Source organism: Scomber scombrus, chromosome 1, assembly GCF_963691925.1.
Source record: "Scomber scombrus chromosome 1, fScoSco1.1, whole genome shotgun sequence".
NCBI lineage: Eukaryota > Metazoa > Chordata > Actinopteri > Scombriformes > Scombridae > Scomber > Scomber scombrus.
In genome coordinates, this window is record NC_084970.1 from 6,369,254 (window position 1) to 6,657,611 (window position 288,358).

A 288,358-nucleotide genomic window follows, 5' to 3' on the forward strand; every position below is an offset into this window, starting at 1 on the left:
GTGTCTCTCTCTGATGTAGGAGATGGGTAGCTGTAATTGTAACCTTATATGCTGTTATTGTTTGGCATGTTTTAAAGAAACATAAAGTCACTTACCTAATGTTGCTCTCATGAAATTGAACAAACCATTATTAAAACAATCAAATACTGCACTATAACATGTGAGCTTCATTGTGCACAAATCAATAGCAGAATGCTTCTTGAAGACCAGATGCACTGCTTTACGGAAAACCACATTATGCTCTGGGAAATAGAGGGGATAGTGAAGTATCATGCGTATTCTTTAGAGCACGTTTCTCCTAATGCAATGTACACCAGATTTTTTTCATTTTTCCAAGTTGAATTGTAATAAGATTCAAGAGTCCTTTAATATAAGTCCACGTAATGCAAGGTTTCTTCTTAAAAGCGTTTGGAGTGCACAACATGCAAAGAGCATGCCTGCTGAAATGGATTGATTTTATGGGAGAGTAGCTTTCTAATGGATTCACCGCATCATTCAAATTTGTTTTTGTGAATAATTAAGAATGCAAACTGGACAATAAAACACTCTAAAAGCAGACCAACAGATCAGAAATGTAAGACCCATAAAAGGGGTGTTGTGATGTGTATATGTTTAGGTAACATTTGTGGTTTTAATGGAAAGCAGATGTTTTCTTCAACAGTACCTGCCTGCTGCGGTCTGAAGAGTCTGGCTGTGTTCTAATATAAAGACAGTGTGAGACGCTTGTGTCTGCGTATCTCCAAGTGTTTGAATGTGTGGGTGTGTTCAGGTGTGCTGATGAATCTCTTACTGTTTACTTCTTGGAACTCAAGTGTCAACGTGTTGTTGTGCAGGTGCATCTTTCCCTCTCGGCCTCCCCTCTCTTTCAGTCTGCCTCCCCTAAACGGAACACGTGTTTTTATGTATGACACTGCAGTGTGATGGCAATCGGCAGGCCAGCTGCTTGCAACCAGCATTTGTCATCTTTTAGGCCAGACTAAAGGAGCACGTTCTACTGTAGGCGTGTGTTACCTGACCACCACACTCTAAAACCCTCTCATTTACATTTAGAGTGAATGCCATACTGTCAGTGAGGCTCCATTCCACTCGGACAAAGCCCCTCACAGCCTCTCTGCCTCCTACTTGGCAGTGCACAGAGAGTAAAACAATAGTCGGTCGTGATGGGGAGGCATCAGACACACTAATTTGGCGTCATGGCAAAAGTCCGTACCAGAATGATAAGTATTATTTTGCAGGGTCGATCGAGAAGACTAAATCTCAGCGTGTCGAAACTGGCAAAATCTTTCTATGAATTTTAAGAAGGAGCTAAAAGAGTCCATATACTCTAGGGGTACTCAAACCTTTTCATATCAAGAACCCCCAAATAAAGCCACATTAGACCAGACAGGCTATTTGAGGACATTTTGCTGTGCAGAGTTTGATGTGCCTGGTCACTGCTTCTACTGCAGGTACAGAGATAACACTGGAGGGAGGTAATAAGAAGAAAAATCACTCATACAGTTTCAATCTTGTACTTAAGATGAGTCAAATTAAACTGTGGCACAAGGGATAGCTGTCTCTGTCTGTCCCTCGGCCAATCTGACACTTTGGTCCATACTCAAATATATCAAAAATGGACAGATTGGCACAACCACACATTCATATCCCCATCAGGAAGAATTGTAATCACTTTGGCAATACTCAAACCTAACCAATTCTTCGTTTATGACTAAGGACCTCCAAAAATACTTTGTACTTTGTCTTAATTGCTAATTAATCAGTACTGTCATAAACACTGTAGAAAACAGAAGCTATGATGGCACATCCTGTTAGCCTACGTTCCAGTAGCTTCTGTAACTCAATGCAATCTCTTATTAAGTGTTTCATATGTCTTTCTGAAAAATGTAGCATGTTCCTGGAGTTACACTACACCACAGCAGCTGCTATCCGAAATTTGAACCTTTGTGTAAACCTGCTTAAACGTGTTAAACAATGTGTTCGTTGTGTGCACAGAAAAAACTACAGCCCCCATTAAAAGAACGACAAACGCAGCAGCACTGTTACTTAAGTCACCGTAGATTGGTTCTGACACATCCAATAAACTCCCCAACACTTTCTTCTTCGCAGTAAAACGTAAGTTAGAGCGTTTTTAGCCTCTGTACTGTGATGTATTTCATGGTGAAATGGAATGTTTGATAGTACAGTTACATGAAGGATCTAAATCAAGTCCTTAACATTTGATTGGACTGCTAAAAGTGGGTGGGGCTTAGAGTTAAAGGCAATCCAGAGCTACAGAGGACTGTTGACTCCACACACACCTCCTCACCTGTTGTTAGATCAGGAGGATGAGGAGGGATAAATCAGTGAATTAGACCTCAGCAACATTGTTTTGGCCAATCACACATCTCTTCCTATATCTCTCCATATTGCTGTGTTAGCTACTATGACCCACAAACGATGAAGTGATCATTGTGGCTAGCTGCTCGCCCAAAATCAATCATTTGATTGGATGAACTTTTGTAAATGCCCATGAGTGCAGGATGAGTCATCAAACATTTTAAACCGTTTTACAGGAATTGAAAAGACAGAGGTTTTGGTGTAAAAATACCCTGATACAGATTTTTTGACATATATTTGGCATATAATGAGATAAATGAACAATTAACACAGGAACACAAGATTAAAACTGGGAAAATGAATTTTTCATTTCTCTGGGACTTTAATTTTTCTCATTTTTCAACTTTCTAGCTGTAGAGAGAGCTGTGTTCACTCCTCTCTCTCTCTCTCCTGCTTTTATTACACACACCCCTACACTCACTCATGGACTCATCTCCTTTGTCAAGCCGTGACATTTTGTCCACAAAACTCCAGGATTTATGGGAAACTTTGTTCATTTAAAGGTCACAAAAAAAACAAAAAAATTGAATAAACAGTGATATTAGATATTTTTTCAGAAAACTCATCATCCAAACATATAAAGCGAGCCACACAACATGCTGTTGAGAAAGGTTCTGTTCCAAGACTGGGGATATTTTGTTTTGTTTTTTGTTATTTACATAGTTACAAATGTAAATGGGATTTTTAATGAGGTTCCTACTTCTCAAGCGGAAATCGAAAGTTCTGGTTTGACTTTGGCTCTTTAGACATTATCTACTAAACATCAGCATGTTAACATTGTCATTTGCTATGTCTCAAATTTTCTCTCGCCCTTTTCGCTCTCAACGGTCACAATTTTGGCTACGTAGTGGAAGAGGAGGGACAACTTTTCATCACCACATTACACAAAGGTATTATACATGTGTGTTTTTCACACACTGTTGTTGGATATAAGCCATTAGTAGGTTTATTGGGTTAATTTAGCAGTCTGTAATGATTTGGTACCGCAAACGATAACGTGAATGCTAACACTAGCTTGCTAACTAACTTATTGTCATTTCTCGTAAGTGCGCAACGGCCATGTTTGATTTGAGACGACTCTAAACCTGTTGAAATATGTACACTATGAAAATAACTTCATAGTGTATACACACAAGTGTAGTAACAGAAGTGAGAGACAGAAGTGATTGTGGGCATGCTAGCATCCTGATGTTAGCATTTACTTTAAATTAACACTGCAAAAATATAGCCTCACAGAGCTAATAACGTGTCTATAGAGTATTTTTTCATCTGATGCCCCATAAACCTCCTAAAATATCACTTAGTGGTCCCTAGACCCCACTTCAGGACCTTTTTAAACTAGTAAAGTTAATGACGCCATTAAAGACTATTTGGTTGGTCATATCTTCAGAGCTAACAAACAGGGATATCTCATCATAAATAAGTCCATTAATGAGTACAGGGGCACAGAAAACAGCTCTGACAACTGCATCCACAACCTATTTAATTGTCAGTACGTGGCCTCAGGTAAGATTAATAACTGCACTGCATAATTGGCTAAATATTACAGCAGATACTTCTCTACCTTCTGGGAAAGCCGCCACTGTTTTCATATGTCTTTCTGTCTGTCACACCACCTGTGACCAGCAGCCCGGCGTCACTCGGATGCCAGAATTGATAAAATATTCCTTTTGTTTATGGATCATTGAATAATGTAACTTTTATTAGTTGTGTTACTTTTGGGGTCGCAGTGAAGGAGCGTTGGAGCGGTTGGAGCAGAGGACCAAGGGTGCTCTGTCTTTGCAGGAAGCACTAATTATCCCTCTAAGAGATAATAACTGTATTTATCGTCTGAGGTGTTCATTTTCTGAAGGGTTATTTATCAAATACCATGTGGGATTAGAAAATCAATTCCGAGTGTCACAAATTAATTTGCAGCCATCATCTCACTCGTTCCCACGAGACAACAGGCAGCAGAAGCACCTTACTAATGTGGAGAAAGCTGCTGAATTGATTTATTATTTTCTCCATATCTTACATATCTAATGAAGAATGCTAATGTGAGCCGTGACTGAAGAATAAGCATATACCTGTGTGAAATCTATGCTGCTGTAATAGTTTTTCCGTTTAGTCAGTTTATTTTTGGGGGCGGGGGGGGGGGGTTGCACAAACAAAATTACCAACTTCTTCACTCCGATCAAGCACATAATAAAAGAGACTTAGTGATAAATTATTGCCAACATGTTTACGTGTTTGCAGCCAAGTACAGTGTGAATGTTTTTCCTCAAAATGTTCCTCATTAGATTAATCTGATTGGATATTCTGGCATTTTCCACTGAATCACAGCCAAATGGATTTTGACTCGCACCGCAGCATCTCTGTCATATGGCTGAATCCTGTAAGGTTGCGTTAATGTCCCACAGTCAGAGTACAGCAAACTATAGCAGCTGCAGTCAACATAATTAAAAGTAAAGTTGATTTTTCACTTGTGGCATATAGATGTGTGTGCTCAATGTGTGCCTCGTTATAATAAGAACAGGGTTTATTCTTAATGTCATCACAACCCCAAATGAATATTTTTTTCCACCTGGTTTCGTCACAACCTGGATTCAAATGAACTGATGATTTTAAGCGCATTTATTGAGCATGGTCTTCGCTGTCAGTCATCCGCCAGTCTCTAAATTGATATTATCTAGCCTTCAAACATTATTGAATTTGTGTCTGCATCTGTTTGTTGTCTGCCGAGCAAACATCAGAATGCGTTCTACGTGTTTGTCGATTCTGATTCGTAGATAAAAGAGACCCCCGGTCCTGAGTTGAATGGATAATCTGTGTATATTACAGTTTGAGGCAGTTTCTGTGAATTAGTGCTTTACTCAATAAACACTGCTGAGTGAGGGGAGGAAAAAATTGTGACTTTCTTCTTGACTGTGTTAGTGGGTTGAAAAGACATCTGTCAAATGATCCCTTGGAATAAAAAAAACAACAACCTTGAATCAAAATAAAGAAAATCTGCATCTAGAGTAGAAAAAACACTGGGGAAATAATAGCGTGCACGGTACTGTACATGGCAAACAACAAGCGAAACATAAATAAAACTACTATTATTCCAGCTGTCCCCCCCCCCCACAAAGAATGGCTCTTTTGAGTGAGCATTTGACAGATGTCCTCTTTTCTAAGCCAGTGGCAGAGCTGCAGCCTCGCAGGCTTCATCTATTCCATACCACAGCCATGCCAAGTCTCACACTGCATCTGAGATAGCCTTTGTGATTTCAGCACTTTATGTGACATGAATAAGAAATATCACGTACACGCTACAGAGAGGACAGCTGAATGAATAGGATGTTGGGTTGTCTTGCTTGGACTGGGGTAACAACAGACCAGAGGGATACTAGGCGTATTTTAAAAAAAAAAAGAACGAGGTCCCGCCGCCGGCTTTCCTGTCAAAGCCGGAGGAGGAAAGTACTATCCGACTAAACGCCCCCCACCCGCCCCTCACTACAAACACACATACACCGTCTGTGTGTCTGGGAAAGAGCTGTGTAGCTTTCAGAGCTCAGCGTGAGAGCATTTGATATTCATAGAAGGGAAGAGGAGGAGAAAGTGAAACAACAGCGGGGGCACTGCCTTACGCGTGATATTACATTGTAATTATGATTTGGATGCAGGCGCTGAGAAAGCACTGAGGGTGCACTACAAATGTACAAAAATGTATGCACACACACACACACACACACACACACACACACACACACACACACACACACACACACACACACACACGCATACACACACAAAGAGTAAAGGTGGGGTAATGGCACACACTCCATAGGTGGAGGCACTTCAAACTTCAAACTGCCCGTGCCCGCCTCATCGCAGGTGTAATGTGGGATCAGGCGCTGCATGGTGCATCTTGCACTTGTTTTGAAATCAGGGAGATGAGGTGCACGAGCAGGCTTCATACAGCTATCGACAGAGCCGTTCTGATTGGTTTGTTTGCCATCAATATTTGTAGATGTCAATCTGGGCGCCTTTGAGAAAATGGATTTTCCAGCATGAAGCAGAATGTTCAGAGAAATCATTGGTATTAGCGATGCCAGAGAGCAAGAACAGACAGAGATATATTTATATATATCTATGGAGAGAGAGAGTGAGACAGACAGATATGACACACTAGCATGTGTAGAACTGCACCGGAAAATATCACTGATATTTACAGACATGCAGATAGACAGGGAGAGATCATGACCTACCCAATATTATCCTGAAATAGTTGGTTCTCCCAAAAAATGACAGTCTGAGTGCTTTGTGTTGCACATTGGAAACATGCCAGCAGGATTTTCAAATTTGATTTGTAAAGCCTTTAAAAGAGAGAGAGAGAGAGAGAGAGAGAGAGAGAGAGAGAGAGAGAGAGAGAGAGAGAGACAGTGAGACAGCTGAGCAGAGCAGCAGAGGAAGACATAAATGAAAAGAGAAATTTTAGACTAATATAACAAAGAAACAAACACATCCCTATGTAAAATAATACAAATACACCATAATGTGTTTTAAATTCATTCCTGTGGGATTTTTCAATTCGATTAGTAAAGGTTTTGTTTTGAGGGGAGAGAGAAAGAGAGAGAGAGCGAGAGCGAAAGAGCTGTCAGACTGCTATGCTGGCACATCTACTCTGCCACTTTTATCAAAGATAAGTAGTATTGATTTACTCTGAGGCTGTAAAAAGTATTCGTCTTAAGAGCTGACATTTAATAATCTCCACCTAATCCATGTTTTGCTGGGGGCCTCTTGAGATGCTGGTGAGTCTTCTATTGTTCTCCTGTTCTCTCCTGCACCAACTGTATGTCTAATGAAGGAGACTGAATGTTTTTAACCCCTCATAGGCTCACAGCTACACTTCCAAAAAAATGCAGGTGCAGTTTATTTGATGAAGACTGAAGGAATGCAGCAGCTTTTGGGTAAATAAACCTTTTGATTGACTCGCCGTGGTTGGATGAAAAGATAAGTAGAAGTTGCTATCTTTTTACTTTGTGTGTGTTTGTGTGTGTGTGTGTGTGTGTGTGTGTGTTGTGTGTGTATAGTGGATAGTAAAGGTACATTTTGCATCATCTCTCGAGAATCGTAGCAACATAAATACCAAGCATGGAGATGAAACAGCAACTGAAAAGTGGACCAACTGGTGCATCAAATATCCCCCCCCCCCACAACATGAGGATATACCAAGAGGTTGAAAAGAAACTAGAATAATGACAAAAAGAAGATTTGATTTTATTATCTGAAGTATACAAAATACTCTTCTTAGGGGGTTAGCAGCAGCTTAAAGCATCCATACTTTATATTGTTATATATCAAATTTGGTGACGTGTGGTGAAGCACCAAAACAATACACTTACTGTGGTTGCAGATACTCTGAATACTTTAGTTTCAGTTCATATTTTATGCCTTTAAAGCAGCAGCATTAGCAGTTTTATATATAAATTATATTCAAATCAGTGGGATCCATTAATGTGGAATTATCTGTCATATGAAAGGTACCTTTCATAGTGATGAACCCACAGATAATCATCATTCAACTCTGCAGTGAAGCTCTACAAAGCATTTTAGCATTTATTAACTCATTATTTTGGTTTTGCAGCAGGCACCTTTACTTAACTTTTGGCATCTGCATTGTTGTCAAGCAGGAGGCTGTTTTCGGCTAAAAAAAAATCTCTACAAAGCCATTGTATGCTACCTGCCTATTTAGCAGTTAAAGGGCCAGATATTTTCTTAAGAGGATAGAGGAGACCAAAACACAACTGAGGAGTCTGTATTTTCCATATATTCATCATTCATCATGTGCTGTTTATTACAGAAAAAATAATCGTACAATCCAAGTTGATATCCAGTCAAGGGTCAAGTATGAAAAAATGAAAAGGAAGCCCCTTAATGTTTTTATTACAAGTAGCTTCCCCTCCAGACATTAATTATCATTTGACATCTTAGCCTTGAAGAAACAAGGCTTGAAGAAACTCTTAAAATAATAATTTGTGTCAGATATCATTTTTCCACAAAGAAGGTTAATTACCTTGTAAAAACTCTCAAAATTACAATCTACTCCATCTCCTATTTTTCATTTCACAACACAAGAAACAAGAAGTCTTCTTTATTTAAAAGTATCTTCCCAGTGAACGTGTGTTACCTCGTCAAACTTGCCCCAAACTAGTTGTGATGTCACAAATCATGCCTATAAATACACACCTTAACTCCGATTTTGTGACAGCAGCTCTTCACATTCCCTCTCCAGCAGATGAATGTGAAAAACTTCTCGCATGAAACTCTGCACACGCATCATTCTGCACAGTGAAGCTCAAACATCCAACTGTGGGAAGCAGAAGAGAATACATATTTTTGGCTGGAGGGGTACTTAAAGATTTCTTTAATCAGCGAGGTCACAAACAGAATGACCCAAAAATCCATATGAACACCTACGGCCTAAATTAATGCAAAAGCTAGAAACAAAGTCATGGATTTACAGCCAGCAGATGTGATTCCAGCTGATCACAACTGGGTTAAAGCAGAATGAGGTAGGTTTTCTTTCAGGTTCTGCAGAGATACCTTCAAAAACAGATGCATACATGCCATCTGGTAGACATTGTATATTACTTGATGATGAACATTCACATGGGATCACACTTGGTTGATTTCTTGTTAATAAATACTCCACAGAGGACAATCTAACAGCATCAAGTTTGACTTTGTGGTCTGACAACCCCCGCAGATGCAAATGTCAGATTTTCAATAAAATGCCAAAGTTGGCTTTTTATATTAACCTAACAATAACATACGGTATACATCTACGAGGAGGCATGGGGGAAAAAATCGTTGATGTTGTTGAGATACTGCCTACACTCCGCCAACACAAAGAGAGAAAGAAAACACACTGAATGTCGCTCAGTGTGTGTTTGCACACACCAGGGTACGACCGAGGGACCCACAAGAATGGGTTCTCGGCAGGGACTGTAAATTCTGGGGCCGGCTCCTGTCCATTAGCGAGGCTCTGCTTTCTCCCGGCCGCCCTCTGTGGCCGGCGTCTCAGCGGAGGTGCTCTGAAACACAACACGCCAAATGAGATGTGACTTGCGCCGCCATACTGTTCTATTTATACTGCATGAGACGACATTGAGCAAGAGATGCAAAAAAGCGCCCACCTGCTGCTTGATGAGGTCTGGTGGCTCTCCAAGCCCATCGAGGAGGCTGTGTAATTTTCACTCTCACATCTGAGGGTGTGAGCGAGACCTTACCCCCCACCCCTCAACCACTACCACCACCTCCTCACGCCAGCCAGCCTCGCCCACCTTCCCCCAAAGGTAAAGAAAAACAGTAGATAATTACCTGGTGTGAAATTTCCTAGCAGCCGGTGCCTCCGCTGCACATGTGTGGGTGTCACAAAACTCATATTTGATTGGTTTTGAGGACATGCAACAAGGCTATAGTGTTGATCCTTGTGTTGGAGGCGCTCTCCCAGGAGTAAAGGAGCAATTCTAAAAATAATAGCTTTCTTTTTTTCCCACTTGACTTAAAAAGATAACAAGTAAGAGCTCAGAAAATGCTTTGACTTTGAACAGATGTTGAAACCGTCACTTCTGCAAATCTGCAGCGTCAAAAGTGAAAGTTGTGATGTCTGGATTCATGTCAATCAAACTGTTACTACTGTGAAATTTTGAACTTAAGCATAAGAAGACATAAAAGTAAAAAAGACTTTTACGCCTACTCACAAATTTAAGAATCTTATAATTTGAAAAATGCTCTTAAATTCTAGAGAGCTCCAGAAGCCTTTCAAGTTTTAGAAGAGTAAAATCCTTGATGACTGCAGCACAGAAACAGAGCCGAGCACACAGCTTCTGAGACACGTTTTAAAGTAATTGTAAATATAACTGCTTACGAAGAAAAATGTTAGCTGAAGCAATATCTATAATTCCAAATGGGGTGGTTAGTTTTAACCTTCAGTTCACATTTGATTGATCCCGTACCAATTAGATTTGGAAAGATGTTGCGATGTTTTTTCTTCTTCTCTTTTTTGTTAATCAGTGGTGCATCCACACAAAAGGATTGATTTGGTTTGCTAGTACCTTTCATTCATCTTCATTGCCTGCTCCTGTCAGTGGAACACTAAACTCACTGTCTTACATGATTAAGCAGTTCCTGTTTTGTTTCCTTTTAGTTTCCCATATCAGCCTAATTTCTAAATTTTTCATCACTATTTATTTTAATAACTGGAAATGTATAACACTGTTTATTGATGTAAGCCTCATTTATCGATGTCAATGTGAAGCATCATCACAAAACGTAGGCCCCTATGAAGATAGGAGATCTAGGATGGGATCCCCCTTGGGTCTCCATGCAGGTGGCGGTGGAGTGGAGCCAGCAGGTGGTTGATGGAAATCTTTGGACGAGTCTCCCTGGATATCATGGAGGTCATAGTAGCGATGGAGAGGAGGTGGATCGCACAATAGTGGGTCTCAACGACAGAAGGCAGAATCACACCAATGCTTAAAGAATAGCATCTAGAAACTGATTGGCTTGAGGAAAGCAGGCAGAAATATAATTTGTCAGGTGTTTGAATTGTTAACAAACGGGTTTTTGACAGCGTGGGCAAGCAGATGTGATGGAGGGAAGTAGAACAGAACGAAACAGACATTCACCCTAAGAAATGAAGTCCAGAACTCGAGGAAAGACATCTTCCTTCTTGAAATGTCACCAAAACTTGAAATAAAGGATAATTTAAGTCACAGTTGCTCTTACAGGTTATACAAACACTTAGCTGTAAGTTGGAGTAAGTAGCTTGATGAATGTGTCACTTATAGTCCTTAGTATCTTGGTTTTTTAGTCGTAAATTGGCTCTTTACAGCATCCTTTAGTGTCATTCTAACACTTTTGATAAATACACTATGGTCCCTGGTCTTTTCTGCTTCAGTATCTCCATAATTGCGTATGAAGCTTTAAACATCGATCTGACATCTGTTCAAAACACTTTACAAAGCTGCTGGAGTAGGGATTCTCCCTCTGCCATAAAAATCATGATTTCAGTGGGATTTCACCCCCTGCCTTAAAATACTGTGTAGATTTCAAGCTCCTGTCAGTCGACGGTAAGCTCCACCTACTGCATGCGAAAAAATTCGGCTTAACAAGCCTCAGCCCTCATTCAGCCAATGCTCTCATGACTTCAATAAATGCCAGATATGTGGGGGAGAAGGTGAATGAAATGGTGGTGGTGGTAGTGGTGGGTGGGGGTTGGAGGGGAGTGTTGTTTAAGAGCGAGGCTGTGGCAGGATTAATGATCAAAGCGGCAAACTTGGCTTTTGCTTGCATCAGGTAATCAATGGCGTTGAGCGAGGCAGACGTGCTGGCCGGCGGAGAGGGGCTCGACGAGAGCTGCAGGAGCCGAGACTAACCTCCTATCATTTCTCAACAAGACAGAGGGCCCTCGCTGCCAAGCAGACAAGGTGAAACACTGTGGGGACCCGAGTTGAATGGCAAGGGCTTTTATGCAGTTTAATGATTTTATTAATCCGATGAGTCAAATGCTCGTGTCGTGAGTCCTGGTGATATGTCATTTGTCTTAAGTGGCTGTTTTCACCAACTTGTTTCGCCCTTGACTAGGATCGCGTGGAAATAAGAAATAGTGAACAAACAGGAAAATAATAAATTATGCTCCAAGATTGGTAGAGAAATGAAAAGAAGCTGTTACAAAGATAACACTGATACAGCAGCACTTTCTGCTAAAAAAAGGACAGGGGTTATCCAGTAAAACCAAAGTACATTTATAAATACGCTGATTCTGTTCTGCCTTGTTATTACAAAGCACACTTTCACCACAGCAAGGATTCTTATTTTCCTCAGCATTTCAAAGACATGCCGCTTGATTGACATGTTGGTTTGTTCCTGGTGTTTAATTGTATTTTCTAAGATCCCTCAGGGATCATGAGGTTGACTAGTTGTTGTGTTTATCGTGTTGTGCTGCTTTCTTACTTGCCTTTGATCCAACTTCTTATGCTCTTGAATAAATGCCCGCTTTCATTTTGCAAATGCACTCTGATTTCTAATTGAGGATAAAAATGGTCCTGTGCAACCGCAGGACTTTCTCCTTCATCATTAGCAGCCACCGCCATTATGAGACGCCTCAAATCAGAAGTAAAAGGGTCAGCACACTGACATTTTAATTCTACATGCGGATGCCTATGAGAGGAACAGAAAAACAGAGTAAAAAGTGTAAATTTGGTTGGACTTCTCAGGGTTTTCTATATAGGAATGGTTGTCACTTCTAGTCTGCAACAAAGCCAATCCAGTCTAATAGTTACGTTGGGACCAAAATGCTGGTAAATAGTGGATCTAAATTGTGACGTTTTTTGTGTTTTTGTTTTTGGCCATCAAATTTCTGTCTAAAAAAAAAAAAAAAAAAAACGAGACCTTGCAGGCAGGCCCTCCAGTCAGCCAATCACAAAGCTTCAATTTCTGGATTTCAACATTAGTTCATACCTAAAGCTCTCTAAACTCTACGTCTTTATTGAAAGAACATAATCAAACAGTACCATAAAATAATACAAATAACATCACAGCTCAGATAACACAATACAAAGACAATGATTCAAACAAAATGCAACTATTTGGCTTCAGTGATATCAGCATTTATAGCAACCACCATATCAATGATAGAAAGCATGAAAAAAATCTTCATAATATGTAACAAACTAAACATCATATACATTCACTGAACCAAGGTCATGAAATTAAGATGCACTTTTCTCACTAGAAATGTTAGCAATGCATCCTAATGCTGAAACCATCTTAAAATACTGCATTTTCCACTGAGATTAAAACTTGGCAGTCATGTGATGTGGACACAGGCCAGTAGAACCAAATAGGCCAAAAAAACATAGGCCTCTCAGTTTTGAAGCCGCTGTTGTGAAACTAATACATTTTGCACTGTGGACCAACGTGGCTATTATACATTTCGATGTGAGACTGGGCTGAACAAAGCACATGTGTAGGACATTGAATAAACATGCAAATCCACACAAAGGCTGTGTACAACGGAACAACACCCGTTGCAGTGCTCAGATAAGATCTGACATTGTGTATACCAGCCTTTTATTTACAATGAGCTACTGCAGATTCATCTTGAAACCACAGATAGTAGATTACAAGGCTCCACAAGTCTTGTGAGCTTTAGATCAGTGTGATTTAATAGCCCTTGCAAAAAAGAGAGATTCCGTTGCATTTCCTGAGGTCCAGAGGGTTTTACAATCTGCAAACATAATCTTTACCACTTTGGCAGAGCTTTTGCAGGGGAAAACAACATAATCATTGCATTTCTTGTATTGTGTTAAACAAATTTATTGAAGCCCATTTCTGTTGCAAAAATGTATTTGTGAGTATTCCACCAATTTAGTATTGTACTCCTGAAACACTGTCCGACTCATGATTAACACAATGGAGCTTGACGCCCAACAGTTCTGATTCTGGTGTGTTACGTTATTGGTGGTTTATGTATCCTGGAGCTTCTGGTCTTAACCAGATATAAGGCAGTTGCTATAGAGGACTGGTGACCTCACTTCTTTCCAACTTCACACCCCCAGATTTTTTTTTTCCATTTTCAAACTTGTAGTCTTCAGCCCCAACTGATGCTGACTCAATTGACATCGCTTGATACCACTTGAGTCAGATTCTTATATAACTTTTTTCCCCAGATATGCAGTATTACTCCCAAAGACTGTTAACTGACTTTGATGTGCAAAATCAATAGAGATCAACTTTAAACCCACATGAACTGAATTTATTTAGCCACTTGGGGGCAGCAAAGTGGGAAACAACCTCTAAACACAACACTGGCATCATGTTCACCTTTTAAGTCGATATATGGCAAACATGTTAGCAAACAGCTGTTTCATACATCCAGCAGACATTGAGCAAGATTAGCATTCATTTCGAGTAATTTCTGTGGACGCTTTCAAATAGGAGCCCAAGTAGTTCTGTTTTGGTCTCCACCACCTCCAGAGGGAAATATCTGGCTTTTTAACCCACTAAATGCTCCACTATCTCATCACTACTTTAGCAATCTATTGTTTTGTGTTGGGCAGGTAGCATACAGTGAGTTTATCAGAGCTTTTCCATTGAAAAAAGCTGCCTGCTGCGTCCAAAAACGACACTGACAGAAGTGATGAGAGAGTAAATGGACTAAATTGCAGAGTCTGGTAATTATTATTTGAAGACTACTTACTTTAAGGAAACCCTTTCAGATAGACGTAGTCATTTCCATTTTTAACATAAGACTTACAGCTTTAAGTATATATATTTAGTTTAGTCCATTCTGATTTACTAAGTCATAAATATAAGATTGCAAATCTTTGTTTGGCTTCTCTATTTTTGATTTACTATCTCTTAATTTTAACCTGTTGTGATTATTCCAAATGTTACACCTCTTTCATCACTTCTTTTCCTGGCTGGAATTGGCTAACACAGACAGGAATCTCTAACAGATTGTGTTTATTGTGATTTTTGAAGCACCTTGGATCACATTGCCGCACGAAAGGTGCTTTATGGCTAAAGCCTGACTGATGGATCGATACAAAGATGTCAAACTAGAATGATTCACCGCAGCCATCGTACTCACTATAATCTTTTGAATAGTTTCGTTGCTCTTAATCATTGCTTTTAGAAGCTGTAATATTTCATAGTGGAAGGCTCCAGTCAAGTTGTCATTACACCATTCGGTCTTTCAATCTCTGCTGAATCTATAACTCTGTCTAGAACTGGCAGATGTATGCAACTGTGGGACAGAAGGTCAATCTAACAAAATCCTTTTAACCTTAACTTGTTCTTATCATACAGCCAGCCGCCTACGAGGTGGGTCGCAGTTGTGATGAAGCGGCCATTAGCTCGTGCGGTCTGACCTTACAAAGGAAAACTGTCACAAACTAAGTTCTCTCAAGTATCCAGCCTCCAAAAACGCATGATCAATCGAGCTGACTCAAGTGTTTTTACGAGTGCGATTCTCAGTCAAGAGTGTCAGCGTGTGATTATACCTCCATCTATCATTGTGATGGGACTAAGTATTGGCTCCTTGTGACAGACTCTGAGGAATAGGACTTGACTTCAAGACAGACTTCACAGACTCACTAGATCAGCAGTCTGGAGCATTCACGAGAGACGACAGGCGTTCAGCTTTTTCCTTATCCTCTCAACAACCTCTTAATTTATAGTCCAGGGTTTCCTTTTCTCTGAGTTTTCTTGCTGCGGTTTTCTCGCTGTCCGGCCATGCCGTGAACTCCAAATGCCCTCTCTGATACTGATACTGATGACATAACAAGGAAGTGTTTAAGAATTACTAGATACTGTACGGATCTATACAGCGGCACTAAAATGTCTCTAACAGGGAGAGGTGACAGAACAGTATATCTCAATATACCCAGTAGGAGACTTTCTCTCTGTCCTCTGTGTGGGTGTAAAGACAATATACACAACATATAACCCCAAAACACTTATAGAGTGACAATCCAATTTATTACTGTATGCAGCATCCATGATGATTTTTGTTCTTAAGAGACCAGCTTTGGGAAGAGACAGACAAGATATAAATTCCCCCTGAAGAATTGACGCTCATCACATTAAGCGCCCTCAGTAGTCTGTAGTCGTTACAATTAGAAGTTAGTGAAGCTATTCCTTACATATCGGCAGCTGTTGTCTATTTTCCTTTAATTTGTTGTAATTTGGAGGGAATCGACTTAATGCCTTGTCCAACAAGAACACATTTTACTGATATGGATTGTTGTAAGGCAAGCTTAATTAATGCTGAGTGTTGCAGCTGAATCCTCAATGAAAAAGCATTGAAACAAGTGAATGCTGGACAACCTGACTCAGTAGTACCCCTCTTCTTCTTCTTCACAATCATGTTATTGGAGACATGCCGACCACGGAGGCGCAATCGTGCTTGGCTTCAGTTATTTTCTTGTCTCCTCAATCAGTCGGCACTGTCTGTCACTCTAGACAGGTGTGTGCTTGTCAAATGTACCATTTGCATGGTGACTTCATTTGAATAATAGGCAAAAAGAAAAAAGGCCTGAATACTCCACTCTTAACCTTAATATATTTCATTTTTTGTCTGATTAAATTACATGTTTCACTGAATCTTAATTGCTTTTTTGCGAACCTGCTTATGTGATCTGATTTGCAATTTTCAGTGGGAATGGTATTGTATTACTTTGAATATCCAGGAAAGTCAGACAGGGCAACAAGCTTTCCACAATTTGCTCTTGTATTTCTAATGGCATAAAACACAGTTGAAAGGATTCAAGGATTATAATTGTCAGAAAAGATGAGTTAAATTGTTCTTTTCACAAAAGGGCGTTAATATGTTACCCTTTTTTCAAACTCAATATATCAAAATGAGGGAAAAATGATTATTTTTTGTCCCCTGAGAGAGTGTGCAAAGCCTTTTTCTGCATGACCCACACTGTGATTTTTTTCCACATGCAGGATAGTCAGTCCCAGGTGAAGGTCTGATGAATATATGGGCGCTTCTCCAGTGATCATCTGCTGTGAGATTGGCGCTTAAAATGCATAATCAGCTGTAATTAATCGAACAAAGTGATTAATCACATTTAGCTACCTCTCTGTTTGCATGCAACCTGTCATAATCAATTATTTGTGGGATAAATCGTGACTCTGGAGATAGGGGTGGCAGGACTGGAGCGGGGCGCCTGATGAAGACTGATGACAGCCCTAAACATGGGACATGACAGTGGAAACATGGTGGAGATTGAATCCGTAACCATCTGAGCACATCATAAATTATCTCTCTCAGAATAAAATGATTGATTTGCATCGGTCCCTGCTGCACCTGGAATTGCTGTCCTTCACAGGAACCAACCAGGTGGGTGAACACTACCTGGTGGCTAGTATTGTAAATAATACACAGAAAGACAGAATAACACAAAAAGACATGTTGTTTAAGGCTGGTCTTCAGAAATCTTTTAGGCTTTGAAGAATCAAGTAGAAGAGAAATATCTAGATACAGGTAGCAGTCTGTCATGAATGGGCAGATACATTTACCTTTAAATCTAACATCAATTCCTAAGCTCTGACAAGATTTTTGCATTGGGTTAGAACTAACTTTATCTTATTTAAAGCTGAAAATCTGTCATTTTCGCACATTGTCACCCTCTCTGAAGGTGAGGGGTAGAATTTAAAGAAGGATGTCAGAGTTATGGTGAAAGGCTTTGTTTATTGTAAGTGTGCCAGCTATCAAAAGTGTCAAATCAGGTTTGAGCCTTTGATTTTGACGTGTGAAAGATTGGTGTGAATGTGCTGGCTCTGTTTTGAACTGTACATACTGTATTGGGATTGTCTACAGGACAGGTGTGACCTGACAAGCTGTTTGGCATTTCTCAAGCATTTATAAGTGTTTTATGTGTCCGTGTCTCCTACAATATGTTTACATGCCACTAATTTGCCTTGTGGAACACTTTTTCTGTTTACATTCATTGGCATCATTATTTCCAATTCAGTAAATGCTTTTGAGGTTGGGATGAATGGATAGACTAGAGACCTGAGTTTACATCCCATGTCGTGTTTAATTTCAGGTTTAGTCCACTAAAACACTAGTTTAAAGAAAGATTGGGATTTTGGTTAAGTATTTAAAAAATACCAATGTCCTATCATGAGGGTCAGTCATAGCCAGTCTTTTCACCTCTGCTTTCTAGCTTTAAACCTGCTCTCATCTATATTTTATGTTAACAATGGATCACATGCTGTGTATAAGAGAGAGGTTGTTCATAGTGGCACATTCACAGTGAATTATCACCTGACTCTGCAGATTCCCAAAACAATATGAAGTGTTTCAGCATCTGTCAGCTCACCGTGTTGGATTAACGGCCTGCAACTTCACTATTTTTCATTCTCGCTGCTCTCATTAATGTTGGTTTCAGCAGCAGCAGGCAGTTGTCTTCAACAAAAAGAAAAAAAGCTCTTAAAACACTACCTGCCCAGAACTGAACAGCAGGACAGACACAGGGAACAATTAGTTGATGAACATACTGTATTGGAGCATGTAACAGCAGATCTTTTCAACTCAGGAGGTGGTGGAGACCAAACCACAGGTAAAAAGAGAAATTAATATTCATCAGGTTGGCTGAACCCAACTCCAAATAAAAGCCATATTTATGAGAAGTTTAAACAAGCAACTATTTGCTGACATGTTTTACTACAGTAAAGGAGAGGTTCACACTTTTTAAAGTCTGTCTTAAGACAACAGTCACGTATCCATTTTGAAAGAGGTTTTCATGGCTGTAATCATTCCTACTGTTCATACTGACCCTAAAAAATGTGCCTTCAAATGTGCTTTCAATGGAAGCCAAAATCCACAGTGTGTCCACACATATATTTAAAAGTAGATATAAGGCTTTTATGAGTCTTCGGAAGTCTGAGTTAGTCATAGCAAATGGATATGGATGTCTTTTTAGCATCAAATTCCCTCTTTGTGTTTCCCTGTTGAGCTGTGGTGGAAGTATAGTAACAAAAACAGGGACTTTGGCACTAAAAACACTGTAACGTTGAAAGATATCTACTTGATTTGACTCATTTGGACGGCTGAAGCTTCATATTAGCTTCAGATCAACTTTTAAATACATGTTTGCACAGAAGGAGGACTGTGGATTTTGTCCTCCATCACTTACATTGTAAGTGAATTATGAATGGATCTTCTAATGGTCTGTATGAATAGGAGGAATGATTACAGCAAGAAAAACATGTTTCAATGTTAATTTGTGAACCTTGATAAATATTTTGAATCTATCCTTTGACTTTTTAAGGTGAAAAAAATACTTAAAGCAGGTTTAAATATTTGAACAAAGTTCCATCTTGTGCTTCATGTCGGTGTCAACTTTTTCAATATTTTATCAGGACCATAAGCTTCCCCTGACCTTAACTGGATACTTTGAGATATATCAGCATAATCATGAACATGTTAATCAGGCCTTATTGCCGGGAGCACATTTTGGAGGGAAAACAAATAAATATGTTGACAGTAAATGTTTTGCAGACAATGTCTAGTGTGTATGTTTTTCATTTCATTAAAGACAAACTGCTAAACGTAATTATTTCCTCTATAAATTGATAAAAAAAAGATGACTGACATGTTTTCCCCACAATGTTCTCGTTAGCATGACTAACCCATAAACTGAACTCAATCATTATTTTCCATAACACACAATCAGTGGATTAGAATACTGTGCAGCTTATTTAAACAATGACTTGATTTTCTATTATTGCCTCAGTTGTTCATTTAATACCTTGATCTTCACAGGAGGGAAATGCAAACAGTGCCTGTCTCCCAGCGAGATGAAGTTAAGGTCTAGATAAGCTCAGACAGAAACCAAGCAGGTCACCACTCAAGGCGCTACAACACAGTCAAGACTGTCATGTGTTATATCAGTACCTGCGTCTGTCTCTCTCTCTCTCTCTCTCTCTCTCTCTCTCTCTCTCTCTCTCTCTCTCTCTCTCTCTCTCTCTCTCTGTCTCTCTCTCTCTCTCTCTCTCTCTCTCTCCTGCACTTCAAAACAAGCCCTCACACCAGTCTGTAACATGTGACAAGTCATTACACACACACACACACACACACACACACACACACACACACACACACACACACACACACACACACACACACACACACATATATAAAGATGCACATACATATAAACACAAGTACAAAGGGTTGTTGAGGCTGAAAAATCCAGGGGGTTGATGGGTAGTTATGGCAGGTGACAGAGTGTGCTCCACGCTCAGACAAATGGAGTCTGGCAGCTACCCTTCAGAAAGACTAGCGGCTGTTTTTCATTTTTTCCCCCCTCTTTTTTTTCTTTTCCTTTTTTCCTTTTTCTATTTTTTATTACTGCCTGACTGACTGCTTCTGCCTTTTACCAAACATCCATTGTTTACCTCTGTTCTGTTCAGTCTCACCTCAGATGACAAGCCATCCGTGGAGAGCCACTTCCTTTTCATTCTCTCCTTCTTTTCATTCTTTCCTTTCATCTTCTCTCTTGATTCTCTTCTCTTCCTTTTACTCTCGCTCCTTTTCCATCATGATAAATGAGTTTTTAACTTGACACGGTGTCGGGCTTCCTCCCATGGAAGTTCACAGTTTTATAATTAAGTCTGGCAAAGCTTGCTATGAACTCCGGGGAACAATCAGGGAATAATATCTACCCATGACACTTCCAGCTAATCCTGGCTTGTGTTTAGATCAAGATAAAAAAAAAGAAAAAAAGCTACCTGGTATATCTGAAAGGATGAGATGCATTAGTATAGTGACTGATGGAATTTGGTCACACTTTAAATAAAGCTTGCTCTCATATTACGACCCCGCCGAATATTATTATTATAAAATCAAAATCAATGTTATCTTTTTACAGTGGTCATTTACATGCCGCAGACTCTTTTTCCAGTTATGATTTAGTCTGATTTCATTCACACCTGACATTAAAATGCATCTCTGCCATCCAAACTGAAATTGCATTGATTTTTCTCCTGCAGAAATGAGATTGCCGGCCACATAACTTCCTCTCGCAATGTTTGCATCATTTTAAACAAGTCAAATGTCGGGAAGGGGAAATCACATTACATGCAGAGTTCCTCACATTTCAACGCTGTCCTACACATCACTTACTTGGAGAGTTTTATTACTCGTTCCGTCAGAATCAATTGACAGGCAACACATACCTGCTTGCTTGCTAATCTTTTGACTAATAATTGACTGGTATTTATTTTCTATAATGGACACTATTTCTTCAAGGAGTGACTGACTGAAATTTTGCTTATATAACTTATATTACGTCAATGCTCTAAATAGTTGCTCCCACCTGCTCACAGAAGGGTAAAAGTTATGTTCAAGTTTTATTTCACCCAATGTGCAGAACAAAGAACTGGAAACAGGAGTGTGGGTGGGTTTATTGTCCCAGAATAGTAGAGAATGTGTAGAGAAAGTCCTTTTTACGAGAGGCCCGATGTCAAGGTCCAGTGTGGTTGGAGTAGGCAGGCAGGTAAGTGAATCCTTTGAGTTTCTCCAAGAACACAGCTGGTGACTTCAGGCACATCCAAGGTAAATGACTCTGAAAGAGCTGGACTAAACAAGGTGAGTTTGATGATATGGACAGGTTACCTTGAGCAGAGGCAGACGAACCACTAAGAGAAACGGACGAACTGGCAATGAGTGGATGACTGAGCCTGACTTATATGCAGCAGTGGAGTAGATGGCTTCATGACTTGATTGCTGGCAGGTTTGTAAGAAGGTGAGGCAGTGATTCCCCAGACCACACCCTTTTTCAGACTCACAACATAGAGACACAGACGAAAAAGACACAAGAGAAAGGGGCAACACCATGGAAACAGGGGTAAAAGGAGAACATAAGCATAAGTCCTTGACAGTAAAAGCGCCAAACCAAGTTGAAGTTTTTATTGTTTTTGTTAATTTTATCTCACACTTAAACCTGCATTAACTGATTTATCGGCCGCTTCGAGGGTAGCAAAAACAAGTTGTAAACACAACACTGACATACAGTGTAACCTTATAAAGTTGGCACGTTGCTTATTTACACATCTAACAGTCACAGTGCAACATTAGCATTCATGTGGAGTCTTGTTTCTGGCTACCTGACCAATGCAAATTGAGTGTTCACTCTCCTTGAAGTCCTTTATTTTGAATCCTGAGAAAGGCAGGAAAATACTTCCCTACGATTGCTCCTTTGCGAGGCGTTTGCTGCTGAGCAAGTAATGTGGATTAGGTTGCTTTACAGAAAACAGCTGCCTGCTACTGGCTCATGGCAGCACTTAAGAGTAAACCAAAACGGTAAAGAATCTGCTGATATTTCTGAGTGACCTCTTTCATATGCACATACTCATCTGATCCATTATTTGTGTAAAAATTAATGATTATAGCAGCAATAAGTCTAAATGTTTATCATGACCACTGATGCTCTCCATTAAGTGCAAAGTGAGTCAAAACTGAGAAAACTAAACTTTCAGCCAGTTTCTGTCGTTCTCTCTTTATGTAAGACTGACATGTAAGGCAGCAATGATCACAGTGATGACTGCACAGCATTTCTTTCATATGTAATACATCCCCTATAGACACATATACACACACATACGGCCTGTTTGATCAGTTCTCTTGTTTTTTATCCTGAATCTGTGGCAGCAGTTTGATTGTTAGGAAGTAACTTAGATTTAAAAGGCTGACCAAGGACAATGCCTGCAAATTATCTCCATGTAGACCACCTACAGTATTCACACATCACTGGAATCTCCGTTAAATAAACAATAAAAAAATCAAATAAAATGAAATGCTGTGTGAGTTTGCTTAGATCAATTGTTTTCAGAAAAGGAGGCCTTGTTCCCTGTTCCCTGATTCCTGATTTAAGTTGTTTGTTAGGAACATGTGAAGCAGTATGTCTGCACACTGAAATGAACCCTGGGATTTCAGACAACATCAGGGACATCGGGTACACATAGATTCTGTAACCACTTCCAGGTTAGGGGGGGTTTTGTGCTTTCATCAGAGAATTATCCCACAATCCCAGAGCTGGCTTACGTCAGATTAGTCAAAGGATTGATTCATTTAATTTACCGGCTGTGAATGAATCTGTCTTGGATGTACAGGTGCTACGAGTATGAATGGTGCTCTATCTGTGGTCACATCCCTAACATTTAATACCTGGGGGGGTGGGGGTATATTTGGATACACAGCTGTGCAGCAACACATCATTAAGTCCAGTGAACATAATGTCACTGAACTTAGACAAGTTCATTGATTTGTAGTAAGCCTTTGGACAAACAAGCCATTCTTTGGGCTGTCAGCATATCGATACATGTAAGCAAGTCGTTATTGACAGTCCCTGACATTATTGATCTTATAAAGTTTCACTTTCAACCACAAATCCCCCTCATGGCAAAGTCATCTCTATGAGGAATACTGAGCGGGCACATCTACATGTTTGTATTTTTTGTGTACTGTGTTTTTATTTTTGTAGACGTAGTTTGTTTGTGTTGCATTCGGCTTGCATTGACCAGCGCTGATTGGAATTGGCAGCCCTGCAGGCAAATGGCTTGTTATGGATGGCTGTGTGCGACAGGGAAGGGAATCAGTCACAGTAATGATTCTGGTAGACTACATCCCAGAGTCTGTCAATCAAATGATCATAGCACATATTCTAACTGCACATTTTCTCCTGCATTACTTGATGGTTTGTTTGTTTTTTTGGCCACTTGGGGGCAGCACAACTAGTTGTGAACACAACATTGACATATTACCATGTTTGAAGTTGATATGATGAATGTATTAATACCTACTACTACTGATAATAATAATGATAAACCAAGAGCATTATTATTGGATTATTGGAAAGCATACAAAACAAGTTTAACTGAAATCCCACGTGTCTCACATGAGTCATGTCTTTCCATCAACATGTCTTTTTTTTTTTTTTAATTGGGACTCACAATAAAGAATCCCTCCAATTTTCTTCTGTATATGCTTTGAAGTATAACATATTTCTGACTCAGATGACTAAGACTGAAAATAAAAATTGTTTTTGCCAAGTTGTCAAACATCATCTACTGTATAGGCTGCCATAATAAACTCTAAACAGTAGCGAATTTATATTTACTGCCTTAACAAATGTAATCTACAAAACAAACAAGACTGAATATGATTCAGTGATCTAGATCTGGAGTGAGAGGCAGGGATAAGTCTCATTTAAGGTATTGATATTTGTGTTAGTCCATGGCTACATAGTGACTAATAGACCAGTCTTGAGATGCTTAGACATTCTAGCCAATTATCTGATAATGATAATGACAGGCACACACACAAACACAGCTGCTGATACTGTGTAATTAATGTTATTTGTCTTCACAACCTACAATATTTAGTTAATGCAAAATTCTTTTCACTCTTTATCTCTATGCTGTTATGTCACGAAAGAATCTGTTTGAAAAATGTCTGCAGTTCGAAAACATGTCTCAAATTAGTAATTACTGGCAGGGCCATTAATGCCACTTAATGCATATACCTAAGAGGTTAAATCAGCCAAGTCACTGTGGAACCTCTGCCACCCACTGTACATCTGCAATTTAACATCATCTGCTATGCGTGTAGACCCATGAATGCTTTATCACTGAAGCACCTGTGGCTTAAACACCAACAATATCACATCATTCAGACGCACAGCTCCCACTCATCATATGCTTTCAATAGAAATCATTGCACAGTATACAGTGAGGGAATTCCTAAAATACCAAACCAACGCTATTACTCACAAACCTAAGAATCTCATTATTTATGGACAATTTGTATGCTATTTTCACACAAAAAACAGCCTGCTGTGTAGCAATGGTTCATACAAAGCAAATGGCAATGTGCTGTTTGACCAGAACTAATGATAGCATGTGCTTTTCAAATGTAACTGTACACAGTTAAGGTTATAAGGTTGTAAAAATATCATATTTTTTAGGGTGTTTCTCAAAATTTTAGCTGTCAATTTCTTCCATTAAGTGCAGCTTCATGTAACTGTCTTCTATCATTAACCATTATCATTAACCTGCCATGACTGGGAGCAGAGTCTGGGGTTCATTTGAAAGGTCTCTGCTATGTGAGGCATTCTGAGTGTTTGGAAAAATAACTGAGAGCAGCTCATGCCATTTCAACATTAGCTGGTCACTGAACAACATTCAGCCAGCGGTCGATGTGGGGACACTGGACATTATCACATTTTTCCTTTGCTCTCAGCAAAAAAAAAGTAATGATAATATTTTTTCTCCTGGAGAAAAACACCATTTATCACCTTTTACATTTTTTCATAACTGTAAAACCAGTCTAAGATTATGCAGTTTCTTCAAAGGCGGTGAAGAGCCTGCATCTCCATGTCTCCAACAATTCACATTGAACTGTGCTCAACTGTGTGAAGTGTCACATATTTAGCTCATTTACCTTTTCAGATTATTGTAATCTTAGTGATATCCCAACCACTCCACAGTGACAGTAGGCTAAAGCTGTATCTTATCTACCAGGCTGACCGATTGCACATCCAAGCAAACCACCTGCTGACAGTGGAAATGTATCTAAACTGAGGCCTTTTTTATCCCAGCGACACCTAGAGAAAGTCCTCCATATATATATTTTTTAATTTAGATTACTGTAACTCACTCTGTTCCTCTCTGCAGTTACTGAAAAGTCTTTCTTACAACTCCTCCAAAATACTGCAGCAATGCTTGAAGGAGAAATGATCTCTGCTGCAGCTACCTGTGAGTTTCAGAATTGATTTTTTAAGATTCTACTTTCATGGCTCAGCTGGCTATGTCCCATGGCTATATCACAATCCTTGAAGTCCTGTGCAAGCTGGAGCGCAGTTCGAGATCCTCAGGAAGGGACATTTTGGTTGTACCAAGGTCTTGATTGAAAATAATACATTTTTATTTTTTATAAACTACATATGTGAAAAGTGTAAAAAAAAAAGTTTGTCTGGTGTTAGTGTTTGACGCACTGATCCACTGAAACCGGCGTGGGAACTAGTCAGGCAGCTTTATCGTATTGTAAATTCTGAATGGCCCTGCAACCTCAGGATCCTTGCAGGCTTCAGGAATACTTGTTATTGAAGGCTCCTTCTTACAAACTAGCACTTCTTTGGACTAGAGCAAGCATTCTCTTCTATAGCATGCTATTTAAAAAAACATTTATTATCATTATTTAAACCTTCAGTGTTAGACACAGCATTTCGGCTTTTGTTCAGAAAAGATCTGGCAAGGCACTTGCAATTAACAGTGTGCAATTCAATTATTTCAGGTACCTTGAGAAGGTTTGTTTGAAAAAACCCTTTGCAGTCCTTTCTTAAACACCTACACATTTGTCTCAAGGAACAAATTCATCTAGATGCTGCTGAGCAAAACTAAATATCTCATATTTGTGTTGTTTTCCAGCCTGTTACCACCTTAGACCATCTCAAAGGAAATTGGAAGGATGGCCTTGGCGAGAAGACCTTAGATGAGATCTGGGGATCATTCACTGAAAAGATCCATACAACATCTACATTAATCCAATTTAAAATATTTCATAAGCTGTACACCTTTCTCGAAATAACTTCATTGAGACTTTGTTTCAACCTGTCATCGTTGTGACCAAGGCCCAGTAAACCTTACTCATTCATTCCATCCTGGTCTCGGATTTTTTAAACCTTTGTATGCACATGTGTAACAAGGTCACAGATTCAGAACCCAGTTAGGCGGTCTTTGATGTTGTACCCTTGAGTTTCTCTTGAGTCCTGATGCTGTGGCCCTCTAGACGTGTCATTCTATACAATACCTAACTGTTGGGTGGAATGAAAATATACCTACCAGAAATCTAGCTTGCCACCTGTTACATACCACATATTTGAAGACTCATTGTGTACTCCTTTCTTTACTTGCACTTTATTCATACTGGAATACCAAGACAGTTATATAACAGCTCTTTTATTTGTGCTTGTGAATGTGTGTTTTAATGCTATTCAGTCCTTCAGAGCATGGAGTGGATGTATTATGGCAGTTTGGGGCTTTGAAATAATATGTGAGTGTAAATAAAAGCGTTTGAATATAGAGATATTTAATGTGATTAGCTTAGATTTTAATTCCTGGAATTCCTCAGTTAGATTTTTATGAGGTTTTATGGGCTTTAACCAATATAGCATGTTATAGTATGACTGTGAAATGAGGTACATTTCTGTTAATAATGTCATTAAATATTCATATTAATTCCCCACATTTACTTGGAATTCATCAGCCACATTGAATGCCTGCTTTGAACGTTCATCTGCACAAAACTGACATCATAATATTATTGTTGGTTCACTGTAAGGAGTGTGTTGTAGAAGTGTATCATCTAAGATGACTTAAGCACTGTTTTATCCCGAGATAATACTCTTAGATGCGAATTATCTACTTATCGGTTAATCCCATCACATTTATTTCCTGAGGGTTACAGTGGGCTAACGTGATTCCGATGTGTTTTGACTTTTCTCATCATTGCATGTGCGAACACACTGTCATGTCGAGCACGCACACACATGCAAAAGAGCTTATTCTGCCGTCCTATTGTATAGCTTCAACAGAGGGGACTGAATTCCCGCGTGACTCGACAGTATCCCTGCAGTGAAATGGGGCAGGGAGCTTTTATCAGCCGCCGTTGCCGGTGACAATTAATGTCAGTGATGTGATGTGTCCCAGCTCTCGGGCGGTCGGGAAGCAGGGGGGAGGAGGATGGGTTAGAGGTGAATATAGCCCAGATCTATAGACCAAGAGATGGCAGCGGTGGTGGAGAAGGTGAGGGGGGTGCTTGTCTGTGAGGAGAGGCTGGCTGAGAAACTGTGGAACATGGCCAAGTTCTCCATTAGGGAGCCCTGCAAGGTCACTCCAGTATGCAGTCCTTGTGCCAAGCGACCCAGGCTCTTTGGTCTGTCCTATGAGGAGGGAGATGAGGAAGGAGGGGTGGTGAGGGTGGTGGGGGACAGAAAAGAGGGAGCAACAGATAGAGAGAGACACAGACAAAGAGAGCTAGAAGAAGTGTGGGCCACAGTCCAACCCATCTGGGATGCGCTCCACAGACAGCCGGTGCCAGAGGTCACTGACAAAGCCGACCCCATCTTTGTAGAATGTCTGAAGGTTCCCTGCGAGAAAATGAGTTTTAGGAGGGAATAAAAAATGCCAGCAGACTGTTCTAGATCCTTAATCAGAGCAAAGGTCCACGTGAAAACAAGGGTGTCGAAGCGCGGAAATACTAATGTTCCCCTCCTCCTCGCGTGAGTTTTTTTTATGGCACCCTGCCAGCTCGGGTGTTTAGAGGGTGGCATTATAAAAAGGACTGGACAGCAACTCTTTTTTGCCCTTGAGACAAAAAAAAAAACAACAACAAGTAAAAAGCTTTGTTTTATTACTTTTTCTGTCTCTGAGCTCCTGCAGCTTCAGAATGTTAACTTTTGTTCCCGAGGGGAGAGTGGGGGGGGGGGGGGGAGTGATTCATTCTGGCTAATATGATGAGAGCTTTTCAAATTAAGAACTGAAGGAGGGCCACTTTGTCATAAACACTGTTTGTGTTTACCACTTTAAAGTAGCACTTGGTTGTCGCTCACAGTGTTGATAGTCTTGTAAGGGAGCCTGCCCACCGCAATACAAGTCTATTTAGAGAAAATTGGAGCTCATTAAGAGTGTATGTATATGTGTGTGTGTGTTAGTGTGTGTGCGTGCATCTGCGTACCTGTATGCATGAACACTTTTCAGCCTAGCATTCAGCTTCTCCCCTTCAGCAATACTAGCTTTAGAGCTTTTAAATTGTAATGTGATAGGGTTCACCTGCAAAGCTACCACAATGAATTATTAAGCTCTCCACTATGGATGAGTGAGTCTCATTATAGCTCCCCTCAGTACTGCAGAAAGATAAGCATGGCTGATTATTCCTGGGTTCCCTTTGCCTTGCTTTCTAGAGTGCCTGGAAAAAGAAGAATTCGGCAGTACAGCTGGAGCGAGATAAGATTTCGAATGTGTATTCAGATGTTCTTTCACGCTTTGGGAACTGGATGCAGAAGAAAAGGTATGGCAGTGCGATTCGACATCTCCCTCTCCCTCTCTCTCTCCCTCTCTCTCTCTCTCTCTTTCTCTCTCTCTGTCTCTCTCTCTCTTCATCCCCAAGCCAACAGTACAGGCTGTATGGTGATAACTTTTCAAAGTGAACAAAGGCATCAAAAGGATGGAGGAGACCCGGGGATTATTTAAATACTAGGTGCATTAGAAGCCCCGGTGTGCTTTCCATCCCTTAAGTCATCAACAAAACCTGCTCCACTTTTCTCACTCTGGCTGAGGAGCATGTATACTGACAAAAGAAAGGAAAGACGGGGATAAAGACGACGTTCAGGCAACCTGGCTTAAAAGTATTATGCCGTGTTATACGAGCGAATAACAGAGCAAAAAGGCACTCTATCCATGTCAAGATAACAGGAAAGTGACCATAACCGGCATCGTTATCTCACATTATTAACATGCAAAAACACAACAACAACAAAAAATAAAAAGGTACTCTTTTAAACGTCAAAGTTGTACTAATATAAACTACTTACCAAATATATGATACCATAACAAAAGCTTTTCTCCTCCAGGTTCTGCCACGTGGCCGCCCACCGTAAGACGACTGCAACAAAGTGGCGTTGTCACTTCACAGTGCTCAAACTGCAAGACAGGTTAAAAAAGATTTTTGCGAGTGCCAGTAAAAGCAGCACAGAGCTTTCAAGTTTCCTATCAGCCTTTGATCAGGTGATACGATAACATGACACCATATCGCAGGCGGAATCGGCCCGTGGCATAAATCCTTTTGTCGGTTTGGCATGTTGTCTGCCCCTGGTGGTTCATTGAGTGGCGTATCATTAGCGCCGGCTGTCATCACCATACCCCGAGTCAGCACGGCATGCCTGAGATTTGTTGTGTTTCTACATGTGCATTACGGCGCGGCGGAGGAAATTATCACTGTCGGGTGAAAACCTTGTAAGTTAGCTCAAATGAGTCAACCTCTTCAGTAATGATAAACATGTGCACGACCATCAAGCTAGAAAAAAAAAGAAAGAAAGAAAAAGAGCTCTTTTTCTTAGTTTGTGAAAAGCTGAGATGTTGGAGATAAAATGTTTTAACCCTTAAACAGGCAACATGCACCAGGAGAGACAGGCTCTCCCTGTTGGTTAAGGTGGTTGTTCAGTTGTATGTGCCTTGAATTGCTGGAGCTGGATTGGTAGAACTGAGGCTTGTGGTAGGAATTGATAGAAATTATTTAAAACAAATCAGTTTAAAAACTAGTATGTGTGATACAATTATGACCATATTAAGACCTTAACAGGGGCAATGTATCCTGGAGGAGATACATCTCATAAAATCCAAAATATTTTAAATATACAGTACTGTGCAAAAGTCTTAGGCCACCATTAGATTTGCTGTTTTAGCAATGCTATAATGACCATATATAATGATTTCTCAGTCTCTTTATTAGAATACAACCAGAAAATACTGGGCATATGTATGCAGTATTAAAAAACAAAAGAAAAAAAAATAGAAAAGAAAACAGCTTCTATAGAGTAAAGTGGCAGGTATTTAGTGTGACCTTCCCATTACACTTGAGCAATAGCAGGAGCCTGGCTCTCTTAAACCTTAATGGAATGGAACCTTAATTAATAATAATATTTAATAATTAATGTTAAATTTTGTAAACATATTTCCTGAATTTTCTGTTTGTATGATGGTGGTGGCCTAAGACTTTTGCACAGTACTGTAAATGTATGGAAATGTTTTACTTTAGGTGCAAAATGAGATAACTAGTAACATTAAATTACTGTTTTAAATCTCATCTTCCACTCCTGCCTGTTTAAGGGTTAACGTGGCAGTAGGGAAGTCTATCTATGCAGTGGAAGGAGATTTTAGCCAGATGAAAAAATTCAATCTGGCAGCAACATTTGCACTTGGGATTGGCCATTTGATTTTAATGCAATTATCTTAAGACACAAACACAGGATTCTCAAAGAGTTGACTAAATATCGCCTCAGGTGACTGCTATCTGTTTCTAATTATGTTTAAAGGTGTAATAAAACTGTTGAAATGAAAGATGAACGACTTGTTTTTAGAGGCAAGCAACTCAATACAGCACCTCGAAAGGCATTAATGGCAGTAATACTCTTTGCTCCTCAATCGATGCTGAACAAAATTAATATTGGAGAGTAAATCTTTCATTTTCTTGATTGATTACCGTCATTAAGAGCATTGATCAGCAGCGAGGAGGAAAAAAAAACAGTGAGTGGGTGGGGGAGCAGCTTGTAGCTTTTTATCTGCCTCAGACAACATTAAAGAGGAAAACAGAGGCTTCACCCTCTCCTCGCTGCTCTGTCTGGAACATAGATGTCAGAGAGAAATTTGCAACCGTCAAGGGAATGTTTTTGTTCTGACCTCCTCCAGCTAAACGAACGCTCGTCCTTGATCGTGGGAAATGGATGCGTAAAGTGTATGAAAAGAGGCGAGATGTGTGAAAAGTCTTCAAGGTTAATTTACTCTTAACTCTTATTAAGTGTTGGTCTGTTGGGGCTTCATTAGGCTGACATGCTAGTTGCGGCTGAGGACGAGATTAACCTTGCGCAGGAAGGGGAGGCAGGCTTTCTTTTCCCATCTTCCATCTATCCTCGTACCGGCTCAATCGCCGTGGGGAGGCTGATGCACGTGCTCGGTAAACATCTGTAGCGCATGAGGCATCTGGCATAACAAGGACAAGGAGGCAGCAGCAGCAGCGGCGGTGGCTCAGAGGCAACGTGGAATTGTGGGTCAACAGCTCGGATTAATGTAATGAGCTTGTGAATGAAGACAACGACTACAACAAACGCAGGTGTCACACTTTGGAAAGCATGCACGTATTCTCACACGCACACACACATGCTTACCTAGGTTAATTTTGGGGTATTTACATAGTACTTAGATTCATTTCCTGGAGACTTACCCCGACCCTAACCTAACCCTAACCTTAACTACTGACCCAGAAGTCAGCTTTTCCCCAATTGGGAACATGGCTTTTGTCCTCAACTGCACAAACCATCCCTAATTAAGTGGTTGTAAGTCCTAAGCACGTACACACCCCCACACACACACACACAAACACACACACATACACACACACCTACCTACATATGCATGCACGCAGCTTGCTCATATACAGGCCTTACTGTTTGATATTCTTATTTGAATACTCTTAAGACAGAAAGCAACACCATTTCTAAATCTAAAATTAATGATACAATAAAAATACAGCATATTTAAGATATTATAATTCTACATAATTTTGTTATGAGCTTTATTTTGTTACAAAGACCTCTCAAACATGGCTTCCCTGGCAACCAAGAGGCGGACTAGGTTAAATTATATTTAATTTAAATGATTGGCAGCATGCATTTCGTCATAGCGTGGATAGCATTAGCAATACACTGCAATTTATTTAGAAAAATTCTACACACTGAAAATAAAGACACGCTAGGATTAATATTAATAAAATGTTGACTTTGATGTGATAAACACGGTATTGAAGGTAAGACTTCCAAATACTTGCTGTAAAAATCAGTGCAATAACTTTTAATGACAAAAATAAAAGCTGAAAGAGCCCCTCCATTAATTTATCAAGATATAAAAAATACTGTGTGTCTGATATTGTTCTTCAACTAAATAAAAAAAACATTTTAAAATCCTTATAATTATCCTTATAATAGCATCTACTCCTTCTCCCTCATTAAAAATTCTGGAGTCTATAAATATTTAAATATATTTATATTTTTAGAAGTTTAACTGCTGGACCATATTTTTCCAACATCAACGAAAAGTCCACTCAGTGTTTGTGCACTGGAGGTTTCAAGTTTCCACATCACACTTGTGTAAGTTGAATATTGGACCAGGATTGTCTTCCACACCAGTTGTAATGTCACAAATTCTGCGTGTAGGCCACACCCCTTCAAATCTGATTTTAAATGAATATAGAGAAACTTTCCAACATCCTACTGAACGGAGGGGGACTTTAACCAAAAAGAAATAAATAAAAACTTTTAAATGCTCCTAATTATTTGTGAATGTGGCTTTCAGGCACTGTCAGATTTATGGTAATCGAGTCACTTTGACACCACAGCTGGATATAGAAACCCCTGCTGGTGTGGGACTGACACAAAGTCAAACCAAGACTGTGAACTTGAGAGGTCAATCAGCCAATCAGCCTGGTGCAGATAAATAAATAAACATGCAAAGAAAAGAACAGAGTCAGCCTTCCTCAGACATGTATGGCTTCTGAATTTGTGAATTTGACCAGTCCTCATCAGGATTGTCATGGGTGTTCAGCAGTGTTGGGGAGTTACTCATGAGTTATTACCTAACTGTGAAAAGGGACTAGAGTGCTGTGTGCAATACCTCTAAATTGTAGGCTGGCTGCTTATTAAACCATATTGTTTCATTTACATTTAAAGTTCGTCTTCTCATTATTATTCTGGCTCCTGACCCCTTCTCACAGCCGGTCACCTCAGCTGCTAGCCGCCCGATTCCTGAGATGATCGGCTGGCCAACATCATCATGGTGGGAACCTGATCAGTGCAGCTCTTTGATGATTTACTGCTGCCTCTAATGTGTCAGCATTTTGATACATGATAGAATTCCCTTGCAGATGAAATCTAACAATTGTACCTGCAACATAAATTTGTCTGAATGTAAAGTGAAGCTTCATGTTTTTACTGTACAGAACAAGAGCGCTGCCTCTGGGGCTCTATATGTACAGATATCAGCATATTTACATAAATATGAATGTATTAAATGAACAGATCAGTCTATATTAAAGTTTGTTTTATTTTATTAAGCTTCATAACAATTTTATTATAGATACATTACAGACAATAACATAATTTACTGCATCTCTCTGTCAGTTAGGGTTATTTTATGTCAGTGGAGCTTTGAGTTCAGATTAGTTTCTCACCGTACAGTCTGATAGGAGTGGAGTCAAACTTGCCAAGTCTGAACCAGCAACTACAAAAGTCTGAACTTGGCGTACTTGGTATTGAGAAACTGATTTCAGTCAAAGCCCAGCTTCCTAGGGGCTCGGTCACCACATGATGACACTTCCTGTATCCATCGCTTCGAATTAAAAGTCCTCCAGCGTTTCATAAATGGTCCAGCCTTATAGAAGGTTTTGACCTAGTCTTGTTAAATCATGTCAGTTTTTAAATCTAGGCATAAGATCCAACCTTCTTTTTTTGTGGCTTTTTTTCTGTATGTAAATCATCCTTGTGTAACATGAAAGCTGCTTAAAATTGATTTATTATTTTCTTACAGGTGTTAAATGCAGAGTATATAATGTGTGGGTGTGTAGAAGTTGAGTAATTTAAAAAGACCTTCGACAGAGCTGATGGCTGAGCAACCAAAGTAAATTAAAGAATCAATGTAAATTACGTTTACTGTTGGATTAGTAAAATCATTAAACTACATTTTTTCCACTACATTTACTGTCTGCTTTTATAATGGTACGTGTTGCTTTTTTGCGACCTACCTCCCCCGCGATGCATGCTGGGAAGAGGTTTCACCCCTCTCCAACTCTAAACAGGATAAGCAGGTGTATAAAATGGATGGAGAGATAATGGGGGCCAGTAAAAAATCATCAAGAGGTCTGTAGTTTTATGACCACCTGCTCCAATAATGCCACTGGGAGGGAAAACCTGAACAAAGATGCCATTGAAAATAATTGATTTTTTCATAAGCTCCACCTGACATGTAGTCATCACCGATATTTGTCTTCGTCAAGCCGATCTGAATGTTTGAGGCTCAGCTCCCTCCATTTGTAAACAGGAGCATGTTTATGGGTTGTTATTCCTTCAAGACTAATTAAATCTACCGATAGACAAGCTTGACATTAAACACTTTCCGAAGCTGAAGAAAAAAATGTCATGAGCATGTAGTCGTGACCTTTTCATTGTTTGTTTTTCCCAGAGCTGTATTGTCATTTTTTTTAAATCCACAACTTTTCCGGGATTTCCAGGATTGTGGGAATGCCGTACATGCTGACAGGTTGAGGACTAGATAACAGTATTAAAAACTGCTGAAAGCAACCGATTTCACATAGCTGGCAAATTTAGGGGTCACATTTCATCTTTTTCTTTTTCAAATAGACATTTCCATATTGTTCTGTCTTGGATATTTCAAAGTCTAAATATGCAGCCAACCCTTGATCTTTAAATATTGCATGAAATGATAAAAAAGCACCACCCAGAAACCTTTAGCTTTTGAGCTCTGGCATCAATCCTTTGGTATGGGGTGCCAGAAACAGCACCTTTTCCCCACCCAAGCAAAGGTGCTGATGCTTCAAAGTGTCAAGCCGAATCCACACTAATGTGGTTTAAGGTTATGGCTGGGTTTCAGAGTAGGTCACGATTAGATTAGTGAAATCCTGCCTTTGTTTATGACCGTGAACTCCCCGTTCGCAACATGCTTGCCTCCTGTATAAGCAGCACATATCCTAGAAATAAGAGATTCTGCAACCTTCCCCGATCATCACTCTTTCCGCGCCTACATTCTGCAGCGAAATGATCTGCATTTTTCTGTAATAAAGATATAATTGACCTGTGCGCAGTGGGAGAGGTGAAAAAAATGGGATTAATGTCCCACTGAGAAAATTCTTTGCCTTCTGGGTGGGTGGGTGGGGGGGGGGGCTAAATACTTAGGTATTCATCCCTTCCGTCCCACACCCCACCAACGACCCTGCTGCTCTCTATTCCCACCTCCTGTTTTTCATGTCACCATCAATTATTTTCCTCCGCGCTCTTGAAATAAGAAAAATATCAGTTGCAAGAGAGTGAACACACAGTCAGACAAGCAGAAGACGCTCCGGTCTAAAAAAAACAAAACTGATTGCTTTCTGAGATCTTCATGACTATAAGGAAAGGGCTTGGAGTGTGAAATCAGGAAGATGTTGCAGTTTTTAGAAGTTTCACTGGATACAGAAAAGAAACTTAGTATATTACTTTTAAATACTTGTCTGTTGCTAAACATTATAGGTTATGCACATTGCAGCGGTCATGTGTTTGGTCTCATTTTACTGTGAATACTATAATATAAAAAGTACAGGAAGGAAAGACAATTGCTTTCCATGTTTCAGCAATAGGTTCAGACAACACATATGAAACCAATTCTACAATATATCACATTATTATTCATGGAGTGAAACAACTTGCGACACATCAAAGACACAGAAAAGGACAAAAATAAATGTTGCTGATGAGCTCACCTTAGGAACACAGATTGTTAAATATAAAAAGCAGTCTCTCCTTCATTAAAGGCTCATGTATCATGCTTTTTATATTTTTAACCTGACACACCTAAGACTGTCCCCTTAACAATAATTTATAATTTAGTAAAAAAAGAAGTGCTGGACAAGAGTAATGATTTTAAGTGCCTGCATATATTAATTGGTGCAACTGCAAATATGAGGGACCAAATCAACAAATTGATTAGTAGACATCCTGATATGAAGGTGTTTCTTCCTTAGTTTGTCTTGCGTACTTAACTGGCAGGTATTGTCAGGAGGTATAGCGTGTCGTCCACTAATTGGAAGATTGCTGGTTCGATTCCCGGCTCCACATGTCGATGTGTCCTTCAGCAAGATACTTAACCTCAAATTGCTACTGATGGCTGCGCCAACGGTGAGTGAATGTTATTCTCATCCTGATGAGCAAGTTGGCACCCTGCATGGTAGCCCCTGCCATCAGTGTATGAATGTGTGTGTGAATGTGACATGTAGTGTAAAAGCACTTTAAGTGGTCAAAAAGACTATAAAAGTGCTATATAAGTACAGTCCATTTCCAATTTTACAGTATAAGGGGGGCAAACAATCCACAGTTCCTCTCACTAGTTCCCTTCAATGAAATGAACAAATGTATTATTCCTCAACCCTCTCTCTTAAATATCTTACTTACTATTTTGTAACAACAGACAACAAAATATAATGCCACCATCTTTAATCAACATAAGCCAGAAACATGGAACAAGTTGCGAAATGTTGGTACTGAAAATATGAGTAAAAAAGTGATTTGTAGATTTGCTTTCTGACCAAATATTCTTGTAATAGAGTGTCTGCTTGTAGCAAATACAGCATTATTAAACTTTATTTTTTGTAGTGATGTTCGGGCACTCAAAGCACTCACTTTTGTGTGAGATTGTGGTCTCGGTTTAATACAAAAAAAGTCCACATTGACTTACATCACAACCCTATTACATGCTTCCTTTATTGATTTTTTAACCAAACCCACAATCTTTCCCAAAGCTTGAACAAAGTACTTCTGTTGTCTAAAGCTAACCACATGTGGGACCACTTCCCTACAGCTCTGGTACATAAATGTTTCACTTCCTTTAGTCAAAACCATGCTGCCTGTGAACACAATCCAGGCAGCAATTATATCTCCTTGCACAACATAACTGGGGAAACAAATTAGTACAATACACTTCTGGGAGACAGTGTTTCCTGACTGTCTTCCTCCTTGTGAGTCTTTTACTTCACTTTTTGTAAAAGGCAGTGGTTGTTTTTCAGTTTTTTTAGACATCATTCTCATTTTATGAAACTAAGCTGGCATTTTGATAGCATCGTGATTCTGTTAATTTCCAGTTGAGACTAATTTTCAGTTGCGGCAGGACATAAAGTAGAGACAGGCTGTTCAGAATTGAGCAGGTGGCACCAGAACCAACACAGACAGTCATTCAGTACACTGCTTATAATCTTAAGCTCCCAAATATATATACAGTCTGAATATATATTTTTTTTAAAAGTATGCATGCACACGTCCTTAGTTTGTATATGGTAAACTTCCAAAAAATATATTAAAAGTACATGAACATTATACCAGGAAGAAACACACACAAAAGAAAGAGTAATTTGTGTTTGATATATAAAAGTTATATTTTTAGCATCTATAGTCAGTTAGGTGTACATTATGACATGCTAGTTGCGTTACTAAGGTGAAAAGGCTATCAGTCATTTCACTTTATCTTTAAAGTCTCACACTGAAGCAGAGAGGTCTCCACTGAGGGAATATGTGTCACACACAGACAGCGCTGTGGGCAGTGTGACTGTAGAGAAGCAGACACTTACATCAAGTGACTCACTCCCATTACACAGGTACCACTGTAATCATTAATATGCATATGGCGAATGATTAAATGCGTGGCAGATAAAATGTGACGCACCGTAATGAATGGAAATTTTAAAGCACATATTCAACCTCAATTAATCATTTAAGACTATCACAACCTCACGTTTATCAGATGGCTGCAGGAAATCAAAGTAGTGATGAAAAATTAAGATGGTAGAATAGCATCGCTGCAGCACCTGGCGTGTCGCATAGATCTGTGCTGCTGTGCATCTAGAATATAATGTGATGTAAATGCTCCTGAGACAAAGCCAGTAAAATGGTACTGAATGGTAATAACTCTACACAGTGGGAAAAGTGTAGTCAAAGTTTCCAAAGTATGGAATAAATGAATTATTGTAGTTTTATTATCATATCAAGCCATGTGTGGAAATGTATATGCAGTTCATCTATGATTCCTTTATGAATAGTTCAACATTTTTGCTTTCATGCAGGATTCAGGTGTGAAGATCACTCTCTGTCTGTATGCTAAACAGGAAGTTAGCTGGTTAGCTGAACTTAGCACAAAGACGGGAAAGAAGGGGTAAAAAGCTAGCAAGGTAACAAAATCCACCTGCCATCACTGACTATTTCCTGGATGTTCCTGGCAAACTCCTGATGAACTTCATGAAGTCATGAAGTTCATGAAGCTAATGGCTAAACAATAGTTTGTTACATAGGCTAACCTGCTTTAAAACCTCAAGTATCATATACTTTACGCTTTGGCTTTTGTACATGCTAATAAGACAAATAATATGTTAAATAGTGAGCTATTAAGCTAAGCTAAGCTAGCTGACTGCTGGCTGTAGGTTCATATTTTCTCTTCAGACATCAGAGTTATAGGACTCAGCAAGAATATTAATATGTGTTTTCCCAAAGTGCTGCTGTTCCTTTAATCCCTTTTTTTAAAGTATTGGCCATTGCGGGAATTGTCAGCCTCGGGTCCCTAGTTGACTCACAGACGCAAGACATTTTTAACATCGTTTTTAACCTGCTCTAATGACCACATGAGTGGGGTTTAATTTATCTGGGGAATTCAGATAATATCAAAGAAGTAGTCCATCACTTAATGTTATTCTACATTGACTTTCCTGTGATTGCTTAACCTTTCTAGTCTGGTTTTCCCTCTGTGACAGACCACACCCACCTGGGACCTAATTAGCCTAAAACGTAATAGCAAATAGAATTTGAACCATGTAGGCCTACCTGTTACATTTACTTGAGAGGGTGTATTAGATGTATTCTGTAATGCCACCTCCATGACAAGGTGGAGTTACTTAAGATGCAAAAGGCCTGAATGTCACTTTTGTTTATTGATTTTTAAATCTGGTGGAAGAAATATTTTGCAGCCGGTAGTGGAGAATAAAATCAGGGCGGGGCAGGCCGGGTATGACTGTCATTTGACCTAACAAGTCCATTTTAGATATCTGTGATATCAACTTTCAACAGATAACTAAATAAAAGGTGAGTTTGTTTTTCTTGGGGAAAAAAAGGTCACGGACAAACTGGTATTTAGGATTTAATGTGCACTCAGAAAGCCAACAAACCCAAAACAAACTCTGCATTGCAACTCAGTGTGTACAATTTTGAGAAAAGAAGAGATCAATCAATCTCAAACATCAATATCCGTTTGCATCCCTTTAGCCGCACACGTTTGCCAACTAATGAAATCTGTGCATGGCTCCCCTGTTATCGATTTCAGAGAGGCCCTAATTTGCCGCTTGAGATCAGGCAGCTCCCTCTCTCTCCTCTTTTCTCCCTTTCTCTTCCTCACCATCTCTCTCTCTTTTTCTCTCTCCTATGAAAGCGCACACACACATACACATACATACACACATATCGTCATGTGCAACACAGTCATGCCTTGGGCGGCATATTGAGCGCTGGCTGCAGCAGTGGGGAAATCCTGTAGGGCAAACTGTTTAGTGGAGTATCTGAAGTCGTTAGATATGATTAATAATGTGCTGAGGGGGGTTGTAAGCCATCAAACAGCTCATCATAAGCACATATCACCTGGTAACGACAGATTCACATTTTCACATACATTTATATCTGCCATTTTGCAACAGAGATGCTTAAAAAGAGTGGATGAACTTTTACTGTGGGATGCTTCAATTTGAATGAAGTTCTGGTTTTAAATAACAGGACTTAGTAGGGCTGAGCCATCTGGAGAAGATGTTAAGAGTGATTAAGTTATTATGAAAGTCTAGATCTCTTCTGGTGGTATGTTTACAATTATTACCAAACAATATTGGAAAAATCAACACAATATTAAAATAGCTACAGAATTGTTGTCCACTCACGGTAATAATGATGCGATGCTGCCAGCTAATGGGAGTTTTATTTACCCATAAAGGGATATAGAAATAATGAAGTTCCAGTTGGGAAATAGTATGCTCCATTTTGCAAAAGGAAATGTCATGTAAAGGTAAGTTAATGATTAAGAGACCATATCATTTGCTAATTGTGAGCAGTTGTTCATTTAGCCAGTGGCTTTAGGTAGCTATGGTTTGTTAGATAAGGTTAAGAAATGTATAATAAGAAAAACAATGTTTGCTAACATTAAGTTAGGTAATGTTGCTACTGTAATTAATCATCAGACAATGACAATAGGCCTTTTTCACAACAGACTTGACTTGACTTCTATTGTAATGATATTATCAGTGACTTTGTTCAATTCAAATATTCCAGCATCCATATGAGTTTCCGAAAGTGTTCATTTATATTTAGTATAGATTTTATGTATAAAGGCCTCAAACTACCATTGGACATCTGTAAACCTGTTGATGATGGGTGGCACGAATCACATCCTCTCTCCTCTTTATGTCCTGCAGATCTGAAGCATGACTGCTGGTGGCGGTAATGAGAGAAACATACCGACGTGCCAACAAAGGAGGTGAAGAAAAAGCTTGCAAGCTTGTAAACGTGGATGTGCACAATGCAGGATTTAAAATCCAATCGGCTTTGCAAATGTTTCACGAGGGAGGAAATGCATTCATTATGCTTCAACATCATGCATTTTGTTGAGTATGCAAACATAAATGTATTTGTTTACATCAGAACACCCCAAGGCACCTTTAACATTCGAATTTGCTGAAGCGTCTTGTTTTGTTGTTGTTTTTCTTGCACCCAGGACTTATCCTGGAAATAGTGTAAATACACTGCAAAAAGTGATTAAAATAGAAACAAAAGTGTGCTTAGCAACAACTGTCAGGATACAATTAAGTATAACTAAATCTTTAAGCCACAAATCACATTTTTGTTCTTTTTTATCACTGTATTTACAGGGAGGCAGTCCTATATTAAACAACTCTAAACATCATATACAGTATGTTCACAGTCAAGTGTTTGTGAGGGACTTGTGTTTACATGGCTGCTAGTGCACCTCTGATGTCGGTGAACTATCATATTAAACAATTCTTCAATCAGGAGCTTTTGTAAAGACTCAAAAATGAAAAGATAGATAGATAGATAAATAAATAGATTGAAAAAGAGGATTTTAGCAGGCATTAAAGAATAGGCAGTGTCATACAATACAATAAATCACACCACTGGGAAATAACGTTAGATACCGCAGTGTAGTAGAGCATCCGAGTGCACTGTTGACTTTAATTAAGGTGGTATTAAAGCATTATGGGTGTAAGTTTCAGTCCTTGAAAGACAGCTAAATAGTACAGTGACATCAGGGAGTGCCAGATGCTCACTAAACATTCCTGGGAAGCAGCCCCCCTGCCTGCGCTGCAGCGGGTGGTCTCCAAATAAGACACTGAATGCAAATTGAACTGAGACAAGTGCAATATCTGTGCAGTGTGTCATTTTCTTGGCTACGCCTGGTTCGTGAGCACAGTATGTGGATCGTTGCAAGCCGTCATGACGCTCACGCATGTCAATGACTCTGTCCTGGCAGCTAAGACCTCAAGTCTGAGTCAAAGTTATAAAGTTGCCAAAACATTGTGTTTACTATAATTTAAATGTCATTAGAGCTGTCAACATGACATTTTGAAGTAACAGGCAATAATTAGCATCTCCCACAAATGTTGGGAGTCCCACTTTAGGTCAATCGCTAACAAACACAACATCCTTTGAAGCAGACGTTGCAGGGAGACTTTTGGGGGTATTTTAACACTGGTGGCACAACAGAGTGATGTTTTGAAGAGTGCAATGTCCTACTGTTCATAATAAACATATGCATGAGGATGGTCATGAACACAAGCACGGGCTGGTATGATACATATTTCAATTGACTGCAGTGTGTGATAATGCGTAACGATGTTTTGGGGAAACGATGCATCATAAAAACTAACTGTGCCAGTAAAAGAGTAGAGGAAGAAGACTTGCTGTTGAAAATCTAAGGTTGGGGCCAGATTGCTTATTTTGAAATGTAATTCATTAAGAAATTCCTCACCGTGTCTGTCTGACTGTGCCGATTATGTGGTGATTAATTTGTTTCAAAAGCTGCACACATGGGGGTTGTGACAAGCGCAAGGTCGAGCCTCCCTAAGCGCTCCCACTTGTTCAACACTCACTCGCTCCTCAAGTTGACTTTTGAGACTTTGAAGGGAATGGAAGTGACAATCCTGTCCACTGACTGGTCACTTTGTATACTGACCATGACCTTTGATTGGCTGTTTGATTTGATCACTGACTCAGTTGAAGACAAGCAGTTGCCTGAGAGAGCGAAGGGGAGCATAAATAATGATATTTTTTGTATTTGCAGATACTGCGCTCTTATCACAAGCACTCACCTGTTTTTTTATGGGCACAATTAACCTTATCAACCTTAGGTCCAATATGTAATATGTATGTTTATTGTACTAACTAGTCAAAATATATAAAATGACAATATAAATACAATATGTTATCAGAGATTAAGGACATTTTTTATGCTAAATTGAAATACAGGCCTCTCCAATTATAATACTATTATAAATGTCCACTCTGGTGCTCAATCAGATTTTTGTGTTCTCCTGTGTGATTCCACCCACCGCCCATTCTACCTGATGGTGGTGCTGACACGTAAATTTAACACATTACGTGACACCACCATGTAATATGGTGTTAAAGAGGTCATGGTCATTTCAAGTATTTCTGTGACATCATATCGAGGTTGTCAAATATGAAACAATGGCACACAAACACAGCGTGCTGCAGCTGTGGAAGCAAGCAAACAAACAAACTCGACCTAAAAAACCCACGTGAGCTTTGAGTCTGGGGAGGAGGGGGTGCAACGGGAGACAACCCTCTCCAATATTCTGAGTTTGGAAGGCAGTACTCTTTTGAAACGCTTGTTGTCAGTGTTACGTATTTCTCCTTTAATCCTGCTGAGTGGCCCGTGGACCCCAGGGATATACTTTCTGTCAAATCACAGGTGCTTTATTCTATCATTCCAATTTTTCATGACATTGTCAATCAATTTGTCCTTGTGACTTAACACCATTGTTTTTCTGTTCCTGTTTTAATTAATTAGTGCTGTAAAACAACAACAACAACAACAACAACAACAACAAAACAATGTGATCCTGGGGGACTTAGGGGCACTCTGTCAATCATTTAAAAGGCTTTATGGAAAGATTATACTTGTGATAAAAGCTGCAATTTGTATTAAAGAAAAGCACATGTTTTCATTTAAACAACATAAAAAATAACTCTAATTTCCAACAATAATAACAATCTTTTTTTTTCAGATGACATTAATTACATAACTAATAGTGTTTTTAGTATTTTTTAAACATTTTACTATGATTGTTCTTTCTTACAGTCGTGTATTTTTGGGATTCCCAGAGACCCCAGCCAGTAGTACGTGCAGTGGCTGATTTTGATATGTGCGACATGGGCAGCTGCCCAGGGCGGCATCTTGCCAGGGGAGGCACGGGCGCACACACCAAAAGGAAAAAAAAGAAAGATGTTTTTCTATCAATTGCACGTCATGTCTTCTTTTTATAACGTCACCGTATGGGTCAATTAACTTTGTTCCAGTGGGTGCTTTAGTTCTAGCTTGTGAACTAGCAGCTTCTACCTGCTATGAAGATCTCACAGTCCAAAGTTGGAGATGAGGAGAGGAGCAGGGGGGTAGATTGATCTCAGTCCTCACACTGAAAGCCAGAGGTAGACGGAGCAGGAGAATCTAGCGTGCCTAATTTTGTACGGGAGCCTAATGATGCAAAAAGTCAAATTAGTCACAAATAAAACACAATTTGTAAGTGTGTTCTATTTGTGTGATATAGGATTTGTGCAATTTATTTATTTCATTTATATTTATATACTGGACTTCTTTCTGTTCTTCATCCTTCATTTTTGGATTTTGGATTGTTATGATTGTATATAATTTGGTATTTATGGTTGTTCTATCTATCTATCTATCTATCTATCTAGACCTGCTAACACAGCTAACAATAGCTACACATTGTCCAGTGGGGAGAGGAAAAGAGACAGAATGTAGCCAATGCGTCGCATTAGCCTGGTGAGCTAACGTTAAACTTAAAAGGGGTCACCAACCTTTTTGAAACGGAGAGTTACTTCATGGGTACTGAGTCACACGAAGGGCTACCAGTTTGATACACTCTTCTGAAATAATACATTTGCTCAATATGCTTTTAGTTATACTTTATTAATAATCATTAATGATACTCATCTGTGACAACAAAATGGGAAACATATCAATATCCACCACTTTATCTCTATTTATCTCAGCAACTGTTACATTTTCAGATGATCACTTACAGTACATCACTACATTTACATAGGAATTTTCACTTTCACTCATTTTCACTAGCCACTGACAAAACCTTTTAACAAATCATGAACTATGTTGCACCATGTTTCAAAAAGTTATCAATTATCTAATGTTAAAGAAAAATCAACTCACATATTTAAAAGAAATCTTGTCACATTTTGAACTCATGACCAAATCATTTTTAACAAACTAATTATTGTTACATGTCATGAACACAGTTTTAAATTTAACACAATTCTTCACCATTTTAATTAAACTTTGTAGTTAATGGGAAGATTGGTATTGCAAGCTGTTCACCAGTGCATTGTAATCTGGTGTGTAACTTGACACTGCAACTGTGAGTGCATATTTCAGATGTGCATCAGTGAGGCGTGTTCTGTGTTTGTTCTTAATGAAGTTCATATCAGAGAATGCTGATTCACAGAGATAGGTTGAACCAAACAGGCTGGCCACCTTCATAGCTGATGTGCATACACCACTGTACTTCTCTGTGTCAACAAGGCACCAAAAGTTTGGTGCAATGTTATGATGTCAATCTCCACCTGTCCAGCATCCAAGGTGAACGTTGCACTTAGTTGCTCAGCAAGGGTTGTTGTGTCCACATTCATGAAGGGGTTGGAAATGAATGACACACATGGCTCAAGCTGTTCTCAAACTTTTGGCCAATTCTGTTGATGGCTTCACAGTACTTTCCTGCAACTTTGTCAAATGTCTCAGATGCAGAAGCATTGTCTTTCAGCACTGACTGCACTGAGGGAAAGTGCACCACATTTTTTCTCTGAAAATTCACAGAGAAAATGTTCATCTTGGCTTTAAATGCATTTAAAGCACTTATCATATCCACAACAGTCTTACCTTTGCCTTGCAACTCACAGTTCAGTAGGTTTAGTTTCCTGGTAATGTCCGTCAAAAATGCAAGGTCAAGTGTCCACTCTGTGTCCTCTAGCAGTGAGACGTCTTCGCCTTTGGTCTGCATGAACTCTTTGATTTCACCCAAAAGTGACAAAAAACGAAGTAAAACTCGTCCTCTGCTGAGCCATCTGATTTCTGTGTGCAGCAACAGATCACCATATTCAGATGACATCTCTTCCAGTAGCACCTTGAAAATCCTGTGCTGTTTTGCTTTGGAGCGGATGTTGTTTATGATTTTCACAACGGGAGTCATCACGTGCCCAAAACCGATTCGTCTGACCTCTCCGTCTGAAAACGCCTTCTTCTTCTTGATCAAAAAATGTGTGGCTCTAAACGAGGCTTCAGTCGCTTTCTCTGACTTTTTCGCCGGCCTTGTGAAAAAAAGACTGTTGCTTACCCAAAGCTGCCTTTAGCTCACAGGCTTTTTCTGCCCGTAGTGCGCTTCCTGGTGGGTAAAATGGTAAATGGACTGTACTTATATAGCGCCTTTCTAGTCTTTTCGACCACACAAAGCGCTTTACACTACAACTCATTCACACACATTCATACACTGATGGCAGGGGCTACCACGCAGGGTGCCAACCTGCACATCAGGAGGATGAATCGCATTCATACACCGTTGGCACAGCAACGGGAGCAATTAGGGGTTAAGTGTCTTGCCCAAGGACACATCGGCATGTAGACTGGAGGAGCCGGGAATCGAACTGCCAATCTTCTAATTGGAGGACGACTGCTCTACCTCCTGAGCCACAGCCGCAGGGGAGTTAGCATGGTAGCTTTTGTGACACGAAGTGAAGTGTCTCTCCACATTGTGCCGCTTTTTACAGTTGCCCCGCAAATCAGACACACGCAGGTTTCTTTTAAAGTCGTAAAAAAGAACTCCTCCTCCCATTCGTTGTGAAAGTGATACGTTTTCTTTCGTTTTTCTGCCATGTTTTTGGGGTAAGAAACTGCATTCAGCACCCATCTCCGCTGCGCCTGCTAGCTTACTCTCCACGGACACTGGTTTTGTTTTGTCACGTGCACAATACTGACCTTTGAACTAGAAAAAAACTTAAACTTAATATATAATGAACATATTTTTAAGATATTGTCATTTTAAATCAAATCTATATGAATGCAAGTGTGATTAAAAAAGAATAGCAACGGAACAAAATTAAATTTTAGACGCAGCTCACTATTGAGTTTTTTAGAACAGGCCTGCGGGCGACTCGTGTGGTCCTTGCGGGCGACCTGGTGCCCGCGGGCACTGTGTTGGTGACCCCTGCGTTAAAGGTACCCTGTTGAATTGTTTTCTTGTAAAAAAAAAAAAAAAGTCCTGTTAAATTCCCAGTTTCTCATAAAAACACATTATCTGACTTCTTAATGAGTGCATCTTGTAAGAATTTGAAACCTACAGTACATTCTTCACATTGACTCTTGCTTGCTTACATTGCTACATTTCCTGGCAGGTGTTACTCAGTAGAAGCATGTGTCTAATGATGTGTCTCATGATACAAACAACCCACATTGCAATTCATAGTGCTACTACTGGTCAAAATCTGTGGTAAACAGTTATTATTTACAACAAAAACCATACAAGGAACCTTTAACTTACGACTGTGATATGTGCTGGCACACACCTCCCAAAACTTTGATCAAAGCAGCAAACAGCATCAGAGATATTGTGCGTTAAAAGACGGACAGAAAAACAAAGCAAAATTAACAGAAATGAGTTTGTGCCACTGCTCAAATTAACTGTGTGGAGAAAAAAAAAAAATCATTTTTAGCTGCAATAGAGAGGAGCGTCCATCTTAATTAGCTGAGATGTACTGTAACTGGATTAACAGGATTTCTGAGTTTACATGCAAAATATTTAAAGAGGCGAGTCTGGCTCTCACTGCCAATTGGAGCAGAGACAGATTGATGCTCAGCTTATTACTTTTCAGTAGCTGCTAGAGTATGAAATGTCTTTAAATTGATTATTAAGGATTATTGAGTCAAGACAATATTTTGGAACCAGTGAACGTTGCACTTACGTAAATAAAATGGTTCTGATAAGATGCATATTACCACACATAAATATGGTAAATTGTCCTGAGCCATATATCCGTATAGTATTGCACAAGTCAGTATTAAATCCACTGTTATAGAAACTAATTTTACTTAAACCTGTGTGAAGTAAAATTGACAGTAGCAGGTAAATTACTCTTAATAGAAGACAGTTACTGCTCATGTACTCACGCTCTCTCTCTCTCTCTCTCTCTCTCTCTCTCTCTCTCTCTCTCTCTCTCTCTCTCTCTCTCTCTCTCTCTCTCTCTCTGTCTACCTCTTTCTCTCTCTTTCTCTTGGGTGTTATTGTCAACAATGTTGTTAACTGCCATTTTGTTCTATTAGTTGTTTTCCATACAGTGCCTCATACTCTCTGTTTTGCACAGCTCAAGTGCTATTAAAGGAAATGAACACTCGCTGCACGCTGTGTTCTTTTATAAAGCGCTCAGAAATGTTTTGAAAGTGGAAGAAGAGTATGACTCAGTGTGGTGTGCGCTGCATTTCTGTACTGACAAACACAACACGGGGGAGGAGTAGATGTGGCAGACCTCCTCAAAGTCAGAGGAAAGATAGAAAACAATGTGGAGAGAGAGAGAAAAAAACCCCCACTAGTTATGGCCTCAAATGAACTGTCTGTGTGGTGGTTCAGGTGTTAATCATGTGTTAATTCATTGCTCAACATTTGCTCGCCGTTCGCTAGAAATTACCATCAGTGTGAGCAGGCATGTGTGCATGTCTGTTGTATGAAGATAGGGGTATTGGGACATGTAGGTGTGTGGTGTGTGTATGTGTGTGTGTGTGTGGGGGGGGGGGGGTGCAACAGCAGGCAGCAACAGACGGCTGAACCTTTGGAGTAAGACTACATCAGGCCTGATAGCTGCTCCTCCACTGCTCGTCTCAGTGCAATCTGACATTTCAAAATGAGAGAAGCCCATGAACAGCTGGAAATTTTCTTTTTTCATTGGAGTGCAGCATATGAGCAATCAGTCTGTCTTTATTAAACATAAAATGTCCCAGTTTCTCGGGAGAGTGATGTAATGCAACAAATCTCAGCCTTAACTTTAGACCGTCTGACTTGCTCCCATCATGCGTCTTGTGTCATCTTAGAAAACATCTTCATCACTGCAGATGGTACCACAGCAGAGCTGCCAGCGAGCCTTGCCGTAAAAGCTTTATTTTCCTCTTTTTAAGTGAGATTTATCAGCGCAGTGCACATTGCTAACATGCCTGTTGTTATTGTAGCATGGTGCTAGTACAACACTAAGACCACCCAACATAATCACCACACACACTGCTTCGCTCCGACAAGATGAAAAAGTGTCAGCGCCACGGAGCGCTGCCACATACTGAATAACAGCACAACATCTGGCTCACCAGTTGAGTCAGAGGATCTTTGGCTCACCTCATGTTGTTTTAGCTATAAAAAGTTTTTGGAACCATTTTCAGCATTTGGCACATAAAAACATATTTCAGTTTATTGTCCACCTAGTGTGTCCTTGGTTAATGTTAAGAGAGGACTTTATAACAAAGAAAGGAATCAAACTGGTGACTGCAGATAGTCATGGATGGAATTTATTTCTCACTTGCTGTCTAGAAACAGTCTAAGCTAAAAGAAGGCAATTGGCTTTTGTGTGCCTCATCACTCCGACTGCACCCGCGCCCTGACACTTCATAACATAGAACGCTCATACTTCTTGACAACCAATTTCAACTATCACATTTCATGTTACAGCACAATGAAAAACTGTGAGAATGTTCCAAGCAAACCACTATGATGGTGATGTGGTGTATACTACATGGCCAAAAGTAATCAGACACCTCTGTCCACATCTTTTTTTTATACTTTTTGTCTGAGCCCCCTTAGTTCCAGCTACAGGACATATTAAATCTACAGCCTATAATCATGTTTTAGACAACAGTGTGCTTCCAACTTTGAGGAAAGCCTCTTCCATTTCAACATGTCAGTGCCCCTTGTGTGGTGGGTGTGTCATGTTGTCAATGGACAAGGACCACACTACCTAAGACTGTCTTTCAACAACATATTGCAGGTGCCAGAAACAATATCAGCCTAACTTCTCAGCAAATTGTAGACAGTGAGGGGTTCAAACGGTCTCCTGGGAAAAGTCCAGAGCGACAAGACATTATTTCCTGAAAAGAATTACAACAAAAAAATAAGCTTTCATAAGTGCAATTATAGAGAAACAATGCACTCCCAGGGTTTTTCTAACATGGATGCTTGTTCTTGTGTAATACCATGAACAGTGGTCACAGCAGTACATTCTAGCATGCTAATTATACAGCAGCCCTGCCTTGATAAACCGCTCTTCTAACATGGAACTAAATACAACCTATTCATACATTCACTTTAATACTTGTTTAAAACTAATTAAAGTCGCACATAGAGCAAAATCAGAATATAAACATAGCAATTAACATGTGCACCGTCCCAAAGGAAGAAACAAGTGTTAATGCAACACTTACAGTTCACTAAATAAAACAGCTGCTATACTTCCATGCTGTTATATTGTGAAATGTAAAATTCTACATCTATTTAACCCCTTAAACATATATTAACTATAGCAACTAGGGCTGGGTGATATGGACAAAATCACATACCATGATATTTTTGACCAAATATTTCAATATCGATATTGTGACAATACTGAAGGGATGACTATTGGTGCTTTCACAATTTCTATCACAATGAGATTTCTTATAAATACTCATCAGTCAATGTGGATATAGTTTCCCCCAGTTGGAGTATTAGATCTTGACTGGCCTATACAGAGCCCTGACCTCAACCCCATCCAACACCTGAAGAATGAATTAGGACTCCAAGAGCAAACAAGACTTTATCACTCAAAGTCATTGGCTGACATTACAAATGCTCCTGTGGTAAATCCCTGGAGCCAGGTTCTAAAAGCATGTACATGATATGGCTGCACTGTTCAGGCGTCCACATACTTTTGGCCATACAGTGTATTAAATAGTGTCAGAGATCTGATGCCACAAGTCCCTCTTTTCTACATGTTGTATGACACCGCTTAAACATTTTGTACTTGTGATGACGGAGACATGAGTCCGGGCCTTTGTGCACTTGCAGCTGCTACTGTAGTTACACCTCTGCTTTATGCCACCGCGGTGTCACACAGCTTCGCGGGTTCCAGATGAGATGACTTGGAAACAGGTTGGCGCACCTGGCCAACAGATAATGTGGAGAGAATATGTAAATGAGCCAGGCAGCAGAGGTTATTTGGTATTTGTGAGATGAATGAAATCCCACCCCTCCTCCCTTCCTCCCTTCAACCTCCCTCCCTCTCTCTTTTCCTCATTTCCCCTCTCACATTTGTGTGACTAGACTAGTTAAGTCCCTGTCACTCAAGCTGCCAAGGTCTATGGGGCACTGGAGCGAGAAGCCGAGTAATATGAGAAAAAGTGAGAGAGAGAAAAAAAAGAGAGGGAGAGAAGGTGAGAGAAATTGGGCCAGGGATGATTGCAAATTGTCTGTCTAATGGCTGCCACCCAGGAAGCCATTTCAGGTGACTTGTTATCCGTCATGAGAGAGGCAGACGTGCCAGGATCCCTCTTCTCACTCTCCTTCTCAGTGGGCCACCATACCTAAGAGCTTCAGGCTATCACCGGTGACCTCACCTCTTAAAACTCCACTGTCTCCAATTTTGTATGCCTTTTCTCTTCTCCCTCTCTGTTGCTTTTCTCCGTGTCTCTCCCTCTCCCACTTTGCCTCATCCTCCCTGCAGTGCGTCTCTCTTGCTCCTGCTCAGCAGCTGTTGTTTAGTGATAGATCAGTGAAGCAAAAAATGATGCCGGGTATAAAAAATAGATCTTGAAGCAAAGCGCAGCCTCCCTATTCTCACTACCTATTGTTCTGCATTAGCAGCGAGACTTTAGGGATTCATTCAGAGGTAATCATTTGTTACTCAGGGGCACCGTGTCTTTCAGGCACCAATGATGAAGTCACCTCTGAAAGGGCCGCAAATGAGAGAGAAATCATTTGCTATCTCCCCTTGCTGGATAACCATTGATTAGTGGTGCTGAAATGAGAAACCTTAATACATAAAACTCATCTTTTAAGTCTTTTAATCTCCTCCTGTAAGACAGTGATGTTGGTGGCTTTTTAATTCAAAGCTATTTATATTGTGTAAGGAGATTCATGGAAATATGCTTACTGTTACCAGGATGAAAACAGCACTGATCCCTCCAGTGCCTCAGATTGACATTAGGGAGGAAATTGACATGCAAAACAAGTCCGCTGAAAGTTAATCTGTATGTGCACTGTATCACGTGGATCACAGCTCGGAGGCAGCTAGCATTAAAAGGAACCTGTCAAGCTAAGTGTGCTTCTCAACCTTTCTGCCATTACTCTGACATGTTTTGTGACCCGTGAATTGAAGTCTTGTCAAGACCTGGTCATTTTACCAGCTCTCAACACAGACGAGAGGGCTCCCAGTAAATCTGCCTCTCCTAACAATGCTTTCTGCCTCTACTGCACAGCAGGTGGCACTGATTGGCTCCTGCACATGAGTATCCCTCACTTGTCAGCTTGTCCCTGTGATGGCTCAAGGACTGCCCAAGGAAACCTGGCATTAGCCACCAACCCTGCCAATAACCCGGGGATGGAAGGAGATGCTATCAATCGGACTGCATGCAATGTCAACACATCTGATCGATCTGACAGTTTGTTTCGGAGGGATTGTGATTGCTGATGGTTGAGTAACACTTATCTGTTTGGAGTATTTTTTCTATTTTGTATTTTGTAGAAACAGACCAAAAGTAATGTGGTAGCACTCGATGGCATTCAGTTTTTAGATTTCTGTAGATTTACACAAGTTGTAAATGCAACACTGACATATAAACAAGTTGATAGGGCAAATATGTTAGCAAACAGTGTTTTATGTATCAGGCAGACACAGTGAAACATTAATATTTAACATTATTATTTACATAGAGTTGTGTATGAACCCACCTTATGAATCTAAGTACAATATTCAGTTTTGCTTTCCACCAAATCTTGAGAGAAACATCTGGCTTTTTAACGGCTAAATGTTCCACTATGTTCACCAGCTAGTCACCAACTTTGTGTGACTGCTGTTTGGTGCAGAGCAGGTATCAGGTAGAGTTGAGTATATCAGACCTTTTTCACTGAATACAGCCGCAGGCCTTAAAACCAAACCGATGAGCTACAACTTGCCTAAAAGCCTTGTAGAAGCACCTGCAGAGTTCAGTGATTATTCTCGGTATACATGCAGCCATTTGATCCATTATTAATATAGCAAATTTGATTAAAGCAGCTTGAAGTTAAGCCTCAATGGGCCTAACAAAAAAGTAAACATTTTTATGGTTGAAGAATCAATCTGGTTTATTACAACTGGGTTCTTCCTGGGTGTGCTCACCAAATTAAATTGATGGAAAAAAGGCAACATCACAACAAGTGCGAAAGAGCAAGAAACACAAGTGTTCATACAATTAGTCAAGTTGTAACAATTTAGCCAGATTATGTACTTTAATTGAAGGTAGACCCAAGACAAGTTCACCCAAAATTAATTTTACAGTTCACCTTTATTTCCACTTCAAAACAAGTTCAAGTCTAACCTGAGCTCATGATCCTTAACCTGTCAGGCAGTTTTTAGCAACAGTGGTTGCAACTACAATATTATTTCTATTTGGAATAATTTCCAGAACTATGAAAATAAGAAAACAGATGGATGAATGGATGTTGCATAGACTCTAACCCGAAGGTCCAGACACTGGAATAAACACACTATTGTTAACTGTGCATATTTTGACAAAACAAAATCGAACTTTAACAGTGAAGATAAATAATTTAGAATAAAAACAAAGAAGTTTCCCGTTCAAACAACCAGGATTGGTGATTGGTTGTAAGGTACACACATGTACAGCTTATTTACTTAGCTGATGATTGGTTGATTGATGATGATGCTGCTCTGTCTCGCTGACAGTCAGTCCAGAAAGCTCATTCACTGAGAAACATTGGCGACTCACAACAAGGAGAGAAAGTCATTAAGTTTACACTAACATTGCTACAACTACCACTACTACTACTTATCATTATTCCTACTACTGCAAATAATAGGAGCCTATATAGTATAGTATAATAATAAGATAGTTTGGTAGCAGCACCCAAAGTAGAGCTCATTTTCCCTCCAACCTTTTCAGTGAGGTAACGAACACACTCAGAGGCTTGATATGCTATAGTAGCTCTGCCTCCAGACATGTTTGTATAGCTAAAATTGCAACCTGCTGTTGGATTGTTGTCAACTTAAAAACACCACATGAAAGCAAAACCCTCAAAACAAAACACTGTTGGAAAAAAAAATAGACTTCAAACATAATATTCCACAAAGCCACTGATGCATCACACAGACCCACTACTACATAATCAGCCTTCATCTAAAGATCTTTTTCAAGCCGGCCACAGTGTGTTAGACTCTCTGGGGACAGTTGGACAGCATGTTTTGATGCTTCAGGGCTCTCCAGGCGTCTGTCCTGTGGAGCCTGATTGCCTCACAGCCCCCGCTCTGTGGAGAAAATGAGGTTGAGGTGGGCCACTCGGGCCTCTCCAAGGCACAGAGCCATCGCAGTCGAAGTGGAGCCCTGACCCCCAGCAGATTTCTAATGGATTTTAGGCGTCACAGGCAAACACACAGCTGGGCTCCAAACAAACTCATCAGAGCACCCCAGATTTGTGGCCCCCCCATCGACCCACGCACCCACCCACACAATCCTACCTCCTGCACACTTTTTCCGTACTTGTGACAGGCAGTCACGAGAAACTGAATCCACTGTCATTATTTGTACACCACAGCAGTGTTTAAAAGGAAATCCAATCCAATCCATTGTTACATTAGCTGATTTTCAATGAAATCAACAATCTGTATAATCTTCATGTGGTTTTGGTTTGCTTCCCAAAAAAAATCCCTCGGGATTCAAGTAGAAGAACATCTCATAGCTCACATTTGTCTGGGTTCCTAATGATCCTCTGTACTCTGTCTCCTTCTACTTCCTCCTCTGCCCTGTGTGGGTGTGTATTTGTGTGTAGTGTTTGGAATCCTGTGTTGTGTTGTATTAAGCCACAGAGATGGTACAGTACTCCACTTCCATTTCAGATAGAAAACCAGAAAGTAGCAGAGTGACACGCTGCAACATAATGCATTAATCAAAGGAGCGTTTAAACTCAGATTTGTGCATTTTGGGCTAAAAATAGTGAGCAATGTTCCCAAAAAAACTACCCAAAAGTACTGAGTGTCTGCATATTACTGGACTGAAAGGAAACTGGATTTGATTTAAGTCAGGCTTTGTCACTGTTAGCAGTAGTTGATCCAGTGTCACTGGACTCTTGCCATACATGGGAAAGTCATGAGTACATGTCCCTGGCAAAGTGGCTCTTGGCTTGGCAAGGTCTTAGCTTTTGTCTCATAGAAGTCAGGGGTATTGATTCACGCTTGAGGTGTCTCTGTGGAGATTGGCTTGCTGCGCTAGCATTATCCTGGGTGGCTGTGTATTCATAGTGTACTGAACAATAGAGCTGAGGGACGACGCAGCTAAATTGTTCTGAATGACTTTCATAAGCAGCAGGGGCCTGTGGGTCGTAGAAGAAAGCAGGCGATAAACTTTAGAGGACAAGGGCACTTCTTAACGCACAAACTTCTTCCAATTTGTACTTTTTTTAAAGCAGCACAACTTGACATGTTATTTCACGTCTTCCAGAGCCCCACTCATTTTAAATGTGTGGCTTGGATCAGGAAACTTGCCTCCTAGTTCTCCTACTTGACCCATATTGTTACAGAAAGCTTATGGCTAGGGCCACGTTCATGATTGGCTATTTTCAAATGCAATTTGAGAGTCTCTGTGAGTCATGTGCAGCAAGTACCACATATACACAATGCCCATGAGGACTGGGCTTACCCTCACCCTTTCTCAGAAACTACAGATTGTGTGATCTTAATATGTACATATGGTCGAAACCTCCATGGAGTATCTTTACGTAATGGATAAAGAAAAGCTAAATTATACCCTTGGGTCTCAAATTTAACATCGGGATCTGAAGGGTCTAAAGTATATGGGTATGAACCAGGCTCAGGTTTTCAGCTTTGTATTCAATATGGCTCTCTAAAAGGATGCAACTACACAACATTTCAAAAACGATAGGACTCACTTCTCTGCAAATTATACCTTGTTAAATTGCTCTGGGGCATGGGTTTAAAGCAGAGTGTACAATACTGCAGGGTTTTTGACTGACAATGAGCGACATGCTGATGCACAAATAAAGGTTTGGAATTTCAATGGTAATATACAATATGATAAACACCTTTTCTATTTTTTAATCTTAGGAAATAATGAAATGTGATTACTGAAGCTTGAATTAGTTTTCAGTGTCTCGGTTTTCATTACCTCCACAGCTGTAAGCCTCACTCTTTGGAGTTACTGCCTTCATTACTTCTCAATAACCTAAAGTGACCTCCCGGCAAGCCTAACCTTACATCCAGAGAATAACGATGACGACACTAAGTACCAGCCAAATAGAAGGTGTTTCAGGGATTTCCATCTGATTAACATGTCTTCATCTCTGGAACATTGCTTGTAGGCTGCCTAAGGCAGAACGAAATCTAAATAAATGCAACCCACATGGAAATAAAGTTTTAAAAAGTCAAAAGTACTATTATGGGTTCTAAATTGTGTAACTACAAAGTATGTGTTGGTCTGATTGCAGTGGTCAGTGTTATGGCCATGATACACACACTATGTATCTGTATTGGTCTATAAATTGTGATGTTTGGAAAGACACATCAGACAAATTTCATATGCAGTGATTGGTTAGACTCCTATTTCAATCAGAATAATACGTCATCCAAAATATCAACATCTGCACAGCATTGATCAAAAACTGCCCAAAGTATTTCAAGCCTGCCAGCAATAAAAAAGTAAGAAAGCTCAAAAGCAGAATCACCATAGAAACAGATGAACAGCTCAAGGTGATCTTCTCTCAGAATAGAGCAGGAGAAACAATAGTTTTTGTAGGTGGAGAGCCAAGGTGCATTCTGAAATATATGCATACTTACCATATGTCTCAGATGGCTGCATCTTCCAGTTCAAGGTTTATGCTTCTGGACTCACTCTCCCTCACTGTGAGTTGAGGATCTAATCCATAATTGAAGTTGGGCTGCATTGTGATGAGGGCTCAGTAACATAAACAAAAGTGCCTAAATCGACATCATATTTGTGGAAAGGGGATCACGCCATTGGAAATGTGGAAGCTAGATTTACAGATTCTATGCTCCCGCTGTTCTTTAAGCTGATTGACCCACATAGCTGAGAACTCCTGCTGGTCCAAGATCTTGTTTCCTGCAGGAAAGAGTCTGGTGAACCAACAGCGTGTTTCTTTCTCTGTCCTCCAAATCTGTTTGCAGTTGCACCACTTAGGAGTCTGATGTTTGTCCATATAGCCCGAAGCGTCAGATTTCACAGTGCCCGCAGTGAGCAGATAAAGCCGCGAAAAGCCGTAAAAACACAAACACACACAAAAAAAAACACCTTAACAGAGAACCAAAATTATTTAAAGGCAGAAATCCAAATGCTTGTTATACTGTTGTCATGTCAGAGGAGTATTTTGGTAATCGTTCACAAAGGTACAAATCCCAAAAAAATCCTACTGTACTGAAAAGCCTCTTTTAGCCAAGAAGCCTTTGCATGTTCCATATTAAGTGAATACGTAAAAAAGAAGCATATAACTGTACAAATAAATTAAAATATATAAGTGCACTAATAGTTTGTTAAATAAATAAATTAGTACAACTCAAATCATTATCATGGAATGTTGCTTCTTCGACTTTTTATTTTATTACAGCTCATTTTATTATCTGGTTTTGTGTTATATAGGCATTTTCAGAGTGAGTCCTTTATTTGTCAGCCTCACTTTTCATGACAGTGTTCTCGTTACCCCTTCACCCCCCTGGACAATCACATGCCACGACCTTCCCTACAGGCTTTACAACAGCCACCCAATGTAGCTAGCTCCAGTTAGCGAGAGCGTTGACGATGACAAAGTAAATCTGAATCAAACAACCAGCTGCTGCTGCAAACAAACACATGCAGACGCAGTAACTAATGTCTACTTTCATTTAGCTCAACAAAGCTACAGATGTTTCTTAGCTACATGGCTGAAAAAGCAGGTTCTTGAAAACTTGGATCATTACTCAGCATCAAAGTGAAGAGCAAGCTAGCTGGTTAATTCAGAGTTATTTTGGCAGGATTCTGATTTCAAAGATGTTCTTTTGAGAAAAACTATGATGTAGGTAATTAAAGGACTCAAATGTGGTGCCCATTCACTTGAAAAACTCATAATTGACTATGTTTACAGTTAGAGTTTGCTCAATTCTGAACCAATTTCCATACAATGTGCTGTTTTATGAATATGAATCATTGAACATAATGCTGGTTACTTCTGGGAATTAAATGTGGTTACGTGGGGCAGATTTAATCAGCTTTATGCCAAATCATTAACCTTCTGAATAGCCACAGCTTCCACTGGGACATACAGGCTCAGATCTATGAATAGGTAACATCAAGTGTAAATTACTTTTATTAGTTTCTCCAAATATGTAGATTTCTCTATTATATTGTTATAAAGCTGCCTTGTTTCTTCTTATTGTCTTTGGGATTAAATCAATTAATTAATAACATAAATAAGACGTACATACATAAATATATTTTTATTTCCCCCACACTCCAGTTAAGAGAAGGCCATATCATTTCACAATGTCACAAATATTGTTAATCTCAAATATTTTACTTTCATCTTTATTAATTCACTTTATACACTAACACATACAATACTATAATATAATAATACAATACACTGCTATAACATATTCATACAATACTAATTTAGTAGTGTGTCAAGTGTTCAGATATACAGTGCAGTCACATGTAAACATGGAATTGGGCTCTAGAGCAACTAGTTTTTCCCTTTCAAACAAATCCAATTCCTCTTCATCTCACACTTTTGAGCAACATGTGAACATCCTCTGTTCTAAGAATGAATATCCTTGAAATAGAATATTTTTACAGAGCTTCTTTTTCAAGCTACCACTTTGCAATTACAGTGTGTGAAGCCTGGCAATGTGGTACTGCCTCAACTTGTAGTAGTTGCTGAAAACTATTGACAGCATTGACAGTATGCAAAAGTGATGATTGTCAATGTTGTTGTGAGTTCAAAAAATATGATCACCAAGACAATGGAAATGCTTCATTGATAAGCTGCTGATAAAATCTTGTGGTCTGTTGAATGCAGCGTTGTGCTTAGCAGATTGCTCTGACAGTACCTATAAATGGAATCATCAGGCCTCCATTGTTCTTCAAGGTCAACAGGTGGTAACTTTCAGAAAATGAAAGCAGCTTCATCACCTGCTGAACAATAAACCCTCCAATATACACCAGTGCATATTCTGTCAGATCCCCGAGGTGAGTTGGCAGATATCTGTGGTCCAGTATCACAAATATGGACAGGAGGCAATGTCAGAGTTGTCAGCCGGCACTACAGATGACATGTCCACAGCAGACAAGCAGACATTTCATCCTGGGCCGTCACATCACCAGTGTTCCCCAGAGAAGTGAACAGTGAACCATTAGACAGCAGAAAATGCTTTGAAACTCAGGTTGTTGTTCTACCAACCTATAGTTTCTACATGAAATGACACTGTATTGCATTTCTGTATTGTACCATCTAATTAAAAAATCCTTTATCTCTCTCAGTTATAGCATTGTGTATTCAAAATGTAATTTCTACCTGATTCCCTGATGGAATTGAACAGGAGGCTGAAGCAGTATATGCAGACATAAGGGAATCATCAAGATAAGGGTGCCTTTGTTAATGATGAAGCCAATCATAGGCAAGTATATTTAAAAATTGAAAATAAATCAAATTAAAATAGTAAATCTATAATTTTCTAGTAAATTGTATCACAATTGTCTCAGCCCATTTCACTATCAGGTTATCATGTAAACAGACTACGTTTTGCTAATGAGAGACAAGAGCCAATATGTATGTACAGTTATATACAGTAAATAGACTTTTTTGCTGATATTACAAATGATAATTCAGCAGCATATACCTAATGCTTAGTCAACTCAAGGTGTAAACACTTTTATTAAGCATATACAGTATATTGTGCATTTTTCAATTGACTCATTAGCTAATCAATGCAGTTATGAATAGTTGTTTGAAATTTGATATAAAATATGAGTCTCTCATCAGTTTTTAAAAGATCACTGAATCACCCATTCATTCACATGCACAGTTTGCCCAGTTCTGTCAAAATCATCTGCCCTTGAAACGACAGCTTAAAAGAAGTGTAGTATCATGAGTCTCAAAATCCTTCCCTCTGACAGCTGTGGCCCAAGCTTTCCTTGGTCCAGGATCTTTGGGGAACCTTTGACAAAAACAAGGCCATCTGAGAAAATCACTCCTGGCATGTAGCTGAATGGTGCAGCCAGTGCATTAGTCTAGGAGCACCAACATGGCTGGTGTATTATTACATGAGGACAAACACATTGCAGCTGATGTTACTGTTCCCTCACCACAATGCAGACCAACTTTAGTTTTCTATTAAGTAAATGATATGAATAATTAGGTCATTGTTAAGTAAATATCTTGTTTAACCCCTGGTCAGGTAGTGCTTTAATGATAATTGACTCATGTTTTTGTTAGGTAGCCATCATCATGACGGTGCCCGGTCATTTTCAGGTAGTCTATTGAGAAAATGGGTTTTAGGTCGCAGGTGAATTTTTTGCTGCAATACCATGAGTGGCCACAAATATCACATGATGGAATAAAAGCGTAGTTCAGGGCGATTTTGTTTGTATTGGCATGGGCGTGGACTCCTTTTTTTGTCCCCCTGGCTCATCCAGCACACCTGTCTGCAATGGGCACATCACCTCGCAGTCTTCTCATCAGCTTGCAGTATCTCTGCCGCAGCTTTCAACAAGACCTCGACAGATTGTTGTCACAACCACAGTGGCAGCGACACTTCAAGGCCAACTAAACTTGTATTCTTAGTGATCCAGTGTTTTTGTGTTTTGTGTACTAACCTTCCTTTCTCTGTCTCAGGATTATCACCCTTACTGCTTGTCTGTCTGCCTGCCAGCAACACCTACATGCCACCCTGCCCCTCACTTTCTCCTGCTCACACCAGCCACACTCCTCCATTACCATCATTCACCCCTGCTGTCGCTGGATCCCCATTCCCTGCCATCAGCCTCTCATTCAGTTCCTCCTCCACAATAAAAACTCTTTATTCACCGCACCGACCTGTCCCTGTCCTGTGTTTGGGTTCCTCCTGTGTTCGTAATATATTTCACTCCTTTGACCATCAATTTTATATTCATAAATACACCAGTCAATACCTTAACTTTAGAAAAACATATAGTGAAGTTACTAACCCGAAGCAATCAACAGCTAACATTTATTTATCTGCAAGACCTGAGTGAGTGCATCCCCATACACTCCATTCAATAAAAAGCAGCCAGTAGCTGCTACTTCTTTCATTTATGTGAACATACCTTTTGCCCCCTTAGGCAACAGAACTCAGAAGGTAAAATATCATGTTTCCTATGCCCTTACAGGGAGCTTTAAATTAACTTTTGGAAGGCTATTATACATTCTATAGATTTACTGGGTTAAAATATTGTCTGAGCTTCTTGTACATGAACCAAACTTGATTCATATCAATTTATGATGAATTCCTAAGAATTCCTTCCATTTAAATACTGCATGACTTTTTTGTGTAAATGTTGAAAATATATCGTTCCTCTTTAAAATTCTGATATGATATTTATCCAACAAGAACATCAGGGGTAAAAACACTGTAGCTCTGGCTTTCATGCCTTTTTTTCCTCCATTAACCAATACAGCTGTGGCTGCTGTAGTCTCATTTTATGTTGTTATAATAGCACAGCAGAGCATCATCACACTAGCTTTCTTGCCAATAGCAGCATTTACAGTCAGAAGTACTCACAAAAACACATGCCCAGTAATACCCTGTCTGTTAGAATCAAAACATTTCAGAGTGGCAATTCATAATTAAGTTTCATAAATGTTTTTTTCAGAAAAAACCAAGGCTGTAGTGCCAATTGCAGAGAAAATTGTGAAGATACATGTTAGAGGGAAGAATTATCTGATTCATTTTGACCTGAAACTATGATCCATTTTATACTCATGCACCTGCAGAGCAGTAGATGGGCTTTTTGGAGAAGCTGCAATGGCTTTCCTGCTAAAGGCCTCTTATGGAACAACCTGGAGATAGAATAGACTTCAGCTCAACTGGGATCTGTGGCTACAAAATCATTATGGCTACAATCCAGTTGTGACTATGCAATCCAGCTCCTGCACTTTAAAACTCCTGCATTATGTTTTGTTTTCTACCTGTGAAAGCTCCGATCAATACATGTAAAGTAGTTGCTGGGAAACACGATCTGAAAGCGAGCTGTTGAAAGGGCTGAAAGCATATAGAAATATGTTAAATGTTGAACCTTGATTCACATGATTTACATTGTAACCACATTTTACTGTCTAGTTAAAGCGGGTTTGATGGTAAAATCACTGTGATTAGCAACGACATGTATCTGAATAACTTCCAGGCATCGACTTCTGGTTTGTTGGTTATGTTTCCACTGAATTTTGAATGGAATTTCATGTCTCCTTTTAAATCAATATGGGTCTTGGCCCTAGTTTATCTGTAGAAAAGCTTTTTACTCCCTGTACACAGAAGCATACAGAAGCATGTACAACTAAGCCTATTTGCTCTGTCCCAGCTCAGATCTCTGAGGCTAATTTTACAAATGTTCATATTATAGTTACACTATTAAGTGTTTGTTTAAAGACCAGCATTGGCAAACCTTTCCTGATACACACATAATGAGCCATAAAGGCACAGATGGATGAACAGAGCAAATTGTCACTTAATTATAGCTGATTGTTTAAAAGTTGTTTTCTGTAATTTACTTTCACAGCCTTTTAATTTTACATGTTGTACAAGCTACAGTCCAGTTATGTGAGTTAATAATAGAATGTAATGTAATGTCACAGCTATTTACACTATAAGTGCGCATTTGGCTTTAAAGATGTACAGTACAAGACGAATTCTGGGGTAACTTTATCTTCAGTTTTCAGTGTTTGATATCTTGTTTTACAATCATTCTCATGAGTAAATCTTCTATTAGCTTTATTTCTAAACATCAATGTATGATTAACAAATTAGGCTGCCTGTTATACATTGAAATAATTACTGTGAACGAACAAGACTACAGTTGACTGCTAGCTTGTATTTCACAAGAGATTGGTATATTGCACATTGTTTATTGTCAGAAGTGTAAAATATATATTCAAAATACAGAGTTACATTTGAGTAGTTAGACGGTGCAAATGTACTTTACAACTGGTGCTATTTGGCACTATTTCAGTTCTTTCCAACACCTGCAGTGTAAATCTAGAACGCTCAGTGAGTAAAAATGTACTCCAAGTCAGTGTTTTACCACCACTTCACAGAGTTAATTATTTAAGAATTGTTGGAGTTGGAGAGTACATTTGCATTCTCCAACTGGTAATTTTTGACGCTGTTTCATTGCTTTCAAACACCTGCAATGTCACGCACAGCAATCAAGTACTCCAGTCTTTTCAATTTTTCTTCTCCAAAATCCTGTCACAACATAAGAACAATTATAAAATATGTGGGTTGGTGAAAATGGACTTCAAAGTTTCCAATAGAGGAATGTACACTAATTTGTCTATTGTGGGAACTTGGTGGTATGTGCCAGTGGTTTGACTCCTTCTGGTGTCATATCTCACTTCTACAGCGACCTCAACAGGTTCTACAAAGCCCCATTTCTCGCTGAAAAGGTTTTTTTCCCCATTTTCTCCAGTGTTCAGTTTGATGAATGGATTGTCAAGGCCGTCAAAAATAAAAGTGAAATTTTGTTCTCATGTCCTCATCATTAGGAAGTAATTTCAACATATTCTTTGACATTTGAATGCATTTCCTCAACAACCGTTTCTATGACATTATTAACCACACCACAGCTGTGGAGTTTTGCAATAAGTGATGCACATATTTCTTGGGTATGTTGCCTGGTCTCATTACAGCTTTGAGAGCTTTCTGGTTGCTCTGGAAATAATATGTTGCTGATCAGATACATCAAAAGAAGTAGTGACAGGTTCATGATCAATTTCATCTAGACTTTCAGCGCTATGTTTGCTGTTTGCTTTGGAGATGCTTCCTGAAAGTGCAAAATCTCTGGCGCCATCCATTCTGGTCACACATCAATTGAAACCAGGATAAAAGGCAGGTTAAAGCTCGAGATGACAGACTAGCTGTTGAATGGTGACAAAAGTGGGCTTGCAAACAAACCATCTAAACATCATATCTCTTCTGTTGAAGATCTTAGCCCTAAGGTCCTTGACTCTGGGAGTTTTGTGAAACGGACCTACATTGATGTAATAGATGGTGTTCTGCACAAATGTGTACATGCTCTTTAAGGCCTGTTCACAGGAGATGCCAAACACATAATGTGCTTTGAAAAGTTCATCAAAGGCTGACAGGGAAGGCTCGGCCTTGCAGGGAAGGAACTCATCATCCAACACTATGGATCCTATTTCTTGCTGTTCTAACTGCCAGGATGTAGGGTTGCCTCCTCTGGTCTGTGCAACAATGCTACTGAAGGCTGCGACATAACTGCAAGATAAAAATACACAAACCAACTACACAGTCCATCACATTTTGATGGATAAGTCAGTCAAACTCTGACAGAAACCTTTGATGGCATAGTCAGATTTTTTTCCATGCAGGATCTGTTCAGTGTGTGATAATGCAATCAGTGTTTTTTGTGCACAGTCACAGAAAGAGAATAAAACATCAATTCATCAATGTTGCCTATACATTGGTGAGACAAACAGACCACGGGAAATAAGAATGAACAAATACAACAATGCTGTCATAAGAAGTCCCACTCTTCAGTGACTAGGCATTTCAAGGACCCATGTCATAAAGTATCAGACTTAAAGTTCTGTGGTACCACAAGGCCTTGATGTGGAGGTGACTTTGAAAAGAAAGTGCTACAATGCAAATCAAGATGTATTTATTACCTCCATACCATTCAAGGGCAAGGTCAACGTAATCTTTATTATTCCCAAAGCGCAATTTGTTTCACAGCCAGCAGTAAATGCAATCAACAATCAACACACTGCAATCAACACCTAAACAATTCACACAAAAAAACATACGATTATATAATATTATTCAAAAGGCCAACAGCAGCAGGGACAAATGAGTTCTTAAATCTGTTGGTCTTGCATCTTGGCAGATTATACCTGCAACCAGATGGAAGCAACCTGAACTCTCTGAACAAGGGGTGACTAGGGTCAGCAAGGATTGACTGGGCCATCTCTCTGTGGCTCTGACTTTGTACGCTTGGCAGAGGTCATTTAGATTTGTGCTTGCAATTTTACTTCACATTCTAACAATTCTACCTGACCTATTCCTGTTTTTCATGTGACCCCAAACCAGCAAATATAAGAAAAGGTAAGAACAAATTCAATAAAACAAGAATAAAACATTCTCATGAAGGTGATGTCTACATTAAAACTTCTGAGCTTCCGATAAGATTACATGCCTTTGCACAAACAACATCAGTATTTGGTTCAAAGGTCAACTTAACATCAATTTGTGTCCACTGCTGAACAGCTTCAGCAGCCTTGCCATAAATAACAGCAGGAAGAATGGGGAAAGGCTTCTTCCTAGTCGATTATTCCTTTCTTTGTTTTAGACATATTTATGTCCAAGAAGGAGTGTTTCACATCAGTCACTTAATTCCTCCACCACTGGACCATGATTAGTTTCATCATTACTGAGCAGGGACACAATGACGGCATCACCCACAAACTTTATGATATATCTGCCCTCATGATGACACTGGCACTCATTTGTACACAGAACAAAGTGGTGTACAAATGAGTGCCATGGGGGTTACTGGTGCAAGATAAACAGGCATTAGATAAAATGTTTTACAATTTTGAGACCTATCAGTAAAAAAGTCAACCAGACAGCATATTAATCCAGGGTCAATACTGTGGATGCTGGTAAGTATGTCTGCTGCAATGTCAGGTTGGATACATTTAAAAGCTGATAATTCAATAAGAAGCAACGGAAATCGTACAAAATTCTTTGCAGCATTCCGGTGGTCCAGACTCTTCATTCTGGTATTTGTGGGACATCTGTTCTTGGCATAGAATACATTGTAAACAATTAATGTGAAGTTTTCAGGTCTTTTGTGTCAAGGAACCTCAGGAACACTGTAAAAATGGTGCTGTATTGCTCAGGATCAAGGATCAACTTTTGTCTGTACTGGAGGGTCATTCTCACTTTAATGAAGATCTGTTTGTTGTGTATGCTGGATTTGAGTAGAAATGGGTTTTGTAGAAATAATATCCTCAAGACACAGGTCACAACAGGTCTCCCTGGTCTCACCTGTTTTTTGCATGATGTCTGCGATCAAATTCTATGAATCTTCAGTAAATCATGCTTCATAAAGCATTTTACTTGACCATAGTTTCCACCATATCAGCAACAACAATGCTCGAGATCACAGTGTGATCTGCCCTTCATCTCTCCTCTTATTACACATTCTTTAAGGTTGTACTTGTCCCATCCAGCCTTCTATTCCAGAGCGCTCTTGACAAAAAAAAGTAAGGCCACCAAAAAAAAAATTTCAAAAAATATTACAACAAAATAAGGAGTAATGTTGTACAAAAAACATCACCTCTTTGGCCTGTAAAGAACTGTCATCAGTATTCTGACTTTTTGTAGACATCATCGATGTGCTGTCATCAGAGAAGCATCACTCTCAAATGAGCGTGATGATAGTGACAAGGTGTTTGTGCACAAGGATGGGACAGGAGAGTCTGAGAAGAGAGAATAAAACATCATTTTTCACCTGAAATTTCATTCAACGATCCACAGACTCAAGTGAGAAGAGGTGAGAGAACATGAGGAGATGGCTCCCAGGAAACTGGGTTTTTCATGGCCAGTTACAGACAACATATGAGTTTTGGTAGTTGATATGCTCTTATGTGCTCTCTGTACTGAAAAATTGTTAATAATGAAAGAATGAACTGAAAGATTGTCAACAACAATGGCCCATAAGATTTCGTTTCCTTTCGTTGACCTCTGTTCCAGTCTCATCTACGGTATAAGTGTTTATTTCAGTGGGTATGCTGAACTTCTCTTTAGTTCTGACTATAGAAAAATAAATGAAGCCTGGATCTTGACCGCGGCCCACAGTGGGAGGACTGCACCTAAGGCTGCCCACAATGTAGCTTCTTGAGTGAATTGACTTAAGTGAAAAATCAAAAAAATGTAAGCAAAATATGTCTTTATCTTTCTCATTGTGGGTAGCTGCTAACGGCAGTTTGTGTCTCTCTTTCAGGTATAAATGGCTCTGTGTCTCAAAGTAGTGGATGAGATGCTGTTTATGCTCCCATCAACATAAAATATATTATCTGATTGACACAATGTACCTATGTTGTAGGCTATGAGTAATATTTTTTGGTGCTAAATAGGATAAATGACATTGTATTTTAGATAAACTGTATCTTTCTAAAAAGATAATGGCCTGCCTTTGATAATAGCCTGTCTCCATAAGGCCTGTTGCTCTCTTTTGTTGAGGTAAATAAAAGCCCTGTACATTACTGAACAACTTTTACACTCTTTGATGATTAGTTATAAAATAGCGAATGCACCTGTAGATAACATCACTACATTATCCATGGCAACAGTGCTACTCACAAAGATAGCAGTCTGTTCAGGCCCCTTTAGTTCACTAGCCAGTAGCTACTCTGCATTATTCAGAGCATTTCATGCTGACGTGAATACACATGTTTAGGATGAGTAGATATAAGCCTAGATTTATTATTTACTGCTGCTACAGGTGAATATGAGGTCAATACTCAACAGAAATGCTTGGCAAGGGAGCCTAAAGTCAACGCAATCACCTTTTATCCTACAGCATTATACATATTCATTGTAAACATGGACTTGAACTTTTCCCCTCAGAAAAATCCCTATTGAGCCTTTCATTTGATATTATCAAGACAACAAATGGAAGAATGCCATCAAGAGAACTCTTTCGAGTGGCAATTAGTATGTGTTCGTAACATTACTGTCCTTGAGAAATGCTGGATGTGAGACTCCATTTAGTTCCATGTACTTCAACTAACATTTCCACTACAATAACAGTTTCACCAGATTAAACATTTGCAATTACTTCACCATTGATATAGCAAGTTAGCTAAACTAAATCGAAGACTGATGTAACGCCTCTTCTACCAAACGTTAGTGTTTTTAGTTTTTTTAGTTATAAGTATTAATATAAGAGGACAAATTAGAGTCCGTGTTATTAGGGGCACTTGGTGGTTAATAGTCCTGCGGCGTTGGGGAGATAGCTACAGAAATTTCAACCTCTACGTTGTCGTGCATCAAACTGCAACTGTCATGGCTGCACTTTTCCAAGAGAATCATTCAAAAAGATAAGGCTGCATTCAACTGGTGAGAAAGCGTGGACGATCTGATGACAAATTGCAACCTAAATGCAAGCGTGGACAGGTCTGACTCAATCAACAGACAGATTCTCAGGGGAGTCCATCAGATTCTGGTCCAGCCACAGAAGTGTACTTTATGCCCATTCAACTCCAAAGTGAATAATAATCTACTTTGGCCATCAAAAGTCTGAGATTGTAACACTGTGGCCTTTGCTGTGCCCATTTCCCCAAAAAGGTCCCAAAGCCTAACTCTTCCCACACTGTTTTTTTAACTCAATTATGCATTTTTGTGCTGTATATTATATTTGATTCAAATAACTGAGATGCTATTTTTATCCAATCTATTAAAAGCTGAGATGTCAGAATAAAAGCATTAGTTCCTGGCTTTCCTGAAACAAAAGATTACAAAGATTATAAATTCGTAAAAATGTTCGCTTTCCAAAAACTCCTGGGTTAATATCTAAATTAAGAAGATACACTTGAGAATGGTTCACTAAGTTGTCAACAGAGCATTTACTGATCACACAATTATCCAGGAAGTGAGGAAGTGGAAGCATTAGTTTTGAAAATCTGGCACATGGTGGTGAAGCAGCCTCTTCATCTGTCTGCTCATTATGTTTTTTTTGTTTTTTTTATAAAACCAAAAGTGGAACCAGTTTCTTTTACTTGTTTTTCTTTTAATAGCTATAAAAACCCGATATGTCAGTCTGGGTTGTTTTTGCCAACTTGATGTCTCATTTGCTATTGCTGAGGATTATTATTCAACCAAAAGCTATGAACTCTGATTCTCAGATGCTAAAAAAAAACCCATTTGTACCTGCAGTTATTTGAGGCATCTGGGTTTTAGTTACACTGTGCAGCTGAGGGAGCTTAGAACATTAAAATGGTCTAATAGCTCTTTTATAAATGAGGATGAATTACACATTTAAATATGGAAACTTTCCTCAGGGTCCTGGCTTGCTAGGTGAACAGCTCTTGAGTATATTTGACAATTTCGTTACTGAGCCTGGAGTCAGACTTTTCGAGGCAGGTGTTTACACATGCAGATTTGCAAACATTACTGAAGACATTCACTTGAACTCCTCAATGCATAAATCAGTGTTAAAAATACTACAGATCCTGTGTAGTGTAGGTGTAGTTCCGGCTTCACCTAACACTTGATACTTGGGAGTTACATTTATTTCATATCAGGTATTATGGCAACATTAACAATATGCTATTATGTATCTAACTCTCAGTTATAAATCCACACGCATTGTCATGTAGTGTAAGGTTTGATTAAGGATCACAAGCACTATTTATGCAATCACGTTCTTGTTTATTTGTTGTACTGATGCACTTTATATTGTGTCAAAATAGCTAATTGGCCATATCTAATTATGAAACTTGCATGTTATAGTACATGTATTATTTTAACTTTAATCCTACATTTTTATAATACCTTCCAAGTACAGAACACCATATTACTTTCCAACAACATCTGGAATTAAAGTTACTACAGCTCCAAAAAAAACTGGATCTTACACTTCCCAGGATGTAGGCCTACAGTTTGTAATGCAGGATTTCTGTTTTAATCAACACGATGATATCATCAGCTGTGTTCACTTATTCTTCATGATGTAAAATAAACTGAAATGAATGTGCTTTATCAACAGAGCCTTTTAATACAGTGCATTTGAAATTAAATATTATATTAATAAGTGTAAAAACAATATATTGATATGAGCTTGATACTGTGTAGATTCAACTTAACTGCTGTAGTCACATGGCTGTTTTGAGTAACATTATATAATCTGCAACTCACAGCATGGTTGTGGCAGCTGTAATGGAGAAACTACTCATGTGCAACTTTTCTTCTCAAATAAAGCTGCACAAATATGTATTTACTTCACAACTACACATACCCATGTTAGTCACTCCATTCCTAAATCTTATTTACAGTCACCTACTGTGCTCATTCACGTACTATTCACTGATAGCATTGTTCTCCTGGGTCACATGTCCCTGTACTGTATGTTTCAATATTGCATCTTGGCTCACTAAAGCTACTGAAGTAAATGGCCCGGATAGGAACAACCAGCTGAGCAGCATGTGCGGTTACATCTTGGGTGATATTTGGGTTATGCGATGCAAACCCACATCCCAGTGCTCCAGATGCATAGTGTGTGTGTGTGTGTGTGTGTGTGTGTGTGTGTGTGTGTGTGTGTGTGTGTGTGTGTGTGTGTGTGTGTGTGTGTGTGTGTGTGTGTGTGTGTCAGTCTATAAAAAACATCATCTGCCAGTTTCATTAACAATTCTACACAATTAAAACTGCATTACTATACAACAAGCTTTCTCGATTTCTCTTTCTTTCTTTCTGATTACAGCCAGTTATGCTGATGGGCTTTTTAAATATCATGAATAATGTCCACATGTGTTTTTAAAGGGAAAATGGATTCTGAGGAGAAGTGTTTTTTTTGTTTTTTTTGGTGAACATTGATTGACAGATTGACAGACTGATTGTACACCAGACTACAACCTGACTCCTGGATCTTGATTATTGAAACTGATTTTGTTTTCTCTTTTTAGGGGGGTATTTTTGCAACTTTGCGCTTCATGAACTCTGGACTAAACTTTGAATTTCTTATCCAACTGAGACTTTTTGTTGTTGTTGCTGTTGTTGTAACCGAACCAAATGAAAGACCTGAAGTTTGACTTTTTATCTTGTTCTCAGGGTGATCTCATCTGTCTTTTATATATATAGTCCAATATTTTTCTTTTCATACCCTTAATTATGTATTCTTTCCACTGCAGAAAAGAGACCTGACTGTAAGAAAAAAAACTTTAAACTCGCAAACTGCCAAACCACAGCAAACTCAACAAGCTTTTGAGCCTGAGGCAATGAGACAAGGTTTACACAATTACGAGGTAACTCAACATTATTACACGATGTCAGTATGTTCTTATAAAACAACGTTTGGAGAATTCAGAAAAAATATTCCATTAGAAGTCTCCACATAATAACCAGTACAAAATGAGTACTTTAAAAAGAGCAGAGCATGTCATGTTATCCTATTTGACCCTACTGAATCCACACAGAAAGACACTAAGACAATACAACTAAGAGACACTAAGGCATTATCATGAAGATTATTACAGTCATCATGTGGATGCTAATGCACTTGTATATGCTGTGTTAGGCCACGGTCTGCTACACACCCTGGGTAGGACAGGAGCCATTCATAATTGATACCCAATGTTTACTACAAGCCCAGGTGTGTTGCAGGAAATAACCACTGACCCAATTACAGTTTGCATCCAGCATGCTTTAGTTAATTTGTGTAAAAGCCATAATTGCTCTTGGTTTTATAATTCATGAACAAGGGCGTGCAGCATTGGCAGAGCACCAGCATCTATTACTCAACCACCCATGAGTGCGTCCTCCTACTTGCTCTACACAGACAAACGGTAAACACGTGCATGTGCGTGTGTGTGTTTGTGCACGCACACACACACCAAGACCAACACAAAGGCTGGATATGCACTTGGGCTAAATGGTTGCAGATGTTAATATTATGAGTGAGAAACATTATCAACTTGAACTCTGGTGAGTTGCCACTGGGAGATACTAATGTGTTTTGACTGTTTTTTTTTTCATACAGGTGCAGCTACAATAAAAAAAAAAAAAAGATTGGCAGCTGTGGATTCAACATTCCCATTGTTAACAGCATTATCCATAAAGAGGAAACTGCACTACATGCTTGAGGTGGTCTGTTTTCCCAGGGATGACACAGATCAAATAATACATTCTTATTCTCCATGGTTCACTGTGACTCCTTTTTTTGGTTTGGTTGTGTGTTTTTCTTATTACCATGGGCCCAATGTTACTTCACATTCAGATCTACAAAAGACATCTTACTTGATTGCTAAATAAACAACAAGAGTGGTTCTCAACCTGATAAGTATGATGGGGCAAGTTCAAGATTAGATCAAAATAAATATGTCATATTGAAAATGGCTCAATTTAAAAGCTTTTACAGTATTTTTTTGCTTTTTTATTATATATTGGACATGTTCACTTCCTCTGGACCTAAACTAAAAAAAACCTTCGAACTGAAATAATTCAAGAAGGCAAAATGAGTCTTTTGTTGAACTCATCAATCATCACTGGTTATGTCGACAGTGAACCCATAACTAGATCACAACTAGACATTGCCTTGTTTTAGAGGATCACAGCTTTTGAATTATCAATGCAAATGCCACTGTGTCTTTCATAGAACATCCATGTTATCAAGTTGCCAACATTCAGCAGCCATACAGGGCAAAGACACAGAAGATAGCAACTTCCCCAGTCGCCATAAAAAGCATTAATGTGTTTTTGCCATTTGAACTGGGCGCAGCGCCACGGATGTGTTTCGCTCATTGCTCATATTTTCTTAATGAGCAGAGATTATTTCCCATTTCAGCTCTACATAAACTGTCAGTAACATCTGGAGCCAAGAGTCAAACTGTTAAATGTTAAACAGTTTTAAGGTGTAAATCCTCTGACAGGAAGTAGAAATTGGTTGTTTTGAAGTCACTAGAGAAAAAAATGCCTCAATTTCTGGATCCCAAATGTATTTTAGAGAGTTGTCAAGCTGTCGCATGAATTAAAGTGGGGTTGTTTTTTTTCCCACAATCAAGGACCATCTAAATTAGCTAGTCTCTCAGATGAAATGAGACACATAATGTCTTGTTTACTTTCTGATACTTTTTTATTAAAAATATTTGTACTACGTATCTGGAAGTCAGATTAATCTAAATTTGTGAACGGGAAGACGCCACCATACAGTTTATTACTCAGTTTAATGTATATATTTTTAGATATTTCTGTCAGTTATCAGTCAACCTCTCATGAAGTGAAAGAATCAAACACTACTAATTTGTGTTGTGGCGGTAATTTTAAATGACTTTTCTAAGACAAGATGATAGTGATAGCAGGTGTACTTCCAATAATCCTGTCACCCTTGGTTGACTTTGACTATCTATAATTTGATTCATAGTATAAAATTCAGACAGAGCACAACTTAAGTCGGCCATTCTCACTGCTAATTGTCTTGTATTGTTTCATGTCCTTTTGGCCTCAAATGTAATAACCAAAGTAAATTGAATAAACAAGGACAGAGGACACACAGTGGACATTTGAAGGAATAAGAGGACACATATAAGCCGCAAGCAGGGGCGCCTGAGTGTTTGCATTTTCACTTAATCAATGCAGGTCAACTATTAGTAAAGTATTCATACTAACTCAGTTGTCCCTGCTCCTGGTGCCAGGACCAGCAGCCCTGTCCCCCCAAAATAATGAAGCAGCTCTACTACTAACTGACGTACAAGTTGAGCAGCACTTTTGTCTTGAACAATATACCAGGGATCGACCTGAAGTTGGATAATGTGACTTGATTTGTTCCATATAATGTGTAACCCGGTTAAATACCCAATACCATATGTACTAAAGTTGATGTTTAAAAATGTTAAAAAATGAAAAGTATCCTAAATAAGGTTAAAAAGTCAGTTAATAAAAAGTTACATCATAAGTAAGATTAAAAAGTGCTGCGGGATAAATAAGTTAAAAAAGTTTGTGAAAAGTATGTAGTTGGTGTTTTTGGAGCTGTCTATCCCACAGTTTGTGCCCAGACATTATTCCGCATATCTTCTGTGAAGAGCTGAGAAGTGTGCTGAACAGTTTTTCATGGTATATATTATTAACCCCTTAGCTACCACAGGTGTGTTTTTAGCAGGTGTGTGGTTAGCATTGCATCACTAGCCAAGTGAATGAACTTTAGCCACAGAAGCTAAATCAGTTTACTAATAAGGCTGTAATTCATCTTTTCCAAAGAGGAGATTTGAAGAAGAAGAAGAAGAAGTAGAAGAAGGAGGAGAGACCTTCAGACTCAAGTGTATCCTGGTCGCTGACTGCTGGTTCGAGAGACTGCTTCATACAGCCAAACTGACTCCACTGTTGATTAAAGTCTGTGTAAAGTAAAAACAAATATGTGTTCTGAGTTTGACATACCACAGAAAAAAGTGTTGTTAACCACCCTGCAAAATTTGAATTATTAAAAAAATCGCCAAATATATGAAATTAGGCTTCAGAGTTGTGCAAAAGTCTGCCTATTTCTCTTCTCCCAAACGCTGTGAGAGTGCCCGCCGAGTTCACTGAAACCCCGCCCCCTACCAAGTGTCACCTGTCAATCAAAGTCACCGCCTCTAACAGAAACATGGACGCTAGGCCTGAGAGCTTTCTGCTGCTAACTCACTCCGCGATTCCTCTTTTGATTTCGAAGGTCGATATCGTGACATCATTTCGATCGATATTCGATTTACAATCGAGATCGTGACACCCCTATTTCTTATACAGTTGTATTTAGTCTAAGTTAAATGACATTTTTACCAACTAACATCATTTAATTTTAATCTCAACACAGAAAAAAACTACTGAAAACTGAAAACAATGAAGAGCAAAAATAAATACATACAGACTTCTTGTTACCATTTTTATAAAGCTGTCTTGTCTGTTTAAAATATATATTTATATATTTTTGAATTGTAATACATAGTAATATATAAAAATATGCAAAACGTTGCATATTATGAATACAATAAATGTTATTGCTAACTGAAAAACACTCCTTAAAACTTTTTTAAACCACTATTTGACACTTAAACTGTATTTATCAAACTGCAAGAAGCTGTACTTGCATCGAATAAAACTAAAAGAAAAATTAAAATATGACTGAAAGATTTATAAAAATTGGTAGTAAATTACCATTTAATTGATAGTCTTTCCGTTCCTGCAGTTACAGAAGAATCTCCATCATAATGACGATCAGTGTCTGATTACAATAAATATAGGAATATCATTTCATATAAACTAGCCTGTGTATACTCTACCACAGGAGCCATGTCAGAGTAAAGGTCTGCATAGTCCTGATGGCTCCTCACTGTGTCCCCTCAGGGGGTTACAAGTTAGGACGATTCTAAGGGCTCATGACTTAGAGGGGCCCTAAAAATGATTAGAACAAAAGTTCATCATTCATCATTAATAGGCATTAAAAGAACATTTTATTTACATTGTGCTCATTTAAAAAAAAAAAAAAGTTTATTGTTCTTGTTTTTGGCAAAACAAAAAAACATCCAAACACCATACCGAGTGTTTGCATTTCACTTCTCTTTCAGCTGACATTTAATCAATGCAGGTCAACTTTTAGTGAAGTATTCATACTAACTCAGTTGTGCCTGCTCCTGGTCAGGACCAGCAGCCCTGTCCCCCCCACCCGAATAATGAAGCAGCTACTACTACTAACTGACGTACAAGGTGAGCAGCATTGCATTGAATAACATGTCACACAATATAACATAACATATCTGTGGGAATTTCTTTTTATTATTATTGTTAGAAAAAAGGAAATCAATTGAATCCTTTTCAATGATAAGAATTGGTAGTATACTTACTTCAAAACCTGCAGCTGATTTGATCATTTTGTTTGTGATGTCATTTTATATTTAATTGAAGAGGTTAATTTATATTTAAGTTTATTTTATGTTATTCTTTCATATTTAGAGTATTTTCCATTTAAGAATTTTACCATTAAGATTACATTTAGACCAGTGGTGTCAAACACGAGAACCGGAACCGGCCCGCTAAGGGGTCCAATCCGGCCCACTTTCCTTGCTGTGTTTTTTTCCTTCCTCTCATCCTTCTTTTCCATCCTTAATTCCATCTGTCCTTCGGTCATTCTTTCCTTCTTTCCTTCCTTCCTTCCTTCCTTCCTTCCTTCCTTCCTTCCTTCCTTCCTTCCTTCCTTCCTTCCTTCCTTCAGTCCTTCTTCACTTCCTTCCTTCCTTCTTTCCTTCCGTCCTTCTTCCCTTTTTTCCATCGTTCCTTCCTGTCTCCTTTTTCCTTCCTTCCTTCCTTCCTTCCTTCCTTCCTTCCTTCCTTCCTTCCTTCCTTCCTTCCTTCCTTCCTTCCTTCCATCTTTTTAATGATCCGGCCCACATGAAATCAAATTGTTCTATATGTGGCCCTTGAATGAAAATGAGTTTGACCCCCCTGATTTAGACTGTTAAAGACAGTCTAAAGCACATTACTTAAAGAGGATATCAGCTTGCATCAAATATTGAATTCCACTGTGTGCAGAATGTTGCCTGCATGTGTTTTATTTTAACAGCTTAATGTCAGTAAATATTGTACAGTTAGTATTGGACTAAAAGTTGCAAGCATGCACAGGTAGAGCAATTTAATTTTGAATGGGTCTGTTGGTCTCTGGAGGTGTGGTTACAGCATGATTGGTGCGACCTGTGGCTGGTGGCGGGCCCAATGTGTCTTTTCATGGGGCCCAAAATCCCTTGTGGCACCCCTGGCTACTAGAACAGTAAAGTATGAATACTTTACTGAGCCTTATTTTCATTTACAAAACTTTTCTTCTCGTTGAGTCTGGATATATCACACCAGTGCACGGAACACAATACAGCACACTGGCATTAGTTATGTGTATCATTGCAAACTTACTGAGAGCTGCACAAGCCAGAATCCTGCCAGAGCTGCCTGTGGGCAGTAAAAAAAAACCTGAGTGTGCTGTGTTCAGATTGGTCTGGGCAACAATTGTAGATGAAGGTGAGAAAATCTAAACAAACATGGTTTCTTTCATCGTTTTGGAAGATGAGGAGCTGGGAATAATTTGAGTCAAACCTGGATGCAGTCACAAAAGTAATTCTGAGTTAAAATCTAATGTCATATTCTGTCTGAAAACAAAGTCAGGTGTACAAAAGCACAGCAAAGTTTGTTGCAGCACAACAACAACTGTTTTCCATCTGTCTCCATTCTGTCTGACCATCCTCACTGGGAACCGGTCAATGCTGGAAAGCCTCTACAGCTGTGGTGCCTCTCTTCCTCCTCCACACTGTTTTGTTTGATTCCACAGCACTTTATATGGCCTCATAAGTTGTAATAGTCACACCGCATCTCTGCTCTGACATGATATAGTTGTTTTTCAGCTTTTTGGTCCACCCGAGGCTAAAATTCTCTAGTTTGTTTTCAGTGGAATTACAGAGAAACTCAGTACAGTGAGTTTTGTCTGTCAGGCTGCAACTGTAACATCATTCTGGTGGTTGCTTTCTTTTCCACAATCTGTTTTTTTTCAGATTTCACTGCTCAATATATACGTAAAGGTAAAGTTAAGGTACTTTATTTGTCACACATACAGTTGTACAGTAAGATTCAGTCCCTGCATTTAACCCAACCTAAGTACTAGGAGCAGTGGGCAGCCACTATGCAGCGCTCGAGGACCAACTCCAGTACCTCAGTCATGGCCTCATATCATGAAAGTAGTTTAAATAATAATAAAATAATAACTTTATTTATATAGCACATTTCAAGACAACTATTACAACATGCTCCACAAACAAAGACTAATAAAAGAAAGCAAGAAAACAATCAAGTACAAAATCACGGTCAACAAATAACACATAAATCATGTACAAGTAAAAAGATAAAATGATGGATAACACAAAACACAGAAAGACAGGTAGAATAAGTAACAGGTGAAATAATGAAACAAAAGTCCCATGGTAGAAGTAAGTTTTGAGAGATGATATAAAAGAAGGCAGTGAATTTTCTAGTCTTCCTCAGGTAAGATATTCCAAAGGGTTGAAGCTCTAACAGCTAAAGCTCTGTTGCCCTTGGTCTTCAGCCTTAACCAGGGAATAGCTAACAGGACCTTATCAGAGAATCTGAAACCGCAGCTTGGTGAGAAACGATTTAGAAACTCGGCCCGATAGCTCGGTGCCAAACCATTCAGGGCCTTAAAAGTCAAGAGTACATTTTTTAAAATCAATTTAAAAAGGGACGGGCAGCCAGTGAAGAGAAGCTTAAATAGTGGAGATATGATCATGCTTTTGTGATTTGGGTAAAAGTCTGGCAGCTACATTTTGGACACCCTGGAGCTGTGCAATCATGTTTTGGATAAGGCGTGTACACACAGCATTACAATAATCCAGATGAGAAGTGATAAAAGCATAAATAATTCTCTGAAGATCATTCAAAGAAATAAAAGATCTAATTCCGCAGATATTTCTCAAGTGGAAAAAGCACAATTGAGCTGGCCTTTTAACATGAGATTCGAGAGTGAGGTTCTGGTCTAAAGTAAGTCCAAGGTTTTTAACAATGGGTACCACATGCTGAGCTGGAGAGCCAAGAGCAGGCAGAGCATGGCCATGAGTGTGCTCAGGACCTGTAATAAGGATTTCTGTTTTGGAGAAGTTAAAAAAAATTTACTGCCATCAAATCCTTACCCTCAGCCGGGCAATTATGCAGGGAAGATAACTCAGCTGATGCAAAAGGTTTACAGAGCAAGTACAGAAGAGTATCATCTATATAACAATGAAATTAGGTATGATGTTGTTTGATAATGTGGCTCAAAGGGGGTAAATAAAGAGAAAATAAAATTGGTCCTACAATGAAGCCCTGTGAAACCCCATACTTATGGGGCTTTTCCATCATACAGTTCTAGCACTACTCGGCTTGACTCAACTCTACTTTTTTTCCCCCTTCTCCACTAGGGATAGTACCTGGTACCTTTTTAGTACCTGCTCTGGCGAGGTTCCAAGCGAGCCAATACTAAAATGTGACGTCAACAGACTGCCAGCCACTGATTGGTCAGAGAGTGTCGTCACTGGAAGAGTCATTAGCGTGACATCCCACACAAGAATCGAAACCCGCTAATTTTAAATACCAGCAACAATAGTTACCGCAAATTTCATGCAAGATGCAGACGTTCCTGTGTGTGGTGGCAGACAAGAGGATCCAACGAGAGCTGGACAGACCTGACAACCCCGCCCATGTTGAGGAGGTACTATGAAGTAATAGAAAACTACGTACCTGGTACCAAACCAAGTAAAGTCGAGTCAAGCAGAGTAGTGCTAGAACTGTATAATGGAAAAGCGCCAATAGACAATGCCTGAGAGGAGGTAAAGCCATCTACAGAAACAACACATTTTCTGTGAGACAAGTATGAGGGGAACCACTGGTGGGCAGACTTGAAGATACAAACCCATGTTTTCAACCTTTCAATAATGATGTTATGATCCACCATGTCAAAAGCGGCGCTAAGCTCAAGCAGAACCAGCACTGAGCATTCACCTGCATCAGCATTCATCAAGATATCATTGATAACTCTAACAAGGTCAGTCTCTCTGTTCTGTGTTTCTGTTGGAAATTGGATTCAAATTTCTCAAAAATATTATATATATACACACACACACACACACACACAGACATTGGAGTGCTTTGTTGGATGACGTGGTTTTAAGAAAGGTGATTTCATATTAAATATCCTCAACCACATATTATTGGAAATATAAAATTAGATGTGCAACTTCAAATTTTACAATCACAGACTACAAAATGTCTTTTCCTAACAGAGATAGTGGCGTTTAGATTCAAGGTGGACTAGCAGCAGTTTGAAATGGAATGAAGCCAACTGACAGCAGATAACTAAAAACAGTAGTAGAACGTGCCCACTACACAGGGCACTTCCTCAGCCCACCACCATCAAAAACTGACAACAGAGCACTCAGAAACAAAGAAGAAATAAATAAAACTGCTGGCCCAAACATTAACCTATTTTATTGAGTTGTCAAGGACACACCGTGCTCTGCCTGCTCTTGGCTCTCTAGCTCAGCATGTGGTACCCATCGTTAAAAAACCTTGGAGTTATTTTAGACCAGAACCTCACTCTCGAGTCTCATTTTAAAAGGCAAGCTCAGTCAAATATCAAAGATATCATTAAAAGAAAACCTTAAACCCGTAAATGCTAGAAAAATACTCCTGGGTGGTGGATCCTTAGGCTATAGGCTACTGATTAAATTACAATAAAGAAATAAAAACAAGGATAAGATATTATGATTAAATATTGAGTAAGGTAATGGTTATAGTTTTTAGTATAATGAAAAAAATGTAAAGTTTGTGTCCATGTGTAATATATACATTAATCTGAAGAATCATTATAAATTAATTTGTTTTAACTATTTCAAAATCTGCTGTGAGAGTGAGTTGAAAGACTAGTGATCTTAAAATAAGAAGGAATGTTGGAGGTAAATCTTCCAAAGTCTGCATTAGAAGTAAAAGTGACACCAGGAGAACCAGGGCTGACAAATCGATAAGTGGTCTGGGCTGGTTGGAGATGATGAGCTCTGAGAAGCATTTTGCTCTTTTGCATCTTTAATTTAACTGTTTATAAAATGGTAATAAAAATGTAATATGCTCACAGTGTAGGGAGAGCTTTGATTTGTGCCACTGTCTCTCAGTCCTCCTTCATGCTGCAGATTCTTCCACTAATCAAAGGTGACACAGCTGATGAATCGGCTTTAAATAAACATTTTCAAAGACTCCACAAATAATGAGGAAAATCTTAAAGCACCAGGGTCATTCAAGATGGGAGAGCAAATTCCCCGCTCATGAGGGTTCTTGTTCACATAAAACAGATTTAAAAACAAGACATATATCTTTTTTTTTTTTTTTTTAAGTCCCTAAAAACAATATATGGTCACATTTATGAGTAGAGCCTGACACGTGCAGAGTCCAATTAAAAAACAGTAGCAAAGCCATTAGAAATATCATCAACAGGGATGTCACAGTCACCAGCTGTCAACTTTGTCATGACAGAGAACAACTGAGAATGACACAGATCAGTTGGATAGATGATTGATAACCGACAGGGTCTATGCTGTGTTAAGATGAGGACCTTGCTTGTATTTAGTGATACAAGACAAGACAGAATGTAATACACCAAATGATGCAACAAGACAAAACAAGCATTGAGGATGTACAGTAAAAGCAGAAAAGACAAAAAAATCCAATGGATTCCTGCTTGTGTGTGTGTGTGTGTGTGTGTGTGTGAGTGTGTATGTAAGTGTAGAGGAACAATCGGGGGAAGTGGTCATATATGTAAAGAGAAAAAAAGAAAAGAAAATATTACTAATGATGGTACTATTTCTAACAGAAATTAATGAAGAAATAAAGAAAAAATAAGAGGAATGGAACATTTCCCATTCACTCAGACGCGCCTTTGACCGTCCTTGAAGGCACCACTGCAGAAAACAGTCCCGCTGTAGTTCTTCCTCAACCCCAACTACGTCACTGTACATGTAGAATAATGGCTGAAAGAATAGTAGAACATAGACAATAACCTGTTGTTTTCTATCCCTAATGTGGACAGCTAGAGATGAGGTTGAAAATAGGCAGAGAGGTCCTTGAACTGTTGTCACTGCAGTAACTGAGTGGTGGAGTATGGCAGCAGTCGGAGTAAACAACAATATGTAAGTGCAATTTATTATAAAACAAACTTTAGAACATATTTTATTATACATAATATACCCAGTATTTATAGGGGCAAATTGTTATATTTCTGTTTAAAATGTTCAAATGAACTAAAATGACTTTGTAGGCTATAATTGTTAACATTAATAATTAGCTGTGAATATAACACATTGTAATTGAACACTGTAATAATAACACACAGCAAATTATTTATTTAACTGTAAAATCCATCAAACCTAATGTTAGCTAGCTAAATCTTTTCTCTCTCTCCCTTTCCTTTACTTCTTTTTTCTCTCTCTGTCTGTGCCACCATTCATCTATCAGCTGTGCACTGAAGGTCAGACAGGAGATGTTACCGCTCAAGTAAAAGGTGTGTGATTACTTGTTACTTTTTTTGCACTAACATAATACACATGTTTTATATTGTGATATTTACATTTTTAACTTTAGTTTCTTTACTGGAAATGACAATACAGCCAAAAGTGACTTAACCAGACACTTCCACCTCACTGCTGATCTCTCTCCAACCAGCTGCTACCTCCATTGATGTTTTTGGAGTGCAATGAGGAAGCATCATAAAGATAAACTCCTCATTTTAACTAGATGAATCAGCTGTTTCTCGTGTATGATACACTTGCGAGCAACAGGAGGTAAATGGAAACAGGGTAGCTGCCAAAAGTCCAGCTCAAGCAGGCCAGTTACGACGCTCCAATAGAAAACAAAAATATCAAACTGATTTTGTTGCTGCCACTCGTCACCACTTCCTGTGTCCGTCGTTTCAAAACAAATCAGTCATCGTTGTGCTCACATTTCATAAAAGTGGCCTGCCACTACTGAATGAAGGTAGCAGAAACACTGGGATATAGAGATGCAGGTTGTAGCCAGTTCAGATGATAAATAACAAAGTGTATTTTTTTCTCCACTGTATGTGGATGGTGGGATGATAGAGGCTCTGTCCTCTATGTTACTCTGTGAACCACCAGGTAATTTAAAGAATGCTGAGGTCACAGGACAACCTGTTGCCTTGAGTTTTGACAGTCTGGAAATTTACCATCAACATAACTGGACCCACGACAGAGACAGAGCTAACGTTACTGTAGTTCCCTCTCCTTTGTATGATGTGGGACAAACACAACTCTGTGACTGTGCAGCAGGTGCAAAAATAACACCTGGGAATCAGTGCTAAAGTTGGTGAGCTAGCGTCACTGTCCTACTGAACACTGTATTTAAGTAGTAGAGCTAAAATAATAGCATATTTCCAGTTTATCTCTGCACACTAAGAAAATGACGAAAAGTGAGAAAATGATCAATGAGAATATCGGTATTGTTAATGTTATTTCCTCTTTTTTTTCCTGTATACTCAGCAAGTTTTCAGCCATCAGTAGTCTTCATGTATCAGTATGTACAGGCTGTGTCTGTGCTGGGATGTTTAGACAGAATGGGCAATCACTGCTCTCATGGTTTCAGCCAGGCTGGGGGCTGATTATATACAGTATATCACACTAAAAGAGCATGCACGAGAAAATGATGAGGACAATAGTGGGAGAGAGAGAGGGAGAGAGAGAGAAAGAGGGGGGGGGGGGGGGGGGGGGGGCTGTAGAGGAAACGTATAAAGGATTTTAAAGACTCATTTGTCTGGGCCCTTAATGAGAGGAAGCGGAACAAAGACCCCGGTTAATATTCCGAGGGGTCTAATTAAAATTAGGTGTGATCCGATGGAGGAAGGAGCCACAGAGGTGATTTTAGTCACAGCCCAAAACAGACCAGCTAATTAGGGAGAGTGATGGCCTTTACTCGGAAACCACTGGAGAGTCGCGGGGCACACACATTGTCCACGTCCCTCCGGCCTGGCACGGAGATTGCTGCCATACTCCTTGCTACAACCAAGGCCAGAGGAAAAGAAGGGGAGCGAGACAAGAACACCAGGAAAAAAAACACAAAGGGGGTCTGCGTGGTCTCAGAGGGAGCTGTGGACCGCGATCGGACAACAGAGCGTGGATAAATTCCATTTTACACCGAGAGCCAGCTGTTCTGTTTCTGCTCTCCCTCGCCACGTTTTCCAAGTCTTTGGGCTGAAACAGTCGGTTTGGGGGACAGATTTCAACTCAAGCTAGAAAACGCTCCCCAGCTGTACGATGAAGTCCAAGATATTACCCTTCTTGCCCTGCACACCAAGAAGAAAACACTGATGCCTGAAATAAATAAATTAGATTCCTCCTTGCCAAATTTGGCCATAATTTCATTCCAGTGCTGGATCGGGATCCCCCCTCCGAGCTGTCTGAGCCATGTCACTCTCATTGATGAAGAAACATCAATAGCTGTTTGTCAATGTGCAGCATTATGCATATGAGCTATCGGCTTCTCTTTGATTTTTTCCCTCCCCGACGGCTTGTACATGTTCATCTTACCTTTGACATTGAGGGAATGCCGTCTTGTTGTTCTTTATGACACCGTGATAGCACTCGGTCTAATCTTAATTGATGGCGCCGCGGCTCATCTGGCTAAAAGCAGCCTATATTTATCTGCTCGGACTATATATGCGCACTAATAGCAATTGCTTTCCGCCGCCTGTCCTTGGGAAGCTGCCAGGAAGACCGCGAGAGGGCAAGAAGTATCATACTGACGTCTCAACGCCATGGCACACTAAATCATTCTCTTCATGATAAAGACACACGCGAAGACAACACGGGCGAAGGCGAACATACAGCAGTACACAGATGCACATCGACCCTCATTATTACTATTTCAAACTGATGACGTTTAAATCTTTACACCTCAGTCAGGAATCAAGACTGAGAAGATGTTGAACGAGAGGAAGATCCAGCTGGATTCAAAGCAGCGTGGCGCTCGCCGAGACACCTCCACCTAATATGACCGATTACTTTTCACACCGCATGCACGGAATTGTCAAATGAAGCGGCTGAAACGTTCATATTTCTGGAAATAGACTCCTTGGCTCAGTCAAAGATATTTACAGGAGGTGTGTGTGTGTGTGTGTGTGTGTGTGTGTGTGTGTGTGTGTGTGTGTGTGTGTGTGTGTGTGTGTGTGTGTGTTGGCAACCTGCAAAAATCTATTTAGTACTCATCTCCAAGGATACGATGATGATGAGCAGGCACACGTAAATTAAATAGAATAAATGGCAGCAATAATGAAATCACACAGACATTGTTTAGTAAACCAAGTATGTAGTTAACCTTAACAGTTAATAATAATGTGGAATATAATGAAAAATCACAACCAAGTGTTTATAAGAGATATCTTGTATATAAAATGGTCATTCAGGCTTGACATGACAATGGGTCATCAAGCCGGCACACAGAAGTAGCTTCATATTATACAGTCATATATTTCATACTGACTAGTCAACGTTGATCGTTATTTTACAGAAAATGAAGGAAATTCTCCCATGTTTAAAAAAAAAAAAGGTATCAGGTTTTTCTTTGATAACAAAGGTTAATTTATCTAAGGCAAGACTTTGAGAGAGGTTTTTCACCCTTTGCTTGATAGAGGGCCTTTCTGTTCTGTTTTCCAAAAGACAGACATTGTATGCTTAGCTTGAAGAAGAGAAGAAATACTTTTTTTCTCTGTGTTATTGAGCCTCAGGGTCTCGGGGAACCGATCAGGAATACACAGTTTTGGACAATCTGGTAAAACTTTTATAAAAATAACATTTTAAGACAAGTAATCATCATCAATAAAGACAAAAGTACCTGTCAAAGCTTGAATAATATCTCCAGTGTGAAACCAGAAAAACCAGTGCAGTGACTTAATCCCATAAACAGCTGCTACTGGGTACTTTGCAGCCCAGTATTCCCAGGAGTTACGCTTATACTGGACAAATCTGCACTACGTGTTTTATGTACATTGCCAGCATTCAGGAAGTTACTGTGCCTTTTATGTAGTGACATTTTTTATCTGTAACCATGATCTTTCCCTAACCTTAACCAAGTGCTTCAGTTTTTTAACCCTAACTGACAGTTCATTTGTCATAACATGATGTCTCTGTAGTTATCATGTGCACGTATTGTGACTAGAATCCTTTTAAAAAAGAAAAAGTGGAAGTGAAAAGAAGCAAAAAATTAGAGCAGCAGGTGACCATACTGTCAATCACAGCTGTCAATCAATGCCCACACAGCAGACATCAAAGCTAATATAAGTCTTCAGATCTTATTAACGGAGCTATAATTTCCAAAATGATCCTCAGCACACTAATGAGAGGGCCTGAATTTATTGATTAAGTCTGTAATGGATTGTTGAATAAAGTGACTTAGTATTTCTAAAGAGAAGTTGAGACTTTTAATGGGGGTCAGTTAGAGCATCTAGCAGCCATTGGTATTGCCCTTTAAGATGCTTCTACATCTGCTTCAGCTTCAAGATGTGGTAGCTGCTGCTTAGTGGCAAACCACGTCTAAGACATGGAGGCCTCAAAACCAGTTTTAGATGTAGTCACAGAATATGTTGCAATTTTAATCTTATACTATATTGTGTGAAGTAACTATTCAAAAGTTTGTTTTAAATTGAGAGTGCCTTTCAAAGACTATTTTTTATTAAATAAATAAATGAATTTAAAAAAAAATAAAAACACTAATAATGTAAAGACTGACATGTTGACCTCTACACCCGTAACTTTTGTCCTGTTACATACATGGCCCACTGCTTCACACAAGAATCCTGAATGTTGAATTGACCATTGAATGTAAATGGTGTTCTGCACAATCGTCCACTATAGTGTTGATTCTTGCGGAGACTGAACAGTTCTGCTATAGTCCAGGTATAATCAGCACAATCACAATCAAGTATTTCCTTTAAAGACAGGTAGAGAATTTCCTTTAAATGTTGCATACAACCAGCCTCTTTTTACAGTATATACAATACCAGTCAAAAGTTTGGATACACCTTCCCATTCACTTCAATGAGAAAGTGTATCCAGACCTTTGGCAGGTGCTGTATTTGGGGGAGGACAGGTGGAGTCTGTCTTGTTTAGCAGTAAAATTCTACTAAGAATGACTTTAAGCTACTTAACATAATATTGATTAGATGTCTATAGAAATTCAGAGCTGAACACCTTCTTTCTAAACGTATTTGTACAGCCTTTTTGTATGTTAGAAATATATGTATTGTAAACGTGCAGCCTTTGTTGACTCTGTGAATACAGCTCTGATTTTTTCCCTGACAACATGATATTTGTAAATTGTCACTTCAAACCTGCAGGAGTCCAGTCTTTGTTTAAAGGCTCACTGTACTGTGTTCCATTCTAAAAAGCACTCATGTGGGACCTGACGTGCCCAGTGGCTGAGATCTGACAGGCTGCGGGTGCCACAGCAGGTTTACAAAGACCTCCAATGAGAAATTGATCTGACAACCATTCAAGGGTAAATCATTTCCACAAGTTACTTACTTTGGAGGAGGAAGAAGAAGGAAAAAGAGAGAGAGAGAGAGAACAGGGCTGAAACTCTGAGGCATCTGTGCAAGAGTGTGAGAGCCAGGTCTGTACCGAAGGGACATCGCTACTTACCGACTGATGGATCACACAAACTGTTCGCCGTTTGGTGCCGTTTATGGATTATTCTAACTTTTAAATAATGACTTTCTCCAAAAAACTTCATGAAACTACATTCAGAGAAACTTTAGCATCTCAAACTCAAAAAAGAAAAGAAAAAAAGACTTCATCAGTGTTTTCAGCTGATTTGATATTAATGAATGCTTCTGATTTATAGCCAAGACTAAAATATTATTAACATTTTTTTTCTCTCTCCATGCTTTACACCATGTAACATCTTTTGCCTGTTAGCTAGCCAATTTACACTTCGTCCCTGATTAGATTTGTGCATTTTAATAAAACCACGGGTGAACTCCCATCTCCTCTAAGTGACTTTAATCTGCTCAGATTAGTCGATTTGTGCCACGCGTGAGTATAATGCAGTGAGAAGGGATGCATTTTTATGGATAAGTAGTCAATAATATAGCATGTTACTGCCATAGTGCTCCTTGGCTGGTTTCCAACCTGTTAATACCATTACAACAATACTGGTAAAAGGCCCGTTGGCTTTGCAAATTGAGCCACCATAGGCTCGCTGGGATCTGATTGGATTTCCCCCCACAAGTCCTGCGGCTGGGAACATGTGTTTTCTCCGATCCCCAGAGCAGCTGTCAGTTTTCTGACAGCAATGTTTTCCTCCACTGGGGGGAAAAGGAAAGGAGAGAGATTGAGACGGAGACGGAGAGAAGCACCCGTGGCTATTTACAAAACATTCATTGTTTTATCTGCGCGAGGCAGTCAGAGGCCTTCCCCAGTCCTCTCCACCTCTCATTAATCAGTGACAAAGCCTTATTTAAGTGCTTGTTGTCCTGACCTATTCATGACTGACGTTGGCATTTAAGAAATACCAGCGAAGAGCGCCACGGAATCGGCAGAGCGGGCGGGAAGGGAGGGTCCGCCTCGTAGCATTTTAGTTGGAAAGCGGAGCCATTAATATGTTTCTCCTCAGAAGAAGCTGTCAGCATGGCGACAGCAGTAGCAGCAGCCTCCCACCCCCCCTCTTCTCAGATTCATCAGTCTACGGTTGCGGGGAGTTCACTCCAGGTTGATGAGCTCAATGGGTGATCACCTTTTTGTAATGAGAACGACTGAGAGATAGCAAGGAGAGCAAAAGCAGAGACGCGGCGACAGCGCGAATCACCTGTTTGTAGAGATAAAAAAGTAGGAATAGACAAGCTTCAAAAGAGGACTGAATGGGAAGATGCAGAGAAGGGAATGAGTCATCTGTTCACAAAAGCAGAAGAAGAAGGGGGATCGGCAAGGAAGAATAGAAGCTGAGAGGAGTAAAGAAACAAGAGACAGGATGACATACGACCGCCACGATGACGGCTGTAATTATTTTGGCGATGGCGTCGATAAGGTCGATATTCAGCCCCCCAAAGAGCAAGCGTAATAAGCGGAGGCCCCGCGACACACTCCGTTGAAAAAGGTCGACCTCTCACAACTTCCCCTCCTGACTCCCGCACGGCTGCACATCAGTCAGCGCGGCTTCATCATTAACACGTTCTCTGTCAAGGCTTTATCGCAGGTCAAGTTCAACGGCGGTCCCGGCAAATAAAAGCACTTCATAACACAGACGCTTTATATAAGCACGACTGGGTGATTGACAGCGGTGTAAGTGATGAGGCAACAGAGGAGATGAATGGGAAGGAATGCAAGAGATGACCAGGTTTAGAAGTTGAGAAGAAAAATCCAACCTGAAAATGTATTTTTTCCATCAGTACAACATTTAGACATTGGCACATTACAGCAGTGCTTTTCTGTCTACTACAGAAACCCTTCTGAGCTGCTGTTATTCCTGTCTCCACCTACATATACACAACACATGGAGGCCTTTTCTGAGAGCTTGTCAAAAACAAATTTTGGGGGAAAAAACATAGAATTTCATAGATGTAAGATAACAGAGGAGGAGGACAAAGGAACACAGCAACTTTTTGTATCAGTACTCACTCAGTCTAGAGTAATTATTTCCTGGGTAGAGAAGAAATAAAATTACCTTTACTCATATTGACTTATTCTTCATGTTCTTGCTCTACAAAGCAAACTCTGTGAAGCTGCACTGAGCTGTTGTATCAAAAAGAACGAGAATTCAACTAGATTAGACGGCAGCATGAAATCCACTTGCTGAGTGAGCAAATGTGGTGTAAGTATAAAGATCCATACTGCAAGTATTCCATTCCACTTACTTTGTAAGGTATTGTCTTATTTAATACTCTGCGAACTGAGCTGGGCATATGCCTTTAAACAATTACTAGGGAATGTGTTTATTTTGCATGAAGTAGAATTCAGTAAATGGAGTAAATTCAGTTTGATTTTAAAGGTATTTCACTCCACAGACATACATAAATAGATACATATGAGTGTCATTGCATCTGACATCACATCTGCCAGATTTTAAACATGTTTTTTGGAGTAGAGGGCACTCTGAAGAAAACAAAAAAAGAGAAAGAACATTGTCTAGCACAGTTTTGGCATTGAGACAAGTATTTTTAAAGCATACCTTGAATCATAGTTCCTCAATCTTAATTACAGTATTGACTATTGTTGAAGAAAGAAGGTGATACAACATATTGTCAGAATTTGGATATCTAGAGTAGTCCACCGCACAATATGACATTATTGTCTAAAGATCCCCTCATTTTGAATACAAATTCAACTAACCCATAATTTAATCTCCATCTTTCACTAAAAAATCCAGAACTATGAATATGCACATATTTTAGTTGAAACGTGGCTCCAAACTGCTGTTATGTCACAAATCATGCTTGTGAATACACATCTTAATCGCTGATTTAAAGTGAGCACAGAGAAACGTTTCCCTCTTCAGCAGATGGATGTGGAAACAACCTTGCAGTGTCAAACTCAAGCAATACGTCAAAGCTCAAACATCAACAAGAAGAAAATACATGTTTGAGTGATGAGGGACTCTAAGTCAAATCAAATCAATGCAGTAAAGTGTCTTGACAATTACATCTCTATTCAGGTATCTTATGCTGCGACCAGGAAAAGAAATACTGCTCATAAAATGTAGCCATAAATTACTCTACATTGTGCATTTACACTTCTACTTTAGTTGTATAGCATGCATTGGTATTTATTTAAGCATTTGCTGTTATAAATTAAATCCTTCATGGTTTATAAAAAGTTAAACAGTTAAAGGCAAGACCCATTCAAAGTGTCAACATGGCATCGTAACTATTATTTTTTCCTCACTCATGACATTCTCCAGCCTCTAATGTCATTTATCCCACTTTCCTACTATCATTTAAGCCACATCTGGACTATATGTTGGTTATGTAACAGAACTGATGATATTTGTATATCATTTATATATGAAGGTTTTGGGTTTGTAAAAGAACATGAAGGTGTTTATTAAAAGCATGTAAAAACGGAAATATTAATAACATTCAGTATTTTTGAACTGTAGACCATACTGAGCAAGCTAATGAGCCAGATCTGCACTTAATACCACTGCAATTATTAATTGGGTTTTCTTATATTACTCTGCACTGAAATTAACAGATACTGGATTTGAAAAAGATTTTTTTTAGTTTTTGTTTTTCAATCAGATATATCGGAAAAGTTTAGATTGTTTGGAAATTGTTTACAATACAACAAAACTTTTCAGGGCCACGACATTTCTGTCAACTTGCCAATAGAGATGTCTTTAGAAATTTAAAGTGTTTTTTACTGAATCACAGACAGGACTTTAAGTGCTTTTGACGATTTCCTTTTTAGGCTCCAGTTCACCAAAATGAAGAACTTTGTGTTGTTCTGTAGACTTTGCAATCCAAACTTCAGACGTCACACACAACGTCAGGCAGTATTTCAGTGATTCAAGGTAATACATGAAATACAAGCAAAATAGACACAATGCCTCCCATAGCACGACCTCCAGATATTTCAGCCTGTTGATGCCTTGTCAATGTCTTTTTAATTCATTTTTTTCAAATTGCTGTTGGTTGCTTCAGTCAAATTCAATTCAAATGTATGAAAATGAGACATTCACCATTCACTATAACTGAACTGATGAAATGTTCTCTCAATCTGCTATGATGGAAATTGATCAGAAAAAAAACAACTGCATCCTCAACTGGAACATTACAGCTGTAATGCACCTTAGCTGCCCTACCCCCTCTCCGACCAACCCCACCTCCCCCTTCCTAAACCCGCACTATTTCTCTAAACCAATAATCCAGCCCCTCCCTGATGGGTCCACTCCTTCACTTTTTTCCCACGGATTGCTACATCCTACATGTTGGTATTTGGAAACCCTGCTTGTCATCTAAGACCTATCAGAGCAAGGCAAGTCTTCCTGCCAGAAGTGAATATTAAAAGATGTTGGGGAGATGGAGAAGTGATGGGGGAGAAAGAGGAGGGGGAGCAGAGATGGAGCAATGAGAAAGACGGGGAGTAGAGGGAGAGAGGGAGCGCGAGGGCCCCACTAGTGTCAAGCAGGGCCGAGTCTCCTGATTCAAAGGGGGATTTTCACATTATGATTCTGCAACAGTGTATTGCATACTTCAAAGACCTTATTACAACGGCCTATTAGCATTCATGCTGCCATTCACATGGCGAGTCCAACACCTGCATGGGAAATGGAGCAGGATTTGCAGCAAAGCGGACTAGCTGAGGATCACAACGCTAGGGCAGATGACTTGGGGAAGAGGATACTTTGAGAGAGAGGAGTCATAGGACGTGAATTCTAATTAATGCTACTGTCTGAATACTACAATGGGGATGGATGAGAAGGCAGCAAATTCATAAGAACCTCTGTGTTTATTCTTTGTCTCAGCATGTGTTGTTTTTCTCTACTCTTGAGGTTTCTGAAATAGAGCATTTTCAGAGTCTAGTGTTATTTGCTTTTTTTCTTATTGTCAACAAATCCTCCCAAAAATTCAACAAAGGAAAAAAAACTTCCTGCAAAATCCTGCAACAGTCTCAAGTAGTATTTTGTATGTATCTTTTGGATACTGTCATGAGATCAAATATCTAAGAATTCAAACAGTTATTACTGAATTCACTGTTAAAAATAGAAATGGCTAACATGTGTCTAGTCAGCAGTCAATAAGTCATTTGTACACACGCAGTGACAAGTGTCACGTGTCAGAAGCATAGCTCCATGTTGCTGGCTTCCATTGATAATGAATTGTAGCCTGTCGCCTTGCAGCCGGTAGTGTGAATGCCTTCACAAGCCATGTTTGAAATGTCAAACATTTCTTTTAGTTTAATTTATATCTTTAAAAACCTAAATGCCCATATAAACTAGATTATATGCTTGTTTTAATTATTCAAAAGTTGTTAAGAGATGATAATAAGTTGCATGATAATAGTCAGTGTAAACACTTGTTTGCTTACAGCATGCCAAATATCAGAAAGAGGAACACAGAGAGGGGAGTCCCACTTCCTGTGCTGGAGAGGGCTTCAGATTAAGTGAAGCAGGGAAAGACAGTCAGGGCAGCGGCCAAATCATATGGCATTTGCCATGTGACCCACCCATGTTCTGTTGCCTGGTTAATATTTTCTGAGGACATGTTCTGTTCATGTTTGTCACACACAAAGAATGTGTAGTGAAATGCAAATGTGGTCTAATGTGGACTACCAAGCCCCCCACCCCAATCCCCCTTACTCTTTTGTTGGGAATGTTGTCTTTTGTTGATTGTTGTATTTCAGCCATGCCGTGTGCTGTTACAGGTATTCTGTTATAATTATATGTAATGTTTGTGCTCCATAAGCCGTTATCTATGTGATCTTGTTCTGAGTCATGTTAAATGAAATGAAAAGGAATGTTCACCCCTTGCATGTTTGAACTTTTTTGAGAAAGCATGTTATATGAAATTTAGACATTTCTTGCTTTACAATTTGAAAATGTAATATGAAAGAGGTAACCATTATCTTAATTTTAACTAATTAACAATAACAATAATATAAATGCTAAGTAATATTTAACCTTTTGGATAATATTGATTAATCATTTATTTCTTAATTATGTAGCCTTGTAGACAACCTTGTTACAACCGTCCCTGGCATGTGTTACAACTGTCCCTGTACACTGGGACGGTTGTAACATTGGAGTCACTGTATTTTGATGCATTTTGCAACCTGAATATATTTATTAAAAGCACTTTCATACATTGTTTCTGTAGTTGACATATTAAAGTTTTTAATAAAGCAAATTGGCTGTTCCAGTTCCGGTTTCTGATTTATTGGGAAAATTGCTAAAAGTGTTACAACCGTACCTGGTCTCCCCTACTAAATTCCCTCCAATGACTGATTGGTTCCTACTGAGCACCTCCATGTTTAACATCAGGTTACAAATTTAACACAATTTTATAAATGTGTGTTATGTATTAAAACAGCTGGGTACTGGCATTTTCAGTATATAATGCTAAGCTTACCCTACTGTAAATTCAGAGACTGAATTCATCCCTATGAAAGTTGCTCAGTTGTGCTTGAAGCCAAAAGCTACTTCCCACTGTAAATAAACGACCTGGATGGACGCATACTGCACACAGGGACTTGTTTAACCCTTCAGTAACCTGAATTGGGTAAAAATGGTTTGTCGTGTGGTATTTTTTAGACTTTACAAATAATGTCATCAGGCTGAATGGATCAAATTTTGAAGTGAGTTTTTTCGTGGGAGTTGTTACGCTCAACCATTCCACCATTTTACAATCAGTTGCGACAGAGTACACTACAGCAGCTAGCAAGCATATGTCATAAGCACGTGTCAACAGTGTTTGTGTAATTACTCTCACTGCCACAAGAGGGAGACAAAACTTCAGCACTGCAGGTTTAAAAAGTTGAATGTGACCATTTATTTACTGTAGTGAGCTCATTATGACCTGCATTTTCTTCACAATAAATATATATTAATGTGTGCTAAAACTATTCATAATTTGTGAAACACAACATGGATGAATTATTACATTATACATTAAATTATATCATGTTTAAAGGATGAAACCAGCCATTTTCTATACTTTTCATGTTGTCATCGTGTCCAAAATCTGTTATGTCTTATTCTTCTGTGCCATAGACATTATCCTTCAGCTCCACACCACTGCCCACAGACAGTAGCTACAGTTGTTTTAAATTGCTCTAGAGGCACTCAGAAGGTCCTTGCTTGGCAGATTCCAACTGAGCATGTGCGGGACAGAGCTTCACTTACTTGTTGTGCTACATACCACAACCTCTTGACTTTGTGCTACTTTGTAAATGTCTTTAAGACTCGGTTTGGCTCTGCAAATGAGATTTTTTTAAGAGTAAGAAAATACAGAAACTCTCAAGCCTTATCCTTTAACAAAGAACTGAAGACAAACTTTCAAAAGTGTAAAGAACACTATGGTAGAAAAAGACCATCAAGTTTACCAAGCCTGTTTTTGGTTTGTGAGGAAAAGACAGAACACACAGAGAAACTCAGGGGACATGGTTCAATGAAGAGCAGAAACATGTAATGAAGATGCCTTATCCCTCAACTGCCCAGTGGACACACAGAGGACAGCAAATGCAGTACAATGGACTCTGATCTCTGTTAACTCACAGCAGATGAGCTCGGCCTCGTTACTTATTCATTTAAATAAGTTCTAGGCAGTGAAGAAATTATATAGATTTTAAATATGGGGAAATGACAGCCCTGATATTGGATCAGGTATCAGCAGACAGCCTCAGTTTTGGACAGAGAAAGTAGTAATGGTGCTTTCCTAGTTTTTAATACATTTTCGACAACAGTGGAGGTCTACAGCACAAAAGAACAGTCAATACTTTTCATCTTTGTTTTTCGTCATTCACAGAAATATATTGTTAGTTTTGGTATTTTCATGGTATTTTCTTGTTCTGTAGAACAATCCAAACTTTACCAGCTTTATTCTGTACAGAAAATAAATGTTTTGTTCTTCCATTAAAGAAGATGACGAAGAAGACACCACAAACAGGCTGTGGTATGACACTCGAATTGGCTGGATGGGATCCTGGGTTTGTTTCTTAACTTTTCTTAACATCAAACTGTTCATGTGCAGTTGATGTGGTTTAATAGACAGTAGGTTGCTCTCTTCTCTGAGGTTCCTTATCTCAATCACGTTCAACAAACAAACACACTCCTATGAAAAGCAAAGTCACCGTACAGAAGACAACGTGATTAATTTTCCAGTAGAATTTGTATGTGTGACTTCTATTCTTTAAATGCTACACTGTGTATTTCTTCTCTCTTTGAGTTGTATACATGTCAATGGATTATGTCTGTTTTCACCAGCCTTAGGATGTAGTTTATTCACTTAGGCGTGCTCAAGCCGCCGATGAAGGGCTTTTGATGCAACAGCTCTCTCTTGCTACACCCTACAAGCTGTTTGCTATGGTTCATTAGCTCTCTGTTGAGTTGACTGTTAACACTTGATATTGTTGCAGGCTGTTCATTCCACACATTTCCAAGAGCCCTGCACAAGAAGAGCATGATTGGAGAAAGAGAGTGCCTGCCTCATAATGGGACAAATGTGGTGTTCACAAAGTGCCAACGGAGACAACCGTTCAGCTTATGGACTGTGAACTGTGGTATGTCATTAACTATGTTTTTTTTTGTTTGTTTGGCTGACTGATTGTTGTAGTTTAAGGTGTTTTATAGAGTCAGAAATGACAAACGTTTTAGCAAGATATGTTTCAAAGAAAGAAAAGCTCCTGAAATATTTAAGTACTTCTACTAGCTGCAGGGAGAAAAATAACATATTCATACACAATATGTGTGAAATAATAAATTGGAAGAATAGCTACATTTCAATCAAGCTTATATAACTTTTACTGAACAGTAGCCACTGTGGTCATAAGTGGGACTGTATTTACAGAACAGGTAGGATTCAATCTCATAAGTCATTTTAGTGATGATATAATTAGGTAGCCTTAAAGGTAGGGAAGCTAGCAAGAGAGCTAGCAAGATTTGAAAATAGCACCTCCTCCTGCCTCCTTGAAGTTCCACCCCGCTGCTCCCCCTCCCGTCAGTGAGTCCGTCCAAGCCACGCCCCCACAAACCGGCAACAGTGACAGGTGAAGACTGTGCACGCGTGAAGTAGGCAGGGAGAGAGGGGGGCGGATGCAGAACTAGACATGAAGGCACCTGATTGGTTTTTGCTTTTCGGTGCGAAGATCATGGATTGGTCGGAGTTTTATCAGTCCTGTGCATAGACTGTATATAAAATGGACATAACATCCGTGACGTCACCCATTGGTTTGTGGACTGCTGCTTGGAAGCGAATAGTTTCGGATCTGGGCAGCGCCATCTTGAAAATTTCAGGTGCATGCCGGGTAAAAAAAAAACACGGATTCTACTTATATGGGCATCAGGAGGAGCAAAAGGCGCCCTCCTGAAACTGTGAACCAATCAACCTGTCAATCACGACGTAGCCACGCCCTAATGCATACCCTGCTTTATCGTCAAATATAAAATCAGGGAGGCCAAAATTTCACAAATGAACATCATACTGCATTGAAGACGGCTTTAAACTAGCGATTGAGACCATAAACACATTTTGAAAACGTTTACTGAGGTTAGAAATCAAGTGAGAAGTTGGTGAATTCTCCATTGACTTGTATAGAGACGGAAGTCCTTTTGACACCAAAACGGTCGCCCCCTGGTGGCCTTTTGATAGAATGCAGTTTTAAGTTACTTCCGTGTTGGCATCATTTCAGAGGACCGGAACTCCCCGCTTAGTCCTGTGGCTGCCACAGAGGTCTGATTTTTTCCGTTCCTTTTTCTAAAGACATAATGTATTGATACCTCTGATAATAGAAGGACCATTTCACCCAGTATAACAAAAAGTGCTTCTGAACAGGATTACCAACTCTACCTTTAAGATGCTACATTATGTTACAATGTTAACACCATAATTATGAGGAGCAGAGTGAGAAATAACATTCAAATCAGCCTTATTGTAATTTTGAATCAGAGCGATCAGTGAGTTCTGACAGCTACAAAATCTTCCACTTGGGTAAATGATTGGCTGACAGTCCATGTACCCAAAGTCAAAACTAAATTTTACCGCTTTTCAATTTCATGGTCCAAACTCCTGGAATAAGCTACAGTGCATTTTAAAAAAGGATAAACTTGAAATATACAGACAATTTAGAAACCAGATTTTTAAACCTTCCCATAAAAAGTGCAACTGTTTTAAGTCATGGGATGTTACGTTGTCACTCTTATCAGACGAATACTTGGTGTTTAACTTTTAAATTTATTTTTTTATAGGCCTACTATTTTATTACAATTTTTTTATTTATTGTTACTGCCATCTAAAACTGTATTGCAATTTTTCTTTTAGTTTATGTGTTCATGAATATTTTTATTGTGTTTATTTCTTATTTCATGTACACAGGTCTCTGTTGAAAATGAGATTCTATGTCAGTGATTGATTAAAAAAGGTAAAGGAAAAATCTCTACAAAAGTGGTCATCTATGGCATTTACATATAAAATCCAATAATAAAAAAGGAGCTACAGTATACATTTGTTGTCTGAATTTACATAACAAATTGCTACAAAAATTGATAATTGAGTACATTTCACTGGTGTGCCTACACAGCTAGCAAAGGGAAAAATACATGTAGCATAAAAACTCTTCAGTTGGAATAACTGGTTGTTTTCCTGTTCTTCCCATTCCTATTCTTCAAGTGAGATACTGTGTATTATTTTCTACTCTATTTACTCTACTTTACAAAACCACTGAAATGTTTATCTGTGACATGCTAACACGTAATAATTAAAACAGAGAAAATCTAACTTAATAGCATCATTTACTCAGCAACAATTAACCTAATTTAACTTACATTAGCTTACATTAGCCAGAGCTCATACCAGACGAATTACCGTTTTCCTAATAAATTAATCAAACCATTGTGAGAAAGAATGAACTATTTCTTCTTTCAAAAGTTGCACAGGCTAATGTTAATATTATTGTGAAAAGCAGTGTTACTTTACCAAAGACACGAACAAATTATCTCTCAATTACTGCTAGGTTGTAATCATGGAGAAAGTTTTGGTACAGAGCGCTTTTCAAGGTACTCAAAGATGCTTTTGATGCTTTGAAATATTCACTTACATAATGCTATGTCTGTATAAAAACAATATACTGGTTATACAGCACAATGACCTTGCTGTAAACAAACATTTCTACTATTTCTTTGGTAAAAAAAAAAAGTTCCTATAAGAGCTGCTCACAGCAAGGTCTGTGGATTTCTCTATCCATGCGTATCCAACAACAGTATTTGTGGAAGGACACACTGCTTTAAAAAAAACAAAAAAAAAACGAATACTTTTTCAAATGTCATTTTTCAAAGCTTCAAGCACAACAAATAATATTGCATTGACCTCTATTTTATAAGGGTAGCAGCATCAGAGGAGAATCAGAGAGGTTGATAAATATCTTAAATTCTTGCTAAGTAAAAGCAAAACGGTTTAATTCGGGAGAATAAACCTTTTAACAAACTAAACAAAGCAGACTACAACAAATCACCTTGTGAACTCTGCAGCACACGGACATCAGCAGGCACCAGGAACAGATATCCGACCTGGCACCAGACGTAAACACACACACACACACACATAGAGGACAGTTGGACGGATCAATATGGCTGCTCGGAATAAGAAGTACCGGGCTTTTAATACAGATTGCACTCTAAATGAATGTGAACGTCTGCTCCAGAACCTCCCCAGTGTTAGTCAGCTTAGTCGAAATCGGAGCCAAGAGTTTTTCCATCATTATCTCTCAGTCATATTAGACCCATGTTGCCCCTCAGGTGTATGAATACTCATGGTTTAAAAAAAAAGAAGGAAAAAAAAGACAAAATAAGCTCTGTTTACTAACATTGTTCCACATTTAATGAACAAACATAGCCTAAAGGCAAAAAAGCAAGAGCACTTTGTCATTGTTTGAAACATATTACCAACCTCTTTATATATCTACTGCCTCTACTCTACATTTACTTTCGCTGTTTTTTTTTACTAGACTGGCGAGGATCATCTCATTCCTGATATTCTCTGTGATCAGCCTCTCTGAAGATGTACGAGTGTTCGCCTCAACAAGAGAAAAGACAAACAACGATCAAAGCGGAATGAAAAGAGATAGAGAGAGAGAGAGAGAGAGAGAGAGAGAGAGAAAAACCTCAACCTGCACAGTTAACACAGGATGTATTGCAAACGTTTTAATGAGTCTACTCTTAATTAGTGCCACAGGAAATCGATGGTTACCCCCAAATGCTTGTCATTAACAAACGAGCAGACAGGCAACCCGTGGGACCTGTGCCGAATAACCGCTTTTGTGTGTCATGTGCCGCAGACGAGGACCAGAAGAAATGTGAAAATTGTGTGTAAGAGTGTGTGCGTTTTCTTGTGTGTAGGTCGGCCTGGCGAGCAAAAGCAAAGCACTGACATTGGTAATGGCTGCAAGTAAGGTGGGAATGGTTAATGTATGTATCTGCGACACGATATGGGAAGGCTATTTTACCTTGACTCATCATTTTCTGTTTCAAACTTACATTTATTTGCATTTCTGAAGTAAAAAAAAGAAAAAACCCTTCCTATTACAATTCATCCCCACTTTATTTTAACCACATGCTATGTCAAATTAAAGCTAGAGCTCATCTGAAAGTCCAGTGAACTTACTTTCTGTACTTGTTAAAGAGAGAGAGAGAGAGAGAAATAACATTTCCAAAACATTCTTATTGTATTTCAGCAGAATTACTGCGAAACTGACAGAGGTAGAGGCTTTGTACAGATTAAACAAGAACAAAGGTATGAAATATTAATTAGGGGCTTTAGAGGTGCTGGCAGGCAATAGGTGTTTTGTTATATTCAGACAAAGCCACGCTAGCTGCTTCCATCTGTTTCAAGCCTTTATGCTAAGCTAAGCTAACGTCTCCGGGCTTACGGTACACTACTGTTGGAGTGTTATTTGTCTAAGTTTTGGCAAAAAAGTGTCACAAACTGGCTCAACATATGTGACAAGGAGGGGAGACAAGTCAGGATTGAAAGTGCCAAATGAAAATGTTTTATTATAACCCAGTACAAAACCATGATTGCCTTCCTGGAGAGACTGTCTTAAAGATATGAGGGGGTGGAAGTAGGCCTGTCTCAATAATTACGTTATCAAATTATTGTAAAATAATGTAATTATAAACATCATCATGTCTATATGGACTTATCGTATGATACATGAGGCTATTCATGTCACATTGGCTAAGCAAACAGGTGCCAAATGAAAATGTTTTATTATAACTTAAACAATCATATTTACAAAAAGCATGAGGTGTGGAGAGTAGTGGCATCAGTAGTGAATGTAGTGTATGGATGAGTGAGATGTGTGTGCTGCTGTTGAGTGTAAAAGGAAAACACCAAAAACAACCAAGAACCTGTAGCGGCGTGGAGCCTAGGAGAGAGAGAGAGAGAGAGAGAGAGAGAGAGAGAGAGAGCAACAATGAGACCAGGCTGGCTTGTATCACCTTGGGTAGAGGCCTAGCCAGGTGAGAGCACCTTGCCCTAACGACCCAAGAAGTAAGGCGAACCAGTGTTTACATTAGTCAGTTGTTTCTCGGTTGTATATTATCCACAGATTAATGTCTTTTTTTCATTAGTTTTCTCCAGCTTTGTTTCAGGTGTCCAATCTGATTCAACACTCCTAATATCAGGATATTTGAATTCATCACATTAAGTTAAAAGGTTCATTGTATAAATCTAGTAACTTCCCAAACTAACAATTGAGCAGTCACGCTAGTTTCATAAAGTGATTGTCCAGGTGTGTTAAAGTGACAGACTGCAGGAGACCTTGAGTTCTCAAGCTCTCTTTTTTTCATTTTTCTTTCTACCACCTCAGTCACTTCATAACCCAGTACAACACCATGATTTCCTTCCTGGAGAGACTGTCTAAAAGATATGAGGGGGTGGAAGTAGGCCTGTCTCAATAATTACGTTATCAAATTATTGTAAAACAATGTAATTATAAACATCATCATGTTTATATGGACTTATCGTATCATACATGAGGCTATTCATGTCACATTGGCTAAGCAAACAGTGTCCTCCATTCCTCACTGTGTACGTCCTGAGTGGAGACTACAGAAGTGAAGCGCCCACTCTCCAATCCCACCCCCGCCCCCATTGCATTATTATGCTATTATATAATCATTATATCAGTGGTATAAAATTATTTTCAAATGACAATAATATTGTTTATTGTGATTATTTCTGAGACAATATATTGTCTAATAAAAGTATATTATCGTGACAGGCATATGTGGAAGTAACAAAAATGTTAAAAATTATAAGAATAGAAGTGATGAAAATGAATTTGAATAGAAAAAATACATACATTATCAAGTGGTTTGATTCATTTAAAGCCAGTTTGATTAAAACTATTGTGATGTGATGAAAACAGAGCCATGTTTCATCATTTTTTCCATCTTACGTTCATCATTCAGAATAGAAAATTGTTTATTTTTTATTAAATTGTCATATAAGAAAAGTGACGTCAAGAGTGGAAGTAACAAAACATTATTGATAGACATTGTGATGAAAACGCTTGTGAGTTCAAACTGGAAGTGATGAAATGTATTTGAATAGAGTGAATTATCAATTGACGTTTGATTTGAAACAGTGTTGCTCTGATAATAAACTGGGCTATGTTCATCATTCACAATATCCAGCTGACAGTTATCCTTTACAACAAGCAAGTTTTGTTATTTCTGCCCCAAAATGTCAATCAAAAGCACAACCACTGTCTATTTGATTCAGTTTTTGTCTCTCAACCTTCAGGCCTGACCTGCTGGTGAGCTTACATATAGAAACTAAAGGGGAGATGATGAATGTACAACAGGGAAATTTATGAACCAAGGTTGTGTTTTCATCATATCATGACTGCTTTAATCAAATCTGCTTTAACTGAATCACATCACTTCATAATTTATCACTCGATGTTTCATCTCACATCTATTTTTATCCGTCTATTTGTCAATTCACATGCATTTTCATGCCCTCCATTTTTATCAATTAATTTTTGTTACTTCCACTCCTCATACAAAGTGAGTGCTGTTGTTATTGAGACAAATGTGGGTCAGTTTGAAGGACGTCATTTTAAATGAAAAGCTAAAATCTGAAGTGTTGATCTTAACAATAACAACCTACTCAAACTATGAGCTTTTCCGTATCAAATGTTATACAGTTGCATTTTTGCATTGCACACGATTGTTTTCCTAATTGAAATATTTTTTTGACTTGTTTCTATGAATCAAACATACTTAATATATCAGCATACACCAACAGAAAAGACAAATGCATTTCCAACTTTGTTAAATTTCCCCTCTGAAGACGCTGTTTCTTTATTCTTTTTACTGATATATGTGTCTATGTTAACAGGAGGTAGTTGTCTATGTTAGGTGGATTGGATGCTGCATTCACAGACACATAAGGAGATGGGAAATGCAATTTGACTGCGCTTGTGCCAAGTCTAAAACAGCCTGATGAATGCAACTTACACTCTGGCATCCAGTATGCTGATGCCAATCAATGTCCCAAATCTTTGTTCTGCGTTGTCATGATGCAATGACCCCCTCCTGTTAGATCCCACCCACAAGCCAGAAGCAGGGCCAAAAGTCAGATTTCAAGCAGATTCACTGAAACAAATGGTGGGGATGAAATGATTTGGTTAGAAAATAATGACAACAAATGTACATAAAATAAGATATATATAAAAAAAGCTGTTATTAATAGAAATTCCTTGGCATGCACTTAGTCTAGTTACATTATTTTTGTTTAACATACTTCTTCAGGTTTCAGTTTCATTTTTGAAGCTTTTTATTATAGAATATTGTTATTGGGGTTGCAAAATTCTGGGAATTTGCAAAGTTCGAACCTTCAATGGGAATTAACGGGAACATATGGGAATTAATGGGAATATATGGAAATTAACAGAAATAAACTGGACATTTTAAACGATTGGATGTTAGCCTATAACATGGAACTTAAATGTAGTTAGAAAAAAACATATTGTAACTTAATCTTGTTTAAAACAATCAGATTTAATGCAAATACAGTTGAATATCTCCCCTGTTCCTCAATCACATGCACATAGCCCATTACTTACTGCAGGGCCACATCCCCTACATGCACTGTGCATTCCTCCATCACATGCACACACTTCTAGAACCCCTGACTATTGAAGCCACATATTAATTAATTAATTAATTAATTAATTAATTAATTAATTAATTAAAGTTCTAATCACAAATAAATCAGTCAAAATGTCTTCTTTTTTTTTGTAACCAAATGTTTATATTTATGCCTGCATACAATTGATACAGTTTGTACAAATTACCCCACATTTCAAGTTAATTCCTGTTAATTCCTATATATAACCATGGAAAGCTTCCAACTTGGAATATTTCCAAAATTCCCCAGTTTAACTTACCATGGAAAGTTTCCAGAAGTTTACTAGACATTTTCCACCCCTTTGCAGCCCTAATTGTTATACAACTTGACAAGCTCATACATTACACCCATTTGAACTAACTATCTTGTCCCTCACTATTCCAGTGTGTTAGTTTGGAACCACTGTGATTGTAGTCATGGTCGTCATAGGAACCAGGTCGTTTTGAGCATACTGGCACCTCTAGAGGCAATGTAGTAATGTAGGTCTATGATGTCATTATTGATGCACCTGAGGAATCAGCTGGTATTTATTAGCTGTTGATTCCTGACACCTCTCTCCGCTGAACTGAATATCAAAGTTATTGTGTTTCCCAATCACTGCCCTGTATTTAACCCACAGTTCTGGGGCATGTGACTGAACTCTTACACAACCCATGATGTATAACAATAAAACTCCATGACAGAAAAAATACATTTTTGTCCTACATCAAAACTCTTAGCAGTGTGAAAAGCATCTTAACTTCTTTTTTTCTTCTTCTTTTTTGGAGGATATTAAACCAGCAAAGAAAACGGCATTACGTTATAGGAGCGCTTTGAAGATTAAAGTTAAGTGTCGTCTCATTGGACGTTACAGTAGGTACTTTCATGCTCGAAGACAGCATAATTTATTTTCATCTGGATCTGTCAGCGTCAGTTGCAGCAGGCAGGAGAGTGCGGCCTCTGTTTGTGACAGCTTTGACTCGCCGAGCGCTTGATTGGAACATACGAGTTTTAAAAGGGGGGTGGTGGTGGTGTTGGTGGGGGACAAGCCCTCTGACTTTGATGGATTTCCGGGCAATATTAGTCAGCGAGCGTGTATCCCCCCCACCCCCCCTCCTTAAGCTGCGGTGGAACTGATCGAGGTTGACCAAATAATCTGCCAATTCCCTCCCGAGAAATGCAGAGACGACAAAAAAGCGTCTAAGTCTCTCATGCCCCCCTCATCCCTGAGAGCTTGGATCAGCAGTTGTGTCAAAAAAAAAAAACTCCCGTTAAGAGCACAGGATTTGAACTTTTAAAGAAGGTAATTTCATGCTTTCACTTTTTTTTAAATTCTTTTTTTTAATTTGTGTTTTAATCAGAACAATCATTTTTAAGGGATCACTGAGTTGAGTGCTGAAGGTGTGCGACAGTATCGTTTGGAGAATCATGAACAAATGTTGCAGCCTCCATATTGTTACGCAGCCTGAAATGAACTGTCACATCGTTCCCCTTTTTAAACCTCTTATTTATTACTCAGGTAATGAGTCAATACCGCAGAGCGTTTTAATGTTTGTTTGTGAGTCATGTCAAGGGCTCGTCTTGAAGCTCCCCCGCGCTCCCTCCCATTCATTGCACTTCATAAAGCTTCAGGCTTCCGATCCCCATAAGTGACAGAATAGATTGTGCCAGTTTATTTATTTTATTTTATTTTTTTCCAAGGCGATATAGTCAATATGGTTTATGAAGTGGAGGTCTCCCCAGGTCACACGCGAGAGCAGGACATGAAAGCCAAAGCGCTCGGCCTCCACTTCACAAACAAGCTGTCCTGCACTTCAAACGGGGAGGAGGCAGAGCTGCCCCACATTCCCTCCTTCTCTTTTTTTACACTCACGATGGCCAACACCAGCTAATGGCCGCCGGCTCTTTCCCCATCTCCCCTCTCCACCTGGCAACAGGAGAGCGCTGGCAGCCGCGGCCAAAGGTAGTCTGAACCGTGACAGCATGTGGCAAAGCGTTCGGCTTTTAAACACAGCATTAGAAACATCCAGTTATACATATTTAGAGTTTTTTTTAATGGAAGATAAATAGTTGTTTTTTGGAAAGAATCAGATTAGTTTATAATGACCTTTTATCTGCTTTAGGATTTCATTTAAAAGCCACTTTATCACATTATTATAGTCCGTTTGAAACAAAGACAGGTCAGAATTTCTAGTAAGAGAAAATACAGAGACAAAATAGGGAGAATATTTAATAAACTCCTGATTATGCCACTATAATAACAGGTATTTTTGAATTTAACCAGAGTTCTGCACTATAATCAACCATCTACTGTATGAATAACGTGCTCCAAGCACATGATCGCACAGGTGCCAACGTGCCAACAAAGGTATGAAAGCATGAAGAAAAATCTGACTTTTTGTGAAATTATTATTAGGTGGAAAAAAGGCAACAGACACTTTCAGAATAGTTGTATTAAAACCTACATGTGGTCTTTTTGTTCATTTGTATGTAGTAATTTGGAATATATTATTTTTTTCATCATTTATTTTATTAACCTAGCTCTTCATTTTCTGGTTTCTCATTCAGTGTAGTATCTGACAGCACTTCTTTTTTTAGATGTGAAACTGAGGTGAGAATCACATTTTCTGCACTCTGCCCAAATATGAAATATAAAGCATGACAAATGCAACAAAGACCCAATTTCAACTTCCAGTACACTATACAGATGAATGTTTGCACTATCATAAATGGAAAATATAGATCATTCTTCGCTTAAGGAATATTTGATTAAGAACTGTTATGTAAGTTATCAAGCCTTTTAGACTTGATTGCGTGGTCCAATCTCCCGTAATGCAACTGCCCTGAAGCTCACTGTCTACACTGTTACCAAGAAAAGACCCTAACCACTCAATCATGCTCCTTTACATCATTAAATGTCCCTGTGTCCATTATTGCAAACAAGAAATTAGTAGACAGCACAAACACTGACCTGGCTCATCATCTTTATAATACATCTCCATCATTAAGTATGGTATTATCTAAAGAGCCCTCAATGCACGTCTATATGCCCTCAGAACAAGTCATTTTCTCCATTTAACAGCCATGAATGTTAAATGGCTTGTTCATTTCTTTTTTTGTCTTCTTCTATGTTCCACAATAAGTCTGCAGCTGAATCCTACACTGTACCGTGCCTGTTTCCACATGTATTTGTATGCAAACATGCATCACTTTCTGTTTATTTGCACACAAGTACACGCATGCCTCTATGCCTGCCTGTCTGCCACCCCAATCATCTCCACTGCCCCCCCTCCCTCCCTCACCAACCCAACTTCCCCACTTCAGCCCATTGCGTGGGGGGCCCCCTCCCCTCCCCTCCTTCACTCCACCCTCGCCGTGCCGCCAATTTGACTGGAACAACGAGTGCGGGCCGGGCAGCCTTCCAGGAGCCTTTCTAAAGCAGCTGAATATTCATCTTCATTAGAGGGTATCACCACCCCCGCTCCGTCCAGGGCTGGGTCCTTTTAACAAGGAGCAAGTGATCCAAATGGAAAGGGGGGGGGGGGGGGGGCAGACTCCAAGGGGTTGGTGGGAGGTGAATATGAGTTTTTTTTCCCTTTCTATTCTTTCTTTGTGTTTTTTCTTCTGTGTCTCGAGGCTGTGTGGGCAGTCTGCCCTTGTCAACATATTATATATTTTTTTATATTTTTCTGCTCTTGTTTTGACACAGTAGGAAGAAGACCTGGTCAAACATGGCTGCAAATAGTTCTGTAGCCAGAGCCATTGTTTTGTCACTGCCAGTTAAACACTGACAACAGGGGCGGAACATTGAAACATCAATCACTGACCAATCAGTTTCAAGACATTTTATATGACAAGCAATTGAAAATTCACATGTAAACGTTGATGAATCCGAATCCCACACATTTAAAGTCGGCTTTGCACGAAAAGTAGACAATTATCAGTCATTCTCACATGGAACATAACAGAAAACTCTTTTCAGAGTCTTTTTTAGTTTGGAGGAGGTTCTGACTTTAGGTGGAAATTGATTTCAAAAGGGCAAAACAAAGAGATGAAATCAAATGATGCTCCATCGTCTCATATCTGATGTGTCCAGACTCATTTGTAGTTGATGATGGAATGATATACCCAGCTCTATACAGTCTGCTGACTCCTTTAGTGAATACAAGACATGCCTGAAAACTTAGGTCTTATGTCAACACCTCAACACTTGAGCCTCTTAACCTTTTTATCTCTTTATAGATACTTATTTTTCTATAGACATATATTGCTTGTACCTGGTCAGCTACTTGAGAGTTTGTACCATGCCTTTCTCTGGGTCACTGACCTCTAATGTTTGATTGTCTTTCCTTGCTTTGGATAAAAGTGCCAAATGACATATATAAATGTAAGAACACACTGAATATCTACACCAAGAGACACAGGAAAGCTCTTTGTTTTTCAGTTACTGTGATGACTATGTATATCTTAGATAAAGCTAAGTGTTGATTTTCAGCCTTAATGGAATGAATCTGAATCTTTGGGATATGGAAAAACTTGAGAGTGGACCACACTTCAATCACAATGTCACAAAGGTAACTTTAGGTATCGGTGCCTATTAGAAGATACCTGCTGTGACATGAGTGATTGGGGTGTGGCCCAAAGTGCAGCACGCTTGCAAGTTTCAAACCCTATAAATGGGTTCGGTGTTGGTTTAGTGCTTGATCACACATGACAAATCAAGGCATACTCGGTGAATCAATGCATGGCGACAAATACTGTTTTTATCAACTGTAACAAAAGCAGACAAAAACTCAATTCCAGCGACGACAATCCACACTCGATACTGTTTTTTTTCTTTCATGATACTTTTGGCGAAGTAACCAATTATTCCACAGTTTCTCTTGTTTACAATCAGAAGAAAAGCTCCTGTATTGTTTTCATCTCGATTTGACAAGATGGGAAAATAATGACAGTAACTTTTCGGTGTTTTTCTGCTCCGAGCGCTTCGCGAGTTGGATCATTTGCAGCTACTAGAATGGCGCTTCCTAAAAACTGCCAGAAGCAGGTAAACGAATGGTGCCTGTGGCGCCAAACCAGCACGCTATGCTTCAAACTCATTAAAAACAATTACGCAGAAAGCAAAATGCATCCCGCCGCTTGAAATATCTCCGCCGTGATCATGTCAAACCCCTGAAAATAATAATAAATAATATGGGACATAGCATTCACAATAAGTTGGTAGGAAAGTTGAGAAGTATAAAGCAGAGGTATGTATCTTTAGTGTGTCGTACATCTCTGGGCATCTCGTGAACCTGAGGGCAAATAGCTTCATGAGCAGAGTTTTATGCAATCTTCCCAGCATCAGGGCTATTTCTTAGTTATTGCAGTATGTGTATCAATTTTACTCCTCTTGTCAGAATGAATAGTGAGCTTTTGCAAAACACAAAGCTTCAGACTCAAGACATTTTCTGCCAATTACATCATTTATCTCTCTCACAGCTCTAAAGTCGAAAAGGGATTTGCCAGTTTTTTTTTTGTTTTTTTTTATGCTGCCATTCCCTGATGCCTGTCAGATTTTGTGCATGGAGTCTCTACCTAAACTCCTCCAGAATAACACTGAAATATACATTACAGCTTTGTTTAGGATCTGTTTTACCTCTATGGCAATTAGGCACATGATGTGTCTAGCCGCGATGATTTATTGATACGTCAAACATCGGCTCTGATTCCGCCTCACATTCTGGTGTACTAGCAGCACAGTAAATGCATAGTTTTTGTTTTTTTTATCCTTGTGGGAGTAACCATCTGCAAATGCATAAAGCATGAGATGTAAAGGAATATCAAGTAGCCTGGAATGGCTGCAGGTAATCAAACAGCACTACACTGTTTTCTTAACACCTGGAATCATTTGCTTTAGGTCAAAGTGTTTACCTGAGACCTTTGGCAACATTGGAATATTTATGTCTTTTACAATTACTGTACTCTCCAGAATAGATCAGCATTAGTTGTGCCCAATTTTTATTTTCTCCCCAACTAAGACTTTGCCTCCTCAAAGGGATTTCTCTTCCTCGGTGAGCAGCCTCTTTTTTTTCTTTTTTTCTATAAAAGTATGATAGAAATTGTCTGTGACAAGCGCCACTCAAACTGTGCGGCCCATAACGACAAGAGAGCCAAGAACAGGCTTAATACTATTTATAAATCTCTGAAATGGCAGGGTTTGCAGGAAAGTGTGAAGGAATAAGGGATGGAGGGTAGGAGGTGGTGGTGTGTTTTTTTTCCCTTCCCCAAAGCTTCTTATGACCTTAGTGTTCGTCCAGTCTAAACATAGACCCACTCCAAATAAACAGAGCCTTCCAATCCAGTGCGTCCCCCTAAACAAGCGTGCATTTAAAATCGCTGTCACACTGCAGCGTTTCTGTTTGTGTTTAATGGCAGTAATGTGAAGTTTTAGATAAAAGTGCCTATTTTAGCCCTTAACCAGTCATAGTTTTGATAGTGTGTGCAGCATCTGTACGCCAGCATTAAAGTTTCCGCCCTCCTCCATTTCCGCAAAAGCGCGTTCATTAATTTTCCCAAATGAAATATTCCCTAATCCCAAAAATAGTTTTTATCCCGTGCACCATAATTTCAAATCTTGACTCTAAGGCTCCTTACTTTTCCAAGAGCACAGCAAGTGTTCAAGTCCTACAACATCCAGTTCTAAGAAGTCCCAAAGGATTAGCCAGATTATTGAATCATGGCTTTAGATAATACCATCAGTTACAGTTTACTTCTGAGAACAGATGCAAAAAAAAGAAAGAAGGAGGGGCAATATGGCAATGTTGTGAATGTGCTAATGATAGCAGAAGAATCTTCCTCCAAATAAGCAGATGCGGTGAAGTTTGAACAGCTGTCAAACGTGATGAGCGTGACACAAGCGCCTGCAATGGAAACCGTGGGACTTTTTTTTTCTTTCTCCTTCTTCTTCTTATGATATAGTGGCCTTACACGCCAAGCAGAACACAGCAGATGACAAATCACACTGTCTGCGAAACACCTGGCACTCCTTCTTTAAGAGGAGATTCAGAGTGTAGAAGTATTATAATTTCATCAAACGCAGCACACACTCAGGTAAATAAGTATAATAACTCAAAGACTACTGGAAACAATGGCTACAACAGAATCAAACATGCAGATTTATGTCGGCTTATGTGTAGCCTGGTGTAATATTTCATAATGCAGAATACATTCACGAGACTCAGGAAACAGGAAATCCTTATACTGTATGTGACCATTAAAAGCCTTCTGTCATTGGTTGTAAGCTGTTAATTTAACCCTTATATACTGTTCAACCTTTTTGATTTAATGTTGTGAGATTATGATATATGTGTCTTCCAAGATTTATGCCTGCTCTCCAAAAAGCAATGGAGGTGACTGGACTTGTGTTTGTGGTGCTCAAAGCTTTGGAAAAAGACATTTTGAAAGACTCAACAACAGCGTCTCCTTCCAGGCACGATGTACCCGGTAAGTCTGGATGATTCACAGAGGACGCAGGTAACAGTTTACAAAGTGACACTGCAATAAAGTCACGTTCACATTGCTTGACTCTTTGAAATGATGCTCACGCGAAGTTATTCTGCATTTGTGATTTATCTCTATTGACGACACGGAGTGCCAAATCAGGAAGAAGTGTGACTTATTATAAGTAAGGGTCAATGTTATTTGCTAAGTCCGAAGTACAAACTGTACTCTGATTTTTATTCAGTATGAGCTTTATGCTCATCCTTGAGTTTTTTCTATTAACCAATATAACACTACATAGAATATAATATACTACATTTTATATTTGCAGGGAATTATACATGTGTGCAACTAGATGTTGGACTGCAACTTTAAAATGTCTATGCGACAAAGAGAAAGAAAATGTCAAATTTTTGTTTGTTTGATTTCCAAACTCTTCTGCGAGCTGTCTAACTACCTTTTTTTTCCTATTTATTTTATTTGAATTTTTTGCAGGTGTGAGCAGCTTGTGCATTTCATTGTGGGATAGCAGGAAATGTCAACAAGCACATTCAAAGACAAGTCAAGGCACATTTATTTGTATAGCACATTTCAACAACAAGGCAATTCAAAGCGCTTTACATAAAACATACAATGCATCAGACAGGATATAAAAACATAATATGATTAAATAAAAAGACATTTAAACATGATTGAAAGAATCAAACATTTATAGTATGAACACTTTTCCAGCCCGAACACTACAAACCCAAAACCTGCTCAGAATTTATAACAAGTATAGAGAGGAGAGTTATATTGAGTTATCAGTTGAGTCAAGACTGTTTTTTTTTGTTTTTTTTAAATCAAACTCTGGCGGCGTGTACACTGTCTTATATTTGTAAAGTAAATGTACTGTGGGTGAAAAAAAAAAATTACCTGACTAATTGTTTAGTTGATTAATAGTAAATTAACATAAAACAATAATATTCTTTTAATTTAATTTAGACTTTTTAAACACCCATTTAGAAGCAAGTATGTAATTCTTTGTAAGACATCTTAGGTGTTTATTATGTGTTTGACAAGACATGTAACTCCCTTAAACAGCTCAATAATGAGTTAACGCTCAATATTGTATATAATATATATAAATAATATATATGTATATATCTGAAGTATTTATTATATTTATCAATGAAACATTTATTTTTATACACTACCGGTCAAAAGTTTTAGAACACTCCAATTTTTCCAGTTTTTTATTGAAATTCAAGCAGTTCAAGTCCAATGAATAGCTTGAAATGGTACAAAGGTAAGTGGTGAACTGCCAGAGGTTAAAAAAAAGAAAGATAAGGTTACCCAAAACTGAAAATTATTCAAAAACACTAAAAAAATGTAGGTCTTTCCTACAGAGAAATTGCGAAGAAAGTCAAGGTGTCAGTGAGTACAGTTTCACTCAGAAACTGGGGGAAACTCTGAAAGAAAGAGGTCTGGCAGACCCAAAGCCACAACAGAGTCAGAAGACAAGTTTCTGAGAGTCAACAGCTTGCGTGATAAGTGGCTCACAGGACAACAGCTTCAAGCACAGCTTCATAGTGGTAAATGGACTGTACTTAAATGGACTGTACTTATATAGCGCCTTTCTAGTCTTTTCGACCACTCAAAGCGCTTTACACTACAACTCATTCACCCCATTCACACACATTCATACACTGATGGCAGGCAGCTACCACGCAGGGTGCCAACCTGCACATCAGGAGGAAGCTAACCATTCACTCGCATTCCTACACCGTTGGCACAGCAACGGGAGCAATTAGGGGTTAAGTGTCTTGCCCAAGGACACATCGACATGTAGACTGGAGGAGCCGGGAATATTCCAATTGGAGGACAACCGCTCTACCGCCGTACGACTGGTAGTCGTAGTAAGCAAGTCTCAGTTTCAACTGTGAAGAGAAGACTTCCAGTTGCAGGTTTGACAGGTCGAGTTACAGCGAGAAAGCCATCGCTAAGACGTCAGAATAAGAAGAAGAGGCTTGCCTGGGCCATGAAACACCACCAATGGACTACTGAAGACTGGAAGAAGGTGTTATGGACTGATGAATCAAAATTTAAAATATGCATTAAAATAATCACGCAGGAGTTTTGTACACCGTCGAGTAGGCGAAAGGATGGTTCCTCAGTGTGTGACATTAACTGTTAAACATGGAGTAGAAAGGATGGTTCCTCAGTATGTGACATTAACTGTCAAATATGGAGGAGGAAGCATGATGGTCTGGGGCTGTTTTTCTGGATCCAGGGTCGGCTACCACAGCATTCTGCAGTGTCATGCAGTACCCTCTGGTATGCACGTAGTTGGTCAGGGGTTCATCATACAGCAAGATAATGACCCAAAACATAAGTCCAAGCTATGCCACAACTACCTTAGGAAAAAAGACCAAGATGGTAAGCTTGAAAACATTTTTTCAATAAAAAACTGGAAAAATTGGGGTGTTCTAAAACTTTGGCCGGTAGTGTATGAACATCCGTTCTCCCTCCAATCACAGCTGAACAAACTGTAACTACTGAAGGCCACAAAATACAGCAGAAATTTAAACAAAATTAATAGACTTTGCGTGAAGAGGGTTTTTTTACGTAATATTTTTAAAACATTTCAATGGATGACAGTAAACCTCCATCATGAGTTTTGAACCCATTAAAAAACAGTTTTATAATTTATAATAATGCAATTAAAGATTGAATGTGTTTAATCATGTAATATTGTACATCTGTGTTAATCATACATATGTAAAACATGAACCAATACTAAAATGCCTTTATCTTTACATTATACATTGTTATGAAACATTTAGTAGGTTTATATCCTTCTTATAAAGGCTAAACAGGGGAGGCATAAGGTAAGTTAAAGCTCTTTTCCCCAGGTTTGTGTACTGCTGCATGTTGCCCACATGTATAACTTCATATTTAGATCACTGGAACTTTCTCTGTAAACAGAAGCGACAAACTAAAATGTCTTTAGGAAGATCAGCGGTGTGTTGAAGCTTTCACTGAATCTCCTTCACCTCACATTCCCCACTTGACAAGCTGCCACCGCCGCCTCCGCTGCTGTGTTCTGCTACAATTACAAGATTAATGGACAGGGTGGATTTTGGTTCACAGGAATTAATTGTGTCTCATTTTACTCCCGTGCCCCAACAGATGAAACAATCAGGGCAGTAAACCTGGTGGTGATTCTTGTCAACACGAGTGCAGATGCAAATTAATAGATGCTCAACAGGCCATAACTTCCGAGAGCAGTCTGCTTGGGTTCAGATGACGGTAGATATGCACAAAACCCTCTCAGCATTACCCCATTGAAACATTTCCTCCTGAACTTGTTCCCACAGTTGGATTCAAAGTCAAGTGAAATGTATTTATAAAGCACATTTAAAAGTAACAACAGAAGTGGGTAGTGCATGAATGTCTCTAGATGTGACTCGTATAAAACACCTGCCTCTTCTCAGTCATAAAAAACACTCATCTGTGAATGTTATCTGAAAATGTCAGATCAAAATTACAGTGTAGGACAAGACCTGTTATTTGTTGTTTTCTTACACGGACCTGGTTTGATCCACAAAGGAGTAAAAAAGAATAGCAGGCAAGCAGTATGAATAGGCTATAGATACAGACTCGCTTTGGCAGAGGTTTTATCCCTTCTGCCATAGTAGTACTGAACAAATTGCCTCTCAGACACAGTGTTTAGATACAGACTCATGAATGGGTGTGTGAACAGATACATGTATATTGGTATGTTTGTCGTGTGTCTACCTGTATGGGTATGTGTGGAATATGTACAGGCTGTAAAAAGAAACACATTTCCCGTGGGACAATAAAAACCATGGCTGTGTCCGAAATCACTCCCTTATTCACTTAGTCACTACCCCCTATATAATAGACACTGAATAGTTTATAGCAAGTCATGGACACTACTTTTTTTGTTCCTTTGTGGAACAGTTGAGAGTACTATATAGTGGCTATATTACACGCTCAGCATTCACACACTCAACAAAAATGGTGAAGAGTAAATGTAGCGCACTATATAGTAAGTAGGGAGTGATTTCAGACACAGCCTGTATCTTTATGTTTAGATAGATAGATCAATTAAAGCAGCTGTAATCAATATTTTTCAGCTAATAATGGATCAAATGATTATCTACTTGTGAAAGAGGTCTATATTGACAAACCCATTACAATCACCTGACTGTAGTTCCACTCCAGTTCTACAGTTGTGTGTTTTGGTGGCTTTTAGCTCATTGTTGTGGATTTATGCGGTACAAATGGTCTGTTTAGTTCACCGTCATCACTTTCATCAATGTCAATTTGACGTGCTGCATAAATATCTGCTCATAAACGAAATCTGGTAACGTTAGCGACAAGCTGGTGAAGATAATGGAGCATTTAGCCGCTAAAGATCCAGACCTTTTTCTCAGTTAGTGGAAAACAGAGGGTAAAAGAGAGGGAATATTGTACTTATATTTGTCAGTTGGCCAGAAACATGACTCAAAATGAATGTAGCTCTGTGTGTGCTAGACGTGTCCATAAGCAGGTGTTTGCTAGCACCTTTGCTATATCAACTTAGCCCTCCTGTTGTCTTCCTGTCCACCGTGCAACTTTTGTCCTCCGGGGACAAAATTGACCCTTTTTGGTTTGATTGTTTATAAAGCTTAAGCTATAAATTAAGCCTAAAATCACTTCATTCAGACCTTTTTACCTAACTTCATTCTTATTACCACAGGTTTTACAAATATTTTTCAGAAATGATGGTCAATATGCCTCATTTAAATCAAACCATACCTCACTTTTGAGTTAACGCCTGTCAGGAGGGTTAAAAGGTGATAACATGTCAGTGTTTCCAATGCTACAAAAGTCAGTCACAAGTTTAAAGACCGACAGGAAACCAATTTGTTATGTAGCAAGTTCTTCATTCTGTTACAAATGTGTGTAAACAGGTGAAAACACCACAAACTATCACCTAATTAAGTTATCATCAATTTGTTATTATCGTAATTATAATCATTATAATTATTAACAAATTACCACCTCTGGAATCGCAATCTAATAAAGCATGCGGAGTGTTAAGCTCTTAAAGTTTCAATCACCAGCAATTAGACTCTTTCCCTGGAACAAGCAGTGAGCCACTGAGAGAAGCACACCAGCAGCAAAGTGCTTTTCTATCATTAATAGAAGTATCACATATGTCGTTTCTGCATTTAATGGCAAAATACGTGGTGCCCATACAAACTGAAGATTTTAAAGGAATCTATTAATTACAATTTATAGTAATGTTAAAGGAATAGTTCAATATTTTTTAGAATTATGCTTATTCGCTTTCTTGCAGAGAGTTAGGTGATGAGATTGATGCCACTCTCATGAATGTGTGGTAAATACAGTATATGCTCGAGCCAGGAGATACTGAGCTTAGTTTAGCTTAGCGTAAAGACAACAAGCAGGGAGGGAAAAGCTAGTTAAGTTTTTTGTTTTGTGTGGATTAAGCACGGACATTAAATGTATTACAGAGCTTTAGAGGCTCTGGTAGGTGAATTATGTTACCTGTGGACAGGGCCTGCATAGTTGTTTTCTTGTTTCCAGTCTTTATGCTAAGCTAAGCTAAAAGACTGCTGGCTGTAGCTTCATATTTAACAGTCAGATATGAAGTGGTATCAATCTTTTCATCTAACTCTTGGCAAGAAAGCAAATAAGCATCAAGCTATTGCTTTTAGATTAATTAGAAGAAGAAAGATGAACTTAATTGATATCATTATAATTATACACATTTACCACTCTGATGAAAAGTTAGGCCTTTAGTCATAAAATGTTTTGAGATATATATAAAGATAGATGTGTGGGTAGATAGATGTACTGTACTTCAATATTCAAATGTAATTCCAGACAAGAAATCAATACATTTACTGCCTCTGTTTCTCCAGTGCGAAAAACTGAACAACGCCAGCCTTGGATTTACTTCCATGAGAGGTACCTTTCAGCCCGACTGCCAGCGTGGAGCCTGAAGCAATCCCCTCTCACACAGAGAATCTCCTAACCTGGCCAGTGACTTGCTCTGCAGTGTTTGTGGAATGTCAAAGGATCCTTTGAGCCATTTTGAGTTTCCAGTGATGGATATTGGCAAACAGCTTGCCTCTGTGAGTAAGGATAACCTTCCATTTGATCAATCCTGCACCCGTCTCTAAGACTATACCCCCCAATAAATCAATAGCCTAGATGTGTTTGTCCTGGTGCTTTCCATTCTCCTCAAGCCCTTTTCCATACGCTCCTGTCCTGGAGTACCTCTCCTTCCTTTTGCTACTCTCCACACGTAGCCTTTGATATCCGTGTCCCTTTGGTTTGTTTGTTTTTCCTTTTACATCTTATTTTTAAGCTTATTTGTCAGACATGATCTAAAACGCTGTTGCAAATTGCGACGTCTGCTAATTTGTCATGATACAGTATTTCCCAGTGTTTGTCATCAAACAGCGCTTCACACTTGGCTGTCTGTTTTGGTTAATTTTGCAGAGAACAAAGGACACTTTTTGCATGCCACACCAAGGGAGAAGCCTTTTTGGACTGTGAAAGCTACGAGATATGGAAAACCAAACACAGAGGGGAATTTGATTGAGAGTCGGGACAAGTGGCAATTTATCATCAAACAATGAAGTAAGGCACCCAGAACAACAGGACTTAGGATGTAAGCGTTTATGTTTTTTTTCCCATTAAGATTATTCCAGCCTGGAGAAAGAAAAAAACGAAAAAAACAAAAACACATTTTTGCTTTTAATTTCATGTTAGAACAGAGTCATTATTTTGTAATACTCATAGGAACAAGTTTGTAGATGCCGCAATTAACTTTCCCGAACAAAACACTTTCGGTGCGACTGTGCAGTCCCTACAGGATTGCTGGTCGCCTTCTTTCTCTCCCAAGATTCAATGGAGGGGGGGGGTGTTTTCTAATGACTTTAAATAATCTCACAGAGTGTCAGCCACATCTACCAATTATTAATTAGAAGCTGGAAATCCCTCTGAGATCCTGCCTTGGTGCAAGGGAAAAAAGGAAGGTACTCCCATAGTTGCCAACTGTGAGCCATTTCAAGTCCCATCTTCAAATGGGGGGTGTTACTGCCAAGTACCCAAGAGATGTATAGATGAATAAATGGAAGCAACGTCACTTAAATTATATGGTGTATGTGAATATATAGAGTGACTCACTTTCATAAGCTTTTTGTTCTGCTGTTTTAATGCATGTCACTGCATCGGCATTTAAATAAAAGCAGTTGCTGGCTTCAGTTAATACCAGTTTTCTGTTAACTAGAAACACCTTCCCACTTATATAATTTTTTATCTCTTATCAGCAGGGAAATTCATAAGACCTTTCCTCTGTCTGCGGCCCGACGACAAATGGCAGAGCTCATCTCTCATCCTCGTTAACCAAGTGGCTAGTCTTCTTAATGAGCACTATTAAAGGTAAAGTGTCATTACCGCAGCACTATGTCTATTCATTACAACCATCAATGTCTATTGATGTCTGTCTTCATCTAATCACAGGACTCTTCTGCGGGCACTTGTCTTCATCTATAACGTCCCTCTCACATTACGCCGGATTAATGTCAAACTACTTCCTTTTTGCCACATTCGGTTTTGCTACGCAGCCCCCCCTCGTGCTCATAAAGCATCACAACTGTCAGAGAGGACGATGGAGACAGAGAAACAGCGAGTCTTAATAGAGCTGATCCCCCCCCCCCCCCCCCCCCATGACGTTTTGATGTAACTTTCTCTTTACATAAAGAACTGACTGAAAAACTTAGTGCAGCGTAGGGAAGAAATCCCCCTTTAATCAAATCAGTGTATACAAATGAGTTTGTCGATTTCAACTTGCAGTCACTTTAATACCTATTTAAGAACTTGAAATCCTGAGTTGATGACTTACTGCTTTGTAATTCTGACTTGAATGAACACACAGTACATTATTACTCAATATTCACTGTATTGATTTTGTGGGCATTCAGGAGGCACCAACAGGAAAGTGTGAGCACCTAGATATACAAGAGTGGGAAGATCAGTTTTAACCGTGAGCTTAATACTGTATACTATATATTGGCTTCCTTATAACCCCCTTTAGGTATTCAGTGATATAAGGCATGTCATCTTGCATCGCCTTGTGAACACTGTCAAACCTAATAGATCTGAACACTGTATCTAGACAGAAAGTGTAGCAGAGAAGCAGCAGCAGCAGCAAATGCTCTACTTGTGTGCGAGGCGTTCAGGCACAGTGTTCAGTGTTGGTCAACCAAGCCCAGAGCCCAATTGACAGTAAAAACTTGAAGGGTTGCATTTTTGTGCATAAAGTGTTAGTAAAATTTAGTAATGCTGTTACATGGCCAATAGAGACAGCTGGATTTATTATATATAATAGAAGCATACAGTATCTGCTCCGGCAGATGTGCGTGAGACCAACCCTTTCAGTGTAGAAAACAGTGTAACATCATGTCTACACAGGCTACAGTGCAAAGCAGCTTCATTCCTCTGTCAGTGTCTACACCATCTATATATAATATGGAAGAAAACACTGTAAAAAAAAAAAAAAAAGTATGCTTCTCGAAACTTGGCATGTTTTGTTATGTTGATTAAAAAAACTTTATTTATGCTGCATTTCCATAATAATGTATCTATCGTGGCAAATAAGTTACATATGAATGTAATTTCTGGGAGACAAGCTTGCTCCAGCGTGAGCAAAATGCAATACTTAACCAACAGCAGCACTATTGTTGGAGGTTTGGCACCAAGAAAGCCAGGAAAAAAATTGGCACCTGTGTTCACTGCAACAGTTAAAGATCCCTTCCAGACATGTTTTAAGACGTATAAAAACACTCTGCCTGGAACAATATTGAGTGTCTGGTGTCCACAAAAAAGTATAATTACCCCTTTAAAATCCTTAAAATGTAATCTACTCATTCTCCCTAATTAAAAATTGCAGAATCTATAAATATATTTCATTTCAGAAGTTGAACTGCTAAGAAAGGAGATGTTTCCTACTTCACTGTAAAGTCCACTCAGTGTTTGTGCATTGCAGTTATGACACAAGTCATACTTGTGTAAGTTGAATATTGGACCAGGATTGGCTCTAAACTAATTGTGATGTCACAAATCATGCTCATAGACCTGCCCCTAAAAGCAGATATTCAATGAGCACACAGAAACTTTCCACTTTCAGCAGATGAATGTGAAAACAAACTCTGCATATACATCATTCTGCACAGTGAAGCTCAAACATTCAACTGTAGGAACATGAAGAAAAAAGGGGGGGGGGCTCTAAATAAGAAAGTCTAGATAAGAACATCTCAGAAATCTCCCCAGCCCCCATAGTTTGAATGTTACAAGATGTAATGTTACCCCCAATACTACATGCAAACTCGAAAAGGGGAAGAAAAAAAAACATCTGTAATTTGCAACACCTGTTTTTTTTTGTTCTGAACTATTTGAATATTCTACATTAATTATTTCAGTGAATTAATGCATCAGATGGCCTAATTCAACATTCTCTGATCCACTCATGTTTTTCTCTGTATGTATATGAACAACAACCATCGCTTTAGTCAGCTTGCAACATGTTTTTTTTCTTCCACTACATGTGGACTTAATTCATGTGCGTCGCTGGAGATGGAAGTTGAGCCTTTGCCATCACACATTTCATTACCCTCTACACTGGACTCCACATACACACATATATGTATATAAATCCGGGAGTATTAAGAAAGTCTAATAATCATTTCTGATGCTGAAGCTCTTCAACCTCGGATGCTCATTTATCCCTCCATCTCCTCGCAGTCTTATTACATGCATCCTCTAATGAAGCAGGAATGGAATTACTGTTTGTTATATCAGCGGGGGTCTGAGGACTGTCCTGTATAATTGGGAAGTAAGTGGAATAGATATGTGAATGTGAATAAATAAGCCCAATGTAATTAATGAGGACCAATGATTGGACCAGTGATAATTAAATCTGCCGTGTTTTTCAATTTGCATGATTAAGATGTTAGTTAACGTTATGTTGTACCCACACGTTACAGGTTGTTCATTCTCAAAATGTCAACATATCAGAATTCTCAACCACCACACTTAATTATCTTCAGGAGCTTTAAAAACTTGCAGCTAAATCAATTACCTTTAATCTGCAACCAATTAAAAGAGTGACTTTTAGGAATGCTAATGTGACACGTTCCGTACTTATATCTCGGCCCGCTCCGATACAGACGACGCCCCAAAATTTCACCGCGACTCAAAAAGTTGGTTAAGTTCAGCCCGTCTGAACAGGAATACTCACAGGTTTTTAACCAGGAGGCATTTTTGTGCCTGTTTTTCTCATGTTTGGATTTAACTTCATTAAACTTAACTGATTTTTTTTTTGCTGCATTTTATGATTCAAAAGAGGTCAGGAGTGATTTGAATATTTTGACATTTTAAACAATTCGCTGTATCTAAAAAAACCCTGCCTGAAATCAGCCTCAGCGGTTTAGACGGAGCCGTAAAATGGAAGGAACCAGCCCCGGTACTCAATTGTGCCGTTAATATTATACTGTCAAATGGAGAGGGCAGCACTTGACAATGAAGAACAATGAGTATTTCCCGAGCCTTTCATGTCCACCGGCCACATGCCTATTGAGCAGAGCACTTTTACTGATATGCCGTTTTATGTTTTATTGCCCGAGACAGAGGGGAACAAGGTGAAGAGGAGGAGGAAGAAGAAGAAGAAGGAGACAATTTGATTTTTACTTCTTCAGCTTCTATCTCTCTTTTCCCCCCACCACCCACCTCCATCTCCCACACCACCCTAACACCTGAACTGCATTGAAACCCATTGATATTATCATTGCAACCTCTCTTTTGGCTTCATGATTGTGGCAGGAGCCCAAAATATTAGCGGGACACATTTGTGACCAGAGGGGAAACCACAGTAGTTTCAATCTCTTGACCACCTGGGAAATCCAAGGAGTCCTAATAGTCTTGCTTTCTTTAAAGGTGCAGTGTAAGATTTTTTTAACAATAAAATGGCATAAAAATTAGATATAATCATTGTGTTTTTTAAACCCATTTTCACAAATGTGGTTTCTTCTCTAGGAGTAGGATAAGTAGGAAATCACTAAAACACTTAAATAGAGGCAGCAATTCAAGAAAAATGTATAAAATAACTTGTCAAATTGAACAGACTTCATAGCATGAAGACAATGTATCAGGAATAAGCTGTAGTGCATGTAAAGGCAGGGACACAGTGAAGACCCATCAAGACTGTGTAGACCTTTACTCTCACATGGCTCCAGTGCTATGGAGTGTACATGGGTTGGTTTATATGAAAAATGATATTCCTATATTACACTTATTTCATTTGTGGTGTTGATCCGCTGAACATTGTTCAATTCCACGAAAGTTTTGAATACAATGGAAACACATGTCTAGCATTTGAAATGCTCAACAAAAGTCTACACCAGCTGCTGAGGGAGAGACATGGCAACCCACTCTCCCTCCAGGAAATAAGACCAATCACAGAACAGGTATGTGGCTCTGATCATTCTATCAAAGAGCAGTGATATATATGCATTAATGGAAGTGGTGCACCAGCATTCGGAAAACAACTTTCAGAACCTATTTACCCTTTATTTCTTCTTGTGTTCCTACAGATGGTCTCTGCAGTCGGAGCATTGAAGACTGCCGGTATGATCCACACAAAAATCACTCCACACAACATCATGGTGGTAAACCACAGAGAAACACCACTCCGAGTGAAGCTCATCAATTTCAGTTCAGCCGTCAAAGCTGCTGAAATCAAGCTTGGTGAGACCCTGCAGCCTGTTGTGTACAGGTAAGTTACAGATTTACAGATCCATTTGGAATTTGACTGTAATTGATATATTTAATGTGACTGAACAAAAACTGAACAACACAACATGTCAAACTGTGCAGGAATTGTTTGTAACATCTTCTAAAATGTGCTTCTCTCCTTCCATCATATATATATATATATATATATATATATATATATATATATATATATATATATATATATATATATGTATATGTAGGAATATATTGAGTGTATATAATATATATTGAGTGTATATAAATCTACACTCAACCCATACTGAAAAAGTGAAAGCATGCTTTTAAAATATTCTTTCTTTAACCATCCAAAAATGTAACTTTTAACAAAAATACAATAAAGTGAATTGTAGGGGTCTTGATACTTTCTGAATACATTATATGGAACAAATCAAGTCATATAATCCAACTTCAGGTCGGTCCCTAGAATACGGTACCAGACAAAAGTTTGGACAACTTCCTCTTCTCTTCAATCATAAAGTGTGTCCAAATTCTTGATTGGTGGTGTAAATGTGTGCACATTCACATCAGAGGACGATATAACTCAACAGAGGACTTTACAACAGGAGACCACTGTTCATTTCATGTGAAAACCATGAATCGGCACATTTTTTTTAAACGGGTAACTATGATCATCCCCTAACCTAAAACCTAATAACAAGCAATAGTTTTTGGAAACCTTAGAAAGGAAGCATCACTTTTGAGAACAAAAAGGTTTCTGGATGAGATTTAAAACACTCAACTGGGTTTTCTGACCTGAATAAGAAGAATTTTAAATTAATTCAAAATTTGACAGGAAGCCAGTTAAGAAAGCACTGTGGTAATTTGGTAACACTGTGGAGTCTTAGTTAGCAATCGTGCATAAAAATTCTGAACTCATTGTAACAGTGCTGCAGTGTCTGGCTTTAACAAGAATACAGGACATAAAAGTAAAAATGTGAGGAGACAAATCAATGGGTGATTTTTTTTTTTAGCTGTGGGAGAGATAAGAGGAGGCATACCTTAACAATGTTTCTTAAATGAATAAGAATAAAAGTGACCGCATGCTTTCCGAGAGCAGTCATTATGTGTTGATTGCTTGTCAGCAAAATGTTAACATGCTGTCATTTCTTTTATTAAAAGCATATTTCAAGAGAGGTAAATATTTCTCAGAGTAATGATGCACCATATGCCATGGATGAGCTTGGCCGGTTGTGAGCCGATTGTAGCTGTCAAGATGAGGCTAGTGGTCACACAGTGGGAGGGGGAGCTCTGTGTGTGTGTGTGTGTGTGTGTGTGTGTGTGTGTGTGTGTGTGTGTGTGTGTGTGTGTGTGTGTGTGTGTGTGTGTGTGTGTGTGTGTGTGTGTTTGTGTATGTGGCAGGGAGCTAAGCAGCAATAACTAATAAAGTAGAAGTATCAACATCAAGCTTTACGCTCCCTGGTTATCTCAACTTCAGCCTGGGATGCTAGTTTCAAGGTAGACTGCTCATCAAGATGAGTGATAGGTGTTGAGACGGTAACTTGGCCAAATTACGGTGTAGTGGGGCTGGTGGGGGTGTTGTAAAAAAAAAAAAAAGTATGTTTGAGGAGAGCATACACATGCTGGAACATGCTCATACATCTGCTATAAAGAATACAGCTAGAGTGAATATCCAGAGAAGGGAAGCTTATGTTTAAACTGATAGGCCAGATAATAAAAAAGACACAAGATGATCTAAATAAAGCTACAAAGTCTTCTATAATAACAAGCCTGCTATTAAAGGAGACTTGTTGTGCTGAGTTTCATATGTGGAAGTGTGTGGTGCGTACACTGCAACAGTCTCGGTGATTAATACCTCTGACAAAGCAGTAACTAATGATCGATTGAGGATGCTCAGGTTCTAAAGACCATTTCCCCTTCACTTACTTTGCCTTTTTCAAAGCCATCTGATATTTTGATCACTAGCAGGGGCCATGTCGGAGGAATTAATCACTAATTTAAAGCTGGAACCTTCTCATTTGCACAAAACCGCACTCAAGGAAGGAGATTTTGAATGATTAGTTCGACTCAGATTCACCTGATGTCAGAGGAGCTTTTACCGTACCTTTAAAAAGGGACGTGCCGTGAATCGCATTAATGTTTTCCTGTATGTTCTTTTATTAAGCATGAATTAACTGTGTTATGTTAGTGCATTTGTGTGTGATAAATAGAAAGAGAGAGAGAGGAAAGATGTGAAAAATAATTACAGGATACCAACAGGTTCAGTTACTCTCATGTGCTTTTTTTTTGGCTGTTGATTTACTTCAACGCTTATGCGATTTTATACATTTAACTCAATCCACACATACCAAATGAGCTCAGAGTGTCCGTCAATGAAATCTTCATTCAGTCTGAGCTAGAGGAACATGGCTCAACATTTACAGCCTAATGTATTATGCAGCAGAAGCTTTTAAAAAAGATGATTGGAGAATTCCCATCTGAAATGCAGCTGCAACATCAAAGCATGAGTGGGAGGGAAATTAAATGGTACAGAAATAAATAATAGTAGACTTGATGTCTTTGCTAATTGGGATCTCTGGCACTCGGAGGTCAAAAGGGCCTCCGCCAGACAAAAGCCTAAGACAAAACAGCACTTTTGTGTTTTAAGGTGCTGTGGGTGCAAGACAAAACTCTCTCATTCTTCAACACTTTAACACTTGTTGTAATTGAACATGCATGCACTGCTGCTGCTGCTTTATGCACTGCAGGGACATGGGGTGGAGATTGTGGAATGCGACTTTATCGCTGGAACAAAAGGGAGTGCCGAGGTGGCGTTTTAATACTCTGTGGACTGAGATGAGTTTAATAAAGGGATTCTCTCAGATGACAAAAAAAAAAAAAAAGAGTCATTGGTGTCAGACAGTATAGTGACTGTCCTCTCCTGCTGCACTAATAAAGGCTGCTGCTCCCTCAAGGCCTGCCTGGCTGCTGCCAAGCAGCTACACAAACACTAGAGGGCTCTCTCTATGGACAGCAGCATGGGAAGCTGTCAGTCATGCACTCCACTGAACACACACACATTTACCTCTCACATTAAGTCACTTTTTGGGGAATGTACATAGACATAAACTTCCTAGAGTCTTAACCCTTTCATGCATGAATTATGATAACCTCAGTCACTGTTTCTATTTCTTTTTAGGCATGAAAAAAAAATGTAACTTCATTTTCCCCCCATCAAATTACATTACATTATAATGACATACATTAACTGATTTACAACCAAAAAAGTGATTGCAGATGAAGTGGTAGTGTATGGGATGCTGCACTAGTGTCCACTGTGGTTGCTGAAGTGCAACTATGACATCAAAACAATGCATATATATATATATATATATATATATATATATATATATATATATATATATATATATATATATATAAATTTGCTTTTCAATAGCTGTCCACTGTAGTGGCCACTATGTGTGAAAGGGTTAACATAACCTTAACCTTAACCTCTGACCCAAAATTCATCTTTTTTACCAATATGATGATGCTTTTGTCCCAACTTGCACAAACCGTCCCCAATCAACTGATTTTCAGTCTGGTGTCTCTGAAAGTAAGATGAACACAGACACACACACACACACACACACACACACACACACACACACACACACACACACACACACACACACACACACACACTCATATTCAGCTATGCAATGATGAGCATGACCTTTTCACTAACTGTCTTAATAAGACCTGTGTAACACTTTCCCTGCTTTTTGTCTGTTAATAGTCTGAGCGTTAGTGGTTTTATATACACAGTATTTCCTCACAGAATACAAATACACTGAACCCAGAGACCTGTGAGTGTAATAGCTGGAAAATGCAGTAAGCCTGAATGACCAGTTTTACTTTCCATTGTGCCAACAAGGCTACAGTGCGCGCGTCCATCTGTTCATTCTTTTAACCCTATCAAATGACAGTGTAAATGAGCAGCCTCGGCTTCGTTTTACTGATCGCCTGGCCTACTTCTTTTTTCACTAATAACCCAGAGAAGTGAGGGGACCAATCATGCGTCACAGCCTCAACAAAGAGGAGAGTTAGAATAAAGAGAAAGGAGAGAGAGAGAGAGAGAAAAGTAATGAGTGATTTTACCTCCACAACCCTGTGTAATATCTACAACTGCAGTTATCTCAAAATGTGAGACGATAACCTTTTTTTCTTTTTCTTTTTTCTCTTGCGCGTCTGTGCCGTTCATTTGTGCGCCTGTTGACCCGGCTCCTCATCAACCCAATGAGCGCTGCGGAGGGGGGAGGCTCTCTTCGCCACCGTGCATTCTCTCCTCCATCTCCTCCTCACTTTTCCAGTCGGCCAGCAAGCCTGTCGGAGCTCTCTTAACTACCAACAACCTCAACACACTGTCACTACGCCTTGACAAACTGCACGAAGGATTTCTAGACTCTCCGCGTTTCGCTCATTTCTCTCTTTTTTTCTCTCCAACCACCTCGAAGGAAACGCGACTTTTTTTTTTGTGCGTATTTTGAAGGAAGGAGAAAAAAAACAACGATAAAAATGATGCAGCAGTGGAAAAGGATGCAAGTCTCACTAGTAAGTATAGCCCGCCACCATCATACGTATAAAACCTAACAGGTATTATTGTTACATTGCTGTTTTGTGGAGGACTTGTCATAGCCCTCTCCATCGCCGGGCTTCAGTACATTTTTTCCCGGCACATTCTCAGGAGCGACATGGCACGGAGTCTCCAGAAAAGGTCTGCAACTTATAGGCTGTCTTCTTTAATCACATTTTTCGGTTTAAGTCGCGCATTTACTCCTATAAAGAGGTTATATTTTTTCCTATAAATATGGAAAATGCGCACCGGTGTCACATCCGATGCACCGAGATGGATTGATTGGAAACACTGTCTCCTCAAAGGGTAAAAACTTCAGAGAGAGAGAGAAAGAGAGAGAGAGAGAGGGAGCGAGAGAGAGGGAGAGAGGGTGAATTTGGGTAGCCGGGGTTGGTTATGTGCTGCAGACTACTGCGTCTGTTACAGAGAGGCAGAGGAGACAAGTAGGAGCTTCAAACTTAGTGGTTTGATTGCTAGACATGGAGAAATGACTGGCTCCGTTAGGTGACTACCTTGGACAGCTCCTCCGCTGCCGGCGCACGTTTTTCGGCTTGAGCTGCATGTTTGGACCGGCTGCTTTCTGGCGGGGAGCTGTCCTACCCCCGTGGTGCTGAAACCGCCTGCTTAGTCACGCAGTCACACAGTCACTTAAAATGCACGGAAATAGGAAAAAAGAACAATTGCATGTCAGTTATTTATATTAATATTATACATGGGGTGTCATTTTAGTGGGAAATGCGTTAAAATCCCTTCCCCACCCTTTTTCCTTCTGTATATTTATGTGTTTTTTTCTCATTAACCTGCTCCCGCATCCTTCAGACTCCAGGTCGGAACCTCTGCTTGCAGAATGTCACATTAACTCGGATCACTCCACACTTTATGATATCGCAGTTGGCTTGAGGTGGAATACGTTTACAGCTTATTGTCCTTGGAATTGCCTTGCTGGACTCATGTGTGTGTGTGTGTGTGTGTGTGTGCAACATATGACCACAGTGACACAGTGTGTGTGTGTGTGTGTGTGTGTGTGTGTGTGTCTAGTAAAAGTTAACAGAACTAACAGTGACACCGTGCTGAAAGCAAGCCATTCGGCGCTGTGATAGCATGTCCACCTGCATCAGTTTTAGCTGAGATGTGTGTGTCTGTGTCTCTATGTGTGTGTGTGTGTGTGTGTGTGTGTGTGTGTGTGTGTGTGTGTGTGTGTGTGCGTGTGCGTGCTTTTCCCCCTTCTGGTTTTGACATTGCGCTGAACAATGCACACCAGTGACTGGGCTGGTGATATGGATGCTAAGTTAAAAGTAAAGGTGGAAAAATCATTAGACTACCTCATTTGTGTTTTATGTTACAGTTGTGTCACTTTGTCATATATCATTTCATTTTTGTGTGATAACAGTGTGTGTGTGCGTTTAAAAAAGAGTTTACATCCACATCTGCTTATCATAAAACAGCACTTCCACTGTAACATCAAACATCCGACTCAATGATTAAACCTGCATCTTACATGCCTTTACAATGATCTCATCTGGATTACTATGATATCAGTGAGCTGCAGCGCTGTTGACATTGTACAGCTTCACCTGCAGCCAGCCTCTCTATCTCAACCTGACACCGCTCCACACACATGCACAAGCACACTTACACGCACACACGCATGCACGGCTGTCTAAGGAATTTCGACTGTAGCCTATAACAGTATTTTACCAAGAATGTATTGTCAAAACATTAATCATAAGGAACATGTAATTGCTCAAAATCTTTCCAGGATAATCCCCCAGAACAACAGATTAAAGCAGGGCAATCTGATGTAGTGGGCTGAATAGCCTCAGAGTACAGACATACCCATTTTTTGTTCAACTGTAGCGGCATTATATGAAAACGAGATTGGAATAAAGGGTCTTTGGCTGTTACAAATAAATCATGTGTAATGATGAAGTGACAATTTGACATCTTATTTTGAAAATGAGATTTTTCTTGCTCGTTTTTTAAATCCCCCCCCCGCCCTTTTTATATATATGTTGTTTTTTTTGGCTGGCGAAGAAGCAGATTTGTCTTCTCTGTCTCGCCTTATTTGTCCAAGTGTTTATTTGACACTACTTCCCTCCCTTCTTCCCCACCTCCCTGACAACTCCTCACAAGATTAAAAGACAACTAACAAACTGTGATTGCTCCCTTATAGGTCTCCCCATCGGAATAACGCCAAATGGATGCTGTGCTGAGCTCCTCACCCCCTCACCAACTGCTATGGAGGCATGCCAAGCCATGCAAGTGACCTTTATCGCACCATGAATGCAAGCTCCGCCGTTCAAAGAGGACACAAGTAACCTTTTCTTGTTATCTAAGAAGGAGCTGTTGATCTGAAGAGAGAGAGTGTGAAGGAGAGAGAGAAGGGGGGGTCGGCGGAGAGAGAGAGAGAGAGAGAGAAAGAGAGAGAGAGCGACGCAGAGAAGATTTTCACCAAACAAACAAACAAACAAAACAAAAACACACAACGACAGGATGCCAAAGCGGTCTGAGGAGATGCTCATGGATCTGTGGATGTCCTTGCTGCTGGTGTGGATTACTTCTGTTCCCTGCGTGTCCATGACTCCTATCATAGGCCAGTCCAAAAGTACACTAACTGGTGGGTCCGCAGCAGTGGCGAGCGGTCTTGGCGAAGGACAAAGATTACTGAGCCGCGCCAAGAGAGGATGGGTTTGGAATCAAATGTTTGTGCTGGAGGAATTTTCTGGACCCGATCCAATACTTGTTGGCAGGGTGAGTGCTGTGATTGTCAGCATTATATTAAGCTCGCTTATCATGTGGAAACATTAATTCGGCCATTTGAATGCTCCCTCCGTTTTTTTTTTATTCCTCTTTCTTCTTCCCATGGGCAGTGGGAGGGTTTTTGGTTGTCAAGGGGGAAGCAGAGATATGGCGGGGGGGGGGGAGATGGTGGTGTGATGTAAGTGTGTGTGTGTGTGTGTGTGTGTGTGTGTGTGTGTGTGTGTGTGTGTGTGTGTGTGTGTGTGTGTGTGTGTAACGGAATGCTTTTGGAAATAATTAAACTCCAATCAAATAATGGTGGCAACATATTTTTGCTCCGTTGGATGTCCTTGAAATCCCACATACTGTGTAACTCACTAGCAACCAAACACAGATTGTTACTTTTCACCACAGTTCACAGTTTTCACCACAAATTACACATGCACCAGAGAGGATGTGTGCATGTGTTCCCTTCCTATTCCTTTTTTTTAATTTTATTTTTTTAATTTAAAACCTAATCCTGCATGCTTTGGAGCCACTTCGCCCATTTCTCCCCTTCAAAGTCATACTTTAAGATATTTCTGCATGGGAACCAAAAAAAAAAAGAATGAAAAAAAAGAGGCTATTTTAATGTTGGTTAGTTTTGTTCCACTGCGGCTACATAATGAACAGAACCGCCAGGCTAATCCTGCGGCTAAGGGCCACCTGCTCCCTGGCCTGTGTGTAAGTGTCAGGCAGGTTTCAGAGAGGAGGGGAGAAAGGCTGCCGGCCAGCCCCGGCCAAAGCAGCTTGTTCACAGCTCATTGCTGGGACTCACCTGGGGAGAGTCAGCCTGGCAGCCACGCCAGGGCCTCCCTCCGATGGAATATCACCCCCAAGCCCAACCGCTCTGCTGGCATGGACAGGACTGCCGGCCATCAAGCATAATATTTGATCTTGTTCGGTAATAGCTTTTGCAAACTGTGTACGAGCACCTGATATTTGATAATTAGTAGGTATGCCTTTTTTTGTTTTGTTTGACATGTTACTATTGTAATGCATTGCCTCCTCAAATATGGCAACTGATGCTTAAAGCAAAAAAGCCGAGTACAAAATAAATGCAGCACATAGTCCAAGTAAATACTTTCAATTTCACCCCCTCCTCCTCCTTCTTTTTTTTCTTCTCTTTTTTTCCTCTTTTTTTCCTCTTCTATCCCGAGCGTTGTCATATGGCTGCATCAATTAAACATTTGCCACCATGCGGGATTTGCACCTGTGTTTTCTAAATACCATACGAACACAAAAATGCTGTTAAGTGATGCATTAATTTTTCAGGCGAGTCAATTAGGCAGCCTCTCCTGGATTCTCCACACAATGACTGTTGTTCATCAGAATTCTGAAACAAACAGATACTCACCGGGCCCCACGGTGACCATATGTAAAGCCTGTAGAACTTCAGCTGTTAACACACAGAGCATTAAAAGATTTTTTTGGGGGGTGGAAGAACTGTTGTGTACTTTATATATTTGTGATTCCTCTTAAAGAACAAGTAGAGCTTAAGGCAGAAAAAAAAGAAGCACAGGAACATGCGGATAACAGAGTTTCAATTCATAATTCCAAGCTCACACACACATACACACACAAACACACTCTTGCTTTGAATATAGTGCTGAGCGCCTCTGGCTCAAGTGTGAAATGCTCTGCAGATTGTCAACAGAGGATTGGTGGCACAAAATCAAGTAGCATTGCCTGCCATGAAGGATGCTTTCTCTCAAGGCCTCGGTTAATGCTTTGCAACAAACTTGAATGGGGGGGGATAGGTTAGTCATAGGTATAAGCCAGTGCAAGGAATTGAGGGATGGGTAAGGAGAGAGGGTGAGAAAGAGGGGGGTACAAAACTCTGGGCGGGGAAAAAAAGCGCAGCTCGCCCTTTTGCGAGGCGATGATGATGGGTTGCGTTCACTGCAAGGTTAAGTGCTCATGAGTATGCCTGGCAGAGCTAAGATAAGTCCTATGTTAAAACTAAGATGGCACTGTATTGGTTTAAGACCATAAATCTCTCCCCCTTTCTCAGTAGCCCCTCTCAACACCATTCCACCCAGTCTCCTTTTTCTTTTCCCCCTTTACTCTGACTTTCTCACGCTTAATTAAAAAATTAATCAAATGGGTGGGAGGTGTGATTCAAAAGGTTCATACGACTGTCTATAACCCCCCCCCCCCCCCCCTCCGTCTCTCCACCCCCCTGCTGTGTACGAGGCCGCCTGTGTCTGCGGTTGTGGGATGATTATCAAGGAACTCCCGGCAAAGATTGGACTCTTTCCATCCCGTAGTTGTAGTTATTTATTTATTTATTTATTTATTTATATTGCTGGTTCACTTTCAAATTTAATTAGAAGTGCGTCCCCCAATCTTATACCCTAAGCTACACCAACATGAGGTTAAGGAGAGTGAGAAGAGATTTTTTTTTTTGGGGGGGTGAGAGGGACAGAGCAAGATTGTGCCATCGATTTTTAAACGGTGTGTCATTGTCACTGTTCTCTCTCAGCAGAGACTATTAGCATAAACGCAACGGGAGGGAGGATGGCGGAGGAGGAGGATGAAGGTGGAGGTGTTGAAGAGCGAGAAGGATGGCCACGAGGCGTGACAGCACCCCCCCCCCCCCCCCCCCTCTTTTCCCTTTCGCTGTTTTCTTCTCTGCCGCGTCGGGTTTTTTTTCTCCTTGACATTGTGATTCACTGAGCGGTGTGTTCGTCAGCCCCCGTCAGTCCCGTCGGCGTCGGTCGGGGTAAAGGCAGACACGCCGTACCTGTTAAAGTGAAGCAGGAGAGACAGCTGTGAAAGCTTGTTGCTCCGGCTGTAGCTTCCACAGAAAAAAAAGAAGAAAAAAAAAATGTTGGAAGGGATTTTTAAGGATTACTCATCGTGAGCCGGGGAACGCTTCAGAAATAACCCGTCATTAAGAACAAAAATAGGCAAATGGAGTGTGAAGGTAGATAGGCTTGAACATATCACTCACACGGATTGAGGCTGGAGGATGCTATAGTTTGCTCAGTGTTGACGACGAGTCGGAGATACCTCTCCAGCCAGACTCTCATGTAGACCACTGGAAGGCAAGCGGAGGGTAATTTTAGGCAAAAAAAGGAGCTCTTGGTTTGCCATCGCACAGAAACAGAAGTTCTGAAGTGTTTAAGTTTGTTGGAGCCTTGTTAAAAGACCTTGACTCAGTTTGGTGAGGCCTATCCAAACCTTCTACAACTTCAGCCATGTTCTCCCACTGTTTCCACCTATTCAATCAAAGCTATTTCCATTATTCAAACCTATAAAAAGACATCTCATTTATCTTAGAAAATAAGACAAACAGTGAATAAATTGCTGCATTTGCACCAAGCGCTGTAACATCACACAGATCTAACTTTTCTATACCTCTTTACTTCCCTGCGATCACTTAGCATATGGTGTACGAGGATTGATAATCACTGCTGAATCGTACAGTGCAGACGTTGTAAATTGACTGATCTCCTCATCCTATTGTCCAACACTTTTATCCCCCACAGCATTGTATGTATGTGCATTTACACCAAAGAGAAACCTAACATGTGTTTTCTTGCACTATGAGGCAGATTGATGGCAGTTAGCGCTGTAACATCACACAGATCTAACTTTTCTATACCTCTTTACTTCCCTGCAATCACTTAGCATATGGTGTACGAGGATTGATAATCACTGCTGAATCGTACAATGCAGACGTTGTAAATTGACTGATCTCCTCATCCTATTGTCCAACACTTTTATCCCCCACAGCATTGTATGTATGTATGTATGTATGTGTGTGTGTGTGTGTGTGTGTGTGTGTGTGTGTGTGTGTGTGTGTGTGTGTGTGTGTGTGTGTGTGTGTTTCTGCACAAAGAGAATTGATAATCAACCATTAATATTCATCAATTCAGGCTGAACTGTAAGATTGCAGGGACTGACAGCGATACAGAAAGGAAGAAGAAGAAAAAAAGAGGCTTTGATTATTGATTCAGCAAAAGAAAATGGATATGTCCGTAAGAAGGAGGGAAAAAAGAAAAGAAAAAAGCTTTTTCTTTGTATCTTTGTACGTGTGTGTGTGTGTGTGTGTGTGTGTGTGTGTGTGTGTGTGTGTGTATGTGTGTGTGTGTGTGTGTGTGTGTGCCGGGGGAGGGAAACACAAGCTTCATTCTTCCAAACAAGCTGTTTGACAGGATTCCCAACAAGAAAGGGCCACAGTAGTATCAGATTGGTGGTGTAATGGAAGTCTGAAGGCTGTTTGGTGAGAAGCATAGGTGACATTGTCTAGTAGAAGTGATATTTGCTGTGCTGATATTGGCCCCCCCACCCCAAAAATAAAAAAATTGAAGACCCTTTTTTAGTACTGACTTGCCTGAAATGGTTCTTCCTTGTTTTCTGCTTTGAAGCTGATAAGAGATCACAGCTTTTACCTGGATCCATCGGTGTGTTCTACAGAAAAGTTAGACCCTTGATTTTTCCCTTTATAATAAAATTGAATTTTAATGTCTCGCCATGATAGAAGTTAACATTTTAAGTTTTTTTTCCATTTTTTGGATATCTGTTTGCTACCAGGATCTGGACCTGAGCGCACCGTCTTTATCTGTGACGGTTTTCAGGATCCAATTCAGAACCTTTTTGTTGCTTTTGTTGCTTTTTGCACTTAGGACTGCTCGTACAAGATGTGGGACATCGGTCTATAAATACTGATGCGAGCTACTTCTGCTCGGCTGGATTGCCTCTTACTGTCTCTGTCCCCCCCTCCATCTCCACCTCCACCTCCACCTCCGCTCCTCTCCTTTTCTCTCTCCATCTCTCTGTGATGGAGTGATTATGGGAGAGAGTGACTCTTGAGCCTGTGTAAGCTTGCCTCCAGGGCCTTTGGCTGGGGGGGGGGGGGGGGCTGGTACAATGACATTGTTAAAATTTCTCCAAGTGTTTGGGCTTTGGCGATGCGAGGCAAAGCGAGGCACGGCTGAGGCGAGACTGAGTCCTGAAAGCAGCTGTTGGAGCAGCCTGAGACTCCCTGAGTCCTGCCAGGGGCCCCGCTGTTGCTGGTTCACAGCAGATCAAAGGTTGATCCCCCCCCCCCATCCTTCTCGACTGAGCCGTGCCGACGTGGGCGCTGATTAGCAAGGATCACACCCCTCCTCACCACCACCACCGCCACCTTAATCTGCATTTACCCCAACCGTCAACGATTTTAGCAGGATATCTGCCTCTGCCTTTGATTGATGGATGAAGAGTGGGAGTTAACGAGAATATTAGCCGAATTATTGCCGGTGATTGATAGCCATTATGACACATAAATTATAAGCATTGGCCCGGATATAATAAATTGTGAAATATAGCCTAAATTAGACACAGGTTCTAGTGCCATAGTGAGAGGGTTGAATCAGAAGCTGTCATTGGATTCAGGAAAAAAGGGGAAAGCCCATCAATGTTTGTTGGACTTCATTTCATTCCATTTGGTTTCTCACACCCACAACATCTCCTGGCATACAGCTCTGTAATCTCTCTTCAGGCAGCGCCACAAAGATCCGTATTGAGCTGCAGTCTAGCAGGCAGGCAGGCAGCAGCTCCTCTGTCTCTTAGCCCCTTTAGATCTCCATCCTCTTTCCTCTTGTGTAATTTAGAAAAAAACATGCTAACATCCCTCTATTCTCCTCTCTTCTCCCCCCACCTCCCCTTTGCTTTCTGTTACTACTCTCCTCTCTTTTCCCCCCCTGAGGCGCACCTGTGCAGTATATCTCTAATGCTGGCAGGGTCATTATATCAATGGGCCATGGTCACAGTCTCCCTCTTCCTTTCCAATCTCTCCCTCTGTCTGTCCCTGCCGCTCTGTAATAAAACACTGGGCCCAGCGGTGGCTCTGATAGAGCTGTGGGATCACATTAGTGCTGCATATCGAAGAGCTTGACAGGTTGTCTATGGCTTTGTGTTGTTGTGCCTGGTTCCCATTAACAAGCTGTGTGTGTGTGTGTGCCTCTGTGCGCGCGCGCGCGTGTGTGTGTCGTCCATTCGCCGAGGGTTATGGACTGAAATGAGATGAGAGAGGACGCAGGCTCGGATGGAGTATATTTAGACATGAGGGTTATGTGTGCAACAGTAAATACAGTGTGTCCACTAAGTTTTATAGCCGGCGTATCTTCGCAAACATTTGGCGGGAACGTCGGCGCGGTCACATTTATGAAATATTTCCTTCTCTTAAACTGCTCTCTATCTTTTCCTGGAGCAGAAAATTGCACCGTGGAAAATCTGCGCTGTTTCAAATTCACAGGTGACCTCATCCTCACTGGCATTATGACTCCTCTGGCAAAATGCAGCAATATTGCTTGCAACTTAAATGTTATTGCTAAGCTTCTTTTTTTCCCTTGTTTTTTACACACCTGCCTGTCAGTGACCATTTAATAGAACTGTACCATGCAATCACATTCTACCATTTCTCCAGATGTGTGTCACTCATTCTGCTTCCCTTTTTTTTATGTCTTACTAAACACACCCACACGTATAAACATGAGCTCACAATGTCCTGTCTTTTTCTCTCTCTCTCTCTCTCTGTTTCATATGTACCTAGCAACTGCTGTGCATTAAATTACATACTGTATCCCTCTTCCCCTGCTTATTTCCACGAGGGAGCTGAAATCATGTTTCAGCGTGGTGTATCGCGAGGAGGCACATGACGCCTCTCGACCGCGATCCGTGGAAGCTCCCTCGTGTGCGTGCATCAGCTGCAATAATAATTTAACAGGAAAGCACACCCATTCGCATCGGCTTCAGAGTCCCCGAACAAAATAACAAGCTCGCTGCTATCACTCACATCTGTGGCTCGGCGTGATTAAAACCGTGTCGTACAGTGAGCGAACAGCGTGTGTGCACACACACACACACACACACACACATGCACACACACACGGGGGCCACTTTTTTTTCCTGAGCTTCTACATCAGTGTTAATTCATAGCAAATAGTGAACCCTTTATGATTTCACCTTGGACCGCATCTCCATGATTAGCCCTCTCGCCAGTGTCAGCGTTTGCCAGTCTGCGATGTCAAACTATTCCAGTTGGAATCCAAAAAAGCCCCCCTCCTCTCATTAAGTCCACCTCTCTTCTTTTTTCTTTTTAAAAAAAAAAATGCGCTCCCTCTCCTCTTCTCTTCTCCTCTCCTCTCCTCCTCTCCTCTCCTCCTCTCCTTTCCCGGCTCATCGGGCTTGGCCTGGGCTGACTGTGCGGAGGTGGAGTGCTTAGCAGGCTAAATCATCTGGCGCTCTGCCTTGAACTTTGCTCTAACTAATTTATAGGAATTAAAGTGGTTCACCTCAAATGCTCGGCTCGTGTATCGCTTTGCCTAAATTAGCCTTGTTTCATTTGAAATAAAGGATTTTGCTTTTTTTGGATTATATCTCTAGCTCTTTTTTTTTTCTTTCCGTGTGTCGTTTTTGCATTTGCAATTTAACGGGCTTAAGCCTCGGCCTTTGTTTATCCGCGCTGACATCGAAGCGATTGTTGGCGTCTCAGACAAAAAAACAGCGGGCCCCTGTGTGTAATCATATTTTAAACAGACTAAATGAAGGGAGCATTAAAGAGCCTGATGTTGGACATTCTGCTTACTTATGAGTCTGAACGGCTTTTCCCAGTCTAAACACTGGCCAAGCATCGGCTCCAGTAAATGAGGTTACAATTATTCAAATCTGATTATTCAAATCAAAAGATTATGATTATCTGAAACCTGCTAATTGGCCCTTGCCTCTGACATAGTTACTTGTGAGCATAAGCAGCAGAAGTAGAAGCAGCAGCTAAAGATTCCTGCTCCCTGTGCCAGTGTGCTCCAGCAGGCTTGATGTTTCAGCTCCACTCTCCAGGCAGCTTCTCTCTCTCTCTCCTATGGATAGCGCCCAGCATATGTGAAAATGCTGCAGGCGGCTGCGGGCGGCTTATCCCCGCGCCTCTGCTCTCTCCTCCATACACGTCCCATCAGCCAAACTGGGACTGGCGGAGTAATCTTGTTAAGAATGGATGTTGTTATTGTGCGACTGGATGTGCATTTAGCTTCACGGTTAGCTGGGAGCACACGTGGGCTGCAGAGGGAGAGACAATCGGAGAGGGAGAGTTTTTTTAAATTTATTTTTTATTTGGCGGGTGAGTGAGTGCCTATTTCTGGCACTTAAAAAGATGACAGTCCTCAACTCTCTTCCTCCGCCTCCTCCCTCGCCCCCCTCTTGCTCCTCCCATCCTCATACGGCAGGCATAATAACAACAAGGCGCCCTCGGTAAACAGTGGATATGACATTTACTTGAAGACCTATGTCTTCACCTATAACAGGTATTAAAGATGATGATTATCATCACAGCTGAGCAGAAGGCAGAGGGTCACTCACCTCAATCACTGAGTTGACTAAAAAAAAAACCCCAAACAACACACACATCCTTCTCTCTCTCTGTCTCTTTCTCCACTCCTAACTCTTGGTATCTGGGTGCCAACAGACTGTGGCTTTGACCTTTCTCACAAATGAATTATTTCGGTTTAATGATCCCTTCTGCAGAAAGAACAAAAAGATAGCTGAAATAATAGCCGAGGGAGGGGTGAAAGGGAAGGGGGAGAGGGTGGTGGGGGGGGGGGGGCACCTAAAAGGGCAGCGCGCACTCCACGCTTTATTCTCCCACCTCCTCACACTCTACCTGTGAAGACACCTGTATCCCTCTAATAATGCCTCTCCCTTGTGTTTGTGTCTCTGAGGCACGTGTGATACATTCACAGCCCGAGCCTTATAAATGAACTGACTTCAAGAAAATACTCTGGATGTAACAAGCAGGTGGTGATGTGTGTGTGTGTGTGTGTGTGTGTGTGTGTGTGTGTGTGTGTGTGTGTGTGTGTGTGTGTGTGAGAAACTGACACTTGTCCTCCTCCAATGTTTGATTAATTCTTTTTTTTCTGTAGGATCAGAAAAAAAGGGAGGGGGGGTGGGGGGGGGGGGGGGGGGGGGGTGGTTGGATACATGAAAAATTCAAAACGTTATAATATAAAATCCAGATGAATCATGAATGCTTAATGGGAATCAGAGCCAGAGCGTGCAGGATGTTGAAATTGTTCTCAAAGAATCCCAGCGAGTGTGCGTCGTGTCTGCTGGCGTGCGCAACGAGAGACACGGCGCGTTACGTCGCCTCCTCTCAGCTGCTCGCTCTTCTCTCTCTGTGGCAGCGAAATGAAGTGTTGAGGGACGCTGAATAGAGGATGCCAGAAACATGTGAAAAGCTTTCAGGGGGTAGAGGCCGTCTGTTATCGAAGTCTGGCTAATTGCCTTTATCCCATCCACAACTGCTTGTTGTTGTGCTTGTGGATTGGACATGCACCGATGGTGTATCTGATGAAATATTAACAAATCTATGCTAACACCCGGTCTTCTCTATTGTGTTTTAATGAAATGCAGAGTTCCAAGAAAAACTTCTGCCATTATGAATAATAGAACATCCAATTACTGTAACAATGTCGCAGATGAGTTTGATGAAAGAGCGGACTGGTGTAATATTGGAGGAATGTGAAAATTTAGTTAAGTTATCAAAGTGTTTGGATGTGGTGAGGGCTGTGTAGGGTTATTGCTTATGACTTGATGGTGACATCATCCTGTGGATTTAATACAAATAGGGATATCTTACTAAACAGGCTTGAGTTGAATGAGTTTAAATTTAGATTCTTCTTATTTATTTGTGTGGGGAAAATATAAACTACAATGATACTGCAGCTCATGTTTAAAAGAATAGATGGAGATGAAACAGTTTTTGGACATATTTTTAGAAGCTTTGTACCTTTTCTGACACTGAAGTGGTGTCACTTGACCCAGGTTTACATTTGAGAGAAGAAAGCACACCTTAAAAACGTACTTTTCTTTTAGCCAGAGCTTTGATGACTTTGATGACCCAGATTATACAAAAATGGAAACATTTAAAACTTTTTAAAATTATTTTGTTCAGCCGATACGCTTTTTTGTTGAGTGTTTGACTCATATTTATTCAAAAATGGAAAAACCACCATTCAAAAGTACTGTTTATTCACATTTATTATAATGAATTGAAATTGTTATGTTCTCCTTTCTTTTGTAACGTTGGACCAAGCATCGACCAATTTATTAAATGACTGATGATGTTATTCATGAATGATTTGTGGTTCAGAAATTATGTATAGAGATTAATTATGAGGGGATATTGTGAAGTGCCAGAATATGAACAGTACGTAAGGGTTAAAATTTGGGGCAATCTACTATACAGTTACTTTATGTTTGAAAGTGGAAGCGAGCAAGCTTGACTAACTAACTTCAAGTAGAAGCCCAGCTTTCTATCATTCACACTGGTTGCCACTGGACAGCTTTTGGTCCTGTGTTTGGGACCCGCTGAGACTTTGGCAGCTCATTACACAAAGAAACGAGGGGGGTCTCACTAGTGTTAGCTGTCATCCTTCATAGGTCCGGTTTTGGGAAGGGGGGTGCAGAAATAACCAGACTGTCAAAACTCACAGCAGCGTGCAGTCCTGTAAACTCGAAACATGACACGGAGTAACGTAGGTGGTGCTGAATTCATAGATGAGAGCGAGCAATGGCTCACAACCTCCTCCAGCTGGTCAAACCGAGGTGACAAAACACAAATATTGCACCACTTGAATTGCCAGTGCTATAAATAAATACAAGTTAAATTTCTTTATACCTTAACTAGTAACCCTGAGCCCCGAATCCCCCCCCCCCCCCCCAACAAAAGAAACAATCAAATAAAAGAACAAGCACAAATAACATAAAAAAACACTTTAAAAGGTTGCCTATGTATTGATTTCTAAACAAACACATATTTAAATATCAGTTTGACATTAAGGCATTTCAATATATATTTAAATACAAGTGACTTCATTATACCCTAATAACTGTCAGCTAATTCCTTTTTTTAAAGCCTAATCAGGGTCATGGGGAGCTTGGAGCTTTTCCCAGCATGCATTGGGCATGAGGCAGGGTACACCCTCAAAGGCTGCCAATCTATCACATGGCTAGCACACAATAAAGACAGACAAACACATTCACACTTACATTCACACCTACAGGCAATTTGAGGGTTTCCAGTTCACCTAACAAGCATGTCTGTGGGTGGAAACCAGCCGCAGGAGATCATCCAAAGTCCACACAAGAACCACTGTGTCTCTGTCAATATGCTAAGAAAATATAAAAGCCGCTCAAGGAGAGTTAAAAATCAATATAAAACCTTAATTTGTTGTTCGGTTTTGCAATTGGGAATGCCACTTGAGAAATGCGTCGAAGTGAAAATCCCAAATTACAACATTGTCAACAATATTATCCTTTGAGGAAATTCTCTTTAAACACTCAGCAGTGAAAACAAGAAGATAATTTAAATTTCAACAAAAAAAAACAAAAAACTGCTGTGTCTTGGAAGGAAACCCCCTCCGAGTCTCATGAGATGACACTCCTTGCCTCTAAGAAGAGAAAACACTCTGCCAAATGGCACAGTGCCCTTTTATGTTACTTTCTGTGCTTTATCTGCAACGTGAAGCTGCGTCGCTGCTGTTAGCTGATGAAGACGAGGAGCAGCTGTGGTGATGCAGCAATATTTTAATGGCTCCACAGATCTCTGAATGGTTTGTCGTCGGGGGGAAACGACCTGGGCCAACCCCAAGGCCATTGTAGCCTCCATCTGGATGGAAGCAGTCATACAGGTCCTCATTTCCCTCCATCTCAATCTGTGCAGCACTCCCAGTGTTTACAGAAGCCGGCGCCCGCTTGAATCACCACTTGCCAAGATGTGGCATGTTTATCAGTGTCTCTCTCTGCACACAACACGCCGCCACATAAACACAGATGCACATGCAAACACAAACACACATTGTGTATGTGTCTCATTGAGTGGCCAGATAAGAAAACATGACATTATCTTTTTTTAGTGTGTGTGTGTCTGTGTGTGTGTGTACCTACCTACAGTGCATCTCCTGTCAATGTGTGTGTGTTTAAGTGTGTTCACCCATGTGTTCCTACGTTGTGCGTGCAGTCAAAATGCTAATTTCATATCTGTCTTGATGACCTTTCCTTCTTTGTTGATGCCCGGTGTTTTTATAAATACCGTACTGATATCCTGGGATGTGTAATTACCGCACCGCAGCAACACGCTGCCTCTTTATTAGTTTTCTGACAATGGCCTTCCTCGTCACCACTGAGTGCTTTGTGTGTGTGTGTGTGTGTGTGTGTGTGTGTGTGTGTGTGTGTGTGTGTGTGTGTGTGTTTTTTAGCGTGTATGAGGCTCCTCTGTTGTCCTGTTTACACAGCTGAATCCTGCAGTGCATTCGCAGTCCTCATACTGTCCTCATGTTCATACACATCTGATACAGACAATGGTTGGAGTGTGTGATGTTGCTTCTATTTATGTCAGTTTAATTCAACAATAGTCATATTATCCATAATATCCCATGTCTTACGCACTACATACGGTTATTCATCTACAGAAGCTGCTTAGAAATGATCTCAAGGGATTCATAAATGGATCACATTCAGTCCAAAAGGTAGATGAAAATAGGATGGAGGGATTTAACCGAGCAGATACCTCAGTGCACTTTATTACTTCAACAAATACCACATCAGATCAAAGTATGACTCGGATCAGGTGCCTCGAGAATTCTGCACACAGTCTATGTGTTAACATTTACAAAAAAAACTAGGAGCGGGATTCCTGCCTTTGTTGCATCACTGGTGCGGAGGGAAAATGCATGTCAAAAAGGTCTCTGTGCATACATAATGGGATCCTGCTCTGCACCGGCTCCACGTTTGTCGATAAGTATCACACTCCCCAGGTTCGACTCCGGGGATTAGGGCAGAGGCCGTTTGATCTCAGTGGTTTAGCATAAAATCACAAGTCTCCTGAATCCTGCAGCAAAGGAGCTGAGTTGGCTAATTGGGAGGTATTGCCGCATGCCGGGATGGACTTACACCGGAGCCTCATGTAGTGTCCTCGAGATGCCTTTGACAACACCGCAATTACAGTAAAGTCAGAGTGCTGTGTTAATGATGCTTTCAGAGTGGAAAAGAATACCGGAGTGTTCTGAGTCATACAGCAAGTGATGCACTTTAACTGTGCTTTCAAATACAGCGGACTCGCACACACTCAATACACTGTGCATGTGAGCTCCAATAGCAGCATATCCCAATCACAACAGGCAATCAGACAGGAAACTAAACTTATCCATTATCAAATAGGAGCCGTGGTCAGCCTCGACGAATGAATGTGTATCCTGGAACTCTCCGGAGCGGCGTTCAGGGTCCCCTGTGTCCACATCAGATCCACATGCAGCCGACGCAGCAAAAGCGGAGAGGGGTGTGCCAGTTACGGAGCATAATTGCTACTAATGACCATTAGGAGTTTGGTTTTCATCCTCCAGGGGCCATACAAAAAGGCCTTTCGTCTTATCAGTTGATTAGAAGCAAATAGACGGGGCCGGATCCTGCATATTAAGTAAACAGGGGGCTAAAATGGTGTTACTCTATCAGGGGAAAGCCTAATGGAGTGGCGGGTAGCTCATCCTCTGCTAATGCCTGGGCTGCAACAAATGGACAACTGTTCCCAAACCCAGAGCTCCACTTGTCAAATATTGGTAAGGTTTTTCCTCCTGCCAGTTGAAATTATTTCAGAAAACCCCCCAAAAAACAACCAAAAATCATTCCATCAGCTTGGGGCTTGTACTCAGTTTACTTTCTGCTCCTAACACCAAAATGCTGTAGACCTTTGTGCTGCTCTGTAGTAAAGGCACTTATGCTTTTCCAGCAGCAGCAGTCCTAGTATCCAACTGTCAGCGATGGCAGCAAAGTTGTTTTTTCCTCTCTGTGGATTCATTTGCATTATGCAAATGAACAATTGATATGGATCTTCTCCTCTCCGATGAACATTTTGCACAGCAATTTGCCAAGCAAGTAATTACTTATTGACAGAATGATATTACACAGGAAATTGTTGTATAAAATGGCAAACCCATCTCATAGAAACGCTTGCAAAAAATAATAAGAATAACAATAATAAAAATGAAGCTGCAAGCACTGATGATCAGACCCTCACACCTTTGTGCACGTTGCACACTACAGTCAGTGTTGTTATTTCTAATAGGAGCAACACCATTTTGAACCTTCATAATTGCCCGTAGGCAATACTACATGTTAATGCAGCAATACATTTACCAGAGTGCAACTGACAATGGATATACATATTCATGAAAATTGGACATTGTATTTAGGAGATAACAGTCACTTCCTGTGTCCACCATGTAGTGCTAGAAAACATGCATAGCTTAGGCTTGCTCCCTGTTGCCAGTAGGTGGTGCTATACAAGTGCGTCATCAATGCAGTTATTCATGTGGCGCAAGAGAACACTCCCTTATTATATGTCATGTTGCTGTATATCATGTGAACACCGCACCATGTAAATTCCATGTAAATCGAATGATGTTTGTCACATAAGGTTGACTTCCTGTTGTCAGGAGGTGGCGCTATAACTATGACACAAAATTGGTGTTTAGATGTCTTCAGGCCCGGGCTTTTATCAAACGTGAAATTTAAGAAAAATCTGATGATGTGGAATCAAGTTATAACAGCTTCTTCTTTTATAATGCACATACAAATTCGCCACATTGCTGTAACAACACAGTTCGATGAAAACTCAAAAGCTTGACTATTTAGCATTTTGAACGTCTTAAAAGTTAGCTGACCAACTTTTTTCTTTTACAGACAGGAAATAATGGGAGCGAGAGGGGGGTATGACATGCAGTACAGGTCCACCGAATGGGATTTGAACCGGGGTCCACTGCGTATGTGGCATGCGCTCAGACCACTCGATCACCTGCGCGCCAGCTGACCAACTTTTCGGTGGATCTGGTTTACCTGTAAGGAGTAGTTTATAAAAGATGGAAACGCAAAAGCTTCACAATTTAGCATCGCAAAGGTCTTTAGATGTCACTTACCAAATTTGAAGTCACTTGTGTTAATTCTCTAGGAGGAGGAGCCTGGAAATGGCAAAAACTGAGCAAAAAGTGCACAGAAATCTCAAAATATCTGGCTTCCTGTTTGATGTAGGGTTTGACTCCAAGGGGCTTTTTTTGTAAGTCTGGAAATAGTATATATCTGCCTATCAAATTTGGAAACTTCTAGTGAAGGCTTAAACTTTTGTACCCAAACCTAAGATCCATAAAACATGTACATTCACACCACTTCTAATGCATGTGCAAAGTTTCGTGAGTTTTCGAGCCCCTTTAGTGCCTCATTCATTCAGACAAAAAAATTAATAATAGTTCCTGGCATTACAACACAGCCTTTGTACCACTCAGTGCTTGGGCCCTAATTAGAAATCATCAATGAAATGGACATGAGTTATGGAGACTTGCACTCATCATGGCTGCTCTCACTGCGCTCTCTTCACCGCCACCTGTGGTTGCACTTGGGGCTCGTGGTTTTGCATTTTAATTAATTCCAAACATTATTAAGTATACAAATTCACTGTCTCACTTCACTGCACTAAGCAGTGTAGTTGAGCTGGAGGAATATCAGCAATTATCCATATTATGATGGAATATTTATGCTGTGTTTGTGTAACCTGCGTGTCGCATTGTGTCGTGATGAGTGATAAAGCTTTTTTCTCGGCTTTTAACACGGTGAAACTCGAGAGTTTTTTGCAAGTAGTGTTTTCTCAACAAGCTTCTCGAATTTTACAGTTGATGATAAATCACATAAAAAATAAACAACAGTGGATGGATTTACAGAATATGTAGAAGTGATACACAAGATTTAATGTGGATGGATGTGGTGTTTTTAAGTTACACCCCTGTTCAGTTTGTTCTAGCACGAGATTCCCTCTGAATGAATTATAAATCAAAGGCTGGATTCAAACAGTGTAAATTGATTACATTTTTTTTACAAATATTTTTTAAGGCCAGTTTTCTGCATAGCCCCTTTTCAACTCTAAGGCAACATCAAAGCAACCCAAAAATATGCACCATTTTAACAATATGACCTCCAGTAACCTTAAGAAAAAAGGGAAAAAAAGGAGGGGTGACAAGTCAATAAAGCAATTAATGTCATTCCAGCAGTTTCTGTCGTAAGAGTAGATTAGATACAATACATAATGATCTATCTAACAGTTACATTTTTTTTGTCTGTTTCCACATTAATTGCAAAAAAACAAATTATTTCCCAATGCGTTGACGCCGATGTGTTTGCGTCAGCGCCCTTCCAGCTCTAATATCGAGCATCCCGAGAGATTGGCACCTGGAGGAAAACAGAAAAAGGGAAAAGAAAAAAGGGCCAGTGTGCAGCTGCATTTTCTTCCTCAGTAATCGAATCCCTCAAAAGGGGTCCATTTTTCTTCATCTCCCCAGGTCCACAGGACCTTTAAACAGAGTAAGGCACCAAAAGAAGGCGCCATAGAACACAATTATAATTCCAATATAGTCTTGTAAAGAAAATGTAAACAGATAGCTGGGCTGCAAAGCTGCCCCCATTTTCCCAGAAGACTGGTAATAAAGTAGAAAAGATGTAATACTGGAAGAGGCTTTTTACACCCTGTCCTTTTCTCACTCCAGAAATTGAAAAGTGTGGCTGTGTGTGTGATGACGCTGCTGGAAGAAGGGACGCTCTGAGATTTATGAGAGATTTAAAGGGGAGACAGAGGAGGGTAGATTTTTACCAGAGGCGTTAATACGCTTTTGCAAATGAACTCTAATGCATGAGTATTGATAAGAATAAATGGCGCTCTATGATGCTGGCAGGCCCTTCTTTCCAGTACAGTAGCTGTTCATGTTTGGTCACAGGCTTAATTTCAGAACCCTCCAGACTCCGACAGGGGAAACAAACAAGCCACTGTCCCCTCCAGAAACCCCAACAAGAGCAAATTGGTGGCAAATTTTGATTTGTAAGAGCGTGCTGCTTTCATATTGGCAAATCTTGAATCCTCCGCGGGCGAGACATTTTTATCCCTTTCCATAGTTTTCTTTTTCCTCTCTTGAATATTCCGTTTGTTGTGTGCTGTCTTTGGGGTAGCATTTGTTTTAAGCCCGATTTTGTTTTTTCTCCAGTTCATTCTCCAATCACTGGAAAGCAGAGAAAACAGCAGTAGGCTGCTTATGATAATTTTCTGGCAGCAGTTGCAACTGTCCTAATAATAATTACTGGTAGTGCAGGGCCATGCAGCTCAAGAGTGAGTGTGTACAAACAGAGCTGGATGTATTTTGGTCTTTTGTCAGTCATCATTTATACTCCGGAAACTTTTGGAACAGTGATGTGAAGTCAAGAGTGTGAGTGGGTTTAAACAGCATTGATGGGTTTTTATACAGTTTAAAGTTAAAAAACACTGATAAAAAGTAACATTCTGACTTTCTTCACTCAAAGTGTGTTTTGCATATTATTACTTGGAAGTGTGAGCTTCACTTTGCAGAATGATTTATGTGCAGATATTGAAACTAGAAGGTTGTTTTCACATCAACCTGCTGAAAGAGGAAAGTTTATCTGTGATCTCCTTAAATCTGAATTAATGATTTATAATTATGAGCAAGATTTGTGACCTCACAAATAGTTTGGAGCCAATTGTGGTCCAGTATTCAGTTTACACAAGTGTAATGTGGAAACTTGAAAACTGAAATGCACAAACTCTGAAAATGGACTTTACAGTGAATCAGGAGTCTAAGAATCCCCTAATAAAAAGTGTCTATACCAAAGTTTGAACCACAGATCTGTTTAGAAAGCATCAATAGTTGATCTGACTGATCAATAAATTGATGATTAAACCTTCAATAATGTTTCAGAGAGCAGAGAGAGTGTATTTTTTCAGTTTTACACCACTTATTTTTGGAGAAAAAGGACCTATTATCACACAATATCATGACCTATTTTACTTAAGACATGAAAATATAAACTGAAAATGACAAGAACTTTATTTTGGTGGTTTATTGTATAACCATTAAAGCCATCAGTCTTGATATGGGTCAAATGGACAAAAAATTGTGGCACCTATACAAAAGTATAACATCTTAAAATATTTTTGTGTATTTTAGGCCACTTAAGAAAATATCAAATTTCAGCTATAAAAACATTTGTGGTGTTTTTACAAGCTGTCAAATGTTAAAACGGGTCAGATTTGACTCGAACAGTATGCAAGTGTTAAACTGCCAAAAATGAAGAATAATAACATATTCTGGATTTTTTAATGAAGAAGAAGGAAACATTTTTTGATGAAGTAATTAAACATATCAGATACAAAGAGTCTTTTGCTTTTAATGCGGTTTATGCCTTTAAACGGGGATATTTCATCACAAAAGTTTACATTACCACAATAACATCAGTGCCTGCTGTTGTTTTTGATCCATATGGGCTGTGTACTATGATCTAGTAGTGTGACCTTTAGCATTACAGTGTGAATCCAATCTGTTTGACTTACTCACATAGCCCGGAAGAAGAGGCTCCTGGAGTCGGTTAGTGGGATGACTGTGACTGGCTGCGCTGTTTCCCTACTGAGTGTAAATCACAGAAAGAAAGAGAGATGTTTGTACTTGTGTGAGAGTACATTTGTATCACTCTGTGTGTGTGTGTGTGTGTGTGTGTGTGTGTGTGTGTGTGTGTGTGTGTGTGTGTGTGTGTGTGTGTGTGTGTGTGTGTGTGTGTGTGTGTGTGTGTGTGTGTGTGTATGTGTAAGAATCTCAGTCCGGGCCAAGAAGCAGTAAGGCCCGGCAGGCCGGGAAGGCGTGGAGGAGGAGGAGGAGAGGAGAGGAGGGGTGTGACAGTTTAGTGTGAGAAGGGGGAAATGGCATGGTGCTGCTGAAGCTAGTCATCCGTCTGCTGTGACACCCAGCGTGCATGGAAGATGTCCCCGGGACTCGGCAAGGCAGAGAGGAAGTGTGGTCGTGCAGAGGAGTGGGCGGCAGAGTGGAAGTGTCATCCTCTTTGTAAGTGTCACTCTGTCTCTGCTAGCCTGTCTGTTTGTCGCACATGGACGGTGCATCGCACTCGCTGACGCTTTTCCTAACATTCAACCACACATATGCACAAATATTTATTTAACCCTGTGAACCCTGGGCTTTCTTTTCACTCCTTTCACTTCCTGTGGCATGTCTTAGAAACTTGTGCCGTATGATGCCATTTTTTAGGATAAGTTAGACTAGTCAGAAATGCCATCAATTTCCTTCGTGTCCACAAGTTTTAAGCACACAGCAAATGATCTTTATGTGAGTGGATACGGGAGAGTGAAAATGTGCTGGGGATATAAGAGCGAAACATCCTGAGCCTAAGTATTCTCAAAACAAATGCAAACAAGCAAATCGTGGCTGTGTCACGTCTTTCCTCATTTCCATTTGTGAAGAATCTATTTTTGAGGATTTTGCAACGTGGAGTCAGTGAGTTAGCTGATATAATTCATGCCACACAAGTTACCTGCAGGCCTCGTTTGCATCGTAGCTAACCATGGATGCAGAGACAACAAACACCTGGGTTAGTTTTGGTACGGGAGAAAACGCCCTGATTAAGGTGATTAGGAGCAAGGTTGCATTAGTAGTAGTACTAGGCCCCTTAGCACTGAAGCTCATGCCCCCCAAAACAAGTTTAATTCTATTCTGATTGGATAACGCTGCTGTCAGATAAAACTCTTGTTACTCCATATTTAGTTTTGGACATACCGGGTTTCTGACAGTGACCATAATTATCAACATCAAGAGAACGGGTCAAGCCTTGTGTCGTATTTCCTTAGAGCAAGACAAGAAAAAAAAAAACTCCCATAATTCAGGGGCCCTTTCTGCTCAATGACCCCTGAGCACTTGCCTGATTGCCCATATGGTAGGAGACATGGCATGAAATACTACAATTAAAATGTATCCATTCAAAATTACAGACACAAAAAAGGGGTAAAGTACTAGAAGTAAAATGTACTTAGAAAACACTAAAGTAAAAGTAATCTATATGTAGAATGATTGTTGTATTACTATGTTAGGATATTATTATTAATGCATTAATGTGTAAGTAGCATTTAAATGTTGTATTTTGGTACTATTGGGCAGTTTAAGCCTGTAAAAATGCATCACAGATCCATATTTTAGATGAAAATGCTTTTAATTTATAAAGTAAGTAGCTGCTGTCAAATCTTCATCTGATCTGTAGACGAGCAGATGTATAAAATGGCCTTAAATAGCAACACTCAAGTAAGCAAAGTGAGTCAGCTGATTCCCTCAAAATGTGTCGTGACTGATCAGCTCTCTACAAACTATCATTTCTTTCTGCAGAACTTTACTTATTTCATTACCTCTTACATTTAACATGCTCACCCCTGGATCCCCCAACCTCCTGCATGCACACACACACACACACACACACACACACACACACACACACACACACACACACACACACAGACACACAAACACATTACAAGCATTAATTATTCGTGATGTTACCTTCACAATCAAAATCTCTTGCAGTGGGGTGACCCAGTTGGGATAGGGGAGAAAGACAAAGAGAGACAAAGAGACTGAGGGGGGAGCCAGAGTTGCTGGGATTTTAATGGCTCCCGCTTACTAAGTGTGGTCATGAGCCTCCAGCACATAGACAAGGCCTAATCAAAAGCCCCACACCGTGTGAGTGACAGCATCAAAGCGCATCTGCATACCGAGATGAATTCTCCCCGACTTTTTTCTGATTTCTTCACAATTAAAGTGGGTGCGGGAATGGAGCGCATGCTGTGATGATTTCTCCCCCCCCCCCCCCTCTCTCTCTCTCTCTCTTTCTCTCTTTTCCTTTTTCCTCCCGTAAACAACATGAGCGCTTCTCCCGTTTCGCCTGTTATGTTTGTGTACATTATTTCCCAACCCTCAGGAGGCCCAGAGGAGGAAAGAGAGAGTGAGAGAGATAGAGAGAGAGAGAGAGAGAGAGAGAGAGAGAGAGAGAGAGAGAGAGAGAGAGAGAGAGAGAGAGAGAGAGAGAGAGAGGGGAAGGATTAAAAAGGGGGGGGGGGGGGCGAGCTAAGGGATGAAAATGTAGACGAGACGCTAAGAGAAATACTGCTGAGAGGAAGACAGGGATAGAGTGAGAGAGAGAGAGAGCTGTATTTTCACACCATTACTGTTTGTAAAGCATTTTAGCACCCTGAGTAACTATGCTATGTCAAAAGGAAAAGAAAAAAAAAAAAGATGAAAAGATCTTTCTGGAATATGACAGTGTGACCCACAGCAATAACAGTTGACCAGCTAACATTAAAAGTTTTCCTCTTTCTGTCTTTGCACTTTTACAAATTTCATACACCACAAACTCATCAAAAAAAAGAAGAAAAAAAGAAAAGAAATGGGGAGGTGTGTGGTGGGGTTAGGAGGCAAAAACTACCAGGATCAAATTTTATTAGTCAGGTTTATATCTCCATATCCCTGCCGCCCATTAGTGGATTGGCTACTCGAGTGCTGCTTCCTATCAAGGGAACTCTAAAACTGCACGAGCCAGAATGATGGAAATTACTTTTTTTTTTCTTTTCTTGCTGTGTGGCACTAGTGTGAGGTCCAGGAGCGTATTTTTCAAATGTAATTGAGTTTGGTACGCTCACAAAGGAGCAACCAAAACGATGCACATTACTTCCTCTTTCGGATACGCGGCCAAAGCTTTACACTTTAAGCTCGGCTCCGTTTCCACCTGGCTCCAAAAACTTCACCTGGAAGCGGTCAGCATGTGTCAAAGGATTGCTTATGTGTTTTTATAAGCGTGTCCTCTTTTAGACCTTGTGTTTCCAGTTTCCCCCACTCTGCTCCCAAAGTGACTCCGTCGTTCGGGCTTGATGTTATTAAATGAAAGACCCCAGGTTGCAGGGAGTGTACTGGCACTTGCTCACAGCGTCATACTCAACAGTAGCCTTTTGGGCAGCAACCAAATTCAATTTCTTTTACTGCCAGACTAATGACGGTGACGACCTTGCAGAGCGAATGCAAAGTTGAACTTTTTATTTGTCACAAGCTCTTAGAGATTATTCCTGATCCTGTGACGTCCTTTGTTTTGTCATCCACCCGTGCAGACAGTGCAGGTCAATAGGTTTGGCCTCCCCCACCACCACAACCCCCCGTTTCTGTGTATGTAAGCATTTTTGCCAGCATCTGGAGCGACTAAATGGATATTGGAAGCTGTTGCCGGAGCCGAAAGAATGTTGGACAATGGTTGAGATTGATGAGTGTTTGGGCGCTTTCCCCGTGACCCCTCCGCATCTGGCAGGAACAAAGTCAGGCAGGTGTGACAGCCAGCATCCATCTACTAGTCAGCTGTAATAGGGAGGGGGCATTTGTAACGGGACGCACACACTCACTCACTCACTCACTCACACACACACACACACACAGAAGCACAGAAAAGCCTGTTTTCCACACATGTTCGCAAGCAATCAGTGTGTGTGTGTGCACATTCATTCAAGCACACACACACACTGATTGAGGAGAAAAAAAGCTTTCCTGGCAAGCTTCAGTGTGTGTCTTTCCAGGAAGGAGTGTTTTTTTTTTTTTTTTTTGCGATGCTGACTTCCTTCAAATGTCTCCCAGCTCTCATGTCTTATTATGGGAGACAAATGGCATGCAGTAACCAACGCCGTGTCCCGAGTCGTTAGCTTCGGACACGACAACCATCGCAGCGCATTTCTCTGTCTGCTCCAACATGTGAAACGCTCAGACAGCAGACGTGTTAGGATTGAACATGTAATCATAGTCATATCAGGATGATTTGGGGCTTTTGGTTAAAAGATTGATATTAGCCCGTCAGCTTCATTTGTTGCATGACAGAAAAAAAGGCAGAAAAAAATCCACATTGTAGGTCTTTTTTAGCCTTTATGCATGTATCATTTTAATGTTTTTTTTTTGTTTTTTTAATTAACATGAATAGAGAACATTTATCCTAGTGGTGTTGGATATGTTTTTGGATGTGTGTGCCTCAGAATTTGAGATAACTACCTCTGAGATTTCAAGGCAAATGGATTTTCATTTATGAATTTTGTGCAGTGAAACTTTTCATCACAATTTTCAACATATCTATGCCAAAAAACAGCAACCCTGTAACCCACAGAAGAGGCTGTCAACAGTTTACACAGAAGCTACCTGCTACCAAACTGTTGACAGTGTGTTCTCCGGATTATTCAAAGTCACAGGGAGATTGCTGCTGGAAAGAAATGCTAATGTTGAAATTTTGGAAATGTCATTTTTCAATAAAATCACGATCACAAGCAAAGTTCCGTTCATTCCTGTTGTATTGGCGTGGAGGCAGTAATCTAAGAGATGGATTTGTAAAAACCCAAAAGCAAATCAAACCAGAACTATGTGCAAGCCTAGATATGATTAAAGAGAGAAAATATGTTTTGTTTTACCCCCCCTAGTCTTAAATGCAGAACTTCTTTCACCAAAACACATAAAACCGCAGCAGGTATGGTAACAGACTTAAACCAGCACACAGGCTGTCATATCTTGATGAATGCCTTGACATTTTCATGTAGGGTGTAAATCAATTTCCTCAAAGGCATTCTCAACACATGCTTATACCGGCCATCCGCTGATAGTACATCTATAGAAATCTAACATTTAAGGATGAAATGTCTTCCTCCCTATATATTATTTCACACTGCCCCCCCTCCCCCCTTACTGCTGATATACACTAAAGGGATGATAACTCCAAATCATATCAAATCAAGGTGACCTCTTCATCTTTCTTTGTTTTTCATCTCATCACTTATCATCTTAAAAATGTCAGCATGCTTGTACTATTGCAATATATTGTATGTCTGGGTTGCATTTAATACATTGAGGAAAGCACAGCTTGCCTCTCAGTAACAATGTATGATGCAGCCTGTGTAACACTTTAAGTTGTGCCTCTCTGTCAGTCTCACAGCTAAGAAAAGTGTTCCCTTATATTTGATTCCATGGATACTACCTATGTTTTCTTTCAATAATCAGTATATATTTTTTCTTCTTTTTAAATGCGTGGACACAAGTTAAGGAGACAGTTTTTTCGTGAAACATGGTGTGTAGAAAACAAGAATACTAAATCATTTAAAAAACAAATAAAAAACATATCTTACATATGGTATATAGAAGTGAGAAATTCAGTTCATAATAGGGAGAGAGAAGGAGGGAGAGGATGTACTGTATTCAGTCACTGGTGCTCTGAACCAAGTTTTCATCAGTCTTCGTATATGTCCAAAAGAGCTCACATTTCCCATGTTCCCTTTCAATCTGTTGACCATAGACTCAGTCTCCACCGTGGCATTTATCAAATCTTTCAGGGTCTGGTGATACAGCAATTTTCCAATGTCTTAAGATAATTCTGGAGGCTGTAACCAAACCTACCATAATAACAGAAAATACTCCTTTTGATACATTTGGCATTTGAGATCTAACCCCTAATAAACACACAGCAGGAGTCAGAGGAACTGATGCAGCCGACCAGAAACTTTAACCCAGAACAGTGGAGCCACAGATTGTTGGAAATATTACACTATGGTCTAAATGCCTAATTCAGATCAGTTGTTTTTTGTAACACACCAAAAGATGTATTAAAAAGACTGGCATGCCTTTCTTTTCATCCATTTTCCCTTTTGATCTGTTGAGCATAGACTCATAAAATGCGGTCTCCACTATGACATTAATCCAGTCTTTCAGGTGTGGTGATACAGCAGTTTTCCAATGTATTCAGAGCAAAAAATGTATTAAAAAGACTGGCATGCCTTTCTTTATATGTGGCTATCAAATAGTCTAAATATAGGCTAGTGTCAATCACAATCCAAAAATAACAATTAAAGCCAACTATCAAAAACCAAAACAGCCAAAACAATCTAAATACTTTAATATATATACATGCATGTAAAAATGTGAACTCCCGAGCTCCAGATGCATGTGGTTCAATGTTACAGACTGATAAAAATAACTCAGTCAGACCTGTCTGCTGTGTAAAGAGGAGGGTGACATTTAAGGAGCAAGCCCTGAACGCAGTCATGCAGGTTCTCTTTGCAGTAAAAGCATCTCTCAGTCGGGTGGTCCACGCCACCATTGTTAGAGTGCCTTACTGCGTCAAGCCCCAGGGTACCGGTTCTATCCTCCAACCCTCCTCTCCACCAACCTCTCCATGCCTACCACCCCCACCACTGTCACCATCACTCCCCCTCCTTTCCCTTGGCATGGAAAATCCCCCATGAGCCTCTTCTCTGATGTAAATCACAGGTAGGGGAAATGTGAGCCCGGGCTGATACACCGGCACTGTGCCGTGAAATCTCTGTTGACATTACCGACGGGCGATTCCAGAAAAAGACACAGAGCAAGAGAGCGGGAGAGGAGCAACAGAGTGATGGAGTGAGAAAGAAAGGGAGCAAAAAAAAAGAACGAAAGAAAGAGAAATGAAGGGAGACGTGAGCATTTCAGGGAGTTACTTTTGACTTTCCGTACTCTTTTTTTGACTCACTGTCTTGTCTTCTATGCGCTGTGTGATGGACTGAACTCTGTGGGTTCTCTCATTGAGATTTGGCATGTTTAATGCTTTTTTTTCCTCTTTCTTTTATGAGCTGACATAGAGAAACTATACCTGTTTGTACCAGTCTTAAAAAAGCATGTTTATAATTCCGCCGTTGGATCTTTCAGCCATAATACCCTCTAGGCCTAACCTGCTTTCTTACTCATCTTTAGGTAACATTTTACCAGACGAAGATTGTTTCTTTTCCAGCTCTGGTAGCTTTGTTATGTGATAGCAGAGAGTGGGAAAAAATGAAGATAACTTGGAAATGAAGTGAAAGTAACAAGGGAATCACAGGACTGGATTAAAAGAAGCAATTTCCATGCCCACATCCCCTTTTTCCAAGCACCGAAGGGAAACTACTTTTTACTTTAGTGTGTGTGGAAATATTTAGTTGTTCTTCATCTCTCAAGTGCGGCGTTCCAGGAGGGCTCTGGTGTCATTTCTCTTGCTTCTCAGTTTTGTGCTTTTTAGAGTGGTGCAACAGGATGTACATGTTGGCCCATTGAGCCTGGGGATGTGATTATGTAAGAGAGAGAGAGAAAGAGAGAGAGAGAGAGAGAGAGAGAGAGAGGCCTTGGATATTTGTGTAATGTGGCAGAGGGAGGCTGGAGGGATTTTGTCTCAGAGCGACATGGTAATGCACTCGATGGTCTCCCGCGTGTGGTGAGGGGAAGGGATAAAAAAAGGAACGCGTCATCGCTGTCCGCCACGTACGGCAACGAGGACGACTCTGTTTGCCCCTTTCTACTTCTTCCTCTGCTTCTTGTTCCTTTGTTCCCCCTCCCCACCCCTTCCGTCTGCGGGGTCTGTGCTCCAGACAGAGTGTGAAACACGTATAGTGGCATCATGACACACAGAGGGAGTGCTTGTTCTTGTAGCTGCCGTCCACTCCAAGGTGATCTGACATCTTAAAGCGATGCTCCGCGCAATTGCACATTCACTCCGACAAGCGTGTTGACGTCGCCGCCTATCCAAAGGACCCCTCCTGTTCCCCCCCCCCCCTTACCAGTCTGAAGCCTGCTGCCAAGTGCTTCCGCGAAGAGGACGGCTTAATTGTTTCTGCCTCAGCCATGCCTCTTCTTCATTTTTCTCTCTTTCCTTCCTAATCCCAGGGACGGGAAAATGGAGCTGTTATTTGCATGTCTAATGATACTCGATATCACAGGCCTCTCAAAGGAGAAGGCACAGATGATTATTAATATAGCCAATGAAGCCCTCATTTATACTGCCTTTTGTTCTTAGGCCTGGGCAAATATCGCTCTCCAGTACCTGCCTATTAAAAGCTGCATTCCACGGAGAGATATGTTGGCGTTGAATGTGGAAAAACTACAGCAGATACACGCGAGGTCTTTGTGTTTCTCTGTTTTGTCGGTTTGGAGAGCGGCATGAGCTACTGATGTACATAAAAGATTCTTAGTCAAAATAATGTAGCCTGGATATCGATCATACTGGAGATGAGATCAGTGCTATTCTTAAATGTTTTACACAAACAGGTCGTGATCCTTTTTTTTTTTTGGCAGCGATTGGTCTCACTCCATAACTCTGAAATCCATCCCTACATGATAGAGAAGATACTAGCGCTCAAAATTACAAAGATGAGACCAATCACCTGCATTTATTGCACTTTAACAATTGATATAATAACACCATAGCCTGCAGCAAGACAGGGCCTACAGAGGAGACTTACTTTAAGACAAACAAAGGTGCTTAGCCAAAGCTGTCAGAGCCCATTATTCAAGTCAGCCATACAGAAAACTTAGTGTATACCTGAAGGAATTTCAGCACCGCAGCAATGCATGCCTTATCCGGCAGTGGCAGTTGGCATTGAAACTGGTTAATTTGCAAGACTTCTCAGGTTGAGAACAATGACTTTGACAGCCCGAACAGGCACTGTGGAGCACATTTGCATTTTTTACCTCAGGAATAAGCCCCAAAGAATGGCTCCAGCACTGCATGTCTTGCAATTATGGAAATCTGTGCACATACAGTATACATGAATAAGTAGATTTTACATGTATATATACACCGATCAGCCACAACATTAAAAATAGCTGCCTGATATCATGTAGGTGCCCCCAAAACAGCTCTGAACCATCAATGCATGGTCAACAAAACACCTCTGAAGGTGTCCTCTGGTATCTGACACCAGCAGATCTTTTAAGTCCTGTAAGTTTTGAGGTGTGGTCTCCATGGATCTGACTTGTTTTTCCAGCACATCCCACAGATGCTCGATTGGATTGAGATCTGGGGAATATGGAGGCCATGGCAGCACATTGAACTCTTTGTCATGTTCCTCAAACCACTGCTGAACATTTTTTGCAGTGTGGCAGGGTGCATTATCCTGCTGAAACAGGCCACTGCCATCAGGGAATACTGCTCCCATGAAGGGGTTTACTTAGTGGTTTGTGTCAAAGTAACATCCACATGAATTCCAGAACCAAAGGTGTCCCAGCAGAACATTGGTCAGAGCATCACACTGCCTCTGCCCGCTTGCCTTTTTCCCCATAGCGTACCCTGGTGCCATCTCTTCCCCAGGTAAATGACGCACACACACTCGGCCATCCACATGATGCCAAAGAAATAGTGATTCATCAGCCCAGACCACCGTCTTCCATTGCTCAACATACATTATCAAAGCAAAGGAAATCTGAATCATGACTCTCATCCCCTGCAGGTTTGTTCGCTATTTTTAAGATGTTTTTTTTTTTCTCTTTGTCTCACATATGGTACAGAATGTGCAGGACTCAACGTGGCATGTGTTGTGTTCTCACACTTTAAGTAAAGCCAGTTTTCAGTAGTGGGAAATAACTAAGTGCACTTACTCAGATACTGTATTCAGGTAGATACAGTTTTAAGGTACTTGTATATTAGTTGAGTATCTATGCAACTTTGTACTTTTTACTTTCGTCTCAATATGATTTATTACTATAGATTAAACCCACCAACAGTATATAAAATTGTTTCAATTGGTTCCTAATGTGTGAATCAATATTTGGATACTTTAAATACATCTTACTGATAATACCTTTGTACTTTTATTTGAAATGCAGGGCTTTTACTTGTAACTGAATATTTCTACAAGCCAATTTATATATAATTTATATATATAATTTATATATATATATATATATATATATATATATATACATATATATATTTATTATCAGTCTACTGTTCCCATTTTCTGCCTCACTTTCCTACACACAAGCTTCAACAGCTCAACTGAAACTCACCAGTCAGCCTGTGTTGTTTGTGACATTTCACAAGATCACAGGATCCCATGTTTGACAGATGAGTTTGTGATACTTACTCAGATCAACTCTCATTTACTGAGTGGTTAAACTATGAGCAAAAGAGAGAAGGAAAAAAAAGATGCAGCCTGTGAGAGTGAAAGAAAGAGGGTGGGAGATAGAGGGGGGTGGGGGGGGGGCTGGGGGGGGGTAAAATGTTGAAATATGAATTACAAACCCGAGCAGCACCATCTGGACCGAGAAAACACACATCATACTGGAGAGCCGGCACATTGAATTAGACTTGCTACGGGATCCATCTGCACCTCGTGAAATCAATCTCATTCCTTTATTTGATTAGGTCAGCCGCACAGAAGAAAGAGAAAACTGTTGTGCTCCTTGATTAAGCTTGTTTTGGTTTACACCCCTCCGCACACACCCACCTTCGGCATGCTGTGTATACCAATGAGTTCTGGGCCCACAGGTAGGGTAATGACAGTAGTCGAGGTTAATGCCAAAAAATCTCCCTCTATTTAACACGCAGCATGTGCGCCGCAGCCCCCGTAGCTGAGCTAATTTACACTTTTTCATGGCTCTGTCTCTTTATTGTTTAGAATGCTGCTTTCTTTTTTTTAATTTGTTTGTTTTGTTCGAATCACACGCTTTTCTCACAAAGCCTCGATTGTGGCTGCAGAGCTCTTCACAGGACATGTGTAGAGCTGCTATGAATTGGACAAAGCTGTTAAACCAGAAGTTGTGTTTTTTAAAAAAAATGTACCTTTGTTTTCGGGCTTTGATAGTTGCATCAGGGCGCGCACACCCATGAACAGACTGATTTTGTCTGACGCCCTCTTGTTCTAACAACAGGATGTAATGAGCAGGCGGCAAAAATCCATACAGAAGATTGGTTGCATACAATAGGTCATTCTTGAAGTGAGGGCTGATGTAGCCGACAGCGGGGACGCATTATGCAGAATTGTTTTTATTTTCCATTCCCTGTTCTCTCCCGGTGGTGACACTGTACCCTACTATGATTAAAATGCATCCTCCCATGCATCCACACACTCACAAACAAAAGGCTCTTCATGGGTGGCTAAATCTAATTGTGTTGCCCTCTTGTAGTAAAGGTAGTCGCTTTGACTTTGACTTATTCTGCAAGAAGCAATAATGCGCCGGTGGCACCGAATGCGACACATGTGCCATTGCTCAAAGTGCAGGGATGGACACAGAACACATTAGCCCTGATTGACCTTGCTACAAACCGCAGACAAATCTAGAACAAATTGCCTCTGCTTTTTTTCTTTGTCTCATTAATTCATGATTGTCCAAGAGAAAAATAGAAACAGAATAAAAGTGGAAAAAGAAAGCTTGCTGATGAATCAACTCAGTTCTCTGTCTAATAACAGGAAAAAACAGAAAAGCTGCTAGGAGCCGAGTCTCTGTGCTGATTGTAAATACTTCTTTGAGTGTAGCTGGCTTCAATTACAAACCGTCACCTCTGCTTGTGTGTGGGTCATGACACCATCTCTTTCCCATTGTCTCAATATAGGAAGAGTCTCTGCAGTGATAATAAATGAACAGGAAAACATGCAAGGCGCTCTTCCCCTTTTGGCCTCCATGAATAGTGTGTTTGACCTCTCAGAGGAGCAATATTGATTATTGTACTGTTCAACAGATGCCCACAAATCCCAATGGACTTATTTCCTTTGTGGCAGGTGCAAGAGAGATGAGTACAGGCTTTCTTTCAAAATAATTGCTCACCACAAAAGTAAAAGTTAATGAAACTGATTGCCATTTCAGGTGATTACTTATCGCTTTTAAATTTAGACTCGTTTGTGTTTTGAAAAATGAAAGAACCTGCAAAACCTCAGTCTACAACGTGCAGCATATTTCTGAATGAAGCTCCTCGTGTCCTAGTGTAGCTTCCCAGCACCACTGATGTTCACTGTACGGCTCCTTCTGATAAAGTCTGTTGTGGTTCGCACCAGAAGGAACTTTCCTGTCCAATTTGATAAAACTCCACGTGCCATGAGACAGACTGGAGGGAAAATGTTCCCAAGAATAGCTAAGTGTATCATATATCATGCATCGCGCCATCTGTTCCGTACATTCAAAATGTTATTGCAATATTTAGAATTACAGATTATTCATGTAGGTGTAATTAACAGAGTCAAAATCCAACAAATGGGAGGAAGCTACAATTAATTTCCAGACATGTTTGAGCAAAATCTATCTGGAGTAACTATTTAGGCTACAGTTGCCTAAGGGTGTGCAGATGGGAAAAAAATGGTAGCTCTAATTTTACCAGTTTTGGCAATGAATTACCCCCTGTTGATCCCTCATTGCACGTACGAAGCCCTCTTGATTGAATTCTTTGGATTTGTTCTGTGAGACTGGGTCATGCTGACTTGATGAGGAGAATTGGGCCATAAAAACCGACTGAACTGAATAGAAAAAGGTCAACATCTGGCTCTTACAAAAGGTGCTATGTAAACTAGTCTGTGCAGCGCATGGCCTTGGGGTTCACATACATTTTACATAACAACATGCAATCTTCTGAATACTTAATGGCTAACATGACATTTCCCCTCTGGTATGATCGCCTGGTCTGGTCATGCAACCTCAGTTAAACAAGAACATCATCTTCATCACGTCAGGATCGCACCAAAACATGACATTTAGAGTCAACACAGCGATGTATTACACAGAACATCTTCATGCCGCTCTATGGCTTTGCCAGTTTGTATTATCTGCTCCATTAAATGTCATCAAATCTTACATATCATTAATCCACTGGCCAGAATTCAAGATGCCTGATTATAACATGAGCTACTTCTCTTTTCTAACACCCGTAATTGGAAAAAGAATACTTTATTAGACTAGTCCTTTCCCTGAAATACTCGTCCCAAAAGAAGGTTTGAGTTTGAATATGTTCAAGTCCTTCATCCTCATACATATACTTCATCGCATTTTCCCGATTTTTTGTTTATTTATTTGTCTTTTTAATATTTTTGTCTTGACAAAATGATGCTGTGATGTCTCGTTTCGGCAGTAAAGAGGTCAGGAGATGCTTTCGACTCGAGTCATCACTCCCACAAACTTGACTAACTGAACACCTTTAGGGCTCACTTTAAACAGATGTAAAGAAACCCACTAGCCTAGCAACAGTAAGGCAACACACAACCCATAATGCAATAATCTCTTTGTATAAAGCAACCAAGGGACCAGTAATTACTCCATTCAAACAAAGCAGTTGCAGCTGTGAACACTTGCTTTGCTGCTGTCTAGTCCTTGAATATAACATGACTCACTTTTTCAAACATATCTGAAGAAAACATTCTCTTATATTTTGGAAAAACTGTGCAAATAATGTGCAAATGTGTGTGTAACTGCGTTTTATCAGTTTAAATCTAGCAAAAGAAGAAACATCTGACCCGTACTAGGGACTAAATGAGATAAGATTTGGAGGAGGCAGTCCGACGTACTGTGTGCAGTCTGTTCTAGCAGACAGTAGCTGACAACCTGCATCATAGTGACAGCATCTCCTCCCTCTCGCTCCTCGCTTCAGTCTCCCTCTCCCTCTCCAGTCTTACTGGTACATACATAGGAGGAGCACATGTCCTATCTACCATTTGCCCTGATAAGGAGCAGAATCATTAGTTCCCTCTGTAGGTCTACACTTAAGTATGTGGAACCCAGGCCTTGAGGCGGGGGTGGGATGGCAGGCGGGTGGTTGTGGTGGTGCAGAGGTAGAATCTGTAGAATCTTCCTCATTAGGACACAGTGATTGTTCAAGTGATTGCCGAGAAAGCTCATCTTCAGCAGGGACTGACATATTTCCTCCTCCGCTGGCAGGATAAGCAGTCCCATGCAGCCCTGAGTGGGAGTTGTAGTTGGAAAATGGAGGTGTGTGCGTGTGCATTTGCATCTGTGTGTGTGTGTGCATGTGTGTGTACAGTACTGGTACGAAGCAGAGAGCACTGTAAAGCACTGCCACAGGATAATTTCTTCAGTCACCCAAGGCTTTCCTCATCATTCTGAACCACAGCTTCAAAACACATATGGATGGCTGTCTTTTCAGCGGCTAAGGCAAGACTTGTAATAACTTCCCCAGCCTGTACACACACACACACACACACACGCTGCACCCACCGATGTTCTCATTTCCTTTTTATGATAGATTCTCTTTACATTTATGCAATAATGCAGTCACTGTGTTTACTCTGCTTACAAGTAGAATGAAACTATACACGTTGGCTGCTATTCATTTCTCTGTTATTCAAGGTGTCCAAATATTTTCTTGGACTTTACATCCAGAGAAGATAACACTGTTACCACTCATATATAAAAGAAGCACAGGCGTCACAACATCGGTGTATGTGTTCAAACAATATTATCCATGTGCCTGGAATACATTATTGTTGTTTTGAGGCTGCAGTCTGCACAGTAATACGTAATCATTAAAACATTATGTTGTTAGAAAGTATCTGCTTGATTCCTAAATGCCACAGTCAACGTCACTGACTGTTGGTGCTGTTTTATTTGCCTGGGCAGTTCTGTTAATGACAGGGACTTGTGACAGACCTTTTCCTTGAGTAATTGTATTCTTAACCTGTTCTCACGATCTGCACACAACAACATGGCATGCAAAACTTTATACTCTCAAATTGTGTGCACTGCATACGTGATAAACCAATTTAACGCTACATTTTTTACCTTTTTGCATCTCATTTAATGCAGATGGTTAGAGTTAGGGAGGATCATGGTTTAGGATGAAACAGTAAAATGTGGTAAAAATATCCTGACATGATGCTGAGAATCTCTGGTTAAAATAGCCGGCTTGACATTGAGGATATCTGGTTAGTGGTCTTGATCAGTGCTGTCCAGCTGCTTTTGCAACTTTTGAAAATGATCAAGCGACCCACCTAACCCCCCTCCTCCTAATATCCCCAAAACCACCCTCTAAAACAAAATAAAGTCACATTACAGTATATTGACATTACTTTTGCACTGCACACAATTTGAAAGTGTAAAGTCTGGTTATTTGTACATAGATTGAAGAGACTGGAATGGTATTCTTTGATGACTATTTGTGCACTTCAGTGCAAAGGCTCTCTATGAAGTGGGGGACTGGGGCCTTTAGAGGAAACATTACTATTGAGAAGTACAGCCATTTACAGCCAGCTCTGCTCATGTTTCAGGGAATTTAAAGTGGCAGTTTCTACGAGTGATGTGTAAATGCATGAATTTATTTCCATGTAATAGAAAGCACATAGTTAATTTATTCATCCTACAATTTAAGCTTACTTACCATCTATAATGCACTGTGGCTTGTGCTGCTTAGACAGCTACACAATGTGGTAACTTTATTGTAATGTTAAATTTTACAACTGTCCATAAGGTGAATCAATGCACTCTAAAATTTAGGGCACTGTGAGGAGGACTGTTGTGCAGTCGATAAACATTGGTTGTAGCCATAATAATTACAACTTTTTAACTTTTGCTACATTGGAGCATGTCTGGATGTTTTGGTGAATTTAATCCTTTCTGGTGGAAATGATTAACCAAAACCTGTTTATACATGCACCTGCTTTGAGTGTCATCACTGTCAGATCCAAGCTTCTGACAGTTATTATTATTGTTATGAATTTTTATTTTTTTTATTTCACGACTTCTTTACACTCTTACTTTGCACAGATGTAGCACTTTAAAACTGATGATCCTCACTCAGTTCGGGCACATATACTCGACCACCCCCTTGATTTTGTAGTTGCCATAAAAATGTGTGTTTATATGACATGATATGAGTAATGACATTATTATTTTATAAAGCACTATCCTGTCTATCTGGCTGACATGCATGTATGACCCTCAGATCCTGCAAATCTTTTAGTTTTTCTCAAATTGCAGGACAAAAACACTCCATTCTGCTGTCTGAGGATCTGACACCTACTTAAAACCAACCTTTATACTGGCTTATGATTGGAGTGTTTTATGGCCATTATTTGAATTTTAGTCTTTATTATTGTATTCTTGTTTTTAAGTGTAATTATTACCTTTTAACTATTTTACTGGTTAAACGTATTTCTTTTTTGTGTATGCATTACTGTACATTCATATTTATGTGTACTGTCTTATTATCAGCTTGCCAGTCACAATTGAACTTGAAAGGTGCTATACAAATAAAGTCTGATTCATTGAGAGAAAGTGAAAAAGAAAGTAAACAGTAGTGAAACCAAATGAATATTCTAATTCATACTATTACACTAACACATATAGGCAGTTGTAAACTAAATGAATTAAATTAAATATTATATTATAGTTACTAACCGTTTTTAAGCTTTCAGCTGTAGCTCACATGGAGCACATAATTACACTGAGCAAGTTTCATTTGCCTAAGGAAGCTGTAGAAAGGCACAGAAACATAAAAATGAATCTCCATGCTCAACAAATATTATGCAATTAAGATTAATAAATACAACACAGGCTTAAGTTCTATTTTATATAAAAAAATGAACACTCATTTATTTAGTTACACATGCATTTATATGGTTATGCAACATGATCTTGACTACATAGTTGAGTTTGACAGTTTATTCTTGACCTTAGAAGCAGCCACTGACAAAACAATCTCAGGGTCCTCTTACCCGCTTGTTCTTAAGCTTCTGACAGTATCACATGATCTTCATCAGCAGACTGAGTTTTCTGAGGTTCAACACAACTAACTGACTTAAAATGTCATTGTTTATTCAATTTTTTTCTTGACTTCAAAAAAAGTCTAAAATGAATATAGATATGAATTATGTAGTAAGAGTTTGGCATTATAATGCATACATTTGTATATGAGTGATCCCAGCTGATAGTATTCGCACCAGGTGAGGAAGTGGAACATAAGCGCTAAGCACACCGGGATTAAAACCTTGCATTGCTTACAATATGCATGATATATGACATAACCAAAACCAATATGCAAGCTAAAATAGTCCCTTTGCCCCCCACTGAGGTTAACATAGACACATGCAGTCAGGTATGCCCAGCGGCAGGCATACCGATACACGTAGAAAGTCACACAAAGGATTAAAAAAACAACAATGACAGACCATCATTAATTTGAGCTCATTTAAAGAGTTTCTCAGTGTGCAGGATGTTGCGAGGCATTTGTGTTAATGAGCTACATCATTCATGTGAAATGATGGCACAATTAGGAAAACAAAAGTGCAAGGTGTGACAATTTAAGTGAATGTGCTTTGTCAGTGTCTGCAAACAACACCTCCGAGACAGTATACGCATAAAAGCTGGCTTATAAAAACATTGCGGGGGGGTTTTAGAGTTTAGAGGTCGGGATTTTTTTTTTCACCAACGCATTTTTTACCTCGCCATTCTGCACCCTGACCACGCTCCCACAGGCACCTCTGTTGAAACACTGTGGCAGGAAATGAAATTAAAGCTGCTGAATACAGATGTTTTTGATGCACGCATGTGTTATTTGGTTGTGTGTGTAAGCGCGCGTGTGTGTCTTTTTGAGGGGCATGTATATTAACGCAAATGCAAACTGAAAGAAGAGGGCTGCCAGCTGTGTCACAGCTACACTGAACATTGTTGGGTTTTTAAACGTTCTACTCGCTGCCTCTTTTTCTTTTTTTTCTGAAAGTCACTCACCTTGGGGATCAAGAGGCTTATATATATAAGGTGACTTACAGTAAAAAAAAGTACGTTCTCTGTTTATGTGAGCAAAGCTAAGTTCTCTGCTTCCCTCATGGTGTTTTCTCATTTGCTCTGACCTCCTTTTTTCTACCCCATTGTACCTCCTGCCCTTCCAAATTACCTTTTTAACTTGAAAAAGCAGCGGGTTTACGCCTGTTCGTTTGTCCACAGATGTTTCAGCTGCCTTATGTAGCATTGTAAGACTCATTAGTTATACTCTGCCCATGCGGCAAGTGGGAGCCAACCACTCAGCCTTGCACGTAATGCAGCTTTTGTGAACTAATGAAACTGTAATTACAAAAATAATGAGGAACATGCAGTATCATCCAGTAACTTTGGGGCTAGTTATTTGTGAGCATGAATCATTGTGTGCAGCGACTCCTCTTGAATTTTTCATGGATTCTGATACTTTTTTCTGTTGTTACCGTGCCATGGAAATGCACATTCAAAGCACTTCTGGCCTCTTCATTTTGTGAATTCCAGACTGTAGGGAGCAATATCCCCCCACAATGTGTGTTTGTGTGATATATTTGCGATATATAACAAGGAACAATGTAGGCTAAGGTCCATTTCCTGTGCTACTTATAAAGTTATTGTCCCCTGTGGGCCTCATTTAGCAAAGTGTAGGCTATGTTGAGCTACATTTAGTATCCTGGCTACACCAGTTGCTGTACAACAGCGCAGCAAAGATCACATTACAGTCACACTGTACACTTATCTGTTTTTACAAGGTAAGAACTTCTACAATCTGCTGAGCATATCAATTTGGATTCATTACAGACCTTTCTGTTTCTGCTAACACACTGGGATCAAACTGAGGACTGTGTTGCGCCTTTTAATAATTTCCTGTCTATTTTCCTTTTCTTTTTCATTCCAGCTACACACAGACTTGGATGTGGGCGGCAGGAACATCAAGTACGTCCTAGCGGGGGAGGGGGCAGGCACCATCTTCGCCATCAATGAGCTAACAGGCGACATCCATGCCATGAAGAGGCTGGACCGTGAGGAGAAGGCCGAGTACACGCTAACAGCCCAGGTCGTTAATGCCGATACAGACGAGCCCTTGGAGCCACCGTCCGAGTTCATCATCAAAGTCCAGGACATAAATGACAATCCTCCGCAGTTCATTGAAGGCCCATACCGAGCCTCTGTTCCAGAAATGTCTGCTGTCGGTGAGTCACAATAGACAGACTTCATTTCTGGTCTCTGCCGCACAGCAGCCCTAATCAGTGTGTGAGATTTCGGAGACGGCTGATCTCTAATGGGCTATTGCATGAAAAATAATGAGTGAATAAGAACAAGAGGAAATGAGTGTTCCTATTTACATGCTTGCCTGCTATGAGTATCTCAGCGAATGAAAATACAAGAAAGATAAATCAAATCAAGTCACTAGAACTTTACCCATATCTCATAGCACTGCCACTGAACAACCAGCGTCAGATTCAACACACACTTAGAAACTCTGCTTAATCCTGATGTTACACCCTCAACAAGACAGCCCACTTACAAAGAAAAAGACGTCCAGCTAATGATATGCAAAACCTGAGCCAAACAAGCTTACCGTATACTAAAAATGAAACTCCTCATATCAGGATGTATGAATTTGAGACTGGAAAAAAAGCACCATTAGCACATTTCAGACATGCTATAGCAACATCAGCATATGTAGATAGCAGTCAGCCTTCTGGCAAGTATTAAGAAAAAGAAGCTATTCTCTGCTTTGTGGGGCTTTCTTTAGGGGGGACCATTTGGGAGTATGTGGAATTTTTATTGCATTCTTTAACATTTTCATGTGTGCAGTCAGTTTTGTGATATATGCTGGCGATCACGATCAAATATTTATAGAAGGATTAGAAATCTCAGAGTATAACACTTTATATATGGTAAAAAACTGTGGGGAAAGGGACTACTGTTTTGTCCTTGGGAGAACTGGTCATTCAAGCTTTACTTCTTTGTAACACAAGCAGATGAGACTTAGCAAACCCTCACGGTAGAAATGTCAAGTCAAGTCAGTTTTATTTATACAGAGCCAAATCATAACAGAAGTTATCTCAGGGCACTTTTCATATAGAGCAGGTACCCAACATTTCCCCATGAGCAAGCATTTGGTGAAACGTCTGCACACGGGTAGTTCTGAATTCAAGATTCGGATGCTTTAGAATTATCATAGAGGCGACAGAAGAAGCCAAATACAAGACATCCACACATACATGCAGCGTTTTGCGTGTGCGCTCGCAAAAACTGTTAGCACCACACTGTCACTTATGCTGACAACACTGACTGATGCTAATTGCCACCGGCTTCCGTTTCTTCAAGCCCCCACAAACTGATACGTAAAAACCACTGCAAACACTTTACTTTTCACTGTATGCAAATATATTCATATATTCACATTCTTATTCCGTCCATGCATTTAAATGACCACGGCAAGATGATCACATAATTCAAATGTAAAGCTCGTCTAGGAATGGCAGGAGCCTGTAAGTAGATCAGTGCACTGCATTTTTTTCCCCCTTCATTTCCAGGGGAGCTTTGCCACTGACCCCTGAGCAGCAGGGTTCTTGTAGAAAATGTTTCCATCAGTAGAAAGAAGGAGATCAGAGTGTATCTTTATGCCATTTTGACATTGGAGGAGTTCAGCGAGGGCCGCCGAGGTCTGTTGTTGGGCGGTATGTGCTTGTTATTGTGTTTCCTCATCGAGCTTCCTCTTGTTACCTGTCACAAAGCTGACATAACATGCTAGGGCAGATGGTGTTACCCAGGTATGTTAGAGAAACCGCTCGGTAAATCCCATCTGTAGGTTGCAGCCTCTGCGTCAGTGCTTTGAGGTAACGGTGATTTAGCTGCGGCTCCTCTTGATCATTCCACCTGATTCTTATTAGCTGCTGCTGCGGCTGATGTTGTTGCCGTGGCTGCTGCGGTGGAAGCAAAAAGGAACAAAACACAATGCAAAAGTATTCCATGTAAACACAAAATAACAGTGAACTCTGTTGTCTGAACTCTGTAACTTGATCCCTGCTGCTCATTGTTTTGGATCTCAGTTGAAATGTACTGTAGCTCTCTGAGGGTTTTGTCAGTGCAGTGCAGGGACAGCCATAGAGATGGGGTAGAGAGCAAAGTGGTAGTTGACAGCACTCTGTGATTTGCCAGTGTGAATAATGCATAAGAAATGGAAATCGACGTCTCTTTGTTGATTGTTGTTCCCTTTTGTCACTACTGATTAATTAAACATTCACGAATGCTCAGTTGTTTGCTTGAAAGTCTTTTTTTTCTTTCAGCGACTAGTTTTCTTCCTGTTAAGTTTTTATGCGCTGTGGCGGTGTGGGAAGATTCAGACACTCCGGACAAACAAACAATAAGTCATTCATCTCTTCTCGCCTCATATTCATAAATCACTGGTTTCTTTACAGTGGTGTTTCATCGTTATCGCGCTGAAATGAGAATTTGTGCAGGACTCAGTGGATTACTGGAAGTGTGCTGAGCAGTGGATAACTAATAAAGCCCACAGGAAAGGTAGCAGAAAATAAACGGATGTTGGTGGGCTCTGCTGCATATGAGCAAATCTCTGCAGCGACGTGAAACTGGGAGGCATTAAAATGTAATTACGGCACATGCTAAAAGATGCAGCATAACGTCTGGTATTGAGTTCACACGGTGCTGAGTGTGCTGATGTATTTCTGCTCTGCGTGAACCCCACCTGCATCGAATAATCACAAATCTAATCCGGACCGTAACAGACTGGTTCTCCTGACGATGTTATCCACTCACAGAGCTTGTCAGTTCCACTCCAGACTTCATCAATGTCTTACCAGCTCCTCGGTTATCAAGAGTGTATCCATGCGGTATCAGTGAGACCAGGGGACAAATATCAACACCCACCTTTTATCTGTCAAGGACTACAGCAAGATAGAAAAGCCCCTCATTGAATGTCATCCCCCCCCCCATAGGAAGCGGTCCCCACAGCCGGATGAGATATGTGACATGGGCCAGCGAGGTCGCTATGTTTCCTGTGTGCGGAGGAGCATAGAGGTTAATGGGAAATGAAGGAGAGAGACCTTTTGTTCCTCTTTTAAAAGGGCCAGTCGGATAAGACGTGTGGCTTTCTGTTCTCTCTGACTTTCATTTTCCTGAATGACTGAGAGAGGAGGCGACTACCATTTTAATTGTTTAGTGGATCGTCCCTTCGAAGTACAGTGCAACAATGGGAGGAAGTGGAGAGCAAAGGTGGAGGTGTCTGTACCGGAGAAACGGAGGGAAGTTTGATCTCAATTTCAGTATTAGTCGGTTGTCAATAGAAACTTTTTGACTGCTTTGTTTATGAATGGGTGATACTGTGTGGTGTTGTCAAGGGAAGAATGTACATCTCTTAAACTTGGCAACTTTTGGAAATAGTGAAAAATATCCTTGTTTTTAAAGCTGCATTAATTGTTTTTCGGCCGAGCAAAGAACAACCATGGAATAACATTAGCTTCCACTTCATATTTCTGACTACCTGACAAATGCAAATCCAAGAATTTTATCCTTTCAGCTCTGTTTTGGTCTCCACCAACTCCTGAGAAGAATACTTGGGTCTTTAGCTGCTAATTGCTAAGTGCTAAATACACTATGTTGACATAGTGATTTATCTGACTGATTTTGTTCCCTATGTGTCATAACTCAAGAGTTGCAGAACTTTTTCGGCTTCTAGTCTTCAGGAAGGTAATGGACAAAGTCATCTTTGTTTTAGTTGAAGAATAATTATTTGAAATTATAATCATTTAATGTAATCAAATTAAAATGTAATATTCTCTCATATATCTGCTATATGCTTAGATTAACAAGTATATTCATGAGACAATTATGTTTCACTGTTCAATTAAAACTGTGTTTATTGCTTATTTGTGCAAGCCTTGCTTAGAATCATAATTCATTAGCACGGATTGCACAGATCTCACAGGATTAGTGGATCCTGTTTTCCTGCTAATGGGGTCTTCGACTTTAAGGCCAATACAAGCTGACAAATTCCCCTCCGTATGCCTGTCGACCATATGTTGGAATTATGAGGCTCTGCTACCCTTCTGCAGCTAACAAGGGGGTTGTAATGTAGTTGGAAATTACAAAGTCTGCTTGAAGTGATGCTTCAGGTAATTAGGAGGAGGTCGCTAGACCCTCCTCCCTGCTCTAAGGGGGGTGCGAATGACAATAATTGCTACACTGCGAAACAAACTTGCCGAAAGTTGTTTTGCCGGATGGAACTCATGCGAGAGATGCCCCAGGAGTGTGCTTCATTATCAGGGCGATTAATAAACGGGCGCATAGACAGATGGCCCGTCTCCTCTTCGCACAGGCCATGCTCTCCGAAACCCCAGCAAAATGAATACCTGTACGGAAGCACGGATCCTCGCCAAATTTGTCAAGATCTGCTAAATTGAAGCGCAGACATAAAATTGAAGTGACATTAATAGATTACCTTGAGTTGATTTGCATTTTCAGAGTTATTATGGGTGTGGGTAACAGGACTAACAGGCACAGCCGTCTATGTAGGACCTTAATGATGTTTCTGATTACACTCTCATCACCATCGGCAGCTGGGAAAATAAGTAAAGGCTTGTCATCACAGATTTGGACGATAAATGAGCAGACTTGATCAAGGAAAGACGTATGGAAATGAGCGAGATGCAGACCTTTATCAGAGCTGATCGTCTCACGTTTCCAACATGCAGCAGAAACCTCACTGTGATCACAGATGATTTAATACCCACGCTGTATTTATAAGTGATACACTGATACATAATCCTGCATGAAGGATAACATTGTTAAATACTGCTGTATGTTTCATCAAAGCATGTGTCTGTGAGTGTGTGTGAAGTCAGGTATACAATCAGTCAATAAGACATTATATAGCACACATAGTCCTACATCAAATGCAACTAGAAGTGCCGGACATTACAAAGTGGAAATAAGAGTAAGATAAAAAGAACATGAGTTTAAATAAGAAAAAACATGAAAACCAATAAATAAAATGTAGTATAATAAAACTAATAAGAAAAAATAGAAAGAACAGTAAAAGTGCAAGTTGAAATAAACACACATTGGATGAAACCATAAGAAGATGTGTTTTTCTTTTAAAGATATCCACACTCTCTTCCACCATCAGTATGGGTCTTAGACCGGAAGTTAAGAACAACCAAGGGAACACTTCTAGAAGACCTGAGGGATCTAGTGGGCACATATTTTAAAACCATGTAAGACAAGTAGTCAGGAGCAAGACCATTTAGTGATTTGTAGTCCAATAAAAGCCTCTTAAAATCAATTCTAACAGGTAGCCAGTGCAGTGATTTTAAAACAGTTGTAATGCCTGTGCTCCTTGTGGTCTGCACACTAGCAGCTACATTTTGTATAGGTTGGGGTTGATCTATTTTGGTACACCAGAAAAGGAGAGCATTACAATAATCCAGCCTACTAGTGAAAGAAGTGTGCACTAGTCTCTCAGTACTGTCCTGGGAGAGAAATGGACACACTGCAATATATTTGAAGTGATAAAAGACAGATTTGGTCACATTCTGGATGCAGACATCAAAAATTTAATTAGAATCTATTATGACCCCTAGGGTTTTAGTCTGGTGTCTGAGACTGAATACAAGTGACTTCAATTTAGAGGTCAGTTTCTCTGTCTGTGCCTCTGCTCCAATGACGAGCACCTCTGTTTTGGAAGTTCGGAGGCATCCAAGCATTAATCTCTAAAACACACTTATGGAGGGCATCGTTAGGGCTCGTGTCATCAGGAGACACAGCAATGTAGAGCAATGTAGAGTTGAGTATCGTCAGTATAACTTTGAAAATTGATGCCATGTCTCCTGATGACACTGCCAAGAGACAGCAGATACAGACCGTAAAGGACTGGACCTGTGCTTTTGAGGTAAAACGTAAACCACTTCAGAATAGTGCCAAAGAGGGCAACACATTTATGTAGTCTGTCTATGAGAACACTGTGGTCGACTGCACTCAGGTCAAGGAGAACGAGGATGCAGAGTTTATTTTGTCCAAGTTGATTCCAAGGTCATTCATAAGCTTTAACAAGGCTGTTTCTGTGCTTTGATGGGCCCCAAAAACCTGACTAGAATTTGAATTAGATTAGAAATTGGTCTAAAATTGCTGAGGACTGATGAGCCCAGGGTTTTTTTTTTTCAGGATAAGGATCAGACGGTCAATAGTTGAGAAGAGGATTTTTGGATTGTTCAGACTATCACTGATCAGTTTGGAAAAATGAGCTTATCTAGTATTTCTGATTGCCTTATTGAACACACCAAAATGCTCCCGGAAAATGTCAGAGTGGACATTTAATTTAGAGATTCTCCATTTTCGTTCTGTTACACGACCATTTCTCTTTCATTTTGTCATTTTTCCAGGGGGTTCTCTGTTTCGATTCGGCCGTTATCATTTGACAGGGGCAACATAGCCAGTAGTTTTCCAGTTTGGTAATGGTGTGATTGCTGATAGGTGATTTACCAGTTCATCACATGAGAAAGGTAGAGTAACTGCTGGTACACTTTCTAAACAGGTCATAAAATTTTCAGCACCCTCGGGGGTAAAAAAACATTTTTTGACAAGGCATTCTGTATTTGTCTGTGCTATACAGGCCATAACCGAAAATAATACACAACAATAATCAGGCATAGCCACATCAACAATGTAGGATACAAGGACAGTAAATCCATGTGTTATCACCAGATTTAAGGTGTGGGTCCAGTGACATGCGTTAAATCCATATAATTCTGAATATTTATAAATTTGATAGCTTTGGAATGGTGAAGGACAAAATCACTTATCATAATACTTTTATCATAACTGTGGATAATAGATAGGAATTCTGCAAAGTCAGCTAGGAAGAGGGGACATTGCTTGGGGTGCCTTTATAAAGTTACTGCCAGCGCAGGAGGCTGACACCTATGACATGATGCTCAAATGAACAAAGGTCTCCCAAAGATATGTCCCTGCCAGCAGGAGCAGTTGACAGTTTATTTGTAGTCTTTTTCGCTTGTCTACAGGATTGGGAGGAACTATAGTTTTGGAGGAGAGGCCTCAATAAGACCAGCTGGTCTGTCAGTGCTGAGCAGGTTTCGGTTAAAAACATACAGTTCACTTTCCGCTCTGTAATGAGGTCATTAATAAGAAATGTCTTATTAGAAAATGAACTTACATTAAGTGCCATACTCAATGTCTCTGGGCTATTACTTTGAATTAGTTTACTTTTCAGAAATATTGCTATTAAGTTGTTCCTATTAGATCCAAGATGTGGTCTATTACTGTCCACTGTATTATTACAGTGAGAGACAGTACCAGTAGGAGACGGTACAACAGAGAAATTATTTTAGATAAGTGTTCGTGTTGAACATTTTATCTTATCTTATATGGTCTTTTGTCATCAATGTCCCTCCATACACATAACTATAAGTCAAAATCTATCTATCTATCTATCTATCTATCTATCTATCTATCTATCTATCTATCTATCTATCTATCTATCTATCTATCTATCTATCTATCTATCTATCTATCTATCTATCTATCTATCTATCTATCTATCTATCTATTTCTCTCTCTCTCTCTCTCTATCTATTTATCTATATATCTCTCTCTATATCTATCTATCTACACTGATTTTCTTCACATTGCCATTTTTCAGATCAATACAGGAAAAACTGAGCTATTTTGAGAGCATTTCATGCTCCACTTGGGCCAGATGTTCTATAAAAACCCCATTCTTTGAAATAACCTAAAAATATTATTGTACTATGCTGATCTAGCAGTGAATCTTGAACATATCTCGGTGTGGAAAGTCTAAGTCGCAGTGTATTAAATGCAGTTTAACTTGAATAAACCCGAGCAGTATTTCAGGGTCACATCAACCCACATAAGTAAAAGAAGCACATTTATAGTGCATCTTTTATCTGGCATTACTCTGTTGAGCTTTGAGTGGAGAGCTAAGAGTGAGGGTGTCTGGTGTTTGTATCTCTCTCTTCTCTGATCCTAGACTCTGGTCTGCAGCTTGGCAGATGGACTGAGTGGCAGGGGGCCCCTGGCCCTTTAACATAGTGGGCAGCTGGGCCAGAGCTGGGCCAGTGCTGTGCCGGGGCACATCTGACGAGCAGGCTCCTGGGCTGGGCAGGGACGTGGCAGACCAGGGCTGTGGTGATGGTGGTGGGCGGCTCACAGGCTGAGCTAGGGTGAGAGAGGGTCAGAGCAGTGAACCTGGCCAACGCTCTGACTCTCTCAGGCCCATCTAACTGCCAGCCGGCATGCGTGCCAGCCTGCCATTTTCTGTGGCCGTGCTAAATGGGGATAGGACAGGCCTCGGAGGCAGAAAGGATTTAACTGACATGCTGGAGTTTCTCTGTAAATAACCTGCTACTCCTATCCATCGCACCTCATTTGGCAGCAGCATCTGCACTCGCACATCTGTGTGTACGTGCATGCGTGTGTGTATGTTGTTGGGCTCACTTAATTTACCTCTGTTTTTGTTTGTGATACTTGTCACCTGTCAATAACATTTTCATTTTACTTTGTGTGAATTCATTCTTCTTCACTGCTCTTGCCTGTAGCTACGCACAGCAGCAGATAAAGTGTCATTGCTAATTCTGCATCTCTTTTTTTCACACTTTTAGCCATACATGCTCAAGCCTATTCCCCCGGCTAAGCCATATGTTCATGGATTTAAAAAAAAAGAAAAAAAAACCATATACGCAGAGTCACAGCTGTTCAATATCACATATAAATGCATATTACGAATTCATCAAATGTTATTTATTATCCAACGCACCTCTGAATTATGTATGTTACATCATCAGTCATTGGTCCAGATGCAGTAATATAAGCCCTTTAGAGCCTCCTGGGGTATTCATTTTCTTTCTAGAGCATGCAAGCAGGCGTACATGCACATTACTAGACATGTGCATGCATGTGTATCTCATGCACACATGCGACTCCAAAACGCACAGGTGCATAAACACTGCCCTCTAAAACACACACCTTCCCTCTTAAATCGTAAAGATGCTGTTGTTCAGGTGTAATTTGTCCCTGCTTTCCAATGCAGCCCGCAGAGACTCACTCTCTTTGTAACTCAGCCTCTTGCTCTTGGATCTCTCTCTCTCTCTCTCTCTATGTCTCTCTCTCTCTCTCTCTCTCTCTCTCTCTCTCTCTCTCTCTCTCTCTCATGCACTCACTTTTTTCTCTCGCCATCTCTCTTTTCTCGCTAAGCTAATGCTCTCTCTCTCACTCTTCCCTTGAGGGAGAACAAAAAGTAGCTGGCTTCTAGGTAATAAAGCCCTTCAATGTGATCTGCATAAGATTGCTTCCCTCGCTGGCCCGGCTGCCTTGCCCCGATGAATAGCAAAAGACTCTCAATGAGACTAAGGACAAAAAGCAGCCTTCTTCTTAGCCACAGTGTCATTCCTCAAACAAAGTCACCCCCCCCGCACTCTCCTCTTTTTTCTCTCTCTCTGTGCCCATGAAGTAGAAAGGGAAGCAAAAATGAAAAGGGAGGAGGTAAATAACAAACAAAGTTCATGAAAGGGAAGGTAAATGAGAGGAAAGGGGTGTGTGTTTATGTGTCAGAGTGTGTGTGTGTGTGTGTGTGTGTGTGTGTGTGTGTGTGTGTGTGTGTGTGTGTGTGTGTGTGTGTGTGTGTGTGTGTGTGTGTGTGTGTGTGCAAGCTGCTGTGTGCCTGGTTTTGTAATGATGAGGAGAAGGATGCGAAAAAGCCAAGGCTGTCACAAATGCCACCCTCTGTGTTGTCGCACTGAGTGGATGTGATTAAATGGATGCATGCAACAGGCTCCACAGAGGTACAATTGGACATGAATGAAGCAAAGGTTGAAGGCAAAATGTATTTGGCCTATTGCAAAAAAAAATTTTTTATGTCTATAAGGCTGCAGTGTCTGAATTAAGACATGAAAAGACTGTTTTTCAAAAGCACCTAACCAGTCAAATACCAGGTTACTGACTTGCATTAATGAAATGTTTGTAATTGAAGTCTTTGCAGCCTTGAGATGAATGTAGGGCTCATCTTACGCTGCTGTGCTGTCACACACTGCTGATCACTGTATCACGGTCAGTTAGTCAGTCTGAAAGTGAAAACAAGGACGCTGCATCCTCACTTCAGCAGTAATGCTAGAGAAGGTGAGGGACTGATCCTGTTCAGCGTGTCACCTGAAGAACTCAGCGTCGCCTTCTAATTTCCACCGATGGGCAGATAGGCTGACTGCGAGTGAAAGAATGGATGAATAAAATCTGGAAAACAAATTAAAATGTAACAAGTCACTTTCAAGCAGAGGGATTGTCTGGCAGCATCTCTGGGTGTAAGACAACCATCATTGTAACAACCATCATTGGTTTTCTGTTTTGGGCCAAATTGGGATGCAAAGACAAACATTTGACTCTGCTGCATTTATCTGACAGTTGAAATATCTGGCAACGCTATAAGATATGACTCAATGTCAGATTGCAGACTAGCCAGAAATATAACAGGAACGTTTGTAGTATTTTTGATCATGACCTTCACCTATATAGGATATAATATTATATCCTATATAGGTGAAGGTCATGATCACGTAATATGTCTTGCTTAGAAAGAAGTCGTGCACATTCATCAGCAGCACTAGTAGTTGATACAGTTTTTGTACAATGAAAAAAGAAATGCGTGGGCAATATTTATCTTTCACTATAAAAGATTACTCCAATGATTTACTGCAGTGTTGCACTTCCATAAACTTTTGAGAAACAGAACAGAAACAGAGCAAAGAACAGTTGCGGGGAGCATTTTTCATACACTGTATGTTCAAGTCAAATTTTGGACCTTTGACTATGTTTAACATTTGACATCATAACAATATAAAAATAACATAAAATCAGGAAGAGAAGTTGAACATATTTTTTCAAAATTTCAAAACTGTTGTCATGCCTGTGATGTGATTTTTTTTTTTACATGCACAAAAAGTTTCTTTAAAAAAAAAACATGTCAGCTAAGCATAAGATGTCGCAACAGGTATGTAATTGAAAGCAATAGCAAGCATGTATCATTAGAGTGTTCTACTGCAACCTCACCTGTGTCTGAGACCTGTGAAGTCTGCTGCAAAAGCTGGCAGCTACATTCATTAGGCTGGATACATATCATATCTCACTGAAGATAGATCTGCTGCAGCTTGGCTGAAATACTCATTTTCTCAGTCAGTCAGTCAGTCATTCACTTACTCACTAATTGCCTGTTGGCCCCCCTACTCTACAGATGACACACTGAGCTGGGATCATTCACTGCACTTTCTCTCTGCAGTACCGCTCAACTGTACAACATAGTCTTGTTTACAATGCTAGATAAAGGATTTTTTTGTATGTTTCTTGATTTATTCGTGTGCACACAACAATACTCTTTCTGTAATTTTTGAGCAATAGTTTGAGGTAGATTTTTTTTTTTTTTATAAATCTGTTTTTGGCAGTCAGTCTGAATGAAACCAAACAAATAAACCTCTTCCAAACTTCTTATTGCTAATGCAGTCACCATATGTCTGTGTATTGGTGCAGAAAAGCAGAAAGTAAGTTTTGGAGAAATTCACTTCTGATGATTAAGACCGAACATATTTTATGGACTCTGTCAGATGTGAATCCTCTGGTGTGATGCATACCTTGAAAAGTTACATTTCAACATCTTGATCTTATGTGTGTGTGTGTGTGTGTGTGTGTGTGTGTGTGTGTGTGTGTGTGTGTGTGTGTGTGTGTGTGTGTGTGTTTGCGCGCGCATGTCTTTCTATCTTTAAGAGAACCAATTTCCAAAACCAGCATTGTGAGGACATTTCTGTGTTGTGAGGACATTTTTTGGCAATTTTGGGGTTAAGACTTGGTTTTAAGGTTAAAGTTGGAATTGGGTTTAGATTCAGTTAAGGGTAAGGGTTGGCTTCAGGTTTTTAGTTGTGATGGTCAAGTTTAGGGTAAGGGGCTACAGAATGCATTATGTCAATGAATGTCCTCACAAGGATATAAAGGCACATGCGTGCGTGTGTGTGTGTGTGTGTCCTCATCAGCTGTGTTTATATAAGCTAGAAGTGACAAAGGACTATTTGAAGTCATGCTTGTGAGTAGGAGGTCCACCTTGCATTATCGCTATAGCAGGCAAGATGAGGAGGGCTCCATTTCGCACCTCACATTTGGCAAATGCTTACTCATATCTGCTAAGATGCCAAGATGCTTTCTCATACGCATTTTTCAGTGCTCAGCTGTGGCTCACCTTTTAATTATTAATGAAGAAGAGTTGTGGATATTTAATGTTGTGTTGTAGGGCCTTTTTTTTTCTTCCAGAGCACTTTTCCGGCTCTGCATTCATCCCTCTTTGCTCCTTTGGGTCTCCTTTTCGCGATTTCTTGTATCGTGCTCTACGTTGTTTCTACTTAGTCTTAGCTTCTTTTCTTTTTTTCAAAAATCAAGAATTTTTGCTCAGTAGTTCTACAGCCAACAGTTAATGTGTATGTATGTGTGCACCCTTGTCATGCTTCAGGTGATTTTGCAGCATGGAGCAGCAAGAACAGGATCCCCTGTACTCTCATCCCTCCATGTCTGCATTATTAATTGTCTGAAGTACCAACCATAGCTATTTGGGCCCTGCAGGCAACCACAACTCAGTACCTAAAATTAAAAGCAGCGATTGCATCCTATTGAAAGACATAATAACACTCTTTAAATTTACATTTAGCTTCCCCCAAAACCAGACTTAATTTAACTGCAATAGAAACAAAATGAAGACAGCATAAAGGGAGACAAAGAAAAAAGAGGCTCGGTAAATTTCTTTATTAGCTGTTTTTTATCTATTTATTTATTTTTATATGCGGCCATGTGTTCGCAAGTTCAAAGTGGCTACAGTGAAGATTCATGTGGCATAGCCGGTGGTGGAGGGGGATTGGTCAATGCAACATAAATGGAGGTGGAACACATTCATCAAGGTGGCAGAGATTTGAGACTAGAGAGGCCAATCCAATCACCGGCAGAGAATAAAAGGGGGAGAGGCATAAAAGTCCATACAGCAAGGTCATTTGAAAAAGAAGCTGATAAGACGGAAGGATCAAATCTCCAGTACAAGTGAGGCCCTCCTCTTGATGTCTGTCCCCATTAGCTAAAGCCCTCGCCTGGCTCGTACAGTCACTGCCACGCTTCAGCTGTCTGATACAAGGGACGTTACAGAAAGGAAGTTAAAAAAAAAAAAAAAAAAAGAAATAACAAAGACTGCTGCCACAGTTTTCCTGCTTTTAATGTATGGCCATACTTGTATTTTTATTCCTTTACTCAAGCTTTTTTTTCTTATTACTTGTTCTGATATGTTCTGTTATTTGAGTTGTGTCTGGGCTGCTTACTGTGTGTTTTACTCTCCTGTCTCGCTGGCATGCAGCCGGCTGATTTGTGGCATCACACAGCCTTCTTCTGCTCTGGCTGTTTGTGTATTGGAGCATTGGCAGCTGTATTGCTCTCAACACTGCAGTATGGATTTAGTCAGTTTGTGGTTTTTACCACAGTCACAGTCTGATGTCCACACACACACACATACAAAAACTCACGCGCACAAACACACACATAGTCAATCCTACAGCAGGTTTACTATGTCACACTGGGGGCTGTTGTGTAATTGGGTGAATCTGCTCTCCAGCACGCTATAGAGATAGCCCTTTAAAATTTCACTTCACTTCTGGGAGTGTAAACAAACCTTGGGATTACTAGGGGTGTAAATCCACACTTCCACCATTTCTGTCGCACATCTCTTCAGTCATTTTTTTTTGTCAGTTGGCCACCAATTTTCAGAGTTTAGGAGTGTTTTTAGGTGTTTGCTCAGTGTTTGCAGTGTGTTTATGCATCTGTCTGTCTTTTCTGTGTTTCATGACCCTCGGTATGTTAACAAGACAGAGCATGAATGTGTGTCCCTCTTCACCACGGATACACGTGCATGTGTGTGTCGTCGTAACGTTGCTAGCTGATGAGGTAGGCATGTGTTTTCATATGTTTGTGGTGCGGACACTTTATGTGGCAGCGTGCAGCTTTCTGTCTGTGTGTTCTCTGTGATGGATTGCTTGTCAGACGGCAGCATAGCACTGCTCTCACCGGCTGACGGAGACATTAAGTCACCAGTCACGTAGATGTAGTATGTTTCAACATTCCTCTGGGAAAACGCTTTAACCCTTCTCACTCCGGGACAGCCGTCAGATGACAGAGTGTATTACTTAGAAGGTGCTCACCACTAAAACCCACAGTATTTCTGGATTCAGAGGGAGTTCAGTGTCTTAATGCTATTGCGTGGGAGGTGGAGGAAATCTGTCACACGTTGCTTTTATATGGGCCAAATGCCAGGGTTATGGGCTATGGACTGCATGCTACTGCTGTCTTTAAGAGTCTTGAGGTTTAAAAAAAATACTTTTCATTTTACCTTTGCAAGATGTACTGTAAGAATAGAAAATATATAATTGACTGAGAAAATCTTCTTGCACAGCCTGGGGGAGTAGATGCTGAGAGAGGGATGGAAACACTTCCCTCCAACTCTGTCCTTTGTTTTTAATGCAACGTCATCTTCGGTGCTGCTGCTGCCCCCAGAATATGAAAATAACACACTCTGAAATACTGGGAATATTCACGCTGGCACCTGTAGTAAGTATTAACTATTCATTCAAGGCTATATATTAGGAAGTGACTGTGGTTCATTATGGTTGATTTTAACAGGGATTTTCCCTGCGAGCTATGTTATTATATAATGCATTAGTGGATATTCAAATTTTAAATTTTGTCAAAATTAGAGTCTCCTAAATCTAGGTGTAAAAGTTTTTGTCAATAACATGAAATATTCATCTCTAAATAAGCAACAGTAATGAGAAAACATCCCAGAAACTGTCATCAGATTCTGATTTATATACTGCTATATTCTGATCGCTGCATGGAAGTTTGTGAAACTGTATTTTTCCCTCCAACTTTCCCCCCATGGGATTTGAAGGTGGTGCTGCTGTCAACCTTGCAGCATGAGCCAATTGAGCCCCTGGAAACAGTTAGGCTGAAATGGCTTTCTCTGGCTAAAAGAATGGGAGAAATCCATGCTGTTTTGGTACATGAGGAATGCTGCCTTTTCTTGCTGGTTGATGCTGGGGCAGTGCTGTGCCCGAACCCTCCTTTCCACCCTCCTCAGGATGCTGGAGCTGGATTGATTGGGAAGTCACTGTTGTGCCCTGTCTGGGGCTGGTCAGCAGACCAGCTCTTTGTCAGTTACAAAGGGCCTTAGGCATCTAGTCTCCAAGACTAGGCTCTCTCTCATTGGGTTGTGGATGAAATCCAAGAGGTGTATAAGGAGGCAGGCAGGCAGGCTGGCCCCAGTGGGGGTGCTTGCACATTCCACATGGGGCCTTGCTACCTCATGGGCCTCATGGTGAGGTGCCTCCAGCTTCTTTCTCAACCCCATCCACCTTAATTCTACTGCAGGAATGTGGCAGCCAGCAATTCACTCAATGAGCGTGTTCTAGGCTCAGTGCAGCAGGATCTCGCGTGGCATACCATGCCTCCAGCACCCTGACTCTTACAATAAAACAACCATTGGCTTGTAGCAATGTCTTTTTCTTTTAAAGTTATCATTGCAACCTGGCAGGCTAAGTTCTTTTATGGCCCTATCATCTGGTGGGGTCAACTAAGTGTTGGTGGCATCTTAAGCTTAGGTCATGGGTATGTACATCTCATTGTCTCATTCGAACTCAACTGCCATTTCATGCTCTCACAGGTGTTTTATAGAGTCCCAGTTACATATATAGGGTGGTGAGATAGTCTTGACATGATAGAGAACATAAGGATGTATTGTAACCATGGATATATTAGTTTACCACCACTCAGACTATCAGCCGATTGTTTTCCCAGTGGTCACTTGCAGTATTGCAGCTAAAAAATCAAAGCATTTTTTCTATGGACCACTATTATAAAACAGGTGTCTATAAAACTGTTGACAGGACACCTTGAACAGCAGACAAGTCAATTATGACTCTTTCTATCATGAATTTTTGATCCATCGAGGTTTTATATTTGTAAAACTTTCCAGAAAAGCTTTTTAAAAATGGCATATGTAACAGCCCAGCAATTTTTACAGGACTGAATGGATGCCATCTTTGGTCGGGTATTCAACTCTTATAATATATCCTTGATTGTAACCCAGGTTCATATGGAATAATGTAGGGTCTCTCGCCCACTCTGAAAACTGTTGCACTCTTCTCCTGTGTTGAAACAGCATGGCCACTTCCCTCTGTGCACAATGCCGTCTGTTTTTACTCTGGTCTGGGTTTCACATGATGTTTTCTCAGACATCTCTCGTTCTTAATTCTTCCTACTGGTGGGGCTTAATGGTTGGCAGGAGGATTTGATACTGAGGACTCTTAACTTGCTGTGAGGAGCATGAACTTTATTGACCAGCAGGCAAACTACTCAGTTTGTGGTTAAACAAGAATCTTCCAGGAGGACTTTAAAGTGGACAGGACATGTGTTCTCCTTGAATATCAACTCAGTCAAAAATGTAACAAATCTATTCATCCTGTATTTTTGTATATTAAAGTCAGTTTATTATTTTAGACTACTATTGTTTTTCCATAATGGTCATAATTTCTTGAAATAGATTTTGCACCACTACACTGCATTTAAGTTTATGTCATGTAACTATAACTAGTTTATATCATCATGATTTTTATTAAAAAAATATGACACTGGAAAAATGAGAATTACTGAATACAATTAGATATATAATTATATTGTGTGTTTCCTCTAAAATCTTGGCATGATCATAGTACTATATTGCTGCTAATAATAATATTGCTTACATCTTTTACTGTAACTCTGCAGTCACACAAACACACACACAGAAATGTATAAACACACATCATGGGTGGATTGACTATTGTTGGCCAATAAGCAGCTCAGCTGGTACAGTATTGGGCCAAACGCCTCGTTAAGGGCATTTTGGCAACAGTGTATACATAAGTAATTCATTTCTGGTATTAAGTAATAACTTTGATCTCTGGTTTCCACTCTCAGGAGCTAATGCTGATGTAGTGCGGCAAAATATTAACCACAACTTCATTTCCCACCACAGTTATGCATTATGCTGAAACTTGGTTTTTTTTTCATTCTCTTCCCCCTCTTCTTTTTTTTTTTTTTGAGGAAGCATAATTCACATTAAACACCCTTGCCCCTGTGGCAGAGTTCTCAAATTAAGCAACATTTTTGCTCATTTACCCATGATAAAGTTGTTCATTAGACAATATACTTTGCCTTATTCTATGTTATTACCTTGCCATTGTAAATGCCTTGGGAGCAATTAAACATGTGAAGTGCCCAATATTCCGTCGTCGACTTCCAGCCCTGAACGCTATCTGCATGTTGCACACATTTTCTATGAACTAATTAAAGTGAATCAATGACACAACCCTTTAAAATGGCGGCATATGTCACGGCCATCAGTGGGGAACAAAGGACCCTCTTAATTATTTTGTTCCTGCTGTTCCTGTAAACGGCTTGTCAAGGCAGCAGACTCAGTAGCCGACTCCTTGAAAAAAGGGATGTCATGTACATACACAGGCACATATTGTACACACACACACACACACACACACAGACAAGCACACAAACACATACGCTATGGCTGTCCCCAGTTTCTCTGTGATGGCTCCCTCTCTGTCTTATAAAAGACTAGTAATTGTACTACAACAATGACAATGTAAGTGCTTAAGTGTGACGGTCCCCTTACTCTTCAAAAGCGCAGCGTCCCTTATCCATCATTGGCTCTGGGGAACAATTTCTTGGATGCTGACAACCATATCTTATCTTCAATATTTTTTTTTTTTCCTGTTGTAGGCCCTCCTCTGGTCCATGTTGTATTTGGCCGAGTCTAATTTTGAAAAGTGTGTTACGGGCTGATATAAACACATATATCCTGATCTTTTCAGTCCCTGTGGGGTGTTCTTCATTCATTTGCTGTGTTCCTCAGCTGTGTTTTGTGGCCCCGCTGAAATACGCATTTTAGCTTGAGTATGCATTAGTCCTGTTATGAAGACTTATGGGCTAAGGGAGAGGTTGGTTTTTTTCCTGCCATACAATTATTTGCTGTGCCTCCCTGTAATCCAAAATACCTATATCTTCCTGATAGAAATATAGAACATCATTGTCGAGGAGAGCCACCACTTTTAGTCACAGCCTGGGCTGCGGATCATACGAGTGTTTGGTGAAAATGGTGACAAATGAAGGGGTGGGAGGTTTGAGGCTGCATTGGCAAATGACAAAAAGTTCATGCGTGCCAGTTGTTTATGAGCATGCTTATTTGTTTAAGGGTTTCCCTAATGCCCATCTGCAGTGTTGCCATAAATGCCCATCTGCAGCCCAGGAATCTAAAACTGGCTTTGACTGTAGGAAAATCAACTGGCGGTGCTCCAAGTATGTCATCTTCCCCTTTGAGAGAATAGACGGACGGGGATGGATGGATGGATGAAAGGATGCCTCGACATGCTTGTTTTCTCCACCTCGTTACAACCGTTTCTGTGTTATCAAGAGCTTTGGCCTGCCACACTACAGCTCAGCTCTACACTTTGTAGTTGACAATACTCAGCCTCACGGTGCTAATCGCCTCTTAATTCTTGCGTTATTCCCCATCCGTGTACATGCATTTCAACCAAATAGGTGGTACTGTCCAAAAATAGTGCTACCGGCAAAGCCTAGAGAGATAGGCTGTCAGTCTCCCTGTCTGATCAAGAGCTATTATCCTCTCTGCCCACAGACCAGAGAGAGAGCTACACCAGTGTCTATGTGATCATGATCAATACATAATCACTTTCCTGTCACCGCAATGGTGCTATCAGGGGACTGTCCAGCCCCACAGACCAGCCATTTTAGAATAAGAGTTTGGCACACCATCTTTCTGACCTAGAAAAGCATGGATGGGGATGGGGACGGGAGGGGCAGTGGCTATTTAAACAGTCATTGCCATGGGATGCATTATTATATTTTCACTGTGCTTGAGTTCATTACATTAGTTTGCTATGTGCTTTTGTAAGAAAAGTGACAATTACGAGGGGTGAAAAATATATACTCACTAATAGACTGTTGCCTGTCTAATATACTACTTAATGATAAGGGAGCAGCTATAGTAGGGATGCAATTCACATTATTTCTTACTTTGTTGAGCAATTATGAAATCGGCCGACTATTACATTGTGAGGAGTGCAATTTCTGAATACTAGATCACATTTTCACATATAAGCATGTCACTCCACAATGAAAAAGTCTTGTTTATGTTGATGTAATCACATTATTGTTGGCAGCAAGTGAAAAAAACAATTACAACAAAACTTTCAGCTATTGACTGAAGTTACAGTGAAGATTTTCCTAATACAGTATCAAATTTAGCCGCACGCATGAAACACTGTAATTCCAGTCAGAGGCTCAGCAGTCTATTTGCATTTCATAAAGCTTAATAAATTGTGAAATATTGAGTTTGCTGAGCAAAAACGGGCATTTAGAAAACCACATTAGTGAGGAAAAAGATACGTAAGTGATATCATAAACACTGCAGTATGAACACCACAATTGACACAGTTATGGCACATCCTAATGGCATGGTCCTCAGAGCTTACATGCTGAATAGGTCCATAAAGACCTCATGCTTGTTTGCTTGGAAGTAGTTTGTCCACCGTCATGGCAATGATGCCAGACCATGTCATGACCTTTATGAACAAATGGATAGAAAACGTTTTCTGAATGAGAGTTGCTGCTTTGTGAATGTCAATTTCTACAGCGTTTATAACACGCCTGGAATCTTTTAGAATGACCCTCGTAATGCATGTGATTGTTAGTGTGTCATTTTGTTAATGGATGTTGTGTGTCTTCTTTTTAAACCTGGAGTAATTGATTTTTGATTTTTTTTTTTATCTTAACACAGATATTTGACAAATTATCACCCCATGAAGTCGATAATATAGAGTCCTATTTTCAACAAATTATGTATTTCCTCTTCTTTTTAGCTCTGCTTTCATCTCTGCCAGCTGCTGAAATATATATTTGGTTCTTTAACTGTTAGATGTTTTTTTTCACCAGCTAAACTTTTGTCTATCATGAGCAGGTAGTGTAGCCTACAGTAGATTTAACACAGCCATTTCACTGAAAACAGCTGTCTGCATTTAAGAAATTAACCATACTTTTTTTTATGGACCTATTCAGTAATGCAACATCATAATTACTCTCACTATCATATTCCATGCAATGATACATTGTCATATTTCTTGTTACACTTGCAACACCTTAGTTTTTTTAAATGTTTTTGTTTAGCCTTTGTATGTATTTGTCTGAATTTCTTTACTCTTAAGTAAAGATCTCTTCTATGTCTCACAATAGGAGGGCCACCCGGCAAGCGCTTATGGGTTTTATTGGCTCCTCCTGCACATTTCTCTTTTGTTAGTCATTGTTCTCTTTTCCTATTCTCAATCATCTGCATGTTTTATGTATATTTCTTGTATTGCACATTTTAAAAAAAAACAAAAAAAAAAACAACTATGGTAAGAAGAGAGATGATAGTGACCAAAAAAGAAAAAGATCTCTGTGGAGCTGAGGGAGGCTGTAGATTAAGGTGAAAACAGCAGCTGAATAGTTGTGTTTGTCACGACACATGACTCCTTTCACATTGTAAAGTCATCTGAGCAATTCTTAAGATAAGAATATTGATTAGAGCAGCTACATAACTGGCTGAAGAAGAGGTTTGTTGGCAGCTGTTTAGCAGAACAGTCCATCATAAGTTAAAAGCTACTAGATGATAGTGTCAGTGGTGTTACCTACTTTGTGTGTAAGCTGATATTATATAAAATAATGTATTTTTTTTCTCAATAAAGTATCAAAAACAGCCATGTCTTGTTAATTCTTCTAACACAGGAGCAATTAACTGATTTAACTCCTTATAGCTAGTGTTGACTTAGCTGTACCTCCAAAATGTCCTTGCAAAGGTTTGTTACCTTGAAAACCCCCTCTTTTTTTTATTAAAGAAAACTTTCTAACATCTAAAATGTGCTTCATGCATACCATATTCACCACCTTGACTTTGGTGCTGTTACTGTATGTATACCGCCGCCCCCCTGCCCCTCTCTGTTTATCCCAGCGCTTCTCCCTCTGTCTTTCGACCCCTGCAGTGTAGGCCTAAAGCCAGTCAGACATAAACAGTATTGTTTTACCCGGGTAGGGCTCACAGCAGGGCACTGTTAGCCCCACGCCTCATGCAGCTCACAGCTCTCCCCATGCCTCAGTGATATCCCTTCTCTATGGCTCAGTGCCTGCATACATATGAATGCCCCCTGTCTTCTACCCTTCACGCTTCTGAGCTGGTCCAAGCTGAGCATAGCTGAGATGTTACACGGCTGCCATGCTTGTTGGATGGAGGGATACGGAGGAGAAGTATGGCATTCTAGCAAATATTACCGCAAATGAACTGTAATGACACATTCTTTTGAGTGATTATAGGTATGATGGCACTTGAGCTGAGAGTGCTTCCCTGTGGTGCGGCTTCCTGGATTGTACTAAGCATGCTGAGGGTGAATTCTGAGCAGTGGGGGGAAAAAGCAGCTCATGTTCTTGTTACATCAACTGGAAAATAAAACCTTTTGTGCAAACAATCATATTATAATGAAGGCTTTGTAATAGTTTTGTGTGCTGCAATGTTTTGCACTGTGAATAATATCTCAAACAACGAGCTTTATATTTGCAGGTTTTTTTTTTGGAGTTTGATGTTATAATTCATTCAATTCTTTGTATTTTCTTGTGTTTCAACTGGAAATTTAGTATTTTTATACTCCAAACAAATATCAAACTATGCCGAAACCCTGTGATGGACAAAGCTGTAACCAAGTGTTACATTTTCAACTTCATACCCTCCCTCTCTCTCTTTTTCTCTCTCCTTACCCTGCAGTGTACAGTAAGTGTCTGCAAATGAGCATCTCGTGATAGCTCAAAGCTACATCTATCAAAGCTGCGACCCTCCATCGTTTGATTATCCTTGCAGTGCCTCTAAAGAACTAAGCAGGCTATACAGATGAAGCTGTGTCGCCGGATAATGTGTGAGAGGAATAAGCTGCAATGTCCTTCCACGGCCATTGTGTGTCACATCGTACTGCATCCCCCAATTTATCCCCTCTCTGGTTCAAGGAAGATTCCTATTGATTTCCTATCACTGAGCCGGTGTACGGAGTAAATGGGAAGTGTGTGCCCTATTATTTCTGTCGGTTGATAAAACAGAAGGCTAGCCCCCCATGTCTTTATTCCAGGCCTACTTCAGAAACTGCAGGCCCTCGAACCAGCTGTAAATCTGATCTAAATGCATCATATACAGTAATGGCATCTTTTGAAAATGATGTGTGTTTAAATTATTGGTGTGGTATTAAATGCTGTGGACCTCAGGATGTGATTAATGAGATTACACTTAGTGTGGGAAAACAACCGTGAACGCAGGCTGTATTTTCATACATGCTTAATGCGTGTCACCCTGAGGGCTACTGCCCAAACAAACAGAGGAAGATTTGCCTTCCCAGGAGAAGCTTATATGCAATGATTCAGCATCTGGGTATCTCTGAGACAGCAGGAGAAAAGTGAGACGCATCCACTTAGACAGGGAATGGCATGATTTCACTGTACCGACGTCCAAATCTCTAACAGGTTTGACTAAGAATTGTGTGTCTTTTTAGGTAGAAAAGTTGCCAGGGCTGTGGAATGCACAGGACATTAGCTGCAGTCTGAGCATATTTCATTTTCCATTGTAGGCTTTTTACATACCTAATTCCCTCCCTGCATGGCTTTTTGTTTTCAGCAGCAATTCAGCTTTTTCATCCCTGGAAGTTTATAGGTGTTGTGTTGCTATTATTGTGATTGCCACAATGCTACAGGCTTCAAATAAAAGCCAGAGACAATATTCCTCCTACAATTGAGTTTCTGTGCCCACTGCCTGGCCTACAGCTGCATCCATTTCTGCAGTGTCCCTGAAATTTCTGTGCATTATCAAGGGGAAGGACGAGCTAATCTGCACTGATTTGAAACAGGACCAAAACACTGGCTTTCCTAATCCCTCATTTTTTATCAGGGGTAGTGAGGAGCATTTTACCCCTGTGGGAGGGAAAGAAAGAGGGAGCTATTTCATGCTTCACCAGTTCCACTGTTTTTATGAAGATTTTTTTCCTACCCTCTACCCCCACACCCCCACTTCAATCCATAGTGTAACCAAATTTATAAAGCCTGTTTGCAATAGTCAGACACCTTTAAGAAGTACGAAGGTACTTTTCATAATTAGGGATGTGTAGATGGCTGCTTTCTCCCTCTGTACTAGTAGTAATTTAACTTTAAGGGAGATAAGGCTTTGTATCTCTGGAAAAAAGGAGGTGCAATTTCCTTAGCTGTCTTTCATTTTATTCATTTGACAATTGGCAAACACCTATGGCACACAGGATATAATTTGCTTCTCGGCAGTACTGCATGAGCGCACCAATTTGGATTATTGCACACATCTGTGGGATATAATTCATATAATTACATTTCCTTACATTCTGTCAACCAATTTGTTTGATGTTTTATTTACTTATCAAACAAGTTTGAGTGAAATTTCCGCATAATGCCAGGTTTTCAGGCAGAGCTGCGAACAGCAGACATGGATAACCTCATACTGTGGTGTTATTTTAAAGTAGAGAAAAAGTCTACCAGCAGCTGTCTTCAAGTTAACATAATATATTTTTTAGCTGGTGCAATCACAGCAAGCTGAAACACTGAAAGCAAGAGAGCTCATTGATCCGCTGTGATCTAAACACTGCAAAAGGCACGGGGTGTAACAGGCAGTATGGAATGTACAAGGTAAGCTTCGGCAACACAACAGCATGGGTCATCATAAGACTATGAATTACTAGAACACGTGTCTCGGAGGACCACTTTAGGCTCTCTCACTGTGAAATAATTGGGTTCCAAACAGTGAAACGGCTACTCCAGTTAGAGTGCAAAGGTGGCTTTTGCTTTGTTTTGCTTTTACAAGACCACAGACACAGCGGTGACTATTAATCAATCGTTGACAAGTGTAGCTGACGGCATAAAGAGGAAGATAAGTTCAAAAACGGTATCACACGGATGTAAAAAACATCTTTGCGGTATTGTTGTTGTGAGAAGCCCTTTCTGTCTTGAAGTTATGTTGTGCTGGAATGCTTTGGTTTGCATTTAATATATGTATTCCCAGAGTTTGTTATGAACTTCTAGTACTTCTTCAGTCATCATTGAGAGAAAAACATCTTTATTGTCACTGTGGCAGCAGGTCAGTTGGGGGTTGTTCCAATGATGTAGAAGCAGCGAAAGACAGCGTGCCAGCAGAATACAAATGTCTAATTTGTGGGTTGCACATTGTAAACTTTACAGGGACAGTGTTTCCGTCACATCTGGCATGGCATTTTTTTTTATTTCCATATTTTAATTTATGACTGGAACCTCTGAATCACAAAGTCAGAGCCAAAACCGGCACTTGGCTCTGGTCTTGACTACAAGCCTTTTTTGTCTAGAGTGGACAGACTGAGGTGCCTGTGGCAGGACCTGTGCCGTCTGCGGCGAGGGACATCTCCCTTTTGTTGTCAGAACACCTCTAAACATCTTTCACAGAATCAATTACCATACCATCTGTAACTTCCTGCCAGTGTGTTGCTCACTGTCAGCATGTCAGCCTCTTTTCTCTCCTTTCTTCTCTTGTCTTCGCCTCTCACCGAGAGCGATGAGGAGCTAGGTCGCTGGGAAATAAAATGCATGAGTTTAATTGCGTTAATAGTCTCTCTATATTCAGCTTTTCAGTGTATTTTTTTTTCCTGATACCTTCTAATGGAGCAGTGAATGGTGGATTGAATTGTCACTAATCTATTTTGTGATTTGCCTTGAGCGTTTGGCACAGTTGATATATTGATGAAGGTCCCTGCCTACATTTTCTTCAAACCTCATAGAGCTGGTTTAATAAAGAATCTAATTTCTGCTATATTGAGTGCTGTTGATGTGAAGGTAATGGCTAATTACGCCTGTATTATGTAAAAGAATAGTGATATCTGAGCAGCATTTGAAGAATACATGTGCCAACAGTTACACTAATGTAGCCAAACTTTTAATTGGGCTAACTCTTCACAAATGCGTTTTCTTTGAATGTTAAGGTTTGAAGTTTGTTTAAAGCGATAAGGCATACTTTGAAATATCTTATAACCCACAAACAAAGTGCTTTTGAGTGTATATTACTGTAGAGCGGAGCTGTGAAAAGCACATCAAAGTGTGGCCATCAGTAGACGTGCTTACTTTCGCCGCTGTGTTATAATAAGTACGTGACACATCCATCACTGTCATGTTGATTTGCACACTAGCTAACATGTCTAGCAGAGGCTAGCATTACAAGAGGCTACACAACTAATCAACACTGACACGGCCGGTTTTGCCCAGTTAGCTAAACACACATTATAAGATATTTCATCTGAAGCCATGTCACATTTGCCAAACGTAATTGACACTTTGATGCAGGAGGAAACACATAAACACACACACACAACACACACACACACACACACACACACACACACACACACACACACACACACACACACACACACACACACACACACACACACACACACACACACACACACACACACACACACACACACACACACACAAAGTGAAAGATGAGTTAAAGGCACATGGTAACACATTGACAAATATAGTGTTTGTGGGTACACATGCTTGTTCAAATATGTATTTTTTCCTTTAGATTAAAAAAAGAGAAACATGAAATTTGATCCTTATTTCATTGTAGTTACTAACTTAAGTAAACACTGTATATAGATACAGACTAAACATTAAAACACTGAGTATTATACGCTGCTTAAGTGTCAAAGTAACACAACTGGGAATGCATTGCAAATATCATGCATGTTCGATACAGATGGGACCTGATTTTAAAACAACTCACATTTAAATAGTTTGATTCTTGTAGGCTCAGCTTGTATGATATTGTGGAGATGAATGCTAGAAGAGTTCATAACCATTTATCTTTCTTCCTCTCCAGGTACCCCAGTGACAAGGGTAACAGCCACAGATGCTGATGACCCAGTATACGGGAACAGTGCTAAACTGGTCTACAGCATACTGGAGGGACAACCATATTTCTCTGTAGACCCCAACTCAGGTAAATGCAGTTCTGTGCTTGTTGAAGTTTTAGAAATGTAAGATAAGTTTGCAGGTGTGGGTGCTATCTGTGCGAGGAATGTGTTTGCTAACTGCAACTAATAGATTTCTGATTCAGATAGCATGTTAAATGGAACACATGTAAAACCACAGTGGCTGACCACAATGTTGACTCTAAAAAAAAGGAAACAAAAGGAGGACACCTTTGTGAGGGTCTAACCAGTGGAGCTCTTTGTGCTGTTATTCATTGTTTGCCTGACAAAGCCTGACGAAGATCTCTGTGAGACCGAAATGTCGCTTCATTAAATTTAATGGGAGCTATTAATACAATGTGCAAATCCTTTGTCTGTTTCCAATCAATGGAGGGCACAATGTATTGCAAAATGTAATGAATGAATGCCACGCCCTTAATGGGAGAAAAAAAAAGAAAGAAATTGGTTATACTGCAAGACAGTGATTACATCTAAGGATTATTTCAATAGTCTTTTTCTTCTAGACAGCGCCAAGCACATCAGGCCAGAACCTTTTCGTATTTAAACCTTTTTCATTACCTGCTTCGACTTAGATAAATGAGCTTACAAGGTCGCCTCAGGTCAAGAAGTGGGCTATCACTGTTTGACCGAGTCATTAGGTAAGTATGTCCAACTTAGCCTTAAGAGGGCTCTAACTGACGGTACACTTTAGATGCAGATATGAATGGTCTCAACTGTGAGGCGCAGAGTGAGTTCAGGTCAGACGGTGTATCAAGCCACCTACGAACAACTGAATGTTTACACTTTGTTTAGCAAACCGAATACAATAAAAAAAAGTATTAATTACTCAAATTAAATATTTATATGGTAACTTGAGCCAATCATAACCATATAATAGAACTATTATTGCAGTTTTCCCATTCGGCTGAGAGCAACGAGGTTTTGTAAAACACTTAAAACCCTTAAATATTTCCAATCCAGCTGATTTGTATACCATACTGAATGGAATGGAAATCTACGGCTGCCAGGACTCTATGAAAAAAATTCCTTCATCCATCTCAAAACCTGTTTCTGCATTGGCAAATTATTGACTTGGGTTAGACTTAAGTTAGACTTTAAATTTCCAACTTGCAGACACATTTAACACCTTAGAAAGACAGAATATAAAGAATAGATGAAAACATTGCTGCCTATCACTATCACCAGATGACAAGTAGGCTAATGTGAGCACATCTTATCACTCACAACATGACATTGTGAGTCATTTCATTTGTTCTGTAGACAATAAAAAATATTCTTATAGTGGCATTTAGAGAGACTGACATTCACATAAAGGAATATGAACAATAAGATTAATTTAAATTCATATATTTATGTTGGAAGCAAATAACAGAATGAAAATGTTTGAATATTTAAATGTAGAATAGAAATCCATCCAAAATGTTGTTTTTTGACTGTGACATTAGTGACTAGTTCTAAACCTGTGAACACAAGCAAAACACACACACACACATCAGTATTTGTGCAGCGCATTCTGCTACAGACGAGCAGAAGCTTCTCTAACTTGGCTTTTAGGTCGGGGGAGCCATCAGTATGGGCAATAAGGGATTTAACCATTCAGTTTGTTTTCATTGAACGATGATCATATTATCATTAATAAAAGAATTTATTCATATTCATTTATAATGATGCCTGAGTTTTGGCAGCAGAGATAACTCCGCTGCCAACACTGTGGATTTAAATGAAAGAATGAAAGAGAGAGAGATGACAGCAGCGAGGGAGAGAGAGAGAGAGAGAGAGAGTGGCGCCGCTTTTTAATGCACATGTGCACTGTCCACAGCTGCTACAGGTTGTACACGTTCCAGCAGGTGGAGATGCAACAGCTTCCCCACCTGCTGGCCCACCTGAGATAATCCCTCTGCTCTATTGCTGTGCATCAGGCTAAAACTGCAAAAAATTCTCTGAAAGGACAAAAAAAGTGTTTTAGTTCAGCAGTAGCACTTATCAGAGGACCACATGGTGACTATACTAAAGAGGGTGGTGTTAAGCATTATATATGCTTACACTGTCATGCTCACCATAACCTCTTTTCCAGGAAGCCCATAAGGGACAACATTACAAAATACACACTAAAGTGAAGCTGACAATGTTGGTTATAAATTAAAAAGTTGTGTAACAACAACATGACTCAAGGTAACTCAGCCCATCTGTTTATTGAAATGTTTGCAGTTGATCTTCTGCATGAGGCTGCTGTTAAATCTTGCTTCTTTCCCTCTACAGCTGCACACTTCTGTTTCAAAACGTTAACAGTATGCTTGGGCCACAATGTGTATCACAGGGGGCATTATAACTACAGTACAATGAGGAGCATAAAGCATTAATTATAATTTTTTTATTATTAATTTTATTTTAATTATTTTAATGAGAGTAAAAAAACATCATCCAAACATCTGATATGTTGTAACAGAAATGAGATCTGTTGGCTGTATCGGTGGCTCCCAATGAATCTAATAAGGCCACATTATGATCTCACTGAGATCTTTGTCAGGCTTTGTCAGACAAAAGTTAATGACATCACCAATTTGAAGTATTATATACACACAATATTACACATAGATGATTGCAATCTGCTTAATGGCTTTCATACGGAAGCAGCCAGGACTGTGCTGAATAAAACTGCCTTTCACAACAGGAAATATAGACTACGCCTGTAGGTGGCTGAGAACAAAGGTGGGCCTCTATTGCTGGGATCCATCATGGGCAATATAATGATTCTTTTGCTGTTTGCTTTTGTTTAGCTAGGTTATCTTTGATATACTGCATGGTTCAACAATGAGCAGCATGAATTTAATTATTAAAACTGCTAAATGGTAAGAGTCATGAGAAGAGCTTTGAGTTGTACCCATCAGCTGATTGGCTGTCCTAAATGGTAAATGGGCCAGTGCTCATATGCTGCTGCATAACATCATTGCATTATGAATTCTAAATAATAATAATAATAATTACTTCTTCCTTTCACACGGCAGACTCCTCAGCAGCGTCATGATGCATAAAGTTATCTCAAAACAGATTCCAGATTGGATCTTTAATTGCTTTTTCAGCTGACTTTTTAACATGTGTCTGTAAGCAATATGATTAAATAATGGTGAAATTACATTAATAAGAAATGAGATGGAAATCGTCTGCTCACAATTTGGAAAACAGCCCACAATAAACAAGCTTCAAGAAACGTAGTCGAAAAATTTATGTACATAATAAGCACGAGTGCTCAGTTCAACACACAGAAATTGGGCTCGTCCTCACCGCTATAGGCATCACCATCTCTGAGCATCTGCACGCAGGACGTGGCTATAGAAAATGCACTGAATGGACAATTTACGGATTAGCATTCGTGCTTTGTGTGATTGTGGAGCGCACGCAGATGGCTCATTCAAGCAAGCCAGATGTTTTAATGAATGTTAATGAAAAATAAAAGGTAAGGGGAAAACAACCATTAGAATGTGTTTGACACTCACGACGCCACATTGGAAATGAAAAGCATTCAATAAATAAATAAACATCCTGCCCCAATTCATCACTAGGTTAATGGTCAGTGAAAAAAAAAAAGTTGAGGCAAATATCTATGGAAATGAGTGTTTGTCAATCCTCCCTTTTCAGTGATTAGGAATGAATTTGAATAATTAACGATGATCAACAGAGATGAGAGTGTTGCTTCTAGCAGGAGGACTGAAGTGTGTGTGTGTGTGTGTGTGTGTTTGCGTGCGGAAGAAGGAGCGCGGGTGACTTGTTTATATTTCTCTTTTTATATCTGTATTAGTTTGTTTCCGTGACTAGAGGAGAGGTAGGCCTAACTTGTTGATGCACAATAATCAGTACAATTACATAATGTTTAGTATATTCTATGATGCTTATGCATGGCAAGCATAGGTGTGGCATACAGCAGTGCAGACTTGGAACAAATTGAATATAATATAGATAAGTATGTTTTAATTAGTGTATAATCAAGTGAAAACAAGAATTGTTATGTTTTCGTTACCTTAGAATGAGACCTTTTCTACATAGGGAGCAGGTCCTGTTCCATGGAGCTCGTCACGTCGCACCGTCTTGTATCTACGGTAGCCCAGAACAGACAAATCAAACACTGGCTCTTGGGAGGGCGTTTCACGTTTTTTCGTGTTTTTCACAGGTTTTGCGACCACTATAGGTTCTCCTACACACTTGGAAGGAGAGGGTGGCAGGAGGTGTATTCAGTTGGTTACAATATCCATCCAGATGCTGCTAAATCCTAAACACTGGTCCTTTAAATTTGATCATTTTTAAAAGCAAAACAGACATTATTCTGACTTTTTTTCTTATATTACATCAGCATTTTGCAGGCATTCTCAGGCAGAACAAGGAGATAAGGTACATTAAAAGATTTGATTTACGAGGGAATCTTAATGGTTTAAAACCATAACACATTTGTTGTATTGATGGCATATTTATGTCCATCAACTCTGTCCTTCAGAGATCTCTAGTGAGACAAGTGAGACAGTACATCACATATGAAGAGTTGTACTTGTTTTGTTTGACCTTTCTTTAAAGGTTCAATGTGTTAAGAATTTCAGTTTAAAACACTCAAAAATTAACCAACATTTTCAACAGAATGTGTGGAAATAACAGTTTTGACATTATGCCAAAGACCTGTATGTATTGTGCTGCAGAGATATCCATTGAAGTCAGCATGCTAGCCAGCTAGTTCCGGCCATATCCAGCCCATGCCATTTTATAATACCACTTTGTGACACAGGGTCAATAGTGAGTCACTGTAGTTTCCATTCTGCCTGCAGGCTAGCAGGAGGTGAAAAAGAAATAGTGCTGCTGTAGAAATGGCAGAACCAGGCTGACTGGTGTTGAAATTTCCACTCTAGGACTGTTAGTATGTCACATAGTTAAGTTTCAATATTTTTTCAGGTGAGAATGTAAACATGTAGATTCCCAATATGTGGTCATTTTATCCAAATAACGGCTGTTCGGAAAGTTGCACCATGGCTGTCGGAGCAGCCGGCTGTTGCTGCTGCAGATGGGAAGACATCAGGTGGTCATGTCTGCTGATCCGATGAACTGCACTAAGTTGCACCAGCTATGTGAAAGCTGGCATGAGCCATTTGGCATCAAAGCACACCGTAGTGAACTGGATCGATATTGAAATAGTGTATCAATAAATTAGGTCTCTACTGGATTACTGTGCTGTAAAATGTCAGCAATTAATGAAAAAAATATGGGGAGTAAAGGTGGGGGGTTGATATGCTGCAATATGTTTGAGTCAGGTGGCCAATTCTTATACACTGAACCTTTAAATCGTTCAAATAGGTACTTAAATAACTTTTCTACCAGATTTTTTTTTCATTTTCAAGGCAATAAAACGACATATTTCCACATTTGTTGAGATAACAATGTTTTATGATCAATGTGGTACATTGTAGCAATACTTTTCTACATATTGGGTTTTAATACATAGAGAAGAAAAGCCCAAAAGATTTAAAGTACAATAACAAATCAAGACATAATGCTTGGTGGACAGAAAAGTCAATTATGTACAAAGTTAAGTGACAATATGTGAAAGTAAACTTATGGTCTGCTATGGGACTGGGGTTCTAATCTGTCAGTGTGCCCAAATAATCCAAATCAATTTGCTGTCCTGATTCCCAAGTCACCACAGTCACCATTTTATGTTAAAACAGTTGTTTATTTAATTCATGTGTAGATCTAAATCATTTATCAAGCTAAGGGAATGAAAGCAATAGCAATAGCAAATACTTGAAAAGGAGGAAGAAAATGATCATACAGCTTTACCATGTAAGTGCATTCTCAATACAAGAGACAAAATAACAACAAAACTGATTGTATAAGATACTTATCAATTCAATTATCCACAAAACAAGGTTATTGCTTATTCCGCCAATGCAGTCCTGTTGATGAAGTGACTCTTTACAATCACTCTTTAGAGTGGGTCATTTTTTGACCCGGCTCAAGTATCCCTTTATAATTAGTCCCTATACCAAATGTTGAACTACAAATGTATTTAGCATATCTTATCAGTCATTAATAAATGGGTGATTAATCCTTCATTAATGTTTCAGAGAGCAGAACGATTGTCACCTTTTACTCCACCAAATCAGTGAAATAGGGGCTCAGGTACTTTTTTATAGTGCAATCAAAGCTGCCTGCCTCCTTTATAGGGAGGACCATACTAGACAACCACTATGTTGGTTCCTGGGAATTGATGAGTTTGATTTGTTACTTTCTCTAGGCTTGTTTGCAGGTCTAGATACTGCAACAATGTCTAGACACCGTGTCACCCTATGTCCTTATTGTATGTACATCAAAAATGATGATCCCTATGCACAGTTTTACTCTGATAACACCTCAAAGGTCTACCGGAGCCCACCTGGTGGGAACCAGGGCAACCGTAGCAATATGGTGGGGACATGAGCAGTTCTCATGACAGAAGCTCTGTTGCCACTGTCTCAATGACAAAAAATACAAATGCCTATCTGTAGTTTCACTGTTTCAAGACTTCCCACAACCAATCTGACCCATCTAGTGACTTCAAAATGCCTTTAGACCTCTATGTGCAAAAATGACTACCAGCTGCACAAAAATAAATAATTTTGAAATATTTTCATTTTTTATATTATCTGGGCCTCTTTAGGAGAATTCATAACATTTCAGGCTTGAAGTACAAGGCTTAAATACTCAAACAGTATGTAAGCGTTTCCATCTCTTTCATATTCTTTCATTGTTTAGATCGTCAGTGCTGCCTGTGACCTCCAAAAGCAAAACTGACCCCAAAATTGTGTTACATCTCAGAGGAAAATCTTAAGAAGGGAAAATGCAAGCACAGACAACATCCTAACCCCTCCCATGTTTTTCATCATAGCCAAGCATATTCTCATTGTCTGAGGCAGCTCAGGACTAAGGCAGGGTGTCATGCCAAAGCCTAGCTTTTATGAGGGGTTTTATATTCATTTGATGATCCTGCGGGCCTCTGTTTCCTGAGTGGATTATCCGTATATGGCGGTGCTGAACCCTTTTTATATTCAGCGCTGTGGCAGAGTCAATAAGGTCCATTCTGCATACAATATTCAAGATTATACAAGACAGACAGCATAATTCACACTCCATCAGAATACAAATGACTACAGACAGCAGAACAACACATTTGAAAACAAACACAGCTGATTTTCATTGCCGGGAATGGCCCAGTCATGACCACCTTGCCACTCTCACACTGACCCCACTGTCCCAGAAAATACACTTACAGGGAATTCTTTACCTCTGCTTGGTATGGACTCCTTGTTCTGTAAAGTTATGGTCCAAAATAATGCATGTTATAAACCAGAGAGTACGGTGGACGTGAAGGCTAATGTGTGCCTCGCTTTTTCTTGTGCTTGCTTGTACATACTCGCATGTGCATCATTAAAACAATGTGCAGAGTATATCAATCATGTTTATAATTGCATTAATGCCTTATGAACTGTTTCCAACTCCAGCGACCATAAAAATTGCTCTCCATGGGATGGATCGTGAGATGAGAGAGGAGTACCTGGTGGTCATTCAGGCCAAGGACATGGGAGGTCACATGGGTGGCTTGTCTGGGACTACGACTGTCACCGTCACGCTAACGGACATCAACGACAATCCACCAAAGTTCTCTAAAAGTAAGTCAGTACTTCATGATCTTCAAAAACCCAAATCGAATTAAGAGGAGAAACAAATTACTGCCTCTCTAAATAAGTACTTCTCTGATTGGTTGTAATTGGGAAAAATAAATGTTCTGTTGCAAATGTCATCAAACAAGCCCCTCAGAAACTAATTCCTCTAAGTGCTGGAATATCTAATGATGATGCAGCACTGTAATATGCTGCTATGATTTTGTTTAACTTGATCAACATTTCTAAGCACCAAAGGGGTATGTTTGTTTCTCCCTCAGGTTTGTATGACTTTGTAATCCCTGAAGACCTACCAATAGGAACAATGGGCGGCAAGGTGAAGGCAAATGATAGAGACATCGGCGAGAATGCCAAGTCGACATACAACGTCATTGAGGGAGATGAACAAGGCGTGTTTGAGATCGTTACGGACACGCAAACTCAAGAAGGCATTCTCCGACTTAAAAAGGTAAGACCTGAAAATGGAAGTCACCTGTTCATACTCTCTCTGTCCCAGTAAATCATTAACTGACAAGCAAATACAACAGCAACACGGCCATGGTTACTGTAATGTCCCCTGCCAGGAGCTACAAGGTTCGCTCACTAATGCCAGCTAGAAAGCCATCTAGTTAGCTGCAACAGCTACATTAACCTGTGTACAAATGTTATGTTTTTAGTTTTGAATGATGTGCTCAAATACTTCCAGAATACTTGGCCACTTTAGTACGATTTCTAATAAATTTCTTTCCTTTTCAGTGAAGGTTTCACTCAAAAGTATAACATTAAATATTAAAAAACAAAACAAACCAACTGAATCCTTCTTTTTTTTTTTACAGATAATGTGAGCTTTCTGAGTGTGGACATTCAGGCACATTTGGCATAACTGTAGAATCTAAGAAATCTAAGTTGTGATTCTGTGTCACGACCCTGCTCTGAAATGCACTCTGACAAGACGATCTTGTTTTCATATTACCATGAGCTGTCTTAGCTTCAGGCAAAGCGATTCAGCTCTCATTACAACTCTGGTTAAATTCAGTTTTGCTGACAACCACATTACCATCACCACAAAAGCAGATGGACTTTGCCTAAAGTTGCCTGTTGTTCTTTGCACTGCTAACACATCCACATCTGAGAGTTGGAGTATTGTAACCGCTGGCTCTGATGTTACATCGCTGTCGCAGCTGCTGGTTAATTGCCTTGCTCAAGGGTACATTGGCAGTAGTCGCTCAGAAACAAGAAGAAAATGCTCATTAAATTTGTTCCCAGGTGTACAGTCCTTAGGAAACAAGCTAGCGACAACCTTGTCACAAAACCAGGATCTGTAACCTTGAGGCAAACACTTAGTGCATAATGGCAGGGTACAATGTGATGTTAGTGAGGCAAGTGTACAAATCAATGGCATTGTATTCATTCGATGATTTCAAAAGTATGGTAGTGGATAAGATGCATTCATTGCTGCTGATTGTATCTCAGAATCTCTGTGATTTTCATACAATTTCAGACAAAGTAATGTAAGTTTCTAGATATGAAGTACCAATGCGGTATGAATATTTCCTCCAGGATAAAAGCTGCAGAGGTTTGGGCCTGGATATCGTTGCTTGCCTGTAGAAATATTTTCTTCAAATCCCTTGTTTTGCTCAGCAGAGAAGTGTGTGAAATTTAAATTTGAAAACCGCAATGCATTTTAATAACGTTGTGACCTGCAAGCAAGTTTAGACACAGCTGTATCTCAAGGACATCTGTAGAAAATCAGACTGAGATTTGAGCACATGGCATGAAAGATACCAAAGAACACAATATTTACATATATGTATTTATTCTATATTTAAAGTTTATATATTTACTGCTTGGGAAGATGTTTGCATATATTGAATCATACACATGATTGATGGATGGAGGGTTTTAAGTCTTGAGTCATGCTTGCTTCAGTGTCTGGAGGGAAAAACTATACATCACTCAAAATGTGGAATGCTATTGTGTCGTGATGTAAAATGACATTACCCCAAGGACTTGTGCTATGACTTTGTCAAAATGTGAACAATGAACTGCGTGGAGGTGGAATGTATAAGCGCTATTGCAATCTGCAGGGACCACAATTCACCGTCACTAAAGAAAACATCAGTGCAGGGGAGCAAACTCAACACAAAGTCATAAAATCTCTCACTGTTGACAAAGCAAATGTCAGACGTGTTAGTCTTTTAGGCAACCTCCACTTCCGTATCCCGCAGAGAGCCTCGCACTTCCCATGTCTGCTCCGATTTCTCTCTGTGGCCCTAAGTTGGTTGCCTACATCACTAAAGCAAGACGGATGATAATGCGTTGGGAAAGTAGCAAGGCATTTCCACACTTACTGTTTTTGCATCCCTCTAGATGCCAGTGTCTCCAGTTGAGCTGAGTTAAAAGAAGCATTTGTTATGCTTTTTGCTCTTTTGTTCTGCCTCTTCACCAGTGCCATCCTCCAACCAGGGTGACAGAAGAAAAGGCGTCAGCGCAACTCTTCCCCCCTCCCACCCCAACACAACCCTGTCCCCATCAACAGCTGTGCGGGGTCTATAAACTGCCACCTAACGCGGAATTCAAATTATGAAAGATCCTTTGTGGCAAGGTTAAAACATATTGATCTAACTGAGGCTGGAGAGGCACAAACCAGGGGAGAGATTCTTTGCTGTTTGGGTTTTAAGCTTTTTATCTGCCAGCCCCCAGGCCTGTCGAGGGATGTTAGTGGGATGCTGAGCTTTCACCCCTGCAGCCAACGCTGAACTTTGAAGTCTCTAAATGGCCCGTGTGTACATACTGATTTGACGCGAACGCTTGAGAGAGAACGGAGAATGACAACGGCGGGGCTGCAGGGCGGGACAGGACGGCGTCAGGGTGCTAACATAAGAGAAACGAGAAGATGTCTTTGTTACTGAGCGTATAGTGTGCTTTCCCTATGTGAAGACATTTGGCCTCATTTATGTTGTTTACCAGCATTATTATATGTGAGAATGTAGCTTTAAAACCTTGACACAACTCTACCTTTTTCTTTTCTTTTTTTTTTTTTTAAACCTTGATCTCACGAATCTCTTAATAATCAACAGTAGCTTCACAGCAGTAGCACCATGCATACTAATAAAAATCAAAGTGTGTCTCTCTGGATTACTCAGTCTAAGCACTGCGTGCGTTTATTGAATTAATAATTTGAAAGGGTCAAAATATGACTTGTATTCTGATTCTATGGATATGATGTTAAATGCAGTATTAAAAAGAGCGGCTTTCAATGATGCTTTTATTTTTTTGATTTTGTAATTGATACTGAATGCGATGGTAATCAAACTTAACCAGGCTAATCAAAGAAGCTGTTTACACCATGTTTTCCTTAAACCATTCAAGTGGATTTAGTGTAATTAAATATGCCAACACAAGTGAACCCCCCCCCCCCTCTCTCTCTTTTGCCTTTTCCCCTGTCTGATAGGACACCGGAAACAAATATAATGAGTTGTTTGTGCACGCTCGCAAGTGGGAGTATTACTGAAATATTTTGATAAGTGAGAGGCAGCACTACTATATGTGAAGCAATTTTAATGGCTGGGTTTACTGTGGAGTCATTTGCAGTGTTTGCAGCAGTGCTTAAACAAGTGAGAAAAGAAGTCCACAAATATGCTCTTGTTCAATTAAAGCTGCACTAGTCAATATGTTTTATATCAAATGACTATGTGTGAACATGAAAGTGGTCACTCACACAGACAACACCATAAAGAATTATCACTTGGCTTTGCAGTTCAGTTATTATAGAATTTTGTACAGAATTCGCTAACTCAGGCTCATTGTTAGTTCATATCAATAAGGAAATGAAAGGGCTAAAATTGCAATATTCACATGTAATTGTGGACATTAGTTTGAAGCTATAGTTGTGTAATAATACTTTTAAAAAATAATTAATTATATTTTGATTTGTTCATAAAAGTTAATAATTTCACATTCAGTAAAAGTGGTTTAAATCATTTCACTCTGAAAGTTACCCTGAGATCTGCCAGGCGCCATCCAGTTGAACCAGTGTTTGTACCAGTAAATGACTTTCAAGTCATAATTCATATTCAAACTTAGTTCGTGCCCTTCTCTCCATTTCCATATAATCATTCTGACTATCCAGCCACACAGCCTCATACAGGCACTTACTCTTCACTACCCTCCGAATTAAAGTGCAATCCGTTGGCTCGAGGTCCAGCCACACTCTCTGTACTTTCTCAGCACAGACGGCAGGATCAGAGAGAGAGAGAGAGAGAGAAAGGGAAGGAACGGATAGAGAGGGGGTGGGGGTGGGGTGGGGTGGGGTGGGTGGAGTAGAGGAGGTTAATAATGAAAGTGTTCCAAATAGCTTCAGCGACCGTGGAGGAGTGGGGCTTCAGGGGCTTCGGTCTGTCTACCAGTGCCCTGATGCCAGGAGTGGAGGAGTGCGGAAGTCAAAGCCCAGGGTCACCTCCCAAGTCTCTTCGGCTGCTCCTACTGTCTCACAGCTGAACCCCCCCCCCCAGACACCCCTCCACCCACCTGCCCCTGGAGCTCTCAGCGCTGGCCCTGTCCGACCCTGAGGGACAAATCCTCTCGCTCTTTCCTCCTTCCTAGGACTGAATACATTTCTCGTTTTGTTCATCGGCCTCCTCTTAGCCCTTCTCGCTTTCTCCCCAAGCCAGCTCCTATCCCCTCAAGCAGCAAGGCCCAGTTTTTGATTTCCCTATAAATCCTGGTTATGGAGCGTGGAAGTGACTTGATCCCATTATTCTAGTAGTATGAGAGCGTCCAGAGGTGATTCAAAATGAAATTGTGACAGCCCGGGATGTCCTCGGAGATGCCGAGAGAGTAAAAATTGTGACTCTCCTCTTTCTTTTAAATATTAATGATGAGCCATCTGTAAAGGAAACACTGTAAAGCAATTGGAAACAGTGATTTTACTCACATCATGTCATGTCCTGTACAAAATGTTTGTGTTTCTCTTTGCGAAAATTACACCTTTTGAAGTGTAATTTGAATTGAATAAGCAACGGCTCTCATTTACTGTATTTCATGTGAGCCTGTTGTGATAGCAGTATGAAAGCTGTAATAATCTGCTGTCAGTGAGCGCATTAGCAGGGAGATTTGTGTTCCTTCATGCCAATAAAGGTTGGGAAATATTTTCAGGTTGTGCGACTGAAAATCATAATTATTGTGACTGATTGATATAAATTAAAATGTGTTGCTGACGGTGATCAAATAAATTCTGTTTGCTACAATAGACACCTAAGATTTTATCACAGTCACTCATGAGGTTGTTTTTTTTGATTATGGCATCTTTTAAATGATTCTAATGGCATAATTCCTTGGTAGTTGTTAGTGGTAACTCCTGCATTGCTGTCTGCCTCTGTGTCTTATTGTACGCCACCACTGGGGGCCGCCAAAGTTGAAGTTTAAAAATGACACATGGGGGCTTTAAGTTGGAATCACAGTCATAATTCATATTGCTTAAAGTGCTAATTTTCTCAGTGTAGCAACTGTAAAAGTGCATGTTCCTAATATGACATGGTTTATGATGTGTGGATTATAAGAGCATTTTTCATTTTAAGTGAAAGAACTCACATACTTAAAAAATCGAGCAATACCACATTGTAAAAATACTCAATTTAAAAGTAAAACTCGTTCAGTCTGCATTCTACTTCATGGAAGAACAGCAGTATTAACAAAATATAACTAAATTATAAGTAATTACCGAGCAGAATGGTTCATTTATCACATATGTGTCTGTGGCTCAGGAGGTAGAGCGGGTCATCCACTAATCAGGAGGTCAGTGGTTTGAACCCTAATTCCAGCAGTCCACATGCTCCTGATGGCTGTGCCCTTGGTGTGTGAGTGTGTGTGGTTGTGTGTGTGTGTGTGTGAATGGGTCAGCATAGAAACATTGTGGGGCGCTTTGGACAGGAAGGAAGTGGCGTATAGCTCCTGATGAGCAGGTTGGCACCTTGCATGGAACCGTCTGCCATCAGCGTATGAATGTGTGTGTGTGAATGGATGAATGTTGGCATGTATTGCAAAGCGCTTTGAGTCTTCAATGAGACTATAAAAGTGTTATTGTTGTTTTTTGGTTTAGTTAGTTTAGAGAATGGAGCAGTACAATGGAAATGATGATGACATGCAATAAGGGTCTCTGTTGGATTCGAACAAGGGATGTTGTGAAAACGTAGATGCCACTAGTTTACTGATGCATTAACATAAGCAGCATTTTAATAGTTGGGTGAAGTGGCACTCCTACCATTGAGCTAACTGACACATCAAAATGGAAGCAACAAGGGCTTAGATATCCTGACATTTAGTACCTCGTCCCATTAAAACCTGATAAATGGCCACACCTTGTAAACTATAAACCCCAGATTATAACATGGGCTTGTTAAAAATTGATAGTCCCCAATAATCAATTAAAGTATGCACCTCAGAATTTTACATAAGCATTACTTAAGTAAATCTAATTAGTTCCTTCTCAAAACTGTATTGCACATGTTTGATTTGGACAGGTAAAGAAGCAGGATTAACACCTCTACTTGACAATGAAGACAATGCTTCTGACCACATCTCCACTTTGTCCCTCTACAGCCTTTGAACTTTGAGACCAAGAGAGCCTACACGCTCAAAGTGGAAGCCACCAACATCCGCTCTGAGCCCAGCGGCGGCCTGCCCTACAAAGACACAGCCACGGTGAAGGTCGTGGTGGAAGATTCCGACGAGCCTCCGGTCTTCGCCAAACCCATGTACTCACTGGAAGTGAACGAGAACGCCCCCATCAACACGGTCATAGGAACGGTCACCGCCAGAGATCCGGACTCTAGCGGGAGCGTTGTCAGGTGAGACAGTGGATGCAGTTAACAGTCACTTGCTGAAAACCTCAAACTGTCCCGCTGAACCGTTTGCTGCCGACTGACCAAAGCAATACAAAAGTGTCTCTGGAGGCTGTGGCGTACTTGAAAATGAAAAAAAAAATCTCTTTAGTGTACGAAATGATGAGAGAATAGGTTAACAAATGAGTCTTTTCAGGCTATAATGAGTTGTTTTAATAAAAGGGTTGACACTGAGGCATGCAATTAAATCTCGCCTGTGACCTTTTGAGACTGTGTTACTGTCTTTGGCAGTGAGGAAGCGACTCGATGATTGCTCTCATTTCCACAAATGTAAAAAAAAAAAAAAAAAAAAAGTTAAAGGCAGCACAACTTTCTCTTCTCTTCAATGTCTGACCAGCCTTGCTGTATTCTCCTCTTGTGTGACTTATTCTCGGAAATACCACAAGGGCACCTTGAGGATAGGTTATACAGGCAATTTCTCTCCCTCCATCTTGGCATTTCATTAATTCTCCAGCGACTTGCTGACCGCATTCCCGGGACAACACTCAACAGGTTGCGTGTAATTGCATGGCGAGCAGAGAGCAGTCTGGGTTTCATAGATTGGCTGAGGCTATAGAGCAGGGCTGGTTCATTCTACCTTTTTTCTTTCTTTTTTTTTCTTTCCCTTTTCTGGTGGCATCCTCATGTTTAGTGATGAGATTGCCAGGAGGAATGGAGCCCTGAGGTTGCACGATGTCCCTCCGCTGGTAAAAAGAGAAGTATATTTCATGTGTTAGTGGCATCCTTTTGCTTCTCTCTGTCCTTATTTCGTCCATGCTGGCTTGTTCTGTTAAAGGGAAAAGTTAGACCAATTTAGTAAATTAGCTTTCTTTCTTTTTTAACACCCTATGTCTATAAAAAAAAAACAGTGTATCATTAAATTTAACATAGTCAGTTGCTCCAAAAAATATTTTCTTCAGAATTATGTGAAGTATTAATAGCTTGTTATGTTTGCCTAGTTTCTTGTTATGCGCCTCCTTCAGTGCATCATTATTGAAAGAAAAAGTGTCTAAATAATGAATGAGTGTGCATGTAGATGGCAGCACCCCGCTGATATGATCCTTTCACACATTCGCTGCTATTAAACTGTCCAGAGATCGACATCCCGTCCTGGCACTTGTTAAATGTTCAGAGCATGATGCAGTGCAATGCGAGCTGACTCACATTCTGCCATTTTTACGCACCAGGTCATCGTCCTTCATGCAGTTCATTTTTCTCTTTCTTTTATTTAAAAAAAAAAAAAATGTCCTGAGGTCATTCACTCACACTCATAGTGTTCATTATGCTTTTAATCACCTTTTTTTGTTAACGTTTTTTTGGGAGAGGTTGTTATTTTCAGAATGGATTGCTACTCAAGGGCTCTGTGTGACCGTCGGGGCAAAAAAAAATCCACCGCAGAATGGAGCCTTTGTACATGTTCTCGAGAGCTGTTAGACCTTTTTTTCTCGTAAAGCTCACTCTCAACCTTTCAGTTTTATTCAGCGAGAGAAAGAAGAAGAAGCAGAAGTTGTAAGTGACTAATGGAATGCTGCATTAATCATCTCCTGCATTAATCAACTCCTGTAAAGCCGCTGATCATCCGGTAAAATAACCGCTCGCAGATCACACACACAGACAAACACTTTCTTGCCATTTTGCGTTTTGTCACGACAAATTGATTTACCTCAACATTTGATTTTCTTTCAAGTCCAAACATACATTTGAACCCTCCCCTACAAATCTTGCAAGATGAGCGAGATCTATCACAGATGTCGAGTGATTTCTTTGTTGGAGGGGTGGGGTGGGGATGAGATGAAACAAACTATTGTCATGGAGAGCTTAATATGATGTATTACCCTCACCAAAGACCATTTGATTTTACTTCCAGCCAGGGTTTGTATTAGTCTGTAACTCTGAGCCTTTGGGCTGATAAAATGATTACAGTTTGGAAGATTTTAATCCTTCCAGATATACTAGCTGACAGAAGGCTGTAGCCTCAGTAATGACTCGTACAAGATCAGAAGTATGTTGTAAATAATGGAAAATCTGAACAAAAGCCTCAGAGACAATAAGCCAAATATTTACACTTTTTGTAGTGTATATAGCAGTGCTTTTCATTATGGTGTAATATGTGTCTGAATGCATGATGGCATCTTCAAATGTCTTTTTTTTTGGTCTACTCAAAAGTCTAAACCCCCCAAGATACTGAGTTTAAAATGATACAGTTAAAAAACAGCAAATTGTCTCATTGGAAAAGCTGCAACCAGACAAAATGAAAATGATTAAAAGAAGATATAATATGTACATTTACAGGTCTATATTTTTAATCTGGGGCTATACTGGAATATCTTTGCATGATTTATTTGGAAATCTCCAAATTTATGTTATAATAACCCTTTTCGCAGGCCCACAGTTCAGCCTCTGTCTGAAACAGGCTGTTTTAGTTCCTGTCTCTTTAAGTCCCCGCTCTCCATGAGCCCACTGTGTTCTGATAGGCCAGGAGACTTTTGGCAACTCTGGAGTCTCTGTCAATAGACGATAGTAGGAGGACTTCACTAGTTTTTCTTGTTCTTTATTCAAAATATCAGCTTCTCAAATACATTAGTACATGTTCAAGTCAAAATCTGATCCAAAATATGAGAGTGGACATTCAGGGCAGGTTGAAACCTTCGGTTTTTGACTTGCATTTTTACACATTTTTAACCTCAAGTTTTGGAGCTTTGACCATGTTTAGCATATATATCCAACATCTTGAGAGTATATAAATAATTAAAAAAAACACAAAAAGCCTTATATGTCCCCATTCAATTGTCAAAATAGTTGCAACAACTGATTGTTACAGCTCTAAATACATATGACCTTTCAGTCTTTATCCATTTAAAGTAACAAATAGTGTTAGAAGAAACATTGCTGGTGAGGGATTTTATTGTCCAAAAACTATATTTTTCGACTTAACTTTAATATACATATATAATTATATATCTCTTTAACCATAACCCTTTATATATGTTTCAAGATGTATCCAGATAACTGCAATACGCTGAGAAACTAAGTGTTCTTGTGAAAACAATAGTGAATTTATGAGTTGTAACACATGCAGTGTTAGTCTTTACACTTGAATTACTTGTAAATAACACTTACTGGCTGATCAGCCTACAGTTTTCCTCCTCGCTTCCTTCTGTCTCTTCTTCTCTCCCTATTTTTCCTCCAACTTTCTCTTTTCTCTCTTTGGTAAGAGAAAGGGCTCAGACAGAAAGCTGCAGTTAGTGAAGGTGGAATAGTGAAGGAGGACAGCAATAATGGCAGTATTAGTGTAGACGTTCTCCTGACCACCATCTGAAAGAGCTCTTGAGTCGACCCCTCTGATAAAAATCGCTCTCCGTCTCAATCCCCCTCCACCCTGGCTGGACCAGACCAAACCAGTCTGAGTGTAAACCACTCGGGGCGAGTGCTCTGGTGGGCTGCCATGTCCTCCACACTCAGGAGACAAACAACCCCTTAGCTGTACTTAACGCATCCAACCAACAGCATTTCAGGTGCACTCCATGAAATACTCCCTCAGTATTGCTTCTCTCTGGAGCGTGTGCTCTATTGTTTTCTACCTGACTGATCACAAATAAAAAGCAATGTGACATCTGGCAGTCACTGAGGCTGCCTGACATGAACTGCTGGATTTCATAAAATAGCTGTGAATTTTTTTTTTTTTCTTCCCCCCCAAAAAATATGGAAACCAAAAAGAATCCTCTGTGGATTTTAAACAAATTTGATTTACATCTCTTTTCTTTATTCTTTCATGATGCATTCCTTTTTTTTATTTTTGTGGGGAATTGTAGAAACATAATTGAATTCTGTAAAGCTTGTTTCTTTCTCCAGGCTTTGCTATGTTGTTTTAACACAGCTGACAGCTGACATGCTTCGTATGGTAATACAAGCAGTCATGCAAACGAGACAGTTATGAAATTAATGGAAATTTAACGTCAAGAAGGCCTAGACCTTTATTTCTGCAGGAGGTTTTTTCTCTTTGATATTTTGTTATTTATATATTAGTTGGAACTGTAAGGAAAATCACCTTCCATATAAAAAGACCTGTAATCCTACCTGAATAAAATAGTAGTCTTAAAACACAACTGGTCAGCATTCAGGGGACGGCAAAATTACTTCCATATCTGAGATCCTCCCAGTGGAATTACTGACCTAATAACAAGCAGGAATGTCACGGATGCATTTTGTTCTCTGCGGCAAAAAACCCCCAAAAAACAGCATTTGTTCTCGATCTTTTCACCTCTCCTCCCTCCAACCTGTACAGGCACTCAGTTACTCAGATGCACACATTCATACACATTCACACTCTCGTGGAGATAAAATTCAGCACACGCAGGTGTGAAAAAGCACAAACACGTGCATACTTGAAACCTTTCCACGGCTCCTGACCTTTTACGACTCTTACTTTGTGCCGACACACACCTTGCAGTAGAGCTATAGAGCCTGGCTGATACATGGGCATGGGCCACACTGTATACAGTATGAAAAAGGTATTAAAATAAATGTATGCCAATATATGTTTTCTGCATTTTGCATTACTATAAGATGAACAATAGCCTCGATTACCGATAGGACATAAGAAATTTTGATCATCACAAATCAAAATTGTTTTTTTCTCACATTTGAATTGTAGTTCAAATTTAGAATAAAGCAGTTATTTGATAACCAAACGTAAGGTATCCATATCAATCTCTTAAACTGCCATTAATACATGTATTCAGAGATCAAATACCATATTTAGCCTGAGGTCAATTCAGTGCTTTGCTATTGGATTGACTCATTGACAGAGAGTTTTCATCACCTCATTGTAATACAGACCTCATACAGCCACATGCCCGGTGCTCAAGGTTAGATGGTGACTTTCAAGATCACTCGACAGCAAGTTTCATTTCACATGATTTCATGTCTTCATTTCAATATCAAAGTTAAGATTAAAGACAATTTCATAAAAATAAAAGTGAGGCAGCTGTATAGCAGTTAAACTAGTGTTTACACTTGATGCTCGGTGTCTCCTACACCGTATTTTCTGCAGAGAATAGCCTGACACATATTGTGTGATGAAAAAGAAAAATCACTGGGTAGCGATAGCCACCATGACTAAAGAGAAAAAAGATTACCACCCACAGAAACTCAAACAGAGAAGACGCCTTGGCCACACGGTTTGATTGACAGTTGATTTCAGAGAAGTGTAGAAAGGAGGACTGTAGAACCCCTGCTTTTTCATTTGTACATGCCAACCCTGGGAAGTGGCATGGCATCTCTATGCTGATGACACTTCGCTCTATGTGGCCGTGTCTCCTGAGGACACGGGGCCCGATCGACTTTTTAACTGTTTGTTAGATATAAAGTCCCAGATGTCACAGATTTTTTTTACAACTCAATCAAGATAAAACAGATCTACAGATCATTGGTTTAAAAAGACAGAGACTAGCTTACAAACTAAACACACTAGGACTCAACCCAAGCCAGAGGGCAAGACATCTACGAGTGATTTTTGATTCTGATTTTGAATATCAAGGCTCACTGTCATAAAAACAGCATTTTATCATTTTAATAACGTCTCCAAAGTGAGGCTATTTCTCTCCCTGAGCAACACAGAGCAGGCTACACTATTGTAACATTCTCTTTGCTGATTTTCAGAAATCTTTTATTAGTTCATAAGGCACTACATGGTCTTGTACCAGAAATGCTTGTGGTGTATGAACCAGGAAGGTTCCTCAGATCCTGCGGTTCTTCTCTTTTAGCTGTTCCTCAGAGCAGAACAAAAACATTTGGTGATGCCGCCTTCAGCCGTTATGCTCTGAGCCACTGGAACAGAGGATCTGAGAGGAGCTGAAAATACAGATATTTTTAACCGTTAACTAAAAACCCATCTATTTAATCTGGCTAATTTTATGCTTTTATTAATCATATTGTATATTATCATCATTATTTATTTAAATCTAATTTTGTTAACATTTAACTGTTTTTTTATTGCTTGCTTTATCTTTTATTATTCATTGCACCCATCCCGTCTTATTCAATCAACTTTTGGGTTGTTTTTTTGTTGTTGTTTTGGTGTGCATTAGTCTCTAAATCCATTTTTAACATCCTACATTGTGTCAGTGCCTTGGTAAGCACTTTGAATTACATTTGATTTGTTTGAAAGGTGCTATATAAATAAAGATTGATTGATTGATTGAAGAGATGTGCTGCACCAAAGCTCTGTAAATGAAGAAAGACAGGAACCATCTCACTGATGAACGCTTACACTTACCTATTTTATGCGCAGCTACTATCACACTGATGCATTCTGATTATCAAATGATTGTTTTATATTAAGGCTGAGTATATGTGGACGTCTGTTGAGTGTGTCACTGCTTTTAAATATGTGGCATAAACAGCATCTAACATGATGTTTAACTGTTAAACTGAGCCTAATGCTGTTAAAGGGCTCGTGAAAAGTGAAGCAAAACTGAAATGAGACAACACACACACACACACACACCAACCACACACACAAAGACACGTGTATGCATTTGCACACATGCTCACATCACACTCAGAGAAAAGGTGCACGTACAACGCTGGATATCATTTTTTATTTGCTTTTAATTCTTTTCACATCACGTTGTCAGTTTGAGTGACAGGTGGCAGAACATTTCAGGGTCTGTCTCCTCGCTTCCACGTGAGGCTGTCAGAGTTTGACTGGGATCCACTCAGTCTGCAGGAGAGAGGCTGCTCCCAGGTGGTTTGCTGCTGTCTGCCTGTCTTGAAAGTGCTCTGCGTCTGCGGGGTAAGAGAGAAAGAGAGGAGGAAGGGGGGTGGGGGGTAGGGGGAGTCCTCGTGGACCTCTCCCAGCCCGGCGTCTAGAGGATTTTACACCATTTCATCTCAAAAATGGAAATGTCACGGCTCGGTACATCTCCCCAACAATTGGAATCTGGGCCAGTGGTTTATTTATTTAATTTTCTCACCATTCTTGTATAAGCGGCACCCTCCTTCATATAAATTGTTGTTGTGACTTTGTCTTTGGCTTTTTCTGTTGCTCTTTCTCTATTCCTCCATTTCTATCTCCGTATATCCCCCTTTTTTTTTTTTTAATTCCTCACGGTCTCCTCTCTCTCTCATATAAATACTGCAGGGTTCCTGCCAACAGGTCCGCGCTGATAGGGATGAGCGGTTCCACTGCAGGATGGCGCGACACCCAGGGTTAGGAGGGAAGGGAGACAGGGCGAGCAGGGGCGCCTGGTGGCCGAGGGATGTCTGCGTGGGGAAGGGGTATTGCAAAGATTTGAAAAGGGGGATTGGATTAGGAATAGCTTGAGACCCAGCTGGATGGAAAAGAGGGGGAAAAAAACTTTTTTTTTTAGCGAGTAAGAGGGGGAGAGATTGTGAGGGAGGATGTGAGTGTGAGACAGAGAGAGAGAGAGAAAGAAACAGGGACAGTTTGTCCTGGAGGTATGGAAACACTAGCACGGTACACGGTGTAATTAGCTCACGTGAATCACTGCGGCCTTGTGTTTTGGGTGAGTAGGATGTTTATGACAGTCACGCGTAATGGCAAATGAAATGTGTGAAACCAAAGATGACCCATAATGACAGATTCTTTTTTAGTCTGTTTTGTGTGGGCTTGTCCCAAGAATTGGCGCTGCGCGCGTTGCAACATGAAAGAGCGATTTCACAGCTTCAAGTGGCATCCGAAAATTCTCTTTTATGTGCATTCCAATTTCATACCCGCTGCTGGAGTTTTTCTGGAGACTTCTACGTCTTGCCGCTGTATTTTTAAGGCAGCACAAGTCCCCAAAAGATTCAGTGTGTCACAGTGGCGGGTCACAGAGAAGCAGAATCAGGGAAAAGGAAAAGTTTTGCGAATGAAACTGAAGAATTTTAAAGGTGTGCTGCTTGAGAAGGACCTAAAACTGGGTCTGCAGGAAACATATTCATTTTGCAGGAGATTAGACAAGGTCATACATAACAGGCCGGTCATTGGTTCATCTCCATTACATCCATTATATCGCTTCTCACCCCCCCACCCCTTTCTGTTGTTAGAGCTTGTGTGTGACACAATGCTGTCCAAACTCATTAATGCAAAGCCTTTGGGAGCCATTGAGTGTTGACACATCCCAAACAGGGTTAACAACACCCCATCTCTTACCCTGACACAACATGTACTAATGGTCTTTTTTTTTTTGCAGGAAGGAGGCGTCTCAGTGTTCGGGGGACAGGGGGGGATTTTCTGACCTTATTAGGCTTTAATGCCCCCTGCTGCTCATGTGAAGGCTGCAATTATTCCACAGATGATAATTATTGATTTCCTGCTGATTTTAATGCGAATTCATCTACAGGTTTCTCTTTATGGATAAGGTCCCGTTAGCCCGAGCACCCAAAGGACTGCCAAACATGCTTCGGTGGTGCAGTCTCTCAGCTTTTTGAGTTTTGACACAAATTTGTGACCAGTGATTCTTTTTGCAGGTACTTCATCGATAGGCACACAGACCTGGAGAGGCAGTTCAACATCAACGTGGACGATGGGAAGATCACGCTTGCCAAAACGCTGGACCGTGAGACGGACATGTGGCACAACATCACAGTAACCGCCACTGAAGTCAGTAAGTACCGTCCCCCTTGACTTCTGTCCCCCTCTCCACCCCCTTACTCCCCTGCTGTGCACATTGTTCCTCATGAATTGTAATGCCCCATTTTCAAAAAATCTACATACTCTTAGACATTCATTGCCACGCAAGCTTTTAAAAAGAACGGGGAAGCGCAGGAGGAAACGTTCAACGCCACCTTCCCCTCCGAGCGACGTCATGAGTCGTCTCAGTCAAAGGAATCACTGACCTGCTCCGCACAATCCTCCGCTCGACACTGTGGCGCTTTGTAAACCAGCATTTTTTAATCACTCCGAGAGTATGGCACAAACAATTAGCATTTGAGTCCACGGAGGCATTAAATACGTTAATTTGCTGAGTTTTGATTGAATTGAACAGCTCAGTAGTCAATTTGTGGAAGTGCAAGAACATTAAGACGTATCAAATAAACAGTTTTAAAGACATGCTCCAGAGTGGATTGCTCCAACGCCAGCATCCATTACAGATTAAAGAACATCTGCGAACCGCAAAACTCACTGACTACGTAGAAAATCTTGCCGGCAGAGCTACAAACAGCTCAAACCATATGTAAGGCTTTATTTGCATACAGATTGTTTCAGGGGGGCTGTATGTTGTGATAAAGCTTAATGTACCCCTTAAAGCTATTGGAATAGAAATTTACACAGCTTGTAACTTTTTTTTTCTCCCCTTGTCCTCTTCTGCTCTATCCCTCTCTCCTTCTCTCTCTCTCTGTCTCCTTCTCTATCTGTTTCTTTCTTTCCTTAATCAAAGGAAACACACATTAATTGTCAGAATAAATGAAAGCCCGAACACTGTCATAATGTTTTGGCCGTGCAGTACAGACAAATCCCACCATCGTAGCAGCCCGATGGAGGAATTGAATGTGTCTCATTTGATAAGCCAGTTTCCTTGTCATGTCTCGCACCCATACATTTAAAGCGCATTATCATGCCTCTTGGCAAAGTAACTGTGGCTCGAGATAGAGGCATCTCTGAGAACACCTAATAGGAATTTGCCAAAATAAATATGGCAATTTTGCTATTCTTCACGGATGGGGAGGGGAAGCTGGTGTCTTCTCTGGCGTGAAGAGGAATAGATGTGTTCCCAGTTCTATCCCGATGCCATTTGCCACCCAAACGGAGGCGCGTTCTGCCGCCTCGCACCAGTTGACATCTGACTAATCAGATTCTATTCCCTGTCTGCTGCCGGGGGAAAGTCACTTCTGTTGAGGGTGGGGGCTCTCCCGTCTCTTTGCCTGTGCCCTAATCCATCTATCACTGTCTATCAGACTGTCAATTTCCACTCTCCTCCCCGCTTACCTCTTTTTCAACTCGTCTCCTGGACCTTCTGCTTCTGGGACATCCTGCCCACTGCTCCATATGTAGGTTTTTTTTTTTAAAGAATGAAATAAAAGAAAGAAGTATTTGTCTGTAAAAGTAACAATTTCTGACATTTTCGTGGAAATAAAAATATTTTTAATTACTCCTTTGTGGAAATTGTTAAATGTCATAAGAGCAGTTAAATCATGACTAACATTTGATAAGAAAATAAAAAATGAAATTCTGCTTCCTCAAATAAACATCCTTTTGTAAGCAAATATTAGACTACAGGCTATATAACTCACATTAATGAGTATGTTCACAGGCTTTATAATTATTTTCTTCTTATTTTTTTTATTAAATTTAACACTATCCAGATTTATTTAAACCCTCTTACATAAAAAAAAAAAAAAAAAAAAAAAAAAAAATATATATACTGCCTACTGTTAACATTCAAGACAAGCTCAAGAAATCTTAGGTTAATGTCCAAAACATCAAGACACTACTACACTGGTTATTCTAATTATAATAGTTAATCTCATCATCTTGTATGATGAGTGTAATGACAAGCAGCATTGCCCCACATAAACAAAATGACACAATGAAAGTAAAAAAACAAAAAAAAAACATGGGTGTCATTGGCCAGAGTGACACAGCCCTCTTAGGGCCACATTAATAGATAATTGCTTTAAAAGTTGGCATTTGCACCGCTGATTAATAAATACAACCGTTACAGGGACAGGGACTCTCGAAAGGGACTGTCAATTACCAGTGATGAATAATTCCAATCAAAATCTAATCTAATTAAACTGCCTTTTATTGTCTTTTTAGACTTCAGTTACCAATGACTCATTAATATGCATGTTTTAACCCTCATGTTTTAAACATGACAGTATACAGGGGATTTTCAAAAGCACTTTGAATGGGGTTTATTTTTTTCCTTCTCCTCTGTTGCCTAGAATCCTGTTTTGCATCATTGATACCAGCTGAAATGTAGATTGATGTGGCTTATTGTCTGTCCTCCCATCAGCTCAGGAAATGAAGGGAGAAATAAAGATGAAAAATAAAGGAAATTAAAACTAGGTCACCGAATTTACCTGGGATTTCATGTGTAACCTTGTTTTTTTGCTCATTGTCTCCCCCTTTTTTCTCTCCTTGCTCTATCTATCTACCTATATATCTGTCTATCTATTTATCTATCTATCTCTTTTGTGTATTAGGAAACCACAGTCAGATATCTAGGGCAATCGTGGCCATCAGAGTAATGGACATCAACGACAATGCTCCTGAATTTGCCACAGAATACGAGGCCTTTCTGTGTGAAAATGGAAAACCTGGACAGGTAAGAAAAGAAGTGGCTCATTCATCAAACCGGTGATCTATCACTTTCTCTCCCTTTCTCCTTTTCTTTTTCTGTCTCTCTTTCCTCCCCTGTAATGATTGGCCGCAGTGAATTATAGCCTATTTATTTCACTGTGAAACTACAGAGGTGGGAGTACGGTCCTTTTTCCCTGCAACAGTCCTCCCTTGACACAGTGTGCATGGAGCAAAGGGGAAATGAGAGCAGTCAGGATTGATCAGAGTGGATCATAATTCAAGACTGTCTTTCATGTCCTCCTCCAGATGGCACAATGCTTCCCCCAGCCAAAAATCCTGGACAAGTACTTAGCATTCTCCTTCTCATCAATCGACCTCATTCAGGAGACCTACGTACATACAATAGGAAGCTTTATTGAAAGGAGAGGGGTGAAAAAAAGAGGACTGAAAAAAGGGGAAACTGTCCTGCAGGGGCTGAATTCTAATTTCCAATCAATCATGAAGACATACAGCACGATAAGACCTGTGATGACAGATTAACAGATAGAGCCAGGAGCCTGAAAGTGTGCCAGACGAGACAGGACCTCATTGATAATAATCTCCAACTCCAGGAATGAATAGGGCATATATTTCATCAGGTGTGATCCAGCCAGTATTACACTGAGGCAATCTGCGGTGGCAAAAACAAGAGGAATGAATAGGCTGCCTCCTCTAATGGCTCTTTTTCCCTCCTCTGTACATCTTCTTGTCTATCTGTTTTCAACACAGGTGATCCAGACTGTCAGCGCGGTGGACAAAGACGACCCAATTCAGGGCCACTATTTCGATTACCGACTAGTCCCAGAGATGCTCAACAATCCCAATTTTACCATCAAAAACAACCAAGGTGAGAAACGAAAAGAAAAGAAAAGAGAAAGAGAAGTAACTCAATTGTGACAGAATGACTGAAGTTTCTGTAAATTTCTCCAATGGCTTTCCAGTCTAATCTCTGACCCGCGGCGTGTTAGCCGTACTGGAGATGAAATCTGCTGGATCAGTGTAGCTCACAATTAGCAGATGTGAAATTGTCTGGACACCAGCTTCTTTTTTACTCCCCAGTGCGTTTTGAGGGAAACTAAATGAATGGGATCCAAATGGCTTTTCTTGGTAGTCTTGCAGCTCAATGTAGGGTGACTTCCTAGGAGCTGTTGCAGTGTGGCAGATGGTACTAAATTTATTTGCTAAATACTCTGATTGGTTATTTGCTGTTTTTTTTAATTCTCTCTCTCTCTCTCTCTCTCTTTATCTCTCTCTCTCTCTGTGTCTTTATTCCACTCTTCTTCTCCTGCCTCCCTTCATAGCCGGCTCTGAACAGGCTGTGTTCATGATAACGTTGTGTAATGTTTTCAGCTTGGGGCAAAAAATCTTCATATGGTACTAGCCTTCTGTTTCTATGCAGAGGCTGCAGGCTAACGTACTGTAGCCTTTCTCTGACGGAGGAAAGTCCATAAAAATCAGGTCATCAAATGGACTTTCCATCTTTAAAAATTGAAAAACCTTTCTATTTAAACACAGGTACATAAGCAGGCAGGAATACAAGACACCGGTGCCATTATCACAAGCAATTCACATATTTATTCATTTTCTGATACATTAAGTAGTAACTAAAGACAAAACAAAAAAACACATTTTCCCCTCTCACCTATGTTCAAAAATCCAAAGTGAAAAATTCTATTCACTTGGTGTAGACTTGCTGTCAAGTAATGCACGTTCCTGAACCCTGCCCTTTTTGTTAAGAAGAGATTTACTTGTTTCTTATGATGATGTAACAGATAAAAACCCTCAGTAGAGATGTTTCACCAGTATGAGCACAGCTCTCTGTTAGTCAAGAGCCTGCATTTTTTTCTCACTGCACACACAATGTTCCTTGCCTGAAACCATAGTAAATATGTGTTGTGGCTCAGCTCTATATATTACATACCACACCAACCACTCGTCTATGGTATTGCTAATTCCAAACAGAGAAAAGAGGTCCAACTTAACATATCCCCCAGCTCTTCAGTGACTATTTCTATCTGAATCGGCAGCTGTGGGAGACACTTCAGTGAAGAGCGGCAGGCTCCTGTGAGCCTCTGTGTGCTGCTTTTGTTTGTGATGATGAGTCTAATTGTAGGGATTGCACAGTGAAGAGGTTAGGGGTTGCCCACACTGGGGAAAAATGGCTACGGCTTTGACCAGCTCTATACAAGATATCGAGAACTCTGACAACTCGGGGGGTGAAGATGCAACACAGCAGAGCATCCCATCATCAGTAATTGAGACAACATACAGTCACCAAACTGGCAACAATTAAATCCTGCTGATTGAAACTCTTTCAGATTCATATTTCACATTTGTAGGAGGAAGACAGTGTTATTTCTTCCTTCAAAAGTCAAGTTGAATTTATAAGCAATAAATTGCACCCTTGCTCAATTCATACACTCCGTTTTGTGGCTATAGCCTTATAGCTAATTTATGGTTGGTCTCTTGACACTTTTGATGAGTGCCGCTCAACAGGAATTAAAGAGTCGCATAACGTTTCCAATTTACGCTTTGGTGAAAGGTTATAGTCATCTCCATGGTAACCAGACACTATCCTCCTGCTGGCTTGTTAAAGTACATTATATCATCCTGACTGAGACATATTTAAAAAAGAGTGTTAAAAGTTATCAGACCAAACTAAAATAATATAACATAAAAAAATATAAATAAGAAGGTCAGTGAAAATGATATTCTCCATGGCAATGTTATTATCACTACCCAACCACATTGCGTGACAAAATATTACAGTGTCAGCAACATGAAAATATTCTCCAGGTGCACGACGAGACAGAAAAGTGTCAAGTAACACTTTTTTTAACATAAAAAATATTTAATTTTTGTGCTACTAATATTTTAACGAAAAATTACTAAAATTGTCACTTTTGGCCACTGTTTGGCAAAACTTGTATAGCTTTATATGTGATGCTTCTTCTGTGAACTGATAAGTAACCAAATGGGAGAAATTTATTTTGTATTTCTGGGTTTCATGATAGTTAAATAAATAAACCACTAGTGAACCACCACCAGTGGCTAAAGTAGCAAATAGCAAATCATGGCAGCCCCAGACTTTGAACCACAACAATCTACAAGATCTTTTTACCTGCTCATCCTACAAGCAAGGAGTCGTATCTTGTGTTTCACCTTAGCTTGCTGAAAGAGCTAGCAGGCAAACATCCACCAAGGGAGAAGTGCTTGCTAACGTCATTTTGTTGGCTAATTAGCCAGTCAGCTGTGGCACTTTTAACAGCTTTAAAACTTAGCTGTAAATGTCAACGTGGGTCACTTTAGATGTTAATTGGCGCAGTCACTGTTCTTCAATACCACTACTAACATAACAGGGTTTTCAGCTTGTAAGCCACATTTACCCGCAGATGTTTGTATTTATTGTGTTTAGCCCCTGTTGCCCAGCTGTCAATCAAACACGTACACCGGCCCACCCACTCAAAGACATGCGTGCTAATGAAGCATTTCTGATGTATCTCCAAAGACCTTCTTACCCTTTAGTAATATAATAAAATAAAGTATAAATAACAGTGAGTGGTTCTATCTAAATGAAACCTGACCCCACCAACTCTACATCTTTGTTACTTCTATTGCTTTTAATATTATGTCAATGTATTAAAAGCAATGTATTTAAGTCCTGCTGGCTTGGCACTCATAAATGTGTCATGTGCTCATCTTAGTAGACTTCAAAAAGTTCAGAAAGTTTTCAGACTTGTAATGTCACTTCTGCTGCCACGACTGTCACTTGGAGCCTCCCACATGTTAAGTTATTTATAGTGACTTTTTTTTTATTCAAATGAGTTGTTGCTTTTGTTATGGTGACAATTAATATTTCAACGTACACAGTGTTTTCATCACAATCCATCAGTCGCTAGATGAGTCACTGTTCATGTGGCCTAATATAATATAATAAGATAATAATAAAGGCGTTTTTGTAACTGCTGTGAGTGCATTCTGTTTGAAGGTTATCTGCACAGCTATCTCTCTCTTTGAGTAGCACCCTCCATATGTCGATGGGCATGAAATGTTCAATTCTATTTTTACCGTCAATAGCTGCTAAGAAAATAACAATGCCCTGTGTGCGAGGACAAGCCCTGACACTTTATTACAGTATAGTAGATATTTGCATTCTCACTATGCCATCTTGAGTGATCCAAATGAAATAGGACATGTTGGTGCTCACAAAGCAGAGCATGTTTCTTTGTGGCGGCACTCATAAGAAAATAGATCTGAGCTTATGTTCACATCAATTACATATTGTGCAATGCAAATAATTCTATCATGAAGCATTCTGTCTTTTGATTAAGTTTGCTCTGTCAATGAGGGCGTTTCAACGTGGCCCGTCCTCTCTATAATGTGTATCACCAGTTCTATTTCCCTTCTCACGTCAATGCACCCTTATGGAAAGAGGGAAAGGTTAGAGTATCAGAAATCTTGTACGTTTTCCATAAGATCAGCAGGAGTAGATTCTTATGGGAATGCAAGTGTTTGATAATGCGAGCAGGGTAAGGAGAGCCAGCTAATGAGCAGACATCTTCACAGAAGTGTCATCAAAGAGCAGCTGGCACCTTTCTGGGTCGACATGTGCCATCCTCTAAGTCAGTATCGCCTGCCGTGGTCCCTTCATTTCCTCGGTTTTCAAAGGGGAACAGCAAACTTGGGCTCGCCTTCCCTCAGAATTCCCAAATTGGACTGTCTAGATAAAAAAAAGGCAAGGGGACTGATATCCATCCGCAGTACTGGAATGTGAGAATGCTAAAAAGCCTAGTGACGATTGATATGAAATTAGTTTACCCTCATGCTGCACTGATCTTCACACAATTTAATAATAGAACTTCAGTCTGTCGCCACCATGAATAATAATGGGTTTTTCACACATCCTTGCAAAAAAATTCATCTCTGACTTTACCTCTCTCTGACAGACAATTCAATCAGCGTTCTAGCCAAGCATGATACCTTCCGTCGACAGAAACAGGAGATGTATTTCCTGCCAATCATCGTGACAGACAACGGCAATCCACCGATGAGCAGCACCAACACCCTGACCATCCGAGTCTGTGGGTGCAGCAAGGATGGCATCGTCCAGTCCTGCAATGTGGAGGCCTACGTCCTACCCATTGGCCTCAGTATGGGGGCTCTCATCGCCATCCTGGCCTGCATTATATTGCTGTTAGGTGAGGTGTTTCTTTTTTTGTATTGTGACATTGTAAACATGAAGTGGTTTAACAGATGAAAGCTTGCATGATCTAACCTTGTTGATTTATCTACTTGCACTGATAAAAAATCCACTTGTCAAAGCTTGACCTAGACTTCTTCTTTCTTTCTTTCTATGTGCAATCCTTTCTGTATGTCTTTCTTTCTGACAGTAATAGTAGTACTATTTGTGACCTTGAGGAGACACAAAAATGAGCCCCTGATTATCAAGGATGACGAAGATGTGAGGGAGAATATTATCCGGTACGATGACGAAGGAGGCGGCGAGGAGGACACGGAAGCTTTCGACATAGCTACGCTGCAGAACCCAGATGGCATCAACGGCTATCTGCCGCGCAAGGACATCAAGCCCGACCTACAGTTTATGCCCAGAGCGGGCCAGCACTCGGGCCCCAATGGCGTGGACGTGGATGAGTTCATCAACGTGCGGCTCCACGAGGCAGACAATGATCCCACAGCACCGCCTTACGACTCCATCCAGATCTATGGATACGAGGGCCGGGGATCCATTGCCGGCTCCCTCAGCTCACTGGAGACAGCGTCATCAGACTCGGACCAGAACTATGACTATCTCAGAGAGTGGGGCCCACGCTTCAGAAGACTTGGGGAGCTCTACTCTGTGGGTGAGAGTGACCGCGAGACCTGACCTTTGGTTTGTTAGAAAAAAGACCTTTCAGATTTTTTTTTCTTTTTCTGTCCACATACTTGTGTATTAAATGCTAGGGGGTTTGCTGGCTTTTAGAAACAGGTGTTTAAAAAGAAAAAAAGTTAAGGGAGGCCACCTTTTTGTATTCTTCTTAGAGTGAGGTATAGCAGTCGTCATCCACTACGTCAAGCGCGTTGTAATTGTTGAGCCAAACCATGTCTTTATTAGGAGATCTATGATTCTTGTGGAGTGTAACTTAGATTCCGTTGTGGAGTGTCTAGCAGTATTTTGGGTGTTAGTCATTTGCTGTGACTGCCAGTAGCAGAAAAACCTTGGGGTTGCTGGTAGTTGCCCAATGAGAGGATATACGGATATTTTTGGGTGCTCTGAAGCCTAAGCGGACATCAAACTCCATGCTCCATGGACAGCAAGCTGGACTACAGAAGCTGCAGAGGGAGTCTTGTTTCACATCTCCTTAAGCCACCACGCTGATCGGTGATCTGAAACAAAATGACTATGAAAAAGCAATATATGGTCTACATTACAATGATGAATGTATGTATGATTTGAAAAAAAAAAAAAGCAAAAAGACAAACCAGTATTGGCTTTAAGGTGAATTTGTTATCATTTGATATGTTCTCTGGTGGCCACATTTATAAACTATCTAAAGCCCAGAAGGCTTGCTTTATACAACTCTTTGTATTTACACGCTACAGGTGTGGGTCGCAAGTGTTACTAGCCTATAAAAGACTGAAGTGAAGACAAAAAAGAGAAATGTAGAAACTCTGAGGCCTTCTTTTTACAGAAGCAACATTAAATACAATTGTAATCTAATGTTTTTTGACAAGAGATGTGTTGATTCATTATTGTTCTATGAGTTTTTATCTGCTCTTAAATCTTTTTTTCTTTCTGTGCTGACAATTTGAAGTGAGTGTGTTTAGATTATTTCACATTCAGCTGTTTTATTCAACCACTTGAACACTATTTCATAACAGCCAAACCATAACATGAATTTATTGCAATTGACAATATAGATTAGATGTAAGCAGGCAAGCAAACTAGAGCTATAAGTTACTGTAACAATACAGATGATCTAAATAATTGGGACTGCAGGAATGGGACCTTTTTGACAAATGCTAATTCTGTGTAAAAAATATGTCTCATAATATATTCTGAGGTACAGCCAGTGACCGTCTGAGCACAATAGTCCAATTGGTACCTGAGTATGTGACTCTTTCCAAACATTTAGTGAACACAGATTGCATTATTAACCCAAGAAAATGAAGACACAAATCCAGACCATGTGCATATTGTGCTTACACTGTATGATATCAATAAAAAAGACTTGTACTGTACATAGAGTTACTGCTAACGTCATTAGCTTTCAATGAGGTGGTAGGTTTTGTCTCTGCACGTTAGCTCTTGCACATAATGAGAATTTCAATGGCACTACAGCTGCGTGCATACTCAGTTTGTACTGATACAGTATTATGGCAGTTCTCGGTAGACTAAACAATATATATGGAATAGTCCTACATGCAGATCATATTTTCTACTGTGCTTTAATGCTTATAAATGTGTATGTTCAATTATTTACTCCCTGTACTGTAATCTAAGATACCCTGTATTGTTTCCTACTTTGTGAAATATATTTTTATAAATATTACTGAATGGGTGTGGCTTTCCTTATGCAGATGAAGGGTTATGGACAGTAGCTGATTGAACATTATTAAAGGGGCACTTGCCAGTTTTCCTCATGAATGTCAGTTTACTTGTCACATTGAGTACTATTCAGCCGGTGTAACAGTTGTACAATGTTGTCTGAGGCTCTGGAGGGAGCTTACTTAAATATGGAAAATGAGCGTAATCATGTCATTGTTGTGTAATTAAGGTTATATAGGTTTAGGCTTGAAGGAAAGAATTTTATAGCAGGAAGCCTGAATTACAAAATTGAGTTGTGGAGCTTCAAAGACACATGAGTTTACCAGTTGTGGAGTGTCTAACAAAAGATGCCATTGAGTTGCATTATGGGAAACGCAGTGATTTTGCACTTTTAGGGCCTAACTGTCAAGATATCTCTGTCTCTGCTGCTTTGATTTTGACCATTTATGTTTTGAAATCTGTCTCCTGTGGGTAGTTTTTATGGAAGTAAAATACTAAAGTACCTGTATAAAAAAAAAAGCTGTTAGCAGTGCACCCTGCAACGAATTAAGTGGTCTGATTGCTGGTTGATGGTATGTTTCTTCTTGTAAAAAATGACAACCTGAAGTACTGTAGAAATGAAAGCAGTTTGACTGAAAGTGTATGTACCAAAAAAAGCAATTTGCAACATTTCATCAGAAAATAGCTCCTGGAAAGCATCAACCACCACAGAATGATATCCATCAACAGGAGAAGAGGAAACTCAACTGGACCCAATCTCTACAAGAAAAAAAAAAGCTCCTGGCAGGTGTTTATGCGTCATCCAACAATGTGATAAGGACAAAAGCAGCCCTGTAGCTTTGTATTTCCCAGGCTTTTCTTCACTTAGTCACCTAGTATATTCTTGCCCTGCACCCTTTGAATGCTACAAAAGTCTGCTTCACTGTATTTCCTGATGTTGCAGAAAGCAGAAATGGTCTTTTAACCCACTTGACTCAACATTCTATTATTACAGCTTTAGATTCAACCCGCACCCGAAAAATGGCAACAAGATGGGAAAAAACACTTCAATGGGGGGGGGAATGTCAAATGCTTATCATTTCCCCTTCCAGCTGTTTTTTCTTGACTTGAAAATGTCTCTGATGTTGAAAGCAACCTTTCATCACTTAAAGTTGCTGGGTTTTTTTGCTTGTTCAGAAAATATACTGTCTTAAGGAGGTGCTTTATCAGTTTAACATTAAGAAGTTGGGACAATTCAACTTTGAGAGGGACATAGCCAAAAGTGCTTTGCAAATAGCTTGCACAATTTAACGTTGCATGGCTCTTTCATGCTGATTGGAAAATAGCTATGGTCCTGATGAATCAGAAGGAATTAGGAGTACAATAAACGAGCATTATAGGCATGGTTTGTATTATTGTTAGAGCATAACTCACCATGCAAGACAGTATATCATTCAAAATGATTTTTTACAATACAATGTAGCCTTATTCGATTAATACAATCTAATCTGCTGTCTATCAATATCTGTTTCATCAAAGGTAGAGAAAAAGAACATGCTTGAAGAACATTGTGTGTTAATTCTGATTTGTTATTCTCATTTATCTAGGGAGTTTTTTTTTTTTTAAAGGTTTGCATGAGAAAGGCCTTCAATATAATAATTAGTCTGGGATGTAAATTGTGGTGTTGTGTTACAGCAATACTCATCTGCCCCTGTGATTTATGCATTTATTTATTTTTTTATGAGCAAAGGAGATTAGATATAATGCAATTTGCCATTTTTTTGGTTTTATTTTTATTTCATTTGTTTCTCCATTCATTTCTTTTTGAACATTGTCTCCTCTTTGTTAATCTTGTTGAGAGATTAGACTTTTGTTCAGCTTTATCTGATATTGAGGTTTCTCATAAATAACAAAAGCTTTTGATCGTATCAATTACTGACTGTGCCTCACTGAACTCAAAGGCACAGAAAAAAAGCAGTCCACTTGCGTGTGTGCCTATACGGAGATCTTGTAGTACACACACCCCCACACAGTAAAGACAAGGAAATGTTCTACTTGACACTGTAATGCCCTTGTAATGAAAACAATAGTCAAAACGATTAGATACATTTGATGTCAGAAATCCGACACATCAGAGAAGTCTTATCATCTGATTCCACATTGCAACATTCAGTACCTTTTCCAAACTTGCCAAAGTGATGTTGGTGTTTCAGATGCCTTTGCCCTCCGGGACTGGAAGTGATGTTAAACCTGGAGGCTGCTATCTTTATGCACCTGATCCATTAGTCAAAAATCAGCCATGGAACACATTTTACCGACTGCTATCTCCTGCTAAATGATAGCACAAATTGTTTTCCGGAATGTGCGACCCCGGCAGGTCAGCAGACTCATTTGTAGTCAATCTTCATGCAACCCTACTGCTGTGTATGGCTGCAGGTCTGACAGAGGTTGCCTAACTAAACAGTAAATCAAATTATCTTCTCACTTTTGTCACGTAATGGAAGTGTCCCTCGGGTGACAACCTTGCAATTGTTGTTCCCCGCTGATATGTGCCAGATTTTATAAGGCAGGCCTGTGGCTGCGGTTCGCGTGGTGCAGAAACTGTAATTACTGTTGCCCGGCAAAGATGCCCTCAATTACAAACAAACTTTGGTGCATATAAATTAAGAAAATTCGCTCTCTGTTCTGGATTTTGAGATATGGATATCATGGATTGCTAAGTCCTACCCCATGTTTTTTTCACAGTTATCATTATGCTGTTTTCATGACTGGTTTAACTCCTTTAGGGGGCCCTCCGGCAAAAAATGAGCAATGGGCCACAGCCGACCTCCTGCTCCTCCCATACTGTGTTGCATATGTGCCCAGATACCTTAACATGTGCATAAAGTACACAGCAGATGAGACATGGAACATTAATTATACTTTACCTAAAGCTCCAGAAACCAACTAGACCTACTGTGCTGGAATTTTACCTGGCCCCAGGTTTGCTGAGCTTCAATTAGTTTTGTGTTAATTTGATTTAACACTAATTCATTTAGCAATATGAACCACATAAGCACAATATCAACATAAGCAATCAAGTTGTAAAACTAGATTTTGCACAAGGGGCCTTTACAAGTAAGAGCCTTAAGTTTTGTTAATAATGAACTTCTTCCCTACTTATCTGCTGTGCTATTCAGAACTTCCACTTTTTGAATTTAATCTTTATTTTTGGCCACAGTGAATTTAATTTGCAGTGCTTTGAAACGTGGCGTTTGAAATTGCATGTCTGGTCCAAACCCAATCCGACATTTACTCAGGATAATTGTTTTTATAACCCACAGTTGGTGATAGTGTGATTGATTATGAATATTATAGGGGCATCGTTTGTTTTAAGTAAGATAAGAGCTTTCAATGTGAAGTTTGATCTTTTGTTCTCTGATAAGTATTGTACTGTTGAAGCGTTTCTAGAGGAAAATCCTGGAAGGGATTGTTACCGAGCAGATACTTCCATATCTGATCAGACACAGACACTGAAACATAGGTGCCAACATGGGTGTCACCTGACCAAGGGTGTTCAGGGCTGTTGCCCCAAATCTTTTGTCTTTAGGTCTGAATAATTCTCCAGTTTGAGCCACTAAAAAAGTATTTTCAGTGAACAGAATGGAGACAAGACCAGTGAGGATTTACAGGAAAATATGTGAAAATGCTTGCAGCTTACTGGCTGACAGGTCAATTCTTCAATTGATAGATAGATTCATAGTGCATTGTTACAGACAAATTGGGAATCTGGCATCTTTGAGGCCCCTGCAGGGGGTCCAGAACCCTTTTTGCACAGCTGAAAATCCAGCATTACATACAAATGCTTACCCATACACACATACACCACTCTGCTGCCGTATGATTCAGATGTGAACTACAGTATATTGAAAGATGTCTACAATCCATTTCACATCTGTGTTCTAAAAGGCTTTGTGTCAGATAAAACTAGTTCATTAGCCTCTACAAACATACTATACATATCACTGTATTTAAAAAAAAAAAAAGGCCTGGTGTAATTTCTCTTAGACAAATAGTTCTCTTACCTTTCCTCTCAACAACAAAGTCCCAGCAGAATTCACAAATAAACCCATTTCTTTTTCATATGAAATTATTCCCTCATTACGATTGAACTTATTCAGGCAGGATAACCTTAACTGTAACTTTTTAATTAAGTTCCATCAAACAGTGTTTACATGTCTAATTTAGTCCACTTTGATCTTCTGAGGTTGCTGAGAAACATTTTCACAACATCACTACAAAAGAAAATCAAAGTAAACAGTGAGATCAGGTGCAGCTATATGTATTGGAATAAGTGGACTTCTCTGAAACAAAGGATAATGAAAATCATGAAAGATTAAAGGCAGACTGTCTCAAAGTTTCTTGGGGCCCCATTAAGTGTTCTATACTGGAAAAAGAATCACACTAATGGTCTAACCAATCTTGTGTTTTCACCATTGGTCACTGAACTGCCAAACCACGTAAACACCATATGGTCTCAGCTGCTGGTCTAATTCATTCAGCTAGCAGTTTTCAAAGTTTAGTTGACATGAATGACTATGTGGCCAAAACTAATTCAGCAAACTATGACATTCTGTTAGGTTAAACTTTCCCCATCTGTACTGTTGGCGTCATCTGTGGCTACACGTCAAATTAAAATGACAGTAAAGTCACAAGTTTTGTAAGGTAGAGGAGAAAGCAAGCCAGCTACTCTTCATGCAAAAAAGGAAGTATTTTAAATAAAGGTATTGCATCTCCATGGTGAATTTCTGTTTGTCGCAGCATCTTCTGTTACCAGGCAGGTGGAAATGCAGGTAGGTGGGGGCCAGGGGCGACTTTAATTGTCTCGGTGTTGTAGTGGGTGTATAGTTATTGTTTCAAACCACAAGAGTACAGTCTGGAAAGTGAGTTTTAAAAGCCAGAAATCTGTGCACAGAATCAAGTAACTGTTAAATGATTGGTTTTGAGTTACAACAACTCCATTACCCTGGAAGAAATATGATGGTCATTTTCTACTGAGAAGAGAAAAAAAAGGGGAAAAAAACACTTATTACGCCTTTAATTCAACACTAATATGTTTTTGTGTTCTGGTTTCAGCGGAGGAGAGGATAGCTGTTGTTTTGATTCATTGGTCGCTTACACGGTGGTCCTAATCATGCACCATGGAGTGTATAATTGACCCCCTTTTGCAATTAGCATTAATTAGCACCTCTGTTGGTGGATAGCTCAGCCAACAGCATTGCACCATAACTGTCCTACCGTTTCCGCGGTGCACCGCTGCCTCTGCTTCAGCCAAATAACTGCTGGAACCAAAATAAATTCCTGAGCTGGGCCGGTTCCCCTCACAGCTGCACGTAGGATGAAGGAAGCTTGTCCCTGCTGGACTACAGAGCCAGCCTCGAGAGCAGATGCATGGATTATCTTTGTTCATTATCTTGTTGTTGCTTTGACACCCTGTTGGAAGTTATATACCTAGTAAATTGTTTTGTTTAATTTTCTTGTCAGAGAAAAGAACTGTCCATCATAAGCCCTGATACTACTTTTTTATTCCACCTGCTGTACTTTTTCTCTCACATGTCAAAATTACAATGCTATTTCTTGATTTCTTCTCTCTAACTGTGGTGGCTGTAGCTAAGGTGCATTTATTGGAGGTTGGTGGTTCAATCCTCAGTAGCTACTCACGTAGCACTGTCCGTGACCAAAAAAAACTAAACCTTCAATTTTCCCAACAGAATGCCATGTTAATAGTTGTGTAGACATTTGACTCAAAACCATACATGTCAACCTTGTGATAGCACTAGAAGTACTCTCTGGGTACAATGAATGTCTGGACAAAATGGAATGGCCATCCATCAGATGGTTGTTGAGATATTTCTGTCAAGACCAAAGTGGTGGTAAGACAGACAGACAAAAAGCCAGACATTGACTTACTCAGAGCCAAGGTGCTTGTATGGCTGATAAAAACATCTACCATCTACCAAATACATGTGATCAATGTCATGTACCTTGCTCTTTGGTTGGTGCACACATAATGGTATGACCTCATGTGGAGTACATCCTTCCCAGGCTGGTTTGGGGCATTTTTGGGTTCCAGGAGTTTCTGATCTTGATATGAATCACTGAAGGCAGTGTGTTAAATGTGAAAATCTAATCTGTTCAGAAACTCTGAATTTTAATATTTGTCACCCTGCATATATCTCACTCAGTCATCATCATCATCATCATCAGTCATTACAATCATTTAAATTTAACCTTTACATTTTCATTTCCCTTTCTCTACTGTTGGATCTTCAGTTAAAGCCTTACTTTAAACCATTTTCTGTCACATCTTAGTTTTGATTTCAGAAAATGTGAACGTCAATGTCCCTTGTAGCATAGCTGTAATGACAGTAAACTGTAGAAATCAATGGAGTAAAAGGTGTACACATTTTCAATGCTTTCTACATTGTTTGGAAGAAAAACAAGGATAGTCTGTTTGCTCCTACAATTTAACGGTATTTATTAGTTACCACACACAAATGTTTAACAGCTCCAATCATATAAATTACCCTTCATTTTCAGACTGCCTATAAGCTTAAACCGATACTTTGCTTTCTGATGGTATTACTTGTTATTCATCTTAGACAGCAACGAGGACCTCTCATTATATCACTGTGAGCCATAATTGGATTTTAAAATGATAATCCAGAGTGTTTTCACAGAAACAAATGCTTGCTATTTTTGAGTGATAACTGTAGCAATACAGTAAGAGCACAGAGGCTTTAAGTGATCATGTTTTTTCTGTTTCATTGGTAACACACACACACACAATAAGGTAATGAGTATGACTGACGTTCTACTTGAGGGAAAGCAGCGTTGGTAAGTAATGATAAGGTAATCATGAAGTAATGATGCACCACTTTCTTTGAGGGGAAAACAAAAAGGATAGCCGATTTGTGTGTGCAATAAAAGAGGTAATGATCAGTTATTGGTTATGTGTCATTTAACAGCTGATTCGGTGGCAATCAGGAATGATGGTAGTGGTCAGCATGCATATACACAGATATCCAGAAGCTAATCACTAGACACTGGTTCACTGACATTGTATTTTAGTGTTCAGAATTATTCAGGAACATCTTTTATGCCAGTGTCCATTTAGAATCATAAGGTTTAGGCATATGTTACTGTTGTTTTAGCCTAAAAATGACAAAACATATATCCTCGAAGCCAGTTCAGTCTAGGCCAAGTTGACAAAGACTCATATTGATATATATCCAACTGCAATGTGCTGTGTTTGTAGTGTCTGTTTGTGCACAGATCTTTGCCAGAAAACTATTTAGAGCCGTCATTTGCCTGTAGTTTAACTTATGTGACAGATGGGTGCAGTTTGCTATGTGAAGCAACACTCCCAGAGCAAGAAAGTTTAGACAAATCAAAGGAAAGCAAATCAAAAAAAGCCTTTTCTGCATGGCAACTTACTTGGCACTAAATTTAAACAATAGTAATAGAACAGTAACACAAATAACCCTATTCAATATTGAAGCATACAATAAATGATCAGAATGGTTCTGTTGTTGGAGGCTATAGTATATTTTGTAACCATGCTGGTATGGCTCTAGGGATGGTAATGTTGGTGTATTGGTCAATTGATCCAACAGACTGAAATATCTCAACACATTTTGGATGGTTTAGCATTAAAATGTGTACATTTTTCACATATCCAGTGAAATATCTTAAGATTTGCTGGGTGGATCGGTGGGTTGGGTGAGGGTTAGGGTTAGTTGTATTTGAATGAAATCTCTCAACAACTGCTGGATGAGTTATACTGGGTACAGACATTTATCTTGTGCTTACGATTAATTGTTAAAACCTTGGTGGTCTCTGGACTTTTCATTTAGCAACATCACCAGGCCAAAGTTTTACTAATGATACTCCCATCAGCCTCAGCTTTGTTTCAAGTGCTATTTAGCAAATGTTGACATAAACATTATACCTGATAAACACGTTAGCTTTGTAATTGTGAGCATGTTAGCATGTATACGAACAGCATTTAGCTCAAAGCACCACTGTCCTAAAATAAAGCCTCAAAGAACTGCTGGCATGGCTATAGTCTCTCGGTGTTCTTTCAAATTCATAGCTTGACTCTTACCTTAACATTCTGCACAGGCATTTAATAAGAATGGCCATGAACTATCATGATAAATCTTTCTCTACATTTCAGACTTTTAATATTATATACTAAATTGTAGAAACTACCTTCACAGACTTTCTATGTACAGCATATTGATATTCCTTGGCTTGTAATCCTGTTGGTGTAAACCAAATATTCTTTCCCCCCCAAATGTATTATTCATCCTGTGAGATGTTTTGATGTGGGAAATGAAAGAGTTGGCAGGTTTTTTCTGTCCAAAGCCTCAGGTAAAAAAAAAAGATGACTGCAACTAACTTCCAGCTGGGCTCTCTTATAAACTATCAATACCGTTAAATTCAAATCAAAATTCAAGTATTCAAATCAATGTGTACGGGAAATAAATACATCGATTCTCTCCATCTCCCTCTTTTAATCTTTCTGCTCGTACACTAACACAGTCATCGACTCAGATGTCTTATTCAAGTCATTTATTTGTAACATCGCAGCCTATCACAATGTGATCCACCATCGCTCATGATTTCAAGGAGCACATCAACTCCAGGTTGTGAGCTCTTGTAAAGATGCCGTCTCTCTTGCCATCACCTTTGATCGTGATATGCATATTTCATGAACAATGTAATGTCAATGAGTCCTAGACTAATCCACCTCAGAGCCAGGGGGAGCACACCCAATGATAAGGGTGAGTGAACTCAAACAGACTGAGATAAATATTGTATTTTACGAGAAGGAGAGAGAAGACGCGACAGGGCCGATGGGAGTCAGCAGGAGGTGAGATTGCGGCGAAGTATAGGCAGAAAGAAGTATTTGAAGATTGAGAGAATTTGGCAGACACGGAGACGGAGAGATAGAATGGGGCAAACACTGAAGAGGGTTAAGGTTATTACAGGCCAAATGTTGCCGTCCGGAGACACAGAATGCTGGTTGAGCTGAATTTCTGTCAAGTTTACACTTTGCTGTTATGTTGACCCTGACAGCATCCAGTATTGAGGTCAACTCCACTGAGCTCCAAACACTTTATTGACTCATCTCAGATCCATGCATCATTAAAATCAATTAATGTCCTCAAACAGTGTGAATTGATGAAACCAAAATTTCCATTTGAATCTTTTATAACCACTGCATGTTTTAGTCATTACAAATATGTTCTCACCCTGAGATCATTTATTTTACAATATGGCCACTGGGAGACAGATCTAAAGACGCCCCGGTGAGCTGGCAAATGGCTGATACCTACCGTGCAACAGAACAGCAGGGGATCACAGGAACCGAACCAGGAGCCAGATATGAATCTCATTCATGCCGTACAACAGGAAGACAGAACATATGAGGCTTACTAATTTGCCAGACGTATACGTTTGCTTTTTCTATGTTTCCCTCCACCCCTCACTTTACCTCCTCTCTAATGGCTAGATCTTCGAAGAGATAGAGAGAAAAGGCACCGGTTATGCATTCCCATGGAAATGCGTTTGATCCTCAGAAGCTTTTGACGCAGATGATTTTGCCTCAAAGCACCTTGTCCCAGCCCTCCGCATAAGCTCTTTGGAAGTGATGTGACACCAGATAAATGATTACGGGGTCCTCCATCCCCCCCGGCAGTGAAGGGAAGAGGTTATGTGTTAATACAGGAAGAGAGGTTGTATTTTATGTCCAATGATTAGCCTTTTCAGACCTAATTATGTCCCTGGGGACAATGGCACTCCTTAACTTCTCCACGCTCAAAAACCTTTTTTCCCTTTTCTCCTATTTCCTCTCATTTTTTTCCACTCTGTTCGTCTTCCTCTTTTACTCCACCACACTACCTCCCCTTTCTTTCTCTTTTTCAGGTAATAGACACTCTAGATTCCCCTTTCTTTCAAAATGAGCAGCATGCACTCACAGGCCCTTTTCCCCAAGTAACACAAGTCAGCCTGAACCATCTACAGTCAAGTGTGTGTGTGTGTGAGAGAGAGAGAGAGAGAGAGAGAGAGAGAGAGAGAGAGAGAGAGAGAGAGAGAGAGAGAGAGAGAGAGAGAGAGAGAGAGAGAGAGAGAGAGAGAGAGAGAAAGAAAGAAAGAAAGAGAGACACATAAAGGTAAAGATATGCAGACAGGCAGGAGGAAAGTACATGAACATTGCTGATTTTTGGGAGCAACTGAGACGAAGAAAAGAAAAAAAGCAGAGAAAGAGTGAGAGAGAAATTATTTCCACTACACTGAAACCCTTCTCCCTTGATTGTGCATCAATCCCTGGCTATCTCTTAGCTGCAGATGGAAGTGAAGGGAACCCGATTCCACCTCACTCTGAAATCTGAATAAAACATGGCCTCTGCTTTACAGTTCAAGGCTGCAATAAGGCATACAGGCCCCTCTAAACTTCTAGGAGTGGAGCTCCTACTCAACAGATGCCAATTTGACATGCTGTTATGTGTAATGGTAGTGTGATGATGATCATCCTGTATGAACATGACACCTTTGGGGTGATAAACTGTTGTACTTGAAGTGTTCCTCTGTAGCAGTTTTCCTTTTCTGGAAGTTGAAAGCATTCAGTTTTGTTGAAGTCAGGTATAAAGAGTTTCAAAGAAGCTGCTTTTTCTAAAATTGGAAATTTCAAGTTGTAAACTAAATATTAGTTGGTTTTATGAATTTAATATAGCAATCGCTTCCAACCACTTTACGTCAGCATCTTGGAAATAAATTGAACATACTGCTAACATGAACATGCAGCTATTCATGCCTTTGTTTTCTAAATATCACATCATATCTATTCTGCATCACTAATTATGTTTTGAATCGACTGTCAGCCAGAACATTTAGTCTCATGCAGGAATTAGTGCAACCATCATATAAATGTAAGTACTGTATTTGCCGTTGTCTATACGCCAGCACCAGTCATTTTCCTTTTATACTATTAGTTTAAACACATTTAAAAAAAATATTTATGACTATATATCATACATTAAACTTAACAAAGTTGTTGTTTCCTTACTTAAACCATACTTAAGCTTACAATAACTGTTTTTTTGGCCACTTGGGGGCAGCAGAAACAAGTTGTGAACACAATTCTGCCTTTTAAGTTGATATGTTGAACTTGTTAGCAAATAGTTGATTATTTACACATCCAGCAGTTACGAAGCAACATTATCATTCATTTAGTCGTGTTCCTGTCCATTTGATGATCGTAAGAGCAATATTCACTCTGACTGAGGGAAATATGTGTCTTTTAAGCTGCTAAACGTTCCGCTATGTTCACCAGCTAGTGCTGAGCAGATAGTGTACAATGAGTTGTAGAGCTTTCCTCTGAAAAATAGCTACCTGCTGCGGCTGAAAACATGCCTATGAGAGCGCTGAGAGTGAAACAAAATAGTAAAGTTGTAGCAGGACAGCTAAACAATGCGCTAAAATTGGTTGTAAAGCTCTGTAAAGCAGAGGGGAGCTGCAGAGTCAGGTGATAATTCTCATCACTATACAAACAACACTTCTTACACATTATCATTTGACACATTGCTATTATGAATATTGACGATAGCATCTTTAATTTACATTATATAGAACCTAATTTTTAATACTATTCAAGACCAGCATTTTTGACATGTAATAGCCATTAAGTGTATTGGTACTGCTGAAGTGATGTTCCATACAGGGCCTTTTGTTGTTCCTGGCAGAGGCTGCCTTTTCATACACAGGATTCAAAGAGTGTAGAGGAGATTTATGCATATGCATAATGAGCGTGATTCAGGGAAAAAAATCCAGTGTCCTTATTCATGTAATGTGAAGCATTAAAACATACTAAAACAATGTGCTGAAACAATGCAACGTGATGAATCCTCTTAGTCTACAGTTTTTTTGAGAGGGGCTGCTCTAGGCGTGTTTGCCGCCCCCCAATTGCTACATGTGTCATGTCGAATGAAATCTGGGGCTTGCAAAAATAACATGAGCTTGAAAATGAAATCAACCAGGACAGACAGCTACAGAAGTCAAATTTTAACCATTAAACTGTTTAGTTAGGTACAGTGTGGATGTTGTAGAAATAATTAAATTAAAAGCAACACAGTAAAAATGAATGTTGATTGAGACCAATTTTGCCTGTTTGTGTTTTCTCTACCACAGACACAGCATCGGCTTACTGCTACAACCCACAGTTAGATTCCTCCAGTCAAGACCAAATGCTTGCATGTTTGGAACATGGTCTTTAGTGTAACCGCAGTTGATGAAAATGCTCACTATTTTGCATTTTCTTTATTTGGCATTTTGGATATTTAATGTTTGTGTGAAAGAAAATCATGGGTACATTGGTTTGTTTCTATGTGGATTTCCTGATTCATCAGAAGTTTATATTGCTCCCCTTTCATGATTTTGCATGTATTCAGCTCAAAATGAAGTGACTCTATGATTGAGTGGGAAAAACATTTTTATTTTGCAGATTTTGAAAGAAATTCTTCTTTGTCTTTATTGGCTCAATAGAAAGTGGAAGGGAAATGTAAAACATTCTTTCGATACCAATAACATGATATGAAGCTGTGATAATTGCAGTTTGATTGCTTTTCCATGGGAAATCTGATGAATCCAATGATTTGTCCAAAGCTACAAAAAAAGCTGATTTCAGACTGAATTATAACTTTCATCACTGTGATCACTGCAGAAGGGTAAAGCACAGTGTTTAGCTTCACATTTAACATTTTAATTGTGTTCTTCTAGGTCTAAATGGCTGACACTCTCTAAATGCAGCTCTGGGAGCGTGAGGAGGGTGGAAGGGCCTAACTGATTACTTAGATGACTCCAAGATGTGCCATGAATTGGTGCACCAAGCAGCAGAGCAGAACTGAAGTGAGCGTCCACTGATTGGGTAAGTATGCAAAGTGCTTCTGTCTCTGCACTGTGCTGCACCCTGTACACGCCACTTTTCAGAGCAGAATCACTTTTCGTGTTGCGTAGCATCCATCAGTGTCTGTCTTTATGTGTATTTCAAAGGTCTAGTATGATTTGTATGCCAAAAGCTATTATTAAAATTATCAGAGAGTGATCATTTGCAGCAATGTTTCTGATGAGCTTGCATTTGCAGTGGTCCTTACCCCAAGTGTCGGAAATTTATCATTCTAACTTTCCACTCTTTCCAAGATATTATTTGACTTAGGGACTGTATGAAAATTACTGGGATGGGGAAGGGGTCTACACATTATGTTTGACTTTAAAAGAAAGACCCTCACCAGGGCTACTAATGTGCGCTTTGGACCGTACTCTTGATTAAGAAAAACTGCAACTACCCAACATCTCAGTTCAACACAGTGTTTAAGCTTAAAGGATTTAGCTGCCTATTCGCAAGTATTTGGTGTGTATCCAAAGTGTGATATATCATATTCCACTGGCGTAGACCTCCACTGTTATCCAGAAACTATTAAAAACACATCAATGAGCCACACTGTTGCCCTGGGTGACGTGTTTCGTCGTCCCTGAAAACAGTGGTTATCATATCTTGTTTGGAGACAGCTACAAAGAACATGCTGCATAATTTTAATCGTTTTTCAGTATACAGCACAGAGGACTGAAGGCTAGAATTCGCTATTGAAAAAAACAGAATGTTCTTTAAAGAGATTAATTTCATTTACAGCTAAGTATAAAAATCTGTCCATTTTTTGTCAAAACTGAAATTGATGTTCTTCTACGAGATACATTAAATAGAGATTATTGTTGTTTTTCTGACCTCAAACCCACCCCCACCCTTATAATTTGTGTACAGTCCCCTAAAAGTTCTGCACTGAAAGAAAAAAAACAAGACAAAAAATCTAATTCAAATAGTTAAATGTGATAAAAATGCAAACATATAGAGAATGCTGGAGGAAAGAAAAAAACAGTCACATTAACCCTGAATTATCCTTGGATGATCAATATGTCAAAGCTTTGGCCTTGGCTTTAATGATTAGACTGTGCGAGTATATTAGCTTGATGCATTATAAATCCAATAGCTTTGTCCTGCACTGTGTGTTTGCCCCAACATAAATGATAGCGACATAATAGAGATCAAGCAGAGTATTTAGTCTTAATTTTCCACTGCATTGTTATAAAAAAGAGTGATTATTAATATTCCTCTATAAGCACACTCTGAATGTCTTTATGCCTTCGCTCCCTTTCTGTTCTCCTCTGCTGTCTCTAATTAAATGGGTTGAAACAGCCTTGTGTTTCACTTTTATGTGTTTCAATTTTGTCAGCAAGTTTCCCACAATGCACCCATCTGAATTTCAAATGATAAATGAAAATCCTGCTCTTAGTGAAGTAATTCCATTAAAGGTCCACATTATGGAAATAAAGACAAAAACGTACAGTATGTAATTCAATTTTCTGCGTTTGGTTTCTCATAGGGACCACACTGGATGAGACCATCTATCGAATTTACTAATATTTAAGTGCCTCATCTTCCCTGAAAACCACATTACTCTGTGCATAAATGAAACATTTACATTGAGCCATTCCTCTAAAATGTATTTTGTTTTTACTTTACTTAGCCTGTATAAATTAGATATTTGGAATTATTTCCACAATAACCAAATCTCCACAGAATCTCATGCTCTCTCTCCCCGAAGTTAAAAAGTGCTTATAATGAGTTTGATGAAGTCAAGTTTTTGGAGTTTCAAACAGACAAACAACCTCTCCATCACTCAGAAGATTGATGAAGCCCACAGTGCATGTTTGAATAATGTGTAAGACATGACAGAGGCCACTGCAAGGGGTTATTTTCTTGCTCCTGGCATGTTTTTGGCTGCAGTGGTGGCAGCTTTAACAAGGATATGGATCCCAGCCTGGGGAGATGTCTCAGCCTTGCTGTGGGATCATTATTCCGATGGACAAAGCCTCAGTTATAAATAGGTTCATGGAGTTCTTGGGCGGCACACTCTTTGTTTTCTGACCATCCCTATTTGTCTTATTGATCTGAATATGTGTGGCCACTGAGCTGCTGTTGGGAGGAACAGGGAAAAGATGGTTTGCTGGTGTTTCTAGGTCCAGCCTAATTTGGAAACACTTATTTTCTGTATGTATAAACAATTTTGAATCATTATATTCTTGTTTAAATATAATTTTACAAATCATTTTCTTAAAACAGTATCAGTATCTCCCCATTTAAAGGGGAGATATCATGATGTAGGTGATTTTCAGATAGTTTCTCATATATGTTATGATGTCAAATATCCATGTTAAAAAAGAGTTTCAAAGTTTCAAAACATGGCCAATCAGAACAGAGTGGGCTTAGGAGGGGGACCCTTAAAGAGACAGGAGCTAAAATGGTCTGTTTCACACAGAGGCTGAACTGAGGGGCTGCATAAAGGGTCAGTATAAGATCAATAAGGAGTTTTTTGAACTGTGAATTATCTCACACCATTAACCTGATTTTCAGTCACAGCAGGCAGCTCTCACAAATACTCTGTGATAAATTCACCATAATAAAAACTACCTGCACAGCACCAAACAGCAGATGAATAAAGTTAGTTGTTAGCTGGTGAATACGCTGGTGAGTCTGGTGAAACAGACTCAATATAAAATGTCCTCAATGTCTGCAACATATGTTAATAGACAATACAATACTATGCTAACATGTTAACCACAAAAACTTCATAAAGGGATAAAATGTAAGTGCTTCCAGCTTGTTCTGATGCATCAAAGTGGCCAAACTTTTTATAAACATTTTAAAAATCATTTTTACTCTTAAAGGTGCCCTGTGGAGTTTTCTTCTAAACAAGAGTTAACATTCAGTGTTTATCCTTGAGGCAATCATTTCTAAATATTTTAAATCATGAGTTGTTTATGTCCATGTTTCTTAGCTAGCAGTTTTCTTCTTTACTGCCTTTTGCGGAAACATGGCTTAGCTTCTTTGCACATTTTAGTGTAATAGCATGAAAATGGCGTCCTTGCTAATGCACAGTACAAAACAAAACAAGCACCCACTCATAAAAACCTTGCTCCATACTGCTACCAGTGGTCAAAAAGCCTGTAAAGTCTTTCCTTTTTGTGAGGAAATTGAATTTTTAATGAAAGTTAGTTTTTCCAACTCTTGCTTTTCATTCCTAACACATACATATGATAACATTTTACTGTGCTGTAATGCTGGCAGACATAGTTTTATACCAATGAGTTTTAAAAGAGTACACAGATTATATTATCCAAACCACTGAACTATTCTGCTTGATCCTGCACAGCTGATTGGTTCACTTCTAACATACTGTACTGTAGCTGTGAGCACATGTTTTATGTTTTATGCTGAAAGGATGAGACCAGCATTTGCTATGCTCACTTCTGGTTTCCAAAACCAGAATGTTCATGTAATAACAAGAGATGTTTATTGTGAAGTCAGTAAAATACACAAGCATACTCATATTTACCTCCCCGGTTTTTATGTAATGCTGTACATCAAAGGATAAGGGACAACTAGGACAGAAGTTTTCAGATAAACATCATTTATAAAGGAAAGATTAAAGACAGAAACTACTTTGTATTGTGATTAATAACTCATGTGTGGTCTCAATCTATCAATAGCAGCTGCTATGTTGTACAAATGTAGGATGACTTCAGTATAATTTGACTTTGAAAGGAAGTTGCACATTGTTACTTTCTACCCTGTCAGTCCAGACACACATAACACAGGGTTTGGTTAAAGGTAATGCAGCGGGTATACATTTGAATCATTTATTTTAAAGATTTCTGACAAAGTTCTTGTTTATATATAATTGCAAACACAATATGTCCTTAATTTTAAAAAAATAAATAAATTACTTAAATTTCACCTTTAAAACATAGATCAATGATGCATATTTGGATTTGTGTGTAGATCAGCCCATGAACACATTGCATTTCCTTAAATTGGATCACACCAAATAATTTACAGTTGATCAAATGATCATGACAATGAAACATAAAACAATGACCTTAACTTTTCATTCAAAAAAAAAAATATATATACCCCTTGAGTATAGGGCTGGGTATCAGTACTCAATAGCTTTAAGGTATCGACCAAAATAGATTGATACCAAGTAGTATTGAAACGTTTCCCGTCAAACGATACCTGCAATCCATCCTTTTTGCACCCAGAGCTAGAAAATAGGACTATTTGTATGGACTTGCTCACAGCCAATCAATGCTAGCATTCTTTAATTTAATGCTACATGTGATTGGCCCACTGCCACAGCAGCTATAACTCGTCACAGTGAATTTGAGTTAGCAGTTCAGCAGCCAAGATGACACCTAAACACTCTAAGGTGTGTCTACATTGCACGGCTGTTACAGCGGATAAAGGACAATGCACAAAATGTGTAATGGGTATCAAATGAAGTACTCTGATGCTTAGTATCGGTATCACTTTAAGGGTACTTGGATTGGTACTGGTATCATCATTTTTAAAACAATACCAATCCCTACCCTTGAGTGAATTAACTTACCATGATTGAAAACAGTTTTCAGGTAAAACTCAACAAAGGTATGATGTATCTATGTGATTTTTGCAGTTCTGGTAAGTGTTGCATGCTGCATGTGCTGATGCAGTCAGTCATGTCAGAAAATCACCATGTTACTTTAAACCTGGTTCTTCCATACCACAGGGGCTGAAGGATCCCATTTATAAGCTAAAGTTTTGAAAGTTTAACTTCTATAACATTTAATTCATTGATTCCTTAAAGTAAAATACATTCATAAATGCCATCAGAGATTCATTATGAGGATAAAGCCAAATCGGCAGTGGTAGTAGGGAGGCGGTGGCTCATATTTCTTGCAGCAGTGTTTTAGTGCAGCTTCAAGGATCAATAAAAAAGAAAGAAAAACTTGGTGGCATTTGTGTAAAACTGACTTCTTATTCTAGCCTCACTAGTGTGTACAAGAGTAGGTTCATTTCTGCTGCGCAGCATGGTCTCAGTGAGAGCTGAAATCACAGATGTGCTCTACGGGGCTCCACATTGTTATACCAGCGTCAGCAACTTTCACTACCACCTAGCATATGTGGAAACTCAGACTGGAACGCATCCATGAGGAAGAGAGCAAAGGAAGCTTTGCTGACCCCAGACAATATCAAATGGAGGGAGGTGAGGGATGAAGAGAGGGATGGAGAATGGAGAGCACTGTGTGTGTGTGTGTGTGTGTGTGTGTGTGTGTGTGTGTGTGTGTGTGTGTGTGTGTGTGTGTGTGTGTGTGTGTGTGTGTGTGTGTGTGTGTGTGTGTGTGTGTGTGTGTGTGTGTGTGTGTGTGTGTCTGAACAGAGGGCGATGAGGCCGTCCATTTTGAGAGGATTAAAATGTGGCTGTAAAACATTAATGATTGCCTGTCTATTGACAAAACGACCACGTTACTATCTACTACTTATCCACTTTCCACATATCACACTCTTAACTATATATTGTGCAGCAGGTCAGTTAAAGAGAAAATAATATAAACGACTAATTCTTCAAAGGAAACATCTTTATGTTTTGTTAGAGAACTGAATATGATCTGTGAGGGTTATATAAATGAATGACTTTTTGATATAATGAATGGTAGTCATTGAAACCTTGAAAAGAGAGCCCAACTGATCTGCAAATGGATAGATAGAGATATATTGTTATTAATAGTCTTTACTGTCTCATCACTAATGCATACATCTGCACTCTTTCTATTATCACACATTAGTGCACTAATTCAAACAAAATTTTAAAAAAAGAATATTTTCCCAACATGTCAGGAGTTCTGGAAGAAAGTTATTATAAAACGTCAACCGCTGACTGTGCGATGTTATATACAACTGTGTGTCACAAAAGATGACAGCTTTAATAGATAATATATTGAGACTAATCAAATCAGATAAGTATATTTAGTTTAATATATTCAGCTTCTTACATTTGTGTAGACCTTTATAATTTGAGGGGGAAAAGTCTGTAATCAACTTGCAACAGTCTCATTTGTTATTTGGCTTGTACTCAACACTGATTAAAAAGGAATATTTTTGGTATCATTTAGCCTTATATCACAATCAGTGTAGGCACACTCTTTCTGAATAACACTGCATTTTAATATGAGAACTTAATTTTGGCTATTATGTGAATAATGAGTATGATAATGAAAAATGTAATGTTACAAATACACATACAAAAGTGCTAATTAATATGTGACAAAGTTCTAATAGTTTACACACATTCTCAGAAACTGAATATTAATAACAGTAAACCTCATGCGCAAATGTACTAAGTGGTACATTTTCAGCCTTATTTGATTTACTTACTTGCTCAGAAACAATTCAAGCATTGTAAGGGTCCAATTAATGGCGAGTGTATGAAATTTATTATAGGATTTCGCCACATTGATCGCTGTACAAATGTTCAGTGTGCAATTCATACTTGATAGCAATGTTGTTACTAGCACAGGGGTAACTAATGACATTAAAACATCTGTAATAAATTTGTTTATAATTTCCTCGTGTGTAAAGTTGTCTGCAGCCGCTTTCATTTTTACAGAGCTTTATAGGAAGTTGCAGCTCATTGTTTATCTTTCCTGTCTGCATCTTTACTATTCTGCTTCATTCTCAGTGATTTCATACCATTGTTTTCATTGAAAAAGCTCAAAACACCCAATGTACACTATCTGTTCAGCACCAAATGACAAACAGACACAATTAGCGACTAGCTGGTGAACGTAGTCACGCGTTTAGCAGCTAAAAAGCCAGATATGTCCCTCAGGAGTCGGTAGAGAAAAAACAGAGGGAAAAGAGAGTAATTATTAATCTTCACCAGGTGGCCATAAAACTCCAAATGAATGACAATGTCACTTCATAACTGTGTAAATAAGCAACTTATTTGCTAATAAGTATGTTATACCATAAAGAAAAATATATAATAATAATAAACTCTATTTATAGAACACCTTTCATACATTCATTCATGTAGCTCAAAGTGCTTTACAGAGGAAAATAGAAATACAATACAATAAAACAACAGCAATTACACAAAATAAATAATAAAATCAGATCATTTGTAAAAATCAGACTTTTAGTGAAAATAAGTTAAAATGGCACTAATTAAAGTTAAAATAAACGTGTCGTTTAAGTAATTAGAGTATTCCATGTGTGTATTTAAAAACCCAGCAGTAGATGATCTGAGAGCTCGTGGAGGATTGTAAAACGACAGTTAGTATGTGATGTAGAGCTTTAAAAACAAGTAAAAGAACCTTAAAATCTATACTAAATATATCTGTATAATGGGAGCCAATGAAGTGTAGCTAAATATGTCAATGTTGTGTTCACAACTTGTTTCTGCTGTGCCTAAGAGGCCAAAAAATCCTTATGTAGTATGTTGAACGTAGTGACTTTAGAACTTAGTAAAAATGCTGCGCTGTTGAAGTTAGTTACCGAGCAATAGAGAGTTAAGATATGACTTTAAACATCACTTGTTAAGAATTGTAATAGATATTTACACTAGAAACACATTTTCAGTGACTACACCCCTTTACATTTGGACTAAGTGATTTAGTCATTTTGAATGGGAATTGGCTGACAACACATGGTTTCTTGGTAGGTGTTGACAGTCTTTTGCGCAATACGGAAGTTTTCCAGTGACTTTTGTTGACACTATTATTGTTTAAGAATTGACTCACTCAAACTCACAGTCGAAGTTAAAGTTAGCACCCACACGTTTTCTTTTCTTTTCAAAATAGAATAAATGCACCAAAGACCTTTAGCTACCATGTCACTGTAGCTTTGTTCCTCCAGCATTAAGAACCTGTCATAGTTTCCACCTACCAGAATCAATTCACCATTAACATCAAGAAGCTCCACCAATTAGAGCTAACACAATGTTACAGAAAAACGCCTACAACTAAGTAATTTGAGCCTATATTTGCATTACCTTCTGCTCTCTGTTCCCACCTCTGAAACCTTCCCACTGTGATGAAATGTGGCTTTTAAGATTACTCTCTGCACCCCCCCCCCCCCCACACACACACACACCTCCTGCATTATAGGAGAAATGTGTCTCACCAGTCACAACCCTCAGATATTGCCCTTAAGGTCACATCTTTTAAAGCAGCCAATCAGAGTCATTTTCATTTTCATTTCATGTCCAACGACTGGACTCGGAGCAGGAAATTGTCTTGTGCTCTAATGATGCTCCGAAATGAAACTGTGCAATGAAGTAACACACGTGGTAATGGAAATGAAAAGGGAGGAATTAATTTTAAAAAGTGTACACAGATAGTGAAACACGCTTACCCATGTGTTTGTGTGTAATCTTTGTACCGGGTGCATCTGAGTGACTATCTGCCTTTGTGCCGCATCTCCATGTAGCAATTGTTTGCGAGCGTGTCTGCGCGAGTGTGTTTCTGTGTATGAATATGAGGGAAGCAGCAGTGGGGGAGACTGGCTGACCTTTCAAGGGACCTCGCTCACTGAAGCTGTCCTGTAGTGGTATTTACATTACCATTTCAATACACTGTCAGGCCTGGCTGGCAATAAAATATTCAGCTGACCTTTAAGGCAAAAAAGACTTAGTTAGAGACTGTCATATCATTTAACCTTAAGACTGTACAGTGTGTGAGTTGTGTCGCTGTGTGCCCCTCATTACCGGCCACACTCTGACAGAGTGGTCTCTTTAACTGAAAGCAAGCCTGTGGAAAAGGGACTAACCTACTGTTCCCACTGGGAGCCATTTATTCCATCCCTGCCTCTGAACATTCAGTGGCCAAATTGAGGACTCAACCTTATTTCTTCTTGTCATTCATCTGAACTGTGTCTTTTAAGTATGCATGAACACCACAGAGCACATCCAGCACTTCACACAACTTACAGCTATATTTATTTTGTCCTTATCTGCATTTGAACTCATTGTAATGCAAAATAAAATGCCTTTTTCTTTTTTTTTTTTTTTTGGGGGGTGGGGGGGTGTATTTATTTTTGAATAAATAGTTGAGTAAAATTAGCAGCGGTAGACAACGCGGTTACCACCCACAGAATCTCAACAGAGAATCCAGGGTATAAGACATCACGCTCAAGCGTTTGATTGACGGGTGATCTTTGGGAAGCGCGGAGTAAGAAGAAAAGCCACAGCAGTGACGGCGGGCTTAGAATTAACAAGAGGAGAAATGGACAGAAAAGCTATACTGATGAAGATAAATAATTACGGTGTGGCTCCTTTCTGTTCCCGTTTAGGCTGCGCTGACAGTGAGTACAAAGCAATAATAAAGTGAAGTCGATAATGTGTTAGATGTACAGCTGTATGAGTCAAACACCCAGGACAGATCTCTCTAAAAACTCATGTAAAATGTTAACGTAAGCACTAAAAAAAAATACAGTTTAACTTCTTTAAGTTGCACAGTATTCATTTGAGCAAGGAAGCTGTGTGGCCAGATATAGCATAAAACTGTGTAAACTCACACCAAAAATATCCATAAACACTATTATCATCAGATCTGTAACACCATACAAACACCAGCTGTTTCATCTGTAGTTAGATGTTAGAAGGGTTAACAATGATTAAGAGTATTATGTTCATAAAGAAACAGATGAGAAAGAAAATAAGGGAAAGGAAAAAAGATGATTATAACTGAGTGAACATAAATTAATTAAACATATATATGTGTTATATTATAAGTCTCTTTGTATGCTGCAGTGAAATTAGCTTTCATACAATGAAAAGCATGTTTTCATATATTTTGTCCCTTATATATGTTTTATTTCTACTTCACTATATCACACTAGTCTGAATACATCTTGCCTACATCGTCCATAAAGTAGATAAATTCAGTGCTTTAACACAGTCTTCACAGTTACCTCCAAGACGCCAGTTCAGTTAAGGCTCTCAGCATTATTCGAATAATCTAAATAATTTGTAGCTGACGCAGCATGGATGCTCCTCAAATAAACAGGTGACATTCCATGCAAAGATAAGATGGTGACCGGCCTGAGCAGTGAGGCTTCAGTCTACAGACCACAGTAAAGGCTTATTAAGATACAGACATGCCAATAACTCCCACAATCCTCTAAATTTGCTTTACTTTGATGTTTGAACCTCACTGTGCAGAATGATGCATGTGCAGCTTTTGACACTAGAAGGCTGCTTTCACCCTCATCTGCTGACAGTGGAAAGTTTCTCTGTGGTCACCGAAAGTCTGAGTTTAAAGCGGATTTGTGCCATCACGACTCGTTTCCAGTCTCCAGAGAACAAACTTTTCAGCGAAGTATGCGACATCTTGTTCAGCAGTTCAACTTTTGAAATGTGATTTTTTTTTTTTACATATTCATAGATTCTGGGCTTGTTACAATTCTCCCTTTTTTTAATGAGGTAATTGAACTTTTTATGTGGAAAAACTATATGAGACACAAAGTAGAGTGTTTTATTGACATTTTAAAACATGTTAGAAGGGGTTCATTAATTGTGGATCATCCAGTAAGATATACTTAAAGATACTGATTAAGACCTTGATTGACCACTTAGTTATTGCCATTTAAAATAATTGCCACGTATCACTAAAATTGACAACCAGTGGTAAAGAATATGAGAAACAATATCTTTCGAGCTTCATCCAGATATATTCTGTACCAAATTGAATTGAATGGAAGAGTGTATTTTATTCTTTGATCACATCTTTGATCTTCATTACTGTGACCTTGTCCAAAAAGCATGATGCCAATTGGACTTAGATATCGTATAGTACACCTTCAATGAATCTTCTCTTTATGAAGCTAATCATATTTATACTGTGTCAGCTCTGTGGTAAATTTTTAAGGCATTATTGTGTGGTTGTACCAGCTTGAACCCTGTCAGGCTGTGACAATCCTCCAGTGCCTTTAAATCCTAGAAATGCACCTGCTGATAACATCTCATCCATCATAACCTATTTTTCAGTTGCCCCTCACTCTTTAGTGCAGCAAATGGATCCATAGAACATATGCAGATGCGAAGACCGTTATTCGTCACTCGCACTCTTTGGCATACAGACGTGTGCATAAATAAAAGCACATATCAACATGGAACTATCACTGTTACACGCAGGCACCTACACATAAAGGAAAAAGAAAGAACCCATCTGCTCGGGACCAACCAAATGGATGCATGCCCTTTGGGAGTTCTGCCAAATGAATACTGTTGACAGAACAATTAGCATCTTAGAGACAGGATAACCTTTACTACAATACATCATCTTTATTATTCTCGACCTTCATTCACACTTAATTCTATAGTAGCCCTATATTTGTGTGTGGGTGTGTGTGTATGTGTGTGTGTGTGTGTGTGTGTTTAGCATGTGTGCTTGTGCATTGGCCAATGTGTGCATTGGCTTCTTTTTCTTTTTTTTTCCTAGACTGTGTTTGAGTGCAAAGAACAGTGAGGAGCTGGGACCCCGAGGAACATGTGAAGTGTTTAATGTGGTGAAACAGGTGCAGCGAGACAGAAAGGGCAGCCCAGCCAGAGCTAGTAGGTTAGTCACACTCTGACCCTCACATCACAGAGCTGGCAGCGCTGTGGGCGGAGATGTACAAATTGCTCTTTCCTTCTCCTTTTCCCCTCCCATTCTCTCACTCTGTCTCTCATCCATTCGCTCTCTCTCACTCACTAATACATACACACACACACACGTAAGGATTACTTCACATTCTCTTTGAGAGTCATTTTTTCTCAGAGCGCACTAATGTATTAGTGTGCTCATGATGTCCGGCAAGTGAGTCTGTTTTTATTGTTATTGTTGGGGGAGGATTTGGAGGATTTGACTTAACAGCTTTATGAGTACAGGTCTGCCTCAAAGGGCACCTTTCAATTTGTAAAGAGTTTGGCTCATTGATCTTCATACTGAAATGTGGCAAAGGATTGGCCCCGACATCTTCACTGTCTCCAGTAAATACACATTACACAGTGCAGTGTACAGTGACTGTAAAACATGGGGATGTGATTATTGCTGTGTCTCAAATTACATACTTCTGTGTAGTACACTGTGTACACTATGCACTTGTGAAGTATGCAAATTTCGACAGGTTAGTGTTGTCTATAATCAAACACGGCTGTAGCGCACTTCCCAGAAATGATGATTAGCTAATTATTGTTAGCAAGCTAGCGTTATTGTTCGCAGTACCAAATGATTACAGACTGCTAAATTAACCCGAGAAACCTCCCAATGGCTTATATGTGACAACAGTATAGTGGTGCTTACTGCAAATGCAATGCATTTGTATAATGTGGCAATATTCACTGTAGTTACAATGTCCTGGGCCATTATTTTTCCAGTTTGAAAAGTGATCCCTCCCCTTCTGCCACGTAGCTAAGATGGCGACCATTGAGGGCGAGAAGTGTCCATAGTTTCACACTCAACTTTTTTTTAACCCTAACCCTTTTTCTGGAATAGGAGAAAAAACTGCAACAACATACACACGTTTAATTATTTAAATGGCAGAAGATCTCTCTTTCTTTTGTCACTTTAGAACAAGCCTGTCCAAACTATTTCATAAAGGGCCTTGTACCTGCAGGTTTTTGTTCCAACCAATCACGAGCACACATGAACACCATGATTCGGCCAATCAACTGTCTCGAGACTCAGATCAGTTGATAAAATGAGTCAAGCCTGGTGTGCTACTGCTTGGTTGGAATGAAAACCTGCAGCCTCATGAACAATTTATGGAATTATTATTCTATTATGGAACATGCCTGCTTCAGAACGATGAGTTTTCTTTACAGATAAAAGTAGATCTACTCCACAGTATCAGTTTTGGATTACTACCTCTGATGTTTCTTCATGCTCTTAATATTATCAGAAATGATTATTTAACCTACTGTGCTCAAAAGCTCTAGCACAACAGGCATAAATGAGCTAGAGTGATGATTTGGAAACCAACACACCAAAACACATGTAGTTAAAACAGCAGATATTTGCTCAGGATACAAATGTACTTAAAGGAAAAAGCAGCTTATAACGATAACGTAGATCATTTTCACAGCTTCGGTTCTATAGGGTATGATAACCTTGTACACACCAAAGCAACTGTTGAGATATGTAAACATGATGACATCATTAAAAATAAGTTTAACAGGGCAACATGCAAGCAGTCAGACCCCGAGGCCAATCAGATCTACAATCGGTATCAACACCCACACTTTTTCTTGATACCAGCATCTAATGAATGACTATGTAGGGGAGATCCTTGTATCTTGATTAATGATTGATGTTTCATGATCACTGAGTGATTTACCAAACATTAAAACAGTTATGTTAACCATTATGTGTTAATGACTTCATCACATTGGTAAATAACAACACTACTCAGCTAACAAGGCGATTACTGCCTGCATTCATAATAACAGCAACAGAAAATCAAGAAGCACTACAGTAAGAGGAGTGCTCACATGCCCAGAGAGTGATCTGAAATAAGACTGTAAGACTGATCTTATTGATATTGAAACCCAGACTTTGTATCTGTCCATTCCTGAAGTCAAAACAAGGCAAAATGGTAAAATTATAACCCACATTGTTGTTTCAAACACTCATGACAGTTTACAGCTTGACCTCCTGGTTCAGCTGTAGTTGGGTGTGTTGACTGTGAAGGCCTTAACATATAATTCACATCAGGTTCATTCTTGAACCATTCATGCCTTGTATGGAAGCATCTGTATACACATCTATCACCCATCTGTATGTAGTAGTAACAGTCCATACACAGCATATTAACATACATTTATATAGAGGTAACTCATGCCCAGTAGTCAGGTTTGCTCAGACGCTGTGGTATTATTTGTGGCAAGTTGTTTGAAATTGATGTTCAGACAGCTATTGTGTGCCGTAATAGGAAGTTTGTAGCTGAATAAATGTATTGCATCAGATCCATCAGATCCTCTGCTCACCACCCTATGAAGACGTACATTATGCCATAAAGTCGAGCATGTTGGGAAGTACACAAAATGATTCAATGGATGGCTCCATTAGGGAGTTATTCGACATTAGTCACAGTTTGATTAGTTTTTTCCTTTTATTCAGACTGATCAATCAAGTGAATTGTATATTCACAGTACTACATGGGGCTCCCAGAGGAAATTGGGCTTATAATCACTGTTTATTGCTCTGCATTAATCTAAGAAGTGCAGATGTATGATTTCAATGTTTGAAATTCAGATTTGTTGGAAAAGAGATTCATAGTTGCCAATGAAGTACTTATTCAGTCGTTTCCCTGTTTGTCTCTCTTTCAGTGTCACTTATTCGAGGCTTTTTTGCTTATTTGTCCTTTAAGGTTTTGTCCCACCAAAGAATGGCTTTGGTGGATGGAAACGGACACATGATAAAAGCATTCTCTCAACCTTTGGATACAATTTCACTGGTAGAAGAAGTCTGAAGGACTAATGTGGGAGATTCTTCAGAGTGTATTGATTTTATCCACCACTCCAGGCAATTGTTTGAGTTGCTTCTGAAGGCTTGCCTAAGCCCCATGTGCCATTTCTGCAGCATTTAACGACTTATATTCATTGAAGCTAGTGATTTACATATCTTCATGTTGACCACCCACTGGATGACTTCAGCATATGAGGGTTGAAAATCGAATGCCAGTTATACTCTAGATGTTGGTATGGCTATAAAAGCTCAAAGGCATTGTTAAAAATATGAAAAACACCCCCCTGGAAGGTTCAACTGATGAGTGTGCTCATCACCTCGCATAGGAAATGAGTTTATGAAAATAGGTAGACTGGTTAAAGTTCAAAGGACTTCGATTGTAGTTGGCAACGTCTCAGGGCGGAATGAGGCGATCCAGACTAGGAAATGTGACTAACTCACAAAATGGATTGTAAACCAGGAGGAGTTGGCATGTAAGTGGCTCGACTTGTGATGCATTTGGGGGTGGGGGGTGGCGCAAGCTCCCCTGAAAACTCTGTGCCCAAGCTCTGATGAGATTTAAATAGAGTGCAACCAACCTGTTTATCATCTACAACTTATCATTGATATAAAAATGTACTTTAAGGCGATTTGTGGCTTGTTTCGATCACAACCCTCCCTCAGCCTGTTGATAGAGTGGTATATCACTGCCAATAGAGAACTACTTACGCCATATCTCCTTCCTTGCTGCCTCCACACAGAAATGTGGAACCACCCAGACATGAAATGCCATAAATTCATTTGTGATATTGCTCTCTTACATTGAACATGCAATAAAATACGTAAGTAAATATGGTCTTATAGTCTCGTAAATATGTTTTTTTGTGTATTTAATTTCACACATATTTGCACAGGGAAATTACATTTTACTTATCTTATATAGTCGAGGACCACAGGTAAATACCCTATTCCTGGATTTTGCCTTGGATATTGAAACATGAACATGACCCAGGACATTTTCTGCCTCCTATCCTTTTCACAGGTCCACTGCTCACAGACACAGAAACAGTATTTAAGCTGAAGAAAGAAACAAGCCTCCATATTACATTCAAATGCGACCTATTGCATTGGCCTAATACTTTTTTGGAAGAATTGTTACATTGCCTTGAATACATTTTCTTCAACATACCACACAGAGTGACAATACTGAATATATTCTACCAGTGTTCATTAGGATATTTGAGCACGTCCTCCAACAAAAACATCAGAATACAGCAGGTCACTTGTCATTGCCCTCCAAAATAGTCAATATAATGTTTCCTGATGTTACCTCCTGACACTAAACAGCTAACAAAAAAGGTTAGTGACTAGCTAGTGACTATAGAGCATAGTGGAGCATTTAGTAGCTAAAGAGACAGATGTTTCCATTAGAACTGGAGACCAAAAACAGAGCTAAACATAGAATGAATATTGGACTTGGGTTAGGGTTATAATAGGGATACATACGTCTGAAACATACCATAAGACTAGATGCTAAATGCTAATGTTGCTTCATGTCATTGTTGTGTTCACAGATTATTTCAGCTGCCCCACAGTGTACAGTGCAGGTTTAAGATTTGGTTAAGTAAAAGTAACGTAAACTACTTAGTTGGTTAAAGTCCGTGTAAAGAAAGAATAAATATGTGTTCTGAGTTTGACATACCACAGAAAACTGTGTTGTTAATCACCCTGCCAAATTTGAATGATTAAAAAAATCGCCAAACATATGAAATTAGGCTTCAAAATTGAGTAAAAACCAGCCTCTTTCTCTGCTCCCAAACGCTGTGGGAGTGCCCGCCGAGTTCGCTGAAACCCCGCCCCCTACCAAGTGTCACCTGTCAATCAAAGTCACCACCTCTACCAGAAACATGGACGCTACATCTGAGAGCTTTCTGCCGCTAGCTCGGCGGCTAGCTCGGCGGCTAACTCAGCTAACTGGCTAACTGTAGACTGTAGTAGTAGTAGAAGTGTGCACTGAATGTATTTATACCTACAGCAGCAGGGGCGGGTTTATGCCAATCACCGCCGCATTAAATCCTGAACACACAACTCTTGAAACATAGTTTGTGAAGCCTAGCTCCACAATTCAAATCTAAATGGTTGAAATGCTTTTTTACACCTTTTTTAGAAATACATTTATGACCTATTTAATGTGTTTAGAAGAAAATATCTGAATTCACTTTACAGTCTTTAAGGGAAAGATCTTGGTCATAATTAAAAGAAGCCAGTACTGACTGTAGACTGGATGGTAAGGGTGGTCTCTTGTATCTCTCTCTCTCCCCTCGCCACCTCTCTCTTTCCCTCTCGCAACGCAAACAGTCATGGCAGATGGCCGCACACCTAGAGCTCAGTTCTGCTCGAGGTTTCTTCCCGTTAAAGGAGAGTTTTTCCTCTCTGCTGTCGCCAAGTGCTTGCTCATGGGGGGAAATGTTGAGTCTCTGTAAATTAAAGAGTACCGTCTAGACCTGCTCTGTGTGAAAAGCGCCTTGAGATAACTTCTGTTGTGATTGGATGCTGTGTAAATAAAATTGACTTGACTTCACTTGACACCTCGCTAAGAAGCAATGCGACTTCCACCGCAGCTTCTGACAGACATCATTCACACAACCCCGAGAAGTCTTTGTAAGAAAAAAAAAAAGGGGGGGGGGGGGGGGGGGGACACAAAGTTAATGCAAGATAAAAGTGGGGATCTTGGTTAGATTTGGAAAATGTCAACCCAGGCTTGGAACAAAACAAGGATGGGAGCATTGACCCTATTTACCCTATTCAGTCAAGTGTTTTTGTAGCCTAAAATATACCTAAATGTAAAATCCAAGTAGTTATCAAATATATTAACATATTTTTGAGGAGGCAGGATTTCCTATCACCACCCTCACCTCCACAAACAGTCCTTTCTGCAATAAGGCAGCTGGGCATACTTAATAGCTGCATATGAAAATATGCATTAGATGGTTGGTGTTTTTTTGTGTTAAAGTTTGAACAAGTTATTCTTTTGTGTTGTTCTCAAAAGTGACTGATTTAGTTTCTTTTGTTCCTACTGTAAAAGCATGATAACTGGTTGGAGTCGAATTTCCTATTTTGTTATCCACTGGGACCTTTGTGAGGCCTGACCCTAATAACACCAGACCAGTTATTCAGGGGCTGAGATATGAAATTGCTGCTAGATGACAAGGCATTTACAGGTGAGAACACAACGCAGAGCACAATTAACACCCTTGTCATAGCAGTCCATTGTAAACAAAACGAACACGGTGAGTATCATCCACCATATGTACTGCAGGAACTGATTCTAACAACAGATGCAGGCCGACAGCAGAACATATGCATACCGACCACTGCATTAATGATGATTAATAATTGCTGTGGTGCTAAGAACTGTAAAATTGTGTTGATCATCATCGTGGATAAAATTAAATTACATAAAAGCTTTACGTGATGCTTTTCCGCCTAAAGCATAAGAGAGTGAATTTGAAGGACAGTAGTGGTGTAATCTATCTCCCTCTCCACATCCACCTCCCCAACCCCCCCAGCCAATAGTAGTTAAGAGTGCAGACTGACTGACAGCCTGTGGTGAAGCCGTCCCTCTCCAGAGTTTTTGTCAGATGCTCGAGCCGCAAAATTTACCTTGAGAGGAAATAGCGGTCCAATGTTGCAGTTGATAACACTGAGGTTTGGACATGCTCTGACTCACTCATCTGTTCACCCGTTGCATTGGTTACTTTCACAGAACTAACTAAATGTCATCTTATAGCAATGTTAATTATGACAGAGAACATTTTTATAGCAAATGTTGACGTTCATTTGACTAAATAAGATTTTAGTTTACTAAATTGACTGTAGATTTAATTGACTAAAAGCAGGGTTTGTTAACATGTAATGCATTATTTAAATGTTGTTACAATTTACAATTAATGTTTTACACAGATAGCTCTATAAACTCATTATAGACTCCTGGAGGAAACATCTATTTACCGGTCCAAACCTTACAATACAGACTCAGTTTAACTGTCTTTATATATCTTAACCTTTACATACTGTTCATATTCTTCACCCTCCAGTATGTTTCATGTCAATTCTGACCTGGTCAAAAAATCCCCTCATAAAAAGTGTCTATACCAAATTTTGAACCACAGATCTGTTTAGAAAGCGTCAATAGTTGACTGACTATTGACGCTGACTGACTGATCAATAAATGTGTGATTAAACCTTGATTAATGTTTCATAGAGCACAGAGGGTGTATTTTTTAGGTTTTACACCACTCATTTTTGGAGAAAAAAGGGCTACTATCACACAATGTCATGTCAAGAAGGAACTGTGGGGTTTATTGTATAACCATTAGAGCCATTAGTCTTAACTGCTACATCCTAAAAGAAATCCTCATAACTACTATCTTACTAAACCTATTAACTACTGATGTAACAAAAAGCTGTCAATAGATACGGGTCAAATTTGACCCAGAACAGCCTCAATGGACACACATTTGCAGAACCTATGCAAAAGTATAACATAAACTAGTATTCTCATTTTTGTGCATTTTGGGCCTCTTTAGAAAAAGTCATTTTTCAGGGTAAAAGAATGACAAATTGGGTGTTTTTACAAATGTAAAAAAGGGTCAAATTTGACCCACAAACAGTATGTAAGGGTTAAAAGCTAATACAAATAAAATCAAGTCTCATATAAGCTATAAGAAACAAGAGTTATGGCCTTGCTTTTTCACAAAAGGCCACGTCAGAGTCAGACAATAACAAAACAACACCAGTGAGCATTAAACCTACTCTCTCTGAATAATTAGATATACTCTACTCTCTCCATCCTTAGAACAAAGTCCTCATCTTCATTCGTTGTGACCAGTAAATCCTGCACACCCAGTCTGTTTTGTTATGCCCTCCTCCTTGGTCTGTTGTTCTTTAGATTCACTTTTGTACTTTGAAGCACTTAGAAGAGCTCTGAAATATCGTGCTGGGATGCACCAGCTTTATTTGCACTCAGTGGCCCATCTTTGTCATCGGAGGTCTTCTGTATCTTTGAGATTGTATAAGGGGGAAGAAAAATCAAGTTGTGCTTTTTCTCTCAAGTTCTGATTTTTCTATCTCTCATTCCCTAACAATCCCCCTTCTACCAACCACCCTCACTCAATCACACACACACACACACACACACACACACACACACACACACACACACACACACACACACACACACACACACACACACACACACACACACACACACACACACACACACACACACACACACACACACACACACACACACACACGTGTATTTCTTTAGATGCGCATTCATCTTTTTGTTACATATTAGTTACAATTAGTGGACAAACTTTACACTTATTGTCTTTAGTGTGTCAGTCTTTTGGGTTTTGTCAACATAAATGAGTTTTTATTTAGTTAATGTCTCATTTTAAATACTTGTTCCTAATGTAACAGCATCAGTCGGATACAACATAAGTTATGGATTTATGTTATGTAGATTTATGTCAGCCTGTAATTAGAGGTGTGAACTCACCACTCACCACTCTATGCATACAGTGGTGAGTTTCTGCATCTATGTTCTGTTTTTTTTTAAATTATCCTCCATTAAGTATTAAGCACATGATGTTAGAGCAAACATGATTTTAGATCTATCAAATACTGTATAATCAGATACCACTTCAGCATGTATTTATGTAACACTGATTTGTTTGTTTGTACTAATTGTTAGTTTTAATTTACCCTTACACCGACTGTTACTATTTATTCATTTTATATTTGCTCCTGTTTTTACATTTGTTCCCTTTTAAATATTTAATCGGACAGTCTGCTGGAGCTGGTAACAAAGCATTTCACTGTACATTCTACTTGTACGATTAAGTATGTGACAAATATAACTTGAATTTAAATTTGGGTCCGCATGTATAAATGTGTCCTTTCAAGTGGAGCCTGATAGACTTGCTTTCAGCTCTGATCAGGTGGTTTTCAGGAAATGGAAATGTGGCATTCAGGGGGAAAAGTGTCCATTTGCTCCTCTTTTTGAACACAGCAGCTCATTAATTTGTGGCACATTATGCTGGAGCCAGTGTTGATAGTTATGGCTGCAACTAACAATTATTTCCATTATCAATTAATCTGCCGAATATTTTCTCGATGAATTATTTAGTCCTCAAATCAGAGACCTTGGTGACATCTTTACAGGTCTTCTTTGTGTGACTAACAGTTCCAAAACGCAAAGATTACATTTACATTCATATAAATTAATAGAAAACTTGCATATCTTCATATTTTAGGAGATGGAACCAGAGGATGTTTTAGATTACTGCTTAAAAATGATTAGTAATTAATCAAGTGTCAAAATAGTTGATATATCTCTGTTGGTCAACCATCAATTAATCATCTTAGCTCTATTGGTGTTATTTCACTGTTTGAGGTCTCTTCTGGTCATTATGGATCTGATTTAATATTTAATATGACTATGATGGGTTGAGCTGTCCTTGTCTCCATTTCAGATTCTCTGATAATTTATGCACATCAGGTTTTTCACAGGTCAATTTCATATCTGGATAAGATTTCTACTGCAATGTTTTGCTAAAATATCTAAAACTGGGAATATAATGTAACAGTTCTAATGTGTTTTCTTCAATATTTAGTTATCCACATAACTGTATTCACGCTTGCTTGTTACTGCTAGGAATATCATATTTTTGGAAACTGAACTGAAGAGAAAGATTAAAAAAAAATAAACCAAAGTGAAACCATGAGGGGTTTTTCACAACCTGTTGTAAAGCTTTATAACAAGTTAAACCAAATAAATTCTGTGTTACCTACTGAGCAAGCAGAAGAACTAAGAACCCTTCTACAGCGTAATGCAATATGCTACAAGAGTTACAATAATAAACTTTACTTTTTGTAATGTAGAATTCATCGTCAACACAGAGTGGAACGCAGCTCCGCTGAACGCCTAAACCTCAGCGGGACTCCCCTGACAACGGGAGTAACAGCAGTTTGATTTGTGACAAAGTGATCACCATTTTTAACAAGCGCTGATGCTGATGTTCCGGTTGCTCATTGGCGGTATGAAAAATGCAAGGATCGCCTACCCGACGTGCACATGTTGCATGTTGTAAGGAGCCTTATTCCTGCAACTGATCTCAGCGAGCGGGGAGGGAAAAGAACAGAAGAGGATTGGAAAAAAGCCACAGGAGGTCCCACCCTTCCCTGCCGAGAATGTTATGAACTTGTCTTGGAGACGGAGATGCAGGTCCCACGGCTAATCCAATATTTATTATTCTCATTGTACCAGCTGTAGACACAAACAATGTATTATGGATCAAATATCTTTGCTAAACAGTGCTCATAACCTTCACTTTGAGGCTGCGCGCTATCTGTTCCCTTTCAAGCACTTCCTTAATTGCATGTGCATGTCGCCAAACTTGCAGGGTGGGGATCAAACCGGTCAAAGGTCTTGGTTATCAGTTTGCTGCTAGTGTGTGTGTGTGTGTGTGTGTGTGTGTAGATGCACGTGCGCGTCCGACAGCGTACAACATCTCCTCTTCCAAACCCACTTTTGCCTGGAGTAAGTGCACATCTTCAAAGGCATGGAGAACTTGTTTTGAACTACAAGCAGGTTTGCTTTCTCCCATCCTTTGTTCTACTAATCATCCCATGGGCACGCACCGTCCATAACAAAGGATGGAACAACAAGCAGTTATCTTGTGAGAAAACAGGAAAGTAGATATCCCCATTGTGCATAATTTAGCGCTGCTCCCATTTCTATTCATCAGTCGTCAGAGGAGATCAGCTTGTACATTGTGAGGGAGGGAGAGGGAGAAGACATGAGGGGTTTGGGTGGATGGGGGGGGGGTGGGGGGGTGGAGGGGTGCAGAACATTGCCAATTTTTTGTACATATTCATTGTATAGCATGATAGATAAACCAATTCTGGTGGTAATGCTCGCTTTGCCAAAGCCTCGAGCTTCGTGTCATCATCGGTTACTCAAAACTGAAACTGCCGGGGCTGAAGTCAGGATGCTGCAAGATTAACGGGGCAAATACAAAACACATCAAGAGATTTCATACTGTAGGCGCAGATTTTGCATCCCGAAAATCCATGGAGATTCATTAGGCATGTCTTGGTGTTTTTAGGAGGCTGGCATGCTTCAGATAAGGTTGTTCTAACATGTCATGAGTGTGTGTGTGTGTGTGTGTGTGTGTGTGTGTGTGTGTGTGTGTGTGTGTGTGTGTGTGTGTGTGTGTGTGTGTGTGTGTGTGTGTGTGTGTGTGTGAGGAAGAGATTAAGAGTGAGAAAAGGAGTCAGTACCGGTGCAAGTGAGAGAGATTGAGTCAGATTTGGCTTACCTATGGCAGATCGCTGCACATTGACTTACTGGAAGGGTAAAGCAGCAACGTTCAGCCACTAAGCCAGACACCACCTGCCTCTCACACACACACACACACACACACACACACACACACACACACACACACACACACACACACACACACACACACACACACACACACACACACACACACACACACACACACACACTACAGCCAACTCATTCCCCAACCCTCCCCCCCCCCACACCAAGGACAGCTCTGAGCTTTGCCAAGGATCCCAAGTTGGGCTGAGAAGTAACAGTGGATAAAGTTTCAAACAAGGCTCTGCACATTAGCATATGATTTCACATTGTGTACAGCTCACATGCCAAAGGTGTACATACTGCACATATGAATGCACATGCATGCACATAAATAACTAGTGTGCTACCTCCCTACAGCACAAGAGTGTGTGTACAGCTTGTCTTTCAAACTCCCTCCATCCTTACTTTTCACTATGAATCATTCAGTGCAGGAACCTCTTCAGCAACTTAAATTGAGCCCTCTAGATGTCTTTATATTCTGTATACTATACCTTTATGCACAGGGTCAAACAGAGCTTATCCTTTTTAACCTTTCAGTCCACAAGGTAGGGAATGAATGTGATTTTCTCCACATTGTGCAGATAGGCTGTAATATTCATGTGTAGACCGCTTTTGACAACAAAAGATGATAAATATTTATTTCTTTTTTTCACTAACTGATGTGTAATGTTGCTTACTCACCACCTTTCACATGTCCTGCAGAGGCTTTTTTCTTTTTCGTAAGCAAAAACATTCCTTCTTTTTCTCACTGTATATATGTGTGTGTGTGTGTGTGTGTGTGTGTGTGTGTGTGTGTGTTTTACTACACTTTAAACTATAAATTATTTATGAAGACTTAATGTAATCTGTCAACCGTTGCATAAATATTGGGTAAAAAAAGATCCAAAGACAAATTCTGTAAAAATCTAAGGATTGATAACGATGCTTTACCTTTTCATATGGTGCAGCCATCAAAGCCATCAAATATCAGGCTGAAAAAAAACCAACTGCTTCTAAACTTGGTATGAGTCATTTTTACTGTTAAAAAATAAAGGGATAGTTGAATTAAAGGTGTAAAATGGATAAAAGATGTTTATTTCTAATTACCTTAACCATATTCTGTACAAGGACAGGATGACTTGTAGGAAAAGAACAGGTGGTATCACTTTTATTAACCTATATCAAACACTCCTTTTCTTCAAATTCCAACACTTTCGTTATGGTGTCAAGAAAATACTTGTTTTTCTGTTTTGTAAAAGGTAGAACTAAAACATATCTGTTGTTTGGTTATCTGTGTGACAGTATTAGTCCCAGTTTTGGTGCAGATTTTTAGCTTCGTTAATCTCTAAATGTCTGTTTGTGATGGCAGATGATTCAACTTGGTTCCACCTCCTTGATTGAATTTCAAATAAGAGAGGGGCCAAAAGGCAAGTAACCACAATACAACATCTTTTTTTCTTCTTTTTTTAATCCCCCCCTCCCCGCCACAAATCAGTTATAATACATCAGCTTCTGTTGTGGTAAATAATAGCAATTGAATGTTGAAGAATGGACATCTCACAGGATTTATTGTACACTTTGAGTTAGAGTCAGTGGGCTCCAAAAAGCGGCAGGTTAACTAAGTCCTTTGCTGAAATTCGCCTTTGAATGTCAATGTGATACCTCACTTTCAATTGAACTCTCAATGTCAAGGCGCTGTCGTTTTGGGTTGTAAATAGTGACAGGATTCTAATAAACAATCTGCCACGCTTCACCCCGTGTTAATAACCAACTTTCATCTGGTGTCAATCTTAATACAAAACTCCAATTATCTAAGTCTTTACTGGAGTGGAAAGAATTGGCTTCTCCATCCTCGCTGGATAAGTAGAACAACACCAATCTCCATTCACACTGAGCTCTAATCATTTGACTGCTCTCTACCTGCTTGCACTCACATTTTTTTCCTCTTTGTAACAACTGCAGCATCTGTATGATAATGTTATAATATTAAAGCCTTTCATCTCACCAGTTTCATGCTGGTTTCTTAAATATGTGTTATTGGAGGCTACGGCTCAAATGTGACACAGTGCAAAAAATAGTTTTGGACAGTCTAAGTCCAAATCCATCCACTTCCCTCATCCGCGGAAGATGGTGTCTCCTTGCCTCAGGAATGATCAGTTGGTGCTTGTCAAATTCATTTTGGCAGTGGGACTGTTAGACTCTGGAAAGACTTGTGTGTGTGTGTTTCTTCCTCTTCCTCTTCTTTTCTTTCTCTCTTTAATCATGTGTACCCTCAGCTGCAGACGTGCAACGCTGCAGAGGTCTGATTACGACTGTAATGGTTGACATTATCGTAATTATTGAAATCACAACAAAAATCACTGGTTGCACTGTGCGTGATGATAATAACCGTATTTATCTCATTTCCTATGTAAATGGAAGTAACAACGTTAGGAGTTTGCGTCATGATATTGAGTGTTCTTGGACATTACTCGATACATTATTCAGAAGAAAGTAGGGTGGGAAAACTTCAGAAAACTCTGCATTTTCCATTTGATTGCAGTGGAGTAGTCTCTCTTGAAAGGTTTGACATGAAACCCTCAGCCTCTTCATGAAGGCCCGAGATATGGGGAATAATGACCTCCATCTCTTGAATGGAGGCCATTATTACTATAAAGTAGCTATTTAAGATGATTTTATTTTAGCCATGGCCACATTCATAGGCCATCAAAATAGCTGACGTAGCCTTGACATTAATACAAGAAATGCTGCTTTCCTTTTGGTGTGGCAAATTGTATTATTCAGAGCTGAAGATATGAATCATGTACTTTAGGGTGCGAGGAGAGCAGAAATGAAAGTTCTCTCCAGTGAATGTTGCCAAGCAGAAAAAAGAAGTCTCTTCGTGGATGAAACCGTAAGAAAATCTGATTGGAATATCAAGGCTTCCTTTATTTCTTCATTTCAGGTAACAAAGATTACAATGAGCATGCAACGCTCAGTGAGCTTCAATGCCACAAAAGTCTTGCCAGCCAATGGTATCATGAGAGGACAAAGGACATTATGTGAATAGCCTCTGAAAGACAGATGCTTGGTTTGCTTTCATTTTTAAATAATATATGTACATGGCAAAATGTTTTTTTTTGTTTTGCAGACAAAAAATATCTGTTTTCAGACAATAATAAAAAGCGATAACTGGTGGGGAAAAAATGGAGAGCAGAGAAGTAGGAAAACATCCTCCACATGTTTTTGTCTCCAAGAGATATACAGTAGCATTCACATAAACATTCTCCTTCCTTTTGACCTTGCAGATTGTTATATAAAGAAATGAGAGAAAAATAAAGAAACCTCCTCCCTTGTCCTGAGTGTGGGAGTGTAAGGCTCTGGGCTGTTTTCTGGCTTCCTGCCGTTGCCATTGCAATGGCGCAGCTGCCACCTGAGATATTCCACACATGACATTTATTCAAGGGAGGGCATTGACAGATGCTTCAAAGCAGCTTTGTGGCACAGCCAAGAAAGACCCCTCGTCACATTAGATAAGGCAGGGGACTATCATATTAACCTGCGTGTGGCGCTGCCATGTTGAAACGCGCACAGGACCGGCTCCTGCACGCCTGCCTTCCTTGCCTGCAGCAAGCCGCCTCACGGCACACGGCACTGTGACAAGGAAGCAGAAGAATAAACAGCCAGACAAAATGCTCATTGCCACATGCATTCATGTGTTTACATGGACAGGTTGGCTGTTGCTGTCCCACTAACGTGTGCGCTACAGGCTGTCAGGCTGCAGTCTCTGAGGTGTGGATGAAGTGTATAAACCTGATGATGCATGTTCTCCTTCCAGTGTTTACAATACAGGCCTTTGTGTAATTCCTCATTTGCAGTTAGGAGCTCTATGTCCCAATCCAAGTATGTGGTGTTAAATCATATAAAATGCCACCATCATTTCCAGTTGGGCCAACAGAACTGTGCTCTTAGAAAGATAGTAGCTATAGAGGAATGGTTGAATCACTGGCTTCCATATATTTTGATACTATATGAAAATCATCCAACTCTGACTCACTAGGGATACATTTGGGTAGTACAGTGTCCTTTTTCAGAGTTTCTTAGAAGCTTTTCAGAGGACTGAAGATGTAACCAATCATTCCAAAATAACACACCAAAGACTAGAGAAAGTCAGAAAGAAAAACTGTCCAACAGAAATACTGTACAGTATGTCTTTCTCCCATTTGATATCTTCCTAATTATGCTGTCACCCCTTAGATTTATGTCAGGTTGTGCTAAAACTTTAATCTCTTCCCAAATGCTCTCTCTCTCTCTCTCTCTCTCTCTCTCTCTCTCTCTCTCTCTCTCTCTCTCTCTCTCTCTCTCTCTCTCTCTCTCTCTCTCTCTCTCTCTCTCTCTCTCTCTCTCTCTCTCTCTCTCTCTCTCTCTCTCTCTCTCTCTCTCTCTCTCTCTCTCTCTCACACACACACACACACACACACACACACACACACAAAGCATTAAGCCTACAATATCCTCCTAGAGTACAATTGTATTATTAGAGACATCAGAACATACTATAATTACACCAGATCCACACACCTCCATGTCTGTCATAAACCACACAACAGTGTAATTCAGCAGCCAGATCTAATAGTATATATGTGTGTATGTATCTTCTCAGTCTTGTTGCAGTGGGGTGTGTGTGTGTGTGTGTGTGTGTGTGTGTGTGTGTGTGTGTGTGTGTGTGTGTGTGTGTGTGTGTGTGTGTGTGTGTGTGTGTGTGTGTGTGTGTGTGGTGTGGCGGGTGGCTGGAGGTGTGTCACAGTAAAACTAATCAATCTTGTCTTTATTTCCTGGCATTGCCTCTGTTTGCCCCGAAGTCATGCTCCAACCAAGCGGCACAGAAGAGCCAACAGCCATCCAGCGACGCTCCAAACTGCTCCCCAGGCACAGTGCACCAGGCGCGTGTTGGGTGCTGATCAAGAGGCAAAGTCAAGGCTCATCACAAGTTTCACTTCGGTGTTTACCAACAGAGCCCTGCGTGACCTTTACAGGCAACTGTCTGTATTGATCACATGCGTACGTCCCATTGCGCCGTTAAAAATCCTGTTTTGTTTGGGGGCCGTTCAGCATGTCAGCTCGCATTCTTTTCCCAGACGGAGCCTTGCATCATGTGCAGGCAGGACGATGAGGCGACCGGAGCCAAAGGTCAGAATGACATTACCAGTGTTTCAAAAGGTTCAACGGCAACGGTGTATAGAGTGGAATCCAAAAAGCGGAGAAGCTTTTAACGTTGCTTTTTCATGTTCCCTTTCCAGATAAGAGTCATGAGGTTTTATTTATTTATCGTTACAAAGGGCTAGCACATGGATCAGTTCTCTTTGGCACGGAGACTTTGTTTGTACTTTCTTTCAACCATACCTGAATATAAGGTGTGTCTTTTGTTACATATGAAAAATGAAAGAAGTGATGTTATGTTTCTTGTACAAACACACTGCAGACATTTGTTCACTGACAGAAAATAACACTGTAAAATCTAAATAATCTATATCCTAACTGTAACCCTGTGTAACCTATGGTTCAAATAAATGGAATTCAGTTTTAAGTTTACGCTTATATTTTCCCAACTAGACTGCAGAGTTAAGCCAACCAGATTCAAGACTCTTACTAAGGGTGTTAGCATAGTTAATATGCTCAGGTCTGAATCAGTGGATGAGTTGGTACATTCGGTGTGTTTTACCTGTGGTTTGGTTTCTTTTCACAGAGAAAATTCCAAGCAAACCAAAATGCATCACTACAAGCCATGAGAGAATGTTCACTCTGCTCATTGGTCAGATGTGTGTGGAGCAGGATCAAGATCATAAAAACAGGTAGAAGGACCTGAAGAAGGTACTATGGTCAAATGTAACGTTTTTCTTGGCACTAGACCAGGTCAGTCCTCGTTTCACACTCTGATTAGCTGCTAAAACCTGTTGATATCACTCATCTGCATCCCAGCATGTAAAATATATCTAGCCATGGGAGCCATTTGGCTTAAACTACGAGTACACCGAGTTGTTAGAACTGTCAGATCGAGATACGGTCACATTCAAATTTGTTTGTGGTGTGACCACACCAACACCACATCCTCAACGAGTCTCTGTACAGTTCTTTTGGTCCACACCAAATGATTACTGTGTTGAGATCTGCCCAAATGAATTGCACCAAGGGGGGAAACAAACTGGATTCAGATTCAACCAGGCTAAAGACAGGTATGAAAAAATCCAAAACATGACAGGCAGATTGGTGTCAGCGTCAACTTTCGGGAAAAGAAAGAAAGAGGAAACTTAAAGGTTGGGTAATAGTATGAACAAAATCCAACACCTATTGCTGTCAAACAATAATTAAGTCAAGAAGCTAAAGTGGCTTGCAGTGACTCTGCAGTTCCTCTCAGTTCTACATACTTTTAGGGGATCGTTTAGCCAACTGTTTTGGTTTTACCGCCCGAAACTTTACTTTTTTAGCTCATTCTCACACCTTTTATCAGCCACAACAGGTAGCTGCTTTTTTAGTGGGGGAAAAACAAGCTAAAAACCGACTGTTCACTACCTGCCCAGCACCAAACAGCAGAAACATAGAGTTAGCAATTAGCTAGCTTAATTTTCTTCTGAATTAATTAGCTGCACCTCATGTGTGATTTGTAACAGTCTGAAATAAATGTTATAAGAGTTAAGGCATAATTGTGGTATTAGCATTACAAATTCCACTCATAAGGAGTTGTTAATTACTTCTAATGTTTGCTAGTTTTTGCTAAGTGTAGCAATTTGTGGAGTAGTATTTTTCCTTTCCATAGTTTTTGTAAAGAAAAATTAATTTTTTGAGCAGCTGTAGTCCACAAGAAACCACATAATGTTACTGTCACTGAGAAGGATTTGTAGTTTGTAGAAATGTAATGATTACAGAAGAGAGATTATGTGACTGTTAATGTAAAATAAGATTCAGTTCGAGGATCCTTGGAGGATGTGGCCTACAGCTAATCATATGCTGTAAATAAGAACGCTTACAGTATATGAGAGGATTTAAGAATAAAATTTAAAAAAGTGAAATAATTTTTATCAATAATAATTGTTATCAATTTCAGCCATCACAGGACATTAAACATTCTTTACAGCTCTTGCTCTGAGCTCTGAATATGTTCATATATTTTGTGACCTGAAAACAGGACACACACACACACACACACACACACACACACACACACACACACACACACACACACACACACACACACACACACACACACACACACACACACACACACACACACACACACACACACACACACACACGTCTTATCAACCTGTAAATAGCTCCAGACAGTACAAACAAGACCTTGATTTGTCTCTTTGTTTGAAACAGAGTGCTGTGCAATATTGATCATCCAGGTTTGCCAAAAAGGAGAGTCAAGACACCTTATACATATTTATCACCAAAACATCCCTTTTCAGCACCATTCTCTCCTGTCTCAAAGTGTTTTTCTTTCAGCCACACAGCCATAGATTGTTATGCATAGAGTGACACGACCTGCAGGCGTTGCTCAGATTCTTATCATCATGCTCTCATCTGATGGGAACGCATGCTCTGACAAAGGCTGGTCCTCCTAGATTCTGCTCATATCTGCTTTTTAACAATTCCATCAGTGCCGGATAAGCCAGCCGGCAATAAAGACGAAATGGCAATACATAGAGGGATCTGGGCAGCATCTGCTCACAAGAATGACCGATAGCGCTAGTGTTGTTTGAATCATCAAAAAGTGGTTGAAAAAATGATGAGGCAGAGATAATACACGACATCCTAATATGGGCTCAGGTAAGGAAATGTCAATGCAATACCTCCATGAGGTCAAAAAGCATGAATTGTTTTTTGATGCTTATTCCTTATGATTTTTTTCCCCTTCTTTAATATTATACATAACGTAGTTTACCATGACACCCTATAAATTCAAGATTAAGGTAGTTTTTGTTGTTACAGTATATGTAATTTATATGTATGTGTGGGGGTTTTATTTCTTTTTAAACATTTAGGTACTTTAATCTAAGGCCATGTTCAAGTTCAGGTCCACAATCAATCTTTGGAGATACAGATTTCATCTTATTGGTTGGGTTAAAACTCAGTGGGAGGGGCCAGAGACTGAAGACCAGAGAAGAAAGCAAAGAGGTAAAAGAACATATTATGTTGTGTTGTGTCATGTCATGTCATGTCATGTCATGTTATGTTATGTTACTTTTTTATATACATGTGTATTTGAGTTTAATGAATGAAATACACTAAACTAAACTAAAAAAATTAAACCAATCATTTGATGCATTGTTAATATGAAAATAGTGATCACAGAAGCTTTATTTTTTTCAACTGTTTGACAAATCCTGGATCACCATTATGTTTACTTAGCATATAATGTGATCTGTAGTAAACTGCAGCCAATCTAGTGTTAAACTTAAATATATTGGATTAGAACCTGTATTATTTCTTACAATTATGAAGTCTATTATATTTTATTCATGCATAATACTCCACATGTTATAACATTGAGGCTCATTACCTCTTCTGGCTGTAGTCTGCAAGGATACATGCATCATACAGAATCATTAAAGAAAACACTTAATTAATTACATTTAATATACAACTAATTTGAATTAATAAGTATGTTCAATGCAGGTCAGATTATGTTGTTTTTTTTATCAACATAAAAGGACAGTTATATGGAACCATCTGCAAACTTTTACACGCAATCGCAAAATGTTCACAAGTGGAAAATGTTCACTGTCAAGGTATATCATTATCCTGACAACACATGCTCACTGCAGGTCCAACAGTACAATCCAATGTAATCCAATATAACAGCTCTGACATTTACTTTCACAAATCTTATACATTTGCCGTTTTTGTTGACACATTGAAAGGTGTGTCTAATATTGTGTCCACCCCATTTTAAACCATGAGGGGAGCAAAATATTAGGAACACATCCCAATATCATGCACCCCAGTAGACCACCAGCACCACCCACTACGATCTCAATAATAAACATAAAATAGAATGATCACCTCTCTGACAATGTCAACAAAAAGTCAATAAGCTCTGTAAAAGTAGAATTTATGGCAGAGCTGTTGGATTGGATTGTATAGGAGTGTACAGTGGTACCTAATAAAATAGCCAGTGAGTGCACCGTCTTTAGCTTGTGTTCATCCAAATTTAAATCTATTATTTTGTTATAGTCCATAAAAAAGTCTGTTTTTGGTTTCTCTGGTTTTATTATTGTTCTGTTGCCAGAGGAGCCAAAAGCTCTTGTGACGACCTGCTGATGTAACCACCCCATGTTAGACAGTGCATATGCATAAGTGTGTGTGTAAGTGTGTTTTCGATGTGTATGTGCAGGCCTTAGAGTGTGCTGGTAGTGCATTATGAGTTGTCCCGCTGCTGTCCACCACTGAACCAGTCCTGCATTGTAGCTTTTGACTCCTCCTCCGGCAAACTCTTAGCGCCGGGCTCCTCGATGCCCGACACACACGAGCCGCATCCTGAGTGACAGGCCGCTCCCTGCAGAGCTGGGGAGGGTAATTGTCATTCAGGATCATCTGGATAATAGGGAGGGTGGCGAATTCCGTGAGATGCCGCTCCCCGCCTTTTATCCTGCGCCACAAAGTTCCACAAGACCCGTACCACATTTGCACAGGGAGAGAGATCGACACGCAGTGAGAGAGAGACTACTTTGCATGCAGTGAGTTGGCAGTAGCATCCCTGAGGGAGACATTGTCGGTGAGGGGGAAACAGCTTTCTATGCATGAGGAGAAATCTCCTTCAGGTTTGTGTTGCAGCTACAGACCGCACCCCCTCCCTCCACCACTCCGCCCTCCACCACCACTCCCCATCATCCTCATCACCCTCCCTTCCCAACTCTCTCACCACCACCCTCCCTCCAAAACCCCCACGCCCATGTCTGTAGGGATTTATGACCTGTCACCTCGGCAGCTAGTGGGGATGGGAGGGAGGAGAGGAGGGGAGAAGAGAGGAGGAAGGAGGGTAAGGTAATGGTGGTGACGGTATAAGAAGGCCGGAGGGTGGTGGTGGTGGTGGTGACGGGTGGGGTGGGTGGTGGGGGGGATTGCTCTTCACGTCAGGCTGGCGAGCACGATGTATCAATCTGTCGGGGGATTTTTGTCCATTCAACCGTACGGAGGCAAAAGGAATTAACAATACAGAGAGAGAGGTGGGGAGGGGGGGGGGGCAAGGTTATTTTGATAGTTACCTCACCTAGGCTATCTCCCAAAACTGATCTTTTATTTCACACAAGGACCTGACAGGAACACTGAGCCCCCATCAACATATCATTTGCTTTGCTGTCAAGTGGCGTGTGATATTTACAGAAGGGCAAAAAGAAAAAAAACTGAAGATAACAAAAGTGGCAATCAAACAAAATACCACGATAAAAGATTACTTAAGAGCTGAGTGCTAAATGACGTCCGCATAGAGCGTATCCTACAGCCGTATTCAATATTTCTCTGGGGGTATTTGATGGGGGGCATTAACCTGTAGATTTCTGCCAGCTCCCATAAATTACTTGGCTGTACCTGTGCCCCAGAGGTAGATCATTAGTGTGCTTGATAGGTATAATAACGTAGCCCAGTGCATTGCCATTCCAAGGCTGTATAGTCATGACTAAAGAGCTCTCTATGCAAAGAGAATTGAATTATGCCCTCTGTCATACACTTACCGTGAATTTAATTGAGTTGAGAATCAATCATTTGTCAAAAGCTGCTGATGCATTATTGTCAACTCATGACAGGATGGAATTTTATGGAGTTATTGAACATACAGTAGATACAACAGATTTGTCTGAAGATTACAAATCTGCCTTACAGAAAAATATGTATCATTAAATCTCACCAAATATATCATGTTTTAATCCTTATAAATTCCTTAGGATTTACTCCAGAGCCTCTTTTATCCATATCCTGCAGCACGGATGTGCAGGAGAGAGAAATAGCATAGTGCTGATTCTACTTGAACTCCCCCTGTGAAAATAAGGGGTAATAATAATAATAATAACATATAGGATTGACATGTTGACCGTGAACATGTAACAATATGTATGACTAAAGTGTGCAAGTCTGAGCATTTGGATTCAGCCTTAGACCCTCCCTGCCTGCTAAGTGTCCTCAATGACTATATCATATATCATCATGGTTACTTTTAAGAGCCACAGAGGACAATACAGTATAGGCTATAGCTGTTTTCATATAATATTTTCACAAACTGAGTAATACTTAACATGATGAGTAAACTGAACTTGTAAAATTGTATTTAGTAGGTAGAAATTCTTAAGTGATTACAGTATGTAGCCAATTAAAATCTTACATGCCAAAAATAACAAGCCAAATGTCTTCTTGATTTTGACTGATTAGCTTGATGGCAGTAAGAGATGTGCTATTTTACAAGCCAACCAATAAGTTAAAGAAAAAATAAATCAGAGTGCTAATTAATAGAATAAACACCAAAAAAGAAGATTCATAATGAAAAAATACATAAATGATGAGTTATTGAGGTTATACCTTATTTCAACACACCATTTAATATGCATAAACACCTTCATAAAGGGCTTATAATGCACCTTAAGGTAGCTATAAGCAAATATAATGATAATTTTAAGTGTTAATTCATGTATGTATGGAGACACTTGTAATTCTGTTATAAAGAATCCAACTAGTGTATAAACACACAAGCACAGTATAAAATAACTGGAATAACAATTAACCATGTATAATCCCAACAGTGTGTTATAGAGCATATATGAAGTGCTCGTACACATGCAAAGAAAAAGTTTATTCTAGATCCTGCAAATACATAAACTGTCAAATAAATAAATACATTTTCAAGGTCCACTTACTATATTTCACCTTTGAACTTTCAGCCACATCTTGTGGCCTTCATCAGTGACTACAGTCAGTTCACTTGACATGAGGGCGTTTAGGGATCACAGGAGGAGGAAATATCTTTATACCTTCTTACAAATACATTGTAGTGCGTTATTAACTGTTTACATTCTATTTATGAAGGCCAAATAAGGTACATTAAAATCAATATCGAGATGTTGTCAGTATCGTTTTTCATGACTTTATTCAATGTATATTAGCTTTTATTTTTAGTCGTAGCTACTCAACAGTTGGATAATGATATTTCATTATATCAATACGTTATATTTCTTTTCCAGAGGCTTTGCAGACAACAGCGAAGAGATGTGTCTGTCACTGCAACTCAAGCTCACCTGTATATATTCAACTGTGTATATTCATGTAAACATAAGGTCTAGTGAGAAGTCTTACAGTTTGCCCAATATTACTTAATAGTAAAAGTCATAGTATTATATTCCCCTACATTTGGAGAGTCCTTATTTAAGAGCAACAATGATTATTTGAAGGTTTTTTTTGTATATTAACATTTATTGTAAATTTTAAAAGAAACCTCAAAATGAACCCATTGCAGGAAATTTACAATGACATTATATTAACTAATAAATAGCAAATATTAAATAATAACAGCAAGATAAGGAACGTGTCCTAACTATTCCTTCAACTCGTAAATGTAAGATAGTGAAAATGCTATAAGAAGAGATCAAATCAATAACAGATGAGAAGGAGGAAAGACAATAGAGGAGGAGTTTTTAAAGACAATAGAGGAGGAGGAGGATATGATTCAGTTAGGGTTGAACATGGAGAATTTCTTGAAGAGATGGATTTTCATCTCTATTCCAGGAGAGCAGGAGTTACCATTACTGTCCTGGCTGGAGCAGGAAGGTCATGCCAGTGTTAGAGAGCCAGGAGGGAGAGGAGCTGAAAGTAGAGCAATGACCAGATAGCCGCGGGGGGAAGAGGGGAGCAAAGCATTCAGACATAGCAGAGCGCGGAGCTGGTGTGGAGGGCTGAGGGTCTGGAGGTAGAGAGGGGTGTGGCTCCTTCAGCAGCACGGCTTCACGTTGGAAGAGAGCAGAGAGAAAAAGAGAGAGAGAAAGGGGGTTTGACACAAGAGAACATTGTGAGGTTGAAGAAAAAAGTGAGCTGAACTATTGTGAACAAGCTAACGGGGGTGAGAGGACCTTAGCCAAAAACCAATTTCTCATTCAGAGCAGCTCACAATGGGTTTTCTTACAGCTCAGGCTCACGCAATTTTGTGAAACACAGCTTTAGAAGACATGGTTGCTTTATAGTTGTGAAACTTTAAAAATGCCATGCTTTGGGCTAGAAAGATTATGTTCCCACACTATGAATCATATGGTGAGCCAGTTATGTTACACTTATATTTATACCACCACTATTTACTACTACTAAAGCAAGCAAAAAAAAAAAAAAAAAAAAAATGCTATCAGTGTTGTAAAACTATACAGTTTGCTAATAGGACAAACTGTATGAAGGTTTTACATGGATTTATTAATATTAACCAGGGGTGCTGTAAGGGGGTGAAAAGTTAGGATTATTCTAAGGGCCTGTGATTTACTGTACACAATACAATACAATAATTTACTGATACATACGGTTCAGATTCTGAACAGTATGTGATTCTATTTGGGGTCACATTAGGAAAAGTCTGACTAAATGAAATGTTTTATGTTGTTTTTACAGCTCTCAAATGTGAAAAATGGGTCAAATGTAACCCTGACCAGTATAAGGGTTAAACTAACACTTTATTTTTCTTATTTCTAGCAAAAATTAACCATCCAAAGCCTCTGTTTTGCCCATAAACCCCCCTTTATTTACATGAAATGGTTCAGTCCTGTCTCCTATTATCACAGCTCAATGTCAGTAGATATTGTACAGTATTGGTCTACAAGAGAGTTGCAAGCCTCCGCCGGTAGGGGTGTGGTTACAGCAATTGCGCATGATTGGTGTGGCCTGTGTGTGGTGGTGGGGTCTAATGTAATAATATCTTATCATTGGGCCCAAAATCCCTGGCAGCGCCCCTGATATTAACTATTTATGAATGATTTATAGATCTAATAAGATAAGATGATAAAGATAATAAGATAAGAACATTAATGAGGGCAACCTTTGGATTGTAATGATGTGAAAAATACCTTAGGCTGATTAATTTTATTAATTAATTTTATTAATTAATTCCCCCCCCCCCCCTGTCATTCCTCTGTTTTCCTTTGTCATTTGAATTACCCATTTTGATCATCAGTACGACTCCTCCAGCAGATACTGTGTTTAACTACTTACCTGCTGGAACTGAATCCATTCATTAACAGCTTATTAAGGACAGACTTAACAGGTTATTGTAAGAGCCTTATAATTTATTAACATTTAAAATTGCAGATGGCTCACTAACCTTCGCTGGTGGCTAAATAGAATGGTGCCCAACCTGGAGGTCATGAGATAAATCTAAGGGGTCATGAGATGATTAACAAGTTGATAACTAAGACATTTTTCTCTACTTTTTGTTTTTTGGTTGGAACATGCTGGATCTCTAAATATTATTCAAATACACAACCTGAGAAAGAGAAATCACTTTTTTTTGTGGAGCTGCTTACATTATTATGCAGCCTCTGGCCAGGGGCTGTGAGTTCTTTGCTTTAAAGGGTAACACATCAAAAATGTTGTGAACTGCTGGTTTAATAGGAAGTAGGAAACCTTTAACCCTTTATTAATTGCTTTGTTAACATTTGTAATTGCAGATGACATGTGAAATTTTGCTCATGGCTTTAATACAACGGTTCCCAATCTGTGGGTCGAGACCCCACAAGGGGTTGCGAGATAAATGAGAAACTAGGTAGGAAATAAGAAAACAAACTTCAATTGAACTAATTATATTTTTCTTTGACTTGTTTTTATCTCTTCAGGTCTTTTAAAGTACTTAAAGTTGTGATGTGTATTTTATTTTATTTAATATGTAGCAATGTAGATTTAATGAAATATTCTATTGTTCAACATGAATTATTATGAATTATTTAATTATGAATTATTATAAACAGTTAAAAGTTTTATGGAACCATGTTGGACCTAATTGTTCTCAGTTTAACTTATTATTTCTTGGATTGGTGTGTTTTATGCGTTCACTGTTCAATGACAAACTATAATGAGAGGTTATGAATACACACAAGATGGGAAATGATCAGAGCCACTGGCTTAATGGGAAAGTAAGAAGCTGTGAGCCTTTATTAATGACTTTATTATCATGTTTAATTGGTGACTTACTAACTTTAGCTGACAGCTTAATATAATGATTTCTAACCTCGGGGTCAGGACTCTCCAAGGTGGCGCAACACAAATGAACGGGGTCATGAGATATTTAATAAAAAAAGAAAGCGATGTTTATTTGGTCAGACTTTTCACATGAATTTTGATGCTGGCTAACTTTACCATCAGGGCCTGTAAAAGCTATTCAAATTAACCAAGAAAGCAGAACATCACTATTTTGTTGAACTGCTCTCATCTCATAGACAACGTGTGATCATATACATATTGTGTTTTGCTTTAGATGTAGACATGGAGACTGCTGTCTTAAAAGAAAAAGTGGGAATCATGTTACACTTGATCATTTGCCAGAAAGTAAGAAACCACAGATTATTTACAACCCCTTCTTATTCCCAGGGCACCAAGTAGCATCACTTTGTCATGCCCCTCACTGTCTGATCCTGGCACACAAGGCATCCTTTAAAATGCAGACGAACAGACTGTGGTGTGGTGGCATCTGGACGCACTGGACCGCTAAACACTCCAGTTGGTGGATGACATGATGGGTTATGTACTTCAGGTTTGGTGATTTTTGGTTTTGAGTTGTCTGTTTATAACATGGCGGCCAGGTCACAAACATTCTCATATTACAGCTAAATTGTACAAAATAATATGAGTCTTGATTCACATTTGATCAGCACTGCCTAGTTTGACAGCAGGTGCACTGTGCTGGACGGAGTCATTTGCAAATTTAGATAATGGTCCTTCGCCGTGCCGTATCCATCAAGCACCACGTGGCCAGGTCTGCTTCCCTCCATATAAAATTAATGGGATCCATCCACTTGATATCTGTCAATGGATCTAGTCTGTCTGCACCTTCAGGGCTACCCACTGTGTTAAAAAGTTATACCCAGGGGCGAGAAAACGGTTCTTTTTGACACCTTTGGAATGAGACTGGGCTGGTTATTAAAGGTACCCTAATAGACAGTGGCACTCATTAGAGATGGATGGTGTGGAGACTAAGGTTCACATCCTGTCTCCAGCCAACAGTCACTTTTGTCTTTTTTAAGCATTAAGCGAAATGTTCTCTATCTTTAAACAATACAGTAAGTTTTACATATTTTAACCAACCATTTTGGCTAAATTTGGCACATTTATATCAAAGTGATGCACCATAATATAAACTTTGTCCTAGATAAATAAAAGAAAGCAATATAAAGAGACAGTTTTGATATTTGATGTTTTGATTGGCACTGATAAATGACCGGTTTAGGTGATCTGGAAAGCTGCAAGTATTAATACCACTTAAATGTGATCGTACTAAATTATTACCAACCACTAAAGCTTCAAGCAGTGAGTCCGGGCCCTCGCTCCGCCGCGCATGTCGGGCTGTGGTGCAGTCTATTGACACATAGACATGTTCAGGGTGGAATCGTCATCACGTGTGAGAAATTTGGGGCAGAGTGGACAATGTATGTTTGAGTTATAAGGACTTCCTGTTTTATGGTGCAACCTCGAAATTCGCTGCACTGCCACAGAGATGACACTGAGTAAATTTGATGTCGGTCAGATTAAATGTCTATGAGGAGTTTGTTAAAGTACGATGCGTGGAAATGGCGAAAATGGCGCCAAAATTGAAAATTTGATTAAAAATGGCCAACTGGAGTTGGAGTTATGGTATGGGTCTCAGAGACTTTTTTGTGCGTCTTTACATGATTTATACACACCGAATTTTGTTCATCTACATCAATCTGGAGATGGGGGCTCAATCTTTTGAATTTTTTAGGGGCCACTGTTGAGCTATTTTGCAACACCCATTTCGGTGTGACCTTTCAGGCATGTTTAGGTTATAAAAAATGTTTGTTTTGGAACAAGAATAATTCCTACAGATTCAATAGGGCCCTATATACGACAATGTAGACCATAGATGCAGTGTAACAAATGAGATAAATGTTAGTATTCATTTCTCTCTGTCACTCCCCCCAGCTCTCCCCCCCCTTGTTGTTAAAGCAGCTATATCAGTAGCCAGAGATCCCCATAACTGAGAGCAAACTATTGATAGTTGACTTTGCTAGACTGGCTTAATGTCTCTCACTGGCTGACCTCTTTCGCCCCGCAAAGCAATCTCTGTGTTTGTCTGAGGATAGGCCATGAATATCTCCCACCTGCTTTAAGTGGAGCACCATCGACACAGGGGCTGAGCGAGGAGACATCTTACGCTCCAATGGCCAGTGTGGACAGAATGATGGAAGCCACTAAGAGAGGCGATCCTCTTTTCTCTGGCCTCAGTGTCTGGCTGGCAGCCGGTCGTTCGTCTGTGACTTTGTAATATACAATTGGATTCCCCTTGCCTGCCATAACATCCTTTTGCAGATTAGACTCTGGATGACCCGCCAAGGAGGCAGGTTCGAACATATTGACTCCTATGCATATGCAACAGTCTCCCCTCTCAGCGGGCTTGCCAGAGCAGAGAAAGAGTGCGGTTGGGGTGGGGGTGGGTGGTGTAGGTGTGGGGTATTGCTGCAGGGACCATTGACGCAGAAGGACATGCAGCGTGCTCTTCTTTTTCAACAGTGACTCACTTGAGAAAACCTCATCCATTCCCTTCAGAGATAATGCATGCATCTTTGTAGACTGGGCCTGGGAGGGCACGGGCACACACACACACACACGCAACATGTCCAGCAGTGCAGGGGAGATGGATTTTTCCCGCTTTAGGAAACAATGCTGTACGTACATGACAGTAAAAGGAGCGATCCTTCAAGTCACAGATTCTTTGTAGCAACAAGGCCTCCCACTGACTGATACCACTGCCCATGTTTCATGTATGAAAACACTCCAGCCACACACAGCTTTCATCGCATATTCCCCCCCTGAACTGCTGTGCCGTGTCTTATTTTTCAGTAGATCAGTCAAAATCACATCTGAATTTCTCTAAAAATGTGGTTATTGCTGTACAAAGGCACAATATCTTGTTATCAGCTCCTGCGTCTTTTCCAGTGCCTCCCACTCATTTTAACACAACACTCTCTCAACATTATGAGAGCTATTTAAATGTAGTGATGTTAAACACACAAGTTTTCATGCTTGTTTTAATTTCTTAATTATAGTTTGGAAGCAGTTTATTCAAAGATTTTAAAAAAAGAAGAAGAGAAAAGAGCTAATTTCAGACGCTGGATGTTCCCGCCTTCTTTTCCCATGCCTCTGACTTTATTGTTGAAACTGCTTCCACCTCTGTTTAGCTATTTTTATTCTTACTTTTTTATTTTTTTTTTTTATTCTTTCATCCAATTTCCTCTAAGACACAAAAGGCATCTTTGTAAAAGAATAGGAAGAAGAATGACAAGTCCTGGATTGCTTGAAAAGTGTGTCAGCGTGTGTCATTTGGAAACATCATCTGAATATTGAGCAGGCGGACCGCTTTTGATGAGCGAGCCCTCCCCCTTCCAAAAAACCTGTCACATCCTACATTTTTATTATAGTCAATCAGGAGTGTTTTTACTAAGGAGGCAGTGATCTAACTTTTTCATTCCTAATAGCGATGTCTGGCGTTTGAGCATCAGCCGATACAGAGTACCAATCAGATACCAGTGTTTCATTAATCAGTATCACGGTGTGGAAGAGACTGGGATCATTATTTTCTGTGTAAGACAAATCAGGTTTGACTTGAATGTTGCTTTATTAACTTTGTAAAACTAAATGTGTCAAATAAATATATACATATACATTTCCTGCATTTTTAGTTGGGTCAGTGACAAATAAGGGTTGGCAAGATGATCAATTCAAATATATCTTCATCATCAGGTTTGTTAAAATGTAAATTTTGTATTTTTGTGGGTTTTATGTCATTTGAAATGACATTTGCACCATTTTTTAGCAAAAGTAAGACTGAATGCTCCTGAAAATGTCAAATGGTGTAACCACAAAATTATGATAAATATTAAATATTCTATCCACCTACAGTGTATTTAAGTGGACTTATACAAATAACCACTTAATTTAAAAATAAATGTAAAAGGTTTCTGATGTACCTGATTCCCCATATTAAATGTAATATTGAGAACAATTGTTTTGTCTTCATTTAATATATAAAAAAGTTATAATGTTAGACCAAACTAGTTTATATGGGGTTTTTATTGAGAATTCAGTGTTTTTAAGCAATTTGAATTATTTGGTACTAATGGATTAAAAGCAGAATTTTAAGCTGGCACAAAAAAAAGAATGTGTGCAAGTGATTCATACGTTTATTTGTAACCCCTTTAAATTTGACTAAACCAAATGGAAACAAAAAAACATCATTGACCCAGTTGTCAAAATAAAAGTATTCTATACCAAATCAGCTTAGTATCACTGATACCTGATCTAGCTATTTGAGTTAGTATCAGACCGATATTCAATATCAGTATTGGTATATCTAGTTTATACAAAGTGTTCTAATGACTCTGCCTCCAAAGAATGTATTATACCATTAGATAAAACACCATCTGAACCGTATCATCTTTGTCGCTGACAAAACGACCTAAAAGTTGAAGATTGAGAGCCACGACTGCCCGATCAGGGTGAGTGTGTAAGGCAAAGATAGGTCCAGTGTTGACACAGAGCCCTTGTGGGACTGACCTCAGTGGAAGTGACACCGAGCCAGAGCAGAGAAAGAATGGTCCAGGTTCGACCTCTGACCTCCGGGGAAGTTATAACTAGAACACTGAGCTCGGCCGTGACACTTTATCTTAATTTAAACCCATGTTGTCTCAGCTTCTACAACCTGGACACTAACTCTCTGAAGGTGGCAGAGCTTTTTTTTTTCCTTCAGAATTTAACTTTGTAGAAACAATAGAAACAAGGTTACCCTGCTCCGAAACAGGGTTTTAAGTGATTTTGAAGCAAAAGCTTGTGCAATCTAAGAGCACAAGCTGGACGAAATGCTTGATATTGATTGACAAAATTAAATATTTATCACTGCTGTTGTCATGGGAAGACCCGGAAGCTCCAGTTTCTCTTTGCTGAGTTATTACATATTTGCATTTTGGTTGAAAAACATCTCTGACTTCATTGTCCGTGATGTGTTATGGTGCCTGAACTGAATATACAGACTTGACACTAAAGCACAACTCTAAATATGTTTAACCTTGAATCAAACTGAATGGTTCACACTAAATATATTTTTTAAGTCGAAACATAAGTAATTCATCAAGCTAAAATTGAACTTATGTAAGCCAAGGCAAACCATTTTGCTAGAGATAGCACAGAATATTAAAAAAAAAAAACTGTATTATGTCATTTAGTGTGTGTGAGTATGTGTGTGTGTGTGTGTGATGTGTTTTTTTTAAGCTTTGGCCTGCATGTCAAGAGCAGTTTGGGGTTGTGTGTTCTGACTGGAGGCACTTTCACATTCAAACACAGGGACAGCCAAGGTTTATTTGTTATCATCAAATCCACTACAGCTTCCAATAGTCCACTACAAGCACTCACATTGAGAATTATGTCACCAATCATGCACACATCACATGCACATTTGCAGTGTAATGGCATTTACTCCTCGCTAACTAATTGTATTACAACAATAGAATGATGGAAACGGTTGAAACATAGAACACACTAACAGCACTGACAACACAGGTACATATTGAGTGATAGACTAGCATTGCTTACACACCAACCTAAGGACATTACAGTTTAAGCTCACACAAAGAAGTCGTTTTAGGTTGAATCTAATAAGAAATGTCTATTTTGGTCCTCAGCCAGCAGCTTCATCTTAATTCAAATTAGAAATAACACTTGTGTCAAAACAATTTAAAGTCTTAGATTGCGAGAATATACAAGATAAATCATTTTAGACAGCTGGAAATACAACAGCATTTTTACATATTTTTTTTAGTGTACAATCTAATTTGATCCCGTCACATATACATGGCAGTGTGCCTGTTGGTGTGATACTATGTGTGTCTTCAAGCAAGACGCTGAACCCCCCACCCCCCGGCCTGAGCTTTGAGTGGCAGCTGTGACGAGAATGGCTGAAAGAGAGGCATTGTGAAGCTCAGGTGAATTCAGTGGGTGCTTTTTAACTATATCATCAAGTTACAAAATGAAATGAATATGTTCTAGGATTATACAGTTCAGTACCACACCACTAAAATGGTACAAAAGTAGCATTAAGTGTTGAGATGTGTGTATTATTATAACTCATATAGTGTTCATCTTCCTTTTAAACCCATCTTCAGTTATAACAGTGATCCAAGAGGGTTCATTCAAGAACTCCAACCCCCATGTCTGTTTCATTATTTTGCAGAATTTCACTCTTCTCAAAAGATTCACTATTCATTAGCTGCCTCTAGCTCTCCGTGCTGTACAGTACATCAAAACCACTCTATGGTTCATGCCAGGTGAGCGTTGGAATTATAATACAGAAATAAAAATCCAAATAAAAGGTGCTTGCATTATAAAACTGATTATACTGTCACATTCCTTCACTGTGTACGTGCTCCGGTAGTGCTACGACCCCGAACAGGGTTAAGCAGCGATATAAAACGGATGAATAGAATGAATTACCGGGGGAACTTGATTCATGCGAGAGAGAAATGAAGGATTTATTTTCTGGAAAAACTAAGTGTGTCATTTAACTTTAAAAGTTAGAGAGAGATTTACACCACGTCACTGTCACCGTTGACCTCTGAAAATGATCATAAATTACTGTATTACTAAACAGCAAAAAGGAGTCAGAAATGTGATGACATCCAGATGACTTTATTGCGAGGAAAGAAGAAGAAAATAAAAAAAAAAGATAACAGCAGTATTGCTTTCTTTAATTGTGTCCTTCCTGCAGGGACTTGTTTTGCTCTGTTTCTCTTAGTTTTTTTTAACAGAATGGAAAATTGTTCACAATAAATGTAAATGTAATAAACTCTTAATGCTTTTTGCGACAATAGCACGCAGCTATTTAGTGCTTTGATTTATTTTTTATTTTATTTTTTTGTACGAAAGCAGCAAATTAATTCCTCCCTCTGTGATCCTTCACAGTGTCAGAGGATTTCTCTGGTGTTTTTCATCAGACAAATGCTTAAGCTATATCCTTGGAGAAATAACTTCATTCACTTCAATTTCCTTTAATTAGTCACAAACATACAGTAATTCTGCTGTTTTCTAACATCTTGGACGAGTGGGGGGGAAAAAAAGTCCTTTCATGTTTTGCAAATGATAGAAACTGCCAAAGATTAAGTGAAAATTCTATTCAGTTTTAAAGCCAAACTCACCAGAGTAAAGGCCTCGTGTCGTCGTTTTAAATCACAGTGGCTGCATGTAAACTATCTAAGAGATTTATGTACAAGTTGATGACATATTTTATCAGTGGATGCTTCCAGGTATAGCCTACTTTTGATCTAAATAAATATGCCAAAAGAAAAGAAAACACACTCGCAATGCAAAGATCAGAACATTTAACTCTGTTGTTCCCTGCCAACAGTCAAACAGAGGGAAATCCCAGGCTGATTAAAATCAAATGAAAACAGGGAAGACATTGCCCAAAGCTTACTAGATGTTAAATCACAGCATTCTCTCTGTGTATTTGATTTTTACCACGAGTCTACTCAGCTGGAAAATAAAAATAAAAATGTTGAACTGTAGTCTCATAACGCATGCAAATGAGATGCGTGTAATCAAAGCCCTACAGGGAGTTAGTGATGTTTGGTTGTAGCTGCTGCTTTAGTTTTTTTCTTTAAATTTGATATATAGACTTCTGCCTGACAAACACATGCCGATGCAGTGTTGTCATCGGTATGTTAATGCGGTGCCTTGCTTGCTAACTTTTAGAAAATGCTCAAAGTCAAACAACTTTAACTCTATGTAATCATATTTGTGCATATCATTTTTATTTTTAGAGAAATTAAAGAATTATCACATTTTAGCAAAGAAAATTCTCCTTTTTTTCCTCAATAGATTTACTTGCATGAGTAAAAGAGAAGTTTCTCAGTCAAGTTTATTCATTTTAGATTCCAGTATGTTACAATTCCAAACAATTGGGAAACAAATTTGGTTAGTTATCTCTGATTGGACGTAAAAAAAAGAAAAAAAAAAGAAATATCCAATCAGATTTCTAGTAGGATTTTTTGCAAGGAATGGTAATAACAGATACAACAGCCACATGTAAGTAGTGTGTACTTTACTAGCTATAAGTAAGTGTACATTTGCCAGATAAAAAGAAGGTAACTAAGTCAGCTAGTTAACTTGATGATTCGAGCTGAATTACATCATTACTGTACATAGTTTATTTTAAAAGGACCCAGTCTCACATCAAAATGTGTAACAGCTACATATTAGTTTCACAATAATGTCTCTATAATTATGAGATGCCTACTGTTTGTTTGGCCTGTTCCGTTTTGTCTATTCTTTTGCATCCAAGTCACATGACTGTCAAGTTTCTGTCTGCTCAAACAGAAACATTTGCTGCCATTCATTTTATTCTCAGTGAAAAATGCAGTACTTTAAAATAATTCTGGTATTAAATTGTGTTTTGATGATATTTCTAGTGAGAAATGTGCATTGTTTTATTCATCATTTTGGTTCAGTGAATGTATGTGATGTTTAGTTCAGTCTATCAGGCTCTTTGCTATGGTAATTGTTATTGACGCCACTAAAACCATGTAGATACATGAGCTGTTATGCTATTTGTGTTATTTTATGAAACTGTTAATGATTTTGAATATGAAACCATCTTTCTTCAAACATAGTCTTCCTCTATTAATATTGAGCAAAGTCATTCAATAAAGCACTCCAGTGTGTGTGTGTGTGGGTGTGTGTGTATTATCAAACTAGATTTTACATTTCACATCCCTCATTTCATTCCTGTTCTTGTTACTTTCATAAGTTCATATGTTTAGTGTGTTGCATTCAGCCTCTGTTGTTACATGATTGAATTATTTATGCTGATGTCACATTTAATTGTTGCTCTTGTCACCTTCATATATTTCATACACTTCATTGTCCAAAGTCCATATCTCCTTTGTACAGTGAACATTTCATTTAAAAATGTATATCCCATTTCAAAACTCTTACTATTCCATTCTTATTCCAAACAGATTTTAAAATTTCAATTTAATTTTAATTATACATCCTCTATTTCATTATTTTTATAACTGCCTTACTTTTGTCTGTTTTATCTTCTGTGTTGCATTTCTATGTGAGCAAACACCACGTCTTTGAATGCTTGCATTGGTTAATAAAAGAGATTTGAATTGAAAGCTGACATAATATCCCAAAACCAAGAATCATAATCATACTAGAAAATCTCCAAGTTTGTGTGAATAGTAGTTTATGCATGAATGAGATCAGGTTGGTCTGTTCAGCCCTAACTTTAACCCAAGCACTTCAGGCCTTCCTCCAAGCCTGTAGTAATGCCCTAGATTGTCAGAAATATTATAATCTGTGAAGGTGACTCATTCTGGTCATTATTTCCACTAAAGAGGAAAATAAACAAACAAAAACCTTCCAAAGGATGGCTTGTGTCCATGAAATGAGAAAATTAAGCATGTGTTGGAGAGCTAAACCAAAAATAGAGAGTAATATATGTCAGTATGAAGACTCTACGTGGATGTTTCTTAGAAATATTGATCTTTGACTGTTGACCTTGGTGCATATCTGAAGGCTTACAATTTAGCAACAAAAGGTGCTTCACACATGGAATCAACTGTTATAGAGAGCTCTTGATCCTAGCTATTGTGTGGGTATAGTCAACAACTGGAGGCACTGTCACATATAGGTAAAATATGGTTTGAATTAATATTCAACCATTTAACAGTTTATATATTTAAAATCCGATTGCACACATATGTTTACCATCTCCTTAAACACTACATACTCTCAATTCAGTACAATGCAATTTACAATTCTAGAAAAACATTAATATATTTTTTAAACTACAATTCTATGCCAGCTATGCTATGCTCAGCTTTATTCAAATTGGCACGGCCATTTTTTATTTTTTTTTCAAAGTTTGCAAAGTCGTTTTGTAAATATAAAGTCATAAAAGGGTATATCCACTGAATATATCAAATGTATAGTACAGCATAACTAGTAATTACATTATCATCTGTTGGTTTATTTCAGATTTTTTACCCAGTGTTGTAGAAATGGGGTTTGGGGTTGGTATTCAGTGTCAGTAGCAGTTAAGCAGCACTTCAAACTGTGTTTAAGCAGCTTG

General features: G+C 39.6%; 1 protein-coding gene across 4 annotated transcripts; it reads left to right on the forward strand.

The window, feature by feature from the left end:
* Positions 1–129,874: 129,874 nt before the first annotated feature.
* cdh8 (cadherin 8) lies at positions 129,875–225,524 on the forward strand. Of its 4 annotated transcripts, none has more exons than XM_062440105.1 (11): positions 129,875–130,132; positions 167,453–167,747; positions 193,685–193,804; positions 201,311–201,478; positions 201,751–201,938; positions 208,070–208,317; positions 216,826–216,962; positions 219,505–219,638; positions 220,370–220,487; positions 224,587–224,838; positions 225,031–225,524. In XM_062440105.1, the coding sequence occupies exons 1-11, from the start codon at positions 129,875–129,877 to the stop codon at positions 225,522–225,524; spliced, it is 2,412 nt and encodes an 803-aa protein (XP_062296089.1). The 4 variants fall into 4 exon arrangements, with proteins under 4 accessions (XP_062296089.1, XP_062296168.1, XP_062296245.1 ...); XM_062440184.1 differs by having other exon boundaries at positions 219,505–219,626; XM_062440261.1 differs by having other exon boundaries at positions 219,505–219,626; positions 225,037–225,524.
* Positions 225,525–288,358: the final 62,834 nt, after the last annotated feature.

Excerpts from the sequence above, each read along its gene's own strand:
- cdh8 (XM_062440105.1), top strand. The coding sequence starts at position 129,875 with ATGCCAAAGCGGTCTGAGGAGATGCTCATGGATCTGTGGATGTCCTTG. Across the intron at positions 167,748-193,684 it reads TCCAGAAATGTCTGCTGTCG|GTACCCCAGTGACAAGGGTA; the intron begins GTGAGTCACAAT and ends CTTCCTCTCCAG. Across the intron at positions 201,939-208,069 it reads GCATTCTCCGACTTAAAAAG|CCTTTGAACTTTGAGACCAA; the intron begins GTAAGACCTGAA and ends GTCCCTCTACAG.